The sequence below is a fragment of the Raphanus sativus genome, chromosome 4 (assembly GCF_000801105.2).
Source record: "Raphanus sativus cultivar WK10039 chromosome 4, ASM80110v3, whole genome shotgun sequence".
In the NCBI taxonomy this organism is placed as follows: Eukaryota; Viridiplantae; Streptophyta; class Magnoliopsida; order Brassicales; family Brassicaceae; genus Raphanus; species Raphanus sativus.
Window position 1 is genome coordinate 35,667,513 of NC_079514.1, and position 274,584 is coordinate 35,942,096.

The window sequence follows — 274,584 nt, forward strand, 5'->3', positions numbered from 1 at the left end:
AGCTGACATCAATAAAAACATGGAATAAGACAATGAATAATATGAACTGAGAGTGATCAGTTATGGTCGTCAGGTCTGGCGCTCCTACTCTGTCCTGGTGCTCGTCTGCTCCTATGAAGGCGTGAACTTCGCTCTGCATCTGCTGCTCCGTCGGATAGTTCATCTACCGCATCATCAACATCCCTGTGTCTAGTAATGTCAGGAATGTCTTCAGTCATATCAGCAGGCTCTGAAGTCTGCGGAGCGCAGCAGCAGGAAGGAGGAGGTGGACATCTAATCTTTGCAAGTGCACCCCACACCGTCTGCATCATCGTCGAAAGCTTAACCAATGTATCTGCAGTCCAGGCGAACTGCTGCTGCGGTGTACCATCCAATGGCGGTGCTCCAGAGTCATACTGACCAGTATATGCGGGCAACAAGTACTCAATCGAGGGATCTGGAGTATGATCCACTCGGATATCATGAATGGTATCATCCTCACGTTGCCCTTGAGCAGGACCCGAAGAAGAGGAACCACGGCGACGCTTTGTAGCAGGCTGAGGAGACGGGCAAAGAAATTCAGAAGAAGGCATAAAATGCATGTTCTCCGCAGAAGTCAAATGAATTCTATGAGTGAATGCATAATTCAGAAGATGGAAAGGTCTGTTGCCAAAAAGACCTTTCCATCTCCTTGGAATTCTATGAGTGAATGCATAATTCCCTACAAAATAATCAAATCTTTAACAAAGTGAACAAGGCAATGAAAACATTATTATTAAAAAAAATATATTAGCATACATTCTCTGGAAATAAAGTCTCAACACCAATGATATCTTCATAAGAACATTTTGCACATCCTTTCCAATTACCACACAAAGGACCTGTGTAATTGTCGCTGACTTTTGTACCACAAATCTCTCCTAAAGCAGGAATAGCTTCCATTATCCAAATCTGGAAACCAACCAAAAATCCTTCCATCAGGTACCCCTCCTTATTCTCCAATTTAGCCTTTGTTTTATCAATCTGCTTCAACAGAAAATTGAACGAATACAAACCCCATGGGTAGTTCCGAAACTTGTCCAAATCCATTGCCAACTTCATGTAAAGAAGTGGGAAATTCACCTTCTCATCTCTCCCCATTACCACACCCATAACAACGCAAAGATAGACCAGCCTCACCCTATCAACCCAAGTCCAGGTACTGCTTTCTTCCAAATACTGGGTTTTTATGATCTGCAAGTTGATTTTCCCTCTTGTCTTTATCTGGTTGCTCCAAAAACCATCATCATCTTTCCATTTAACCAACCTACTTTTCTTTTCTTCCATTACTTTGAGACCAGTTACAGCATGATACTCTTGCAATCCGAAACGCATAGGTCTCTTGGCAAAGGTGAACCACTTCTCATGTCTCTTGCTTGTTATCAACTCCTTACACAAGAAAGAGTGTACTAGCCTCGCCGAAAACTTCAGATTATTTTTCTCGATATTCATAATATGCGAGAAAAGGGGATCTTTCATCACTTCATCATATTCTGGTTCCATTTTTTTTCTCAGCAACTCGAGCAGTTTCAAACGGCAGCTGTTATTAATCTTTTTAACCTGAGGTTCCAAGCCTTCACCGTATTGACGACTCGGCAATTCCAACTCCATACCTGAAAATTAAACATAATTAAAATATAATAGCTATCATTAACTAATATGAATCACTAAAATAATAGATTGTGTGTGAAATCTTCGTTAATCATCATCCTAACAGACAATTTAACAAATTCAAAAATTGCCTCTTTTATAGATATATTTTCGAATTCTAATACTGGTGATAGAATTTCATACCTTTGTAAATCGACTGAAATAGTGATAAATTCAGAAAGAGATCACAAAATCTTCTCGGCTAGGTTCAAGAATCGTCGAAATCAGAGTGAAATTGAATGAGTTAGGGTTTATAAACTTGGGAATATGATATTCTACCCCTTGTTCTCCAAGGAGCAGAGAAAAATAGGTTTGATAGATTAGAAATCGAATTTTAATAGTGTAGATTCGTGCTTGTTCGGTTTAAATCAAGTGGGAATCCAACCGGACTTAACCGACTAAAACCAAAAAATCATTTTTCGACTAACATGGACACGGGATCGATCGGTCTCCAATATATGACCGATCGATCTACTGTCGATCGAGCTATAGCAGATCGGCTAACCTGGGCTTCGCTCGATCAGAATATGGTCCGCAATTTTTTTTTGTTCTGGACATTTATCGGGATCGACTGATTCAGATCGATCGGGTGATTACGGGATCGATCGGTCCCGATGCAAAAATGTCTTCGTCGTTTTTGTTTTTTTCTTGGATTTTAATATATTCTTTTAATCATTTTCGTTTGAAAATATAATTTAATACTTAATATTTTTTTTTCATTATTATTTCATATTTTTAATTGAAATTAGGGGCAGTATTGTCATTTAGAAAAAAATTAGTCTAATAGGACATAACCAATATAAGATTAGACTAATGGGACATAGTTACTGTTTTTTTGGCCCAAAAAAACAATTTTCCCTATTTTTTTTTCATTATTATTTCGTATTTTTAATTGAAATTAGGGGCAGTATTGCCATTTAGAAAAAAATTAGTCTAATAGGACATAACCAATATAAGATTAGACTAATGGGACATAGTTACTGTTTATTTGGCCCAAAAAAACAATTTTCCCTTATAATTATAAGTGTTTCTATGTCAACGCCCATGTACCTATAAGTTATAACCAAATATGCATTAATTAATAATTATACAATACACATAGACGTTCTTTTAAAGAATAATTACTTATTGACCAGTGAATCACTCTGAATGAAGGCGTTACACATTTTTTTCTAGGATTAGGTCAGGTTGAATTATTTGCTAACTTTGCTTTAGGTTGCACTTATTAGGTGATGTAGAACATTGTTTAATTTACCTTATCAATTTGTAGTTTGAGGGGATCTCGTGGCTCTTCAATAATCTCCACCACTACCATGCCAGCTAAAGAAAAATTGATATATATCTTGTTCTTTTTAGGATTCAAAACAGCCATGTCTTTTGATATTTTTTACTCCTCTTAATGTGAACCAAAATTGTAAACTACGGTGCTGTTCGTTTGTCTTTCTATCATCGTCCATTTAGAAAATCTATTTAGATGATTCAATCAAATGATTCATCTGAATGTTATCAGGACTATTCATTTCTTCATTCAAATAGTTAATTTAGATGATCTATCTTTGTTTTTATCTAGGTGATTTTAGTTAGAAAATAACTTATATCACATTGTTTTAATTTAATCATATTTTATATTTTCAACTATACTAATTTTTATTAGTTAATTAAAATATAATTATTTTACAATATGATTTTGGTGGGAAAGATAATTTTCTCTTAAATATGATTTTGCGGTTAAGAGAAAAATTTAATTTTGTGGTTTTGGTAGAAAAATGTGTTACTTGCGATTTTGGTAAGAAGATGTGATTTTGTGGTTTTGACGAGAAAATGTATTTTTGCGGTTTTGGCGGAAATATACATTTTTCGGTATAAGATGGAAAATGTGTTTTTCCGGTTTTGGTGAAAATTTTGGTTTTGTGATTTTAGTGAAAATGCCATTTTTACTACTTTAGCAAAAAAAATTGATTTGCATTTTTGGCGGAAAAGTGAGTTTTTAAAGGTTTGGCGGGAAATCTTTTTATTTGCTTTTTGTCAAGGAATGTGTTTTGTTGTATTGACGGAAAAATGCATTTCATGCAGTTTTGGCAAAAAATATATTTTGTGGTTTTGACAAAAAAATGTATCTTTATGTTTTTGGCCAAAAATGTATCTAAAATTGGATAAAAATATTTATTAGAACAAGAGTAAATTCATCATTTGTTATTTGGGCAGATTTCCATCCAGAAGCACCAATTAAACTTATCTCAATGAACCATTTGAATGAGTTTCGTTTTACGCTAAAATTTTAAAACTCATCATGGTAGATCGGATCATTCAGATGATCTGTAATTTTGAATATAAACGAACAACAATCTCATATCCATATAGCTCATCTAGTGGTAGACCTAAGATTATTTTTTAGGGGGGGGTCAAAAAAAATCTGGTTATATCCAATCTGAGCTATTGCGATTAAAAAAACAATAGTTATAAAAAACAAAATAAAAAGTGCACTTGGAGAGCTTTGAACCTTAGCTAACGGGGTTCATTGCATGGAGTTTGTAACCATATGATCTACCGACAAGTCAATGGTTTAAGGTAAAATGGTGTTATATATTTTTAACCTGTGTCTTATGACATTCTATTTATCAATATAGGTCCGCCTCTGAGCTCATCTAGATGGTGAAACGAAAATACCCTACATATCCTACTAATTTTAAAAAACCGGGTCCAAAAATTGTGATATAAGGACCTGACTTTCACTTGTTTTTTGCACTGTTCGAGATCTTACTAACAAATGGTAATCCGCGATTGGTTCGCCTTTTATTCTACACGGTTTCACAGGAATTTTTTTTTTTGATTTTTTTTATCAGACAAAAAAAATCAAAAAAATCAAAAAGACTTTCCTATGAAACCATGCAGACCTATCTCAGCGTTAATCATGCTCTAAAAACGCTGAAGTGAGTCTTTTTTTTTGTCAACTGGTCACTTTTGGACCTTTAATCCTCAAACTGAGGTAAGTAGGGGTCGAACCCCAGACGTCAGAGCCCGAAGGCAGAGCTCAGCAGCCACTTGGCTACGAACAACCCGACACGCTGAAGTGAGTCTTCTTGTTTTAAATGGAACGTCAACTTTATCTAAAAGGTGAGGAGGATAAAATGATATATTTGTTAGCTAATATTTAAATTTTCAGGGATTAGTACATCGATCAAATTAATATGCGGTTTCAGAGTTTTTGTTAGGATACTATCATGTAGAATGTAGTAAGTGGAACAAGCTAATAATCGCGTAAGACTGGTCAATCATATGGCGTCGTCCTCAAAGCTCAAGTGGTTTTGAAGTTTCCGTCACATCATGGCTAGCTTTATATGCACCTGCAGAATCAAATAGGCCATGGTCAGTGTAAGGAAATATAAACGCTTTATATCGAGAAATTCTTGGGTTCATCCCTAGAGTGAACCTTTAGGTTCACCCAACCAATAGGATTGCGGTATTTCATATGCAGTATCTTTTAAAAAGGGAAATAAAATATTGTCAAATTATATTATATTTTTAAACTAAAAAAATATTAATTGCAAATAAAAACACGTTAAAAATATATTTTTAATACCGTCAGCCAAACACTAAACCCTAAACCCTTTGGTAAACCCTAAACCCTTGGATAAACCATAAACCCTTGGTAAATCCAAAACATTTGGATAAATTATAAATCCTAGGTTTAGGATTTATCCAAAGATTTAGGGTTTATCCAAGGGTTTAGAATTTATCTAAAAGTTTAGGGTTTAGTATTTAGGGTTTAGGGTTTAGTATTTTGCTGACTGTGTTAAATATATATCTTTAAAAAAATCCAAAGATTTAGGATTTATCCAAGGGTTTACGTGGATTTACGGTTTATGATTTAGGGTTTAGGGTTTAGTGTTTTGCTGACGATATTTTAAATATAAATTTTTTTACGGGTACTACTATTTTTTTTTTAAAACATAATAAAACTTGACAATATTTTGTTTCCTTTTTTAAAAGATATTGAATATGAAATAACACAATCCTATTGGTTGGGTGAACCTAAAGGTTCACTCTAGGGGTGAACCCAAGAATTTTTCATTTATATCACACATCAATTATTTTATGGCAAGCAAGTAAGCAAGAGTAAAGTTCAAAAAAAGTAAGCAAAAGTCAAAAGGGAAATCTGAATAGAATAAAAGGTACCACATAACACTTATAAGCGCATTTACTATTCTTTCACATTAACAGCGCACTAGATTATCACCCGCCCTTAAAAGGGCGGGTTTATTTTTTGTTTTATATTTTTTTAGAAATTTAATTTTTATATTTATATTGTTTAATTATATTTGTGTTTTTTTGTATTATATTTTTTTAAAATAATTAATCAATGTTTTAATAATTGTATTGAAATAGTTGGACCATACCTATATCAATAGGTCATATTCTTGTTTTAGTAGTATTGATTATGGTGACAAAATAACTATGATTAATATAATTTGACTATTTTATTTGAAAATGTGGTATCTAGAACCGTAATATCAGGTAAAATAGATGTCACATATATTAATTTAACTGTAAGGTGTTAGAATATGTTATATATTGATTCAACATGCAACCCAAGGTCAAATTTGAATGGTTGTATATTTTGTAAGAAAATATAACGTATATTTTTTTTTGTTAAAAAATATGAAGGTATAAAGATATAAGATATAAAAATTATATAGACCATGATATTACCACTATATCTACATCTAAGATTGATTATAACGTGTATTTAAGATTATTCAAACAATATATACAAATGCTTCTTTTTTTGGTCCACATTCTACTAAACCGACATGCATATATATTTCAGTTGTAATGTGTTGTTTAACCCGTCGTTAGTAACGTTTGTTAGGATATCTCGGGCATGAATAGTAAGGGAAATAAAATTAATGATTATAAAATTAAGGGTAAGTTTAACTATATGATAGAAATGTGTATTTAATTTAAAATTTTACAAAAAAGTTAGGTCCATTAGAATGATTCTGTTTTAATAAGATAGATTTGATCTCAAAGTACGTACACATTATAGTTGTCGTATCTCTTGACACCTCTTGACATCCAAGAGAGATAAGGCTTGTGGCTTTAGATACATCAAAGGCACTGTACTTGGAATTTTCTGAGTTGCTCAAGGTCTTCAAGGTAACAGTGTCCAAAATACTGCTTCTTATAAATTGAGTTTTCAATTTCTTGAAATCTTGATGCTTCTAAATTTGAAATTATGCAAAAATTTAGAATTTGGGTGCATAATTATATGATATCAAGAATTGATAATGATCTAAATGTTCTATATATAAAGAGGCTTCCCTTGTTCTTTTTTTTTTCTTTTTGATATCAACTTAAAAACACATCTAGTTTTTATCCGAAGGAGCAAGGCAAATAAATAGATATCTTTTTTCTTTCAACTTACTAAGTGAATGGGCTTGCTGACAGATATGAGTAACGAAGAATAGTATATTATGTTGCATGGAGACAACTATATATGGAGACAAACTAGATGGGATCTTGCTCCAAATTTAGTTGTAATATGAAAGCATAAAGAAGGATTGTCTTTCAATCAAATAATTCCAAATTTAATCCTTAACCACAATTACAATATACAGCCTTTGAGTTGAAACGTTTACACTAACTTCGTACAAGTTTGATAATCTATACAAATATGGAACTACACTTGGAGAACCTCTGCAAAATATAGCTGAAGATGCTCGCTGGTGTGTCAGAAAGAGCAGTTGTTTAAAGAAGCAATCCACGATTTACCGAAAACAATTTTACAAAAAATGTTTGACCGATTGTATTTGAATATGACCATATTTTGTTCCAAATTTCTTTAGTTAGTTTCTCTAAAAAAGCTTTCAGAAAACAAGGATGGCTTAAGACAAATACCTTTTTTAATCTTCTATAGTGTATAGACGGACATACAAATACCTTAAAACGTGTTTTAATAAATAAATGATCAGTTAGCAACTGTTTATAAATTTACATTAAGGTGCAACGACACTGGAATAAAATTACACACACCTAAACCAATTATCAAATGATTGTGTATGTGTTAATAGTCTCACTGCACATATAGACGAAACAAAATCTGCACGCGGTGACATGTGACGATATGAACCGTTACGGGCTTACGGCTTTCCTGCAATGAATCTGGAATTTTGATTTTGTTTTTGGTTCCTAGATTTCCTCAGTCGGTAGAAAAATCTAAACAAATGATGTATAATATAGCTGTTCTAATATTTAGTTTTGTAAATATTTTGGTTAACCGTAATCAACAAGATTCATGAATTCAAAATTACAGACAGACTATATATATAAGATTTCCATCAAAACAATATTAATATAGAATGGCATACGATACAACATTGAATCATATATGTTACTTTAACCTTGTTTTTATTCCCGCTAAATATATTACAAGTGTGTCCTTGATTTTAACTATTGCCAAATTCTAGGGTTCAAAGTCTCTAAAGAAAGAAAAAAAAACTCTAAGGGCTTGGAGAAACAACACTGATAAAATATGTGCGAGAAATCAACTAATTAATTTCATCTTTTAAAAAATCAATAAAGTGAAAGAGAAGGCGCGCGTTACCAAAACCTGATATAGTAACGTACAAGCAACTAAGTGTCCAGCTAATTCCAGGCATCTCAAGACTAAAAAACAAAGACTTAAAGCTGCCATTAAGTGATCTGATTAATATAAGCTAAATATATAAATTACATGATCAGAAACGGTTTTAAAGTAAAATGTCACGACACATGTATGGCATTAGATATGAGATATTACACGAGTTTGAAAATGAACGAAGTAATTTAAGGTTCTCTTGACACGAACCACAACCTTTCTACCCGTAAGCAGAGAGAAAAGAGTCTTTCAATTAACCGTAAATTCTGTAGAAACAAGCTTGCATGACAATACCCACCGTTTCACAAAGATTTTTTCACGACCTCAAGTATTTAAACTCCAGGACGAGTCTCTATCTTTAGTTCACAATAAGTCACTTACAAGATGAGAGTCCCACTAATAAATATTTTGAGCTTCTATCTCATCATTCTTTTTCTTAACGGTTCTTCAGTTGCCACAGAAGAAACAGTGAATCAAAACTTTAATAGGTATGAGACTCACAATTATGGTTACACACCTCCGTCACCAACTTATGGAGCTCCACCCAGCCAACCAACACCACCAACTTATAGTCCTCCTATCAAACCACCACCGGTGCAAAAACCTCCAACACCAACATACAGCCCTCCAATTGTGCCACCACCGGTACAAATGCCTCCCACACCAACTTATAGTCCTCCCGTAATCTCACCTCCAATACAAAAACCACCAACACCGACTTATAGTCCACCAGTAAAACCACCACCAGTACAAAAACCTCCGACTCCAACTTACAGTCCACCAGTCAAGCCACCTCCTGTTCAGAAACCACCAACACCGAGTTATAGTCCACCTGTTAAACCACCACCAGTACAAAAACCTCCAACACCAACATACAGCCCTCCGATTGTGCCACCACCGATACAAATGCCTCCCACACCAACTTATAGTCCTCCCGTAATCCCACCTCCAATACAAAAGCCACCAACACCGACTTATAGTCCACCAGTAAAACCACCACCAATACAAAAGCCTCCAACTCCAACTTACAGTCCACCAGTCAAGCCACCTCCCGTTCAGAAACCACCAACACCGAGTTATAGTCCACCTGTTAAACCACCTCCTGTGCAAAAACCTCCAACACCAACTTACAGTCCACCAGTTAAACCGCCGCCGATGAAACCTCCAACACCTACTTATAGTCCTCCCATAAAACCACCACCAGTGCAGCAACCACCGACACCAACCTATAGTCCACCTGTTAAACCACCTCCAGTGAAACCTCCGACACCAACTTACAGTCCACCTGTTAAACCACCACCCGTGCAAAAACCTCCAACACCAACTTACAGTCCACCAGTTAAACCACCACCCGTGCAGAAGCCTCCGACACCCACTTACAGCCCTCCTATCAAACCGCCACCTGTGCAAAAGCCTCCAACACCAACTTATAGCCCTCCCATAAAGCCACCACCAGTACAAAAGCCTCCAACACCAACTTATAGTCCTCCTATTAAACCACCACCAGTTCAAAAACCTCCAACACCTACTTATAGTCCTCCCACAAAACCACCACCAGTGCAAAAGCCTCCAACACCGACCTATAGTCCTCCAGTTAAACCACCACCAGTGAAACCTCCAACCCCTACGTATAGTCCTCCTGTAAAACCACCACCAGTGCAAAAGCCTCCAACACCGACCTATAGTCCTCCAGTTAAACCACCACCAGTGAAACCTCCAACCCCTACGTATAGTCCTCCTGTAAAACCACCACCAGTGCAACAACCTCCGACACCATCATATAGTCCACCTATTAAACCACCTCCAGTAAAGCCTCCGACACCAATCTACAGTCCACCAGTTAAACCACCACCCGTGCAAAAACCTCCAACACCAACTTACAGTCCACCAGTTAAACCACCTCCAGTAAAACCTCCAACACCAACTTATAGTCCACCAGTTAAACCACCACCAGTACAAAAACCTCCAACACCCACTTATAGTCCTCCTATCAAACCACCACCAATTCAAAAGCCTCCAACGCCTACTTATAGTCCTCCAGTAAAACCACCACTAGGGCATAAGCCTCCAACACCGACCTACAGTCCACCAGTTAAACCACCACCGGTTCAAAAGCCTCCGACACCAACTTACAGTCCACCGGTAAAACCACCTCCGGTAAAACCTCCGACACCAACCTATAGTCCTCCTGTAAAACCACCACCGGTGCAAAAGCCTCCAACACCTACTTATAGCCCTCCTGTAAGGCCACCACCAGTGCAACAACCTCCGACACCAACCTATAGTCCTCCTGTAAAACCACCACCAGTGCAGAAGCCTCCAACACCCACTTATAGTCCACCTGTTAAACCACCACCAGTGCAAAAGCCTCCAACACCAACTTACAGTCCTCCTATAAAGCCACCACCTGTGCAAAAGCCTCCAACACCAACCTATAGTCCTCCTGTCAAACCACCACCGGTACAAAAGCCTCCAACTCCCACTTATAGTCCTCCAGTAAAGCCACCACCGGTGCAAAAGCCTCCAACACCAACCTACACTCCACCTATTAAACCTCCGCCAGTGAAGCCTCCAACGCCAATTTATAGCCCTCCTATAAAGCCACCACCAGTAGAACAACCTCCAACACCAATTTATGGCCCACCTGTTAAACCACCTCCAGTGAAGCCTCCGACACCAACTTATAGTCCACCGGTTATATCACCTCCGGTGAAACCTCCAACACCAACTTATAGCCCTCCTGTAATACCACCACCAATACAGAAGCCTCCAACTCCCATATACAGTCCACCTGTAATTCCACCACCTGTGCAGAAGCCTCCAACACCAATTTATAGTCCTCCACAAGTTGGATATGGTACTCCTCCTCCATATGCACTTTAGATAATGAGTTTAATATAAATACTCTCAAAGATCGCCAAGTAGGCTTTCTAGCACAAGAAATGTCTAATGTTGTATATGTAACTGCATATTATGTGGTTAAATAAATAAAGTTTAAAATGAATGGTAAAGTAAACTTTCGTTATTATTCTCATTGCAGTAGAGATCTATTTTTCTTTCAAATCTAAGGAAAAAACGTAAATATTGCGTTGTACATTGAGTAAACTATTTCTATATCTTTTTATTAAAATTAGGATTCGAATAGTACTTTGAAAATCACAAATTAAACTTAGTATCTCTGAAATAAAGTGAGTATAAATGGTAATGAAAAGAAAATTTATATGAATTGTATATAATAAGAAAAGTTTTTCTTTTGGAATAGTGAAAAAAGTAAGAAGAAATGTTTATTGCATGGATAATTTGAATTTTGAATGGTGTATCACACTTTTTGTTTTAAGCTTTGACGAATGCATGATAAATTCAACAAAGCAATATTATATATGGATGGAAACAAAATGAGTATAATAAAAATAGAAATACATATAAGGAAAACTGTAACATGTGTAAAGAACAATATTATATCTTGGAGTCAGTAAATAAATAATTTACTAAATTTTGAAAATAAGCATATACTTTTAAGAGCCAATATATAATAGAAAGTATAATATTAACAGGTCAATTTAGTAACATGAGAGCTGACTTAGAAACTCAGTGGTAACTTTTAATATTTTCATAATTTTTCAAATTAATAGGACATAATTTATTTCGGCTTCTGAGATTTCGAATGGTGATGGACCGCACGCACCGCCGTAAATAGTAACAAAAATCTTTACATATATCCAGTATTCTAAAATACGCTATACGCTAGTCGGACGATGAATTCATATACGGTAGATATATTTTCTATTAAAATGTATTTTTTTGAACACCCTTAAATAGTAGATATTTTTCTGTTAAAATGTATTTATAATACAATATTTACATATAAATATTGAATTTTAATTTTATAATTTATAAGTTAACATCTAATTCCTTTCTCGTGTAGAAATAACTAAAAACTAATTTAAATACATATTCCCAAAGTTTTCATCAGTTTATTTTAAACGATGTGGGACTCTATAACTGAATGTTTTCACGAAAAATAATAATATAAGCGTGTTAGAGACGTGGTTATGCAAATTCCACATTGCTAAAAAGAAAAAAGAATTCAAGTTTACAAGTGATCCTATAAACCAATATCTATTTTTTATGATTTGATTCACCTAGTTGTGTTTTAAATGATCCGGCCCATTGAGACTTATCAAATGCTTAAAATTTTGGTTTGGCCGTATAATATTTACCGTATTGAAGAATTCGATAGAGAGCTTACGCATAGTGTTTTGATGGTGTATATACGGCCGTGCAAGCAGTTTTTTAGAATAGTGCATATACATATATCTATATGTTTTTGTTACTATTAGAATCGCACCGCACTTGTCTTGTAGTTGTTCTTCATGTTACTATCCGGAGCCTGGCTCGAATTCAAATAATATTTTTCTTGTTTTTTTTCTTTTGGAATAGTGAACGAAGAAATGTTTATTGTATGGATAATTTGAATTTTGAAATGGTGTATCAATCACTTTCTTTTTAAGCAATGACGAATGCATGACAAATTCAGCAAAGCAATATCATATCTAGATGAAAATAAAATAAATAATAGAAAAATAGAAATATATGATATGGAAAACTGTAACATATGTAAAGAACAAAATTATATCTTGGAGTCAGTAAATAAATAATTTACTAAACTTCGAAAGTTAGCATATATTTTTAAGAGCCAATATAATAGAAAGTATAACCTAGTTCTACTAATATTAACAAGGCAATTTATTAACATGAGAGCTGACTTCGAAACTCAGTGGTTACTTTTAATATTTTAACGCTTTTTCAAATAGGACACAATTTTGTTTTGGCTTCTAAGGTTTCGAATGGAGACGGGCTGCACCGCCGTGAATAATAACAATTTTTTTACATATACCTATATCTATATGTTTTTGTTACTATCAGAATTGCACCACAATTGTCCTACATATTACTGTTTGGAGACTGAATTTATAAATTACCAAGGCGACTTGGCTCGAATTCAAACAATATTTTTCTTGATTGTGAATTCAAAGGATATGAAACAGAAAATCAAAATTTTCCTTCAGAAAAGCACAGAAGTACAAAACCAGGTTAAATAACCTAGTTGTGTTTGACTTATTCTTGGGTTCACTCCCTAGGGTGAACCTCTATATTCACCAACCAATAGAATTGTGTCATTTAAGATTCAGTATCTTTTAAAAAAGGAAACAAAATATTATCGAATTATATTATACTTTCAAAATAAAAATTAAATAAAAATTATACTAATTAGAAAAACAAAAATTTTTAACCAAAAAAAATATTTTCAAAAAATATTTTGAACGCTCCCAACAAACATTAAATCTTAGACTTTTAGATAAATCTTAAATTTTAAGATTTATCCAAGAATTTCGGATTTACCCACGGGTTTAGGGTTTACCCAAGGATTTAGGGTTTAGGATTAGGATTTAGGGTATAGTTTTTTGTTGATTGTGTTATAAATAATTTTTTTTAAATCAAAGTTTTATAATTTATCCAAAGGTTTACTAAAGGATTTAGGGTTTAACATTTAGAGATTAGTGTTTTTTGTGGTATTAATTTATTTTTTGAAAAAATACTTATTTTTGCATTTTTAGTATTATTTTATTTATTGTTATTTTATTTTATTTATTTTTACTTTATTTTTTATTTTTAAAACGTAATATAATTTGGCAATATTTTGTTTCTTTTTTCAAATGATATCAAATTTGAAATAACTAAATCCTATTGGTTGGTGAACCTAGAGGTTCACCATAGGGAGTGAACCCAAGAATAACTCGTTGTGTTTTAAATGATCTGTCCCATTAAGACTTACCAAATGTTTAAAATTTTGGTTTGGCCGTTTAATATTTACCGTATTGATCAGAATTCGATACAGAGAGCTTACGCATAGTGTTTTGACGGTGTATATACGGCCGTACAAGCCGTTTTTTAGAACAGTGTATATACCTATATCTATATATTTTTGTTACTATTAGAACCGCACCGCACTTGTCCTGGCTCGAATTCAAATAATATTTTCTTGTTTGTGAATTCGAAGAATATGAAATAGAAAATAAAAAAATTTCCCCAGAAAAGAAAGAAATACAAAACAAAAAGAAGTGTTTTTTTTTTAATAGTGAACGAAGAAAGAAGAAATGTTTATTGCATGGAATTTGAATTTTGAAATGGTGTATCAACCACTTTCTTTTTAAGCAATGACGAATACATGAAAAATTCAGCAAAGCAATATTATATCTAGATGAAAATAAAATGAATAATAATATAAAATAGAAATACATAATATGGAAAACTGTGACATATGTAAAGAACAATATTATATCTTGGAATCAGTAAATAAATAATTTACTAAATTTCGAAAGTTAGCATATATTTTTAAGAGCCAATATATAATAGAAAGTATAACCTAGTTCTACTAATATTAACAAGGCAATTTTCGTAACACTAGGTGGTTTCCTGCACCATGTGCAGTAATTTTTTTCTTTCAAAATTTAATTTATATTTAAAATAAGGTTTATTACATATTATAGATTTTATTATTTTTACCGATATTTAAATATAGATTTTATTTATTTAAGTATTAAATTAAGATAAAATGATTTTTTATTTAAAAATATATTGTAATTATCAAAAATTTGAACTAACAATATTTATAGAATCTATAGATATATAAGAATCTAATGATTTTAGATTAGAAATCATTTTTTTAAATTGTAGTAATACAAATTCTATAATTATAGAAAATAAAATAAAATATAATTTCGAAATTTTAATGTTATATATGAATGTATTTATTTTATAGATGATGTATGCGATATTACTATATTTAAAGAAGTTTACCAAAAATAAATATCAATATTAAATGTAAGGTATGAGTTATTACCATATTCTAAAAAGTTTACCAAAAATATAAATCAACATTAAATGAAAAAATTCATGTCATATTTTCCGGAAACCATGTCATCAATTTTAGTAGTCATGTCATATTTTTTTGTGTGAAACTGATTGTAGAGAGGACATGTGGCAAAATCACTTTTCAAATATAGTCTAGAGGATGAGAGCTGACTTCGAAACTCAGTGGTTACTTTTAATATTTGAACCCCTTTTCAAATTAATAGGACATAAATTTTTTTTGGCTTCTAAGGTTTCGAATGGAAACGGACTGCACCACCATAAATAATAACAAAAATATGTACATATATCTGTTTCTATATGTTTTTGTTATTATTAGAACTGCACCGCAATTGTCTCACATGTTACTGTTTGGAGTCTGAATTTATAAATTACCAAGACGACGTGGCTCGAAATCAAACAATAATTTTCTTGATTGTGAATTTGAAAGATATGAGATAGAAAATCAAAAATTTCCTTCGAAAAAAGACGGGAGTGCAAAACCAGGTTACGGGTTTGATTGGTTGCAGCTGTAGATTTATATTTTTGCCGTAGAAATAATGCTGTAGGATTTTGTGATGTAGCTGTAAGGTTTTAGCTCTGAGTTTTTTCTAAAAAGCATGATTGGTTAGAACTAACATTATGCATTTATGCTAAAATTAAATTCTATTATATTAAAAGTAAAACTATAATTAGATAATGTATTTTAAAATTAAAATTTATAAGTTAATTAGTTATTTTTAAAATTATAAAATGATTATGATATAAATTAGTACATGTAATTTTTATTTGTATATGTATGTGAAACATTTTTATTTATGTAATACATATATATATTTGCATAGTATTTGTAATATTTTGTGGATTATGTATGCAATAAATATATTATTATATTTATATTAGTGAAATATATTACTATATAGAAAAGGAAGTGTACGTAGATTGATACAAAGGGGAGAAAATATTTTCAAAAGCAGTTGAAAGAGTGCTCTAGGAATTTAGCTCTCTGCAGCCATAAAATAAAATAAAAGATATATATGGCTGTGAGATTAAAAAATTGACCAAAGGTTGATTGATTTCATTGAGTGCTGTGGGGAAAATTAAAGCCGTGTACAGAACTCACAGATTAAACCAATCACCCTATACATTTCCCCCCCCTCTCACTTCTAAGATGATTGATCCAAAAGTGGGATTGGTTTATTCTTGAATCGAAGATTTCACATTGATCTGTTTATTTTAACTAAAAAAATGACATATTTTCTCAGCCCTAATTATTTTCCAACCATGGTGATATATCATATCATATAATAAGAAGAGGTCTTCCAAGTAGTGATTCCCACGTTCGACCGTCCTCCTACCCTAACTATCTCGATCGCCACTCACTGTACGTGTACCCTAGTCTTTTATTTTATAAACCAAGCTCTTCACCAACCATGATAATCACATATCACCCCTTACGTATCACGCATTGACATTGCCGAGTAAAAAAAAAAAACCTAACCAGAGAAGAAGAAATGTTTATTGCATGGATAATTTGAATTTTGAATGGTGTATCAATCACTTTTTGTTTTAAGCATTGACGAATGCATGATAAATTCAACAAAGCAATATTATATATGGATGGAAACAAAATGAGTGTAATAAAAATAGAAATACATATAAGGAAAACTGTAACATATGTAAAGAACAATATTATATCTTGGAGTCAGTAAATAAATAATTTACTAAATTTTGAAAATAAGCATATACTTTTAAGAGCCAATATATAATAGAAAGTATAATATTAACAGGTCATTTTAGTAACATGAGAGCCGACTTCGAAACTCAGTGGTAACTTTTAATATTTTCACAAATTTTCAAATTAATAGGACATAATTTATTTTGGCTTCTGAGATTTCGAATGGTGATGGAACGCACGCACCGCCGGGAATAGTAACAAAAATCTTTACATATATCCAGTAATCTAAAATACGCTATACGCTAGCCGGACGATAAATTCATATACGGTAGATATATTTTCTGTTAAAATGTATTTATAATACAATATTTACATATAAATATTGAATTTTAATTTTATAATTTATGAGTTAACATCTGATTCCTTTCTGGTGTACAAATAACTAAAAACTAATTTAAATACATATTCCCAAAGTTTTCATCAGTTTATTTTAAACGATGTGGGACTCTATAGCTGAATGTTTTCACGAAAAATAATAATATAAGCGTGTTAGAGACGTGGTTATGCAAATTCCACATTGCTAAAAAGAAAAAAGAATTCAAGTTTACAAGTGATCCTATAAACCAATATCTATTTTTTATGATTTGATTCACCTAGTTGTGTTTTAAATGATCCGGTCCATTGAGACTTATCAAATGCTTAAAATTTTGGTTTGGCCGTACAATATTTACCGTATTGAAGAATTCGATAGAGATCTTACACATAGTGTTTTGATGGTGTATATACGGCCGTGCAAGCAGTTTTTTAGAATAGTGCATATACATATATCTATATATTTTTGTTAGAATCGCACCGCACTTGTCTTGTAGTTATTCTGCATGTTACTATCCGGAGCCAGAATTTATAAATTACCAAAGCAGCCTGGCTCGAATTCAAATAATATTTTTCTTGTTTTTTTTTCTTTTGGAATAGTGAACGAAGAAATGTTTATTGTATGGATAATTTGAATTTTGAAATGGTGTATCAATCACTTTCTTTTTAAGCAATGACAAATGCATAACAAATTCAGCAAAGCAATATCATATTTAGACGAAAATAAAATAAATAATAGAAAAAGTAGAAATATATGATATGGAAAACTGTAACATATGTAAAGAACAAAATTATATCTCGGAGTCAGTAAATAAATAATTTACTAAACTTCGAAAGTTAGCATAGATTTTTAAGAGCCAATATAATAAAAGTATAACCTAGTTCTACTAATATTAACAAGGCAATTTATTAACATGAGAGCTGACTTCGAAACTCAGTGGTTACTTTTAATATTTTAACGCTTTTTCAAATAGGACATAATTTTGTTTTGGCTTCTAAGGTTTCGAATGGAGACGGGCTGCACCGCCGTAAATAATAACAATTTTTTTTACATATATCTATATCTATATGTTTTTGTTACTATCAGAATTGCACCACAATTGTCCTGCATGTTACTGTTTGGAGGCTGAATTTATAAATTACCAAGGTGACTTGGCTCGAATTCAAACAATATTTTTTTTTATTGTGAATTTGAAGGATATGAAATAGAAAATCAAAATTTTCCTTCAGAAAAGGACAGGAGTACAAAACCAGGTTAAATAACCTAGTTGTGTTTTAAATGATCTGTCCCATTAAGACTTACCAAATGTTTAAAATTTTGGTTTGGCAGTTTAATATTTACCGTATTGATCAGAATTCGATACAGAGAGCTTACGCATAGTGTTTTGACGGTGTATATACGGCCGTACAAGCCGTTTTTTAGAACAGTGTATATACCTATATCTATATGTTTTTGTTACTATTAGAACCGCACCACACTTGTCCTGGCTCGAATTCAAATAATATTTTCTTGTTTGTGAATTCGAAGAATATGAAATAGAAAATAAAAAATTTCCCCAGAAAAGAAAGAAATACAAAACAAAAAGAAGTGTTTTTTTGAATAGTGAAGAAAGAAGAAATGTTTATTGCATGGAATTTGAATTTTGAAATGGTGTATCAACCACTTTCTTTTTAAGCAATGACGAATACATGAAAAATTCAGCAAAGCAATATTATATCTAGATGAAAATAAAATAAATAATAATATAAAATAGAAATACATAATATGGAAAACTGTAACATATGTAAATAACAATATTATATCTTGGAATCAGTAAATAAATAATTTACTAAATTTCGAAAGTTAGCATATATTTTTAAGAGCCAATATATAATAGAAAGTATAACCTAGTTCTACTAATATTAACAGGGAATTTTTTTAACATGAGAGCTGACTTCGAAACTTAGTGGTTACTTTTAATATTTGAACGCCTTTTCAAATTAATAGGACATAATTTTGTTTTGGCTTCCAAGGTTTCGAATGGAAACGAACTGCACCGCCACCCATAAATAATAACAAAAATATACATATATCTGTTTCTATAAGTTTTTGTTACTATTAGAACTGCACCGCAATTGTCCCGCATGTTACTGTTTGGAGCCTGAATTTATAAATTACCAAGACGATGTGGCTCGAAATCAAACAATAATTTCTTGATTGTGAATTCGAAAGATATGAGATAGAAAATCAAAAATAGACGGGAGTGCAAAACCAGGTTACATCTCCCCCCCCCCCCCCCCCTCTCTCTCACTTCTAAGATGAATGATCCAAACGTGGGATTGGTTTATTCTTAAATCGAAGATTTCACATTGATCTGTTTATTTTAACTAAAAAATGACATATTTTCTCAGCCCTATATTATTTTTTCCAACCATGGTGATATATCATATCATATAATAAGAAGAGGTCTTCCAAGTAGTGATTCCCACGTTCGACCGTCCTCCTACCCTAACTATCTCGATAGACAACCCTAGTATTTTATTTTATCCTAATTAAGCAAACCAAGCTCTTCACCAACCATGATAATCACGTATCACCCCTTACGTATCACGCATTGACATTGCCGAGTAAAAAAAAAAAACCTAACCAGAGAAGAAGAACAAGAAAAACCGTGTGTACAATTGTTTGATTAACGTGGCTGTCAAGGAGAGAGATAGCGCAAGTGAGAAGACGCGGCAAGCCCGAACTTTCGCGGTTCGGCAGCTCCGCGTCGATTAGTCGAGTCGTTTCGGAGCTATCTCGTTGCTTCTTGACCGAAAGCATGACATATCAGGGAAACAACCAGCAGCAAGCCATGGACATTGGTCCCCCGACCAATATATGCCACGTGGCTCACGTGACGTACGATCGCTTCGATGGCTTCCTCGGTCTTCCTTCTGAATTCGAGCCCGACGTTCCCAAAAAGGCCCCCAGTGCAAGGTCGTTCCCCTTCTTCTTACGAATCCATTGATAAAAATTCGTTTCACGTTATTTATAGATTGTGAAAAAATAGTATATTAGATGCATGATCATGATCCTTTGAGGCGGACCCAGCCCATTTGTTTAGGAGTGTCAGAAGTTTAAGCTTCAGCCCAGCATAAAACATTTTTTATAAAAATTAGTAAAAAGATGGTCTATAATGGATTTGAACTCGGGAATGGTGGGTCAAAAGAGGGAGCTTTTAGCCAACGAGGCAACATTTTCTTCATATCCAAAGACTAAACTTTGGAACTTTTGTATTTAACCTGTGTCAGCTGACACCCCTTTCTAACACATGGGTCTGCCTTGAGATGGTTCGGTAACATATCAGGAAGGTTCCACAAATGATAACAATGTGATTAAACATGTATGTTCCAAGTGTTCTTTGAACCAACAAGCTGTTGGTCTAATGGTAAAGGAGTACCCCGCCACTTAGGTTCGATTCTCGTTGGAGAGACTATTTATATTGTTCAGGTTCCCGGTAAAGAGTTGAAACCACCTTTTTCTTGATGATTAAATAACCTGCTTGCGGTTTACAGTGCAACAGTGTTTGGGGTATCTACAGAGTCAATGCAGCTATCGTACGACTCTAGAGGGGACTGTGTTCCGATCATACTGTCGCTATTACAAAGCCGACTATATGATCAAGGAGGTTTGAAAGTTGAAGGCATATTCAGAATCACAGGAGATAACAGCGAGGAAGAGTTTGTAAGAGAAGAGCTAAACAAAGGAGTTGTACCGAAGGGCATAGATGTCCACTGTCTTTCCGGACTTATCAAGGTATTTAACAAAACTCTACCATCCATCAGGCTGCTAGCTGATTGATGTACAATTGGAATGGTTTTATCAGGCTTGGTTCAGAGAGTTACCGAGAGGAATACTTGATTCTCTGCCGTCTGAACAAGTGATGCAGTGTGAGTCAGAGGAGGATTTTGTTAAAGTTGTGAGACTTTTACCGCAGGCGGAAGCTTCTCTTCTGAATTGGACTGTCAATCTAATGGCTGATATTGTAGAGTTTGAAGATGTTAACAAGATGACCACACGTAACCTTGCTTTGGTCTTTGCGCCAAACATGTCTAAGGTTAGTGTTCTTGTAATGCTGTCATTGCTCTTTAGCAACTCCTCTCTCATATGCAAAACTGGGTCTGTTTTTTGATTTTATTGTAGATGGCAGATCCTCTAACAGCGTTGATGTATGCGGTCCAAGTTATGCACTTGCTGAAGTACCTCACAGAGAAAACACTCAGAGAGAGGAAAATTGCATCTTCCCAAATCGGTCCTTGTGATGACAGTGAAGCTGAAGTTGGTCATGTGGAAGAATACAAAGGTGTTGATAATGTGAACAAGGAAGATGAGATCATCAAGGTGGAAGATGAAATCAAACCATCAAACGGTTTGCATTTTTACAAGGAAAGGAAACAGGAAATATGAAGTCAGATGCTGGAGTTGGAGTTCTGCTTTTGTTTTATTTTCTTGATAAACTAAGGTGCAAATAACTTAGGTTTCAATTTATTTGTTTTGTGTTTCACATGAAAATTCACTTTTAAAAAAGACAAACATATGTACATTTCAAGTTTTTTTTTTAAAACAAACGTCACTTCGTTATTCCCTTTTCATTTGACATTTACATAAGAGAAATAAGAACATTTATTCATTATGTAAATGCCAAGCACAAACGATTAATGAGGTTTTTTTTGTAAGCAAAACTGGCAGCGATGAAAGAGCCAGCAGCAAATGCAGAGCTCTATTTATTGAAGAAAATACAAAATGGAAATTATTGTAAGGTCTTCAAGCAAGCAATAGTTGTCATCTTACGGAACAAAGGTTTCAACAGCATAATAAGAATCAAAGGCTACCGTCCATTGTAAGAAGCACCTTGTACAAATCCGGACGGCGGTCACGAAACACTCCCCAGCTTTGCCTCTTCGACTTGATCTTGTCAAGATCAAACTGCGCCACGAGAACAGCTTCCGTTTTGTCATCGGCCTCGGCCACAATTTCACCCGTCGGTCCTATCATATCCACCGAAACAAAATATACATTGTGTTGGTCCAAATGCATTATTGATCTTATTTGAATCATCATTGATAAAATTGATACCGGTAATGAAGGAGTTTCCATAGAAAGTGATCTGACTCGGTCCATGCTCGGTTTCAATTACTTCCTTCCCTATGCGGTTCGAAGCAACTAGAGGCACCTGAAACCATACAAGCACATCTTGTAATCTATTGCTCATGTCACTGTAAAAATCGTTTACAGTCACTAATAGACTTTGAGAAATGGAAAATGATATAGACCTAATAGCTCACCACATTAGCTCCAGCATGCCCTTGCATGACTCTCCTCCAATGATCACGCGAATCCAACCCCTGGTCTTGAGGCTCAGAGCCGATGGCAGTTGGATAAAAGAGTATTTCAGCACCCTGTAGAACCATAGCTCGAGCTGCCTCAGGAAACCATTGATCCCAACATATAGCTGAATATGCACCAATACTTCAGTTACGATGTCATCAACTTAAACACACAAAAGAAGAGACAAAGAAAAAGCATCTGTATAGAGTAAACTTACCAACTCCAATTTTTGCAAACTTTGTCTGGAAAACCTGTTGACACACCAATTGAGAAAGTAACCAATCATATCAATCAAATAGCATATAATTGAAATAAGAAAAATGTGAGTGAAAAAACTACCTTAAAGCCAGTGTCTCCAGGATTGAAATAAAATTTCTCTTGATATCCTGAGGTTAATTTAAAAAAAAAAAGGTATCAGCCTCGAACGAAGTCAAGCTCTTTTCCAAGTCAAAAACTTGAACTCACCTGGTCCATCAGGAATATGGGACTTCCTATAAATCCCGAGATCAGTTCCATCAGCGTCAATAATGGCAATAGAGTTGTAATGCGCATTGTTTGCCTCCTCAAAGAAGCTAACGGGTATCACAACACCCAGCTCCTTTGCCAGCTTCTGCATCCTGTGTGTTAGTAGTAGTAAACCCATAACCAAACCATTAAAGCACATTATATAACAAATTGAATATCAAAGGGAGGGGGAATGAAGATGAAAGAAAAAAGGTTCAACCTTGCAATGGTAGGATGGTCCTTGTAAGGCTTGGCTCTCTGAAAGAAGTCTTCTCTTTGTGCTTGACAGAAGTAATATCCCTCAAAAAGTTCCTGAATTTGATTATTAATAAACACAATAAGTCAGAGATTCACTACAGAACAGAACATAACTCTCTACTTGTTTTGTTTTGTTTTTAATCTGAGGAAAATAAAAAAAACTAAAGAGGAATTAATAATGAGACCTGAATAAGAACGATGTTTGCTCCTTTTGAGTGTGCTTCTCTGACCAGCCTTTCGGCGGCGGCGACGTTGGAGGAGATATCGTCGGAGCAGGCGAATTGAAGAGACGAAACAACCACTTCTCTACTTCTTCCTTCCATTTCTGTTCCTCTCTGTATTCTCTCTCACGGGTGGGTGAAATTGATACGACTGTCACTTGAGAGGAAAAGGAGTAAGAGAATATATCCTCTTACCTTTTCCGTAATCGAATAAAGGGGGCTGGCTCTCTTCAAACGCTAACGCCAAGTTTCGATTCTTTTTTCTCTCTTCAAACGCTAACCGCTTGGACCTCCTATTTTTTTTTAAAAAAATATATATAAAATAATATTTATTGATAATTTTCTATAAAAAAAATTTACTAAATCGGCGAATTTGGATAAAATTTAAGAAGAAGAAAAAAAGATATATAATTGATGAAACTATGTATGAAAACTTATTTTCTCACACAACTATATTCAAATGTAATTTCAATTTCTCATGGCACTAACTAAAATAATTATTTTTGATGTTTGTAAAAAAAAAATTGCTTTCCTCTCTTAATTTGAGAATTTTACAAACGACGTGACGTCTCTTAATTTTCAAATCTAAATTCACTTATTATTCAAAACTTTTAAATAATTTTGATTAATTTATGTATTTCAAAAAATTTCAACTATACAAATTATTTTAATGAAATTAAGTTTTTTTATTTTATATCTAATTATAAAAACAATTTATAGAGTAGTGTTCGTTCAAATATACTTAGCAGGTTTTCTTAAAAAATTATAGTTTACAAAATTAAAATCATAGAAGTACTTTTTTGTCATAAGTAGATTGGTATAGTTTCATTATTAATTTATGTTATTTTTGTTTGGTTAAATGAAAAGTTCAGTTTAAAATTCAAAATCAAAATTTATGTTTTTTGGTAGACCCTATTTTAATTTTCATATAAGTTTCTGTAGAGAACGAAAATGGTGTAATTTCACATTTTGCACACAAAAAGATTGATAAGAAAGTAGAAGCAAAATAAAATTACACATTATTATTTGCATTAAACTTGGAAAAATTGTGGACAAAAACCAAGAAACAAATGGAATAAGTAAATCGGATGGTTTAATGGTGCGTTAGAAACAAACCAAAATCTCACCTGCCCCGCTTAATTTCAGAAAGAGCGGTTCAACTCCACCGCACCGCACCGCACCACACCACACCACACCTCACTCGTGCAAATAAGCTGACGTCACCACTCATAAGCTAACCTGCGCCGTAGACGAAACTGCGCACACACTCGCCGTGCTCCTCCACTTCCCCCCGATCCACCAAAAAACCTTCAACATAAAATAAAAACACAAAAGAAAGGATCTGAAGAAGAGAAGAGAAGATGGCCGTGCGAGCAACGGTGTCGCGTTTCCCGATCGATTCAGACGCTCTAGAGGCGTCAGGCGTCCCTTGGGGACTCACAGTAACGCCGTTCGCGTCCAAAGACGAGACCGGGATCGGACCGGCTTACGGATCCAACGGCCACCTTCTCCCTCGCTGCGAGAACTGCTACGCTTACTTCAACACCTACTGCGAGCTCGATCAGTGGGCCTGGACCTGCTCGCTTTGCGGCACTCTTAACGGACTCCCTTCCGATGCGATCGCTCGTTACTCTAACCCTAACTCTGTCCCCGAAATGAGTTCCTCCTTCGTTGATCTCGAGTTGCCTCGTTCGTTTCATCATCATCATCGCCTCTTGTATTCATTGTTTGATTTTGATTTTGGTTTGATCGAATGTTGTTTTTGTAGTGGATGATGGATCGGAGGAAGAGATGACGCAAGCGAGGCCTGTGTATGTTGCAGCTATTGATCTCTCCTGTAAGGCTTCTCTCTTAGATTGTTGTTGAATTGCGCGTTGGTGAACTTTGAATTGCGATTTTACGAAAGCAATGCATGTACAATGTTGCTCACAGTTTGGATTAAATGGTGAAATGGATCGTGATTCTAGCTTGAGTTTGTATGTTTTTTTGCTTGTTTAAGTTGTGATGTTGGTGATCATTTAGTTGGTCTTCATCAAGTTTCTGATTGATTGGTTCGGGTATAATGTGTTGTACATACTTCGTGAAACATCCAAGACTCTCATTTTTGTGAATATCGTTTCGGAACCCTCGCAAGAAGTAGATGTTACTTCTCCCTAAACATCCGTTTTTCTTCAGTTTTTACTATGTTACTGTCTGATGTATGTATTATTAGTGTCATCTTCTTGTTCAAATGCTGATCAACTTTACAATTTGTAGCTTCTGAAGAATTTTTGGAGCTCACGAAGAGTTCATTGCTAGCTGCTCTGGAAGGTCATTTGATACGAAACTTAAAGCAACGATTGAATTATTTTTTTTAATTCTGGGTGACTGTGTTCTAAAGGTGGATTTTTTTTTGTTCTCTCTTGTTTTCTATGTCGCAGCTCTTAGTCCAGGGTCTCTTTTCGGGCTTGCTACATTCAGCCACAAAATAGGACTGTATGATGTTCAAGGTCCTATACCAGTTGTAAAGAATGTATTTATTCCACCTGATGCAGAGAGCAAATTACCTCTAGAACTTGAGGACGCCATGCCCTTGTTACAGTTTTTGGCTCCGGTATGTTCACTTTTAACATCTGCCTTCCTGTTTCTTACTTCCTTAGTCATTCATGGTGGTTTTTGGACAAAACAATTGCTAGGAAACCCTGTAGGAAGACTAAGCTCCCGTTCTGTACTTACCTGCAGGTAGAAAGTTGCAAGGATCGCATTGCTGCCGCTCTTGAGACACTCAGACCAATAACTTCTTGGGAGAGGTCATCTGGAGCGGCTCATGGGATAGATGGTGTGTTGATGGGTGGTAGAGGATTTGGTACAGCAATGGAAGCTCTATTCAACTACCTAGGATCTGAATTTGGGAATACATTTGCATTAGGTATGTGAAAATATATATAGCATGTCCATACTCTACATTTCAACGTAGTCTAGTTATGGAGTGTGTAGTGTTTTACTGACTTCATATAAGTGCAGCTAGGGTGTTTGCTTTCATATCTGGCCCTCCTGATTATGGACGTGGGCAGCTGGATACAAGTAGGTATGGTGAACAATACGCAAGTAAGAGGGTTGATGCTGATCGTGCTCTGCTTCCTGAGCAAACACCGTTCTACAAAGACTTAGTAAGTCTTACCTCAGTATTTTTCTATCTCAAAGATAGATATACTTTTAGCTTTTAGAACTGACGTCTCTTTTATAGGCCACCATTGCTGTCCAATCAGGTGTATGCGTAGACGTGTTTGCAGTTACAAATGAGTACACAGATTTAGCATCGTTAAAGTTCCTTAGCATCGAAAGTGGCGGCTCGCTGTTTTTGTATTCAAGCACTGATGATTCGACCCTTCCCCAAGACATGTTAGTTCTGATGCTTTTCCAACATTAGTGTTTTAATTTCAATAGAATGAAGGCATGCTGTGTTTACTTCACGTGTTAACAGATTAATTGAAACAGAACTGCGTGATTTTCCTTTGAAGGTTTCGGATGCTCAACCGTCCGTATGCTTTCAATTGCGTCTTGAGATTGCGGACGTCAACTGAATTCAAACCTCTCCACTCTGTATGTGGATTTAGTGAGAAGCAAAATTTTGGATGATACTCTGTTTCTTTCTTTTTTTGCTTCAGCTAACTATTTATCCTTGCCTGCAGTATGGTCACTTCTTTCCCGATCCACAGTACGAGAATCTTCAACATATCATCTGCTGTGATTCATATGCAACATATGCTTATGACTTTGATTTTGCAAATAATACTGGCTTTTCCAGGTAAATTAACAATAATTGCTTTTTTCTATTTCATGAATGAGTGGAAGGGATGAAAGGATGCAGATTCTTTCCATGCATTATAGTTTTGTGAAGCTGCTGGTCATTGATATTACACTTCTATTCTATCGCTGTTTTATGCCTTAAGAACTTGTAATGACTCGCTACCTTTTCCAGACATGATAGAGAACCACCTGTGGTGCAAATTGCATTCCAGTACACAGTTGTTGTACCTCCCGAGGGACTGCAAAATTCTGAACTGCCTTCTTCAAGTAGGTATGACTAAATCTCTATAATAAAGTTATTGATTGATCATTGTAGTCGCTGTACGCCAGTTTCAAACTAGTTAATATGGGCCAAGCTTTTTATTTAATTTCGAACATTCGTAGAATTTTGTATCCTTGAAATGAATCTCATACCTCGTGTCCATGCTAGGCCCTCGAGTTGATAGTAAATCTCAAACTCCCCTATCGTGTTATGTACAGTTAATGGTCCGGAGGCAAGAATAGTTATTTATGCTAATAAGTACTTTGTATCTTATAGTGCTTCGTTTAAATCTTGATCTAATTCATGTTCCACAGAGGGAAACACGTACTTCAGAGACGACTAAGGATCAGAACCATGCAATTTGAAGCTGCCCAAAACATAAATGAGATTTACGCCAGTGTGGATCATGAAGTCGTTCTCTCATTGCTCGTTCACAAGGTAAAAAGTTTAATGTTGTCGATTGGTTATTAATCTGCTAATCATATATGTGTTTGCTATTTATCGTAATTTTATTTTTTGCTACAGGTAATTTTAGTGTCTCTAGAAGATGGAGTCCGAGAAGGTAGGGCGTTGATTCATGATTGGCTAGTAATCCTAACGGCGCAATACAACGATGCCTATAATCTCGTCCAGTACAAAAACGGGAACAAGTCGATGAGTTCTCAGATTGACGTCACGTTTTCACAATGTCCCCAACTTGAGCCACTGCCTCGCTTAATCTTTGCCTTACTCCGTAATCCTCTCCTCCGGTTTCATGAAGAAGGTGTTCATCCTGATTACAGAATCTACTTGCAATGCCTTTTCAGGTAATCACCAACTCCAATGAACCTAATGAGTCGTGTAATTTGCGTATACAGTTACCAAATGAAATGTACTTTATTGCAGTGTGTTGGAACCGAGTTCTCTTCATTGCGGGATATACCCATCGCTAGTGTCATATTCAACACCGGATAAAGAGGCGTATCCACGTCATTCATTGAGCCGTGCAGCATTGATAACAAGTGGCAGTCCGATATTTTTCTTAGATGCGTATACCACTTTGATAGTCTTCTACTCATCAACAGCTGACCCGTCACTTCCTTTCCCTCCACCTCAGGACTGTAAGTTTGCTCGCTAAAAGTGAAAATCCAACTAAATTACCTTTTAAGATATTATGCACATATGAAACTGTCTTATTACACAGGTTTATTGAGGAAGAACATTAATATGGTGAAGCAAGGAAGGAGCATCACACCAAAACTGATGTTTATTCGAGGAGGGCAGGACGATGCTACAGCATTTGAGAACTATCTTATTGAAGAACAAGACGTGGACGGTAGCGGTTTTGCTAGCGCCATGGGTTTCGTTTCTTTCCTGGAGGATATTTCGCAGAGTGTGGCTGAATACATGAAGTAAAAGTAACAAATGACGACTGAGTTACCTTTTTATACATCCGAAACACACACACAAAAAAATTCAAACGTATCTCAGCTTGAGTTTCTACTCTTTTTGTTGTAACATTTGCGTAGACTAACATCCCAACTTTTAAAAAACTTGTCGAGTCCATTGCTCAATGGTTCGGTTCAGTTTATTTGGTTATTTCGGATATAAAGTGGTTTCTCGGTTGAAAATAACCAAATTACATGCCGGTTCAGTTCGAAATACGGTAATATTTTGGTTATGATTTTATTCTCTTTTAGAATTGAACTGAATGAATATCACTGATTGATTCCGGTATTGATAGTTAATTTCAGTTTTGACCTGTTACAACACAACCAATTCATAATGGTTGAATTCGAGATCCATTCCCAATCATCAAAAACAAAACATTATCTATGTATGGATAACCACTACACTCTTGAGCCCTAGATCACAACAACAGAGTTGTATTGTCCTAACCTTTGTTGTTCAGGTTGTAGCCTAAAAGTTTCCAAGAAAATTATGCACACGTGAATACTCGAAAATTCCAGTGAGAAAAGAGAAGATGAACACAAACAAAACAATCGACTGAATGACATTTAACCACTTTATTAACCAGTTGTAACCCGGTGACGATTGATGAAAGCTAAAAAGGCATATCTGAGACGTGTTCATACAAAAAGCATTATCTTTTAAACACACACAATTTCGTAGAAAGGAAACTGATAATAATAATAACAATACCTCAAATAACAATTTTGCATCACACTACCACCAAACGAGAACGGGTCTTTTAGAAGAGTTCAGTTTCCTTGTGGGTATGGATCACACAGTCCGACTGCGGGTAAGCCACACAAGTCAAGACAAAACCTTTCTCAAAGTGATCATCCTCGAGAAACGAACCCTCGGACTGATCAACTTGGCCTTTCACGATCTGACCGGCGCAGGTGGAACACGCACCGGCTCTGCAAGAGTAAGGCAAGTCAACTCCCGCCTCTTCCGCTGCGTCCAATATGAACTGGTCGTCCTGAACCTCGAACTCGTTCTCTTCCCCTTCTGGTCCTATGAGCTTCACCTTGTATACCGCTGACATCATGGTTGCACCTCCTGAATTGGCTGAGCATTTCAAGCCAAAGGATGTCGTGACTTTCTTGACCGATCCGACGGAGACTTGCTGGCTCTTGTTAGCGATGAGCTTGTTCGTCGGCTGGCTTCTGAGAACGGCCTTGGTGGTGGTCATGCTAGTCGAAGAGATTCGAAAAGTCGCCATTTGTTTATGCACCTGTGTCTGCACAACTCTTATATGTTTAGGAAACTCAAATCATCTATATAAATATGCCTAATAATAAAAGCAATCACAGAGAGATAATGTGCATCACAAGTAGCAGCTGAAACAGAAGAGTGACATGTTTCAATTGCAAAACTTATGTTAAATCTTTTACTATATGGAGCGTAATGAGAAGATGCAAGCTTGAAAGCTGTATTTAGCTCTTCACTCGATGCTCCAAAGACTTAATCAGTAAATCACTAAACATGACAAAGTTAAACCAATCGCTTGAATTTTTTTATTTTCCACCGATTTTAGACTTTATAATAATATAAGTTCGATTCTTAGCATCATCCCCATCGCAACATGACATTAAATCAGTCAACATCGCAACAAAGACTTTTATTTTTATTGTTTGTCCCCACAACGAACACAACCAAACAACAAACAACAAACAACAAACTAGGTTTCATCTACAAACATCTATCTCATCAGATCAAACAACTATCTGAGAAACAACAAAAGAAAAATCGAATCAAATCTCAGGAACTTACCGAGAACAAAAAAGGAAGGGTGGGAGAAGGCGGAGACTACGAGAGGTGTTTGGTGGTTTAGTTGAGGGGAGAGAGAATGATTTATAAAAAAAGAGGGGGAGGAGTGTGGCTTTTGGAAGGGCGTGACGGCCCAACTTGCTTCCCACCTTCGTCGGCTAATTATTTTTTTTTACACCTACTAACTTTTTCTTTTTTCAATTATTTCGAATTGATCTGGGTTTTAGTTACAAAGGGAATATCTTGTCATGAAATATATTATATTTGGAATTTCAGGGGATAAGTTTCAGGTTAAATTCAAATGAAATGAATTTTTTGGACACAAATTGAAGTATTTAAATAACTGCTATATATTGAGAGAAAAAGTGGATCTAGGTTTCCGGCGAGCGGCCGCCGCGTTTTGCGCGCGTGCCGTCGCCGGAGACTCTCGCATGACCGTTGGTTTTTTTTTGTCCGTTTTCTTCTTTCGTCCTCTTCCGTTTTACCTTGTCTGAGCTCTGGTGGTATCCACATCCGGAAGCGTTTATTCTTTGAGTAAATCGGCAACAACGGTGGTTGGGCTACTGGTGTGAAGGCGCAGTCGTGTGGAGGCGGAAGCTATTTTTTGGGGAGGGAGGCTACCAAAGCTCCGTCGTCGCCGGTTCATGTCTCCGGGAGGTGGTTTTGCTTCTTCAGCGACGCTTCGTCGGTCTTGTCTCTGGGGGGTACATGCTTCCATAGCCTTGCGTCGTCGGATCTAGTGGAGTTAAGTGGTGGTCCCGCCAAGGTTCGGGTCGGGATTAGGTGATTTGTGTGTGTGGTTATTCGCGACTCTCTTCAGACGGATGAGATCTCGAAGAAGATCGATGATGCTCTCCGCGAAGAGGTAAGAAGGTATGAAGAAAAGGGGTTTTGGTGGTGGTTCCATGGTTCGAGCGCCGGCAAAACGATGGTGACGACGCTCAAGAAAAGAAGAGCGGTGGTTCTCGGCTCGCCTATCTAGGGTTTGATGCCATTCAAAGACGGAGGAGACCACGTTGGATAGTTGGTACTCCCCAGCGTGATGATGGAGCGGTGGAGAACGGGTAGGGTTTCGTCGGAGGCTTTCCAGTTTCCGAGCTCCGGCGAATCGAGGTGTGTCGGTGGAAAGCTCCGGCGGTTGTGCGAGTCGGTTGCGGTCAAGTCGAGACGGGCGACGCGTGTCACACTGATGTGCCATATCTCTACACGTGTCTCATTTCTCAGCTTCCTTGACGCGCATACCGGGCAAACCGTGCGGTTTCTTTTGGTTGGGCCGTAGGCCATCTTTCTTTCTGTTTGGGCTTTGGCCGTTTTATCTTGTAGCCCTTGTAGTTGTTGGGCTTTTTGTTTTATTTTGGTACCTGTGTACTGTGGGCTTAGGTCGACTAGGCTTGGACCTTTTGATTATTAATATAACAATTTAGGAAAAAAAAAGTTTCAGGTTAAATTTGATGATTTGGAAATTGGTTATTGTTTAAATGAATTATGTAACATTTTATTTCTTCAAATTATATAATTATATTTATAATTTTAGAATTTAACTGAATGAATATCACTAATTTATTTCGGTATTGATAATTAATTTCCATATACTAAAAATGGTATAATTTCTTGTTTATGTAATTAACAAATGAACAATAACAAAAGATTAAGATGGGTCTTGATAGAATATCTGGCTAATAATTTATTCACCATCGCTAGTGAGTAGAATTATGATGCATACGTACTGGTCTTTTGTTAGTGGATGAGTGAGATCAAAGGTCAAAGTGGGAAGGAAGTTGGCACTACAATGTTGCGAACTCGTGCCCCTTCGCTCATGCCATGCCATTGGGCGTATTCAACACTAGAGCTTAAGGGAGGGAACAGTTATGATCTTTTTAAAAATAAATTGTTTGCATCTTTAAACTATAGTGAATTTATGATTTATGTCGGCATAAATCGACAACACTCAGCACTACTTAGCACATCATCTCTCCTAATAATGTCTTCTAACATAACCGACATCTTGTTTTTTGCCAGCGACGACACATCATAATCAAACCAAGTTAGACCATCTCCAACCCATCTTTTATTTTAATCTCTATATTTTTCTCTAAAATAGAGAAATTCTATTATAGAGGTGGATTTGCTCTAATGTATATCTCTATAATAGAATTTCTCTATTTATAGAGAAAATATCTCTATTTTAATCTCTATATTTTTCTCTAAAATAGAGAAATTATATTATAGAGATAGATTTGCTCCAATGTATACCTCTATAATAGAGTTTCTCTATTTATAAAGGAAAATATAGAGATATACCATTTCCATCTCTAAATATAGAGGCAAAAAATAGAATTCTTCTATATTTTCCTTTAAAATAGAAAAACTCTATTATACAGGCATATATTGAAGCAAATCCATCTCTATAATAGAGATCGGATTTATAGAGGTGTAAATTGGAGTTACTCTTAGGCAGCACATCAGAAGTTTGCAAAATCTCAAAAGAAAACTTTCGGACTAGTAAGCATTTCACGGACTAGATAAGATAAAACTAAATTGGAGAGTCGAAATTTTAGAATCCAACATTGCATATTATAATGTCTTAACAAAAAGCAAACTAACACCTCAGTTGTGCTAATATCAAACAAAACCATAACTCAAGATCTTTGAAACAACCAAAAACACAAAGCAAAAGTTCCAAGATGACAGGAGTAAGATAACTCAAAAGATTCTCTGTGGTGGTCCCATGGTGCTCTTCAAGTACAAACACCTTACCTGCAAAGGATTACATTTCAAAATGAAATTAGAGAGCGCTATAGAGAAGGATTGATTAAAGACTTGTTTCAGTGAATCCTTACGTTTTGCCAATTCTTCTTCAAGAGCGAGACAAGGAAGTTGATGCTCATCTGAACATTCTGGAAGAGCTGCTTCTCTTCCATGGAAAGGTTACCAACCGCAACACCCATACACAGAACCTTCTTCAACTGGAACTTGACTGTCGCTTTGGTCTCGTTCACCTTCCCTTCCAACGACTCTTGGTGACTCACCAGTGTTGGGAACTTTCCTGTACACCACCATCATTGTTTTCAAATTCAAACACCTAACTACGTTTGACTCGAATTATCCAAAACAAAAAAACTAACCTGCTTTGTTAAGACCAGGACCAAGAAGACGGGGAATCTGCTTGATGACAGACTCAGAAGCCAAGAAAGCATGGTACTTCTTGGCAAGCTTCTTAACAAGCTTCTTGTTCTTGTTGAGCTTTTTCAAAGCCTCAACATCCATAGAGTCTAGTCCCATCTTCTCAGCCTATACATCATATTTACCAAACCCAAAACACTTTCCATATCAATACACAAAATAAAATAAAAAACACATTTCCACAAAAACCAAAGATATTAATTAATTAATTTTATTTAATCAACCTCCTCAACATGCTGAGCATCTCCAAGCATGCAGACCTTCATCTTAGGGCGAGGAATGTGCGGGAGCTTGACAGATCCACTGAAACGCTTGTCCTTTTGCGGGTCATAGTTCTTCAGACCAATCTGAAGCTCAACCGTCTCCGTAAAGTTACGCTTCTTCTCCTCAGATTTGCCCTTGATGGTAGTGATGGCTTCTCTAAGAGCCTCGCTCTGAAGCTTACTATACAACAAACACAATCCCCATTTAAAAACTCAAAATTAGAACAACAACTCAACTTTCTTGATCCATTTGAAACATTACCACACTACGTAATCAATCAATCATAGCGTTCAGACAAAGACATGAACAGTAGTAATAGAGATCTATCTATTATGAAAAAAAAAAAATGATAAATGTTTTTAAGGCTTTTACCTCATCTTGAGTTTCTCTCAGTTGACGAATCTCTGAACCTGTAAACAAGTAATTGAAAACGTTATATAGAAATGTTTACGAGATCACAGTGTGGACAATCAACGAAGAAAGACGAAACGAAAGTTAACGACGTGAGGAAGGAGAGACGAACCTGAAAGGTGAAGCAGAGGAAAGCCTTACTCTGCGTTTGAGGCGGCTTGAATGATTTATATGATAGGAAGAGCGTAAACCCTAGCTAGAGTGGTATCGTCACTTGGGCCTTTGTTATATTACTGGGCCTCCGGAATCAGTAACAAAATAAGCCCATTTTTAGTTTTTGTTGTTCTTTTTTCTAGCTTGGATCAATTATCAGAAAAAATCGCATAAAAAACCCTAAAAGTGTCACTTACTACCACTTTAAACCTTGAAGTTTTTTCACTAACACTTTTAATCTTCAAAATGACATTTGTATCATAAAAAACCTCCAAAGCAAAAAGTTGACCGGTTCAGCAGGTAATTTTTCAAAAATAATTATTTAATTAATAAAATAAACAAAATAAATAAATAAATAATCTAAAAAGTAAATAAAATCGAAACTTTTAATAAAATTTATAAAATTGAAAAAAAACAAAAATAAATAAATATTAAAAAAATTAAAAAAATATTTTAAAATTAAATAATTTTCTAAAATATTAATAAAATAAAAATAACTAATAAATAAATAAATTAAATTAAATTAAATAGAGAAGAACTAAACAAAAAGTTCACAATTTTTTAAAAAAATGGAAAATTCAAAATTCAAGTGAAAATGATGGTTTTTCACAACCATTAACAATGAAGATAATTGACATATCTCCAATGATAGTTTCCAACATCATCGTTGAAAATGACAAAAAAAAACTTTTTCAAACTTTTTTGAATTTACTATTTTTAAAAAAAAGTTGTAATTTTTATTTAGTTCTCCTCTATTTAAATTTATTATTATTAAAAAATTTAGTTATCTTTATTTTGTTAAAATTATTTAATTTTCTAAAATTTTAATTTGATTTTTTGATTTTTTTTCGTTTTTGTAAATTTTATTAAAAGTTTTGATTTTATTTATTTTTTGAATTTGTATTTATTTATTTTGTTTATTTTAATAATTAAATAACTATTTTTGAAAAATTATCTGTTGAACCGATCAACTTTTTGCTTTGGGGGTTTTTTATGATACAAATGTCACTTTAAAGGTTAAAAGTGTTAATGAAAAAACTTCAAGGTTTAAAGTGTTAGTAAGTGACACTTTGAAGGTTTTTTATGCGATTTTCCCATTACATTTGTGTAATTTACATATTTCCGGACTGTTACCACTATTTTTTCCTTCTGATTTGAATTAATAAAGCTGAAAAACATACAACGATGAAATTTAAATGCAGGTGAAAACAACTTAAAATCCCCAGAAACATATCCCACAAAAGAGAATCACAAACCCAAACGAGTCACATACAACATGCAACTACTAAGATCACTTGATTAATATTCATTCTTACATCCTAATACGTGAATAATCGTTGGTAATGAGAATAGATATGATACTTCTTGGCTTTGACCAACCGAAACTATTATGAGAACCAGATAAGAGAAAGAAAGCAATGCAATCTAAATCTGTGAACAATCGTTGGTAATGAGAAAGAGGCCGAACCTAAACATGCGTTCGAGAGACAGCTGTCCATACATTGATAAGAGGCCGAACCTAAACATGCGCTGGATTAGGCTGGATTGGCCGATAGAGCTTTATCAAAAAAAAAAATTCCTTTCTTACTCATCAAAGATTGTGCTCCAGTTTTCACAATATATATAAAAGAAAGTTTTAAACCATTCATTTATTTTTCTGTCTTCTTTAAACCATTTCTTTTTAAAGGAAAAAGAAAGAAAAGAAGAAAGAAAAGAAGAAAGAAAAAGAAGCATGTTTACATAATTATTTTAAAAAAATGCCGACTCCAAAAGTAAATCAATGGCAAAACTAAATTTACATAATTGTTTAAGTTAATATTGCAGGGAAAAGATAATTCAATTCACGGCAAGAGAGGAGTTATTGAGCTAAAGCTTACATTCTTGTCAAAATTCATATATAAACTCTGAGTAATCCAGCATCTTTTGACCTAGCCATCATGTTCTTACGGGAGGGAAGAAAAGGAAGAGAAATATGCAAGAGCCATGAACTTCCTTATGAACTCGTGATCGAGATCCTCACGAGACTTCCAGCTAAATCCCTTATGAGGTTCAAATCCGTATCAAAGCTCTGGTCATCCATAATTTGTTCCCAATATTTCACCGACGGTCGTCTAAAGGTTTCATCATCCCCACAGCGTATATACATGTGGTTGAGCTTCAACAAGAGCCCCTCCCAAAACGTATCAGTATTACTATCATCATCCTCACCTGCGGACGATACTACTATGTCGTCCTTTGTAGTTGACCAAAATCTGACTATCCCATCAATGGAAGGCTACTTCGTCTCTCAGGTTTTTTGTGGTTTGATGTGCTTTATAAATGGTCCAAGTGCTAAAATATATAACACTACCACTAGACAACTTGTGGTGTTACCCGACATAGAAGGATCCAACATAGTAGCTGAAGATCGCCGAAATAAGAAGTTCATGTACCATATTGGACATGATCCCCTTCATAATCAATATAAAGTGCTTTGCATAGTTTCAGCACCCATTGGAATATGCTCGAGGTACACGTCAGAGCAATGGGTCTTAGTACTAGGAGGAGATGGATCAAGTCGGTGGAGAAATATTTCAAACCCGTGTCCATCACATTGTCCTTTCACACAAAGATTGACTATCAAGGGACGTGTCTATTACCTAGCTTGGATTATTTGTTTTCATAGAGTACTTGTCTGTTTCGATATTTGTTCTGAAGAAATCAGTATGTTCCAAGTACCTGAAGGTAACGCACCCTGGCACTTTGCTCTTTATACTGAACTTATAGAATACGGTGGAAGAGTAGCTGTTTTATACAATGAGGATTTTGACGAGAGAGGTGTGATGGAACTATGGGTTAGGGATGATGCGGAGAAGAATCTGTGGTCGAAAAAGACTTTTGTGTTGGATCCTTCTCAGATGCATTTACTCAATGGCATCCGTTTCAGGGTACAAGGTACAACTAGAAACGGTGAGGTTATTTTGGTACCTCAAAATACATCTCGTAATCCCACCACCTGCGAGATGATCGTTGAAGATAAAACTACCACTCGTTTCCATCTTTTTCTTTACAATCTACAAAACAACCATTTGAGAAAAGTTGAAATCAAAGACACATCCAACCGCTATCTTACTAACATGTGGGACATTATTGGATTAGATGATGTTGAAAACTTGAGGTATCTTTAAACGATTATGCTTTCTTGTGTTTTCATCTCCCCTTTAATTGGTTTGAAGACATTTTATTTCATTTGGTTTTGATTTTTTGGCATTTTTACGATACCTGACTCATTCGGGAAGGAATCTATCATTTCTTTTTAGCCATCCTCGAATTCTATTTACTTGACTAGTCTTTTACATGTGCTCTATAATACTTATAATGCATACATATGAGAGTATTCTTGACACATAAAAACATTGATGAAGAAGATATGAGCTTGTGTGAGTGTTTCGATCAGAGAATATTAGAAGCTAAACTCAAATTTTATCAATGGGAATTGCTGTTACACAATCCAGAGGTTAATTCCAAGTAGGAAAAAAACAAGGCAAATTACAAACAGAAACCCACAGGAAAGGAAAACGCGATTAGCAAATTGCTGGAGAGATGTGTGAGAAAAACTCTAGAATTTTGGTGTGAACACTGTGCTACTCCCTGGTTTGATTTTTTTTTCCTTCTCTGGTTTAATTATAGTGATGAAAATGCAGCTATTTGGTGTTCCTAGATTTTTATAACTTGAGATTTGTATATTCTGCTTGTGCTAATGCCTAGACTAAAGTAGATTTCACTGCGTTGTTATTTTCTTAAAACTTTCAGTAAGTTATATATTATGAGATATTTCATTTATGATCTAATAAAAGACGTATTGCTCCACTTTTCTCTCAGAGTCTTCCTCTGGATTGTAGTCGTAGATGCCAAAATCAACGTTTATCAATCTCTTGATCATGGCTTACTCTATAGGAGGGGAAATAGGATTTAAATATATATGTGAGTTTCATATAGTTTTGTGATTGTATGTGTTCTTATATGACAAATGCTCGTTAACAATTTAAAATCGCAAGGGTCTCGAGACAGAAGAGAGTTCTAAGAGTTGTGTTCGGGTTGATACAACTTTTGATTTTCCCCGAGCAATAGCGCCCTTAGAACCGCGTCACACGTACCATCATAGTGTACGATCAAATGTCCTCCATGAGGTATCTCATGATATTTGATCCAAGGCAGCTTCTTTAAGATGCATCTATGAAGTTGAAACGGAACCACCCTGTCTTCCTTTCCATGCCATATATGAACAGGGCTCTCTCCACTCATTCTTACATCAAATGGATCAAAGTCCCATTGCCCGAACCCCGCCAAGAAATCGTCTTTTAGAGTATCAAATACACTTCTTTCCCGTAGTTTATCCTGCACGCAAATAAAACCACTAAAAATTGAACTGAACCAAACCAAGTCGAAATTTCTTACAATGAACCAAACCAAAATTTGGCCTTATACCAAATAACCATATAACAATAATCAGAGTAAGTCCAAGTAAACCGAACAAGCAAAAAGCTAATGTGTGGATATGTAAGGTTTGGATTTACCTTAGTAAGCATAGGAAAACCGGTAATTCTCTTGAGTACCTCAATGTCACTGCGGTTGAAATAGAGTTGATTGCTTTCAAGGACTGAAGTAGTTGATGGGAAGAGTTTCTGACTGATCCACCAATGTAACAGCCCAGGTGCATATTTCGATATCCGAAAACACCATTTTATAAGCCCTCTCCTGTAGTCTTTCTTTATAAGCTTCTTAGAAAGCGACGGCCACCCGTAGTTTACCACCGGAGCTACAAACGCCACTCCAGCTAACCTGCAATACCTATCCTTAGTTAGGTGTCGATTGTTTGCTTGCCTTTGCCTCTTTATAGATTGTTATTTTTTCCAAATACAACCACAATATTAATATTTTATTCGTAAACGCAAAAATCAATTCCAAACAATATTCCACTTATGCATATGCCATTGCCAATGGCCCATTGGATTTATATTATTGACCTTTGTAATTTTCTATCATGTGTAAAAGAATTCACATGCAAAATCAACCACGGATATTAACATACGAATTTTTTCCTTCTTTCGGAGTTGTATACTTGTATGATTTACAATTTTTACCTGTGAGGTATGTGTTTAAGACAACTCCACGTAGGATATGATCCCATGGAAACTCCAATTAAGTAAAACTTGGGTCCTATTTGCAACTTACGGGCAAGTTCTTCTATGTCAAGTGCTTCGCTTTGCAACGAACGTTCCGGGTTTGGATCAGAATCTCCGTATCCAGCTCGGTCGTAGAGTAGAAAATATACGCCTAGCTCTTCTATCAACTCCTACAAAATCCAGGTAAGATAAGATATAAGTCAACTTTACAAAAACCTGAAAACCCACAAAAGGCCCAAAATAATGTTACCTTTGAAGCAGAGAAGTTCATCTCTTTGGAGCTTCCAAACCCATGAATAAGAATGATCTTGTATTTGGCTTCATTCTTTGGAACACCTCTCTCTTTATAAGCTAGGAATCTTCCATCTCGGAGCTTAACTCTGTTCACTGAATCTGTAACTCGATTCCTCTGTTTTCACAACATATAAGTACACTGTGGAAACAAATAATGTAGACCTTAGAAGTTTTCTGAAGAAGTAAGAGAAACGTACAGGGCAAGAAATGGATGGCTTTGTTTCTCGCAAGAAGCTGAAACTGCTTGGAAGATCTGTGTTGGGTTTTGGATCTTGGGGTGAGAGAATGGTTTCTTGACATGATGATGCAAGATGAGGAAGAATAGTTGAAGAAGAAGCAGAAGAAGTAATTATCTTCCTTGTTCTTTGTTGATTCAAGTTGTGAACTCCAAGACGCCTCATTTTTGTATGAATTGTAAGAGTTTCAATCTCATATTCCAACAAGCTATATGTTGGATTGCCATTTTTCCCAGTTTTTTTTTTTTTTTTCATTTTGGATATCCGGATATTCCTTTATTCCAGCGAGTGATCATCCAACTCTTTGTTTCTATTTGTTTTCTATTTTCTTACATCTCTTTGCTTTAGTATTTAAAACGCTATTTGACAGAATATAATTCTAGAATTCATTATCGTTAAGTCACTAACTGTAAAGTTGTTCTGCGGATGGAAAACGTAACAACAACACGATTTTTTTTTTCCAAATTATAAATGTATAAAAAAAGAACCTACAATGTGGTTTTTTTTTTAATCTACACTATTGAACTAAATGGGTGACTGGTTAAGATGCTTTGATCTTAGCTCAATTTCAGTGTCATACAAGTCTTACAAAAAAAAACACTCAGCAGCATCCTCATGTTTGTTATCCATTCTATCAAAACAAAAACATTATATAAAATTAACTTTCGTCTAACATGTGATTTATAATCTAAGCTATTGAAAATGTTAATTATAGACATTTATTAATGGTAATATTATCAAATAAAATTATAATTAACTAGTTCAAAAATAACTAATTTATAATATATTTTCATATTTACGAGATAATCCGATTAAAATAAATTAACTAAATTTTATTTAAATTTTATGAAGTTCTCAGTACTAGAATTTCTGTCCTTCCAATTTAATACTCTAATTAGTTAATTAATTTATTCTAGGCAAATGGGCATTCGGGCTTTCAATCGGGTTTCGGTTTTATCCAATCGGGTTTCGGTTTTTCGGGTTTATCAAAATCAGTCCCATTCGAATTATTTGAAAGTTCGGTTCGGGATCGGTTCGGGTTCTATCGGATTCGGATCGGGGTTAGTAAATCTTCAAAGAACCGGTATAATCCAATGTATTTTCGGGTTTGGATCCCAATCAATTTTTAGGTTTAAAAATATATGATTTGTACCTAATTTATAATCAAAACATAAATAGAATCGGTTATCCGGGTTATTAATATAACTGGTTTATACCTTTTTGTTACCAAAATATAAGTAAAATTGATTTAAAAATAAAAAATAAAGATCAACCGTGATCAATCAAAATCAAACCAAATGGAAACATAATTATTGTTAAAAAGAAAACCAAATAATTAGAAATATAAAACGAAAATCAAGTTTTCATTAGAAACATTGTTTAATGAAAACAAAATCTAAATCTAAATATTCGTGACAACAAAAATCTAAATCCAAATATATCAAGATTCAACAGCCACCTTCAACCATTAACCTTCATGTAATAGAACCACCAACTTTCATGTAATAGAACCACCAACTTTCATGTAATAGATAAGTATTTGAGATGTTCAATATATCTTAATGTATTTTAAATACATATTAGAAATTGAGATCATGTTTGATACAAGATCTTTTTGATATTTTAAATGTTTCGGGCTCTATCGGATATCCATTTAGGTTTGGGTTCGATTCGGATAATACCCATAACCTGAAATACCATAAAACAAGATCCAGTCGGTACTTATGTCGGGTTCGGTTCGGTTCAAATTTGTTTTTATCGGATCGGATTCGGCTCGAGTTTTCGATTTCGATTTATTTGTCCAGCCCTAATTTATTCTCTTCAATACCGATTTAAAATTTCTGAATTAAAAAAGAAAATATAAGAGAATGATCACTAAAGATACATGAAAAATTTGAAAACAAAATATAATTAGATATTGACATGCACAACCACACGGGTGTTTGTCTTCATTTATATTTACATAGACATATTGTTTTTACTTCAAAATTGTATATATCATAATAATCACATTTTAAAATGTGTAAATCACTTTTTCAAACCCAATATTGTTATGGTTTAGTTGTTCTTGACCAAATTAAATGTTTCAAACTATCACTTCTATCTTATTAAAACAGAAACATTTTGTTGGACCTAACATTTATTTTGTAAGTTTTAAAATTAAATACACATTTATACTTTATAATTAAACCTACATTAAATCACTAATGTTTTTTTCTTTATACCACTATTCATGTTTCCAAACAATATACTTATACTATTATCAATGTTTCCAAACAATATGTTTTTATACTACTATTAGTGTTTCCAAACAATACAATAATTAATCTTATTTATTTTATATCTATCATTTTCTCTTTAAAATTTTGTAGAAATGTCATAATTTCATAAATTGCAAAATAATGAACTTTAAAATTTGGATTATAAGATTACAAATTATGAAACTATTACAATTTAAATCCAATTAGATTACATATCGGTCATCCATCAGTTCAATCGGTTATTTTCAGGTTTTACTGGTTTTTTTAATATGAATATTTTAAAAACCTAAATTGAATTGTCAGATCTCCGGACTAACCGGTATAATCACAATCGGGTTAAATTTAAAAACACTGATTTAAATGCAAAAATATTTTAAATACACACTCTTTAAAAATTACCAAAATATTTGTTAAGTTATTAGTGAAATTTTTTATCGTAAAATATTTCGCGCTTCCAAAGCGCGGATCAAAATCTAGTTTAACTTTTATATTCTTTACAATATATATATATATATATATATATATATATTATATTTAAGGCCAATATGTTATTTGTTTATTGTTACGTCTAAAGATATTGTAACATTTCACAATATTTAAATTAAAATAGATAAAAATTAAAAGTTATCGACCTATCAAATTATATTAATTTTAAAATTGTATTTATGATTGATATTTAATAGAAAATTATATAAGTGACTTCTCTTTTTAACACACTTTTAAAACAGTAAGATGACGAATATATTATCAAATGCATTAATTGTTAGACAAACAAAAAACAAAAATAATTAAAACCAGCAAAAAAGTACCTAGAGTTTTTAGTTAGTTGTCGACAGCTTGGCTAACATTTATTTCATGAAGATATGGAGTAATTACTGTTGAGAAGCGTACACAATCTATAAATCTGCAAATCTTTTTGCATGGTAATTGGACTCTCTCCAGTATTACTCGTCTTATAAAGAAAACGTTTGGTTTCAGACAATGAATAACATTTTTGTTTATCTTTTTGTTATTGATGCTTTGTATTTTGGGTTAAACGAAGCTCGTATCTGTCATAAAAACACCTTAAATTTTCAAAATCACCTTTTTTCCAGTCATAGTATTCTCAAAGTTCATTGTAAATCTCGAAACGACGATTTAGGCGATCACTTTGTAAAGTTCGAAGGTCCAGCATACAATTTTAGTTTTCATGATAGTATCATCGTCTTTTATAAAACCAAATTTGATTGTAACATGTGGAAGGGGGCAAATATGGAGTATCATCAATCTTTTCGAGCATATACAGCAAATTTTGTTATTAGATGCGGTGAGTTATATACATGGGATGCTAGAGATGATGCAATTTACTTGTCAAAAAATGATGAACCAGAGGAGCGCAAGCACACGTGGATTAAAGATTAATGTGTATAATGCTGAGTTTTCATATTAATTAATTCCACCTGTGAGCTAAGTTGCCTCCTTATATTTTCATTGTTAGAAGTTAAAATAATTATTTCCCGGTTTTTTATTTATTTATCATTTATGTTATATATATAATAAATTAACTGCGTCTTTATTCTTGTTATTACCTTCAAATATCAAGATTAATAAAGAACTGTTCCATATTCAAAATTTTATGATTCAATTATATTTTCTTAAACAATCGGCCTTATAGACAAAAGAAGTTAAAGGTTATGTGAAGTGAGGGGACCCGATTAAATAGACAATTGCCAATGCAAATTATGAAGTTCTCGTGCCACTATGAACCATGAACACCCATATGAAAATGGTGAATTTGGCAATTTGCTAATATGTCTATGTTGGAACACAAAATTCACTGAATATATATAATAGTTACTAGGTGTTTTTTTGCATCATGTGTAGCATTAAAATTTAAAAATTTATTTAATATTTAAAAGGAATATACTAGGACTGGGCAAAAAATCCGAATCCGAAAAACTAAACCGAACCCGATCCGAAAAAGTAGCACCGAACCCGAACCAAAATTGATTAAATATCCGAACGGATTCAAAATTTTGGTATTTAAAGAACCGAAATCGAACCCGATCCGAACCGAAATATTTTGGGTACCCGAATATATCCGAAATAAATTTATATACTTAAATATTTACATTATTTTTATATATAATGTATATTAAAAATATTAAAATATATAAGATACCTTTAAGTTTTCCAAAATACTCGGAAAATATATGCAAATAGTCAAAAGTAAATGCTTAAAATAGCTAAAGTATACTGAAAACACCAAAATAGTTAAATATATATTGATTCTTTATCCAAATATTCAAAGAAAACCAATTTATATGTTAAATTAAGGTATTTTGACATATATGTTATGAAAATTTATATGTAATATATTATCTTTCTTATAGATTTTGAAAATTTAAAGTATATAATGAATTTTGAAAATTTAAAAACATTTTAAATGGGTTATCCGAACCCGAACCGAACCCGCAAAGATCCGAACCGAACCCGAACCGAAATTTAGAAATATCCGAATGAGGCTGAAATCTTTGACCCCGAAAACCCGAAACCCGAATGGACTGAACCAAAACCCGAATGGGTACCCGAACGCCCAGCCCTAGAATATACTATTATTATTTTAGATTTTATTATTTTCTTTTTAATATTTAATATAAATTTTGATTTAGTTGAATATAAAAAACAAAGTAAAAAGTTTTGTTTATCTAAAATTATATTTAAGAATAGGTATGTATATTTAAAATTATAATCTTAATTTTTATCTATTTCTTTCAGTTAAAATATATTAAATCAACTTGTATAAGATTTTTTTAAAAAAAAATTGATATAAGAATTGTATAATTATCAAAAAATAAAACATAAAGCTTCATTAAACCCAAAACATAAAGCAAATAAGAAATGAAATATTAAACAAGAGATTCATTACTTTGAATAAACCAAAGTTTCTTAAAACTAATTATACTTGAGAGGACTGCTAAAGCGAATATTAATTAGATTTTAGTATGCATATATATATTTATATATATATATATGATTTATTGGTTTCTTGGATTCCATATAAACAAACTTGGCCAACTTTTCCATAATGGAATATACTTTAGTTAGTACTCCCTCTGTCCCAATTTAAGTGGAGTTTTAGGGAAATTTTTTTGTTCTATTTTAAGTGATGTTTTCAAGTTTTTAGGTAAAAATAAATGCATTTTAATATTTTTAATTATTTATATTCTGTAGAATAATTTTTTATTGGTTGAAATTACTTTAATCATTATTGTTTTTAGGTAAACGAAAAAAATAGAATAAAAGTTTGTAATTTCTTAATCAACGTGCAAAAACCTCAAAACTCACTTATTTTGGAACAGAGGGAGTAGTAAATATTATCTCGTTTTAGTTGAGCAAACAAATACATCTTGTTTTAGTTATTTTTCTTCTTTCTAACAGTTAATCCAGTTATTATTAATATATTAGCCAGTTAATAGTGAAAAGATCTCAGTTTTCAGATTTCCAATAAATTACTCAGATTTCTGTTTTTAATTTTATAACTAAAGATAGCGAAGCCAATTTTTTTGGTTTAAAGTGTCATTTTAGTCGGTTAATATATTAGTTTATTGTTATAGGAAAACTGGTGGATGGTAAAATGAAGATAGTTAAAGTTACATTATTATATATGATGATATGAGATGCAGGTGTAGTAGACATGTCAGTTTTTTTAAAAAAATTGGATGTATAACACTAGATTATGTGATATCTTGTTGATAATTGATACATAGATTGTCAATCAATTTTTAATTCTATAAGAATTTTTGGTATTCTAACAAAAATGAATTATAGGCTAACTTCATAATGATTACAAAGAAAAATGAGAATAATTTTCCATATAAAGATGAAAAAATCATCTATGAACTAAAGTACTGGTTTAAAATAATTATTTTATTGATTTAGTTGGAACTAGGACAATAAAAGAAATTAAGGGTCTGACTAGTGTAACTACAGCGATTGCGGGAGTTTAAGGATGCGGGTAGTTGCTGTTTTAAGCATTTTAGAAGATTATACGATACGATTGATACATCGATTAGAAAATTGTGCGTTTGCGGGACTGTTAACTACCAAATGCAACAACTATTAAATAATAAATTAATAATATTTGCATTTTATATAATTTAAAAGTATTAAAAATCAGAATATATAATAATATAAAATTATACTATTATACTATTATTTAAAAAAAATTACAGAAAGTATTTTTTAAAAAAGTTTTTAATATAAACTAAAATATAATATATATACATTTTACAATTTATACTATTTCAATTTAAAATGTTTATTGAATGTTTTAAGTTTTATTTTCCTGTTTTTAGAAAAAAATTTATCCTCTCTCAACCGCCTGCAACTAACCAAAAAGCTGAATTTTTGAGTAGTACCGGAGAAACTAGTCATACCCTAAAGTCGTTGGAGATTTGTTTGCCAACCGCAATGTTTGAACTGAGAAAGAATTGATATGTATGCGGCTAATGTGTCTAAGTCTCTTTATGCGTCAAAAGTAGCATAGCTATGAGATTTTTTTTTCTAACCATAGCTATGAGATTTCACTAAATGAAATAGAGTAATTTTAATGGAACTCCTGATGAAATACATTTTCTGGAAAATACTCAGGAATTCGAAGAAATATTAAGAAAAATGAAATTAATTGTTGTTTTGGATTTTATTGGTAATTACTGCTTTTTCTCCAATATTTATATTCCTGAGAATTCCTGAGATATACTGAAGAATGTATATCGAGAATTACCAACACATTTACGTGAAATTATTTTTTGAGATATATTTTCAACAAATTATTGAGGAAACAATATATCTGTCAACTAGCCGTTGTAATTGTTGAAGAATGTTCATTTTATCGGTAATTAGTAATTACTGATGATTTTTGCTTGAATTATATGACGGTTATATAGCAGACTGAAATCTATACTATTAAAACAGAATGTTTTTTTTAGGTGCCCTTCTGTTTTGAATATACTTACAGATTCATACCACTGCTTTATTTATAATATATGATTTCTATTTAAATCCTAACAAAATCTATTTAATTCTAACAAAATCTATTTAATTCAACAATATTTACTTTTAAATTTTTTTAAATAACCGAACAACAATAAAATCTCATATTTTAACTTGTCCTTAATTTTAGGATTGATTTGTTTGTTGCATAATTGTTTTGATTTATTTTGGAAACTTAAAAATATTTTTAGCATCTGAGATTAATTTATAACTAAAAAATAAGTGAAGAGAATTTTAAATATTTTTAAAAATATATATTTGTTTCAATTATCATTTAAATGACCGCAAAAAATATTAATTTTTAATTTTAAATAAAAAATTACAAAGAATACGTTTAATAAATCAATTTGTTAACTTCAAAAAACTATTTTAAAAAATGCTACAGCTACTCATAATATTGACACATATTATAAAATTGTAGAAATAATTATTTTCTAAATCAGTATGACTTAAATTTACTAAATATATGCGCTTAAAATATAATTTAACATAAATTTTTAAAATCAATATTTAAAAATTTAAAAGAAAGTTGACTTTCCAAAATAAATCTACAATTAATGAGTAGAAAAATTTAAAATTATTATTTACATATTTTTCCATCAAATATATAAAACATGTAACAAGTACAAACGGGTTATAATTTTATCAACAAAAAAAAATCTTGCGCTTTCAAAATATAGATAGAGATATTAATATATATATATAATATTAAGAAGTCCTTAAATAAATAAAAATCTGTTAAATGTATTAAAAGTATTTAATACAAAAAAACATCTACTTGATAATCGTAATTCATTCAAAAGCTACATTTACCATTTAAACAATAAGTTTGCAGAATTTAATTCATAACCATAAATAATATTGTTACCATAATTCTAGATCTCTATAATTTTTTAAATATTCTAATTTATTCTAAAAACAGTTTTTTATAATATAAATTCATCGATTACATATTTCCGATAATTATGGGAATACACTATGTGATGGAGTTGTATTCATTTTCTCTGTATATTAATGGAGTTGTGTTCATGTAGCAAGCTTTTTGATAGGATTATTTAATTTGAACACTACACTGATAAGAAAGTCAATGAGCCGGCGAAAACCATTTTGGGGTTTAGTTAACTTCTCACTCTAATGGTGATAAGCGCTGGTCAAAATCTAATCTATACTATTAAATCAGATGAGTGTTTATGAATCTGTCCCTAAAATTTCTAAATAATTACAAAAATTGCATGTACATTTTTTTCAGCATTATTTGCAACCAATCAAAGGTCATTATGTGATTTAGTTTTTAGTCTTTTTGAAAATTTTGTTTCCTAAATATTTTCACCATATTTTTCAAAAAAATCATTCACATTATTAATTATTTGAAAGCATTTATTAAATGAAATTTCAAAATAAAATAAAGTTGAAATAACAAATGATTAAATCAACAAAATCATAATACGGGTCTGAATTATCTCAACTCCTTAAAAATAGTTTCATTTAAAATAAAAACTAAATCACATAAACTAAATTTAATAAAATTATAGAAAATGTTTTGAAACGCACAAATGAATATTTCAATACAAGAGTGTTGAAGATATCAAATATTTTATTTAAATTTAAAAAATCAGTATAAAATAAGTTTAACTTCGGTTTAAATAAATAAAATCATATTACAGGTTAGAATTATTTAGAGTCTTTGAAAAGAAAAATAAGTCATATAAGTAAATTGAAGATAAATTTCATAAAAATTTAAAATATATAATTTATCAAAAATCATAATTTTTATTACATAAAATAGTTTTCCAACAAAAAATATACCCGCCCTTTTCAAAATCTAGTTTTTTAAAAAAACTTGTTATGGACTCCCGACAAAAGAACCCATCACAATTTTATTCAAAATTTAGGTCACTTACATTTATAAATAGGGAGAATTTGTGAGATATACATAAGAGGCACTAAACTAAAGAATATGTCCATTCTACAGTATAGACTCATTGATGTGACAGGTTTTTCAAAAAATGCCACTACTATCCTTTAGAGAGCGCGTGGACGTGGGAAAAGGAAAAACAAATAAAAAGCGTACTATACAATATTCATTATAGTTTAACAAAATAATGGATATCCACAAGCGAAATTCGACTATACTATATGCATAATAGTATGGACAAAGCTGCAACAAAATTAAACATTCACTTGCAAGAAGATATCATTTACCCAAACCATATATCCTAAATCCTAAACTCAAACCATATACCCAAAACTCTAAACCCAAACCTAAACCTAAACTCTGAACCCTAAACTCAAACTATATACCCTAAACCCTAGCCCTAAACCCAAACCATATACCCAAAACTCTAAACCCAAATCCTAAACCATAAACCCTAAACCCAAACTCTGAACCCTAAACTCAAACTATATACCCTAAACCCAAACTCTGAACCCTAAACTCAAACTATATACCCTAAACCCAAACCCTAATCCTAAACCCTAAATCCTAAACTCAAACCCTAAACCCGAACTATATACCCAAACCATATACCCTAAACCCAAACTCTAATCCTAAACCCTAAATCCTAAACCCAAACCCTTATCCATTACATGACTATGCTATACATATTATAGTATGACTCACTCACAAACTTTGTATATATGAAATTCTTTAAAATTTTCTTAGAAAGAAAGATGATGAGTGGCAACGGTATTGGAGAATAAACAGTGTAACTGATCAAGTATTGATTAAGAAGAATCAGGAAGCACAGAAGAAGATACAAATTTTAAAAGAAGAGAAAAAAATGTATCATACTATACTGTAATTTAAAATAGTATGGAACATATGACGCATGATATTGTTCATCTTCTTCCCCAATTCAATCCAACCCTAAACCCTAAACCCAAACCATATAACCTAAACCCAAACCCTAAACCCTAAACCCAAACCATATAACCTAATCCCAAACCCTAAACCCTAAACCCAAACCATATACCCTAAACCCAAACCGTAAACCATAAACCCTAAACCCAAACTCTGACCCCTAAACCCAAACCATATACCCTAAATCCAAACCATATACCCTAAACCCAAACCTTAATCCTAAACCCTAAACCCTAAACCCAAACACTTATCCATTACGTGACTATGCTATATATATATATTATGGTATGGAATACTCGACACACCCACAAACTTTGTATATATGAAATTCTTTAAAATTTTCTTAGAGAGAGATGATGAGTGGCGACGGTGTTGGAGAACAAAATAATGTAATTGATCAAGTAGTGAATAAGGAGAATCAGGAGGCAAAGAAGGAGATACAAATTGCAAAATAAGAGAAAAAGAAATGTATCATACTATACTGTAATTTAAAATAGTATGGAACATACCGCATTGATACTGTTCATCTTCTTCCCCAATTCAATCTGTCGTTCTTTTCACCTAGATTTTCTGTTTTGCATGGACGACGTTCGTAAGTGAAAAAAATTTCCAGTTTCCAAGTTAAAAAACAATATCCTACTTATGCCGCACAGCCGAACCATTTATACTTGATTTAACTTTTCCGTTCCCAAACTCAGATTTCCACACACCTTCTTACAATCTCTCTTTTTGCCGTACGTAAGATATTGTAAAGTAGAAACAAAATTTTCATTTTCAGAATAAAGAGATGAAACACTCGTTGATGTTTACACGCGCAGGAAATGATATTTTTGGCACTTTACACAACAATATATAACATATCATAGCCAAAGTAGTGCTATGGCTATAAGTTTTTTTTTCCTTTTCTTATGTATATGGGCTCCAATTTTCCTTATAAATATCATTTCTCCTTTATCACAACAAACACACAAAAAAGCATGGTTCCTCCTGAATATTTTTGTTCGTGGGTGGATAGATAAACCTGCTATAGATCCAGCGATATATTTTCTTACAAAAGAATATGCACACGATATTAGAGAATTCATGTTTGTGGCTTAATGACAACAATAATGGGAACAAACTCTCAGATCTAATCGTGACAGGAGCGTCACCAAACCGGAATTTCGGGTTGCTTCTTGCAACATCAAGATCACTCAGATCATATAGCGAGCTTTCTCTCAACAGGTGTTTGAAGATGTTAAGATGGTGTAACTTGATAGAAGCTTGGATGAGCATCGCCTAAGAAGGAGAATAATAACCAGTTACAGAAAGTTAGAAAACTCTAAATCGAAAACTAAAAATTAAAATAAGGTTCCAGATAACCTTCACATTAATAAGCAGGATGTTGATCACCATCAGCTCACCACCTTTTCCACATGCTTTATGAGCCTTCCAAAACTGAAGTATTCTCATCTGAACAGTCTCTCTGCAGTCGTCAGCTAGCCTTCAGCTCCGAGAAGTGAAATTGAGAAGTCGCCATGGTAGAGGGGTTTCAGTGATAATGGACACGGACTCTGATTTCGACAAACAAAAGATTTGTTTGTGTTGCTCAAACGATTCATTTTTATATGCAACAAACGATTCATTCAAAAGATTTATTTGTGTTAAAACTAAGACATGCGGAAACAGAAGGAGCATCCAATGCTGAGTACCTGAGGTGGTTTTCTAAGAAAAGAGAAAAAAGGCTCTTCTATTGGTCTAGATAGATAGATTTGGTTATATATTTTTAGTTTTTGTAAACATGAGGTACAATCTTTTTTGACCTTTGAAGTGAGATCATTTATGTGCAAAAATAGGTCTAGGATTTTGGATATTCGGGTTGGTTCTGGATAATTTGGTTATTTAGAAATTGTACCCAATAAATACTTTGAAGACTTATGGTTCGGTTTTGGATCGGTTCGGACATGTTACGGGACGGTTCGGGTTTCGATGAAAGTAACCATATTTAACCCGAAAAAATTGGATACTTAACGGTTCGGTTAAAAACTATCCGAAGTCATACCCGAAACAATTGGGTACTAAACGGTTTGGTTAAAAAATATCTGAAATCATTCTAGTAACCGAATTAAAAGTGATTCTGAAACCAAACTCATTAAGTGAAATGTCAAAGCAAAAATAAAACATAGTTTTCACCACCTAAAATGAAGCAAATCACAACAGAAACATAGAGTACTTGAAGTCTTAAACAAGACCACAAACTGAAATGTTGTCTTCTTAGGTCTTAACACCAAATGAGACAGTCACTCTCACTCGTCCACAGTCCAGTCCTTATTATACATTGCATCCAGCTTCAAACTCTAGAAAAAAACAGAATTCTATAAGTGTTCTATTCTAAACTTTAAGCATCAAAATCATATTGTAAAGAGTTCAAAAGAAGTGAATCATACTTCTCATAAGATCATCTTGTTGCTCCACATCTGATTTTTTGTTTTTTGCTTTTCATTAGAACTTAAACAACTTATGTCTGTTGATGACACTTAAGATTTAAGTTCTGTGTTTTGTGGTCGTCATTTTATTTTTGTGATTTGACCAATTTTTTTTTTATAATCCCGGCGGGTACGCTTGACCCGCTTGATTAATGCCGAACGGATACAGTCATCCTGTCTAACTGTTAACGGGTCAGGCGTATTGGATTTACATTTAAAATTTTGACTCATACCAGCCGGGGGGGGTTGGATCTGACCCGCTTCCCAGCACTGCATGTTGTGTTATAGATTGTTTTTTTTGTCATAGATTGTTGTTGGTTCATATGCTCAAATATACAAAAAGAACCAGTTAAAGATTATTTGAACTTTAAATATTATCATGATCACATGCAAACTACACTTGAAACGTGTAATCTGAGGACAGCTAGATGGCATCTGGGTTTCTATAAGAGGAAAGCCAGATCTTGTTTGTTAATTTCATTGTTTTTAGTGGAAAAGGAAATAAATTATATAGAGATAAAAAAAACAAAGAGTAACAGACGTAACGAATATTTCCTTTTTATCAAAAAAAAAAAAAATTCTTCTAAATTTGAAGTGACCTTTCACAGTTTGTCAGCCTTTCTATGTGTGAAACGCATTGTGGTTGTGGATAGCCAACATTAAAATTTCCAAATATGGTAAGTTTAAAATAATATTAGTCGTTTTAGGATTTATTCTTTGCAACACATCCACTCACCTACCAGAGAAACTTTTTTTTCTGAAACACTTTTTTTTGGAGACACTTTTTTTTTGAAACACCACCTACCAGAGAATATACTTCTTTTCCTCACACTTCAAAATTCAAATTTATTACCTTTTTAGAATTATTTTAAGTTTTCTATTACCCTTATTGCAAAAGGGACGTTTAGTTTTTTTATAAACAGAATAATGGCACTTGAAGTGTCTTTATTTTTTTAATATATATATACTTCATAATAAAACGACGAAAGCTGTGATTTACGGTGGATACTGACACTTAGAATTTTTTTTAAATGGTTCCCCTTTTGAAAAACATTTCTCTAATGGTTAGGGTAATTAATTAATTGAAGATATCGCATGGAAAAGGAAATTTAAAGACCAAATTGGTTAATCTGCCACTTCTCATCCCACTCATAACGCACAAATTCTCATTTTAGTGCTAAGTGGAGACTTTGGCAAACTCATATATAGAGCTGAAAACTAAGATTTTTAACTTGTTGACTACTTGAATAGCTAGATAACATCCGTAGGATGAAAAACTTGTTATGTTTTTTGTAACTGTGAAAAACTTGTTCTTAGTTCGCTAAATCTGATAACTGGTTCTTTGACAAACAAAAAAAACTATAACTGAGTGAACAAAAAGAAAAATATATATGTTTCGAGATTGTTAGAACACTCCAATGGTGGGTTCTCACCATTGGATTCTCAAATTTTACATATGTATATAAATATTAATATTTAATTATAGGTAATTTAAGATTATATAAAACCAAAGAAAAATATGTATGTATAGATACTTTTGGTTGAGTTTTCTATAAAAAATATTCTTGGATTCATCTTCCTAAGATGAACATGTAAATTCACCAACCAATAGTATTTTGTTAATTTATATTTTAGTATTTTTTAAAAAATAAAACAAGAAGTTAAATTATATTTTTAAATAAATAGGTAAAAATAAATAAAAATAGTAAACTACGTAATCATATTTGTCATCAACAACCATTAAAACAAATATATATATTTGTTATCAACATTAAAACAAAAAACAATTGTGAATATATGTTTATTGTAAACCACGTAATCATCTTAAAAGCACCTATGTATTCGTCAGTAAAATGATTTTCTTTTGACAAATAGTAACATGAAAGTTGTCTTGTCTCTTCTTTTGAAGGTTTACACGTACTGGAACAAGAGGCCATTTTCCCCAATCAGATATTCTAAAATAACACTTCAATCAATAAATCCAAAAATATAATTTATTTTCTTAACATAAAGTTTAAAATTCAGATTAAGAAAAGCAAAATAAAAAGTTAAATTCCCAATGCCACCACTTGGTAATTGGACTTCTGTTTGAATAATGGCTAGAGAATAACATGGTAGTTGTTTGCAAAAAAAAAAAAAGAATAACATGGACGTATCACATCTCTTTCTTTTTTTTTGAACACCACGCATCATATCTCTCTTCCTCTTCTTTTTAGTGAAATCTCTCTTCCTTCTTTTCCCGAGTCCAAATTTACGATATTAGTTTTATGGTAAAAATGAAGAAACCAAACTTAGGAATGTAATCATTTGGTTAGAAATTTTATTTTTCCAGTCGGTATTTCTTTTCCATTACATATATAATCACAAGTTTAATATGTTAGTGTATTAGTACAAAATATGTTAGATATGTATAATTATAAAGTTACCATCACGCAATATATACATAATGTAATTTGAGAAAGTATAATTTTCATGTGAATACTTGTCCCCTTTCAAAAGCTAGGTTTTGTAATTCTTCTTTGAATATTTTAGAAAGTATTATTTTGATGTAAACCTATACATATAATTTCTTCTGGCCACTATAAAAATAATTTAATAACCTGAAACGTCTGTAAATTCACTCATTTTTAGTGGATGGCATCTATGTAGATTAAAAAAAAAACTTTTTGTAAAAGGCCAACACATATTTATTAACCATATAAATGTTTCTAATGGTAGATAGATTTTGTGAAGTAAGCAAACCGGATTCAAAACAACAACGTAACGTCAAACATACGTGGTCACAAAAATATAAGATTAGAAACAACTACAGACCTGACCTCACGGATATGAGTTTTTGTTTACGACTTATTTGAATATTTAGGAGAAGGTCTATTTGTGGGTTTTACTTTCACCCGGAACTCTTATTTGAATATTTTTGAGAAAATGTTTGTAATCTGCACCTTTAAAAAAAAATAGTTTACTTTATTTCATAGATTAGAAATACCCCAAATTAATCAATATATATATATATAAATAGAAATTCCTTGAACCTAAACGTCAAATCAAATTTACAATGGCCACTTATTCTCTCAAATACTATAAATACATGTTGTTCTGACTTTGTGTCTTCTCTAAATCAACATTAACAAATTCGATCCCTCAAAGCAAGACTACGCTTGTCTATCCCCGCAATAACACACACATATCATCAAACATTATTTCCTTATCCTTCAAAGTTATTATTTGTTTCTTCTGAGCTCTTAAAGAAGCAATCTAGATGGCCCGTATATCGTCAGACCCGCTTATGGTTGGGAGAGTGATCGGAGACGTTGTGGACAATTGTTTGCAGGTGGTGAAAATGACAGTGACTTATAACTGCGACAAGCAAGTCTACAATGGCCATGAACTTTTCCCTTCTGCAGTTACAAACAAACCTAAAGTTGAAGTTCATGGGGGTGACATGAGGTCATTCTTCACTTTGGTACGCAAACTTTTAACATATATGTTTATACAAATATTGTTTGTAAGAAATAAGATGCACAAATTATTCTTAATTTGTTTGAGAAAAAAAACATTTCTAAAACAAAAATTGATTATTCATCGACCCTGTAAAAAAATGAAACCTGAAAAGTAAAAAGTTAATGACTTTTAATTATTTTTATAGATCTCTTAGCTTTATGTAGAATATAGTGGTAGAGTAGTTGTTATTTTTTTCACAGAGTTTACCGTGGTGATATATTTAAGAATGGTACATACAAAACCTGTTTCATGAAACTCCTACTTTTCATATTAGTTTGTATTTTTGGGAATCTTTATTTTATATTAGTGTTCAAGATAGCTGCGTATTATTTATTTTTTGTAAAGCAACTACGAATTCTTACTTATCAAAAAAAAACCCTACGAATTCTTTGATGCAAATACATGAGTTTATTTATGTAGATATTTATTTAAACCACGTGTTTATATAGTCATGATTCATGAATATCGAATATGTCAAACAGGTCATGACTGATCCTGATGTTCCTGGACCTAGTGATCCTTATCTGAGGGAGCACTTGCACTGGTAAAATTTATTCCTTCCTTTTTTGGTTAAGAGAGACATGTGATTGTATGCATATGTATAACATTTTTTTTTGCGATGATATGTCAGGATTGTTACCGATATCCCAGGGACAACCGACGTGACATTTGGTAATGATAGAACCGTATTTTATAAACTACGGATTACTGAATATTGTAAAAAAATAAAAAATGATAATACTATACCAAAGAGTAAGAAAAGGATAATACAACTGCAGAGGCGAGATATTATCTCTTTCCTTAACTCAAAATACGTCCCGTAGTGCGACGGTTCGATAACGTAATGAGTCCCAGGATACAACTGCAAACAATCTTCTGAATTTGCGTCACTCTATCAGAAGTCTGGCGAAACTAGTTTTGTGTTGTACTCTCAGACACAAAAGAAAAAATAAAACATGACTATTCAAGAGAATTTTGTTGTTGCTCATATCAATGTGTTCGTGTCTATAATTGCAATATGGAGAAGTGCTTTATATGCTTGTTCCAAAGAACACTAATGATAAAACGTACACAAGCATTGATTCAAAATAATAAATTTTGATCAACCATTAAGACAAAGTCAATGGAAACGTTTTTATCATCAATGGCAAAGATATTTTTTGAATCATAAATTAATTTGAATTTGACCCAAAACATTGTTAGGGAATTAGACTAGTTGTCTATTAATCAAATTAATTTTTAATTCCAAACCAGTTTAATCCAATTTAATTTGGTTAACTCGGTTTAATGTGCAAACACATTTTGATCGAATATATCTTTCCAGCAATATATTATAGTATATTCATACTTCTCCATATATAAATAAGAGGACTCTCACCTCATATTTTATGTGGGACATTTACTAGTTATTTAAACATAGTCAAATAGTCAAGCTTACAAGCTTTCCAAGTCAATGACTTTGGACCAACATTTCTTATTCAAACGAACATTGTTTTTGACATATTAATACACTACTTCATAGTGTTTGTCAACCATTCAGTTATCCGACGAACGTCTTCGCCCGGAAAACTTACCGAAAATGGTCTAAAACCATCTCGTCAAAAAACGAGTTCCAACAATCCCCCACATGAATAGAAATGACTCTAGACACTAGACGACTCGACGACTTGACTTCCTAGACAAGAGTCGACAAGACTCAACTAGACTCAACTAAGGACTTTTGAGAGTACAAGCGAGAAATTCACTGTATGATGAGTTGGTAGCAATTTTTCAGCCTTGAACCAGTCATTGTTAATAGCTATCGGATTTACTCGGCCAGGAGGTGGCCATGATGTCTTGAACCTCCCGGGCTTTGGTGTAAACCTAGACAATAGCCAAAACACAGTTTCATTCTCTCACAAAACCAATTTCTCTATTGTGTTCATTTTGGCCGTGAACATTCCTGGTAATCATGAGTGAACTTTAGAGAATATAGCCATTTTATTCTCCTAGAAACGGCCCCATTTCACACCCACAAGGTGATTTGACATTAGTTTTGTTTAGAGGAGTATCATGTACTACTCCATTCATATCTCAAAACAATTGGCACAAATCATTAAAAGCAAATGCTTATCCTCTATTCCTTACATGTAGCACTGTTTAATCATCCTAGGAACTGGGTATAGACCGAAGTCTTACAGTGCTTTGGGCAGACTTAGTTTGACTTAGTTGTCTCCTTGAACCTATTTCTTGGGATCTCCAATCTGATAAGTAGAGTTACCGCCAAACCTCATCTTAGTTCATAGGCTAAACCCATTCCTCTTGATGATATTACAATTTGATCTCATGACACACCTTTAATAACAGGATCCTAGGTTGTCATCATAGTGAACATAATCTCTTGAGATTAGTCGAGATCAATTGTCTAATGATTTTTGTCATCTATTCAAGATACAATTAACCATTTTACACAAAAACTTAGTGTACAACACTACCTTTTTTTTTTCTTTAAAAAAAACATATTTTGATAACTATCACTAAGTTAATTTGGCCTCTTGCCAATAACTTTATATGGTAAGCAAAGCTTTCCCCACATTTCTTGAGATAGCTCAAAATCATGCATATTTATTTACATTTAACATCTCTTAAGAGTTTAGAAAATTACTCTACACCTCTTTTAGATTTAAATGAATAAAAATAATTTTGAAAAATTATTACAATTTTCTTTAAAATGTATTTCATTCTCAGAAATTCACATTTTAGATACAACTATTTTCATAGTTCTTTCAAGTTGATTTATAAATCTAACTTGTATATGCTTTGAATTTTTCCAAAACATATTTTGCTTTTAGCAAATATACATATCATTATATGATATTGTTTGTGCCATCAAAACCACCATTTTCTATGGCTATTCTCAAATATATTGACTTTAGAAACTACAATACACATGTCAGTTTCGGTCATATTGGTTTGAGAATTCTCATTGGTTTTGCATGGTCAACCTTTTTAAAATGTGCATTTAAGCATTGATGAAATACAAATGTTTTGATCAAATATCAACAAACATTTTATTTCTTATGGCAAATGATTTATATGTGGCAGACCTCTTCCAAACTTAATTTGGGGCGTCGACTCACAAAATTCATTTCCATTCATATAACATGATCCCTTAAGAATCAAAATGTTATTTATGACTATGGTTTCACCATATTTTTGAAACTTGAATCAGTTTTCTTTTCTCATGATCAAGCACTTAATAATCAAATTAAGCTGTTCCAAAAAATCTGAAATCACAAAATCAAAACGTTAATCATATTCTTGATAATTAAAGCACAAATAAATTGTCTTTAACCAAGTAAGCATTAACACATTTTGACCAATTAAATTATTTGATCAAGAAAACACACGTAAGACCACATTAAGAAATGCTTTTGATAATTTCATGACAAAACAATGCTGAAACCAATAAAATATACAGAACCAACTTCCCTTTTCGGTTTTGATTAGAACAAGTGACAATCTCCTTTTCCTGAAAAATCAGAAAATATATTCTAGTAAAATCATAATCGAGAATAAGCTGATGGAGGAGAGTGATTTTCATCATAGGAATTATCTAATTCCCAGCAATAGAGCCAAATCGATCATGGCACATATTCCAAATATTGATTATCCTGTTCTTTAAAACCTGTTTTCATAACAAAAACACTTCAAAAAATAATCAGTCCGGTTAGTGCAAAGCAATAAACGGATATTTTGAGTTAAGACTGATAGAACCGTATTTTATAAACTACGGATTACTGAATATTGTAAAAAAATAAAAAATGATAATACTATACCAAAGAGTAAGAAAAGGATAATACAACTGCAGAGGCGAGATATTATCTCTTTCCTTAACTCAAAATACGTCCCGTAGTGCGACGGTTCGATAACGTAATGAGTCCCAGGATACAACTGCAAACAATCTTCTGAATTTGCGTCACTCTATCAGAAGTCTGGCGAAACTAGTTTTGTGTTGTACTCTCAGACACAAAAGAAAAAATAAAACATGACTATTCAAGAGAATTTTGTTGTTGCTCATATCAATGTGTTCGTGTCTATAATTGCAATATGGAGAAGTGCTTTATATGCTTGTTCCAAAGAACACTAATGATAAAACGTACACAAGCATTGATTCAAAATAATAAATTTTGATCAACCATTAAGACAAAGTCAATGGAAACGTTTTTATCATCAATGGCAAAGATATTTTTTGAATCATAAATTAATTTGAATTTGACCCAAAACATTGTTAGGGAATTAGACTAGTTGTCTATTAATCAAATTAATTTTTAATTCCAAACCAGTTTAATCCAATTTAATTTGGTTAACTCGGTTTAATGTGCAAACACATTTTGATCGAATATATCTTTCCAGCAATATATTATAGTATATTCATACTTCTCCATATATAAATAAGAGGACTCTCACCTCATATTTTATGTGGGACATTTACTAGTTATTTAAACATAGTCAAATAGTCAAGCTTACAAGCTTTCCAAGTCAATGACTTTGGACCAACATTTCTTATTCAAACGAACATTGTTTTTGACATATTAATACACTACTTCATAGTGTTTGTCAACCATTCAGTTATCCGACGAACGTCTTCGCCCGGAAAACTTACCGAAAATGGTCTAAAACCATCTCGTCAAAAAACGAGTTCCAACAGGTAAGTCATATATGCATTCTTTTTTTTTTTTTAACATTTTCTTATCATATATGCAAATATATGATCCAGATTCGTAACCTAAGAGTTTGTATTAATTATAATCTACGTTTAAACCAAAGTGTCGTGAACATGTAAACTAAAGTATAACTATGAACTCTTAATTAGTTTCATACGGTCTAGGTCTGTAATCTATTTGTTTGTATTAGTGTCACCGTTTTTCAAAACACAAAGGTATGTAACTTATAATCCGGTTTAAGTTTAGAAACTGTACGTGGTACCTCATGAAATTCCTCTGATCAATGTAGACGACAAAAATATTTAATGTCATATACATGTCAACTGGTTTTAATATTTAAAAAAAAATACAAAACAGGAAAGGAAATAGTAGGGTACGAGATGCCTCGGCCAAACATAGGGATCCACCGATTTGTGTATTTGCTTTTCAAGCAGAACCGTAGAGGAAGTGTGGTTTCTGTTCCGTCTTACAGAGACCAATTCAACACTCGGATGTTTGCATATGAGAACGATCTCGGCCTCCCCGTTGCAGCTGTTTTCTTCAACTGCCAGCGTGAGACCGCCGCTAGACGCCGTTAATATCGATCGGTTGTTCCATGCATTCTAATGGGATGCAGCTTTCTATTATGATATCTATATATATATGGGTGTATTGTCATGAACTATTATTGTCATTTGAATAAATTTGGTCTTTCTTGTTTTAATTTATTTTCATATGGATGGGTGTTTCTGGTATTTTGAATGTAGATATAACTGATATTTCTTACCATAAGCCCTATCAATATTATTAATATAGTATATAGTTGTACTTATCATCCGCAGTGGTTCCGCAAAACACAAACCCACACCTTTACCTCGACTCTGTGGTGCCTTCTTCTCATCCGCAGTGGTTTCTACAACTAATTGTATAAATTATTTTTCTTCATATAAATTATTTTCGTTTGTTCAAGTTTAAAAAAAAAAATTTAAAACTCTTTCAAGTCCTAACCATCATTTAGCTCAGTATCTTTTTGTTTTAAGTAACAAATTTCCTTAATACTATTTGTCGATTTGAATTTGAGATTGTATAGTTGTGTTGACGATTGTTCATCTTCGATTTTACTACCATCGGGTTTCTTTCTCTTGTGTCTCCTCACTGTTTCATTATCTATTTTGATTCACTGTGAGTTAGCTCTTAATTAAAGGTCTCTCTCGGTCCAGCCAGCCAGGAACGATCGTCTACTAGTAAAATGTTTAATTTAACTATTGAACTTATAACCAGTCGCAATGGTTCAAAACTTTAAAATCATCAAAAAAAAAAGCTGGATGGGCTTATATCCCACAAAAAGTTGGATAGTAAAAGACTACGTCACTCACACTTCTAAAAAGAAAGAAAAAATGTTTCTTTGATCACCAATGTCAGTCATGATCATGATTCAGGGGCATCAAATTTTGTATCTATTATTTATAACACGTGAATGTTTTTTGCTTTTGTCATTGGATTGAATGTATTTGCTTGAGTGTTATGGGAAGCTAGCTCGGGTGCCGGGTCTTATTAACACATTCTCTGACTGTCTAAATGTAGGCTCCAATTGGTGACATGTAATATTAAAGTTTAAATAAAAGTTTATAATTTTTAATTAAAATTGGTGACATGTAATATTAAAGTTGAGTTATAGTATGATTTATAATTCGCTGTAACTCGCAGTAAAAATTATATAGTAGAAACTGTAAGTTTATTTGGTAAGTCTGCACTAAAAATAAAAATTATCATTTTAAATTTTTTATGACTGATGACATTTTTGATGCATAAGTTGCAGTATGAGTTTTTAATTTAATTAACTGAATATATAAAAATATAAATAATGAAACATATTCTTAAAAACAAAGGAACTGTTAAACTATTTTCAAAACAAATACATTTTAAAATAAATTTTAAATTAGTATAAAATTTTTGAAAAATAATTTTCATATATTTTATTTCTAAATATTATAATCACTAATAATACTATTTATTCCCATATCAATAGTAGAATAAATTAATAAAGTAATAATAATATCATGAACTTTAAACTAAAAATCTAATAGTATAAAAAGAAATTATAAATCTTCATTCTAAATCATTTTGAAATCTCAAACAAAAAATAAACTTAGATATTATTATAATTTTAGAATTGGAACCATAAATAATAATATTTATAATTTAACAAAGCAAAAATAAATTATATACAAACGTACATTAGTTACTAACGTGATCCGTTTTGTAAACTTATTATTTTTCTTTTTATTTTCAGACAGAAAAATCAATTAGTGTTGTAACTCAACTTCTAAAACATGGAATTTTGGTTGATGTTGGTTTAAGTTTTGAATTGGCAATTTTACAAAGGAGCTAAGTCAAATTTGTAACTCAACTACAATACATGATAAATCAAATTTAAAATCAAAAGGTCAATTTTTATGCATGATTGGTAACAATTTTGAGTTGCCAATGATTTTTACTCATAACTCAATAAAAATCAACCACACCTCGTGTCACCAATCAAAGTCCTAATGTATAGAAAACTATATATGTGCTCTTTGTAAAATTTAACTTAGTGTTTTAAATCGTGGAATAAGCACAACCTTAAAAGTCAATCAAAAGCTTCAACACCGAGCAGGCGACGACACTAATTTTCCCTTCTTGGCATAAAACTCAAACTAGTATATAAAAATCAGAAGTAAAGTCCATAGAGGATCTCATTAAAATGGCAACGAACAGTCAGGTTTCATAGCTTTTGACCAAAAAATAGCATAGCCGATTCTTTAGTTATGAATGATTGGGAGGGACTCGGATAAAGACTCCGCTACAAAGGTTTGGTAGGTACCCAAAAAACTAAACGCTGACGGCAACAATGTAAGCATTCCAAGCATCGCACTGTTGAAAGTTCTTGACTTCTTCGTACTTGATATCACGTCCTGCACCAAACCCATCTGTTCTACGCATTTCAGAAGCGTCTGGCATTTCCCTGAGCCAGAAATGGACTGATCTAAACCCGGCTTCTTCCATACAGTCCTTTATCTCCGGTAATGACCACCTACACACACACACATGAACAACAAAAGATCCACGTGCTACTTAATCTTTAGACATAAAGAAAAAAAAGTGAATGTGAATGTGGAGGCCACTTACAGTCTCCAGCTATAAGAAAAAGCATGGCGAATCTTTCTGTTCTGCTTCTGAAGGTGATAGTGAAGACTGATCCTTGTCTTGCGACTAACAATATCAAACTCGGCCTGCTCCCATGTATACTGCCATAATAACATAATAGACAATATTTAGAACAATTATTCCAAGCAAGTTTCATCTTTAACTCTCTTTTTTCTTTTTACCGTGAAAGTTGGGAACTTCCGTTGAAGCTTCAACTGTCCCTCAGCAGAAGCACCTCCATACAAGTCCATAACAAAGATACCACCTTTCTTGGACAAGGCCTCACGCGCGTTCTTGAAGTAAGTAACCAACTCCGAGCGTTTGTGTAGGCAACAGCAACTGAAATTGAAAGCACACACGATATCCCTCTTCGGCAACGAATCTGATTCGACTCCAGGATCATCAGCCAAATCTTCTTTATCATCATCACCCTCATCATCCAAGCTGATGTTTTGTATCAGCTCATGGGATTTGGAAGTCACATGCTTAGCGTCAAGAGGGGTCAGAACATTCCCGTGGAGAAGAGACATCCTCGAGTACACGTCAGCACCGAGCTTGCTGATGTTGTTGTCCATGCACCATTCCAGCGCCTCGAGGTCGAAATCTAGCCCTACAGCTGTCCGCCTCGTGTCAGCCTTCAGCCACTCCGCACTAAATCGAAAGCAACAACAACAACACAAGATTTTTATTTTCACAGTATTGCTAAGATGAGTGGTTTTAAGCCAAGAGGAAGGGAAAGAAACAAAGAAAGAAACCTTAAGAGAGCAGTGCCGCAGAAATCTTCTTGGAAATGGAGAGGCTGCCTTCCACCCACATACATCAAAAAGAACTTCTGCAAGTAGCTTATGTCTCCTTTTGGTGACTGCACACCACAAACACACATAATCAGTGTTCTAAAAATCAGTGTAGGAGGCGCGGCAAAAAAAAAACAGAAGTAAATAAAACAATTTTGCTAGAACAATATTTTCAAAAATTGGTCTAGGCATCTCACTAATCAACAATAGCATATAAAGCGCCTAGTGACTTCTTGAACATTGCACATAATACAAAATGTCTTAAATTTAGTTCTTCTTTCTGTAAGAGAAAGAAATTACCGACAAATAACAGAAAGACATTAGCTTTCTCATCTATATAAGACATTAACAGTTTGTCCAAAAACGACACGAACACATAAATTGCACCAGAACACACATAAAAAGCTTTATGTAAGAGAACCAAAGAACAGACCATGAAATTGCGGACATATTAACAGAAAGAAAGTCATTAGCTTTCTCATCTAATGTGTTATTACCTGCACTGATTGTTGGTATAAAAGGAACTTTGAGGGCAAATCGGATGAAGACTGAAGCTCGTCGCTTCCTTCTTCTTCTTCTTCTTCCTCAGAGTTTTCTTCGTCTTCGTCGACGACGGAGGGAGCAGCCGGAGGGTGTTGATCGTAGAAATCTTCGCCATCATTCGAGAATTCTCCTTTGTGGCGACGTCGATTTGGCTTTTTGTCTCGTTTTCCCATCTCTTTTCGCGTCGACAGAGTAGGAGAAGTAGAGCAGTCAGAGGCGGAACTGGAAGAGAGAAGCGTTTGTGATGTGTGGTCAACTGGTTTTGACCTTTTCTTTGTGAAAGTGCCACATAGGCCCTAGGCTTTTGTCTTTTCCAATTTACCGGTTTACAGACCGTATTTGCAGTTTTAACGGTATTTCAATTGCTTAAAGTAGAGATGGCAATTGGGCTCTCCCGTCCCGTCCCGTCCCGAACCGCTGCGGGTTCGACTTCTGGCGGTACACGGTGGGCCTGTCCCGCGCGGGATGCGGTCTTCAAACTAGCTGTCCAATCCCGTACCGCGAAATATGCAGGCATTCGCGGGCCGTCCCGCGGGACATCAATATTACATTGCTTATTTCTACATGCACAAACAAACATAGACATGAATTGATTTTCATCTTGCACATGATCGAATATACTCTTATAAGATCAATACATTAAGCTTATACAAAACAAATGTATTTATTATCATTTATGATGACTTGAAGAAGCTCTACAGTGCAGATTAGAGGTGCTTAGGAGACCGGAAGCATCATCGACACTGAAACCACCATCAATGGAATTCCATAGTGTCTAATCTCTCTCTCTCTCTCTCTCTCTCTCTCTCTCTCTCTCTCTCTCTCTCTCTCTCTCTCTCTCTCTCTCTCTCTCTCTCTCTCTCTCATGTGAAAGCATAAATGGAGACTTAGGATTGCTGCAAAATCCCGCGGTTTAACCCATCCCGCTTTCGACCCGTCCCGCTTTGAACCCGTCCCGCTTTGAACCCGTCCCGCTTTGAGCCCGTCCCGCGAGGCCCGCAATTTTGCGGGCTTATCAAATGGAGGCCCAATCCCGCCCCGCAGCAAGTCTTTACGGACGAGGCCCGCGGTCCAGGTCCTTAATTGCCATCCCTAGCTTAAAGTAGGGGTGTTAAATTCAGATTTTGATTTTGATTTTTTTTTTCTGTTTTAGGTTACTTCGGTTCAGTTTAAACAAACTATAACTAATTTTTTTTAATATTTTGTGAATTTTAATTTATATAATTAAGACTATATATTTATTAACATATAAAGATGTTTTCAATATTTTAACTTTCTTAAATATATTTTTTCTATTTTATTTAAAATGATTAGTAAAATAAATTAAAAATGTAACTATTCCATAAAATAAATAAAATTGTTTCTTTATTATTGTCACCAAAAGTCCCCACATGAGCAAACACCATCGCTACTAAAGTGATGAAACCGATTTGTATCTCTAACTACAATCTCTCTTTCTTCAATCTTCGCTATCATTTTGATAACCGCATGACAATCCCCACACACCCTAAGGTTCTTAATGATCAAAAGACGACTTCCCTTTGGCGTAGCGATCAACCCAAAAGCAATAGCTAACCTCTCACTATGCTGAGCAAGAACAGCTTCTTTATGCTCATCATCAACATCTTGAAGCACATAGCTCGTATCCGGCTCATACCCTAAATCCTTCACCCGTCTACTTAAGCCCTCTAGCTTCTTATATATCTCATCTCTGAGAGGATGAGACCGATCACCCGCCAAGAACGCATGAGTCTTGTTCTTCACCTCAATCCAACTATAACCAGCTTCTTTCTTCACCTTCCTCTCCTCCATCAGCTTCCTTACTTTCGCTCTCTCCTGCCAATCTCCTGATTCTGCGTACATATTAGACAGCAACACATACGCAGCTGAGTCCTCGGGTTTCATATCAATGATCTTCTTTGCAGCTAACCTCCCAAGCTCTGTTTTCTTGTGCACACGGCAGGCAGCTAGAATCGTCCTCCAAATGGTCGAACCAGCTGGGTACGTCATGTTCTCTATCACCTCCACAGCCTTCTCGAGTAGCCCCGCTCGGCTGTATAGATCGACCATACAACTATTATGCTCCTTCGTAGGTGCAATCTTGCATTCCTTCACCATTATATCGAAATACTTCTCCCCTTCTTCTACTAGCCCTGCGTGTGTACAAGCAGCGAACACTCCTATGAACGTTACGCCATCCATTCTCACCTTCCGCCTCTTCATCTCCTGGAAAACATCGAGAGCCTTTGTAGCTTCCCCGTGCTGTGCATACCCGGAGATCATCGAGTTCCACGACACTAGATCTCTCTCCGACTCTCCCTGCCTTTTAAAGACCGCTTCCGCGCTCTCGATGTCGCCTTTCTTTGCATACATGGTTACAAGAGCGCTGCTAACACACACAGAGTGATCCACTCTTGATTTTATAGCAAACCCGTGGAACTGCTTTCCCTGTCCGGAAGAAGCTGAAGCGGCAGCACACACGTTGAGGACGCTGGATAACGTGAACTCGTTCGGTTTCATCCCTCCCTTTGTGAGCTCGCTAAACATCTTTACAGCTGCTTCCGCCTCTCCGGTCTGAGCATATCCCGCAAGCATCGCCGACCAAGCGACGATATCTTTATCATCAATACCGCTGAAAACTTTCGCAGCCTCCTCTGCTTTGCCTAACTTCACATAAGCGTCTAGAAGAGCGGTCCCAACCGTGGAGGATCTCTCGTAGTTGGTCTTTAAAACTTGTGGATGAACCTCTTCCGGAGATATCACAGGAAGAGCAGTGAGGATTACGGAATAAGTGAACTCGTTCGGTCTAACACCTTTCCTCCTCATCTCATTAAACAACCCCACAGCTTCCTCTCTCCCATCGTTCTGCAAGAAACCACTGATCATAGCCGTCCACGTGACAACGTTCCCGTGGAAGCCCGTCTCTTCGAACAGCCTAAGAGCATCACACATCACTCTGCATTTACTATAAACCACCATCAGAGCCGTCCTTATGTTCTGATCAAGCGAAAACCCGTATTTGACAACGCTGCAATGGAGCTGCTCCGCGAACCTCAGCTCTTTGAGGTTAGCGCAGAGCTTGATAACGGAAGCAAAGCTAGATTCAGATAATCTGACGTGGCTAAGCCTCATAGAGTGAAACATTCTCAACGCTTCTAAATCAAGACCGTTCCCTGCATACCCCGAGATCATACTGTTCCACGTAACCACACTCTTTGCTTCAGTCTTATCAAACAAGATTCTAGCTTTCCTAATGTCACCGCATTTGAGATACAGATTAATCAGAGAGTTGGAAACCGGAACGGTCTTGTCTAAACCGTTCTTGACCACGACCGTGTGCACTTGACACCCCCTCCTCCCACTCGCTCCTTCTCCAGCCAAAACTCCGAGAGCAGCTGCAAAGGTAAACGAGTTAGGCTCAGTCCCTTCTTGATACATTCTCATAAACAGCTTCAGGACTTCCTCGTTGGACCCGTTCCTCGCGTACCCGCTTATCAAAGTAGTCCAAGTAACAACGTTCCTCTCTTTCATCTCGTTGAAAACGTTTCTTCCGTCTTTAACGTTACCGCCTTTCATGTACGTGTCGACTAGGGACGTGCCGACGCTCACATCGTCTAAAAACCCGAACTTTACGCATTGGGTGTGAAGCTGTTTGCCGAGAAGCTCGTCGCATAGAGTAGCGGAAACCTTTAGCACGGAGGAGAAGATCGAGCAGTCCATCTCCGTTCCGGAACGGTGGATGGTTAAGAAGAGTCTCGTCGCTTCTTGAGTGCGTCCGTCGCGAGAGTAACCGAAGAGCAAGCTTGTGTGGTTTTCTTGAACTCGGTCAGGACTTTTGTCGAACATGTTGTGTGCACAGTGGAAACGAGACGGTGTAGTGACAACACCGAGGCTGTAGATTCTGAAGTTGGGTTTGAGGTTCTTCAGAGATTGATGTCTCCATATTGTCGGTCTGAATTGCATTTGGTTTTACAAATAAAGAACTAAAAGTTTTGCTGGTATTTTCGCTTCAAATTTGTGTGTATATATATATATAGACATTATATGATTTTTTTATTCGCAACTCTCTGGTTCAAAATCAAATTATTCAACTTTTTTATCCCCAATTTTCTTTATCCTCGCTTCTCAAGTCAACAGTGACTGACATTGCAATATTTCATAAATCAACGGCTACTAGAAGAGAAATTACGGCGGTAAAATTTGACACGAGTGAAGTTAACCACAATTTCTGGCTTTCTGGCTGAATATTCAACTGCATCATGATCCCTACCCTAATACTGAAAAATAATTTTTATCAGTCTAATGTGATCCCAAACCTACCTTATAATTTTAGGTAGAAGACAACAAAAAAAAGAACTTATCGGAATTAAAGACATTACAGAATTGTTTGTCAATACATCAATAACATCATCAAGATCCCACAATCTACTTCGTTCATAGTTGATCCGAGCTGTTCCTCGTACAATTTGTCTTCCCATGTCTCGCAATAAGTCATGCATCATTACTCTGTTATCATGGACTGTAATAATTAAGACACCTTTCCATCAGCACGCTGAGTACTATGTCGAAGTACAAGTTGCATCCGTCCAATATGCAGACTATATCGTTTTTATCCATCCCAATGAAAAAACAAGCAATATCCAAGAAACCCGGGCTGCACAATACTCAACCAACTTTCCAGAGAGCTTTTGAAATGCTTCAGGAGGTTCACTTGTTCTAAAGGCATGCCAACTTAGGAGTTCAAAAGATTCACCACAATCAAGTTTTTCGGTGAATATATATTTTCTACTCCAAGCTGCTTTAACAAATGCGTGTTTCTGCATGTAATGATTATCCTGCTTCCTGCCCCCAAAGCAGCTAAAATCTATTCCGACCGAATTAAGTTGCTCCATGTCTTCAACAATCAACATCATCAACTACAACCAATACCCTGTTCTTGCGGATGCTTTCTCTCACTGTGTGTCATTGAGCTCTATGTCTTTCCATTAAACTACAACATCATCCACTACAACAAACTTTAAACTTGATATTTATGTTATGCAACAGATAACAAAAGGAGGAAAAAAGTACCATTTAGTTGTTTATGTTTATCATGTACATAATGTAGGTCGTACATTTATGTGATTTCATGCAAAAACAGCTATGATTACATAAAAAAAGTAGAGTTCAATACAAATGTGTTGTGACAATCAAATAAACAGACTGACGAAATAATTTTTTTTTAAAAGGAGAAAAGAGAAATCAGAAGAACTGGAGCTGACAGTTTGGCGAAACTCTTGGAAGATTGATAAGAGCATTGATGATTCCCATGTATCTATTATGAATATGGTTCTCTTGTTGGTTATCAACTTCAACACCAACTTTGACAGTCTCAAGACATTTCAAAGTCGCCAAGAAATGACTTAACTGTTTCCGCTCTCTACAAGTTCCTAAATACCCTGAAATGTTTAACATCTTGACTCGACATGTGGATAAACAGCATGGTACTCCATCTTCCTTCTTCTTCTTCTTAGGGATGCAGATGCAGGCGTCCCCGCATCTATCTGTAACTTTGTGCACAAGGCCCTGAATGAGACAAAAAAAAAGAAAACATATTCATTCATGTACAAAAATATTATTGCAAAAGATGGAAAGTGTGATCAAATGAAACATCTATAAATTCATAACGTTTTATTAATTTAGCTAAATATCATTAATTAAACAAGAGATTAGGTGGATCAGTAACTTTGAAAATTCAATTAAAATAGCCAATGAGTATTACTAATTTAATATTGTGTTTACCTTGATGACTAGAGTTTGTAGGTTTGGAGAGCTGTTGAGAAGAAGAGGCACCACTTGCCATCCTTTGTCTTTGTCACTCTCAAATGATAAAGTAAGGAGGTTGTGAAAGACTGGCATTGATTCACAGTAAAAGTGAAAGACCTGAATCACCGAAACAAAAACAAATTAATATTGAAACAAATTAATCAACAGAAGAAACAAGTATTAAAAAAAAAAAAAAACTGACCTCAAGAGAAGCCGAAGACAAGTGAAGGGTCTTGATATTGCTTATACTTGTAAGCAGGCCGGTAACATCCCAAGAATTAAAAGAATCTGCATAATCCTCAAAATCACTATCATCATCGTCTGTTGTATCATCCTCACAATCACTACTACTACTACGATCATCATCATCATCATCCTTGTCTGTAAGTGGCTCCCAAGGACGAAGATCAAGCCTTGCTTCAACAAGGGAATCAAAATCAACATCATACTTATCCGCAACATAACCAGAGTAGTCAAGGTACAAAAGACTGGGCGTGTAGAGCAGAAGAGAGTCATAAACTTCACGGTAATCGGGATACTCGTGATAGATGGTCAGTCGCTTGATGGAAGGGCTAGAGACGATCCCTGCCCAAGCCGGGGGATTGTTATCATCAGGATAGTGTAGGAACAGTTCCTCGAGCACAGGGCACCCAAGGACGAGATCCTCGTACATGTCGCAATCTGCAAACGCCACGGAGAAGAGAGAGAGTCTTTTGAGGGCTGGGAAAAAGACTTCACCAGCGGGGAGGCGACCGGCGGGGTAGAATCCATCGCATATCGTGAGGTCAACCAGTGTGTTGCTCGTGAAGAACTCAGTCTCTATAAGATACATACCTACGGTCTCCAAGCGAAGCTCCTCCAAGACGCCGAGCTCCAGGGCAGTGCGGATCCAACCGTCCACACGAGACTCTTCGTGCTTGTGCTCGCAGTTAAGATGGAACGTCTTGATGAGTGGAGAGTTTTTAAAGAGAGCAAGTGTTTTTTCCACGAACTCAGGGAAGCCTAGAGGACCACCACTTGCGTCACACAGATCAAGCTTGTCTACAAGCGCGAGAAGATTCCTCCATCTTTTGGACAGAACCGATGTGGAAGCGGCGATATGTGTCGGAAGGAAGGACAGGATCTTCCCGAGAACCTCGTCTGGCAGACTGCTGATCAGATCTCTACAACCCATCCCTCCCTCCCTGCTCTGTTTCTTTTTGTTCAACTCAACTAATCGATCCGACAGAAATAAAAATAGATAAACGAATTGGATAAAGCAAACTTAGGATTGGATGAAAGGAAAGAAGGTTGCGAAAAGTACAAACGAGGGATGTCGAGACAGAACCAAGAACGCACCTGTTTCTTCTTTCCCTTTTATATTGACTTTTTTTTTACCGATAGAGCAATTAACCTTTTCCTTTCTACTAAGGGAAATTACCTTTCTCCTTACAAAATTATCCATCGCCAAATAACAATTTCTAAAGATTGATTGTTATGAAAATAATGTAGAAAAATAATAAATTAAAAATGGTAGTTATTTATAATTTTATTATAGTTTATGATATTTTTCTGAAAAATGATGCCTCTCAGAGCACCTCCATCGCTGAACTCCAATTGGAGTTCTTAATTTTTTTTTTTTTTTCAGATTTAAAAAAAAAAAACAACAAAAACAATCAATCGCGGATTGTCACGTATGCATGAGACCCGCGCAACAGTGCAAACAGGGCCGATTTATTAAGTTAGTGGACCTTGTGCTCAAGTTTTTCATCTCCAAAATCATTGTTAACATTATTAAAATCCAAAACCAGGATCCTAAATCTGTATACATTTGACAAAATAGGATCTTGATTCCTTAAAGAAAATTATTGAAAAATAAAAGGACCCTGTGCTAAAGCTCTTTCAGCACATGTGTAGAGCCGGCACTGAGTGCAAGGCAACTCTTAAATTGAAGGTTTTAGAGGTGAGAGAGTGGAGGATTTAAAAAAAACGGATCTCACCGGGCCCTCCATCTCTTATAAACCCCTTAAAAACCTTGGGATGGAGGTGCTCTTATGATCTTGTAATGACATGTGTGAAACTTTATTTTTTTTTTTTGGTCTCTTGTGTTGGCTTTATCAGATTGATTGATCATACCACCATGGAAAAATATCTCTGACTTTCAAAATGGATCCCCAAGCTTTTATCCGTTTTTCAGTAGGCTTACTTGCTTTGAGAAGTCCCAAGTATGTCCAAAACTTTGCTTCAATATCTGACGAGAAGAAGAACTCTTGTTCCCAATGCTCTTGCGAGATAAAACTCAGAGGCTTCCTCTTCAGACCACATATATCCCTCTGATACTTTTCTTAGATCCAGCTCCTGGCCATCACAACGTCTCCACAAGCTTTTATCTTGAAGAGTCTGATTTGAGAACTCTCCTGACACCTAGATGCTTTTATAATCCTAACGCTCACTTGAAAAGTTATGTTTTCACCGGTAAAAAGATTTTTTTTTTCTCACTGCGGAGTTAGTGCTAAAAGACAGCATATTGGGTTGTTTAAGTTGGAGGTAGGTCCTAAATGAGGAGAAGGAAAGCCATTAACTATGTTTAATGGTTAGATAGGAATTGGAAAGAACAAGCGAGAAGGTGGTGCACAACTTCATCTTAGGGTGAAGCTAGATCCTGATCCTCGTTATGTTTTCCAGTTCGTGGATGTTACTACTTTGAGTCCTCGGATTCAGCTTCGTGGCTCGGTCAAGCAACCTATCTTCAGCTGCAAGTTTAGCCGAGACAGGTGACATATTATAATCACCATTCTTTGATTGTAAGTTTAGTTTTTTTTTCGTTTATTAACACGAGAACTATTCCCGGGCTACGCCCGGGTTGTTTTGCAATTTTAATGTAGGGTCTAACTGGTGACCATCTCGAGAATAGTAGGAACAAAAAGGAAAATAATTGATGGGAATAAAATTATGGGAATAATGAGGAACGGTTATTCCATATCAAATTTAGTGAGGAATAAATTTGTTCTTTAATTCTCTACAATAAAAGGAATGAGAAGGAATGAAAAGGAATGACTATTCCTAATGAATGGTAAAATTTGTTAAGAACATTAAGGAATGCATTATTCCTCTTCATTCCTTGGTCACCAGTTAGACCCGTAGTAAATTCTTTTAGCATTTATAATTGAATGTATCTGTATTAATGGTATCGATTATAGAAACAAAAATCCTCAGATAATAAAAAAAAAAGTTATTTCTGTCCAACAAATTTAAGATAATCAGAACTCAAAATTTCTTATTATGAGCTAATCATTCTTTTATTTTTAGGTTGTTATGAAAACTATTTTGATTTAGGTTGTTATGAAAACTACTTTTAAATTGGCTACTAATTTAAACTTTTGAAATCTCCATTTGTCAACAAAAGATAACTTTTTATTTAAGCTATTGAAAATTATATCTATTTTGCATTTGTCCTTGGATTTTCATTATATAACTCGAGTGTCTATATCGATTCGTTTTTATTAGCTTTAAGAAAGTGGTGGAATTAAGAATAGTTGAAATCACAGTGTGAAGTGTGAGTCGTAGAATTATTTCATTATTTTCTTTGCCATGCAAGAATGAAAATCAGAAAAAAATACCCAGCATCATTGTAATATTTTGCAACATATATTTTGTATGTTTCTTCTCCAATGGATCCATTTCACTGATTTTTATATTGAAAGCATGTAGTATATGTAGAGAAAATTCTTTAAAAAAAAACTGGATTTAAAAAACTTCATCAAGTAGGTTATTAATGTGTCAGATAAAATAAACTTTTCTTAGTTCAGGTTGTAGAAAACAACAGCCGTAAAAGGAAACATACGTAGTCCTAGATCGTCAGTTTTCGCTTATGGTAGCGACCAAGACAAATTAGGCTGATGAGTGAGACGGTGGACCTGAATAGCATTTAGTAAAATAGTTTCATATCCACCACTGTTTTATAGAAATAATTGTTTAGAAACAACTACTTAAACAAACATTTTTAGTATCATCGTTATGTTTCATAAGAATGAAAACGTTGAAAGACCAACACAATCATACTTTTTGCTAAAAATACAATTATGGAAGACTAAACTAAGATCTGAGATGATGAAAAAGTAAATCTAACGTAGATTAGTTGAGAGCTATGACAAATCTGGGCACAGACAAATACGCAGAGGGGAGTTTGGCGAACTGGCCAGTGTAGATACCATCAGGATCAAGATGTCCAACGTTAAGCTAAATGGAGAAGTGATCCTTTAAGGTGATCAATTTGTTTGTGGCTTAGCTGCTAATTACAACCTGACAACAAAATAATCAGCTTAGAAAATAAGATAGCAAGCTAAAGATTAAGCAAAACATTATGGGAAGATAAATGGAGAAGTGATCCTTTAAGTTGATCAATTTGTCTGTTATGACTCATTTTTTGCATGATTCTAGCTTTGAAAACTAATATGATCCTTAGGTGCTAAAATATTCCGACTCTCATTCTCAATTTCTCTGCTGGTATTGGCGCAACTGATTAATAGTGAGTTGCAAAATAAGTTAGTTTTTTTGTACAAAGTTTAACACTTCTAAATCATGCCATGTGACAACAGCTGACTGTGAAACTACGATGACCATGACAAAGAACATTACCTAGATATTCTGAGATTGAAGATCTCAGTGGCGTTTTCCACCTTACTTAAACTCCATGTGAAAAGCATAACCTATAAAAGCATAACTCCACGATGAATCTCATAAGTATTTTTAAGGGTAATGAAAGAACCTTCCGTTTTGCTTTGACGCATTCCCGGGGAAAGTGACATTCCCAAGCTGAGATCAAGCTTGTCATGGCCACCTTAATTAAAGAAATAAAACAACAAACAAAATCAGAAGCTGTTTTATAGATTGACTATGAAAGTATACATTCTAGATTATGTTACGTTACCTTGGTTACTGGTCTCAGAGTTAATCTCATTCTGGTATGAACTCAGCTCGAAGTTGGTTACTGTTTCCCTACCATTAGAGCTTATCGCAGCCTTATCATAAGCCATGTTTTCAAGAACAAAGTGTTCAGAAAGAGAGATAGAAACTCTAGTGAAGTTCTTCTTAAAGAGGTACAAAACTTCAAGAAAGAAAGGTTTTATTTTCTGGTTAAAATAAGTACGATACTGCAATTCAAGTATCGTTGAAAACGGCTTGATGATATGAACCCTGGCATCACTTAAAGACACAAACCTGTTCGTCGGTGATGAGAATCTCCAGTCCAATAGAGCTCCCTCCTTTGCTGCATTTTTCGCCTCCAAGAAATGTATGAGTCGGAATCGTAACTCGGATCGAGATAGACTTCGTGAGATGTGAAATACAAAGCGACAGGAGATTTTCCGGTTGAGCTTAGTGAGATGAGATTTTCTGGTTTTGATTTGTAAGCAAGCTAAGAAGAAAGAGTTTATAAAAAAATAAGAGAGAAAGGGAGGTGAAAGGAAATAATTAAGAGGGAATTAAAGCAAATGATTGATTGCAGAGGAGGATGGGTAACAGAGATTGAAAGAAGATGAAACGGAGATTGATCGTAGATCGATTATTTTAGGTAATTAGGATTTGTCAAGTATTTTTCATATGGGTCGTACATGAGACTCATAGAGTTGATTTCAGGAAAATTAAGAGCCCAAGTGTAGGAGGCCCGAGTTTTTTTAGAATCGCCCAAGCAGAGATGAGGTGGCAAAATGAAATGTTCTGATAGGTGGATTTAATTAAACGACGTGGACAGTTCCATAGAGCTTCGTATTGCACTTTTAGTAGTGTAAAATAATAATAGATGTTAGTTTCTCAAGCTTCTGAAAAAACTGAAATGTCATTATTTTCAAGAGAATCACTTGTGTTATTATTGTGTTGATTCCTTACTAGATAGTATAAAATAGAACGCCTCAATAAAAGCATTTAAGATTTGTAAATTAAACAAATGATCAAATATTGAAATGTAATAAACCACATCTTATCATAGTTTGGCATATGAAAGAAAAAAGTAACCCATAAAATGTATGTTGGGCTTGAAAGGGAACTGGGCCGAATGAAAGTATACCGGGAGGAGAGCAGACAAGAAAACCCTAAAGTGTATTGTATATAAATAAAAAATACTTTCCAAATTTCCTCACTTCTTTCATTGCCGTCTACAGAAACCCTTTTAGCTTTCCGCTGCCTCGTGCGAGATCCTCCCATCAACTTCCGCAGTAAGCTTCTCCAATCCATTTCGTTTTTTCGATTTCTGATCTGTTACTTACTTACATAGTCTTTTACTTACATAGTCTTTGTATTATTTACCAGAAAATGAAGGTTGTCGCCGCGTTCTTGCTAGCCGTTCTGAGCGGAAAAGCTTGCCCAACCAGTGCTGATATCAAGGGTATCCTCAATTCAGGTTTGTACTTACCTTAGTGAACAACACGTTGATTTGACTAGACTGAATAGAGAACTCCATGTAGAAGATTGGTGTTTATTGCGTACATTAACGTATTGTAATAAGTAAAGAAAATGTGATATGCTTGTTAGTGATAGCCCAAATGTGAAGATAAAGAAAATGTTTGTTGTGACATTATCTCGTCTTTGGTTATTGCAGTTGGTGCTGAGACAGAGGATTCTCAGATTGAGCTCTTGTTAAAGGAAGTCAATGGGAAAGACGTGGCTGAGCTGATTGCTGTCGGAAGGGAGAAGTTGGCTTCAGTACCCAGCGGTGGTGGTGGCGTTGCCATGGCTTCTGCTCCATCTGCTGGTGGTGGTGGAGGTGCTGCCCCTGCTGCTGAGTCCAAGAAAGAAGAGAAGAAAGAGGAGAAGGAAGAATCCGATGATGTAAGCTTTACTTCATTGCTAGCAAAGTAACCTTTGATCTTGAATATTAGATTATGATGGCTCACTTTGTGTTCATTTTTGCAGGACATGGGTTTCAGCCTGTTCGAGTAAGGCGGTATGCTTGGCCACTGGTTTTTGCTGTCATTTTGTAACCTCTTGGAACCTATATGTTGTTGTTTTCTAGTTTGTTCTCGGTCAGTATCTTTTGACATTCCTGAAATTCTCAAGAGATTTTACACAAACATGATCTTTTATTTGCATTTCTATTTCTTTTTTTGAAAATCTGCCTTAATGTTAAATATGATTTCCAACAAAAATAGTTACCAAAAGATATGATCCAAAGAGTTCGAATTCAATTAATATTCTATCCACCGGAAACACAATTACTATTTTGTTTTCTTTGAACCACAATCTGCATCACATTCAGTATCTTCCTTCTTACACTTTAAGTATTCACGAGAGAACTTTAGCTAAGATTTCTTCAATTGAACTCGGCATCTCTGTATATTTTTGTGCTCTTTACTCTTTAGTAATGTTTCTGATCAGAGGAGAGCCGAATCGACTGTGTTAAAGACTCCGAACATAAATGTCAACAAACCTAAGAAAGAAGTAAAATCTATTCTCGAACTTTGTAAATCGAAACCAAAAGAAAGAGTAGTAGTCAATTCAAAAGTTTCTCATACAAAGAGTAAGCCACTCTCTATTTATTATAGGAAGCCATTCCAAAGTCCAGCAATCTACTACCCTTTCTTCACTCTTGAGCCTCAGGCTGCTGCTTCTTTCCGCCTGATTTCATGTACCAACCAATGGCACCAACGACAGCCACCACACCCGCCACAACCGCATAGTTTCTGTCCTTGTCTTCTGACACCTTTGGTCCCGCGGATTCAGCTGATGAAGTTCCACCACCACTAGCCTTGGCTGAACCTGCTGCTTGTTCTCCCGGACCCTAGTAAGTACATCATCACAAGTTTACTGTAAGTTCTCTCTTTATCCAAATGAGCTATTTACAGGAATGAGTACCTGTCGAGCTATCTTCTCAAGCTTCTCCTGCTCCATTTTCTGGAATAACAATGTAGCTAAGTTAACAGACTGATTCCCATCAAAACTATGTAGAAACCCCATACGGTGATTAGAACCAAGCTAAAGAGGAACATTAAATGACTCTTGAACAGAAAGTATCTCCAACGTAAGCTAGATGCTAAATAATAAAAAATATTTAACTCGTACAATTAAACACACGAATATTTTCCAACAGTTGACAAATCATTAACGGATTGATCAAAAGTTTTAGTAATCACCCCATAAAAGGAAAGTAGATATACGTTTTTTATTATTATTTTGAGGCTTGCAAGTGTAATAGACTAATAGTTAACAACAAGAGACGAATAGAATCAAGACTCAAGAAGGGACCGAAACGAAGTTTTCATCATCATAAAAGGAAAGGAGATAAGAGATAGAATAACCAAAGATATGGACAAAAAGATTTCTACAAAAGAAACGGAAAATTAAGCTTCGGAGATTCTAATTCTACTAGTTCAACAAGATAAGGATCAGTAAAACGTTTTCATCATCGTCATCAACAGAGAAGTAGATAGAAATATAGCTTTAGAGGAATCTAATTAACTAGGGAGTGTATAAGAGACAAGATGGATGATGATACCTTGATGAAAACATTCTCAGCAGCCTTTTCCTCTTCGCTAAGAACTTTGCCACTGGAGAACCTGCGAGTCACAAATCTGATAGCGCTTCTTGTTGCTGCCATTATATATGATCAAGTTATCCTGTGAATCAAAAAAGATTATAAAGGTCAACATCTCATCTGCTCTGCCACACTCACAATTATTGTTCGTCATCATCAAATCAATTCATAACTATTTGTTTACAATCACACTCAAGATACTGAATCAACTACATCATAAAGAGATACACATTCTGGAGAAGAAAACAGAGACAAGGCTCTGAATCTGAATCTCTTAAGACTTAGATCCAAGCATAAAACTTAATGGATAATCCACAGAAGGCGAATATATCAAATGGAAGCAGATAAGCAAAAACCTAATCGTGATCGTGAAACAGATAAACGAAACCGAAATCTCTGGAAAAAAACGTTGGTCATCATCGATGACAATGACTAAATCGACAGAGATGATATCAGATTGTAAACTAATCGAAAAAAAAAACGAGAACAGAGGAAGCGTAAACGTAGAAGATGATGATGATCGGAAGGGAAGAGAACCTCGTTGCGTTGAAGAGCGTCCGGCTGCAGATGAAAACAAATGACACTGAAGAAGAAATGAAGAAGAGGTGGAGAGGTAGGGAGGGACGTAGGAGTTAAATGGGCTGTAACGCTCATTTATTGGGCCCAAAAGCACTTGTTACTAATGGGCTTTATAATTCGAAACACAAAGGACCTGTTATTGGCTTTTTTTTTTTTTTTTTTAACATATGCCTGTTATTGTTATTGACCAAGTAACCAAAATAAACATATTTATGCATTTTATGGCTCTAATTGGTGACCATATTTTAGGAAAAATAATTGATGAATTCTTTGTTCTTTTAATTTTATACCAATCATGTTGAACTTTTTGTCAATTTTATTACATGTGGGTCCTACTGAATTCTTCTCTTTTCCGCATGTTTAGATGAATTAGTGAAGAAATTTATTCTTTTTAAATTTTGACGAGGAACAAATAGAATTTTTTTTAAAAGATTATTCATTTTCGTTCCACTTTTTATATTTATTCATTTTCTCAAATGAAAATCTGTTCAATTATTTTTCTATTCCTTTGATTCATCAAGGTGTCACCAATTGGAGCCTATATTAGATTTATTAGGTGGGATGATCATATGTTATTGAATAAAACAAAATTCGGAAAAATTTTATGTTCAAGCAACATTTAAATAAAAGGAAAATTTGGATTTATAACATATTTTAGAACAAAATGTTCAACCATCAGTATTAAGATCATTTGATGAATTTATTCTATATGTCACTTGAGGAACGAGCCTCTCGTTTGTCAATTGTTTTAGTTAGAAGGAAATTATATTTTTGAATCTCTTGGAATTCAGTTGAGATTTGTGACTCTTAATTAGTTTATTACCCCCATATGCTCTTGCTTTTTAAACCAAACAAAAATATGCACTTGCTTGAAAGATTATTTTATGACGACATCGACTGAGTAAATTTCTTTAAATCGTCTATTTGTGTTGATGAACAAAGAGAACGAGAAAAGTATAATTACATAATATGAGAAGATCTAGTTATGTCTTCTCCTCGAGACAAAAGAATTCATTTAGATAATTGAAGAAGAAATAAATTTTAATTAAATAAGCCAAACAGATTTACACACATGACTTGAACATACCGTTACATGAATGAAGCTAGTTATAGAAACAATGCCCGAACTACAATCTTTAAAACAACAACTTTATGAGTCCATACAAATCTAGGGTTTGGGACCTCTAGGTGGGCGACTTCTTTGACCTCCACGCGGTGACTTGCTGGGGTTCACACTACCCTTGATCTCGTTTATAACCTTTTGATCCCATACCCCATTTCCTATTTCTTTTCCAAACAAAAAAAAATCAAACTTCGAATATTAATTTCTATGGACAAAAAACAGAAATTACGAAAGAAAAAGTTTATCATGATTGCAAACTTACTTGTATTGAGAGACTTGTAATCGAATGGTATTCGAGCCGAGACCGTGTTTGATGATGCAAAGAACAACAGAATCATCAAAGTTAATAAACGAGCCACGTACATTTTTAAACTTGTGTATTCTGCTGGTCTATATCCTTAAGTTTTACAAATCGTGTATGCGGTAAAGTCGTATATTTATATGTAGAGAACATGCACTAAGGTTACGCAGGTTACTTCGTTAGTTTTGAATTCAGACTAAGACTAAGGATACAATATTGATTTTGACTTGGTAAATTCATTATATCAGTTGATTTATATACTTGTTTGTAGAATATGTTATTTTGACTCTTGAATTACTTGTATGAATCTGATGAATTGGTCTATCTCCGTATTTTTTTATCCTCTATAATATAGGCATGTGGTGAACAAGTGGAAGTACAAAAAGACCATGACCTCGCAAAAACAATTTTAAGAGAGTATAATAAAACATGTTTAACCAGGGTTTGTGATCCAGTGGTGATTAACTTGAGCATTCCACTACAAGAACTCTTCTCTCCATTGCACGAAACATCTATATATTTTTTGCCCCCTTTTTTGATACAAGAAGCCTTCCACTACAAGCACTCTTCTCTCCATTGCAAGAAACATCTATATTTTGCCCTTTTTTATTTTGTAATGAAATATATTATGTTACTTTTAGTTTTGAGTCAATTGGTTCATAACACAAAAACAACATGAATATTTAGCAAAATATGGTATTTATGGTATCATCTTTTGATATTTATGGTATTTATCTAATTAGGGAGAAAATATGGTGTATAAAGTGCAATTTCTCTTTAGTTTAATCGTCATGAAAAATCAAATGCAAATTATAATTTACTTTTCTCCTTTACTTCAGCTATACACCTAACATTTTTTGTAACCCAAATACAGCCCATACATACATGTTCCTACTTTATTGATACATATCATTTGTCTTATTTATGGATTGAGAACAAAAAAGTACGAATTACATTTTAGCTACATATTTCAAATATACCAAACTCAAGAAAATCGTTAATTACCAATTGAAAAGGAACATCTGAACCCCACTGGAGCTTTAGCCCCACTTGGTATTCCATTTTCCCTCGATACAATTCCCTTTCTATTAACCAAGTTAGTCGAATTGTCTAGTACTTTGTGATCTAGTGATAAAAAGACGGATGTGAGACACCAATATGTTTCGATTGATCTAATATGCACAATATATATTATTTTGGGGCACCTACACGGATACAAACTCTTTCTTTCAGTCAATTTTCATATCCAGGAAAACAGTATCCATGAGCTATACTTTTCTTAGTGATTAGTCTAAATCATTCCATAAATTAGAATTTACTCAAATTCATCAAAAATATTTTTAGTGTAATACATATAAAAATTAGTTTAACCACAACACGGAGTACAATACATGTTTGATCAATAATGGTTTGTTGACCATGAGGGCCTTCTAGTCATCTGAAAGTTGGAATACAAGTACCATATTAATGAGTACTCATAACGCAAAGTCTTGGGTTATATAACAAGCCATCTTCTTTACAAAGGGAGAAATAAAAGATTTTGGAGGAACAATGGCAACGACAAAACAGATCTTGGAACAGCCAAATTTTCCATTTAATCAACGCACCAAGAGCTGGCGGACCATTATAAGCATCAATGGAAGCCCTATGAATGATGACAAGGAAGAGGAGTTTTCACGTTCTTCTTTGGCCTTGTTTAAGGCAAAAGAAGATGAGATTGAGAGGTGGCAGATGGAGGTTAGGGATAGGGTCCAGATAAAGCTTGGACTCGCTGAGGAAGCCACTAAGAGATTAGCCGAAAGGCAGATATCGCGGAAGGAAGTATCCGCGATAAGGAAAAGAGTTGATGCTATTAACCGGGAACTCAAGCCACTAAGAGATGAGGTGAAACATTCTGTCTCAGTTTGTCTTTTCTGTTTCAATGATCGTTGGTTTCTGATAAACTTTTTTGGTATATGAAATGCGTTTCAGCTTGTTACTGAAAGCGAGGAACTGCGAATGGCAAAGCTCGAGGAACTCAGCAAAAGCATTTACATTTCGTTACACTAACACCAAGATGATCAAAAGTTGCAAAATCAACCAGCTTTGCTTCTTTCCTGCACTTTTCTAATTGTTTGCTTGTCTTTTGTGATCAAGTCTTATTTTCCTGATTTAGCAGAGAAGTATATTCAAACATTGTAAGTCTATAACATCAGTAATAGATGAAACTAATGATATCTTCATAAGAGCTTCTCTCTCTCTATCATCATGGGATTCATATTTGAGTCTGATTTAAGATCAAGATTCATATTTAATGTAGCCAAAAACATCACAATCAGAAGACTTACTTTTCAATAAAAAGGAAAAATTTAATTACAAAGAACACAAAGTTAAGATATTATCCATCCAAAAATTAGATATCCAAACAAAATAAATCCTAATGTTCTCATTAAGAGTTGCAAGAAGAACCCTAACCTAAATCTTAGGGCGCACGCAAGGAGAGTGTGACATTGCAAAAAAAAGCACGCTTTGGGCCGAATTAAAATAAACGGGCCTCTAAACCAAATTAAAATCTGCTTAAAGTTATAAACCGGAACCTATTCATCATTTCGCTCTTAATCCGGTTTACAACTCAAGAGAGGAGAGGACGAGAGGTAAGCTCCGATGTCGTTAAACCCTAGCAATGGCGGAAACGATGAAGAGAAGAAGAAGGTGGTCGTGATAATGGGCCCCACAGGATCAGGGAAATCGAAGCTAGCCGTTGACTTGGCGACTCACTTCCCGGTGGAGATCATAAACGCCGACGCGATGCAGATCTACAGTGGCCTCGACGTTCTCACCAACAAGGTCACCGTCAACGAGCAGAAAGGTTTTTTTAACTTTTCGATTCTTAATGCTCTCCCAATTGTAACTTGTGATTATGAAAAAAATTAAGCTTGTGGGGGTGTGGGTTTTACTTTAGGAGTGACTCATCATTTGCTTGGGAGGGTGAGCACAGATATGGAGTTCACTGCTAAGGACTTTCGAGACTCCACCATTCCTGTGAGTGCCTCTTATTGAATCCAAAGGTTTCCTTTTTTTTATGTGTGTTGTATCTGATAATCACCTTGTTTTGGTTGTGGTATGATTAATATAGTTGTGACTGATTTGTGTGTTCACAGCTTATTGAGGAGATCATTTCTCGCAATCACGTTCCTGTTCTTGTTGGAGGAACTAATTATTATATACAGGTGATCTTCTTCTTGTTCATGTCTGTTTTTTTTTTTTTGGCAAATCATCGTATGATTAAACTTTGCTTATATCTTATTATTAATCTTGTTCATTTAGGCTCTTGTGAGTAAATTTCTTCTAGAGGATTCAACAGAAGATGTGGATGAGTTCTGTTCAAATGTTGCTCCAGGTAATCTATAGTCTCTGTCACCATGTAATCCTCTTTTTTTCTGAAACGTTTATGATCGGATAATGAGAATTTTTCTGCCGTTTCCAGAAGGCTTGGATGTGGAGTCTATCTCTGGGAGAGAGGATTTGAGCCATGGATATGACCTTCTTAAAGAGCTTGATCCTGTGGCAGCAAACAGAGTTCACCCTAATAATCACAGAAAAGTGAGCTTTACTTCTGTGTAGATAGATAGACAGCCAAAGGATTCTGATCTGTTTACCCATCTCTGTTCCGATGTTGCTGTTGTTGTTGTTGTAGATTAATCAATACCTGAGCTTGCATGCTACCAGAGGAGTCCTTCCAAGCAAGCTATATCAAGAAAACGCTTCAGAGGTTAGGTTTCTTCTTCTTCTCCCCCCTTATCTGCTGTGAGTAAGTTAATTAAGTAACGTAAGCGGCAGGGCAGAACTGGGGATGCATCGATGCGGCCTCCTCTCGATTCGATTACTGTTTGATATGTATGGATGCTGAAACCACGGTGCTGGACAAATACGTTGGACAAAGAGTAGATTCCATGGTGGATGCCGGACTACTTGACGAAGTCTATGACATTTACAAACCAGGAGCTGACTATACCAGAGGCATAAGGCAGTCCATAGGCGTCAGAGAGTTCGAAGACTTCCTGAAAACCTATCTCCCAGACACAAATAGCTCCGCTAATGATGATGATAAGGCCTCGAAGGAGAATCTGAGGAAGATTCTTGATTCTCCAAAAGATGATGAGTTGAGGGTTTTGCTGGAGGAAGCAATTGATAGTGTCAAGTTGAATACCAGAAGGCTCCTACGTCGCCAAGTAAGCAGAAAAAAAAACGTTTTGGTGAATTGATCGATAAGCGTTTCATTCTTTTTGTATGTTGTGTTTCAGAAAAGGAGAATCAATCGGTTGGAAACTGTCTTTGGCTGGAATATCCATCACGTTGATGCAACAGAGTGCTTATTAAGTAAGTATACACTCTCAATATTTGGACTAAAGCTTACATTAACTTTAACAGTCTCTCTTGTTGGTGTGTGTAAAAGGCAAATCTGAAGAGTCATGGGATGCGCAAGTGGTTAAACCGGCGATAGAGATCATCCAGTCTTTCCTGAAAGCAGAAACTGAATCGGGTCAGGATTCAACCTTAAGAAAGTCAATGGAAAGAGATCTATGGAGTCAATATGTTTGTGAGGTACAATAAAGTTTCTTTTACACTCAAAAGTGGTATATCTCTATAAAAACTGAAAACATGTTTGTGGAAGCAGGCGTGTGGAAACAAGGTGCTAAGAGGAAGACACGAGTGGGAGCATCACACACAAGGCCGTGTACATCGTAAGAGAACCGCACGATATAAAAAAGCTCAAAGTATCAAATGCAGGGAGAAGCAACAAGAAGAAGAAGTGGGGATTGCAGAGAGACGTCATGAAAACTGAAAAAGGTATTCATAATGTTAATATTAGACCCATTGAAAAGAAAAAGCCCATAAATGCATTATTACAATGTCTATGGCTTCATTACAATTTATTTTAGCCGTTGTAATATTGAATGTCTACTTAAGATTGTATAATCAGAGCACTTTTTGTTGTTTAAAATTGTTATAATCGAACTGATAGTTTTATACTCCCTCTGTTCCATAATATAAGATTTTTGGCATGAATGCACAAGAATTAAGAAATTTACTTTTAAAAAAACAATATTATTAAATAATCTAAATTAAATATAAAGTAACCAATCACAAGTAAAGTTGCATACTACTATTGGTTAACCAAATTTCAATAAAGTTAAAGTACCTTAAAATATCAAAACATCTTATATTTTGAAATATCAAAACTTCTCCAAAACATATTATATTATGGAACGGAAGGAATATATATTTATGAACAATTTATCACGATAACCACGAGCAAAACTTGATTTAGTAACTGGTAGTTGACGAAAAGAAACATGACAGATTTTATACGACTGCGTCATGCTATTTTGCCTGCTTTGTGTTTGTGAATGGAATATGCTAATATGAAATCTGTTTGATCAAAAAAAAAAAAGTTAATATGAAATCTGTTGAAAGCTTATTTTTAAAAAATTTGTTAAATAAATTGAGAATGTGTGTCATTTTATTGATTTAGAAACTATTTTCACCCATTCCAAATTATTTATTGCGAAAGTTACATTTGATTTTGTAAAACCCATATTTAATTCAAGCCAAAAAGTCGACAAGTTCATGACTTCCATTATTCTGCTCTGAATCAACTGAAAACTATAGTTTTACTTGTAAAAGAAAGGAAAAAGAAAACAGTTGTCCTGAAAAATGTGGCTGTAAAGGGAAAGCGATCACGAGATAGGAGGAATAAGCGGGAGGGAACTCCAACAAAAATGGTTCTTTTGCCGCCGGTTCTTGTCTCCAGGAGGAATACTACTATTGAATTTATTTGAAAATTTTCAGATGGTACGTTCCAAAAAAAAAAACAAATTTTAATAATATTCATTGTAATGCAGATGAGAGACTATACTAACTAGTACAGTACTTGCAAATGTATTATTGGAACTTATATTCCAATTATTGACTCTAATTTTTCTGTAGAAACTAAAATATATAGATTTATGATATAATATATGTTAACAAATTTGATTATCTTGTCTACTTGGTCTTATGGCAAAAGAAGCATTCAGTGTTCAGAAAGCAAGGATAATATTCTTGCACCCGATGAAAAGAATATCTGTGTCAAACTGAAATTGGATTAGCAAACTTAGAAGTCTAGATCATTCACAGATAGAAAACTGTTAATAACCCACATCAAAAAATAATTAAAGTTTTTTTTTTTTTTGTAAACTGGCCTTCATATTAATAAATGCAAAAGAAAAATAAAAACATTCAAGCCTGATGGCTTTAGTGAGTTTGGGCTTGACCCATAATTAGAAGTTAAAAACACATATCAATGGAACTAATCCAGCCCAGTAAGAACAGAGAGCAAGCCCTAATGAAACATAAAGTTGATCGGTCTTGAGCAAAGTGAAGCGACTTAGTTTCCTCCGCCACAAGTTAAGCGTGGAGTAACCAGAGTTGCATCATTGCAGAGGAGGCTCTAGGATTTCTCTGTCGGATAGACTGAAGTCGATTGCGAAGCTGCTTATCAATAGAAGAGATCAGTGTTTGCGGGGGCTTGAAGAGTTGTCTGTGGAGACGGCTATTTCGTTCGTTCCAAATCCAGTAGATGGAAGCTTGAGTTGCAAGAAGGAGGAGTCGCTGAGAGTCTCTGCCGCGGCGTGACTGCTGGAGTTGAGTGATGATATCGTTCCAAGAGTAAGCTATTTGAAAATCACATCTTCCTGCAATGAATCGAAGGATCTCAGCACTAAAAGGGCATTCAAAGTACAGATGATTTCGGCTTTCAGGATTAGCATTGCACAACAAACAACCAGCATCTACAATCAACCCCCAACTGAGCAAGCGATCCTTTGTAGGACATCGATCAAGGAGAACCAGCCAGGTTAGGAAGCTGTGTCTAGGGATGCCGTAAGAGAACCAGACGATCTTAGCCCATGGAACGACAGGTTTGGGACCTCTTAGGTAAGTGTAGACCTCACCCGTGGAGTATTTAGTTTTCTCAACTCCCTGAACAACCCACTCATAAAAATCCTCCTGATCCGTCAGCGTTAGTGTGGTCAGGTAGATTTGCAGAGCCAACTGGTTATCCGTTCTGGCCGAAGGAAGGAGCCAGCGGCCATTCCTGTAAAGTGAAGCTACTGAAGCTGTCTTCGGGATACCAAGTCTAGAGCTAGCCGCATTCAAGAACGTGTAGAGTTGTCCAAAGGGTGCCCAGTTATCATACCAAAAGTGGGTGTCCTCGCCATTGCCAATTTTCTTTTTGAGCAGCGGGTAAATCAAATCTCTTGCCTTTATCATTTTGTTAACTAGCCAAGAGTAGTTGGTGCTAGTTTTAACTGACCAGTAGTTGCTTAGATCACCTTTTAATATTACCTCTTTGAACCAGCAGACCCAAACCGAGTTTGGCCGGAAGAACAACAGCCAGACTAGCTTCAAAATGCAAGACAGGTTCCACGAGTGGAGGTCCTTTATTCCTAAGCCACCCTGATCTTTGGTAAGAGTTACTGTATCCCATCCTACTTTTGCTGATTGATGACCTTCGCTCTTGCCATTCCATAGAAAGAGACCACATAGGGAGTTTATCCTGGTGATACATGACTTAGGGAGAATGAAGCTTGAACACCAGAAGGTAGAACCCCAGAGATAACCGTTTTGATAAGCAGTAGCCTCCCCGCAAATGATAGAGCTTTTGCAGACCAAGATGAGAATATTTGCTTGATTTGTTGAATTAACGGTTCATAGTTTTGCAGGTTGAGCTTCTTCGTTGTAAAAGGGACACCCAGATAGCGCATTGGGAGAGTACCACAAGGCATTCCTGTTGAAGCTTGAATGGTAGAGATCTCCTGCTCTGAGAGGCCCGAAGCAAAAAAGCTAGATTTCTGCAGACTGACCGCAAGATCCGAACGTTTCTCAAAGTCGCTTAGAATCTGGAGAACTCGTTGCACAGATTCAATTAAAGTTTTTTTGAAGAAAAAAAGTTATAATATCTGGGGGAAGAAAACTTGTCCTTTTGAGTCTACAAACCACACCACATCAAACAACATTTAGAACCAACGATAAAACAAAACTACACTAACCAAATAAGCCTCAAAAAGAAAAAGAAAACAATTAGCCTCAAAGCGCTCATTCATTTTAGCAAGATTATTTCTTGATATCGCTTAAAATTGTCTGCAACTATACAACTACAACACACAAGCTTTATTATACATGGGCCCCCTTAATACATCCCACAAAAATAAAGAGATGAAGAGCGCCCACATTGATCTCGAAGCAACTCCAAACAAGTCTAAAATATCTGTTATTGTAGAATTTGTTTACTCTGTTTATAAAAATGACTCACCATAAATAAATTTTGACACAACCTACCCATGCGTAATATAACTATACGCTAACTCACTAATATACTCTAGGAATTGACTAGTTCAATTCAAAATGCCTCAACCAGAAATGATTATCGTGTAAAATTGAAAACTCACATCATGATTCTAAAAATAGTCGCAGTGTTGAAAACGATTAACTATGATCAATATATCTGTCGACTCTTGTTTTTGGTGTACACCGGACCAAGACTCAACCGACTAATCTTTTTAAAATTTGTTCACTGGCGCCAGACATATCTGGTTGCTCGCAATAGAAATTAGATATTTATGTCGCCTAACCACACAAACGGATAAATCTGAGTTTGGTAGATTTCGAATCTAGAATGCTTAGCACAGTTCCAAATTCGAAGTACCACTCGACCATACTTGTGTGGTTATCCGTGTACTTTAATTCTAAAAAAAAAAACCGTAGAGTTATATATATATCCAGAGAGTTTTATAATATACAACAAACTTTTGAAGTGACTTATGATCATATAACCACTTTACTGTTTTAAAATACTCTTTTCCCTAATTCGATAAATTAATGTTAGATTACGGTTTGGAAACCCGTCATTGTTACAAAGAAAGAAACAACAACCATTATATCATATAATATCGTGAAGTCGGTTTAGTGTTTATATATTCAGTTGTTTTTCTTTTAGTTTTGAGTTAACCACTGAATTTTTTAGTTTGAGAAATCAAAATAAAAACGTGTGTTTTAGACCTACTACCCGTATTATTTTCTAAACTTTTGGTTATGTGACTCCACATTGTCTTACTTTATTGTTTCTCGAAGTTATGGGTTGGCCTTCTGACTGAAAAATAAATGATGTCAAAGATTTTCGAGAGAGAACTAACTGTGTGTGAGATGTAGAGTAAAGTCCACTTCTGCACAAATCAAATGCATAGTCACATTAATGTAACCTCTTTCTTTATGAAAACATTAATTTACTTTGTCATTGTACCAACTAATATATACATAATTGTATTTTTTTTGTTTGACATCATAAAAATAATTGTATTCGACGATACTTCTCTTTTAATTATAACTAGATTTTGACCCGCACGCCCGTGCGGGTGTATGTTCAATTTGTAATATTAAAAAAGTGTTATTAGGTTAAGCATTTGAAATTAGTTTTTTTCTAGTTAGAAGAGTAGTCGTCGGTTTTCTCTCTCTTACTCCGGTGGTTGGTGGTTTTCACCGCCACCGGGAGCGGCTAAGACTCTGGAGAAAGAGGTTTTCAAAGTTCTTTACCGCCGGCTTTCTGTCTCCGGAAGAGGATGACTCCTCTAGCATATCTATCGCCGGCTTTTTGTCATTGGGAAGGATGGTTTTTTTTAGCGTCTCGATCACCGGAACTTATATTCTTGTGTGGTGAATTGGTATTAGCTTGAAGTCGTGGGAATACTGCTTTTGTTTGGTTCTTGCGTTTTCAGTCACTTCGCCGCATCCTAAGTTGGCTTTTTGGGTTCGTTTTTTGTGATTTATGTTCGCTGTGGAGGTATCTACTAAACCTTATCTTGGTCCTTTGTGGTTTTGAGAGATGGTTTCTAGACGAAGCAGTTAACTTGACTTAAGTTCTTCTCTTGCGAGAAGGTGTGAAGTCTTTGTTCTGTAGGTCACTTGGCTGTCTTGCTAATGTTCGCGTGTAAGAGCTGGTGGTCTTCTTTGATGTTTTCCCAAGTAGTGTTTCAAGGTCTTTTGTCCTTGTATCTTAGTTATAGTGGTGGTTTCTGATCATGCAAGTTTCACATGGATATCAACTGCTGGAATTGGTGTAGATTTGACCTCTTGATTGTTTCTAATGTTGTTGGTTCTAGTATGGTTTGGTGACGTTCCTTTCAGGGTTGGGACCGATCAAGACATTTATTCCTTAGGTCAGTTCCATTGATATCAATTTTTTTTGGAAATATGAAAAGAATAGACTTGTGAACATAGATGAGTTTTAGGCTCTGTTTATGTCTTTGTTTTATTTTGTTTGGTTTATGTTCTTTGATTTTGGTTTTTATCGATATCTCAACTTTCTTCGAGTTAAAAAAAAAGTTAAGCATTTGAAAGGATTTTTTTTAAATCAATACCATTAAAAGGGGACCGTTCCCATTTTATGCCCTTAATGAAATGTTAAAATTTTCCAAAAATGTCTTTAATGATATGACTAACTAAAAAATTCATTAATGACATTATTGTCTTTTGTTTTTTGGGCCTATATTACATTTAAGTGAGTTCTATTTATATCTAATCTATTTCATAGCTCATAAACGTTTTTGATAATAACAATAAATTATAATCTGTAATAATTTAAAAAGGTAATATTACATATTGATTTTGTTACTAAATGATTTTACGACTTTATCGCATAACTAAAAAAAATTGTGCCACTTTATATGTTTTGAAATATTTTATAGAAAATATAATTTTTAAATTTAAAATCTTACTCAAGTACAAATTTCAAATGCAACCATTGTTTAATCTTACTCATGCTTTCTTGTTTATAAAAAAAAAACATGATTTCTTTCTTGAAGCTAAGAAACCAAAACAAACACACACACACACAAAACTGAGTCCCAAAAAAGTTGTCTTGAAACAAACACCATTTAGTAAAGGCATCCCTTTAGTAAATATAAAGTTAAACCAGCTACAAAGACAAAACGATTGAGATTTGATGAAATGAAAAATGAAGACATACTAATTAATATGGACCATCGAATTTTAAATATAATATGGTTTAGTCAAATTTTAAATTAAACCGAGTTTTGTATGTTATTAAACCAAGCTATATTCGCAAAGTCAAACAATGATAAGTGGTAATTAACTCCACCACAATCCAACGTAATGGGCTTTTTATATTAGCAGTCAAATTAGAGTAGACCTTTTAGTTAGACAAATTAGCTAGGTCCAATAATCTCAGCTTAGAAAATAACCAAAACACTGAGTTTTAATGCCAGTGGCATATGTTAGTAAATATTGTGGAAAACTTAGGGTTAAGTTCTTTTTGTACTTCACTTTTAATAGATTAGATGTTTTTTTAAATGAAGGATAAATATAATACACATGGCTGTGTGACTATATATATGGGGTACATTAACATTTACGAAGGACACATGCAGGGCCATGTGAAGAGCCCAAAGAAAATTGAATGCGACTGCTCCTGTGAGGATATCGCTAGTTAATTATTTCTTTTTACTCTTTTCGTTTTATTTTAATTGCTATTTATATTTAAAATAAAAACATCAATACTTATATACATAACCATATTTCAATGAATAAAAATATAAAACAAAATATATTTTTAATAAATTTTGTATTAAAACTCTAAAATAACATTTATTTTGAATCAAAAGTTTTATTCTACAATAACAATAAATTGAACAGGAGGAAACTTTTTTTTAATTTCCGTCTATTCTTCCATTATTAGTCGTCATTCGACTCATATCAACTATGTTAATCACAATTTAATTAGGTAGAAGTTTACAAAAAATAATTAATTAGGTAGGTGGCAGTGAAAAAGACTAAAGTTAGCTAAACGTGGATTATTGTTGTTAAATAGTGTTTAAGAAGGTTTTTATTCGACTTTACTCTTAGCTGATCGACGTGTTAGAACTTGAAGATGATATCACACGTTTGTATGACAAAAATATGTAAACTGGGTCGAAAAAGAGAGGTAATTGTGTATTTAGGTCAATTGGTTTATGACTTACCATGTTTGGACTGGGGAAATGGATGCGTGATTGTGAAGGACCAAAAAAAAAAGTGATTGTGAAGGACCAGAATGGGTTTAAACCGATTACTCGGTTTGGACATTTTGCTTGGTATGCGGTCGCACCTTTCAATTCTACATACTGTATTCTACGGTTTTTATGCGGTTCAAGGATTTATTCAACCGAGGAAGTTACGCTGTGTTCACCAGCCGTCTAGCGATTATCTATATTATTAAAACAGAAGTACCAATATAAAATATTTTTAAATTTTTCAACTAATTTACAATGATATGTCACTGAAATAATTAAATGAACATATCTTTAAAGAATCATTGTCTTTTCCTATTTATTAAAATATTTCTTAAATCAAATTTAACTTAATTTTCGTATTTAGTATAGTTCCTTAAACAAATTAGCTATTTTTAGAGATATTCAAATTTAAAATCGATTTTAACTATATTAAACTTGGATAATATTATCATTAATTATTTTGAACAAAAATTAAGTTTAAATTCGATATTAAACAATATTATGAATATTCCTAAAATATATGTGTAACTTACCATTAATTATTTTGAACAATAAAATTTATATATGCTAAGATTTAAATATCTTTAAACAACTTATAGAACAATATGAAATATTTATAAGTGAATATTATTTTTAATATAATAATCTCACCTAAGATTATATATATTTCAAAAATTTCTAACATATAATTTTAATCATTTCAGTTACTATTAATTATTTTCAACAAGAAAATTTAAATATCTTTGTAAACAATGTTTAATGTTTATAACCAAATATTCTTTTTGCTAACGTATCTAAATCTCACCGTAGTATCCATATCTGATCAAAATATTTAAATTCTTATTACATTTGAAAAATAATTTCATGTTAAAAGAAATATTATTCTGACATATCAGTAGATCAATATTTTGTCAAAAGTTTAGTAGAGGGCACGGATCACTATTTTGTGCAGCACGTAAACTATTTGATTGTTGTACTTATATAATATTTAAAATATACAATTATTTAAAATATAAACCAATAAACATTTAAATAATAAATATTTAAATAATATTCATTTATATAAAAATGAAAATAACAACCCGTACAGACGCACGGATCAAGCTCTAGTTTATCTGATTAATTGGTTAGGCGAACGAAATTTAGATCATGGATTTTACCCATATTCTTGAGCAATACGGAAACAAGGATATCACTTCAACCATATTTTTTCGGTTTCAAAAAGATGCATTTCTTATAGTTTCCATGTTTATTAAAACAACAACTTAAATTATGATTATAAATTCACCTTTATGATTAACTATTTTTCACAACGTTTAACCAATTAAATTTATTAAACACAATCAATTTCTTTCATAGTTTACAATTTTACCACTTTTTACTTAGTAAAAATACATTGAAAATATATATTTTAAATATACTCCCTTCGACGAGGATTGTGTTTTTGAAAAAGATAGTAACTTTTTTTTTTGTTTTCAATGAAACTTTATACATTCTTTACCCTATTTTGTCCATATTAATTAAAAATTACTACATTTAATAATTTTTTATTTATAAATTTTGTAATAAAGTAGAATTACTTTTGAATTTTGATATTGTAACTTTATCATTAAAATGTATAAAAACTCTAGAAGTAGAACGGATGGAGTTTTTTAAAAAAAAACATATATCATTCAGAAATGGAGTATGTATTATGTTTACAAGCATTACTTTTTACAAACAATATATTATATATTTTACACAAATCCCTCAGTGGCACAGAAGATTCAATTCTAAGAAAACAAGCATTTACGATGTAGCCACCTAAAACTCTCCATATCAACCAATCTAGGAAAAACGTTGCTTGGATGGGATGTCACCACCTAAATCTCTCATAATCTAAACAGAATCGAATAGAATTGTCCCCTCAAAGTAGAAGAACTTGTTCTTTGACTGGGACGTTAATCACCTAACCAGCTAAACTTTTCCTAACTGAAATCACCAAAAGGAATAATAACCATGAGTAAACTCTAGGCTTTTAACTTTTGCACTTTAAAGAGGCTCCATGAATATCTTTATAAGCGTGCACATATGCCCCAATTTATTCTCATCTTATTTCACACTCTACCAGTCTTCTTCCTCAGCTAAAACCATCAATTGGTCCAACACTAATGAACGTAAAACTGTAGAAGACTTTGCAAAATCATGTAGATTATAAATTTACAATGTTGCAATAGCAGATAGCTAGAGTCATGTAGATCATATTTTCCCCAACAATTTGCTTTCAATTCAAGATTAGGCAATGATCTTGAGTTTAAAAGAAAAACAAAACAAGAAGAAAATAATTTGATATTTAGAATGATACCATATCAATGTTACTATAAGAAGAGATTCCCATTGTGGAATCTCTCAAATATGAAATCACAACTCCAAGAAAAGAATAATGTAAGAAAAATCTATACTCCTTTCAAGAATAAAATGTAAATGAAAAAAAAAACCATAAAATCTCTCAAATATTGAAAGAAAAACAGAACCAATAAAACCTTTTCTTGCAAATCTCAAAAAAAAAGAAAAAAGAATTTAGTAATTATTTTTTTTAAGTCTTACAGGCGTAAATGAGGAGAGAGAAATCAAGCTTGTCTTGTGCATCTTTCTGGACCATCTTCTCTTCTAACCAAAGCCTGCTACTGTCTAAACCATTCCTTGTCCTAAACATGAACACAGCTTTTCCACAACCTTCCGGACTACTAAAGAACCAATCATGAACATCCCACATGAGATCCACAAGCAACCCATCAACGAAAATCGTCTGGTTCCCTCTGAAGTTCCACTGGAGCCTCTTCACTTTCGTAACCGTCTTCTTATCGATACAAACAGAGAGAACAGGGGACTGATGATGACTATGATGAGTACTGCTCTGTTTTAAACCCTCTGTTCTCTCCGCGCTACATCTGATGACGATCTCGTGGGAGTCTCCCGATTCAACGAACTTAGCTTTGGTCGAGTAAAAAGTGTTCCCGGAGAAGTATTCTTGTCGAGAGATCAGAGACTTACCCGAGTCTAAGTCATCGTAAGCCAAACCCTTTTTCCTGAGAGTTTCTTCGGAAGAGTCACCGAGAAGGAGACCTAGCTGAGCATCGACGAGGACGATGACGTAGAAGCCTTGAACCGGTTCAGGGCCAGTCATGTTTTTAGCTGAAGAGAGATCCCATAAGACCTCGATTTTACCGAGATCAGAGTCGACGGATTTGTTTCCTTTCTTCTTACGGAAGAAGCGAGAAGAGGTGTTGAGTCTGAGAGACGTGGAAGGGTTTTGATCCGCGGAGGAAACTGAGATGCTGAGACCGTGCGAGGGGTTGATCTTGTTGCACCATGTGACTTTGATGATGAGATGTTTGTTGGATGGTAAACTGATTCTGTAGATGCTTGTGATGGAGGTTTGGATGGATGGTATGAGAGATGGGGAGATACAAGCGTTACTGGTCTTGTAGTTTGAACATGATGATGATGATGATGATGATAATGGATGTGTCACGTTTATTGAGTTTTCGCTGAAACATGACACCAAATCTCTCATCTTCAATGTGAATAGGTGAAGAAGAAAAAAAAAAAAAAACAAGTTTCTGGTGAAAGAAAATGAAAATCTCCCAAGTTGTTTTTTTTGTGACAAAAAGTGTTTTCCTGTTTGTGTGAACAATTACCAGAAGATAAAATGTTGAGAAGAGGAAGAAGAAGAACCAATCTTGCTTTTCTTTTTATCTCTCTTTTCTTATTCTTATTTCTTTTGTTTTCTTAGAGAGAGAAGAAAAATTAGAAAAGTGAAGAGAGAGATGAAATAAGGTGTTTCTGTGTGTGCAGTTGTACCAAGAAGACTGCAGAAGGATTGAGCTACAAGCCGAATTTAAGTAGTTTTGAGCTTTTGTCCAGGGGACACAACTTTTTTCTTTTTTTTTTTAAATTATTTTATACTGGAATTGTGTATGCTAACTATTTTAAAAAGATTTAGTACAACTTATGTCTTTTTTTTTTTGGTCAACAGTACAACTTATGTCTACTTTTTTTATTTTATATGGGAATTGAATAGTTAGTCAGATATGACTTTATTTTCTATACAAGTATCCGTACTTTGAATTTAGTTTGTGATTAACCAGACAGAATGATAAAAATATCACATGTTCTTATTTCTGCTAAACGATCTATATAGATCCAAAAAAGAGTACAACTATAATTCTGCTAATATATAATATACAGAAATAATATCATCGTTATATTGATAAGTCGGTACTGAACCAAATTCCCATTAAAGAAACCGTTTCCGTAAAATTAAAGGTAGGTTAGTAATATAGTAATGACAAATTACGTTTTTATTCCATCTCGTAGTCAAGTGGAGAGTTACAACTTACAACCAGTAAGAAAACAAAAGAGTTTAATGCGTAGAGTTTTAATAGATTTACTAGATTCTTTCCTTTTAAATAGCAGGTATATTTTTGTGATTTTTTAAAAAATTTTAACTTTTATATTTGAGATTTTTTGTAATAATATTTGTGTTTAATATTAATTTGATTTGATATAATAATCTCTTAAATAAATAAATACATAATTAGACATAATATATGTCAATAGATCATGTTCATTTAAATAGAATAAATTATGGATGGTTGAAACATTAGATACATTTAAGAGTTTTAGAACTTGATAATAAAGCTTGCATCAACAAAGACTGTTATAAAAACAAAAACAAAAACAAAATAAAAAGCTTGCATCAACACCATTAGTTGTACTTAGTTTACTGAACCAAATGTGTTCTACTAAGGGTGTTGTATTACTTGCCGGAAATCAGTGGTGGATCTAAAAATTATTTCCGTTCGGTTAAAAATGAAAATTATTAGCATAAATATAAAATATGAACAGAGGCATCACTAAATTTTTATAAGAAGTAGACTAAATTTTAAAAGCCAACAGATTATTGGATCTAGTTAAGAGGAGCATGTTTTTTGGCTATATATCGAACTAGGAAATCATAAGAACGTACTTAGTGACTTAGTGTATACTTATACAAAATATAATCAACTAGTGGGAAAAAGGAAATTTTATTCCTCAACTATTCTAAATTAACACTTTTAATATCCAACTACAATTTGTGCAGATCTATTTCCGAATTATTACTAACTTTGCAAAACTAGACTTTAATAAATCTGACTATTAACTCATCGTTAGAGGAGTTAATTATAATTAGAAAAAGAGAAAGGGTACGGCTTTTGCTTTCCAAACTCAAAAACCCTAAATTTTATTTTATCAGAGCAATTTGAGAGAACTAAATTGAGAGAAAGAAGGGTCAATGCCATTATACCACTCGGTTCATTAAACTTCAGAAGAATTGAAAAAATTATGTCGCTGCATGTGGGAAGAAGGTACGTCGAAATCAATACCAGCCCATGAGTCGATTTTCTATTCTCTCTTTCTTTCTTTTTGGTAGCCTCAGAGTGGTTCAAGACTTTCTGTTATTAATAACTTAAATATTAAATGAATTTTCTCTACTGAATTTACACATCTATAAGGACCTATTTTTAACCTTTTAAATAAAGAAGATAATATTGGCCTAATTAAGAATTCGGGAAATTGAAAAGGAGAAAGAAGCTTTGGTGTAAAAGGGGATGATGAACAAAGCTCGTCTTGTAATGATAACTATTATCTTTTGACAATGTCAAATGTCAGCATCAATTACTAAAAGCCAGTAAGATGATATGGGGTTCATGATAAAAACACTTTCACAAGTTGAAAACATATGTTTAGATATTAATGGATAGGAACATTAAGGCAGCTAATATGACTCCAATGGATAGGGACATTTAGACGATTGTGATTTTTTTTTTTTTGAGCAACTCTTGGAGACGATTGTGATTCTGATATGAATCAGGAAGATAGACAGCAAACCCTACAAATATACAAGGCTTCTTATTGAAAGGTCCCCTATTCCACTTGTGAGGGTTTAGGGTCTGTATAGTGCCCCACAGGCCACAACGGATCATCATATTAAATTAATTACGCCCATGTATGTAAGTAGCTTCTCATTCTATCACATGCAACATCTATATTATTAAAGGTGAAGTACAAATTCGGTGCGTTTGGATACTTGGATAAGATTAATAAAAAAATTTGGTGTGTTTGGTTATAGCTATAAAAAATGGAGTGTTTGGAAACTTGAATAGTAGTATCTATTAATTGTGTTTCCATATTTCACTTAGTTTAACAATTTAATTAATTATATTACCTTAATAATAAATTACATCATTAATTATATTACCATAATAATAATAGTGCATATTTTTATTTATTAGTTAATCAATATTAACTTTGTGCCAATTATAAAATCAAAAATACTAAATAATTAGGTTTTACATATGATTAAACATTTGGTTTATTTTATTTTACTAAAATATTTTTATTTTAGTTACAATCGGTGGAAAATTACGTACCCAAAAACATAGTTCAAAAATATGTTTTGTGAATAAAATAATAACTTAAATCAAAATACTTAAAATGTCCTACATTTATTGTCACTTAATTTTCCACTCCATATAATTATTTTACTTGATAAAAAAACTCTTTCTATTTCACTTAATTTAGCAAAACACATAAAACAGTTTTTTATTAATTTATATAATCATTTAGACATGAACATTATATGTCTATTTAGGTACATGTTGTTCTTTTCGGGTATCCTTTTTTTTTTGGTAACCAAATCCCGCTTGAATATTATAAACTTATGTGTGGATTTTGAGTTGGATCATTCTAGATCTAGATGAATTCGGTTCTGATGTATAGGAACCTAAAAATATCTAAATAACCAATGTATCTAAAACGGGTTCGGATATTTGTAAAAAAAATAACCATATAACCTGATTCGGTCCAGATCTTTTGAGTATCGTTAGTTACCAGATCTTTTGAATATCGATGTATAAAAATATATTTCACGGGCCAATTTAACAAAATATTAATTGGTTCAGTTGAAATAAATATATTTTAAAAAATTATATGAACTGAAAAAATCACTATAAGAGTACTTACATTTGGATTCAAATCATTTTTTAATAACAAACTACACAAATATGTTGATTTGTATACAAATTTAAATTACAATGTAAATATTTAATTGAACACAATTAATACAGAAATATGTCACATTGTTTAAACAAAATATCAAAGTAAACAGTTGCGTTCTAAAATCATTTATTTTAACAACAAGCCAAATAAATATGTTGATTGGAGAAGGAATAAAATAAAACCAGATAAATACATAGTTTACCAGAGACACTCTATATGTCAAATTTATTATAAAGAAATTTTTACTAAGATAAATACATTCAATAATTACAAACAAATAATATATTTCATAAAAGTAAAAAATAATATCCGCGCTTCGATATGTTGATTGGAGAGGGAATAAAACAAAGTCAGAGAAACACATAGTTTACCAGAGACACTATGTGTGTCAAATTTATTATAAAGAAAATTTTACTAAAATAAATATGTTCAATAATTACAAACAAATAATATATTTCATAAAAGTAAAAAATAATACCCGCGCTTTCGAAGCGCGGGTCAAAATCTAGTATAGGTTATTAATAACACTATTGTAATAAAACAATAGTCATTTCATTGCATAATTGATATGCATTAGCTATTCGATCCATAATTAATTGGCGTAAACAGGCATAAAACTGAGATTTTTTTTAAAGATCATATTAATTTTTTTAATATACAATAACAGCTGAAAAGATAAAAGGAAAAAAAAAAAAAACAAGAAATGTTTACATACGCCTCTCTATATATGTATATTTTTGTATGTTTCTCTCTATACAAGTAAATGGTTTCAAAAAGGATAAGTGTTGGGTTTGATGTATCTGTATGTTATATTCCCTCGTATCATTATAATCATTATATAAGTGATGTTTGAAAATTTTAATTTTGTTTCAAAATAAATGATGTTCTCGTAGTTTTAGATAGAGTTTAATATCGTTTAAAATTTGTGACCAATTACAAAATACTGTTTTTTATTGGTTGAATTAAATTTATTTAATATTACTTTATGTAATCAAGATAAATTATATAAAATTTTGTATTTTCTTATTATTTGTGCAAAAACTTTAAACACCTCTTAAAATAATATAGATATAGTAGTTTTTTATCCCAGGTTTCATGTACGTTAAAAATGTTTACAAATGCCTCTTAATATTTAAAGTTTTTATAAGTATCAAAAATATTTACTTTTTTCCTTCAAATATTTACATATTATTTGAATAAAAAGACACAAAATAGAGCATAATAAACTATTAAACAGTTTTAAAGCATCAAAAATGTGTAACTTTCCTTGACAGACTTTCCATTCATGGTATAATCTAGAATCAAGAACTGTAATACAAAACAAAAATATAGCAGAAAGTGTAATAAATTAATTAAAGAAACTGAGCAGTTTTAATTAATTTGTAAGATGATGAAAAATATTAATAAAATAACTTAAATAGTTGAAAATAAGAAAATAATAATAACTCAAAGATTAGACTTGTGAGTCGTTATGTGTGATATGATTACAAACTGCCGCAATTCGAAAACACTTAATTTCCTGACAGGCAGTTTTTGTGTTCTCTCTCTCGAAAGATCCCAAATCCATCTAGAGCTGGACGCAAGACCACAAACTTAAATACTTACACCAATGAATAACATTTAAGATTCAGAATCTTGATTCTCATTCAAGAACTTGAGTCAGGAGAGCACGACATCATTAATAAGAAATTAAGTTTGGGCCTGATTATATATTACTTCCTGTTCAAAAATATAATTTACCGAAGAGAGAGATCAAGTACATCAAGGACCAGGGAACCGTGGCCTTAATCAATGGCGTCGTTTAGGGAGAATATCAAAAGCAAATTTGGTTTAAAGTGCTGAATTTGGGGTACAAAATGTGAGAACTTGATTTGTTATGTTTTGCTTTGTTGTCATAAGTAGAATGTGCACAACTAACTTATCAAAAAAAAAAGAATGTGCACAACTAAGTACAGAGGTTAGGAGAAGTTAATTATAATTAGTCCAATTGACTTTTAAATCAATATAAAGTTTAAAGTAAACATTAAATTGGTGAGTTATCATTTGCCAGTCATGTGTGCATATGAGAAAGTAGGTAGGTTTCTTGAAAGTTTGTTAGCTAATCACTTTCTCATGAGACAAAGTTGACATTTGCGCAGTTAAAATAAGAAGTTATTTTGACAAAATCTTTATATATACGAAGTTTGGTGGATAACCCTCCACATGAATTTATAATATCTATTGGTATGTTTCCACAAGATTTTACTAAGTCATATCCATAATTTGTTTAATCGAATGCTTATATTTCAGTCTCTATTTTTCATTCCAATTTCTAAACTTGTACAACCCAAAACATCAACTTTAATGATGTCTTAAAGAGTTTTGTGTCTATTAACACATCATCAAAAGAAAAACAATCTTTCATCAATATCAATCATTTTTAGATGTTTTATTTTGTCAAAATCAGTATTTGAAAACACTATCCAACATGTTTTAGATAAATACGTAGAAAGAAGATTAACACTGAATACAATGGAACAATGTTTTTTTATATTTGTTTACATTTGGAATTAGTGTCTGAAATAATCAATAACTAGACATAAACCGCTTTCAACTAAGAAGTACAAGATAATCAGATTTGGTTTCGACGACCTTGATCTCTTGAGCGAAGTTGAAAATAGAAAACAGAAGTATAGCTTGGCTTGGTATGTGGAAACGAACTTGAGTGCTTTATTGAAACCACATGGAGGGCACAAAGCCAAACAACAATGACCATACGATAATCATCATATTGACTGTTCTTCTTGTTTTCGCATAAAACGGGTCCCGAAAGGACACTTCCATATTAATTTTGTGGAGGACTCGCACCTAAACTAGAGCCTGCAAAACTCATCATTGTATATAGTTTGTAACTTTCTAAAACAACCCATTCGAACGTACCCACTTTCGTGTCTTAAAAACGTTTTGTGTGGTAATGGCAGGTTTCAAGTCTCTGTCAACTAAGCATCTGCAAAGATCTCTCTACCTGGCATTGATTTCTACGCATGCCTACTTGAAAAGAGATGAAGCCAAGGATATATGGAGAGCCCTCACCAAATAAACGATACACCCGCTAGATTGGAGAACCAAAATCTCAAGAGACATTCCAGAAAAAAAAACAAAGAACAAGTGTATTGTGTTTAAATAATTTTCCTTCAAGCAGTGTGACCAACTCACTCTATATTCTGATTATGTTCATGCGTCGGAAACTATAAGAGAAAATAAGTACCAACCAGAGTGGAGCTATTTTCACAATAGGACATATGAAGACGAGACCAAAAATCTCATGATTACATGAAATCTACTAGGACTACGCAGATACTTCATAACAAGCAAGGGGCATAACTGCACTGAAGGCTTGATACATCTTTTGTTTGAAGTCTCAAAAACCAAGGCTAAGGAACATAATTTAATTGGTAGAAATGTGTAAAGGGTCTCTCTCAACCCATGCAAACGATCATATTTTGTAACTAAAATAGAGTTTTGTATCGAGGAGAAATGATCTTACATTATGACAATAACCATTTGACTAATAAAGATAAGAACCCAAAGAAAAGGAAGTGAATAACATCTACCAAAACATGTATCAGGGTTCCATCTAAACTGAAAGATTGCAAAAGCCGTTGGCAAATTTTAACTTAAAAAGAAAAAAAAACAATCATAGCGCAAAAAGACATCCATCCAGATACTTGAAGGTGGTGCTGCCTCTTAGATGGGACTGACATAGTTAGCAAACCTACCTGTCATGGCAAAGATGCAATGCAAAAGTTGTTAGAATCTCAAACATGGGAAGTATCTTTCTCTGAAACATATAAATCACATACTACTAAAGAAGCTCTCTAACTCAGTCAAATGTTGCATCTTTCTCAAGTGAAAAAAGAAATTGAATTGAAGATCAGAGACATAACAGAGCCGAATGTTGTGTAATTAAGACTAATTAATCCAAACACAAATTAAAAACCGAACAAAAAGCAGGTTTGGTAGTGTACCTTCATAAGAGGTGAGATCAGAAGGGAGCTTGGAAACGAGGCAAGCTGCAGCAACGACGCTGTGAAATGGCTGATGCGTGCTTAGTTCTCTCCGCACCATAAACCTTTCAGATTCAAAATATAAACTTATTAAAAAAATTACGCATATTTGAGATCAAACAATGCTATCGAACTTTCACCTGGGAACGGAAGAAGATTCGATTCGAGTCTGGCGAAGAGGGGACGACGAGGAATTAGGGTTTGGGGAGGAGATTCTAGGTCTAGGTGGTGAGATCAAGCTTCTTCTGGTAGCGGATCTTAAGATGGAGGTTGACCTAGAAGCGATGCTCCTTGCACTCATCTCTCTCTCTTTTTCTTTCTGCAAAATCTTCCGTAAACCCTTCGCCTCACTCACTAGAGATTGGATTGGATACGCCGGTTCGATAACCGGAAGCAATTCGGTTTGCAGACAAACTAGTAAACTGGTTTCAATTTCGGTTTAGTAATCAAATTGGTACCAAATGAGAGGACATGGTTTTATTTAACGAATAATTGAAATTGAATAGGAAAAAAAGGAAGTTTTATTCAAGAAAATTTCAATATTCACAGAATATCATGTTACCACTTTTTTTTGAATCTACAATGTTACAAGCCAATGAAAAAATGTTTTAGTTTATTATCTAAAATGTAATTACAAACACTTTAGGTTCTTTTTCACCTTGTGGAGTTTTTCTCTGACAGTTTTAACCGTTTGATTCATTGATGACCAAAAGTACTCCTACACCAATCCAAGTTTTTTTTTAAAACCTTTTATTGTTACGTAGAAACACAAGTTTAATAATACAAATAAGCAGAATTCAAAGACCAGGTCAGATGAAACTCGAGTAATATGACTATATGAGCGTTTCTTCTATGGATTTGGTTCTCCATCTCTCTTTCCAAACTCCTAAAAGACAAAAAAGGATAGAGGAAGATGCAATCTCTAATGCCGGTTTTGTGACTTGGAAAGCGTTCTTGGCTGTTTACAAGATAAAACATTTATAGATTTGTGAAGTTTATTCTGTAAGGATAAAAGTTTGATATAAGTAAAGAACTTAACCTTTGTTCATCGTAGTCTACAGAGGAGACACAATCTTTATTCTTGTTGCAAAGGAGTTAGAAATGAGATCTGGAGCCGATTCCCCAAGAAAACGGACTCATCCAACTTCCTCTTTGCAAATCAATCAAACATAATAAACATATATATCTTAAACCAAATATTGCAAATACTTCCTCTTGGACAATTCCGACAGCTTTAGCCTAAATATATCAATCAGCGCACCACTTAGCGTTAATACAGAACAGCTAAATCAAAAGACCTGGGCATTAGAGACGAGACGAAACTTAAGCCAGAAGACATCAGTAAACTCCTCACCATAGGTTTACTACATCCAACCAAAATCAACTAATATCAGAAACCAAAAGGAAGAAGAAACAAAGAGATTGGATCAGTGTATACTACTCACTCAGTCACTCTCACGAGATTGTCACACAACCCAAAGCTGGGACATTTTGTACTACCATTGTATCTGAAACACCCCCAAATTCTCAATCAATTTTAAACAGATAGAAACAAATCGATTAGTAGAATAACTAACTCCTTTTAGACCTCGATTCATCGCAAACTATATACACCCTAACCTCCTTCTGCAATTCTGAGGAACAGTAATAAAAATTTTGATTCTAAGGCGTGACAAAGTGGAATTAGAGTTTTTTCAAGGAGACTCTAGCTTCTAGTGAGATTAAACTTCGAGCGATTTGCACCCGTTTTTTTTGTAAATCCCATGAGATTCTCAAGAAACGGTAATAAATACATACAAATCCGGTTCAGTCGAATGTAATAACCGGTGTTTTGATTCAAATATTAGTAAGCTGGATTCTTGACATTTTCAGCGTTAAGCCATGCTCTGGCCCATTTAGCATCGGGTCATTGGCCTTTTTAATGATTTATGCAGAAAATAGTACTCCCTCCGTTTCAAATTATATGTCGTTCTAGAAGAAATTTTTAGTTTCAAAATAAGTGTCGTTTTCGGTTTTCAATGCAAAATTTATTGACATTATTCTTTTTTCTATTTTTCTATTGGTTGGTACATGGTTATGTGTATTGATAATAGTGTTTTTATTTTGAAAATATGTAAAATTAAATATTTTCTTAATCTGTGTTCTTAAATGTAATATGAAACGGAGGTAGTACCTATTGTATCAGATTTTGTTGTCATCAACGGTGGATTTTTATTAGATCATATTAATAAACAAAAACAAAATTCAGATGAAACTTACTTACTCGGTATTTTTACTTTTATGACAACAGAAAATTTTTGTTGGGTGGTAGTACTTTTGATAAAATTGTAAGAAAAGTGATCAGCAATGGATTTTATGACATCACGCAGTAAAAAAGGAAAAAAGAAGATGAAGAAATGTTGTGTTCCAAAAGAAAAAAAGAAGTTGAAATGTTAATATCAAAATCTTAAATGTTAGATTTACTGAAAATCATCCAACACCACCTTTCTCTGTATCTCTCTCTCTCTTTCTAAAATATCACATTCACTGTTACTTACTTGTTAGAACTTCTCACTCTCTCTCTCTCAGACACAACTGTATGTACTTCATCTCTCTTCTCTTCTCTTTCTTCCTGTTTTTTTTTAAGAAACCCTAGTTCCCATTCTTTCTTCTCCGGCAACAGAGATTTTCTTTTGTAGATCTAGAAACTAAAACTCTCCACTAATGCACTCCTGAAAAAAGAAAAAAAAAATCATGTCAAGCTCCGACCCGAAACCCGGACCTAAACCCGGTCCATTGCTTCCAGCTCCAGAATCCTCTCCAGTGCCACCCTCTACCTGGGCCAAACGAACCGGCTTCCGTCCCAAATTCTCCGGCGAGACTACCGCCTCCCATTCCGGCCAGCTCTCGTTGCCTGCTTCCGCCAGAGCCACTCAGCCGGAAACCCACCCGGATCTCGAAGCCGGCCAGCCTCCCCTCCGTCCTCCTCCTCCTGTCTCCGCCGGTGAGCCAGATAAGAAGGATAAGAATGACAAGCCGCCACCACCACAACCGCAACCTCCGAGCGCTGCTGCAGCTCCGGTTAAGAGACGGAGAGATTCTGATGGGGGAAGAACAAACGGACCCGTTGGTGGAGGAGGAGGAGGAGCAAACGGGTCAGGCGACCCGGTTAGGAGACAGAACCGTGTTGAAGAGAGAGTGGAGGTTCTGCCACAGAGCATGGATGATGATGATTTAGCCGCTAGAAATCTCCATATGAATTATGGACTCAGAGATACTCCTGGACTTGGTCAGTGTCACAAATGATCCATTTTTGTTTAATTATATAATTATTATATATTAGATTCCTTTGACATCTTGAAAGTTTCTTACAAAAATTGTTTTTGTTTAAGATAATGTTTATTTTATCATCTCTACTTGTGTTTGTGTGTTTTCAGTTCCAATTGGGTTCTACGGTTTGCAGCATTACCTCTCCATGTTAGGCTCACTGATTCTTGTTCCACTTGTTATTGTTCCTGCAATGGGAGGCTCCCACGTAAGTGCTTCTTTTAGTCTCCCTTCCACTTTGATCGACTGTGGATTGCGTTTAGTTTAATCTTTGTTTTTTTTTTGGGATTATAGGAGGATATTGCAAACGTTGTCTCGACTGTACTTTTTGTCTGTGGAATCACGACATTGTTGCATACTTCATTTGGGTCGAGGCTTCCTTTGATTCAAGGCCCTTCTTTTGTTTTTCTCGCTCCGGCTCTGGCCATCATTAACTCTCCGGAGTTTCAAGGTTTGAATGGAAATAATGTAAGTAACAACACAAAACCTCTTTTTTAAATCTAATGTCAATATAATGATTTATGAATCAGTTTGTTGGCATTAAGTATTGTGTTTGGGTTAATATTTGTAGAACTTCAAGCATATCATGAGAGAGTTGCAAGGTGCAATCATAATTGGTTCAGCTTTCCAAGCAGTGCTTGGGTACAGTGGCCTAATGTCCCTGATTTTGAGGTATTCACATCTCCTGCCTCTGTCCATATATAATATAAATCAAGCATTAGATATCGTTTCCTATTTGGTATGTTTGACTACAAATGGTTCTGTAATATCTTTTTGACCCTTGTAAATAGGTTGATCAATCCAGTAGTTGTTGCTCCGACGATAGCTGCAGTTGGACTCTCGTTTTACAGCTACGGCTTCCCTCTTGTTGGTAAATGTCTTGAGATCGGTGTAGTGCAGATACTACTCGTGGTCATCTTTGCTCTTGTAAGTTTATTGAAAGTTACTCTTAACCGCTTTTGAAAAAAGTAATAAATAATTTGATACTTTACAAAAACTTTTGCTGCAGTATCTCCGGAAAATCTCAATTTTAAGCCATCGGATTTTCCTTATATATGCGGTAAGTATTCATCTGATTTTTTATTTTATTTTATTTAGTATTTATCTGATATGTCCCAACTCTACATCTTGATTTCTACTGACTTTCTCAACTAACAGGTTCCATTGAGTCTTGCAATCACCTGGGCTGCTGCGTTCCTTTTAACGGAAGCAGGAGCTTACACCTACAAAGGCTGTGACCCTAACGTACCCATCTCAAACGTCGTATCGAGCCACTGCAGAAAATACATGACCAGAATGAAGTACTGTCGCGTCGACACTTCTCACGCCCTTAGATCCGCTCCTTGGTTTAGGTTTCCTTACCCCTTGCAATGGGGTGTGCCGATTTTCACCTGGAAAATGTCTCTTGTCATGTGTGTGGTCTCCATAATCGCTTCGGTAGATTCGGTTAGTGTTTTCTGTTTGACCATTCAGTCAATTTATAGCACTTTTTTTACTAATCAGTTTATTTTTTCAGGTTGGTTCGTACCATGCATCTTCTCTGTTAGTTGCATCGAGTCCTCCTACGCCTGGTGTTGTGAGCCGGGCGATAGGTCTTGAAGGTTTCACAAGTCTCCTAGCCGGTTTATGGGGTACAGGTACTGGTTCAACCACCTTAACCGAAAACGTTCACACGATCGCTGTGACCAAGATGGGAAGCCGCAGAGTCGTTGAGCTTGGCGCTTGTGTTCTAGTTATACTATCACTTGTTGGTAAGTAAGTGGTTCACCGATTATTTAATAAATGCATGTAACGATACTAGGCCTGCAGGTTCTGGTAGTTTGGGTGATTTGGTTCGGGTAGTTCGTTTTTTTTTCGGTTAGTTAGGTTCGACATAAATCTTACCGAATTATCCCGAATAATGTTTGGTTCTGTATTTGGTTAGTTCGGGTTTTAAAAATCTTACCGAAGTTTTTGATTTCGGTTATATTTTGGTTGGATTTTGTTAATTTTAGTTAATTTCGGTTCGGATATTTGGTGTGGTTTGGCCTGGATATTTGGTGTGGTTTGGCCTATATATATTTTTAAGAAAGTGAAGTAACCGATTGCCGAACCAAACCGAAAACCAAACTTTTTTAAAAAGACTTACCGAATTGAAAGAAACTCCTAACCGAACTAACCAAATTTTTTAGTTCTGGTTCGGTTCAAAATCTCAGTCCTATGCGATTCATCATTATAGTGATCTGATGGAAGCTTTTTGATAACTTTCCTCAGGTAAAGTTGGAGGGTTTATAGCATCGATACCTCAAGTGATGGTTGCTTCTCTTCTTTGCTTCATGTGGGCAATGTTTACGGCTTTAGGACTTTCGAACTTGCGTTACAGTGAAGCTGGAAGCTCGAGGAACATCATAATCGTGGGGTTATCGCTCTTCTTTTCTCTATCTGTCCCAGCTTACTTCCAGCAGTATGGCGTTTCTCCGAACTCGAACCTCTCTGTTCCAAGTTATTACCAGCCTTACATTGTTGCTTCTCATGGTCCCTTCAAAAGCCAATATAAAGGGGTATGTATGTTTACGCTTTGCCTTTCGAAATTTTCAATTTTCAGGAGAATATTAGTAAAGTTGTGGGGAGTTTTTGTGCAGGTGAACTATGTGATGAACACGCTGTTGTCGATGAACATGGTGATTGCGTTCATCATGGCCGTGGTTTTGGACAATACTGTACCTGGGAGTAGGCAAGAACGTGGGGTTTATGTTTGGTCAGATGGTGAGACTGTGACGAGAGAACCAGCACTTGCTAAAGACTATGAGTTGCCGTTTAGGGTGGGGAGGTTTTTCAGATGGGTCAAATGGGTTGGCATTTGAATGGAAAAAAAAAAACTTAATGGTGAAGTGGTAAATAATTAGATTTTCTTTTGTTTTTTTTTATCTTTTCTTCTGTTATTTTTAGTCTCAATCTAAGTTTTATTTAAGACGTTGGAGTTTTCTTGGTTCGCAAGTTTGTTTGTTGAACAGAGCACTTGGAATTGGATGTTGTTGTTGTTGTAAGTTATATAGACTATTATGATCAAATCCTTTTATAACTAAATTTAATTATTTCTTTCTCAATTCCAGCTTTGTAATTGATGCCAAAGCTGGAAGTGGCAGCTTTGGGGCATATCCTCAATCAAATAAGAGAAACTAGCTCTATAATCTCTTACTTTGAAATACTTCAAAGAAGGGGTATCTATCACATAATACTTCAAAGAAGGGGTATCTATCACATACCCATCAGAAGAACATCCACCGTTTATCTACAACGATGATCTCTTCAAGGATGGGGAAACAACAACAAACGCTTCCACCTTGTCAAGTACATCAAAAAAAAACTTCCATTGTTTGGACAGAATGCTAGTGGAGACAGTAACGTTTGTTGGAAGAAACGATAGTATCCTTTCTGTCTAGTGTGTTTTAGGTTTTTAAAACCTTGGATTAAGCTAGCTAATACACCCGATTTAGGCCTTAGCGCTGCGCATTAGCCTAATCATTCTCCTTCGTCACCCTTTGGACTTCTCTTTCTTTAAGTTGACTTATCGATGAACATAGTCCATGCCAGCATCACTTTACCAAAGCCTAATCTTATTTCTTCTTCTGTTACATTGCCTTGAGCTTAAGAGTGCCGTAGCCCAATCTTTAGTCCAAAAGCTCATCTTCGGTTAGCACCATCAAAATTGGACTCGAGTCACAAGCTCAATCTTGAACCAATTTCTCACAAATAGTGATATTTATGGTAATGTTTAACGTTTCAATTTCATTCATGGGAAGCTTGAGAGGACTTTGGTGGGTGAGTATTGGTATGAACTTTGAATAGTTAGTTACAAATGTTATTAAAAATATCCAATTATTTGGAAAGGTTTGGTGCTTACTAATTATAATAAATAAAAATTATTTATAAATTTACATAGAGTTTTGTTAGATACATTATCAAATGTTTTATAATTTTCTAAATTTTATAACATGTCAACAAAGTCTTCTAAAATATAAATGAAAATGTTATATTTAAAGGTTATACACACATATATATATATATATAAAATAAAAATTTATATAAACTAAATAATAGGAAATCTAATGTTTATAAAAAAATCATAAATGATAATCTTTGAAAAAGATATTTTATTAATTTTCCAAAAAAAAAAAAATCAGGATAATGAAAAATTTGCAACAAGTTTTGGAGTTTTATGGGTTTGGGCCCACCACCAAGTTTTTGTGTAACCAAACTAAACAAACAACACAACAAGAAAAAAACAAATGTGTTGTATATGGTGGTAGGTGAAGGATCTTGAGAGGCAGGAGAGCACTCCACGCTCTTCTTCTCTTCTCCTATAACACTCCTCGTTCTCTTCCTCACTCCCCCTTTCTTAACAAACCTTCCCCATCATTCTCATCTCACAACACTCTCAATTGAATTCAACATGAGAACTCTTCTACCTTCCTCTCCTCACAATCCAATGCTCCGATATTCCCAAACTCCCGCCTCGCGGAGACGCTTCATACACTGCGGCAAGAGATCCGACTCTCCCGCCATTGGTTCAAGCAGATCAGATTGGCAAAGCTCCTGCGCCATTCTCTCCAGCAAAGTCGTCTCTCAGGAACAATCCGAAAAATCTCTCCTCTCCTCCGTTAACGGCCACACCAACGGCTCCGCGTCTCTGAATCTCGTACCGTTCGATGACGACACCTCGTTGGCTCCTCCGAATCACAAGAACAAGACGGCGACGCCTCTCAGCATCACGGATCTATCTCCCGCTCCGATGCACGGATCCAACCTCCGAGTCGCGTACCAAGGCGTCCCCGGCGCTTACTCCGAAGCCGCCGCGGGTAAAGCCTACCCTAACTGCCAAGCCATCCCCTGCGATCAGTTCGAAGTCGCGTTTCAGGCCGTCGAGCTCTGGATCGCGGATCGCGCGGTTTTGCCCGTGGAGAACTCTCTCGGAGGATCGATTCATCGGAACTACGATCTCCTCCTCCGTCACCGTCTCCATATAGTCGGCGAGGTTCAGCTCCCCGTTCACCACTGCCTATTGGCTCTCCCCGGCGTGAGAAAAGAGTTCCTCACGCGCGTCATCTCCCACCCTCAGGGACTCGCTCAGTGCGAGCACACGCTCACGAAGCTCGGCCTCAACGTCGCGCGTGAGGCGGTTGATGACACCGCCGGAGCCGCGGAGTTCATCGCCGCGAACGGCGTGCGAGACACCGCGGCGATAGCGAGCGCGCGCGCGGCGGAGATCTACGGGCTGGAGATACTCGCGGACGGGATCCAGGACGACGCGAGTAACGTCACGCGGTTCGTTATGCTGGCGCGTGAGCCGATCATACCGAGGACGGACCGGCCGTTCAAGACGAGTATAGTGTTCGCGCACGAGAAAGGCACGTGCGTTCTGTTCAAGGTGCTGTCGGCTTTCGCGTTTAGGAACATCAGCTTGACGAAGATCGAGTCGAGGCCTAACCATAATGTTCCCATCAGGCTTGTCGACGAGGCTAATGTCGGGACGGCTAAGCATTTCGAGTATATGTTTTACGTTGACTTCGAGGCTTCGATGGCGGAGGCGCGTGCGCAGAACGCCCTCTCTGAGGTGCAGGAGTTCACGTCTTTCTTGCGTGTGTTGGGGAGTTATCCGATGGATATGACTTCTTGGTCACCATCGCCGCCGCCGCCTTCTTCGTCGTCATCTACATTTTCATTGTAACACTATATAATGGTACCACGTAAAATCATTGGGAGTAAAGTTTATATAAAACTTATTTCGAAGAGACGAAAATATCAATAAGTTTTTGGGTGCATTGTTTTTGATAAGTATTTTTTATTTAGCTCATTGTAATTGTAGTAACTTGTCATTTTTCACTTTATTGGTTGATTGATGATGGATCTCTGTTTTGAGAAGTGCACACGTGAATAAAGTAATACTCCGTTAGTGAATATCAATGTTCGGTTAGGTAAGTTTTGCGTGACTTTAAGAGTCATTTACATCCTGTTGCCAAAAAAAAAAAAAAAAAAACGAGTCATTTACATCCTAGGACAATTTTGAGTTTTGTAAGGGTTTTATTGATTCAAAACCAAAACTACTTTTGATGGGAAGAAAAACTTTCAACCAAAATTTTATGTTTTTAAACATTCAACTAAGCTTTTGTTAGTATGTTAACCCTTCCGATAACAGCTCCATCTAAAGTGGATGTAAAACGTTAACTTGAAACATTTTCAAACATTTTCACTAAAAGGGAAAATGACAAATAGTTACTCAAAAACAATTTGCAGTTTGTAAACAACGTTGTTTAATAGATAAAAAGTGTTCACATTGGCTTAAACCCAGGTTACTTTCATTCACATTAACACATTCGTCCCTTTGGCTAATTAGGAATCGTTGTTGTCATTCACATTTTTATTTGTTTCATCTTCTTTGATGTGATGGTAGGGTTCGTTATTCTTCATTGATGGCTGGATGGATGGTCGAGGGTAGCAGATGAAGAAACCATCTATTTATGCAAAACTTCGAAAAATCCAACATGAACAAGTCTCCTAATTCCTGAAATCGTTTTTACTAGGATTCCAGAGAATCTGAGAAGAATATCAACGAGAGTTCGAATTCGAGATAGATATGGTTCGTGAGCCTCATATAAAATCCATCAAACAAGGCTGATCCTAAATAGGCTCATTATAAATAAAAGCCCATTAAATAGCTAACCCCCAAAAAATGTATTCAAAACCCTACCAGCATCCTTATAAATGAAGCGGCTTCGTCCTAAACCTTTAATTTCAAACCAGTTTTTAAACCCTAATCTCATTCTTCATCTTCAAGCAGCCACCTCGCTCGCTAGCTATGGAGTTTTGGGGTAAGTCCCTTTCTGAAACTATCTCTTTATAACTTACTTTGGAACTCCTTTTCAGCTCCACTGTTTCCGACATGAGTATCGTTTTGATGAACCTTTCTGTTTGTCCCTATTGCTTATGTCAGTACATTGTTTTTAGTATCATTGTGTGTTCTGGTTTCAAAACATATTATTTCAGTGAGCTTTTGTCTGAACATATGTGGTTATGTTTGTAGGTATTGAGATTAAGCCTGGAAAGCCCACCAAGGTCGAACAGGAAGATGGGTATCTGATCCACGTCTCTCAGGTCTGTTATCAAATTATTATCTAAATCATTTCCTTGAAAAGATTCTTCTTTTAGTTGTTTTTGATTGTTTTTGTGGCTTTGGTTCTGTCTCAGATTGCCATTGGTGAGTTCAACAAGGTTGGAGATAAGACTGTTCAGGTCTTTGTCAAGGTCGGTGGTGATGATGATAAGCAAAAGATTCTCATTGGAAACCTCTCTCAGAAGATTCCTCAAGTTACTCTCGATCTCATCTTCGAGCAAGATTTTGAGATTTCTCATGAGTGCAAAGCCACCGGTGTCTATCTTCTTGGTTACAAGACCGTTGATTCTATGGATGATGAGCTCAACTCTGGTGAGTTCCATTCCAATGTTTCGATGCTATGATTATTTTTATGAATGTATTTGAAAGGTAATCTTTTTTTTTAATTTTTTTTTTTTTTTTTTTTTGCAGATTTTGATTCAGAGGATGAGGGTATTCCCATGGATATGTTTAAAAATCGTAAGTCTAGTTTACTGTCTTGAAGTTTTACTTTTGTGGCTTTGTTATTATGAATCCTAACTTTGACATTGTTTATTTAGAATTGGAGAAATCAAACGCCAACATTGAAGGTGAGTCTGATGAGGATGAGGATGACTCTGAAGAAGATGACGAAACACCTGTAAAGGTATTTTCGTAGAGAATTGACTCTTTGAAAGCTTTTATGAGTTTTGGGATGAATAATCTGATTGAATCAAAAATAGGTTGAGCCTCCGAGCAAGAAGAGACCAAATGGTGGAGCAATTAACAATAACAACAACGCAGTTGCGTCAAAGAAAGCCAAAGTTGCAAATCAGCAAAAGCCATCAGGTAATACTAAAACTTAAGATAGAGAAATTAAAGTCTCATTACTTTGAATATGAAATTTTTATTAATGGTTGGTTTAAACTGATTTGGTGCAGGAGGGCATAAGGGGCACAAGTGCGGCGGTGTTCATCCTCCAAAAAGAAACTAGAGAAAGAGACAAGACTCAGTGTTTTTCATATGAATTTTTGATAGTATTTTTTCCCTATTGTGGTGAATTGTTGAGTTTTACTTTGTGAGGATTTTGGATTGTTAAATCATTGAAATATGCTTTTTTGTTATTTACTAATTTCAAATGAATGGTAACAATATGCTTTTTGCCTTTGGCAAAATGAGTACAAAATGGGAAACCAGTCAAACTTTTTGGTTGTCTTCTTGAAATCACCTGTGAGAGACTTGGAAGTCAATAACTCAATACACATTTTGGTGGGTGGAAATTTGTGACAGTACAAAATCCCTCAGCTTATAACAAATCTTATTAACTTCAGGAGGGATAGAACTTGGTTCTGGGAATAAATCAGATCATTGAAGGATATTTTTAATGCTAGTAGTATTTCTTGGATTGTATTGGGTATTTCAGCGAAGTACTGGTCTTAGTTAGATGAACACTCTCGTGGAAAGACTTGGGGTAATCAGTCATGGATGTAATAGTCTAAAACCTTAACCTTTAACTGTGAGCTTACTGACCTGGTTTATATATGTGCGCCTTAGGTTCACCTAGTAGAATCATCAGGGGTCCAACTGAGAAGAAACTTGATTGTGAAATGATAATATTCGTAAAGAAATTATAAAATAACTCTTTTATAGTGTTCATTTTCTTTTGAAACGTATCACAAAATAAAATTTCTCAAAAAGGTATCTTTTTAGATGATTTTTTTTTCTTTTCAGAATATAAATTAGATACTTTTTTTTCTTTTTGGTCGAAATTAGATACTTTTTTTTCTTTTATTTTTAAGTGTTAACAAACATGTCAATGTTGTCCAAAAAAACATGTCAATTATGCGACCAAGCAGAGAGACAAACAAAATTCTACAACAAAACCAAAAACAGAAAATTATAATTGCGTCTGCCGGGAGTCGAACCCGGGTCTATTGCTTGGAAGGCAATTATCCTAACCGTTGGACTACAGACGCTTGACGATTATTTTGTTCGTAATTGGTCACGTGTATAAAACTACACACCTAATCTTATTGATTGTCAGGGCCGAAGAGAAAAACCTTAGTTAAGAGTGCGATACAAGTGAACAACAGATGTGTCATGTGTATATATACGTCTATGAAACGAACCATCTTACAATACTACTAAGTACTAACGAAACATTTCTCGCTAAATTCATTCCGCTACAAAAGATTAACATTTTGCTTACCGATAGACGCAACATGAATGGCCAAAGACACCAGCTTGAAGGAGAACAAAAAATAGACGGTATATTTGAGAACAACGGACCAGCGTAACAAGGTTGTTTTCTTAAGAAGAAAGGTAAAAAAAGAGTCTACGGGATGTGAATAGAAAAGAATCGAATAGAGTTTTTAAAAATGCCAAAATCAGGGCGTCTTTAATGAGTGTGTTGATGACTGTTGGACTTGTAACATCTTAGGAAGCTACTGGTTTGGATGTTGCCTTCTTCACAGCTTCTGCGTAAGTCCTGTGCTGATAGGTTAAGGTCGATTCCAGCAAGTCCCACAGAGATGTCTTCGGGTTCCATCCCAGTTGGCGGTTTATGATGGTCATGTCTGGGATTCTCTTGTCACTGTCGTCATAACCTTCCCCGTAAAACTCTTTTGAGCTTACATCAACCGTCGGGCTTTCTATAGCTCCCTCTCCACTCACTTTTGCGTAAACCTGAAACATTGTTTCATTTTGAGAACCAGAAGACAAAAAGAAAAGAAAGTAAATTTCTTTTTGCTGTTTTCAAACCAATCTTCCTCACCTCGGTCATCATTTCAGCAAGCTGTCGTACTGTGACTTCGTTGTTCGGGTTGCCTACATTGAATATATGCCCATTGGCCCTCTCCGGGTTTTCCTGAACCACAAACACACAATGTCATTGCAGGTTAACAGTTTGTAAACGAAAAGCACAAAGGGTGGTCTTAGCCAATAGAGCACTCACGATCATCAAAAGAACAGCTTCGATAGCATCCTTGATGTAGATAAAAGTTCTCTGCGATTCTCCACCATCAACAAGCTTCAAAGGCTCACGGCGAAGAAGATTCTGGAAGATGGCAATACATCAGCTCAAAAGCTTGCATTAAAACTAACATTTGATATAGACACAGATTTGTACTTACATTACTAAAGCAGGCGAGAACACGAGGGACACCTTCGCTAGGACCATCAATGCCGGGGATGAAATCCATCCTAGGTCCAATCCAGTTAAAAGGTCTAACAATGGTGAACTCAAGTCCATTCTCAGCACCCTCAGCTGTCACAGGAAAACAAGTGAAGTAAAAACCGTTTGGTTCTTACCACATTATATATACATGCTTTCTTTTTTGAAAATGCTTACCGTAAACGAGTCTCTCAATCAACTGCTTTGCACAAGCGTATGACCACCTTTGCTTCTCAATTGAACCAAATATGCAAGGGGAAACATCTTCTTTAAGAACATAAAAAGAAGGATCCTGTAGAAAGCACCACAAATCAAACATTTGTAAACAATGAAGGTCGAGGAACCATGTTTTCTATATACTTTAAGATCGCAGACATTCCCTTAATTGAATAACACTCGTAATAAAATAAAAAACAGGCTTCCCTATGTGGCTGATAAACTAGTTCGCTAAACTCTTAACTGAATACAAAAAGTTTTCTTTGTTAACAAGTATCTACTGAGTCATTCATAGTCTAAATCATGTAACAACAGCCATATGAATAAGAGAAACATGGTAGCTGAAACAAGTTCATTCACAGGTAAAAAGACAATTAAGGCCTGACCTCGCGGAGAGGATGATCCTTGGGAAGAAAGCTTCCAATGGTTTTGCCATATACTTCACAGGTAGAAAAGTGAATGAGACGCTTGTTGTTCTCAGAGCAGTACTTAACCTAACATACATCATCAACACATTAACCAAATCAACTAAACACTATTCTCCAAAATTCTATGAAACTGCTTCAAACAATAAACACATACAACTGGAAGCGCGTCGATGAAGTTGCTGTAGATTGTATCAAGAGGACGCGTATTGTAATCAGCTGGAGTACAGATCGCTGCAAGATTTATAGTCTGCAAAGCAAAAAGCAAAATCAAAAACTAATCAATCATCAGTATGATAACAATCAAAGACTTAAACGGATTCCAGATCTGACTCTCTTTTCAATTTCATTTTCAATCCCTCTCTCTCAAACAGTTTTCTTATTCGTACCAGATCCGCCATCTTGACGAGTCCTTCGAGCCTGGAATCGTGCTTGATGTTGATGCGGTGGAACTGGATCCGATCCTTCCACTCGACAGTATCCGGCTCCAGCAAGTGCTTGATCTTATCGTTGTACACGTCGAGCGCGAGCACCTTGTGTGGAGTCTCGTTCAGGAGCTTCTCGCAGAGGTGAGAGCCGATGAAACCTCCGGCGCCGATCATGCATATCGTCATCGGCTTTATCGGCCTGCCGTCCAGATCCACTCTTCCGGCTCCGTTCGCCATTTTTGAGAATTTTTGAGATCAGAAACTACGAGAGAGGGATCGTTTCGAGGATCCCGCGCTTTCTCTCTCTATGAGATAACAACTGGCTGTAAAGTGTAGAGAGAGAGAGAGAGAGAGAGTGGTGACGGTGGAGATATTTATGAGTGGGAGAGGATGTGAAAGGAAGCAAATCTCGTTAGAAGTATCTTGCTCTCTGCACCGGCGCGTCATTTGTATGTACTTGATATTCTATCCATTTCTGAAAGATTTTTTTTTTGTAAAGTATTCATGCATCAGCATATTCATAATATAATGAATATTTATAATTAGAATAATTATTTAATTTATAATATACTTCTCAATGATTATTAACCAAATATATTTAATCAATTTAAATATTTTAATTAGTTATTTTAGAAGTAATTAATATTCTTTCCATTTCGGAAAGAAATTTGTAAAGTATTCATAAATATTAATAATATAATGAATATTTATAACTAGAATAATTGTTTAATTTATTATATACTACTCAATGATTATTAACCAATTGTATTTAGTCAATTTAAGTATTTAGTTAATTATTTTAAAAATAATTAATACTCTATCCATTTGGGAAAGATCTTTTTTTTTTGTAAACTATTCATGCATATTAATAATATAACTAGAATATTTTTAACAAAAAATTATCAAGAAAATAATAATTTTTTATTTAGTATATATATAATTATATTATTTTATATTTCTATTAATAGGAACTAATATAATATATTACATAGTTTCATTTTCAATCATTTTGATCTTTCTCGTTAGAATTTTAATTAAATATTTGTAATTTTATTTAATTAAGTGTGTGATATATATATATATATATATTTTTGATAAACTTATTTGATTTCAGTTTATTGCAGGGGTGTTTTCTGGTAAAACTGAACTAATTAAAACCGAACCAAACCGAAATAGAGAGTGGTTTAGATTTGGTAATACTGAATATACTGAATGTATATCAATTTTTTTTTAAATATGGTATATGGATATAATTTGGTATATAAAACGATTAGACCAAATAAACTGAATAAATCGATCAATTAAAATATAATAGTATAAGTATATGTAAATTATACATGATAATTAATAATATATGCATAATTTATTTATTGATATGATCTTTATATTTAAAATGTTGATTTTACTACTTAATATTTTATTTTAAGTTAAAATTTATGTCTCATTTTATCAAATTAAATCAAACATAAATTTTACTTTTTTGTTAAAAAAATATGTATGCTAATATTTAGTTATTTATAATATTATGGATTACTAATTTTTATTATTTTCATTCTACAAAAACTTTTATAGTTATTAATTTAATATTTTTACTAATTATTTTAAATAGAAAATATATTATTTATAAACTGAAATATCTTTAAAGTAACATTCATAAAATATTTTAATAGATAAATAAATTTATGCCTTTTTGAAATAAAATCGAATAAATAAAAAACATACGGTATATAATCCGAATAAAACCAAAGTAAACATAGTTTTAATATGGTAGTTATTTTTTATAAACCAAAATATAGTATATAATCTGAACAAGACCAAAGTAAATATAATTTTAATATGCTAGTTATTTTTTATAAACCAAAATATCGAAATAGCGAAAAATCAAAAAAAAAACAATATCCGAATTGAACATCCCTAGTTTATCAACTCTAATAATCTATTTATATATAATATTTAAATTAATTTAAAACTTATTTAAGTTTGAGTGAGTGTAATCTTGTATTTATGAACTATAAAAAATCTTTAATCTAAATGATTTCATATATATTAAATGAAATTATTTTGTAGTATTTAAACCTGCAGAAAATTATACTTACCTTCGTTGCACTAACCATCAAAATTTGCAAGTTCACCTCTTTCTAATGTTTATCATTTATGTTATCTGATAAACTCAACAATGTAGAACTATTTCTTTCTCAAAAAAAAAAAAAACAATGTAGAACTATTTGCACTTGATGACTTTGTTGAGCTATCATGTTTGTTATCCATTTCTACAATTAGTTAACCGCATAAATCAATCATTGATAATTTAGTTTCTTAATTAGTATATGGTGAATAATTTTTAAAATACTGTCACATGTTTTCTCAGTTCAATTCTAATTTTTTTTTTGTCAACAGTTCAATTCTAATTTGGTTTGAGTATGAGTAGAGATGGATTGGAGCAGCAATACATCAAATTTGGAAGAAAGACGGTTAAAGAAAAAGTGACCATTCCTGTTGGGCAAAAAAAAAACAAAAGGCACTGGAAACAACACAAAATCTTCATCTTCAACAAGCTCCTCCTCCTCAGAACCTCTCTAGATCCTCTCCATCTTCCGCTAGAGACTCCTCGATCCGTCACACAGACATTTCTATCTGATTATTTGTTTCAAGAATCATCTATACAACGTCTTCCCATTTGGATTTGGATCTACTGATAATGAATGATCTGGAAATGATATGCAGCCTAATCTGTTCCCATTCCTCTTCAATGGCGGCGCCGATCTAAACGGCTTCGAGCGCTCAAGGCTTTTCTCTTATTATCATCCCAAGGCCACGGAGGAGGCACCATGGATTTCTCCAAAGTCGGCGAAAAATTCCTCAGCTCTGTCAAGTCCGCTAAATCACTCGGACTCCTACCTTCTTCTTCCTTCTCTGATCGCCCTGAGGTAGTTGTAGCTCTACTTGTTTCATTCACTCTCAGCTTCCAATTTTGAAAAAAAACTAAATAGCTTCTTTTCTTTTTGTTGGTGTTGTTGTGTAGATTCCGGCACGTGCTACGGCTGCAGCTGCTGTTGCTCGTGCTTTGGCTGGGCTTCCTCCTGATCAGAGATTGAGTATTTCTTCTACTGCCACTGAGCTTAGCTCTATTTATGGTAACAACATGCCTCCTCCTCAACTAGTCGAAGAGCTTGAAGAAGGCTTCTATCAAGAGGTCTGTGGCATTCCATCATTTTATATATATTTATTTTGGTTATTGAGAGAGATATATCATTTCGTCACTATCATTTCATTGTTGGATTCTCGTGTAGGACTTTGATCCAGTAAGGCATATTCTGGAGAATATTCCGGATGATCAAAGTGAACTTGCTTATTTTGAGAAGCAGGTACTAGAAGATCCTTTTCAAGTAACTGGTGTTAAGTGTTAACAGATGTTTCTTTTTGCTCATTTTACTAATATTGTCTGGTGGAATATTATGCGTGTATCTTGAAATAATAACAACTCCCCTTGAATGTTAAGTGTAACATGTTTCTTTCTACTGTATAGGCCACCCTGAGGTTGGTGCAGCTAGATAGCGTGGCAGAAGATCTGTCTCATCATGTTATGGAGCATCATGAAGTAATGGGTGAGTACCTAAATTTGTAATGACTCCTCTTTTTTTTTCTTCAGACTTAAGAGGAACTCATGTCAACTGGGAGGAAGACCATATGTGTTCCGTTTTTGTGAATACTAATATTCACTTTTGGTTAGTGAAGGGGATGAATCTGGTTAGAGAATTGGAAAAAGATTTAAAGGTTGCAAATGTCATCTGCAAGGTAAGGAATTATTCTAAATTTGCCAAAGCCAGGCAATGGTTTCATTTGGTGTCGCCTTGGTTTTTGAACGTGTTTTTGTGCGTTATTGCCAGAACGGAAGACGGAATTTGACTTCTTCCATGAATGAGGCTTCAAGAGATCTTATTGTACACACTCATTCCAAAAAGAAGCAAGCTCTTCTGGTACGCTCCCCTATTTATTTCAGACCATCTAGCCTCCACTATCGGTTCTGCAACCTGTTTTCTTGAAATTTTGTCCATACTTTATAGTTTCCTGCTGATACTCCGCTTGCATGCTCAGAAGTTTATGTACAAATTTATTCTTTAATGACCAAGAATACTGTTAGGACAAGGATCCAAACATTGAAAGACATTTTTTTTCTTTCTGTTGTGTTTTTTTTGCTTGTCTAGAAACTTTGCAGTTAGAACTGCATAAATGTTTAATTCTACTTGCAGGACATGCTTCCTATATTAACCGATCTTCGCTATGCAAGAGTAATGCAGTCAAGTCTTGAAGACCTTGTTGATGAAGGAAACTATTGCAAGGTATATTTACTTGTTTTTTCGTATAAGAATTGTGGCGATCTTATGCTAGGAACTAACAAAATACCAGGAAATTTATTCCGTTTATGTAGGCATTTCAAGTTTTATCTGAGTACTTACAGCTTCTTGACAGTCTATCCGAGTTTTCAGCAATCCAAGAGATGACCCGTGGTGTTGAGGTAGTTAAGACTTATTCATGACCAACTGTTGCCCTCATAATTTTATTTGTCAGTCGTTTAAGCTTCTCATACTCTTTTCAAGGTTTGGTTAGGAAGAACTCTTCATAAGCTGGATTCACTTTTGTTGGGCGTTTGCCAAGAGTTCAAAGAAGATAGTTATGTAATGGTTAGTAATCCAAGTCACTCTCTTGTTAGGCTCTCTCCTTCAAGATTTAATGTAATAAAGATTGGACTATTGGCCTTAAATTTAGTCGGAGAACTAGAAATTAGTTTCGGTGGCAATATTTAACTTTTTATGTGCTCATACTTTTAGGTCCTTGACGCTTATGCACTGATCGGTGATGTTTCTGGTCTCGCCGAGAAGATACAGAGCTTCTTTATGCAAGAAGTTATCTCAGAAACGCACTCAGTGCTAAAGACCGTTGTTGGGGAGGTATGTGACCTAGATATTCAATTGTGGCTCCTATAGACTTGATGTTTAGGTAGTGGATGTAGCCGTGCATTCTTGGATGGTTAGATCATGTATTGAGCTAGCTTGTGTTGCAATTATTTTCTACTTTTTTTTCTAGTGTAAGGCGCAAGCGTTTTCCTTTGTTGCTTAGATGCAACTTTTGATCCTAGCAGAGCATGAAAGCGGACGATTGAAAGTAGTAATATATGTTAAGTATATAGATTATTGAATGCTTAGAAAGTGTTGTTTTCCGAAAAGATGAAATCACTCATACTTTGAAGATGTCAAGATGGTTACAGTTTCTTTTACATGTTATGATCTATTTTCAGTTCTTCTGCATGTAATGTTTGCCATTTGCGGATATGTGTTTTTACTTCATCCTACTGAGCACTGAAATGACTCTTAAAAGGTCAAAATGTCAAGATAAATCAGATTGTTGATCTTGTGAATGATTTTTTTTTGTAGGATAGCAGTGCTGCCACCCAAGTTAGTAGGTACATTCTATGTTCCTGAGTTATCTGGTACCTATTACACTATTACAGTACCTAACAATCACTTCTAATATTCTTGGTGATTTATTTACATTGATTTCAGACTTACATACAGCGATCTATGTCTTCAGACACCAGAATCCAAGTTTAGGCAATGTCTTTTGAGAACACTAGCTGTGCTATTTCAGTTAATATATTCGTACCATGAGATAATGAGTTTCGCTCCCGAAAAGAAGGTGGGTTCCATTCCCTACTCTATTTAGTATTTTACATTTTCTAGTTATTGATAGGTTTCTTGAAACAGTCCCTGTTCTTATTTCAGTACTACAGCGTTTGCTGTCAGATTTCATAGTTTTGAACTCCTTTGTGGCTCTGTCTAGACCTTTTCACCTATTCTGTGAGCAAATATACCTAAACTCACTGTTATTAGGGAGAATCTTAGCATACCCCTAAAGCTTCTTTGTGTATTTGTGTAGTTTGGTGTTCTATAGAACTCACCTGCTTTAATTGATATGTGTTTGATCTCGGAAATTATATTAAAATGTATTCAGGTCTTAGCTATCAATTGATTTCTTAGTCAACATACAACTATGTGGGTTACTTTTACCTCTATTTAAGCACTCCTTCTCAAGGAAGTGGTTGTTCAGGATTTTTGATTTTTTTTTTGTGCACGCTTCAGGAATTTTGATAAGTTCTTCGATTCTAGTAAGATATACTGTTACTCCCTTTTGGCTCGAAAGGTAACGGGTCACAGTTTCCTCTCTTTGATGGCTTTTGTGCTCGGTATCTTAATCATTGCCAACTTCCTTTAGGTTCTTTTCTGTATTTTGTCAGCGTCAGTCTCATTTATTTATCTCTAATGGTTTCAAAGGGCAAAGCTTCTGAACTGGAACAAGTAGAAAGCTATATCTCAACAAGTTCTGCATCAACTCAAAAGATTGGTTCAGTGTCAGACACTTCTTGCGTCCCACAGGATGGTGGTCTCTCTTCAGCCATGAGTTCAGAAAGCGTACCTACCATTTCTGCTGAAGAGTCTAGTGGAAGAGAAACCTCCAGTCCAATAAAGCAAGCGTCTAATAGTACAAAAGGCGACTCTAGGGATTTTGGAGATACAGCATCTAATGGAGAGTCACCATGGTACTATCTACGAAAAGAGAGTGCTGCTCTTGTTTCAGAAACTCTGCAAAGAGGACGCAGAAATCTCTGGCAACTGACAACAAGCCGTGTGTCAGTTTTGCTCTCATCCCCAGCTGCTTCTTCAACAAGTATGCATCAGTTCCTAAAAAATTATGAAGACCTGAGCGTCTTTATCCTTGCTGGGGAAGCATTCTGTGGATTTGAAGTTGTTGATTTTAGGGAGAAGCTAAAGGGTGTATGCGAAAATTATTTCACTGCATTCCATAGGCAAAGCATGCATGTAAGTGCAGCTTCATAATGTCAATTGGACTGAAACCTAGTTACTTTCATGCATCACCTCTCCTACACGTGCAGGTAAAAAATTTGTTTGGTTGTTCTCCCTAACAGGCGCTCAAAATGGTCCTGGAGAAGGAGACGTGGACGAAACTGCCACCTGGTACTGTGCAAGCTATTAATTTTGCCGGTCTTGTAGGGGATGGGGCTCCCCTAATTATGTCTTCCCGAAGTGCCTCTGGTTTTTCCAGATTCCCTCACTCCAATAAGTCAAATGACTCGATTGATCTTAGTGGAAACAGGAGTGGATTCTCATATTGGTTGAAAAGTGGAAACCCTTTCTCAGTAAAGTTAACTTACTACAGAGAAGATCAAGACTACTCCTCTGTCAATGGAGCTGCCTCTAGAGATTTTGATGGGGATGATCGTACTCAAGAGGACGTTGTAAATCCCAAGATAAGAGATGCAAAACGCATAAACGGAGGTAGTCCTGTTTCGGGAGATGAAAACGAAGACCTTCATGCTGACTATATCGACGAGGATAGTCAGCTTCCAAGACGAAGTTTTACACGTAGTGTATCAAGGAGTTCTTCTTCACATATCAGTACTAATGATGATTTTACAGCGCAAACAGGATCCTCGCTTTGTCTTCTAAGGTAATATGCTGTTTAGCAAATGCTTGAAATTAGAATGATCACATATTTTCCCCAGGTCATTTTTGTGATACTGTGTTTGTCATAGGTCAATGGATAAGTACGCGAGGCTTATGCAGAAACTTGAAATTGTTAATGTCGAATTCTTTAAGGTACCAATCTAATTGTATGAACTCTGTAGGTTTCTTTACTATTCTTCTTGGATTTCTCTTCTAAAAGTATCTTTTGCACATGTTTGGAATTCTGTAGGGAATATGCCAATTGTTTGGGGTCTTTTTCTATTTCGTGTATCAAGTTTTTGGTCAAGAGAATACGACGTCAGGTGGAAAAGGAGTTGCCGACTCTTCCAATCGTGAGTAACTGATTGTTTGATGGTCCTCTTTGTTTATATTGTTGCTTCAATATATCTTTGAAAGTCTACAATATCTGAGGAAAATCACTTAGCTATATATTCAAATTTTTGAAATGCAGATCGTTTGAAAAGCTGCTTATCCCGGATATCACAAGAGTGTGAGCAATGGATAAACCCTCAGTTTTCATCATCACCATCTTCCTTCCCCAACACAGTTCATAGTCTTGCGGACGTGACTCCAGCTAGTCCCATAAAAGCATCTGTATCAGGCACATCTTTTAGTCTCAAGGTATAATTACTTGGGGCTAAATTTTTGTCAATCTGATAACTACAATTGATATTGTTTTGTTTAGTAAACCGAAAGATAACTATTCCTACTCATTTACTTTCACGTAATTCATATATGAAAGTATGAGATGAGCAGAGCAGTTATAATAAAAGGTTTCTGTATCACATGATAATCACTTATAGGAAAGATGTGCTGCAGCGGACACTGTTTCTCTTGTGGCCCGAACACTGCATAAATCAAAAGCTCATCTCCAGTCTATGCTTATGTCAAGAAATGGCTCTTTGGTTGAAGACTTCTTTGGTCAACTGGTATGTGCCTCTCTCAGTTCTGATTTCTTCTGGCTTAGCGGGAAATATATTGCCGTATTGGTTGTGCTGTTGACAACATTACATAGAGTCTGATTATACATAAACCTATGTAGCATCCAATAACTTTCGCCTCTTAAAAAAGTAAAGGCTTATGCAGGATGATCATGATTCATAAGTAGTTTCCTTGTCTTCCTTTTATATATATATTAGTCAAAACTAGTTTGTGGTAGCAAATATATCTGAAGGAGTTGCATTGAGTGGAATGATTTTTCAGGTTGGTTCCGTACCTGAACTGACAGAGCATTTACATAGGACAACTGCAAGGATACTGCTGCACGTTAATGGGTAAATTGCTGATATGGATTGCATCTTTCTCCTCGCTTGTGCCTTTTATTCTTATTCTTACTGACCTCTTATTTTTTAGAACTCTTACATAAATTTATATACTGTGAATGCAATCAGTATAGTAAAGTAGAACCATGGATTTTATATTATTGGTTCTCATTAGGAGTATGTATGTCCATTCATGTTTTACTGATTTTGTAGATATGTTGACCGGATTGCTAATTCTAAATGGGAAGTCAAGGAGCTTGGAGTGGAGCATAATGGGTATGTTACTTCATTTGCTGTTCGATTGTACCTGCAACTTTAATTAAATAATGAAATATTCAACTATTTAGATATTCATAGTTTTATCAGAAGTAATTTTTTAGAGTGCTCGTGTTGTACAAAGTTATCATTTGCAAGCTGCCTACTTATTTGCTGAGTTAAGATTTAGATATTCAGTACACGGTTGATGCTCTTAAAACTAGTTTCGGACCAGTTTACTTGGCCTGTCGGACTAAAACTTTTTGAACTAAACAGGTATGTTGATTTGATGCTGGGGGAATTCAAACACTACAAAACAAGGCTTGCTCATGGAGGAATCCAACAGGAGGTAAATGACTCTCTGACCTCATCAGTAGTTGCACCTGTTTAGTTTTTTTCTTTCTGCCTTTTGTTTATCACACTCAAACCCTAACACATTCTGCTTCATAAATTATCAACAGACAGCACGAACTCAGTTTGATTAAGATATTAGATTAATGAGTATATTTCTTCTCAAATTATTGGGAAAGCTGTATTCATCTTGAACTCTTTTTTCTCATAAATAGGTCCAGAATCTCCTACTGCAATATGGAGTTGAAATATTTGCGGAGATGCTGGTCGAAGGGTTCTCTCGAATAAAAAGATGTACTGATGAAGGACGTGCTCTCATGTCATTAGATATTCAGGTACCTCTCCCCTCTGTTCTCTTCTGCAGTAGATCAGGAATTCAATTGTGTACATAAATAATATAAGTTTCAATATTGATATAAAAACTTTATATAAACAACAAAGCTGCAAAGATTTTTAGGATAGGACAAACCTTGTACTCTGTATTGATACGACAGTGTGAATAAGAAATTGATATATTGAGTCAGATGCGTCGTTTGAACATGCCTCTGCGGTATAGTTAATATGCATGGGAATGATTCTGGTCTGGCGGACGTTATCTATCTTTTCTTGTAGGTCCTAATAAACGGGCTACAGCACTTTGTGCCAACAAAGGTTAAGCCAAAGTTACAGATAGTCGAAACATTTATCAAGGTAAGCAAACCAGAAACACATATCAAATGTGCTGATGATTGATACACACTAAAAACTGGAATCATCACTCATTTTTTGCAGGCATACTATCTGCCAGAGACGGAATATGTCCACTGGGCAAGGGCTCATCCGGTAAACCAACAAATCTTCTCAATCTTTATGATGTTTTGCGTAAATTAAATCGCTGGGGTAAAAGACATGTGATGAAAATGTGTAAACAACATACAGGAATATACGAAAGCACAGGTCATTGGACTGGTGAATTTAGTAGCCACCATGAAAAGCTGGAAGAGGAAAACGCGACTAGAAGTTGTGGAGAAGATTGAATCAGCTGCTGCGTAGATCAAATCTAAAAGCAACAACAAAGTAATATCTACTTCTTTTCTCTGGTCTTGTTTTGTCTTTTGCTTTTGTCTCTTTCTTTTGCATTTAGAATCGAGTGGTGTAAATTTGAGGATAAGCCCTTCTTAGTTGCTGTCGTGCTTAATGGGGTTGTGTAAAAGATTCTCCTCAAGTTGTACAGTCCTGAAGAGATTGTACACACATTTTCCTGCATTTAAATACTTCATTAATGTCTCAGTGTTTGTTTTATCAGTTCCTTGAACCTGATTTTATACTGCACAAAACTTTTTAGTCATCATGTTGTGCCATTTTATGCTTTTGGATACTAACACTCATCAGCTTTGATTATTTTTTGAGAACATTAAAGTTATTTCGCTAACATATTAAGTATTCAAATTGGTTTTTGTATCATGAAAAGCTTTCGATTTGGCTTAGTTATTTATTAAGTTGAAAATGTGACATGTTGATTTCTAAATAAAGTGGTCAGCTTCTTTAAGAAAAAAATATTTTACTTAATTATATAAGCAATTAGTAAGAAAAAATAGGAAAAAGCTAAAAAAATAGAAAAACTACAGAAAATTTTAAAAATCAATTTTAAAAGAACACAATTCTTAAAATATTTCTTAATTTTTTTTAAAAAAATCTTTTTTTAAATAAATCATTTTTAAAATGAAATTTTCTCAAAAATAAGTGTTAAATTTTATAAAAATCATATAAAAGATCTAAATATTTTTTCAGAAAATGATAATTTAGAACATATGACCACTAAGAGTACCACTTTTGTCATGTCACCATTAAGAATAACATATCATCATTTTTAACAAATCAAAATTAAACGATTTAAATTAAAAAAAAATTTCAAGGATATAAAAATTAGAAAAAGGTTACTCTTAGTCGTGATATGACGGAAAGTGTTATTGTTAATGTTAATATATTCAAAAAATGTTTTTTGAAAAATAGAGTTATTAATTTAAAAAAAATCGATTTAAAAATGAAAAACTTTTAAATTTCAAGATTTTTAAAAAAATCCGATTTCTAAAATTTTCTATAGTTTTCTATTTTTTATGTTTTCAAGTTTATTTCTTATTAATTGCTTATATTAATAAAATAAAAGTATTATTAAAAAGAAGAAATTGACATGTCATTTTATTTACTGGTCAACATGTCACATTTTCAACTTAATTAACAAGCAAGCTAGATTGAAGATTTTGTATGATTCAAAAGCCAATTTAAATGTTAATATGCTAGTGAAATAAATTTAAAGTGATAGCGGATACCACTTTGAATGTTTTTTATTTGATTTTTCAATATTTTTATGTGTCATTATGATAGATGAAGAATTCCTTTTCTTGTCCTGTTGACCATAATATAAAACATCAATGATGATATAGTAAAAAAAAAAAACATCAATGATGATAAATATATCAAATATTTTTCTTTCAAATATTCTAATCATTATTCGAGATATAACAAATCATTTGTAAGTTTCACTGTTAACTACAGATGAAACTTCTTTTGTTTTTAAAGTTTTAGTGACATTGAAATCAATCAGAATGAAAGGTGTCTCATCTCTTGTGTACTGTCATGTTTGCGATGAGAGGTTGGAAGAAAGACTGGTCAAAAGACTTCAAAGCTGTGGTGACTTCGTTGTATCTCCAACCATTTTTAATGCAACGCATGGCTCATCCACTGGTACCTGTTGCACAATAAAACATTCAAAAACATGTTATTTTACAAATCTTCACTAAAAACCTTCAATTTAATATGTTGCGTGTCAATGTAAAACGAGTTCTATTTTCAAACTGTTGATGTGAAAGAAAGAAAATAACAGAGAAGTAAATTTTATGAAGGAGCTTTACTAAGAAAAAAAAAGTAATATTGTTTTATTTTTATATAAAAGTATATTATTATTATCATTATTATTTCTTAATGTAATGTCATATTCATTATTAAAGATAATATGGTTAGATGACCTTCTAAAAAATATGCATTAGTTTAGCAATATGTTTTCTTTGAACAGTAGCAATATGATTTTGAGAAAATTGTAATAGGAACTGGTAGCATTTTAAAATTGTTTTAGTAACTATCTCTTTTATAAAAAGAAAAAATCACACAGATCCACTATTGTGTGAAGTATTTAAGAGATGTCTTCAAAAAAGTATTAAAGAAGACAGTCGAGAGTTTGCTATCTGTTGTAATAATAAAGAAACTGCAGAAAGAAAGAAAGAGACTTGTGCTTTCGTTTAATAGATCATCACGTATATGTATCTCTCACGTTATTCAACAATGCTCAATAAATATGTACGAAATAAATAAAGTCCCTATTCTTAGAAAATACCTCATGCATAAGTAAATATGTACTGACCAGCTTAGTTTCGCAAGAAATAGTTATGACATATAAAACCTACTATAGTACATATTCGACAGAAAGAATATAAATATGTTGAATGGTCATAAATACTTAGTAATGAAAAATAGAGAAGAGTGCTTACAAAATGACCAGCTCCAAGAATCCAGTAGAAATGGAGATTTTTGAATGATTTGGTGAATCCTCTTGTTGTTGTTCTATCATTTTCACAATATAGTGGCTCTCTTTCCATCTTCGTAAACTCTTGTAGCCCCTCCCACCTTACACATCATCATCATGATCATGTAATAATAAATACCAAACAACCTTTCTTTTTTTTTTTTTTGAAACACTTAAAATTTTTTTTTTTGAAACACAACAACCTTTCTTTTCTATAAATAATTAATACCAACAACCTTAGCTGACTTATTCAATATTATTCCTTACGTATCATCGTTTTCCATCGCTATTACTATATATTAATATTTGTGGAACATAGAAAATCTAATAATTCATCGAGGTCTTTCCATTTACATACAATTTGGATTTTATTTTCGTTATATAATGTATAAGATTCAAAATGGATTAAAAAAAGAAGAAAGATGTAAAATGGATAGGTCTTACTTGAGCTTGCGAACCCATGCTTCAGTACCACTTGTTGAGCAGATAACATCAAGCTGCGTATAAATATAAACCACATGTCATTTTATCTCATTCTTCTGATAAGAGTTTTTCAATAGACGAAATTTTTGCAATGCAAATGAGTTTTTGTATATTTCATATAATTGAAGAGAATATAAAATTGGTCGTTGATGCATGGTTTTACTTGTCCATTGTAGATGGTCACATCTATTCCCTTGGCAAGAAGTTCATCGACCTGCCAATATAAACATTTAATTATTATTAAAACATCAGATATAACGTTTCAACTACATTAGATCAATTATTTTAAGAGCATTAGAGACAGAGGAAAGAATTATTACGCCTTCGATTGTGGATCTCATAAAATCAGATTGCATCGCTGTAAACACATTACCCGAATTGTTCCCCCATCTGTTAATTTTAACAAATATTAACAAGCTAAAGCTATACACTAAACAGCTAAAATTTAACTGTATTGATTAAGTTTTATAACCGATTAAGAAAGTTGCTTACACGAGGTCTTTAGGAATAATCTTGAGCTTCTTTTTGATAACACCATTCATCAATGTATCGAGGTCTCCTTCATCAACACTATTCACACTTCTCAAATCATTTAAATATCTCGAATACTTCTTTAATATTCTATTTTCTTTTCTTGTTTCTTCGCTCGTTGTAAGCGAGAGAGGGTCCATGCCAGAATCCAGCATAAAATTGTAAAAATCCTACATCAAAACCACCACTTTATCATTATAAAGTCTCACATAAATAGTTATACATACTGTATGTAAATAAATGTTATAACTATAAATGAGAAAGAAAAGAAAAAGGAAAAAGAAGAGAGAATTACGACGGAGTTGGAGTGGAGGCTAATAATGGATTCGAGTTCCATCCACGTTTCCGTGGCTGCAACGTATTCACCATTCTTGAGTTGTTTTCTAATCTTCTCAGCTAAGCTGCTCCAACAATAGTTATATACGGATTAGAGAGATAATTAATTAATTATGTATTAATTAGGTAAATGGATTTTATATTTATAAGAAAGACCTATTAGACAGCTCCATCCCGTTATAATCAAGTCTTGACACATAGTTGAGAAGAGGTCCCCATGAAAACTGTAACCATCAATTAGTCAACATCATAACCATATCACTTCTATAAGTTTTTGTTTTAGAGCACCTCCTACAAGAGGTCCTAACTTCAGAGCTCCCAAAATACATATATGCGTAATTATATATTAATATTAGTATATAATTATAGAACTTTTAAGATATTTTAGATTGGGTTTTTTACCAAAGTTAAGAATCCTATAATTAAATACTTACATATATATTGAGAAACCCTGAAACTAGAACCTCTCACTAAAAGTGCTCTATAATGAAATTATTTTATATATTTAATACAAATACAATTTTATGACTTGGCTATCAAATCAATATATACATTAAATAACAAATATCCGAAATTTATTAAGTTTCGGAAATTAGTCAACATGGAATAATTATTATATATATATATATATATATATTGTTTTAGTTTTTATTGTAATGCAATTTAAAATTTATCATATAGAAATGAAACTATAAATTTATTTAATTTTATTATATATATTTTTTAATGTGTATGAAAAATCTAAATGATACAATGAAAAAAAATGTAGTAGATGGAAAAAAAATGAAAATAATGTAGTACATTGATGAAACTTACCACAAAGTCTTCAGGGGATATCCAACTATCTCCCAAAACCACCCCTATTTACACACAAGATAATGAATCATCTACATTATTGGTTTCACTTTCTCAAAATAAAATAGAAGAAAAGGCATCTCCTACCTCCAAGATGAAGCTTCAGTTTGCCAGATTGAACCGCATTGATAACGGATAAACCGAGCTTAACCGCTATTTTACCTCCATAAGATTCAGCAACAATGTATAGGGGGCTTTGGTTCAGAATCTGATTTTTGTTGAAGAGTTGTTGCAAGAGTGTGGTCAAGTCCTTTGCTGCTTCTTCATCACTTTTCACATACAATTCCTTCTCTTCTACGAAACTGTACCCTGCCCCAACTGGACTATCCTTTTCCCCATTTTTCGTATTCATCAATACAAACAATAATATTAAAACTCAACGTATCCGAGTCTTAAAGAGTTATCAAACTAGATACTACGCAACCTTCATAAATTATATATATATATAACTTTATATGAAAAGTAATATTTTTGGTAAATAAAAAATAAGTAGAAAATAATACCACAAACAAGAGATCAGCTTTCTTCAACCAAGTAGAATTTCTGGGCTTGAGAAATGTATCTAATGGACCAACCTCCTGAAAATTCCCTATTCCGACTCCTGAAGCTCCCTGTTTCACAAATCAAATAATTGCAACAATGATCAAAATATTCCAAAGACAACAAATGTATAAGAGACGAATGAGATAAGAAAAACATTGTTAAATAAAAGTAGATACAACCACACATACACACACATATACATAGAAGCCTTACAGGTCCACCTTGGAGCCAGAGGATAATAGGCCATGGCTTAGAAGGATCTTCAACTCTATACGGACTTTTGTAATGCCACCAAAACATGTGTGCTTCTATATTTTTCGATTTTCATTTGGGAAACAAAACCATTTAGTTACATATAACCAACAATACACGTTATTAACTGCTTGAAATTGGAATAAGAGTTAAAGGACGTACTTGGTCTAACTTCGACGTATCCCCAAGCTTCTGATCCATCGGAGTTGCTTCTAACAGCCTTGGTTTCTCCATTGGTACATGATACCATCAGACACAAAATCACCAGTTGTGCAACTGATCTCTTCATTTTCGATGACTGTTTGTGGATCAATTTTTCTATCTTGTCTTGATTGTAAAGGGCGAGAGAGAGAGAGAGAGAAAGATTGTTGAAATACAGAGGGAGATGGGGACATATATTTCAGAATGTCATGGCACACTAAGTCAATGATATTGGTTCACTTTATATGGTATATATATACACATATACAAAACAATAGATTTACCAAGATTTTTTTCTTTATAATCATTAACTAAAATATCTATCTTATTGAAAGAGAAGTACAAAAATGAATTTACCCGGAAATTATTATTCGCTATGTTTCATGATAAATATCATTTTAGACTTGTGCATACAGATTAAGAAGTCATTTAATTTTACATATTTCTATATAAAAAATATCATTACCAATACACTTACTCATATTTCAACCAATAGAAAAATAAAATGAAAAATAAAATTAATAAATTCTTCATTGAAATACTAAAACAATACTTATTTTGCAACAAATTTTTTTTCTTTACGACATTTAATATAAAATAGATGGAGTATTTATTACAAATCAATGCTACTCAAATATTCTTTCTGTTTCATACTAAGTCACTTTAGACTTGTGCACAAAAAATAATAAATTATTTAATTATTCATATTTTCTATATAAAACATAATTACCAATACAAATATACTTACTTATATTTCAACCAATAGAAAAATAAACAAGTAATAAAGTTAGTTAAATTATGTATTGAAATGCTAAAACGACACATATTTTGCAACAAATTTTTTTTCTACAATGACACTTAATATGAAACGGAGTGAGTAATTAATAAGTCTAATTTTAAGTAGTGTCTGTCTTTTATCTAATTTAATAAAATATTTCCTAACTCAAATGCACAACAAATTCATAATAAAATTTTAAACTTAACTAATATATCACAACTAAAAATCCATATATTTAGGATCTTCTAAATATGTGTAATTGGTAAATCTAAAAATATTAAATAATAAATTTTTGCAGATGGAATAATAATATAAACTAACTTTTTCATTTATTATTAGTAAAGAATAAAGATTATATCTATATCTTATTACTAAAATAGAAATACAAAATAAATATACCCTTAAAACTACCATTTATTTACAAAAATCATTGCCACTGAAATAATTAATAAACATAATTTTAAATATTTTTTCCTTTTTTCTAGTTTAATAAAATATTTCCCAACTCAAATGCACAACAAATTCATAATAAATATTAAAATTAATTTATATATGACGAATAAAAATCCATATATTTAGAATCTTCTAAATATGTGTAATTGGTAAGTCCCAAATTATTAAAAAATCTTAAATAATAAAATTTAGCAGATGGAATAATAATATACACTATTTTTTTATTTTTTTATTTAAGAATAAAAATTAAATCCTATTAAAGAACAAAACTTTAAAAAATCATGAGGTTTACCATTTATTTTTTGTCTAAGTTTACAATATATTTAGGTAAAAGAACTATAAAAATAGAGAAATGTTTTTTAATATGGATTAAACCTAAACTAATTGAAAATATATATTATATATATATTGAAAAATAATTTTTGCATTGAAAAAATGACTAATATATCTAATTCCAAAATAATCTTCAATTATTTTATATAAATTATTTCTTATCTGTTTCAAAATTATTTGAATTTAAAAAGTTTCCATAATACTGGTTAATAGTTTCTTTAAGATCCATTTTTTCTTCATTAGGAAAAATTATTAAAACAAACCATGGATAAATTTTTTAACATAACTTATATACACATTTTAAACATTTGTAGCTATGTATAAAACTAAAATTTTCATTACAACAAACTTTCTATATCAAAAATTATATCTTTGAACATATCCTAAGCCGCAAGTATCTACTCTAAATCATTAATTTACTTTAAATTAATCGACTCAATCGTCAAACTTGCCCCGATAAATGATTTAGAATTGGTCATTTGGATACCCGTTCGAGTTCGGTACGAGTCTATCTGAGTTTCGGTTTTCTCGAGATTAGAAATTTCAACCCCATTCGATTTCACTAGGCAATACTTTAAATATTTTTAGATATTACATCTAAAAATAAATAATATCTTTAAATAAATAATTGTAAATGTTTACAGATGTTAAAGGGTTTAATTTTGGTTCTTTAAATAATAAAGTTTTGGATCCATTGAGATGTTTTATCGGTTTCATTTCAGATTTATTCAGGTCAAATTCGGCTCGGGTTTTTGATCCTGATATTTTGTAGACCCCTAAAATGACCAGAACCAGATTCAAACATATGGTTAAATTCTTATATTTGGACGTTCGGATTCTTCGACACGAACCACATTTCAATATCTAGCTAGTAACCTTCAAAACTTTCACATGGTAAATGTTTATAGATGTTAAATTGTTAACTAACTATTATATCGATTTTGTAGATCAATGTAATCGAATCGTGCCAAGCCAAACTTCTTTCTGCAAATCCTCATTGGTTTGCTTCTTAGATAACGCTGGTGCATTTGTGGAATCTACTGCAACGATTTTGATGTATCAACTATCACGTCAACAAAATGGTTTCAACATTGATTATGAGTAATGTCATGCGCAACCTATTATGCTTTTAATAAATAGCGTAAATGAATTTAATCGGCCTCCCATGTAAATTATTTGATAAAAATAAATAAGTTATTTGATAAACCGATGTATTTTAGCCATTCGAGGAATTGACGTAAGCTCGATGCAACCACTGCACATGTTTGGCTACATTATTGCGTCACTTTCTCAAGCTAAAAACAGAAGACAATTTTTTTTTTTTCAAAAAGAACATCTAAATATTCAGGCATTTTATTAGTATCTAAACTCAGACGTACATGGCAGAGCCGGGCTTCAGCGAAGGATTTCGAAACATTTGAATGGGGTCCCCACTTTGTGGACCCCAATATACAAGTTTTTTCTGTTTATATATATATATATATATATTTATATAGTTATTCGTAATGCAAATTTAAAATAAAATAAAAACAAAGCTTTTATAAATAATTTTTTTTTAAAAAGTTTGTGTTACTATGGTTTAAAAATTAATAAATTTAAATAAAGAAATTATATTAATAACTTTTTAAAATGGGATATATAATTGAAACTAAGATTTTGCTTAAAAATATTTAATGAATGTATTATCAAATTAAAAAAAATAACATTTTCTATTTTTGTATAGGGTTCCCGAAATCTTTTGAAATCTCAGGATCTGCTGTGATACATTGCCAACTTAACTTTTTATTTTTTTTGCTTAACCTTTGGTGAAAATTTAATTGTGGCAAGAGCTTATATTTGAAGGCCCAGGACGGGACCATTTATCAAAATTGTAATATGATCAACTTAACTTTCATGCCAGAAGATATGCACACAAAACATAAACGTTCTTTAATTTCTGTCGTACGATAAATATCATACAAATATCATCATTTTCCATCATATTTGATGGATTATCATCTAAAAATCCATAGAAGAAACATATAAGAAAACAGGTCAAAACCCTGTTTGAAAAGGAGATCAAATTTACATTGAAACTTTATATATTCAATGCCTTCGCTTTTTTATAAAAATAAATAATTATACCGAAATCCAATTTTCTACATTGCCTTCTTTCTTTCTTTTTTGTTCTTCTCAAACTAATTACTTTTTTTCAGAGAAATAATTTTGTTGATTTCAAATAAAAGTTAGAAAGTTAATATACAATATAAAATTGATTTTCACAAACAAAATCAAAATTAAATTAATTTTCACAAACAAAATCAAAATAAAATTTCAATAAACAAAATATATACACTATATATTACGAGATATAATACTGAAATTGACGATGTATTCTATAAACAAGTTTTATTCGCTAACTTATCACTAAATCTATAAGTTTTATTTTTCTTGCTCACCTTGCTTTTTTATTTGGTTTAGATTATTGGAGGTTTGGTTCACGTGTCACGGTGTCCATTAAATTATGTAAAATTATTCAAAATCTAAATATATCTTAAAACCTTAAAATCCAAAATAAAAAATAATGTACAACATATAAACATGAATGATGTATGACTAAATACCTAAAAGTAATATAAAAATTAGTTTCAATTGGATATTTGAATGGAGAACGTATATGGTTCTTTTAAATATTTTCAGTGTTTTGAATATTTTTGGTTATTTTAAGATAGTTACTTGTGGCGATTTAAGATAATTTTTATTACTTTTAGGTATTTTATATATTTTGTAGATAATAAATCTAAAATAATTTTAATATATGTAAGAATATAATGGTGAATTGGCTATTTTGGATACACAAAATATTTTGGTTTAGATTAGATTTAGTTCTAGTTCTTCAGATATTAAAAGTTCAAATCCGTTTGAATATTCTACCAATTTCACTTTGGAATTTTTAACGCTGATTTATTATGATATTACAATTATTAGGAAGATTACATAGACGATTCGACAACCGACAATACTACATGTATTATGAAGATCTACGCCTAAATGCATCATCTGAGCCGTCCTATGAAAATCTACGCCTGACCAGATTTACTTGCACCATGTTGAAGATCCCTTGTAATTCTTTCTTTTATAATCTGCATAGTTGCATGTAATCCTTCGTTTCATAATCTGAATAGTTGCCTAATAAATCGCACTCTCTCCAGGATTTGAAACCTAGATTTGAGATAATCTGCAATAAATTGAATAGTTTGGGAGTCGAACCCCAGACGTGGATGTAGAAACCTTTAGACCTTAACCATTAGGATACGGTGATTCCACGTTTCACTTTAGATTTGATAATACGTTTTTAAATCATGTTCAGTTAAATTTTTTTGAATCCGAAATACTTTGCCCAACCCTAGTTCCAAGTATGTCATCAAACTCATTTCACAATGTCTCAAACCAATAATTTGAAATCAACCTTAACCTAACATATCGTTGTCTACAGCCTTTATCTCCTCTTCCTAAAATTATTCTTTTCACATATAAATATGCATAATAGAAAAGATAAAGAATATCTACCACGCCTGAATAAGAATAAATAAAACAAATCTTCATTTACCAACAATAAAGCAAAAAAGATATATATTTTTCTCTATTAGCCTTAACTCTGATTTAGCGTCTCTTTCTTTCTCACTCTTCTCCCGTCTTCTGATCATCTTCACAAAGGTAACTCAAATGGCAAGAGTAACCAATGCTCTTCCTTAGTTATTACATGCTCATAAAATGTTGTCTCAATCTTCCCATTTTTCATATGTTACATTGCTTTAAAAAAATGATAAACAGGAGAGATAAATGGAGGAGCCGAAATGGTTGGAAGGTCTCTTAAGAACAAAGTTCTTCAACATTTGCCCTCGTCACCGCGAGACACCGCGAAATGAATGCAACATGTTCTGTCTCTCTTGTCAAAACGCTCCGTTCTGTATCTATTGCCGCTCCTCTCTCCACATTGATCATCCCATCCTTCAGGTTCACCACATTACATACATATATCACACTATTCGCTCTTCACCATTCGCTAACTTCAATTCTTCTAACATTGACTTTACGATGAATTATACAGATAAGAAGATCGTCGTATCATGATGTGGTTAGACTATCGGAGATAGAGAAGGTAATGGACATAAGAGAAGTGCAGACTTATGTCATCAATAACGCGAGGGTTCTCTTCATAAACGAGAGACCTCAGCCTAAGAATTCATCTCATGGCGCCACTTCCTCCACCACCAAAACCATCTCCTACTTCTGTGAGACTTGTTGCAGAACCCTTCTTGATCCCTTTCGCTTCTGTTCCTTGGGTTGCAAGGTATGTTCACCTACACTTTTATTCTACATGAGCATTTATATTTTTATCACCGGCCTGGTAAATCATGGATAAGAAAAACTAGCAACTGTCACATCTATTGTCTATAGAAAACCCGGATGAATAATTATCAATACAGATTCAACACATGTAACGGATACTCTTCAGCTAAACCACCATGACTGGATAATGTTTTGAAATATATATTTTTATGAGCTATGATGTAAGTTTAGTAAATTGTATGGTAAAATAATAGGCTATGTTAGAATTTCAAGCATATACAGACAATGTGTCTTTAGAAAAATGTATTACGTAGTTATATATATATGTGTGTGTGTGTACATGTTACTTTATTATTATTTTTTTTTGTATATGTACATGTTACATTTTGAATAAGGGAAATGTAAAATGTGTTCATAAGAAATGTCAGGTTGAAGGAATGAGGAAGAATAAGGAAGATGAAGAAGAAAGATTGCGTAAAGAAAGACAACAAGAAACGCACAAAGGCACGCATCCTCCAACTCATGCTTCTAATTCTAGGCGACGAAAAGGCATTCCTCATAGAGCTCCTTTTGCCTCCTAATTTAATCAATCTTTTTCAATAAACATAAAATAAATAAACTTTCCTTTAATTTATTTAATTGTCCACCCAAATTAGCATAATATATGCGTATTGGGTGGATGTTTGTATATTCCCTATTTGTACAATGTCCAGCTCACTTCTCACAATCATCTCACATGGAAACAACAATTTGTACAGAACAAATTAATCGTAAATGCACCTTTCTCTTCGTGTGAACATTTTTCTTTTAATACCTTTTTTAACACTCCATATTTCATTTTTAGAATATCCACAGTCTCTACTTAAAAATCATTTTATACAAACTTTGGTAAAAGAAGGAAAACCCATGAAAATTAGGTTAGACGACTTAGCTATAGAGTATAGACTATATGTCGGTGGAGACATTTGTACATTTTATATTCTTGTATGATATCAATTTACAAATCAATGTGGTGGTTTGAAGATACCTGTCACTAGACGGCTAGCTACTGAATATTTTACTCTTGCCTGAAATTTTGTTGAGTTACTATGTATATGTTTAATATAAGAGTTAGTATTTGTGGGGTTTAGGGCTCAATAATTGTGTATTTAAATACTTGTTGGAGGGACATGAGTGTGTACATGTTTTGTATAGGCACATGAAATGTTTCTCTGCTTGTTTCGAACTTTAATGTTTAAGCTGCTATATGATTAAAATAGTTTGTTGTAGGCGTTAGGTATTTGAAAGGTACAGTTACTTGAAAAAGAAAGGAGACCTTCACTTATTAAGATGATATTTTTTGTCTTCTCCACTGTTACATTACATATGTATTAGCAGAAATTAGGGATGTGAGTTCAGGCCCTTCGGTTCAGAGTTCCACTCTTGTAATCAAATTTATTATCTCCTAATAAAAATCTTTCAAATAACTCGTTATGAGTTTGTGCCTAATACACTAGGAATTCAGATTAAACAGAGGAGATGGCTGCTTCTATATTGGGGCTTATGGACTAGTCTATCATATGTGTGGGATTGATTGTGCATGGCAGAGAGCTCTTAATGCATGGAATTATAAAGAGCACTTGGAACGGAAGATGATCCACTCATGTCTGGTTTAACAACAGGCTCCCGGAGGCTTATCTCCTCAGACCACTGCAGCACATGACTGATGAGGTTAACTTAAACAACGATCATGGCCTCTGATTTGATCACCCCGCAACTGGTAGTTTGGGATGCAAACCGGATTCAGTATCCCTTTTTTGTAGAGGAAGATGGAGATTTGATATTGAGAACCAAACCCAAAGTTAGCAGAGAAGATAAGTTTGTTTTGGTGTTTCTCCAAGGATGGAAACTAATCCATCTCATACCGGATATAAACTGTTGTAAAAGATATAGGATTCCAACTCATCTGTTCCTTCGAAGCTGTGGACAGATTTGTGGAAAATAAAGACATTAGACATTTTTTTTTTATGGAGGGACTCTTTTAGGTGCTTTGGGGTGTCCTCTTGAAGAGCATGATGTGTAAAAGGTGTGTCAATCGAATACAGAAACGATTTAAAAATAGAAAAAAGGTTAAAAGATGCAAAACATAATAAAGCGGACGCAAACAAATTCTCCACTGAAGAGAATTCAAGAACACAGATAATAATAATAATAATAAAAAAAAAAGAGCCAGCCAGCCAACAAGGGGGAGTGTAACGGAGAGTGTTTGTTTGTTTGTTTGTTTACGAGAGAGACATAAACCAAATCGTAGTTTTAGAGAGGGAATATTTGGAGTCCACTAGTGCTTGGGAATGGGAATAGTTGTAGGAGGTTGGTAGTTGAGAGTCCGCTTGAAGAGCATGATGTGTGGCTCAGGGCGATGAATAGCGTAATGGACCCATCCACGGCTTTGCTGCACTCCTATACCCCGCCATTCACTCTGCCCCAAAATATTAGTAGATCAGAATCACAGTTCGCGAGGAACAAAGAAGGAAGGAGGAAGCCGCAACTTACTTCGGAGAGGATACGATTCTTAGGTAGAAGCTTAGCTACCTCCGGAGGAAGTACCACGTGCCTGCCCAGATTAAACGCCATTACAAAACTGAAGAATCAAAAGAATCAAAAGTGATGATGATGATGATGATGATATATACCTGTACTCGTAAGTATCATCGAAGTATTTGTCAGAGTACTCGATCTGTCCCATCCTGAGCAATTCTGAAGCCCTAATTGACGAAGAGAAGTGCGAATCGGGAGACGAGGAGAAAAAGAGATGAACTTGAAGAGAAGTGGGTGGGAGGCGAAATGGAATTTAAAGGATTGAGGGTAGAGATGTAATTAATGAAGATTTGAGCAACGGTTGCTTTGCTTCTTTTTTGAGTTTGAAATTCTTTAGAGCCGCTCCTGTACAAGTGGATGCCCTAAAATGTGATTACGGTTTAAATTGCTAACCAAACCGGTTCATTCTCCTGATTCCGTGATTCCCTTTCCCGTTTCTACTACGGTTGTGACTGTGACTAGTCAATCCACCGCAACTTTTTCCTCCACAAGTTGTATTGAACTCCAAACATGGCTAGAATCGCTACTTCCAAGGTTTGATTACATAGTTTTGGTTCTTAGAATTTAAACCACGGTTAAAGAACTTCTAGTTCGGCTTTACTTTGTCTGGTTCTGGTTCTGTTTGCTTGTTTTAGTTGATGTTTCTATCCTTCCTAGCAACACCATGGGGTTGAGATTTTATTTTGGAAGATTTAAGAGACCGACTTCAAGTGTGACTAAGAACATTTGTTTTCAACATATTATTATTATTCCTGGCATTATATACAAAAAAAATTAGATTCATAAGAAATCCCAAAAGAATACCCAAAGACTCGGTTATATAAATAGCTTAGACTCGTTTTCTCCTCTACTCTTTCTACCAAAAACCAAATCCTCTATAAAAAAAAACCTTCTGTGTTATCTCTTTCAATTGTTGAGAAAGATAACACATCAGGAGGAAAACCTGTACACGAATGAGGCCTCCTACTAACCAAACTGCTGTGCATTATATCAAATTACTAGAATATATAGAAAAAAGAAGCATTTTGTAATCGATCCAACGGCTTTCGAAACCCAAAAAGAAAAAAGAGAAAACAGAGACACCCTTGAGAGATTGATTCACTGCTCCATACTGTCATTCTCAGGTTTACTCAAGGCAGGTACCGTCTTTCTCAGCATAGATGTTCCATGAAAGACCATCACCGAGAAGTCTTTTCTGTATTCTTTCATCTAAACCAAACACACAGCTATCAGAGATGTGATTCAGTTAATTTAGAGTTATATACAGCTTTATTTATCAGAGATGTATACCTCCTCTTCGGTCATTTTGGTGAACCCGAATTTGTCAGTCCATATCGATTTGGCTTCATCTGCTGCTGGTAGCACGAGATATTTCACGTTCAGGGACCCAAGTAGCCTCTCAATGCAATCAAACAGACATTGGAAGTAACCCTACAGATAACCAAAACAAGTACATAAAACTTTTGCATCGCAAGAAGTTCCATCACTTCATAATGTGCCGGATGTATGGTAACTATGGTACAATAATATTCCTTCTGTAACTATTGTGCTACACATTCTTACGCCAAACACAGGCATCAACAATATGTGCGATGGAATGGATGCATCACATTATAACTTAGCAGTGTACGGAATTGACAATAAGAACAGATCGGTTCTTGGCCATTCTATGCGGAAGATGCACATCCCACCAAGTGAAGGTTCAACAACAAAGCTAATTACCTGGCCTTGACAATCTCGGCTGGTAGCAACCAGAGGGAGTTCAGCAAGCTCAGACCCAAAAACCCTAAAGATTCCCACGGAAACAATCACCCCACTGCACCAGGGATAGACAAATACAACACACAAATTAACAAATATGAAACAGGCTTCACAAACATATAGACTGGCCAAGGAATCAGATTCTTACTCCACAGTCAACATGGTGCAGTACATGCCGCTAAAATCTTGGCCTTTTGCTTTCCTTCTGTTTCACACGCAAAGTGGTTCATCAGCTAATTGGTATAATGAGCATGAAGAATAATCTACTACAGTGGTTGCCCTTACTACATTTGCACACTTACCCATACAACATGGCTGGAATGAGATCTCCCCTGCTCCCAGATTCACTGATGGGATCAAACCGCTCCTATAGCATTCCATGGTTACAAAGGACAAGAAAAGAGTTAAACCTTTTCATAGAGAATAGATGGGACAAACAGAACAAAGTATGGACGAGTTTGAAATGTGGCCGAGTTACATGGAGAATAGAGAGTGCCTTCCCAAGCAACGCTTTCGTATTTGTATCATCCGAAGAGGTCAACTTTCCACTAAGGACCCTCCATCTTATGTCTGGAGTTGTATTGTCATCTGGACAGCTTTCTTCATTAGGATTTTGCTTCTTCTTTAGCGAGCCGTAACTAAGCTTCTCCTCTCCTCGAACTATCAAACTGCCTAATGAAGTGTTGATATTTTCGCACCCATGGGAACAGAACCATTTATCTTCAGGTAGCTCCTGTTAAGGCATAAACAAGAAGAAAGAGAAGGATGATGAGCTATCACCAGAGATGAAATAGCGAGAGAAACAAAGAGCCAAAGAGGTAGAGCACCTTGAGATCAGCAATGTTATGTTCTTTCAAACAGCCAACATGGAACTCCTTTTCACACTGAGAAGAAACATAGAAACTGAAAATGGTGAAAGACAAATGCAGATTTAAGAGACATATGCCGCAACACAGCAATGATTTAACAAGATACCTGATCACAGATTATCACAGTGCGAGCATTAAAGCCCAACCTGCAAAAACTATGGCCTCTGCCAAAGCAAAAAAAAAAGAGGAAGTAACTGTCAAGCTCAGAAGGAAATGGTTTCAGTTAGAGGAGAAAATCATCTTCTGAACCAAACAAATTCAAGTTCCTTAATAATAATAAAAAACTATAAGCCATATGAATTAGAAATATGAAATGATAAATTAGCCAACTAAGACATCGCTAAAACACCGTATTCCAATTTGAAGAAGGTTGTTACAAGAAATTAGGTAATTTATTAAGGTTACACAATAAAGGCAACCCCCATACACTAGATATTAATAGAAAAAGCTCAATATTCACCTGCATAACACGCATACGCTTGGGAGCTCACTCACAAGGGAGCTGACAATTCGAATGCATCTTGTTGTGATCTGAGCTATTGCATCAACTCCACGAACTCTACCAGCTGCAACGGCGTTGGGATTGTTCTCCACGAACTTCTCTCTCTCAATCATATTCACACAATATTTGCAGGACCACCTCTCACTCGGAAGGCTTGGTAAATAAGCACATTCTAGATAAATACCAAAACAGAAAAGTAGTCTACATCAAGTTGACTCTCCAAAAACTCTTTACTATAGCAACAGAAGAAAACCAACAAATAAAAATGGAAAAGTGCAAACCCCGAACCTATATGATATGATCTTGGACAGGTATCACAACACAAGAGTTCACCCCCATCCTTACAGATACTGCAAAGATCATCATTTTCACGTACAGAAAACTTCTGGTCCATTGTTAGTGCTACTGAGAGTTCATGAAGAGATACGCCATTGGTTGTATAAATTTGATGAAACCTGAACATCAACAGAAGACCAACTAGTTAGTTCAAAACCTTGTCCCTGAATCATACAATCAGCGATCGTAAGGATCCACCGTTTTTAGCTACTAATTAGTCTACACTTACTATTTCAAAATACCCCACGTTTAATGTATTTATAATTTTATAATTATTGGGTAAAAGTGTTACTGCTTTTTGTCTATACAGTACACGGAAAGATAAGGAAAAATAGATTTTTTTTTAATACGTTTCCAAGGAGACTGGTCGTAGCTTCGCAATAACAATCCTCAGTCTCACTGCTACTAGAGCGTTAATATGGAAATAGATGCAAAAAAACTTACGGCTTCCGACGACTTCCACAGCCAGCATGCGCCTCAAAAGTTGAAGGACTGACCTGATCCCATTAAAAATATAAAGGTTTATTCGGAGCCGAATACTTAAATGCAAGGAAAGACAATTTGACGACATTAGCGAGAGCGTACCACTTTGTCACAACAAGAACAGAGTATCCCAAATCCCTTCTTATAGCCGACAAGCATTTTCTGCGTGATTAACAAAATAGTTGGAGTAGATAAAGCTACACAAAGAGGATGTAGAAAAGCGATTAGCCATGCAGAACTAACCTTTCCAGCGAGAAAATATCCCACTTCGGTCCCATCTGGCAGTATATCATCCTCAAAAACAAGTTTATGCAGCCGTACATCCCTTTCAAGATGACAAAAGATGGACTGAGAACTAAAACAAAGTATGACAGAGAGAAAGGAAAGACAACACTCTAGCAGTCTAGCACTAGACAATAGATACATCGTTAATTAATGCTGTCACAGTCACAGTCATAACAACACAACTCACTTTCTGGTTATTTTCCCATGGCTGTTGCTTTTGATTGCGCTGGATTTTGACTCACTCGATTTAGTTCCTGAAACCACACCTAGCTCAGGTGACCTGAAGAGCACCAAGATAAAATTAGTATAGCTAATAAAGCAAGGTCTACAAATATGTTGATGTAATAGATTTTTGTAAACCCAGAAGAAAGGTATGGATCTTAGTCCTGGCAGAATTCTCTCTGCTCAGGCCACCACTTAAATGAAAAGTATATGGCAAATTTCTAATATTATATCTAATATAACCATTTTCCAGAACGATAAATGACAGATTGCGAGCTAATTATAATATAACAGGCAGCTTACAAAATGCAAACCCAGAAGAAAGTTATGTATATAAATAGTTAATACTACAAGAAAGAAAAACCATCACATAGTTGGCGCCATACACAAAACACTCACTTTTTGGTTGGTTGTTCACGCCTGGTACTTTGGCGAGGAGTAGACATTGGCCTACTGGGGATAGATTTCTTAACCACACATGGGCTAGAAAATCTGAAGGAAATTGAGGGAAATTAGAATCAATCAAATAGATAAGGGTATGCACTGTTAATGGTGTATTAGATATACCGAAAAGTAAAATTGCGCATATTAGCACTTGCGGAATTCTACATAAGCAACCATATAATAGAGGAATATACAGCTCCTAAGCCACTTTACATTATTTGAATATCCTTTTCCGAAATAAATATGCTACATTTTCATTTCACCGTCCACCCAGTCTGAATAGACTAACTTAACAAGATAAGTGTATGTTCACCTTACTTTCATATGATTTAGAGGCAAGGAAAAGGCTGTTACGAGCAAATAAAGAAATATAAGTCATACCCATTAAGAGCATTTTCTTTAGACGGACTGGAATGGGGTTCTGGCTCCTTTCTCTCCAAACACGATTTGCACAAAAATAATGACTCTGTTTCACAAGGCTCAACCATTGGACCTGCAAGCAATTACATGTAACCAGACTAAGTTCTTTAATTTAAGTCTTTATAATGTTACACAAACCAATGAACTAATCAGCAAACCTTGGCAGATAAAACACAAGCTAGATTTCTTGAAATCTGGTCCAACTAACACACGAAGTCTTTCTTCTAGAGCTTCAAAGGGAGTTTCCTTGAACGCATTCATGACGTCACGAAGTGTGCATCCAGACTCCAGTAAGATATACTCTGGTGGGCGCTTGTTAGCGCTAGAAGCATGCTGCTCGAACACGGCGGCACTTACGACCTGCGGAAATGAAAATTTAAAAAGTTATATCAAACCTGCTAGGCAGTATTCAGGTCCAATCACAAGACATTTAAGAACAGTATATGTCACTAACCTGAACTCCTTTGCAGTCACCACAGAAGCACATAATGCCAGATCCTGTTATTACTCCTTTAAGCCCCCTAGCCCCTGCTTCTCTCATCTACCATGGTGAAATACACATCAGCTATATAAAATCCCTTTTACACACGAGTGGAAACAAAAAGAAAGCCATCATATATACCTTTGCGCCTCGAACATAGTACACAGTTAGTCCCTCAAGTATTCCAGAATCGAGAAGATCTTTCAGCTTTTTCGGGAAATCCCGGATAAACTTCTTGGGCCGTCCACGCTTGTTGGGAGTTGTAACTGGAGAGCTTTGAAAAACATCCATTCTGACATCACTGGCATGCACAGCTACTTTCCCCAAGTCTGATGGTTCGATATTCTCCAAATCAGGATCGTCTAAATCACTTGTTTCTTTGACTAATGACCTGGTTAGCCTCCTCAAAGACTTATCTACCACATCACTCATTGCCTTCTTATCGACATGGCATGGATCCACCACACTAGTTTTCTCATGAAGCTCCTCCTCTTTCCCACATACCACTAAAGTAGAAGCATCAACACAACTATCTTTAGCTTCCCTTTCTTGATTTATATGATCTTTGTCACCATTAGGTTCAGATTTGCCACCATCAGTATCTTTAGCCTCCCTTTCTTGATTTACATGATCTTCATCACCATTGGCCTCAGATTTGCTACCTTCAATATCTTTAGCTTCCCTTTCTTGAATTACATGATCTTCACCACCACTAGCCGCAGATTTGCTACCTCCAGCAGCACAGCTATCTTTAGCTTCTTCATTTATATGATCTTCACCACCATCAGCAACACAACCAGCTTCCTTCTCCGAATTCATATCACTAGCCTCAGACTTCAACATAGAGCGTGTCAACCTCCTGCCAGGTCTTTTATAACCCAAACCACTTTCCAACTTATTAGCATGGCAAGATCTCGAAGTCAGCTTCGCAAACTCGCTAAAACCAGCAGGACACGCCATAACAATCTCTCTCCTCACCACCACAACACTCGAACACTCCTTCTCAGCCACTTCAACTTCCGTTGTTACGCCCTTTGAGCGGTCTTCTTCATTCATCATCACCACATCATCATTACTCTCAATCTTCTCCGACTCAGTCTCCTCACTAAACACCCCCACCTTCCCTCCTCCTTCATCAACATCATCAACAACGTCGCTCTTCTCCTCCTCCTCATCATCTCCTTCCTCCTCTACAGAATCAGACATTGCAACCTCGAGGCGCATCTTCTTCAACGCGGAACGGAGACAACGGCCGTGTGGTCTCTTTGAATCGGCGCTGCTGCTTTTGCTTTGGCTTCCGCGGGTGCGGCCTAGAGACTCGCCTCCACAGATCTCGGACTGTGATTTCAACATGAATTGCAATTCTCTCTTGCAGCCTGTGCGAACCATAGTCTCTCCCGTGGCTGTGGATGTACCTTTCGCCATCGATTTTTGAATAAGCGAAGCTCTTTTTTTGTGGTTTTCAATCGCTGTTTCGGCGAGATTCAATGTGGAAAATCTCGGGGAAACCTACAAGGGGATTGGATCTAGTGATGGGTTCATAAGGGAAAAGCTTCAATTTTGGAGATCGATTTAGGGTTTCCTCCGAATTAAAGAATGAAATTAGGGTTTCGTAAGTTTCTCACCAGAGAGAGAGAAAGAAGGTGGAAAGCTGTGTGTAAGTGGTTTTCTTTCTGGCAAAGGAGAAAAGACTTAAACTTTGTTTCTATTTTTATGTGTTTTTTTTTCTTTTGTCAAAATCTAATTAAATTTTTTTATTGAAGTAGGGGATGGGATAATATCATCGTCTCCAGTCCAGTTATTTTCGAGATCCACTCAACTGTCTTTGATTCAATCCCATTGAGAGTATATTCTGTAACTTGCTTCCAACCTTTTCTGCGATTTTTAACTGTTCAATAATGTTTTTTTTTGGTACTATTCAACTACGGTTTGCTTTGGACCCCAAAAATGTTTAAACTGAAACCTTTTTTTTTTTCTTTTCTTCTTTTAGTTAGTTTCCAACAACACCGCTTTTGAGAAGCTTGGAATTGTCCGTCCGCACGGATGACACTTGAGGAACTTCCCATTTTGGCCTATTCAAGTGACGTTCTAGGCAAAAAAAAAAGAGACGATCTGATCGTTTTGTACAGATCTTTGTAACCAAGAGTGCTAATTATTGGATCTATAGTTAGAAAGAGGGGAGTTGTAGAGGGGGATTTAATGGCGATTTTGAGAGTTTTAGTTGGTTATGATCTATAATCACAAATATCCTACTTATATCATCTGCTGTAAGTATGCCTTGGTTCAGTTTTTGCTATTTTGCCTCCCTGATTTCTTTTCCTTCTTTTTTAAGACATCTCAACTGGGAGCCAGATCCAAACAGAACCTTTCATATGTGTTGTTGGTCTCTTTATGTCTTTGGACAGATTATTTTTTTTAAGTTATTCCGGGAATAACCTTGTGGAAAGTCAAACTTGGAGGTTTTCTGTGAGGTGTGGTCACCCTAATGAAGTGAACGATACTCAAAGTCATAATAGTTTACTTTATTCAATTGACACTGATATGTAATGATTGATATCATTTTGTCTATTCCACAGTTTCTCTAGAAGTCTCCACATAAAAAGATAATCAACCACAATTTTCGCATTAAAAAGGATCAATTACTAGAAAAGTTTGTAACATACTAAAAAGTCGTTTGCAAATAAAAACTTCTACAATTCGTTTGTTTACTTAAGCTCTCTCCAGCATATGTGTAAGAATTTGTTTTTTTGTAATTTCTGTAAAGATTGTATAATTCAATTGGTAAACACTAAACACTAAATGGATAAAGATTAGCCGGCAAAAAGTGTATCGCATTTTTCATTGCTTATGTTAGGTTTGGGTGTTCGGATATCCGTTGGTGCTCGGGTTGGATTTTTCGGATTTTCGGATTTTCGGATTTATGCCTCTAGGTCTCATATTAAAATTTTATTAGGACGGGTCGGATTCGGATAACTGCTGACAAGACTTTCTTAAAATGCTCATTCATCAGTTTCTTCAGCATTCTGATATTTGCAAATTTACCACTTCCAATGTGATTCTCTTCTTTTTTGGTGGAACATTTTTAACCATTTACAAATGTATGTAATATAATTTAAAACAAAACCTTGTAAAAGAAAGAATAAAACATAATTGAGCTACGGCAGAGATGAAACCGAAGGTCGATGATCTTGCCTATCACCTTCTACATGTCTTGGAGCTGGACCAAACATGCTCAAGAACACCTTCATATTCCAATCAAAACCAATAATCTCTCATGTCACAACAACAACAACAAGTCTAACATTGAAGGAAATGTTAAAAAACGATCATCACTTACCGGTAAGAAGACAAGGCCATGCAAGAAACCAAGGAGGACTAGTGCCAAATACATCTTGAAGTAGTATACCTGGTGAAACGATAATAAAAAATTCAGAGACCAAATATAAAATGTTATGTTTTCAAGAGATGACAAGCACATACCACAAATACTTCCGATCTTGAGAAACCGAGCACAATCACCCCAACTAGCTTCGTCAATGTAATTCCACTGCAAACAGTAAAAATGATATTCCAAAACATGTGTTACTTAAGACTTTGGTTCGTTATATCTTATTGGCATATACTTTCAAGTTCATGAGTCAAGCTGAAGAGTGACCAATTTTAATACCTGACAACTGAAGCTCCCATTCCACCGAGCGCCTCTTTCATCCGTTGGTTTCTGTCCCCAGAGCTTATCTGAGCATTTTAAGAAAGTCTTGTCAGCACTAAAAAAAAAGAACAGCATGTTATGAATACTGCTATGAAGACAGAGGAGGGAAGCTGACCGAGAAAGCGTGTGTTATGTGTACACAAAACTCAACCGATATCCCCACGGACATGATTAAATTTACAACCGAGAGTGCGTTTAGCTGGATATGAAAGACTGCCATTACTCCCTAGCATGTTTCAAATCAAGAGAGTATATAACGTCAGTAACCTGAGTGTATGAAAATTTACTTATCGGTTTTTCATAAGTAACAACAGAGTGTGAAATTACCAGGAGGTCAATAATGATCATTGCAATCACCAGCAAAATAATTGCAGAACTCCAAAAGCTGAGTTAGAAAGTAGAGAGAGAGGAAAAATAGTTGGAGAATTAAGTTTTAACGATATCTAGTAAATTTTCATTGGGAATGAGCCTAATAGTGATACCTGCATGTGATAATTAAACACACGGCAACGACGGCAGCTGTAAAATGAATGAAACATTCCAAGTCAATTCATATGTTTAGTTCAAAAAAAAAGTAAAATCGAGACTAAGATGTGGGATTGGAAGATCTAACAAACCGATGGCTATTGAGAGGTTGATTAATGCAGTTTTCCATATGTCAAGATATTGCTCAAAGAACATATAAAACACAGAATATGGATATATCTCCATCTGAAAGAAGAATAAACCACAAGTTAGTCATTAGAGTCACTAAGAAGAAACATATTAGGTAAAATGAAGGAAGATGATATGTTAAAAGGGATACTTTTTGAGCTTCTATTGATCAAGAAAATAACAAAAATATAGTTTTCTTTTTACCTTTAAAGAACGAGAAACTTTTGAACTAAACTCTTGAGCTGCTCTCATTGAATTAACAAAGTCAGCCTGAAAAAAACAAACTTACACGATAACAGAGATTCTAGTAACAAACGTAGCAAAGTTGGTCTACATAATGATGAGATATAATATAAGTACCTGCTTGTTAAGAGGTGTGTGATAAGTGCGGAATGAAGAAGCTTGGATAATACCATTTTCATAGCCTGGACACACCAATACAATGACAGAATCGATGACTGGGAAAAATGGACTAAGAACGAAAGAGCAAAGAGTGTAAAAACCAACCTTGCAAATCAACACTAGTAGAATAAGCACCATGGCCACCTTTAGCACAATCAGCTGAAGGAAGTGCGTTGAGGAACCAAGGAAGTTTCTCTCTGAATTGGATTGTTGATGGGCGGTCACTACTTAAATCTGCATGACGAAAGCACTGCAAACAAAAAAACATAAAACTTATAATTACAGAAATTGCGGAGGGTAATTAACAAACACATTCTATTAGAGATCATCATGAGTAACATTACCGTGGTGCAATCTTTGCATACTTCACTTAGACCACAGCTTCCTTGATCAGAAGGGCAACAAGGAGGCTAGATATGCAACGCAAGTACAAGAGAGTTAGTCATCAGTGAGTCATTAACTGCTTCTACACATAAATCTAAAGTAGATGAAACTCTAGAGCATATATACCTGGTCATCGGGGGGACAAAAGGTACCATTAGTAAACTTTCGGCAACAGCCAAATGCCTCGGGAGATAACCACACAAGAAAGTCATCGAGCCATGAAGCAGCTGGCTTAGCTATGTAGCTTAGTTCTGGAGTCAAAGAAGCCTTTGCAATCTATTGGACAAAAATTAAATTTAAATCTTCAAAAAGAAGAACAACCAAAGCTAACAATGTGTGCCTTTAGGATTTAACTGAAACACAATTAATAAAATATAATACTTTTTTGTTCCCAAATTGACTTGAAAAGCATGTATAGAGTGATATCAGTGTTTAACCTCATTCAAAAGAGAATTAGAATCACACTTGTTAATGGAACAAATTTGATTTGTATGTCTTGATTCTGAGCTGAGACATGAAGCAAAAAAAACAGAGTTTTAATAACAAGTTCAACCAAACATATCACATCTAAAAACATCAGAACGTGATATACCTGTAGTTATAATTCTTCAGAACAAAATATAGAGGTGGACCAATTCGAAGATATGTCGAAATATTGTTGAAGTAACCCTGAAGATACGAGTCCTGAGGAAGAACAACCTGTTGCTCCAAACCAGGCTCGATCCTAGTGGACAATGCCTACATGGTCCACCACAACACACAATAAGTTAAAGAGATTATATAATTTAAAAGGCTAATGAAATCTTTAAAACTTTTCTCTTATAGGTCAGAAAAATGTATCAAACTCACAATTCCAGCCATTGCTAAGCCAAAGAAGAAAGCAAGAACCAATATTTTGACTGCCCAATAGCTGAGAATGGGTGCATGGACCTCCTGAAAAGTGTGGAAATGAAGCATAAAAAAACTCAACATACCTAAATAATTAACTTTCATAGATTGAAAAACTTCCTAGACTATGTTATAAGATATCACTGATGATGTATAAATGATTAATGAAATACCTTCATATATCTAGCCAAAAGACCAGCTTTCTTTTGACCAAGACCTGAAGTGATACAAGACAACTCCAATGAAAATTTGATTTCACATTTAGTCTGCACTGATATATCAAACCCCCACAAAAAATGATATTACCTTTCTCAGAACTATCTGATGGTTGAGGTCTCTTAATACATGGAAAGCAATCAACCCTCTTATCCTCTGTCCGTTGGAAGTCAAATACAATCAAGGCAACAAAAGCAGTAACCTGGAGAATGAAGTCCAAAAGGACGGCCAATGCTGCAAGCAAGACCAGTCAGACAGAACTCAGAAGGCAGATAATGAAAGCCTTCAAAACGGAATATGCTTGAAAAGTTTTTAACTGACCAGCAAACATGGAGAACACTCGAACAGCTGGCATTTTAATATAAGCACCAACAGCAAAAGCTAAAATCTCTGCTAGGCTTGCAAGAGTGATAGATGGTCCAACTTCCATAAGGGCATTGCTTATTCTTCTTTCCAGAAGTAGATCCTTTTCTTGCCTCTTGACAGCGTGAACCAGTATGCACATATTATCAACACCGACCTAATATTTTCATGCACATATTAAGAACGCTTTGCCACGACATATTGTTGTAGTCGCAAACCAGAGACAACTTACAGCCAAAACAAGAAAAGGTATAACTTCCATTATGATTAGAGTCGATTTCATCCCAACGGCACTGAAAAATCCTACGGAGCCGAGGACAGAAAGCATGACGAGAATAACACCAGATAGACCAAGCAGAACCTGAAATGAAGAAGGGTTACTTTTCAGAATAAGTTATAACCAAGTAAGTCATTTGAAGTTTCTAACCATGAGTCATTATTCATACCTTGGATGTAATGTAAAAGGAATTCAAACGAGGTGCATCCCCAAGTGCGAGTGATATATATGCAAACATGACAAGATAACTTATCTGAAGCAAAGAAAACAGAACAAGTACAATGTCATGAAAGACATGACATATTAGGAACCAAGCACAAATTAAAAGATGGCTATAAACAAAAAAGGATGAAATAAAATAAGGAAACTCACGGCTATAGTTATAACATCTGCTGTGCTTTCTCTTTTCAGCTCTTCTTCAATAGAGCTTTCCGAAGAGAAAGAAAGAGTTAAACCCTTTGATTTAACCATTGGCAACAATTCATCCTGCCATTATAAAAAGTGCTGACGCTAGTTAATGGAGGCAACAAGAACAATAACATTGAACAAGTACGTCACAAAAACTATAAAAAATCAAAAATATCGAAAACTCCCAAACCTTGGAAAGTTGGATAAAGGCTTTCTCCCAAGCCACAGCCTTCTCAGTTTTGTTACCTTCGTTGTCAACAGCATTGTCCACAGGATAAGTCACAATAAAAGCAGAAGCCTGTCTTAAGCCAAGTCATTTAAAGGGGCATTAATTAATTAGATACTTATATAAATTGATACATAGTCTATGTGGTGGTTGCTCTTAGCTTAACAAACTGACCTCACTATAATTGTTCCCTGAGAAACCTCCCAGTGCTGTTGTTGGATCAAGGGGACCTTTAAATGCACTCAAACATGATTCTGCGGAGGTGAAATGCTGGAGAGAAGTGGTGTGCATATAAGACAAGAGTTATTTAATTAAATGATACAAAACATATTCACGAGGTACCTCAAAGCAATATTTAACATGATCGACGCCTCCAAAGTCATCATAATTTCCTGGTTTCATCTTGAAATACTGCCTCCAGAAAGAAGAGAATCAAACAGATACGTTAAGGACTAGTAAAGCTAAACTCAAGTACAATTAAAAAAAAATTGGGGTAGGAGTGAAACCTGCAGAAGACTCTGTGTGGCACAATCCTCTCCAAGTGGTTTCATGCAAATGTCTGTCAGAGAAACCATTGAACCTGAGTGATTTGCCCGTAGTCCATCAACCTACCATATCAAAAGGAACTTATTACATTATAACATTATGTGGGTGTTCAGATAGGTTCAGAAAGAAGTGAAAGTGAGAGAAAGAAGATACCTTCTTTTGTACGTCAAATAGTAACTTAATATTGTCATCTGTCAAAATTTCTGGCGCCTTATCGTGAGGAGATTTAGGAACTGTTGCTATAATTAGCTGCACAAATTTCCATAACCAAGTGAAAAAAGGACAAACAGAAAAGTTAACATGTTTTAAATGTGAAAAAAAAATTGATAGAAATGTGAAACCTGTTCAATTCTGTAGAACGGAGCAAGATGGGTGTCAAAGAATTGTTTCTCTTCAGCAGCTCTGCTCCCTTTACCTACCCATAGCTGAAACATATAGTAAGATAACACATTTTAAGAACATTTGATGGAAAGGTTTAAAAGCAATAAGAGAAAAGATTGAAATCAGGTCTACCTTATCAGGCCTTGTCTCAACTTTGAACTGGACCAGACCCACACAAAGTAGAAGAACTGAAGAGACTGACAAACACAAAACGAGAGTTGGGTGTCTTGCTACCCAGATCCCATACTTCCTGGAGAAACATATAACTCTACAAATGTCAACAACACTATTCTAAAAGCTAAGCAGAAAAAGGTAAGAATGTGACAAAACCTGTAAAAGTTGGCCAAGTATCCTTGTACTGCTGACAGCTGAGCCCAGTTTCTCTGTGGAGTGTTTTGTAGCATCTAAGAGAACATAATAAAAGCAACGAGCATCCATATTACTAATCAGCAGCTCAAACTTCATATGATGTATAGTACTGCAAAGACTAAAACACAAAGTTACCTGCGCATGAATAGTGTCTGCTTTTTGCGGATTAACAGAACTTCTATCTCTGCTAGCTTCTGACAATGGTGAGCTATTTTTCTTACCCTTTATTCTGTGAAGTAATCCTCCTCCAAGAAACAATGAAACCAAGACAATATACAGAACGGCTAGCACAAAATCAACACACTTAGCCTGCATTATAAAACCAACCCAACCAGGAAACATGTGTTAAGCAACACTTTGTTGTTATTACAAAGCATTAGCAAAAAAAAAAGACAAAAAACCATATTCACCTCAAGTGATCCAATCTTGATTGAGCAAGCATGCCTTTTCTGAGTAGGAGGTGCTGCTGCTGTACTGGAGCAAGCACCTGCAGAAGGACAATCACCACAAGAACATCCAAGAGTATCATCACTGCATAAATAAGTAGACACATTCATAGGCTTCATTCCGGATGACACTGGTGGTAACGGTGAAAACTTGATCCCATAAGGTGAGCCTGGCAAATTGACACCAGCTTTCTGGCCGATAAATGCAAACCACTCTGCATGGCAGAACAGAGCAATCTAAGTTATGTCCTAAGATAAGAGTGTTCAAGAAATAGCTAGGGGTTTATTTTTTACATTTATATAGCTAGGGATTTTGTGACGAAAAAAAGTATATATAGCTAGGGGTTTATTTTTTACATTTATATAAGATATTTAAGTTTTTGAATTTAATTATAAAATTATTTTGATGAATTATTAAAATTAGATACGGAATACAAAATAAATTAGATAAATTTGTAGATTTATATTAATATTAGTGTTTAATTAACAGTTTTAGAATCTTTAGATCGATTTAAACTGATTATAACCGATACAAGTTATTTTAAACCGATTTGAATTGCATAAACAAACTTATCATAAGACAAGTAACAAGCTGACACAATAAAATCCTACCTTTAAAATTCTTTGCACCAGCTCCGAGAAAATCTAAAGCTCGGCTGTTGGAGCTACCGAACTTCACATTCTTGCAAGATTCATACATCCCTGCTCCAAAATCATCGGTTATGTAGTACTCAATCCCATCAACGGTCGAATTATTCTTGCTCTGCACTTGGACATAAGCTAGCTACTTAAGTTATGTTGTTGGAAGCAAATTAGAGACGGTGTAAGAATATGATTTTATATACCTTTGTAGTGGAAGTAACTTTGATAAATAGACTTTGATCAGGAGAGCAAGTAAGTTCACAGAAAAGATTCAGAAAGTTCCTCAAGCATGCTGGACAGCCTACTATAAAGGGAATAGCCTGACAAGAAAAATAAACTCTTTTTTCACATAATCACATTGCTAATAATGTTTTAATCACTGGCACTGTCAATATAGTCACAATCAAACGCTTGAAACGATTTTGTAGGTCACTAAAAGACTGTGGTAGTTTAACTTAAACATTACCATCCAAAAAAAAACAAAATGGTTAGTTGTACTCACTATCACCAATATCAAAAAAAAAGGTTTAAGGTTCCATTTTTTAACCATAGCTATCACTATCAATATAGTCAAAACCAAGCTATTGAAACATTTGTGGGTCACTGACAGTTAAACATTACCATCCCAAAAAAACAAAATGGTTAGTAGTTGCAAAGAGGAGGTTTAGCCATCACTATCAGAATAGTCAAATACCCAGCTATTGAAACGTGTTAAGTGGGTCACTGATTAAAAGCTTCTGGTGATAGTGAAACATTACTACAATTCATAAAAAGACAAAAAGGGTTAGTTACTTGTGTTGTGTATTACCTGTTGAACTTGGGAACGTAACGTGTCGAATTGAGTCTCAGTGCAACAAACGTTGCCAGTGATGGTTGGGCACAAGCTTTGTATCTTTGAAGATAATAAATCATCCGGCTACAAAACATACACTACAATAAATCATTACCATTTTTTCCAAAGAAAATAACAATAATAAAATCGACTCGGCTCAAGTCACCTTGACGGCAGGGATGTTAAAGGGGCAATTCAGTACTTTTCCGTCGCTCCGTGCTCCACAGATATCATACATTGCACAGTATCCTGCTGATTGTCTTGCTTCCACTCTACAAAGAACAAACAGAAACTGCATAGAAAAATTCAACCAAAAAAAACGAAACTCAGAGAACCTAAAAAGAAAGAAAAATAATTTTGTATTTTCCGAAAACATAGAAAAATAAAGAGAGTGATAGAGAGAGGACTTTCCAGGAGAACAAGAAGAAGAGATGAAAGAATCTTCATGTTTTCTTGGCCGGTATTGATTTCTTTTTTTTCACAGAGAAGGCAAAGAGAAGTTGTTATGATAATTATCAGGAACTCATGAGAGCGAGCATGGAAGAATAATGATGTGTAAATGATCTGTTTCCAGATTAAAATGGAGAGAGAGAGAGGGAGAGGAGAACCATGAAGAGGTTTTTATAGTTGTTTAGAACTGTTAACTGTGTGAGCGTGTCAAATGTGTGTGTTTTGAATCTGTCATTTTCTTCTTCCTTTTGAAACTACGGTGTCCTATTTATTTCTATGGAAATTAGATTTTATAAAGGCCTCTTTGTCGAAAAAATGAAACCAACATTCATGCATAAAAAATATATTTTTACCGAAATAAGGTTAAACATGTGTCTATTAAAAATACAGATCTAATTTCTGGATAGAAATACAACTTATGAATAGACTCTTTCCTGAACATTCAAATGAGTAGAAATCAATAGTTCATATTCGTGTAGCTAGTGGAGTTCAAAGTAGAGTTCGCTGTATTGGATTTATTTCAGTACGAAAGAAGAAGAAGAATTAATCAATGTGTAAAAAGATTGTTTTCTGTGTATAATCTTTGGACGTATCCAATTGTATTCCCAACCTTTTTTTTCCAAACCTATATTGTTACTAAAGAATTTGTACCACTTTTTTCTTTACATTATACTACTTTTGTTTTGTCTATTTATAATTGTAGTAAGGTATTCTCAGGTTTATCTATTATCTTCTTTAGTAGACATGTGTATTCACATACTTTTGTTTGTACTTAAATATCTAAATTCCATGATCAAAACACTCTAGCTCTAGTACAAATCTAATTTCTCTCATATTTTTGTATTTTTTTTCTACAACTAAAATAATATACTATTTTATTTAGAAACACAATGTATGCATTGAATGGAGGTGCATGCTAAATGCAGAAAATGTAATTTATATGTAGTGCAGAAAAGATTACATTTATTTGTTATTTAACATTTTTATTATGGGAGAATTTTCTTTACTAACACCATCAGCTCTTGCGCTCGAAAAATTTTAAACTTAAAAAAATTCAAACCATTTAAAATATATTTTAAATTTTTTTTAATTCACAATATTCCAAGAAAAATTAATCAACATGAATAAAAAGAGTCACAATTCTATATAAAAAAATTTCTAGACCCACCCATTTTCCATTATACACTTAAAATGTAAGCAATATATATTTATAGGTGGGCACAAATAGAATATCAAGATTTTTAGAGGTATGCATAATTTGATATGTTTGGTCCAAATAATCAATTATTAAATCCGGTTTAATAAGTAGCAATTCAGATATTCGGTGTCTATGATATCCAGAAAATCTGGTTTAATAAGTAGTTATTCGGATATTCGGTGTCTATGATATCCAGAAAATTTAAGATTTTAACCGAATGTATTATTTAATCCGTGAAATAATATAATTAAAATTAAATAAAAAGTTTAAATAAAATAAAATAATAATATTTATCACAAAATTAGAAAATATATTGAATTTTAAATTATAGTAACTAATATAATAAATCTAATAAATATGAATATTGTAAAACTTATATAAAATATAGTATTTATAAAAATTAGATGTAAAATTTCAATATATCTATATATACATATAATAGATTGAATTGGATATCCGTTTTTAAAAATATTATTATTTATAATTTACTTCATTTTTATAGATATCATATTAATTTGCTTTGTCTTATAAAGTTATAAATATCTAAATTTTTTGTTCTAATGGAAACGAATAACGAATTTGATCAAAATCTACTTATATTTTTGTCTTTCTATTTCACTCAGAGATTATAACTTGTTTTTCTTATGCAGTGGGAGTAATGATGAGAGAGTGTGGTCACATGGAAACCGAAAAGGATTGCATTTAAATAACAAAATTCCGTCTGTCGGGGTCAAGTCCTATTTGCTTTTCGAACTCGTTTCAGTTTACACACTTATCAAACTAAAGAAAGCATTTCAGTTTTTTCTTTAAAAGGTTAAAACATTTCCATCATTAAAGGTCTGAATAATGACAGCTTATTTAATTGATAAACGGAATTAAAATCAGTACTTCAACAGTGATACATACATAATACGAGATTTTTGCGTTTTTTATAGAATAAATGTTATTTGTTAATGTTTTTTTTGCCAAAATTTATTTGTTAATGTTTGATTGACAAACAAAACATTTTGCAGTAAAAAAATATTCCCTCCGTTCGGATTTACGTTTTACAATATGGCACATAAATTAAGAAAGTTAATGTAATATATATTTTAACTTTTCATTAGTGACTAATTTTCAATTGACTTCATGTCATTATATTAGAGATCATTAACTATAAGGATTGAAAAAGTCATATGTTAACTATTTAATCTATAACTTCGTGAACGTCAAATATTTTCACACAAAAAAATCGTTAGAACGTCAGATAATTCCGAACGGAAAGAGTATTTAACTACTAAAACATGTATTTATGAAATCTAAAAGAGTTTTGCTTTAACTTACAGCGTACTAAGCAGATGTTCGAAAACAAAAACTATTTTTTGCCTCAAGGATAATACAATTTTAAAGTCTAGATCTTAAAAACTAAAATTGTGTAATATATTCTAAGCATATCATTTTTATATTTAATATAATTGCTTCCTTTCAAAGAAACTAAAATCCATTTCCCTTTTGTTTCTTTTCGGACGAAATCTATATTCAAGAAATCATTTTTATGTCAAGTTACTTAATATAATTACTAGAGTTTATCCGTATTTTATTTTTAATTTTCCTTTTTATAAATTGTTTAATGATATTTTTAAATATATATGCTATTTGGATATTTTTGTATTCCTGCATACTTATTCGGACGATTCGACCTCCGTCCATAAATTTATAATATCCAAATTGAGTTTAATTTTAAAACAAGAGAAATCAATATAAAAAACGATTTGTATTCGAATGTATACTTAGATGCCTATATATAACTGATGATGTAAACAAATAAAATTTATTTTAACTAATTTAAATTTTTGTTACAAATGAAGAAATTTCATTCAAATTTATAAAATTATTATTGTTAATACGTAAAACAAATAATGTGAATTATTATAGTAAATACAATTAGTGAAGTAATTAGAAAGAGTGAAAAAGAGAAGATATAATGAAATACTTTAAGATATGTAAGTTCTATTTTAGTAAATGTTATCAAACTAATTAATAATACAATAAATAAAGTAGTTTAAATTAGTTAAAAAGGAATGGAAATCTAAAAGAACTCACTTAAAAATAGCGAAGATATATTTTATATTTTTTGTAGTTTTACTTTACTTGCTTCAAAATTTAGTTAACATTTTGAATATGACATTTTTTACCATAATATATTTTAAAGATAACCAAAACACTAAGAGCATGATTAGTGGTGAGTTCTTGACAAAGGACTTTAAAAAAAAAACTAATAAAATAAAAAAAAGGATGAAAGAGGATGTCAAAAGAGTTACAATTGCTTCTTTATGAAGAAGTGTTGACAAAAGAGTTACAATTTTTTAATTGGCTTATGTGGACAATTGCATTTTTGATATTTAAATTTAATCATTTAGGTAAAAAAAATATAAATATTAATATAAAACATTAAGAGACTTGAGTTTGAGAGATTTACCACTATTGCTGCTCTAAATAAAAGTTATAGAAAACTGATTTTCAAAACTAATAATTTTTCTTTTCTATTTCTTAGCTCTAGATTTATTAAAAGCTAAAACATGATTGTTTGATGGAATACAAGGATCAATTATATGTAAAACTAATTACCAAAAAATTATATGTAAACTACCCTACTATTGCCAGATTGCATTTTCTTTATTTGATTTTCAAAATAAAAATTTAATATTTAATAATTTTATATAAAATTGGATTATGTTATATCTTTTACTTTTATTTTTTCACAGTCTTGCATTAACTATATAGCTAATATAAAATTGAATAATTGTGATTTAAGAAACATTCTTATAAAATCAAATTTTCATTAAATATTCTAAAAATATGCTTTATAAATATTTTTAATTTATTTGTGTCTATATTTTTCAGAAACTTGCATTTATTAAACATATTATTTGATTTTAAAAGTTGGTTACTGTTTGAAATATAATGGATACTAGATCATGACCCGTTCGACCGAGCGGGAGTCATTTTTTTTTAATTTCTGTTTTTACTAAATGTTATATATGATCGCCAATGTGGATTAATATAAAATTTTGATAAATAACAATATGTACTAATGTGTTTATATAAGCAATGTGTTTAATTACTAAATTTTATTTTTAATTTTTTATGATAACGTAAAGTAGATTTTTTCTGTATTATTTAAAATACATAGTGCTATATATTTTGTATTTTCAACATTTATCATACAAAACTTACATTGGGGTATTATTTATATGAAAATATGTGTAACATAATATATTTATATATTATATAAACATATGCACATCCGCACGGGTTTTATTTTTAAAACGTATTCTATATTGTTTAGTTTTATGTAGTATCGAGTTTGTATAATTCAATTTTGTGTTTAAAGAACAATATCAAAACTGTCTTTCGTATGTAAAAACAACATTTTGCAAGCGCGAGTTGTGTCTTTTTATTGTAACACAAAATTTTATATAAAACTTATGTTTTTTTGTACATTACAAAATTTAATTTTTTAAAATAATTATTACGTAATTTCAAAGTGAATTTTATCTCTGAGGTCTAATATATTTTGTGTGTAATGGTTCAAAGCATTTTCGATATATATTATATTTCAGTTTGGTTTGTTTTTAGTATTATTGTATAAGTATGATACTATACAATATTACTATATTCTATACAATATATGAAGCTATGTGTTATTTGTTTTAGAAAGTAGATTAGGCCCAACGTAGTTATAAGAATAGTCATATCTTTATGTATGTGTCTATGACTTATCTACCTAATGTTATTTGTACTAATAAAATTAATATGGCCAATGAAAGTATACTGATCAATTTAAAATGAATTGTATAGAATAATTATAGAACGATTAATATTTTTAGTATTGTTAGTATATATCTTATTTAAATCGACATGTAATAAATGTAAAAATCATATATGGAATATGGACAAAAAGAAGAACTGTATTTAAGGAAATACATCAATGCAAAGTTAGACTATGGTACGTGTTATATACAAAGAATGAGACATTTAATTTAAATATATGAGGTCCACCTTTAAAAATCCACCTAGAAGAAGTTGTAATGTTCCTGTTTTAATAAGATAGAAGTATTCCTAGACATCTTCATTATTTGATTATTATTTAATTCTATATGAAAATTGGATTTATTAAGTATGTTGAATACCCATCATGGTTATTTAATACTTTTTAGTAGGTTTGGTTTATGAAACATCATATGGAATAAAATATACGATCCTTCTTTTTATAAACATTAAATGATGTTGCATTTTAAAATTCTACTTTTATGGAAACTTTGGTATTATGTGTAAATAAAAAAATAACTAAGCACCGTAAATAGGCAAAAAGAAATTCGGTTCACGTCAATATCAATGAACACAGTCTTTTTCTATGTTCTATGAATTTGCAATACTTTTTAGTCCCATCGAGCAATTGAATTTTTTTTTTCTTTTGAACCATAAGTACTTCTGATTTTGAATTTTTTTGTCAGCTCTGATTTTGATCTATAGTGCTGGTTTTTAGATTGTATCGGTTTAGACCAACATTAAACCGTTATTATGTAAATCACATGCACCATTTATGTCGATTTTTCATATTATTAATTTATCATTAAATAAAGTTTTAGGTCTTGTTTTGAGTCTAGTGGTATTTTTGGTAAATAATACGGTAGGTAAATATCAAATTTGTATTATGACTCTAAATAATAAGATTAAATGTAAATTCAAACTTTAAACCCAAGAATTTGATGTATCGAGTAGTCCAGAAACCGGAATAATTTAAGCAGACAAAATCCATTTAGCATCTCTATGTATATTGATATTTACTGAGTTTCGGCTTCGGATAGAGAGAAGAAGAATTATAAAACTGGCTGAAGTAGAAAAAAGTAGTAACATTGACAGAGAGTGTGTATAATATTTAGCTTTCATAAATCGAAACCCGCCTCAAACACCAACCAATCGACCGTGGGAAATAGCATATGTGTCATCCATCGTCGCTAGCTATACATCATCCTTGATATTAATTATCTTATAAAATCCTCTTAATTTGATTCAGCCACCAAAAGACAATAGTAGCCGATCTAATATTACAATATACGTGAAACTTTATTTCCAACTACATAAATATATGAAATCTCCGGATATCACGGGGTATTTCATCTAAATTATTTTATCAAAATTTAAAGAATATTACCCACTAGGTGACATCTTTAAAGACAAAACTACAAAAGAAAAAAATATTCATGGAACCAAACATGTTAAAAGTAAAACAAGCAAAACAAACTTAAATTAATCTAGAGAGAAGCCATGTGTAGCATCTGAACGACGGTACAGTGGAGAAGGCCCGAAGTAATGGCAAGCCCCTGATGGTAATATGCCACCACGAAAATTGCTCATAATCCTATGGCACATCAAGGAGCACTACTACCTGAAAATAAAATCTAAAGAAAAGATCCAAGAACTGTTACCATATCTGTAGATCTAGAAGTATATCTGATCTTGAAGAACATTCAATAAAGAGAGGAATCTCACGAAAAAGAAGGAAAAGGCAAACAAAAACAAAGATCAGAGCTCAGCTCTGTTATACCCAAAAAAAAATTGAAACAATTAATAAAAGAATGTTGACTTAATATTAAACAGAACACAATAAATCAGCATTCAAAAAGACATTAACATTATTTTCTAATCTAATTATCCAGACACCTTTAGTGGTATGGTTGCCACTGTGGTTATACTTTCAAAGTTCAAACTATTTGCGGAGGAGACTCTCGAGAAATTGAATACCGTACTATATCAACGAAGCGATAATATCCGACTCTAGATCCAATTTCTGTTATCTTTTCTTTGGTTACGTTCTTTCTACTCATAATATCGTAGTTTTGGAAACACATACGAATCATTATGTAATCCTAATTTCTTAATTCTTCACTGATTAAATTATTGGACTAATTGTTTAGCTTTGAGTGCCAATAAAGAATGTCGTGTGTTAGTTTTTTATACTCTTAGCCCCGAAACAGATATTCAAACCAATTTTTTTTTGTCAACTCCAAACCAATTTGTTAATTTAAACATTTGTCAACTTGTTTTGGTAATAATAATCCGTGAAAATAAGATACATAATGTATTTTTTGTCAGCTTTTTTCAGCAGATATATAATGTATAAATTAAACCTTACTTGATTTCTTGAAAAATCATGCAGAAGTGAAAAGCCTATACAGTACGGCGGCTTGAATTGATTGGCTGTATCAAGTAGCCAACCATAAACGGAATACTCATGCTAGGTTCCTCGAATTAGAATGAAAAATGTGGCGAGTCTGATGACCACAAGGCTTCCAATAGTAACAATATACACTTACTGATCTAGGTTATACACTTTGGGTATATGTTACGTATGAAACATCTATAGAGAGATGGTTTGGTGGAGCCTGGAGAGGTGTTTAAGGAGTTGTTGGAAGTGGGAATAATGATGAGAGTCTGATCACATGCGACCGAAAAGGGATGCATTTATAACAAAGTTCCATTTTCATCATTTAACATATGCCGCCGGGTACATCATCATCAAATAAGCATGGCGTATGTTTCTAGGGATTCGCTTCTCTTTAACCTGTAGATTTCAGGTCCAATATTTTTGCCCTTTTTATCTAAAGTATGACTGCTAAAATTAAAACATAAAGATAAAATATCATATGACATTTTCAAGCACACAGAAACTCATAAAGGAACACGCAAACTCTCAAACAAGAAAAACATACAATAATGAAACATTAACAGTTTAAGTAACATTAGGAACTATTCAAATAAAATTGGTAAAAAGTTAATCCTAAACGCTCAAAATCATCAAATAAGCATGGCATGTGCTTCTAGGGAATTGCCTCTCTTTTACATGTTGACTTTAGGTTCAAATTTTATGTCTTTTTTAACTGAAGTATTACTGATCAAAATAAAATACAAAGATAATATTTAACTCGGTAGTAAACATAACATTTTCAAAAACAGAAATTCAGAAAGGAACATGCAAACTTAATCAAGAGAAAAATACAATAATAAATTTTTATTTGCTGAAGTAACACTAAGATGTATCCAAGTTAAATTGGTAAAAATTTAATCTCAAACGCTCAAAATCATCAAATAAGTATGCCATATGTTTTTTTTTGGAAACTTAAGTATGCCATATGTTTCTAGGAATTCACTTTTCTTTTACTTGTAGACTTTAGATTCAAAATTTTATGCCTTTCTATCTAAAATTTGACTGATCAAATTAAAATATTTAAACGTGTAGAAGAAAAGAGAAATTCAGAAAAGGAACACACAAACCCAATCAAGAAAATCATATAATCGCAAATTTTCACAGCTAATAAACATTAAGAACTATCCAAAGTAAATTGGTAAACTAATAATTTCAAACGCTCATAAATTCAAATTTAACAGTTAAAGTCCGATGTCAACATCTCTCCTCGTTTCCTCTCGGAAAATGGAGATCGACAGAGGCCACATACTCTCGTATCGAGGACGCGAAGAACTCTACGTTCGCTGCAATCGAAGAAGGAATAGTTCCTGGTGCATGGCGGCTCCACGTTGGTGCATCTCTCTACTGTGATATTCCTGCTATTAAGGAGAAGCTGGAGAATGCTGATGAACGTTTGGGAGCTGACATAGTACAGAAGGTAAAAGATTCATCAGTTTTATCTTGTGATCGTTTGAGATTTGATCTTATGAGGTTTTGTGTTTTTGAAACCAGGCTTTGGTGGCACCAGCTACGCTGATTGCTCAGAACGCTGGAATAGAAGGAGAAGTTGTTGTGGAAAAGATTATGTCCAGCGAGTGGGAGATTGGTTATAACGCCATGACTGATACGTATGAGAATCTGTTGGAAGCTGGAGTGTTTGATCCAGCTAAAGTGACGAGATGTGCACTTCAGAACGCTGCTTCGGTTGCGGGAATGGTGCTGACCACTCAGGCCATTGTTGTCGACAAACCGAAACCTAAGGCTCCTGCTGCTGCTCCTCCTTAGGGTCTCATGGTGTAATGAAAATTACACATTTTTTTTATCATATGGCTACTATATATTTGTTGTCCCCAATTATTTGCAATGTTTTTCTCTTGGGGAAATGAGTAGTTTGTTTAACGGTAATGAGAAATAATAATCTTTTTGATTTATGATTGCAAAACAAACTTGAGAAGTTTGTATTCAATATGTACTAAGCACCACCATTCCCTCAAACATCATTTGTCTAAGTTGTATTATTCAACTTTAGTGTTGAACATACATACGTTAGGACGTCAGGTCACACCTTCGGACAGCTAATGCTATCATTTCATAGCTATACATCTCTCACATCTAGATCCTAACTAATATATAAAATATGTATACTAATCAATTTATCACCAAATGATTTTAGATATATGTTTGTTTGCAATGAGTTTATGTCGTCATAACTTCAGGTTTGGTATTCACATATTGTTCCAAAATCTTTAGTGTGTGTTCAGAGGGGCCGAACTCAACACCATTTGTTTTCGGGAGTTGATAAATTTTGAAGGACAAAACTTTAATTTCATTCCACTTGGATCGGGGAGAAGGATTTGTCCTGGAAGCAGATTGGCACTGGCCATGGCTGAGGTAACAGTGGCCAACCTTGTGAACAGGTTCGATTGGAGAGTCGAGGCTAATCCACTAGGAGATGATAAGCTCGATCTACTTGAAGCACCTGGCCTAGATGTTTGCCGCAAGTTCCCACTTATTGTGTTTCCATCTTTAAACGCAACATGACCGGATTTAAGGACTGTAATAGTTTGAGGCTTATCACACATTTTGCCCACTTGATGTTTATGGCATTGTGGGTAATTGTATGCATGCTTTTGCAATGCTTGTCCTTGTCTGTTTCTGGAGCTTAATTAATAATACATAAAATACACAAGGTATCAATGAAAATTAAGAATTTTGTCTATGGAGTGAACTACAATTTTCTTTGAGTGCCATGTAATTTCTCTTAATAATATAAGAGCACTTCCATCTATGAATTTTTAAAAGGAGAGAATGAGAAGTAGTATCTCTGCAACCGTGTCCAAATTTTTTTTTTTTGATCAATCTGTGTACAAATATATTTATAAATTAAATTCATGGCAGATGTCCAGGTCATTTAAACAATTCAAATGTAGAGGTTTGTGTGAGTGTGTCAATAAATGCAAAGACAAACGTTCGACTTTGATTGCGATTTCAGAAACTCACGGACTTCCCTACTTCTTCTGAATTTTTCCCCACCTCATCACACTTTTTCTCTTCCCAACTAAAAAAACATCTCCGCAGTGCCAGCCATTTTGCCTCTGTCATCTCCTACTTACTCTCTTCTCTTTCGTTTCCAGCCATACATCACGAGTCCATTTATGAACCCTAAACCCTAAATACATGCATATCTCCCGCCACTTATATATTTCTCACATGTCATTATACCAAACTCTCTAACGAAGCAAAAATTGAATCCAATGTTCAATACAAAATTCCATGTTGTCATTATCACACTATACCTTGTACTCCTATATGCCGGAGGACGTTTAATACCACCGGGTAGCGTTCCAAGCACATCAATGAAGTCTTTATCAGTCGATGATACAATCAAACTGAATCCAAAGAATCAGATTTTCCGTGGGACAGAAGTAAAGAGTTGTAAGCCTAAGGGGTTCCGACCGAGATCTGCTCCGAGCCGGTTTGTAAATTATCAGCCTCTTGTTTCTGTTAAGTGTTCCTCATCCAAAGTTACTTCCCGGTCCAAAATTTCGCCGTAGTTAGTTTTTTTTTCTCCACCAAAATATATTTAATTGTGAAAATAATAATGTGATGTTTTGACTCTTTTATTGTCGAGATTGTATGGAGGAGTATATGTAATGCAAGTGTATGTGTTATTTTTATCTCTTATATACAATCATATACAACTTCTCGAGGACAAAATGCAATTTTGTATTCTCTAGAACTGCAACTCTAAGATCTTTACATATTAAACTTTATTTTATTGATTTTTTATTCTGGTTGTAAATGTCACTTCTAATTTTGAATAATAAAATATCCGTTTGTTGTTAAAAGAGATTTTTGCATGAAAAATTTATCTCTCTCTACTTTCTACAATATGTGGTGGTGAAGTGGTGCCGAACGGTTCGTACGAGGAAAAGAGTTCCTAGAAGATATGATGATGATGGAGTACCGCAATCTTATGCAGTAGACGGTGTTCCTGACATTTTCTGCCAAATTGGACGGTTTGGTGGTAAACTGAGAGAAGTATGGTGGTCCAGTGATGAGGATAAGCATAGTGTCCACACTTATATTCTGCTCAACTGCGAGGATGCTGTGATGCATTCTTTTGAAAGGTAAATAATATTCGTGTGTATTATATGATATGATGTTAATTAATTATATGATATGATGCATTTGTTTAATTTGCAGCTTGTTTGGAGTTTATGGTTTCAGTTAGAAAAAGAGGTTGAATGTGTAGAAGATATGATAGTATAGATATGTAAGTTTGGGGTTTAGGGATTTTGATTTTCGGGGTTTCACATATTTCGTTGTAATTTCGTTGTAAAAAAAAACGCGGGCCTAGTAATTTCCTCGTAAAGTTTAGGTTCGTCGTAACTTCGTTGTAAACCATGAATCGGGGTTTAGGGATTTGATTTGTGGTTTCAAAGATTCGTTGTAAACACGTCGTAAACAAAAAAAGCGGGCCTGGTACATTCGTCGTAATTCCTGAAAGCACGTGTCCTCGTAAATTCGTCGTAAACTGAAACACGGGACTGGTATATTCCTCGTAAACCCAAAAATGCGGGCCTGGTACTTTCGTCGTAAACCCAAAAACCCAGAAAGCACGTGTCCTCGTAAATTCGTCGTAAACTGAAACACGGGCCTGGTATATTCCTCGTAAACCCAAAAACGCGGGCCTGGTACTTTCGTCGTAAACCCAAAAACGCGGGCCTGGTATATTCCTCGTAAATTTACGACAAATTTACGAGGAACATGTTTTCTTTATATATGCAACGCCTCTGAACGAGGCTTCCTCGTTCATTCCTCACAAATCTCTCTCTCTCTAAGGTAACTCCTCTCTCTCTCTCTCTAGTTAGTTTTTTTTTATAATTAGTTTAGGTGGTTAGTATAGGGAATTAGTTTAGAGAATTAGTTTAGGGAATTAGTTTAGGTGGTTAGTATAGAGAATTTTTTTTAAAAATAATTAATTAATAGTGTTGTGATTTTTAATTATTTTTTTTTAAATAATGTAGATCATGGCTCCTAGGAAAAAACCACCACCGACTTATGATGAGATGTTTGGCGACGGTGCCGGGACGTCTTTTTCTTCCGGCGGCCGAGCATCTTCTGATGCCGTTCCGGACTCTCAGACATCTCAGAGAGTTTGGAGTCCTCCTCCCGCACCTCACATGGCTCCACCTCCGCCACCAGCAGCTCAGATGGCTCCACCTCCTCCACCACCAGCTCCGCAGGAGCCCATTCCAGGGGTAGATGTTCATCCAGACTTGCGGGTGCCTCCTCATGCACCATACGCAAGATATACAGTGGAGGATTTGCTTTCCGCGCCTGGACGGGAGGGTATGGACGTTTTGGACCCCGATAGACCGCCGGTTACTTATTGGTAAGTAAATTTATAATTTAAAAATTTCAAATCATTTTTATATATTTTATTAACAAGTTGGTTCAATTTGCAGGTTTGGGGCCAACAACCGTGTTTCCCGGAGCGTTTCAAAGACGATGAAGGGATACCTCGACGGAGCTTATCCAAACTGGAGCTTGACTCCAGATCACGTCAAGACCACTTGGTTTAAACAGTTTGCGGTAATTTTTCAATTTTTTTTTATATTTAATTTTATTATTTTTATTAATTATTAATAATTAATTATTAATGGTTTCATATTTTTGTTTGTTTCAGCAAAGGTGGAATTGGTCCTTAGGAATCACCGAAATGGTGAAGAAGAAATTCGAGGCAAAGACGAAGACTCGCCTTACCAACACGGTCTCGGATTGGAAGGATAAGTGGGAGATCTACGGCTATGACGGGAAGCCCACTGGGGTCACCAAGGATGTATGGGATGGCCTCATCGCCTTTTGGAAGCTACCCAGCTCAATCAAGAAGGCCAACTCCTGCTCCGCTTCCCGTATGACCAAGGATAAAGACGGGAATTTGCCTATGCTTCATACCACCGGGCAAAAACCTCATGCCGGGATCCGTCTCGACGCTGTAAGTTTTAGTTGAAATATTTATTTTATTAATAAATTTGAATTTCAATATTTAATATTTTATTATTGGTTTTGTAGTTTGAGAAGACCGGAGTCATGCCATCTTTGTCCGACCTCTTCAAGATGACTCACGCCAAACCGGACGGGACTTTTGTTGATCCTGCATCCGAGAAGCTCTTCAACACTGTGGCTGCTCGGGTTGATGAGCGGGAGACGCAACTTACCCAGCAGTCTCCGGATGGATTACCCGTCAAATTGACGACGGAAGAGGTCGACAGGATCTTCGAGGAGGTAAAATTTAAAAGCTTTTGTTTAAATTAATTTTACTATTTCAACAATATTAACTATTTAATATTATTTTTTGTAGGTCGCTCCAAGAAAGAAGGGTCGGACGGTGGGAATCGGTTCTGTAAACGAAGTCGCAAGGGCGACTTCGTCTTACTCTTCTAGACGGGCCCAAGAGACTTCTCAGATGCAGGCTCGATTGGATACCCAGCAGGAGCGTTTAGACTCTCTCGAGAACCTGTTGGATATTATGGCGATGGGGAACCCCAACATGCAGAGAGCGTTGGCGGCCAGACGAGAAGCTCTCGGGATGCAACAACGGGATCCCGAATCTACCGATCCAGTGGGAGCGGGAACGAGCGGAGAGGGACCGAACGGGACCGGCTACTTTGATGATGTATCGCTCCCGTAGATTTTTATTTTTATAATTTTGTTTTGTAAAATATTAAAACTTAAATTTTATTTATGGAATATTTATTTTCTAAACAATTGTTTTTTATTATTTGAAATTTTAATTTTTATAATTTCCAAATTTATTATAAATAAAAATAAAATAATAAATGAAATTAATATAATTAATATAATAAATAAAATAACGATGTAAATTCGTCGTAAAGTTTACAACGAATTTACATCGAAGTACTCGTAAATACGATGTAAATAATTACATCGAGTTTACAACGAAGGAGATGTAAAGTCGTCATAAATTTTACAACGAATTTACATCGAATATTTACATCGAATTTACATCGAATTCTTTACAACTTCTTTACGACGAATCTTTACGAGTTAGTTACAACGAGGCTTTACGTGGACATTACGACGAATTCATTAACTCGTAACCGTTACGTGGCGTTTACGACGAATCTTCTTTTACGACGGACGAATAACAACGAATCGCTTTTCGAGGTAAATTCGTCGTAATCCCCTTTTTACAACGAATTTACAACGAATATCGCCCTGGTAAATAATATGTTTTTTTGTAGTGTTTGTTGTTAAAAGGGATTTTTGCATGAAAAATTTATCTCTCTCTACTTTCTACAATATGTGGTGGTGAAGTGGTGCCGAACAATCCATAATTAACTTAGTCCATAATCTCTTCCAATCTGAATCTGAGATATGCTAACTTACTTTTCTGAATTAATGTTAAATTACAATTTGATCCGCACGAACATACATGTAGCTTTTTATTTTATAAATATATAACTGTGTTGTTATTGCGAATGTTTTAAACCATATATTATAATAATATTTAATAGATTAATGTAAATAATTAAAAATATGTAATTGATAAAATGAATCTAGTATGACTTTTTGTGGTAGATACAAATTGTATTTTTTAATATTTAATAGAGAAGATTGATCCAAAAATAAACTGTTTTTACAACTTTTTCGAAAGAGAGTTTCCCTCATATTCCTTATAACCTTTGACTCCAATTAAGTCCTAGTAGCAAACCAGATTTAGAGCTCCTCATTCAGGCCATAATCTCCCTTTGTGTTAAGTGCAGTGGCGGACCTAGGATCTAATTTTACCTGGGTCAAACTTAAAATTTAAGAGGAAAAAATGAACAAAAGGTGTCATGACCAGGATTTGAACCGTGGGTTAGGGGTGTCAGGAGGAAGAATTTACCATTAGAACTACCGATTTTCCATAGTATTATCAAACAAATTAATATTTATTGAGATTAAAAGTGTGTCAGGTGACACCCCATTTCCCTGTGTAGGTCCGCCTCTGGTTAAGTGATATTATGCGATTACGAATCGTTTTGTTATCAGGCCGTGTAGTGTTGTTGCTGAGCGTAGTGCTTCTCCTTGCCGACATGCATTCTTTTCTCTCTCCACAGATTATGGATTGCAGTTTGAAATCCATATTAAACTGAAATGTGTGAACTTTGGCATTCATATGTTTACCACTAACTTCTTTTAACTTATCCTGTCAATCACAAATTGATCACCAAGAGAAACCTCCATTAACCCGAAGTTCTGATACCAGTATGTTGTTACGGATGTGAGAAAATACAGATTAACATATGAATAAACGATAAAAAAGCACATATATTTAATGTGGTTCATTCCTAGAGTTAAGTCTACAGGCAAATGAAATACTTTATTGATGGAGACGAATATTCAGAGTACAGCTCATACTACATAATAAGATAAATGCTCTGCTGCAGGACAATTCAGAATCCGTAACGCTTTGCCAAAACCCGTATGGCTTACCCATTGGCTTACATCTCGTTCCACACTTACTCCATTCAGGTTAGACACATTCTCAACACCTTCAAAGAAAACAATCGTTGCTTTCTTTTGAAAAAAACTCTGAAAACGTTACTGGATGTTGCAGGGTCTTTTCGAAAACGAGTACCTTGGGGAAGTGTTTGCTGTTGGAGAAGTGAGGAGTATATCAGATTACGAGGCAATAGGAGGAGATTACCGAATATCTCCAGAGCAAACTCCAAGTGGTTTAGTCAAAAAAAAAAAAAAACTCCAAGTGGAGGAACATGCTTGTGTTGTTGGCTATGGCTTTTGGCTACCATCTTATTGTTTATGTTTTGCTACGTTTTTACCCAAACAAGAATGTGTCTGGTCGTTTTCTGTTTTGTCATAGGACGAATAACAGTTGGCTGTAACTAGTAAAAAAATATGGAATTTGATGGAATTAAAATAAATGGAATGATATGAATGGAATACAGCAAAAAATGGAATGGAATGAATTTCATTCATTCATAATCAAATTTGTTGTGGAATCATTCCTCTTTATATTTTACCTATTTTCTTGTGGAATTGATAGAATGAGTATTTCATTCCATTCATGTCAAATGGTGAATTTTTTTTTTTGGAATTAATGGAATAAGCCATTCCACATCATTTCATTCCAAAAATCAACAATCCAGTTACTAGGTATCAGATGGTTGATGATTTTAGATTAAAATTTTTGCTAGTTGAAAATGAAAACTGTTAGAAGTTTTGGTTTGAATTGTTTTACGTTGATGGTAAAGTAGAAAAAATAATGTATCATATTAAACTTGGAAAATGAAACCAGAAGAGTGATTGAATTCTTTTATTTGATTTGATTAGTTTGATTCCAAATTGCATAATATTATTTTTTGGTTATAAGGAATACATACTTACAACTTCCAAGTATTATAATTTTTTTTTAATCAAAATTGCAAGTATGAATATCACCGGTTTATAACTAAAAAGGTAAAATAAAACTTATTATTCCCGATAATCAAAATTTTGACAAAACGATACAGTCATCTTCTATAACACAATAACACATATTTTTAACCATTAAGCTTTTCCATTCGATAACCCAACCTTAGCCCCAAGTCCATCAATAAACAAACCCAAATTCTCCTCAGACGATCCACCCCCTCTCAACGCACCTTCCAAACTCATTTTCACCCGTCCGATCTCCCCCTTAACCCCCTCCCTCGATTCCCCACGCATCAAACGGTCAATACTCATCCTCACCTCCTCTCTCCCAACCAAACTCCGATCCTCGCACAGATTCATCCCGATCCTCCAATCATCAACCACGAGCTTCCGGTTCGTGACCTGATCAGTCAGCAAGGGAAAGCAAAGCAAGGGAACCTCGCACCATATGCTCTCCAAGATCGAGTTCCACCCGCAGTGCGTCAGGAACCCCCCGATGCTCGGATGCGAGAGAACCGTCATCTGGCAGCACCACGGGATCACGATCCCTCGATCTCCGGCCTCCGATTCGAACCCCTCCGGCAAGGGGTCGGTATCGTCGGAGCTGACGATATCGGGACGAACCACCCAGACGAAGTTGACTTTACTTAATAATATCCCGTGCGCGATCTCCACGAGGTCTTTCTTGGTCACGTGCGCGTAACTGCCGAAAGATACGTATAGAACCGAACCGGCCGGTTTAGCGTTGAGCCAATGCGTGCAATCGGATTCTGACCAGAGGCTGGTGGTGACGACGGAGGAACCGGTTTTGAGGTTGAATGGGATGATCGGTCCGATGGCGTAGAAGGGGGTTTTGGAGTTTAGGGCTTGGATGGTTTTGGATTCGAATTGGTGGATGGTGTTGCAGAGGACGAAGTCGACTTTCTTCACGTCTTCGAAGGCTTTGAAGATGATTTGGTGAACCACCGAGGAGATGTCGGTTTCTTGGAGATACGACGCCGTGTCTTTCGGGTTTATTGCTTCGACTCCCGGGATGTAATCGATTAGGTCTCTTCGGGTTTCTGTGATTGCATGGAAAAGATTGGGTCAGATTTAGATAAATCCGAAAAATATAAGGATGCGTTTGGTAATATTTCCATAATGTAAGGTTTTGTAAAATGTTTTTTTTTTTAACAGACCCTACAAGAAAATGAATTTATGGACCCCAAGTTACCCAGCTACACCTGACATTATTCACATGCGCCATAATTAGTGACAAAAGATATTATTTTCCCAATTTTATATCTTTACGCTTTACTTTTTCTTCTTCCTTTTTGGTCGGCAAATCGTAACGCTTGCTTTAAAAAAAAACCTAATTAAATGTTTTAGTAAGAAACATAAACCATACATAAAAATCTCTATCCCTTAGGTAGGTATCATTTTTCAGGCTTATTTAAAATATGGCACAATGGAGGAGAAATCATAACTACAGTGAAACCTCTATAAATTAATAATATTGGGACTACACCAAAACTATAATTTTTATTAATTTATAGAGATTATTAATTTATCGAGATATTAATTGAACGAAAAACTCAATTTAGAACTATGAAATTATATTAATTTATAGAAATATTAATTTATAGATTATTAATTTAAAGAGGTTATACTGTATATGATATTTTCTTAGTACGATTTAATCTACTAACGTGCTACTATCAAATTATCATCAGCATGTATTAAAACCCGATTTATAAACCAGCTGGGAAGTTTGTCGCCATCTTTTTTCTAAATATAAAAGCAAATTTTGACCATGTAATAATGCATATTTCCCAAAAATACTCACCAGTATTAATATTTTCTCACACAACTAGCATAACATATAAGTGTATAAATATATAATAGGAATAACAGAATATTCGAATCTTGGATCGGTAAACATGGTTGTTCAAAAAAAAAGATCGGTAAACATGATCTCTCAATCTTACTCACATTTCGAAATTAATATAGACGTTGACCAAGACAAAAATGCGGAAGATCTAGCGGTATTATTAATTGTAAATATAAAATCAGAGAATTGAATTAGAATAGCTAAACTAACTAAAGAAGAAGATAATTTACCTTGAGCACCAAAATGACCATGAATCCGAAGCAGATCCATATGGTAATAGAGAGAAAAAACCAAAGCAGCTTCGGTCCAAAACGAGACACAAACCAAACCGAACTTCCTCGCAACCACCGACGGCCAGACAAAAAACGTGTCTGCGATCATCACATTCACACCTTCTCCGACAAGACTCTCCGCAAGCAGCTCCTCCACGTGAGCCGAGAACACGTGCAGGAGCGACGACTGGTACTGGTCATGGTTCAAAGACCGGTCAAACCCGAGAGGAAGTCCGTCGGAGACCGTAGCGTACCTTATGTCGAGACCAGACTCCGATCTAACTCCGGCGAAAATATCCCCGGAGTTGATCTGGTGGTGGTTGTAATGAGTGTTGACGAAAGTGACGGTGATCCCCTGCGACGCGAGCTTGATGGCTAAGTGTACGAACGGGTTTACATGTCCTTGGAATGGGTACGGGATTAAGAGAGCATGAAGATGGTGTTTACGATGATTGTTAGGGTTTTTAACGTCGGCCATTGAAATTGGGATCTTCTTTCTTTGGGAGCTTTAGATAATGAGGAGAAACCACGAATGAGAGAAATTTAAAGGTTATATTTTTTGTTAGTTAAAATAAAATAAAATAAAAGAAGAATCTGTGATTAAGAAAAAGAAAATAAATGGGGCAAGTTGGGAGTAAATGAATGACTTTGCATTGATTCGCGGAAATGCCATAGAAGTGGATGGTTAGTGGCATTTCTATGCATTTTCTCCTCTTTGATTTTTAATAGATACGTAAATATAATTTTCGGATTAATGACTTATTTTCTTATAAGATATTCTTGAGCAAATCAAGTAAGATACCATGGCTAAAATCTAGTTCTTAGAAAAGGTAATGACCATAAGATTAGGATTCAAAAGTTTTTAAAGTTGCCGATTCAAAGTGGTAGATTTTTTGTCAAAAATACTCTCCTTTTAGTAAACGAGGCAAAAAAGGCTTGAGGTATCATTTATATATAAGAAGAAAAAGGAAAGCTGAAATTTTCTTTTTGCTTGGCCCGTTATATACCTCTAAAGTTTATGCAAATTCCCTTGTATTATTTGCCAGCATCTATAATATTCGAAGAAGATCAAGACGAATGAAATTCTGTGAGAAAGCTTTTCTTAAGTGGTGGTGGAGGGGATATGCATTCTAGAACCGATACTCGTGGTCATTGTAAATTTAGGGGTATTGTGTTCTGATGAATCTTTGAGCGAAAATGGGAAGCAATTTGATAATCTTACATGTGGTTTATTGTTTATGTGATTAAGTGAATTCGTGTGGTGCTAAAGTATTCTATTTAGAGTAGAGTTAATCAAATTTCATCTTGTTGCGTCTGCTTTGTGTGATACTCCGGGTAATCAAATGTGAGTATATGTTTTATCTTTAGTATGTTCGTATACCGGGTAATCATTTTCTTGGATGGATAAAGTGACCACTTATGAGTGTTATGCTAGGAGCATTAAAAATGTAGAACGAAAAGCTAATGAAACTGATGAAGAACATAGTAATGTTTATGGAAAATGTGAAGTATTAGAGAGAAACATTCAAGTCTAGGAGCTAAAATATGAAGTTTGAGACAAGGAAAAAATTTAGAGAAAGAAAAAAGAAGATAGAAGTTTTTATAAAAATTCTAAATCTGTTATAAGAATTGTTTATATGTAAGCTTAAAAAATTAATGAACAATTAAAAAGAGAGATACAAGTGGTGACAGAATTATAACAACTACATTAGAAAGTCGATAAATTAATAAAATTATAAGTTAATACATTTTTTAGTTTTGAATTTGACTGATTCAAAATATAATATAAATCGATAAAATAATAAGATAATAATTTTTAAAAAATTTTATATAAATATATAGCTCCATTAAGATCATAACTTAATAATCTATATCTATATATATTTTTCTATAAGTCTAAACTAAACATTATTGGTTTTATATTCACAATGAAAATATCTTCATTTTTTAACAATTCAATATATTTTGATAATAATTAGTAAAATTATATCTAAAACCAAATTTAAATTATACGAAACATAAAATATATACCAAATAATGTAAAAATATGAATTTTAAAATTTTAAATTATTTTAAGTTAAATCAACTGTTTCTTATTTTATTAGTAAAATATTCAAAAATCTAAAAAATATTTTTTTATAAATTAATAACTCTATAAATTAATAAAATATCATAGTTCTTACATTACTAATTTATAGATATTTTACTGTCTACAATTCAAATTTTCATTTGCAACTAAAAATTTAAAATATATTTTGTTTTGATAATTTTTTTATATATTTTAGAAAAAAATAAAGAAAAATAAAAAATTAAAAAATATTTGCATTTACGAGATGGCGGTCATCCACCTATCTTAATTTATTAAAGGCTTGAAACTTGACGTGCTACCATTGCATCTACAAACTCGAATGCATATAAATATATGCGCTTAAAGAAACAGTCACCATTGCATCGTTATTTTGTTTTTTATTTTTTTTTTGTAATGTTAAGATTTGTGCCAATTTTTGCTTCTAATAAATATAATAATGTGTGACTGATAAAATATTGTAAGATCATGGTAGCTTGTAACCAATAATCATTGCAACCTAAAATCCTTACTCTGTCCAGAATTACACAATTATTAATAATCAAATCATTAGTGAAATAAGGGTTCAGATTAATAAAGTAATAAATAATAATCTTCTAATTGTACCTTGCCAACATAGCGTCGCGAAGTACTCTGGTCGGATAAAATACTCATATAAACCTGCAATCCATACTGTTTATACAGATCATATAAACCATTTTGTAAACTCAAGACCCTAAAACTAAAACATTGCAAACACATTTACAACCACTGAGAATCACCGTCAAGATCATCGTAGACCCCATCATCGAGCCAATACTTAATCGTGTTTGGAACATAATATCGATCCTCAAGTCTTGCACCAAATAGGCTTGAGTTGTAAGTTTAATGATACGTGTACATTAGTGTGCACATCAACAATAACATATCTTTACTAGTTAGAACCGGTATCACAAAAAATTGAATACATATTACAAGGAGAAACAAACATGACTGACCACATAAGCAACTTTTGGTCTTTCTCAGCAAATACCAATGGCTCATTTTCACATGCTCCTCAACTCGTATGGCATCTTTATTAGCCCCTTTTCGCTAAGTTCCAGTCTCTATCACTCCTTAGTGCAATGCGCATCTGTGCCATGCATCACACACTTGCTATATCCAACGCTTCTCAGGAAATCTCGTATCTCTTTGGAGCTACTATTGCTCGCCTTGAGCAGTCTTTCATCTTCCTCGTAGATCAGATAAGGAGCCTCCGCCGGTTTCCTGGAGAGCAGCTTCTTCGCGCCGTTTAAAACATGCTTCTCCCAGCCCTGAACGTCGATCTTGACAAGAAGGATCGGTTGAGAAGGCGGGATGATTTCATCAAGAGGTATGGATTTCACCTGGACCGCTATTTCCTTGTTGGACTTGAACGCAAGCCTTGCCCCCACCTCCGAAACCGCGCTGTTGTCAAGCCTCCCTACCAACTGGTATCAAACAACACACATATAGCCAGACCCAATAAAACAAGATGAGTGGTTTTATACACTGGCAGTTACCACTACTAATGATATTGTAACACCCGTCTCATCCTCTATCGATCTAGGCGGCGCCTAGGCAAGCTAAATAAAAATCGGCCTAGGCGCCCACCTAAACAATAATCTTCTATAAGCCGCCCTAACTAGTGCCTAGCGATTTTTAGAACATTGATTTAAACATAAATAATAATAATGCTTATTTTATGAATAATTTAATCTGAGATAGTGGAAATGTGATATATACCTTATGGAAGGTAATATCACCATTTCTATCAGAAGCAGCAGCTTCAAACACAGTAACCAAAGAGGCAACTCTATTGAACCAAATCCCATCACAGATCCTCTGCAGATTCTCGAAGACAGGCTCAAAGGCGAGCACCCTAAACCCCATAGCCGCGGCGGCGAAGCTAGCCATACCGACGTTAGCCCCGACATCGACGACGAACCCGTCTTTCCCATCGGCCCTCATCCTCTCCAGGACCTCCTGGATCGTGGCGGAGATGTCCGGTTTCCGAAAGGGCTTCCCTTTGAGCAGCCTCACGATGTTCTTGTGGGGCTTCTCCGGGAGGGTACCGAGATCGGCGAGGGAGTAGAGGAAAGGGTGTTTGAGATTCTCGACGACGTTGGCGATTATGGGTTTGGATTGGGGGCATTTGAAGCAGTCGAATGGTGGGATCGGGAACTTGGTGGAGATGGTTGGATTGGTGTTTTGGAGAAATGAGGAAGAGGAGGAGGAGGAGAAGAAGAAGAGAGAGGAGAGGAAGATGATGGAGAGGAGGATAAGGAGAGTGATTAAGGTCTTTGGTGATAATAGCTTCTGATTCTTGTCTCTTTTCCAGGCGTTTGCCATTGATTTTTTTTTTGTTATTTCCGACAAGAACGAAGTTAGTGAGAAGCTTAAGCTCTTACTGTGATTTTAGATCTGACAAGACAATAACTAGCGAGAGATCTGATCAGTCTATGAGTGGGAGTGGGCCTTGTTTTTATTCTTATTGGGCTAAGTCGTTAAGGCCTTGTGTCTCCTCTATTTAATATGTTAAGGTTGTACGAGAGTGATTAACAAATCAATTATCAAACAATAACGAGAGAGCTGGGCTCATTCGATAAACAAGGGTTGTGAAGTGATTCAGGGAAGTCAATGGCGGACATTATTCACGGGAGATTGTTATCGACCTTTGAGTCAATTTGGGCAATTGGTTAGACTGTAGAATATGTCTTTAGATTTAGTTTCTATCTATAAGCATAAAAATTATCAGTCTACTTTATTTAGTTTTTAATGCTAAATAAAAAAATAGAAAATAGTTATGGGAGTTACTGTTTCTAAAAAAACTGTTGTATGAACCTTTTGTATTTTTATTTTATTTATTTAATTTTTAATTAGACATAAATAAATAATATCGACTGAATTTTATATTAGGTTCTTGTACAGCTACAGAGTATGTAAACATTCTATCCACGTTGTTTACTTTTTCTTGGCTCTAGAGATTGATTTACGTCTTGCAGTTTATCACTGGGCCCATAAATCCAATTAAAGTCAGCATGTTCGAAACAGAACCTGCTCTTTTACTGTTTCAACTCATGAAGTCAAAACATAGGAGAAAGTAAATTTAGTAATGGGAATAGAATTAAATATTTTTGTCAAAATCCATAGTAACAACATTTCATGAAATCAAACGATTAAAAAAAGATCCACAAACCATTTAATTATTATTAGACAAAAATAATATTTCTTATATCAATTGTATATGGGTTTATAATGGGAATAGAATTAAATCTTTTTGTCAAAATCCATAGTAACAACATTTCATAAATCAAACGATTAAACAAAGATCCACAAACCATTTAATTATTATTAGACAAAAATAATATTTCTTATAACAACTGCATATGGGTTTAATAACAACTAAATTTTAAGCATTATAATTTTTTTACTAAAATAGGTCATCAGTCATTTAAAATGTAAATGTAAGTAAGTCTCATATTAATAACAAAACATAGTAATAATTATTGCTTTTGTATTAAGTTCTCATCTCTCTCTAATTAATTAATTAAACTAATCACAGCCAAGCAAGATAAAGAATAAAAACTGCGTATAAAACGAAAGAGACAAGACAACAACAATTGAAGAAGACAAAGAAGAGATCGAATGTCTCTACTCACTCTCCTCCTCTTCTTCCTCTCCTCACTCCTCTCTCCATCCAAATCGAGTCCACTAAAACCACACCCTCTCCCTCTCCCACCCCTCCCTTCCTCCCAACAGCTCCAATGGCAGCTCGGATCCATGTCCATGTTCCTCCACTTCGGCCCCAACACCTTCACCGACTCCGAGTGGGGCACCGGCAAAGCCGACCCGTCCGTCTTCAACCCGACCCGCCTCGACGCCTCCCAGTGGGTCCGAACCGCCAAATCCTCCGGCTTCTCCCGCGTCATCCTCACCGCGAAGCACCACGACGGCTTTTGCCTCTGGCCCACCGCCTACACCGACTACTCCGTCAGATCCTCCCCGTGGCGTAACGGAACCGGCGACGTCGTGGCCGAGCTAGCTTCCGCCGCCGCCGCCGAGGGCATCGGGCTCGGTCTCTACCTCTCCCCGTGGGATCGCCACGACGGAAGCTACGGGAAGACGGTTGAGTACAACGAGTTTTACCTAAGTCAGATGACCGAGTTGCTCACAAAGTAATAAACCTCCTTTTTTGATTTTTGATTTGATTCCCTTTCGAAAGATTCGAATCTTTTTTTTTGTTTGTTATTGTTTTAGGTATGGAGATATCAAGGAAGTGTGGTTAGATGGAGCCAAAGGGGAAGGAGAGAAAGACATGGAGTATTACTTCAACACTTGGTTTAGTTTGATCCACCAGCTTCAGCCCGGCGCCGTTATATTTTCCGACGCCGGTCCTGATGTCCGGTGGATCGGTGACGAAGCTGGAGTCGCTGGCTCTACTTGCTGGTCGCTTTTTAACAGAACCGATGCGAAAATAGGGGACACTGATCCTCTCTACTCTCAGGAAGGCGATGGGTTTGGTCAGGATTGGGTGCCGGCTGAGTGCGATGTGTCGATCAGACCGGGTTGGTTTTGGCACGCGTTGGAGAGTCCTAAACCGGTGGCTAAGCTTCTTGAGATTTACTATGACTCCGTGGGGAGGAACTGTCTTTTCTTGCTCAACGTTCCTCCTAACTCGTCAGGGTTGATATCGGAACAGGACGTTAAGGTTCTTAAGGAGTTTCATGAGTTGAAAAAATCGATTTTCGACAATAACCTCGCCCGGAAAGGTTTTGTTAACTCGAGCAGCGTCCGTGGCTCGGAGTTTGGTGCGGAGAATGTATTGGAAGAAGGGTTGGATAAGTACTGGGCGCCAGAGGAGAAGAAGCAGAAGAGAGGGTGGGAGCTGTACTTGGAGTTTCGAGATCCGGTTAGTTTCAACGTGTTGGAAGTGGGAGAACCGATCCAGATGGGACAGAGGGTGGCCTCTTTTCGTCTGGAGATGCGGAACGTTAAGAGCGGTGAGTGGGAGAGAGTTGTGAGCGGCACGACCGTTGGTTTCAAAAGGCTTTTGAGGTTTCCGAGGTGTCAGTCTCGGTCTTTGAAGCTTGTTGTGGAGAAAGCTAGGGCCGACCCGCTTATATCGTACGTTGGAGTCTACATGGATAAGTTTTCCGATAAGGGGAGGGACTCATCTTCGAAGATAACAGTCACAAGGACGCTTCAGGAGGAGATTGTAATGAATGATTCCAAGAAATAACTTCTCTGAAGAAGTGTTAGGTGCTTCGTCAAATGATATAATCATGTTATGTATATTATCATTTGTGACTTCTATCTAAATTAAATAAAATGATCGATGTTGTGTGTATGAAGGCTCCAATTTTCTCTCTTTTGTAGGTCATAGTTTCACCTCTTAAGTGTATTTAATTTTGTCCAATGTAGTGTCACGAAATATTCTTTTGGTGAATGTGTCGAATCTCCTCTGAGCTGTGTAATTGAGAAACTGAAAATTTCAGTTTTATGTGTCCTGAATTTGTGTTGTTTGTTAATCTAGCAGATTACTGTGTTGACAACAGACACATCAGTTAATAATGTGATAGAGCTGCGAGCCTGCGACAGTTCTCTTCGGTTGCTCAGATAATGCGTTTTTTTTAAGCCCAATCCTAAAGCCGGCAAATAAATGTTACTTTGCTTTACACTGAAGCTGGTCAAACCTCTGGTATAGGTTCTTGAGATGGTTCTTGTAATGCTGTTGTTTCCATCTGCAGCATCTTTAACCAAGTTACGTCTGTGATGGAGAAATGGTTCGGATGCAATTTCTCGGCCTTGAAACCTTAAGCTCAACACATGAGAGTGACTTAACTTGTTCAACTAAGATCACTTGTTCCACTAAGATCAGTGATACAGCTCTGTTGCACAAAGAGTGCTTCTTTGGAGGATTGTTCCACAAGAAATCACAATTTCTTATGTTATGTTGGAGTCAAACATATGGATGTTACCAAATACACCCTAAACATTTCTCCTTATCTACAACAATGTCACTTTCATCATTCTTTTCAACCACCATAATTAACCATTTTGAACTCTTAAAACTCATAATTCAATTTCTGTTTACTTTTCCTCGTTCTACACCAACAAATCTCCATTTCCTCATTCTACTTATAAGTTTCAGGTTTGGTTCTTCAAGCATATGAAAGAAAAGACAAAATTGAGGGTGTTCTGTGAACAACTTCACATCGGCTTTAAGCTTCTTGATCACCTTTACAGTCTTCCTCGCATAACACTTGGTTTGTATCTTGCTAGTCTTTGTGAACTGAGTGTTATTGAGGTACATGTCAAGAGTTTGTCTTTCCTGCAATCATAATACATTTATATTACTCATCAAACATTATCCTAGTAGTTGTTCAAGTTACCTACATTTCTTCTTACTCACAGTGTCCAATTTGAATACAAAACGCATACATCAGATGCAGACATTCCATCACTTTCTGACTCTTCTGAGAGCAATTATACAATCAATTCTATCACTGGGATTTCATCTACGAGCGTTTCTCATCTTACTCTTGCCTTTGCCTTTAAGTTGTAAAATGCAACGTTTAAGATAATATGTGTAAGAAACACATCTCTTTTTAATAGTGTTACATATTAGCAAGCAAAACAAAATCAGTACGTATAACATAAAGAAGAAAAAATATTGTTTGGAGCTCTCTTTCTATGCATGTGGGTATTTTCAAACTGTATTTGCATTTTAATTTATTTGTAATTTTCTTCTCAAAATCCCAACAACTTTCTTTTTGTTGTTGTTGTTGTTGGAGTGACTACTAAGAGGCTGGCTGGTGTAACCACAGCGGTTGCAGGTGCGGTTGCAGACATTTGCGGTTGTGGACATTTACGGATGCGAGTATTTGCAGTTTTAGGCGTATCAGAGATTTGTATGACTGGTACAATGATTATAATTTGGTGTCTTTGGAGAATACTTATGACTGGTTAGCTATTAAATGCAATAGTGATTAAATAAGAAATTAACAATATTTATATTTTATGTAATTATAAAAAATTAAAAATCATATTATTATAATAAATATAAGTATTATATTTTAATTATTATATCAATTTTTTTTAAAAAAATAAAAATTTTGTTTTAAGTTTTATAATATAAATATAAAATATTTATTTTAATATTTATACTATTTCAGTTTAAATTATTAATTGAATATTCATTTTATATTTACATAGTTTTTTTATAAATAAAATTTTTTTACCATCTGACAATCGTAAACAATAGCTTGAACCAACTTTTGAATTTAGACAGATGGAAATGATTTATAGCGTTTTGTTGTTACAAAACATCAATAATCGGTACCAACCGTGAAAGCTGCGTTTGCCGATGGTAGCAGAGAATTCAGTCATGTCCTAACTTTAAATATAAGTATATGATTATTTAACTTGAGCTTTTATTTTTATGAACCTTTATATATTTTTAGATTACACATTGTTACCAATATGACTTTGGCGGAGTGAATAAGTTAACTACACATTTGGCACCTTTGCGATTCTCACTCTTGAGTGAGGACTTGTAAAAGAAAAAAAAATTATTTGACATGATGAGTGTCAAATTTGGATCATTTCATATTTACATGGATCCAAAATCTGAACTTGTGAATCGGATGTTTGAACTTGATAACACTGGTCAAGGAAAATATTTTAATGGATTCGTATTAAGACCAAAGGCAAAAGATAACTAGATAAGGCGACCACATAAATGAAATGACAAAACACATGGCACATACGGTAAAAAAATTTGAACAGCTTATTCACTTTTTATTCACAAATAAAATGTACACATCATAGGCCAAGGTTTTCTTTTGCATCATTGCATGTCTAAGGAGTTCTGCAGTAATACATATTGTAAATAACCTCGTCTTGCAAGTATACATATACATACCATTAGCAATTCAGTTGCATGATTCATTTGCAGTATATATATTTTGACTTCTCACAAATTATAAACGTCGAGCTGCGAAGCCTCTATTTCACAAGTTAATAAGTTTCTTGCTCACAACATGATATCATCTTTCCATATTTGATGCACTGTCATAAGAAAATGAATGAGTTCATTAACTATTAGCTGGAGTGCTGGACCATCACAACAAGCTTTCATTTCACAAGAAGACAACTTAGACGAGATTGAGAAACCCAAGCGTATGTTGCTTATTGGCGTGGGAGTAATTTGTTAGCTAGAATTGGGCAGAAACAATTTCCAACATGATAAACGTGCTCGCTCTCCTTTTCACTCCTCTAGAAAACTCCCAACAGGAAAAACATTATTAGATTTTATGCTAGTAATTCTAGTTAGGGTATCTGAAAGATCATGATTCCAGATCAACCACACAATAAGCTGGTACAAATATTTCTAGTAATCATGTCCAATGTGATCATTATAAAATTAATCATTATTGTTACGTACGTGCTTTTGTCAAATAAAATCAAATCATGCCTCGTATGTTATCAGAGTGGATGACTTCTATCTTAATCAAATAAAATAAATAAATATAGTATTCCAATGTAATGTCATGAAATAAGCTTTTGGTGAATGTGTTAAATCTATTTCTGAATCTGTGTTGTTTTCAATAGAGGCTATTGTAACAGATACGTCATTAAAACTGTGTTTTGCTTCGATACCGCTGCGACAGTTCTCTTTGGTTGCTCAGCCGATGCGTTCTTCCTCTTCACCAAGCTCAATCTTTTTTTTTTGTTCAACCACTAAGCTCAATCCTAAAGCAAAGAATCATATACTCACTTTGCTATTTTTTTATACACTGAAGCTGTTTATATCACTTATTTAAATTCTTGAGATGGTTCTTTAAATGTGTTGTTTCCATCTCTATGGGTAATCACGTCTTTGATGGAGAAATGATTCGGATGCAATTATCTCGGCCTTGAAACCTTAAGCTCAACACATGAGAGTAACTTAACGTGTTCCACTAAGATCAGTGTTTCAGCCAGCTATAGTAACACGGATACAGCTCTGTTGCACAAAGAGTGCTTCTTTGGGGATTGTTCCACAAGAAATCACAATTTCTAATGTTGCAGTCAAACATATGGATGTTACCAACAGTCATAAGTCGTTTGATTTCTTGTTTACACTTTTTTCACAGTTTTTATGTTGGAGTTGAGCATATGTATGCAACAACACCCACAAGTCGTTTGATATCTTGTTTACGCTAGATTTGAAGCCTCTGTGCATTGTTTTAGAGAGGGAGTTGTAAGAGCGTAAGAGAACTATTATCACGTTTGCTGTATCTTCTTGAAGCTCTCAGTTGTGTGAGAAGCTCAAGACTCTCTACTCTATATAGTAAATAGTGTACATATATGGTTACTTAACATCAGTTTTTATTTTTTTTGAATGAATACTTAACATCGGTTTTTATTTTTATGAACCTTTATATATTTTTAAATTAATGTTTGTTACCAATATGTTTGTTTGGTATCTAATACACATTGGTGGAGTGAATAAGTTAACCACACATTTCGCACCTATGTGATTCTCTCTCTTGAGTGTGGATTTGTAAAAAATAAAAACCTTGTATGAGATGATGATCAGTTTCGAATTTGGATCATTTCATATTTACATGGACCCAAAATCTGAACTTGTGAATCGGATGTTTGAACTTGATAACACTGAGTCAAGGAAAATATTTTAATGGATTCGTATTCAACCAAAGGCAAAAGATAAGGCGACCACATAAACGAAATGACAAAACACATGGCACATACGGTAAAAACTTTGAACAGCTTATTCATTTTTTATTCATAAATAAAATGTACTCATCATAGGCCAAGGTTTTCTTTTGCATCATTGCATGTCTAAGGAGTTCTGCAGTAATACATATTGCAAATAACCTCGTCTTGCAAGTATACATATACATACCATTAGCAATTCAGTTGCATGATTCATTTGCAGTATATTTTGACTTCTCACAAATTATAAACGTCGAGCTGCCAAGCCTCTATTTCACAAGTTAATAAGTTTCTTGCTCACAGCATGCTATCTAGGGATGTTAATATGGGCTTTTAGGAAAAGGGTTAGCCCGCCCCGCACTAAAATTTTTAGCCCTAAACCCGCACTTTTCTATCCGGGCCAAAATAGAGCCGCTTAACTTTGGTACTTGGGTTTTATCAGGGTTAACTTTTTTTTTGCAGCAAACAAAGAAAACATCGTTTCTTCTCATCTTTCTCGTAATCAATACGAAATCGAAGGGTTTGAAGCTCTTTTGGGTTTGTTCTGAAACGAAATTGATCTCTGTTCTAAGTTTGTGGTTTTTTAGATTTCTGATGTTTCTGTTATGAAGTTGTGTGTATTGGAGATCTATAGTAGCTTGCTTTAGTTATTTCTGTGAAACTGTGACCATAGTTTTGTTGTCTTTGTTGATTAGAGCTGGCTTAGATGTCTTAGTGAACTTCTCTGTTTGATTGCTTAGATGTCTAAATGAATTTGTGTTGGTATGGTACTAAGCCACTAGCAAGCTGTTTTGATACTTTTGTAGACTAGTATACAACGTGAATGTATAGGTATGTTCTTTGACTTCCTTGAGTGATTAAATTCTCTAATTACTTGAATGTATAGGTGCAACTGTTGGAGTGGAGACAACGACTTGGAATCATGGAAGAGAGCAATTTTTAGTTTTTAATTTTATGATAAACATACCATTATGAATAAAAATATGTAAACTTTTAAATTTTAATTTCATGATAAACATTTACATTTAAATTTCAGCTAAGTTTGATATGCAAAAAAAATTATTAACTTGTAGAAAAAATAAATGGGCTAACCCTGGTCCAGCCCTAACCCTCAACAAAAAATAGGGCTAAAATAGGGTTGGGTTAAAACAGGGCTGGGTTTATATTACACAAGTGAGGGTTAGGCCCTAACCCGCAAATTAACATCATAGGCCAAGGTTTTCTTTTGCATCATTGCATGTCTAACGAGTTCTGCAGTAATACATATTGTAAATAACTTCGTCTTGCAAGTATACATATACATGAATATGTACCCGGGCCCTGTACACACCGCCCGTCACACCCTGGGAATTGGTTTCGCCCGAAGCATCGGAACAATGATCACCCAGCACTTCTGTGTAACACTAGTCACACAAAGACTTTTGGTGGTCTTATTGACGCATACCACGGTGGGGTCTTCGACTGGGGTGAAGTCGTAACAAGGTAGCCGTAGGGGAACCTGTGGCTGGATTGAATCCTTCCCGATGGAAATGCACTCGACTCAAAGGCGCATAGCGGGCGCGGGTCACAACAAAATACAATCGTTCCATTTGACTTCTTGTTCAGCAATCGGAAATCAAGACAAACCGGGCACTACGGTGAGACGTGAAAACACCCGATCCCATTCCGACCACGATATGTGGAATCGTCTTGCGCCATATGTACTGAGATTGTTCGGGAGACATGGTCTAAGCCCGGTGAAGAAATGAAATGCAAATTGAATCTTTCATAAGAAGAGGTACGGAGTGACTGAAAGAAGAGGAGTCACTTTATTAAAATGAAAAAGAACATTGTAACAACTCAGTTGTTCAAACCCGATAACACTTTTCTTTTTTTTCCGGTATACACGGCTCTTTTAATAGAGCGACATATAAATACAAGATCTCGAAGACCTTTGGCAGATTTCTTGCTCATATATCTTGTCTTATTTCTATTTTCTCGAAAAGAATCTTTGTTTTGTCTTTCTCAGTTATTGGATCTTTTTGCCATCCGTCCGATTGTCCATTTCGATTGTCTTTTGTTTTTTCTTGACACAACTCCTTGCCTATGATTCGAATCTCATAGCTTTTGCCGCTTCTAACAACGCTTCTTCTAGCTGGACTGGAGCTCTAAATTCCCATTCAACGTCAAGCTTAAGCTGGACCAATGTTTTTTAACCAGCCAACTTGATTTACATCCCTGGACAATATAGGGGTTCCTTCAGCTTCGCTGAAGAAGCTAGGTTCCTCCTTGGAGGATAACCGTTTCACAGCTATAGGAACTTTGTATACTGCTATCCCTTCCCCAACCTTCCGAGGAACGCCTACCTTCAATCATTCCTATCTGCCTTTTTGAATAGATCTTTCTGCTACTTCTGTTTGTTGTTCTAGTACTTATCTCTGTCCTTCGTCACTACTTAATACTTCTCTGCTTTCATACAATCTTTGCTTGACTCCGACATAATCTGGCTAATTAGGAGAACCCTTGTTATCTGTTTAGTGTAGAGAATTCCCCTGTTGCTAATGCTAATGTTAGGGAAAGACTGTAGCTGAGGTCAGCCCGGAACGATGTTGTGAATTCCCATGTTAACAATCTCCTCAATGTTGCTAATGCTGGGAGTTGGGGGAGAGTGAGTACTTTCAACTAACGCATAACGTATCACTGAATGTTGCCTGTTGTGAATGTTGGAATTGTTTGACAGGGGTCAGACTTTGTGATGAAACAATCTTCAATCGAGGAAAGGGGAAGGAAAGTCAGAATGGGAGGTTAGTCTTTCCCATGTAAGCCAAGGAATGGGATAACCAGGAGAAAGGCGCATAGGATCAGATCACTTGCTCATACACCACAGCGGGCACATTGACTCATGCACTCATGAACTCATATGTACTCCTAAACTCCTGAAATTAGGAAGTGGTTTGAAAGCTTCATTCATGAGCTATCTTACTAAAGGAATTCCAGTTTCCTAAACTGCCGTCGGAAACAGAGGCTATCCTATAGATATGCCTTTGAATCAAACTAATGGCATCCCTTTTATTGCTTACTTCGCTAGCAAGGTATTCCCGATTGTCATCAGACAGAAGAGGGGTTGGACTTCTGTAGTAGCTTTCTGTTGATTGGATAAGGAGTCAGTTGAAAGTGGTGAATAAGACCTACAAATCCCCCTCTAAATGGTTGCCTTTTTTCATTTTCAATCTGTAAAAAAGTGATTTAGTGAAGTCTCTTTGATGCGCTACGAAGGTCAAGCAGGAAAAAGGGAAGCCCTTTCGACCTAAGCCAGGCTAATAGGTTGAGTGACCAGGCGTTCCTCGAGAAAGGTTATGTAATAGAGGCAATAGTGAGCCCCGAAGAGTGCTTTTCTATTCTTCCCCTTATTCGCTACGTATTCCTTTCACTGGGAAAGCTTCATCGCTCCTAATACTACGACAAGGCTCGCTTATGGCTCGCTCCCGCGGCTCTAGTTGATCTGCTTTGATCAAGGAAAAAGCCCAGCCAGCCACCAACTCGGTGCAGGTCACGTGACCTACAGCTCGGCCTTCGCTTTTTGAGACTTCCTCTACCCGCATCTCTAAGTGCTCGCAGCACTTCCATATGGAGAAAGATAGGCTTACCATGTTCCATCAATAGCGCCTAATCTATGCCGGTTTTGGCGGACCGTGCTCCACCCCGGTGAACTCGCGCGGTTCCGACGTGCCCAGAGGCCAGAGGCGAAATCCGTTCACGGTCTGTAGGACCAACACCATTCAAAGGTGGGTGGCTCCCCCCGCCTAGAACAGTCATCTTTGACTGGGCTTACACACATTCGCTCACTTACGCTGTCCCCCCTCAGCTCACCCTAGCCCCGGGCCTTTTGCTCTTCTAACGTAAGCTCCAAGGCTTCACACCAAGTCTTCGCTTACATAATATGCATGCTTAAGTAGAGTCAGGCGGAACCATTGTTGCCTGATGGGAACTTCCCCCATATTGCTATCAATGTCTTCATGTCGCACGACCTCTTAACATTACACCACTGAATCCCCAATCCTTTGCTTGCTGTGCAGTGACAGTACCAATATCCTTAGCAATTCAGTTGCATGATTCATTTGCAGTATATTTTGACTTCTCACAAATTATAAACGTCGAGCTGCCAAGCCTCTATTTCACAAGTTAATAAGTTTCTTGCTCACAGCATGATATCATCTTTCCATATTCGATGCACTGTCATAAGAAAATGAATGAGTGCATTAACTATTAGCTGGAGTGCTGGACCCTATAGGTGTCAAATGGGCGGGTCGTCCATTGGTCGTCCACGTCCATATTTAAATGGACTTAATATGGACATACCTATTTTTTCCATGGGTTATTAATGGACAAAATATGGATGACCATTTAAAAAATGGTCTTTATGGGTTTTGGGTTTCATGGACATGGGTTGTCCAATGGACAAAAAAATATCTAGGGTTTCAAAAAAAATTGAGTTTTTCTACCAAAACCGAGAAATCGGGTTTTCTCGCCAAAACCGGGAAATTGAATTTTTGTCAGTCAAAATCGTAAAATCGCAAAAACTGTAAAATCGGGGGTTTCCACGAAAATTGAGAAATTGGGTTTTCCCGCCAAAACCGAGAAATCGAGTTTTCCCGCCAAAATCGGAAAATCGAGTTTTCCGCTAAAACTGTGAAATCGCCAAAACCGTAAAATCGGGTTATCCCGCCAAAACCATAAAATAGGGGTTTCCCGCCAAAACCGAAAAATCGGGGTTTCCCACCAAAACCGAAAAATTGGGTTTTCCCGCCAAAACCGTAAAATCGGGTTTTCCCGTCAAAACCGTAAAATCGGGTTTCCGGCCAAAACCATAAAATCGGGTTTTCCGGCCAAAACCGCAAAATCAATTTTTCCCGTCAAAACTGCAAAATCGCGTTTTCCTGCCAAAAATTGCAAAATCGGGATTTCCCGCAATGACCGGAAATCAGGTTTTTCCGCCAAAATCGTAAAATCGATTTTTTCCGTTAAAACCGCAAAATCAAGTTTTCTTGCCAAAACCAAAATTGTTGTATTTGTAAACTAATGTATTGTTGTATTTATGGATTAATTTTAATTTTATGAACTTGTATATATAATTATAGGCTTATAAATTATAGGCTTATAAATTAAAATCTAAAGTTTTTTTATATGGTCTATTATGGACTCTATGGCAGCCCATAAAAATATGGGTTTTAGTGGATATGGTTCTTAATGGACATGGTTCTAATGGACATAGTCACTCTTTGTCCACAAACAATAAATGGACAAATGGATATGGGCTAATGGACGTGGACTCGCCCAGTTTACAGCTATACTGGACCCTTACAACAAGCTTTCATTTCACAAGAAGACGACTTAGACGAGATTGAGAAACCCAAGCGTATGTTGCTTATTGGCGTGGGAGTAATTTGTTGGTTAGAATTGGCAGCAACAATTTCCAACATGATGAACGTGCTCGCTCTCCTTTTCACTCCTCTAGAAAACTCACAACAGGAAAAACATGAACGGCGCCAATTTGAAAACAGGATTTTTCTAAGATCCTATTCAAATGCTGAAGTATAAAGGATGTCAATCCAATTCTAAGAGAATATGAACCACTAGGAATGCAAGACCATGCTTAAGCTAAATGCTTTCAAGATATGATAAGAGATTATACTAGAATAAGACTAGAAATGCAATAAAGCAAGAGACTTTCTTAAGATTATGAGATGAGAGGACCCAAGGTCTAAGGTATAGCCGTGTTCTTTTCGTGAACGCCACCGCCAGCGGCTGCGACTGAAAATTAAAGGTATCACCACGGAAAACACAGCCAAGCACATCAATCATGAAACCACGCCAGCCTGTCTTTCTTGACGCCGCGGCTGATTGCGAGGAGTAAAATGGACGCTGAATATTTGAGCGACAACTGCTTCTCAGATTTTGTACTTCCGGCGGTTAACTAAAGACCATTTTATTTTTCCGCGGCGTTCAATTTGCTTCCATTACACTGTATTTTCTTTGTCGCAACCGCTAGTCGTGCGTCAATGAAAAGAACAGGGCTATAATTAGATTTTATGCTAATAATGCTAGTTAGGGTATCTGAAAAATGATTATAATTCCAGATCAACCACACAATAAGCTGGTACAAAGATTTCTAATATTGCACCAAAAAAAAATATTTCTAATAGTCATGTCCAATGTGATCATTATAAAATTAATCATTATTGTTACGTACGTGCTTTTGTCAAATAAAATCAAACCATGCCTCGTATGTTATCAGTGTGCATGACTTCTATCTTAATCAAATTAAATAAATAAATAAAGTATTCCAATGTAATGTCATGAAATAAGCTTTTGGTGAATGTGTTAAATCTATTTCTGAATCTGTGTTGTTTTCAATAGAGGCTATTGTAACAGATACGTCAATTAAAACTGTGTTTTGCTTCGATACCGCTGCGACAGTTCTCTTTGGTTGCTCAGCCGATGATTTCTTCCACTTCACTAAGCTCAATCCCCTTTTTTTTCTTCAAACCACTAAGCTCAATCCTAAAGCTGGTAAAAAGAATCATATACTCACTTTGCTATTGTTTTTTATACACTGAATCTGTTTAAATCACTTACTCACTTTGCTATTTTTTTTATACACTGAAGCTGTTTAAATCACTTATTAAAATTCTTGAGATGGTTCTTTAAATGTGTTGTTTCCATCTCTCTGGGTAATCACGTCTTTGATGGAGAAATGCTTCGGATGCAATTATCTCGGCCTTGAAACCTTAAGCTCAACACATGAGAGTGACTTAACGTGTTCCACTAAGATCAGTGTTTAAGCCAGCTATAGTAACACTGATACAGCTCTGTTGCACAAAGAGTGCTTCTTTGGGGGGGTTCCACAAGAAATCACAATTTCTAATGTTGCAGTCAAACATATGGATGTTACCAACAGTCATAAGTCGTTTGATATTTGTTTACACTTTAGAAATCATAGTTTTTATGTTGATGTTGAGCATATGTATGCAACAACACCCACAAGTCGTTTGATATTTTGTTTACAGTAGATTTGAAGCCTCTGTGCAGTGTTTTAGAGAGGTAGTTGTAAGAGCGTAAGAGAACTATTATCACGTTTGCTGTATCTTCTTGAAGCTCTCAGTTGTGTGAGAAGCTCAAGACTCTCTACTCTAAATAGTAGAGCTATTGCTTTCGGCTCATTTGAATGCACAGGGTCTATCCGTGGGCTGTACCTCCACCCGGGGGTTAGGCTTGTGTCATCATTAACCCGGGTTTAACCCTTTTGGTTTACAAAAAAAAAATAGTAAATAGTGTATATGGTTATTTAACATCAGTTTTTATTTTTATGAACCTTTATATATTTTTAAATTAATGTTTGTTACCAATATGACTTTGTTTGGTAGCTAATACACATTGGTGGAGTGAATACGTTAACCACACATTTCGCACCTTTGTCTCTCTTGAGTGTAGATTTGTAAAAAAAAAAAACCTTATATGAGATGATGAGTTTCGAATTTGGATCATTTCATATTTACATGGATCCAAAATCTTAACTTGTGAATCGGATGTTTGAACTTGATAACACTGAGTCAAGGAAAATATTTTAATGGATTCGTATTCAAAGACCAAAGGCAAAAGATAAGGCGACCACATAAATGAAATGACAAAACACATGGCACATACGGTAAAAACTTTGAACAGCTTATTCGTTTTTTTATTCATAAATAAAATGTACTCATCATAGGCCAAGGTTTTCTTTTGCATCATTGCATGTCTAAGGAGTTCTGCAGTAATACATATTGCAAATAACCACGTCTTGCAATTAGTATACATATACATACCATTAGCAATTCAGTTGCATGATTCATTTGCAGTATATTTTGACATCTCACAAATTATAAACGTCGAGCTGCCAAGCCTCTATTTCACAAGTTAATAAGTTTTTTGCTCACAACATGATATCATCTTTCAATATTCGATGCACTGTCATAAGAAAATGAATGAGTGCATTAACTATTAGCTGGAGTGCTGGACCATCACAACAAGCTTTCATTTCACAAGAAGACGACTTAGACGAGATTGAGAAATCCAAGCGTATGTTGCTTATTGGCGTGGGAGTAATTTGTTAGTTTGAATTGCAGCAACAATTTCCAACATGATAAACGTGCTCGCTCTACACTCCTCTAGAAAACTCCCAAGAGGAAAAATATTATTAGATTTTGTGCTAGTAATGCTAGTTAGGGTATCTGGAGAATGATCATGATACCATACCAGATCAACCACACAATAAGCTGGTACAAATATTTCTAATAGTCATGTCCAATGTGATCATTATAAAATTAATCATTATTTTTAATAAATTTTTAGAAATATAAAATAATAAGATAAGTCTGTATATGTATAAAAAATAATTTTTATCAACTAATTACAAGAGTGTATAAGTAGTTATTATAAAATACACAAATAAAAACATATATTATATAAATAAACAAATAAATAAATATATGTATAATATTAAACGCGGGTTTTTCATTATGAAGTTTCCACCGAGATGTGGCTTGATGTATCTAATAAATCTATGAAGTTCTATTCAATATGGTATAATGGTGAACAAATCAGTAGGTTATTAGAATATGACCATGATACGTCTACATGAAAGTTTATACTCGCAAACTGTTGTATAAAGTTTAATTTTGTTATATACATTTAGAACTAACATGTATAAAACGATTTGAGTTAAGCGAGTTTTTTTTCCAGCTATTTAAATAGATTTATTAAGACTATACAAATCAAACTGGTAAATCTACATCTTTCTAGTGTGCAATACCATCTTTGTTCTGAAAATGCTTCTTTAAATATTTTTATGATTCATCCGTAAAACACCATCTACCTGAAAAATACGGGACTATTGATTTTATGGGTAACCAAATTTGATTGATTCTCTGAGTAAGTGAATTATATGTCTCATCCCAAAATAATAAGATAAATACTTGGATTCACCCTTAGAGTGAACCTTTAGGTTCACCCAACCAATAAAATTTCATTATTTCATATTCAGTATCTTTTAAAAAAGGAAACAAAATATTGTCAATTTTTATTATGTTTTCAAAATAAAAAATAATAGTAGTCGCAAAAAAAGATTTTATATTTAAAATACGTCGGCAAAACACTAAACCCTAAACTCTAAACCGTAAATCATAAACCTTAAATTCATGGTAAACCCTTGGATTAATCTTAAATCATTGAATTTTTTTTTAAAAAGTATTTTTAACACAATCAGCAAAACACTAAACCCTAAATCATAAATACTAAACCCTAAACCCTTGGGTAAATCATAAACCCTTGGATAATATATGTTTTTATTTGTCAAGCATTTTGGATTTACCAAGGGTTTATCCAAGCATTTTGGATTTACCAAGGGTTTAGGATTTACCCAGGGTTTTAGGGTTTAGGATTTAAGGTTTAGGGTTTAGTGTTTGGCTGACGGTATTAAAAATATATTTTTCTAAAACGTATTTTTGTTTGCAATTAATATTAATTTTTATTTTTTAGTTTAAATATATTAATATAATTTGACAATATTTTGTTTCTTTTTTAAAAAAATACTGAATATAAAATGACTTATTCTTGGGTTCACCCCCTAGGGTGAACCTTTAGATTTACCAACCAATAAGATTCAAGTATTTTATATTTAATATCTTTTAGAAAAGTTAATAAAATATTGTTAAATTATATTATGTTTTCAAATAAATAGCTAAAAATAAATAAAAATAGTTGTAGTTGCAAATTTTTTTTTAATAAAAACTTTAAACCCTAAACCCTTGGAAAACCCTAAACCCTGGAGTAAACACTAAACCGTTAGATGAATCATAGTTTTAAAAATTAAAAAAAAATCTTTTTTTTCAATTATTACTGTTTTTGTTTATTTTTAGCTATTTATTTTAAAAACATAATATAATTTAACAAAATTTTGTTTCTTTTTTTAAAAGATATTAAATAAGAAATACTTGAATCCTATTGGTTGGTTGGTGAACCTAAAGATATAAATAAAATGTACTCGTCAAAGGCCAAGGTTTTCTTTTGCATCATTGCATGTCTAAGGAGTTCTGCAGTAATACATATTGCAAATAACCACGTCTTGCAAGTATACTGTATACATATACATACCATTAGCAATTCAGTTGCATGATTCATTTGCAGTATATTTTGACTTCTCACAAATTATAAACGTCGAGCTGCCAAGCCTCTATTTCACAAGTTAATAAGTTTCTTGCTCACCAACATGATATCATCTTTTCAATATTCGATGCACTGTCATAAGAAAATAAATGAGTGCATTAACTATTAGCTGGAGTGCTGGACCATCACAACAAGCTTTCATTTCACAAGAAGACGACTTAGACGAGATTGAGAAACCCAAGCGTATGTTGCTTATTGGCGTGGGAGTAATTTGTTAGTTTGAATTGGGTAGCAACAATTTCCAACATGATAAACGTGCTCGCTCTACACTCCTCTAGAAAACTCCCAACAGGAAAAATATTAGTAGATTTTATGCTAGTAATGCTAGTTAGTGTATCTGGAGAATGATCATGATACCAGATCAACCACACAATAAGCTGGTACAAATATTTCTAATAGTCATGTCCAATGTTATCATTATAAAATTAATAATTATTTTTAATAAAATTTTAGAAATATAAAATAATAAGATAAGTCTGTATAGGTATAAAAATAAATTTTTATCAACTAATTACAAGATAAAAATGTGTATACGTAGTTATTATAAAATACACAAATAATAACATATATTATATAAATAAACAAACAAATAAATAAATAAATATATGTATAATATAAAACGCGGGTTTTTCATTATGAAGTTTCCACCGAGATGTGGCTTGATGTATATAATAAATCTATGAAGTTCTATTCAATATGGTATAATGGTGAACAAATCAGTAGGTTACTAGAATATGACCATGATACGTCTACATGAAAGTTTATACTCGCAAACTGTTGTATAAAGTTTAATTTTGTTATATACATTTAGAACTAACATGTATAAAACGATTTGAGTTAAGCGAGTTTTTTTTGTCAGCTAGTTAAATAGATTTATCAAGACTATACAAATCAAACTGGTAGATCTACATCTTTCTAGTGTGTAATACCATCTTTGTTCTGAAAATACTTCCTTAAAATTTTCTATGATTCATCCGTAAAATACCATCTACCTGAAAAATACGGGACTATTGATTTTATGGGTAACCAAATTTGATCGATTCTCTGAATAAGTGAATTATATGTCTCATCCCAAAATAATGACTCTGTTTCTACCAGTTTCAGAGTATCTCTATGATCAATATCCAAGTTGCTAAATATTTTGTTGTTTCTTCCTTTTCATATATACCATAGGATCCATACAAATTAGTGATTTTCTAATTTTGGAGAACACTCTCAAATAAACGATCCATGTTTGTAAAGACTAAAGAGTGATTGAGTGGAAAAAATGTATGAATTCGATGGAATTTGTGAGAGTGCCTAAAACTGAACTGCCAGTAGACATTAAAAAAAACACATGATTTATGAATCTCTCAGGTGTTTCTCATGGTGCACAAATTGTATCCCCTTGTATTTTTCTTTCTCTTAATTTTTTTAACCGCTATACATCATGATACCAATTGTTATAAGAAATGTTTTATCTTAGGTGAAAAGCGTACTTACTAGTAGAAAGCCTTCAATGGAGAGACGACCGTACTCTGGTAGCGTTCTTTCTCTGTCCGGATACACTCGTTCTACTTGATATCCAAATTTAATCGTGTATAAAGTGCCATCCGTCACTATCTACCGGTTGAATTCGACATAATGGAATGCTTTCAACTATTTTTACATCTTGAGAATCCACTAGAGTCTGAATTACATGTAAATTCCATGTTCTTGATATTACATTGAGAAGAGAATCCACTGAAAGGTCTGGGTGAAAATTGTATTGATTTTTATTTGGTGGTCTCGAGCGAGTTGATGAGAGCCGAAAATCATTCTATACTGAGATAAATGATTCTGAGTCCATCCTTTTGATTAGTCCTTTGTTAACTGGAGATATAACCGAGAGAATACTACGCCAGCCGTAGGACAACAAGTACCATCTAATTGGTTCCATGGATCATACATTCCTGAAATACCGCTCTTTGAACACACGAAAGAATAATATGTTTGGTTTTTCTGTTAATCTCCAAAGTTGCTTCCCATACATAGATGTATTAAAATCTACGAGGTCTTTAAACCTTAAGCATCCTTCGTCTTTAGAACTACATAATTTATCCCATGATTTTCAGTGCATACCCATAATATTGCCCTCCGGACTCCACCAAAATTGTGTTATTACACTCTTTAGCTTCTTCATTACACTCTAAACATTTTTTCTTATCTACAATAATGTTACTTTCATCATTTTTCTCCAACCATCATGAATAACAATTTTTGAGCTCTTAAAGCTCAGAATTCAATTTATGTATACATTTTCCTAATTCTACACCAACAAATCTTTCTTTCCTTTCATTTCTTCTCCATTTTCATCTTAAAACTATCATAACTTTCATTTTCATAAAAAAAAAATTCATATTTTCGTGATTCTAAAGTAAAAAATCGTCAAACCACACATTCTTCAGTATGGTCAAGAGTAACACATCCTCATAAGTTTCAGGTTTGGTTCTTCAAACATGTGAAAGAAAAGACGAAACTGAAGGTGCTCTGTTAACCACTTCACATCGGTTTTAAGCTTCTTGGTCACCTTTACAGTCTTGCTCACATAACACTTGATTTGTATCTTGCTAGTCTTTGTGAACTGAGTGCTATTGAAGTACATCATCTCAAGAGGTTGCCTTTTCTGCAATCATAATACATTTATATTACTCATCAAACATTATCCTAGTAGTTGTTCTAGTTACCCACGTTTTTATTTCAACCATTTTAAATTAAAACAAAATAAAATAAAGAAATTATATTTTATTGTTTGGGATAAAGATGAGATTTTGAAAGGGAGGGAGGGGCATACGTCCATAAAAATTTTGAGTATAAAAGGAAGAGGCAACAAGACTCCATTTACCACTGAAGAAAACGAGAAAGATCAAATCTGCTAAAACAAAAAATGTCTCTACTCACTCTCCTCTTCTTCTTCTTCTTCTTCTCACTTGTCTCTCTATCCAACTCGACTCCACTGAAACCAAACCCTCTTCCGATTATACCCATCCCGTCATCACACCAGCTCCAGTGGCAGCTCGGATCTACGGCCATGCTCCTCCACTTCGGACCCAACACTTTCACCGGATCTGAAGATGGCTCCGGACAAACCCGCCCGTCAGTTTTCAACCCGACCAGTCTCAACGCCACCCAGTGGGTCCAAGTTGCCAAAGACTTCGGTTTCTCTCGCGTGATCCTCACGGCAAAGCACCACGACGGGTTCTGCCTCTGGCCCAGCGAGTACACCGACTACTCCGTCAAATCCAGCCCGTGGAGAAACGGAAAGGGAGACGTCGTGGCGGAGCTAGCTTCCGCTGCGGCAGCGGAAGGTATCGGACTTGGTCTTTACGTTTCTCCATTGGACCGGCACCACAGAAGTAGTTACGAGGGGAACACGTTGGAGTATAACGAGTTTTATCTGAGTCAAATGACCGAGTTGTTGACAAAGTAAGTAAAGCTCATTTGATAATGATTTTTTGTTTTATAGTTTCGAAATATTGATTGAATCTTTTTCTTTTTCTTTTTTTTTTTTTTTTTTTTTAGTTATGGAGAGATTAAGGAAGTTTGGTTATCTTCTCCGCTTCCGCAAGACATGGAGTTTCTCTTCAACACTTGGTTTAGTTTGATCCGTCAGCTTCAGCCTCGCGCCGTCATCTTCTCCGACGCCGGTGATGTCCGCTGGATCGGTAACCAAGCTGGAGTTGCTGGTTCTACTTCCTGGTCGCTTTTTAACCGAACCCGAATGGAGAATATCGGGAACACTGATCATCTGTATAATCAGATAGGGGATGAGTTTGGACAAGATTGGGTACCGGCAGAATGTGATGTATCGATCAGACCGGGTTGGTTTTGGAAAGCGGTGCAATCTCCTAAACCGGTGGCTCAGCTTCTGGAGATATACTATACCTCGGTGGGGAGAAACTGTCTTTTCTCGCTCAACGTCCCTCCCAATAGGTCAGGGCTAATATCTGAGCAAGACATCAAGGTTCTTGCCGAGTTTCGTGAGGTGATAAATTCAATTTTCTCCAACAACCTCGCCCGCAAAGCCGCTGTTGACTCTAGCAGCATCCGTGGCCGCCAGTTTGGGGCTAAGAACGTTTTGGAGGAAGGGTTGGACAAGTACTGGGCGCCAGAGGAGAATCAGAATGAATGGGAGTTGTACTTGAACTTTCCAAATCCGGTTAGTTTCAACGTGTTGGAAGTACGAGAACCGATCCAAATGGGTCAAAGGGTAGCCTCTTTCCGTCTCGAGATGCGGAACATTAGGAGCGGCGAGTGGGAGAGAGTTGTGAGCGGCACGACCGTTGGTTTCAAAAGGCTTTTAAGGTTTCCGAGATCCGAGTCGCGGTCTCTGAAGCTTGTGGTGGAGAAAGCGAGGGCCGACCCGCTTATATCGTACGTTGGAATCTACATGGATAATTTCTCGGAGTCGGGGAGGGACTTATCATCAAAGATAAACATTCACAAGGACACTTCAGGAGGAGCTAGCATTATATGATTCCAAGAAAGAACCTCTATGAAAATAATGTGTTACGTACGTGCTTTTTTCAAATAAAACCATGCCTCGTATGTTATCAGTGTGCATGACTGCTCTATCTTAATCGAATAAAATAAAATAAATTAAAGTATTCCCATGTAATTTCATGAAATAAGCTTTTGGTGAATGTGTTAAATCTCCTTTGTGTTTCTGAATCTGTGTTCTTTTCAATAGAGGCTATTGTAATAGATACATCAGTTTTCAATAGAGGCTATTGCTTCCGATGCAATTGACTCGGCCTTGAAACCTTAAGCTCAACCCATGAGAGTGACTTAACTTGTTCCACTAAGATCAGTGTTTCAGCCAGCTATAGTAACACTGATACAGCTCTGTTGCACAAAGAGTGCTTCTTTTGGGGGATTGTTCCACAAGGAATCACAATTTCTAATGTTAGAGTCGAACATATTGATGTTACCAAGAGTCATAAGCCGTTTGATATCTTGTTAACACTTTAGAAATCACAGTTTCTTATGTTGAAGTTGAGCATATGTATGCTACAACACCCACAAGTCGTTTCATATCTTGTTTACACTTGATTTGAATCCTCTGTGCAGTGTTTTAGAAAGGGAGTTGTAAGAGCGTAAGAGAACTATTATCACGTTTGCTGTATCAAACGTGTATCTTCTTGAAGCTCTCTCAGTTGTGCGAGAAGCTCAAGACTCTCTACTCTAAATAGTAAATAGTGAACTGATGGGCACAAGCTCCAGGTTCGAATCCGGTGCCTGCACTGTGCTTCTTTATTTAATTCTGTAAGTAGTATTATACACGTGTCCAAAACAATACCGGTTTACATAGAAACGGCTGACCTTCTTCTAACAGACCTATTCAACTTCTTCGACAAAGCTTCCAGTACTTGCCACGTGGCATCTCTGTAACATCCCTGTCCCGAGGATCATTTATAAACCGGTCTCTTTTCCGAATCATTCAAAAACTCTTTATTAAAATCAAGATAGTCTTACACAAAACTGAAACTTAACCCGAGGATAGGTTATCCAAAGACAAAAAAAAACTCAAATGGAAATAGTTCGAAAAGTAAAAGAACTTGAAAAACAACTGGCACCATACGGACTCCTACTCCTGCTCCCTCCCAGCCGTACCTGAAATGAAAGAGGGGGTGAGTACAGAATACTCAGTGAGGGCAGGCTCTAGGAACCCACGAACCCACTCAAGCCCAATAGCAGTCAACACAGTTACAAGTTAAGAAGTACTAAACCACACAGCAACCTACACAATCAATCAACCTAGACATAAGGACCTATAGCCGTTTACGGACGTCCCCCCACGTGCCGGCCTATCCTGGAAGGGGTGCCCTCTCTCGGGAAAACCGTCCCCCTCTCCAGCTTCCTAAATGGCTATCCGAGTTGCAGCACGTTGGCCCATCGGCGCTGTCCGCCCCTCGGTCATAATAGCCATAATTATGCCACGACTCGGCATTGACTCGACTCGATCCTAGGCGCCACTTACATCATTTTATATCCCGCATCTCGCGGTAGGCACTTCTTATATCCCGCATCTCGCGGTAGGCACTTCTTATATCCCGCATCTCGCGGTAGGCTCAACTCTTTACTCCCCGTGGGTACCTCGTGTTAGGCTACTGTCCACGGTTCACAACACATCACATCCTAGACTCTAGACGCCCACCCGTTCTCGGTGGTCCAAACAGGACTACAAGCAACTCATTGACATTCATCTTTCGCATTCTCAACTCATTCTCGTTATTAACCACTTTCACTTTACTCAACCTCATTCACTTTAACATTCACTTTCACTTCCACTTCCACATACTTTAACACTTCTCATTTCTCATTTACAGCATCCTAATAGTTCTAGGTGCTTCAACTCATCAACACATAACACACGACACAAGTCATCTAGGCTACCACAACCGCAGCAACACACACACATGATTCAGATCCGATTAACACGTGACTATGACAGAACCATCTATTCAACATGAGACGAGTTCACAACCAAGTCCTCACCTTAGTCTCTTGAAGGGGTAGATCTGGTTCTAGGAAGTGGAAACGAGTTGGTCACCTCTCCGGATCTGATCCAAAGGATTCATAAGAAAGGAGATGGGATTTAGGTTCAGATCTTGTCATACCCAATGACTTAGAAGGTTAGGGATCCAGATTACCTTGAGGTTCAGATCTGAGAAGGTTACAAGAGAAGGAATCAAGGAGGCGACGACTGGGGGCTCGGGATCGACGGCTCGGGCTGCGAGCGGGACGATCGGTGGCTGGCGAGCGGGCGGCGGTGACCGGCGGCGGCGGCTGGTCGTCGACGATGGGAGGCGGCGGCGAGGTTCTAGTCGGGCAGGGCTTCGCTTGTTGTCTCTCTTGTGGTGAAACCCTAGGAGTGATGTCCCTTTTATAAGAGATGGGAGGGCTTTGGAGTAGGGTTTCACTCTCTTGGGCCTGCAGTTCTCGGGTTCCATTTTGGGCCGGGCCCGGGATGTTACAACTCTCCCCCACTTGGGATGAATTCGTCCCCGAATTCTGGGTTTCCTCCCAATTCCTTTCTCGGTCCTCAAACATTCCGGGGTGACCATTCCGTAGTTGCGATTCGGGTTCCCACACATCCTCATAGATTCCGTCCCTTTCCCAACGGACTAGCACCATTCTCGTCTTTCTCCCCCGATGGTTTACTTCTTTCTCTTCCACAATTTTTACGGGCTTGCTGATCAGGGTGAGATTCTTTTGCGCATCCTCAGGTGGTTGCGGTAGGATCAGTTCAGGTTCTCGTACTACTCTTCGCAGTACCGACACGTGAAACACGTCGTGGAAATCTGAGAGTTCCAGGGGTAAATCCAACCGGTATGCAACCGCACCAATCTTTTCCGTAATCACGTATGGGCCCATATACCTAGGCCTCAACTTTTTCAACTTCCGGTTTGGGTCGCTCCCTCGGAAAATCCTCATCTTTAGGTACACCTCATCTCCCACTGCAAATTCTAAATCCTTCCTCCGCTTGTCCGCGTAACTCCTCTGTCGGTCATGCGCTTCCTTCAACTTCTCCTTGAGTAGTTCCACTTGTTCCACCGTTTCCCTGACCAGTTCAGGTGTCATAGCTCGTTCCCCCTCCACTTCGGTCCAACACAAGGGGGTACGACATGGTCGACCATATAATGCCTCGTAGGGGGACATTTCAATACTTGCGTGGTAGCTGTTATTGTAGGAAAATTCAACCAGGGGTAGATGTTCGCCCCACCTTCCTCCCCAATCCAGGACACTTGACCGGAGTAGGTCCTCTAGTGTCCTGATGGTTCGCTCGGACTGTCCGTCTGTTTGGGGGTGATATGCGGTACTCAGGTGGACTTTGGTCCCCAATGCCTTTTGGAAGGCCTGCCAGAAGTTGGAGGTGAACTTGGGGTCTCTGTCGGACACTATACTCACCGGTACCCCGTGCAGCCTCACGATTGTGTTCAAGTACTCCCGCGCCAGATCCTCTGTCTTATCTGTGGTTTTGATTGGTAGGAAATGCGCTGATTTGGTCAGGCGGTCGACTATAACCCACACTGCGTCTTTGTTTCCGGAGGTCCTCGGTAATCCCGTAACAAAGTCCATTGTCACCATATCCCATTTCCACTGTGGTAGGGGTAATCCCTGTAGTAGTCCCCCGGGGACTCCCCGTTCCGCCTTGACCCGCTGGCAGGTCTGACACCGGGATATCCAATCGCCCACGTCTTTCTTTATCCCTTCCCAATGATAATACTGTTTCAGGTCCTGATACATCTTCGTCTTTCCAGGATGAATCGAGAATCGCGACTGGTGAGCCTGTCTCAACACTTCGGTCCTCAGGTCTCCCCCACTTGGTACGCACACCCGTCCTCTAAACATAACGGTTCCATTACCGGTTACTCGGTATCCTACCACTTCTTTGTCCACCATTCCCCGCAGGGTGTTGTCTGATTCCTGAGCCTCCTTAATGCGACTGAGCAAGTCGGCTTGCTCCACAGCCTCCAATCCTGCCCCGTCTTCGTCCACTGTCGTCGCACAGAGGCGTAAGTTCGCTAGGGCCGCAACTAGCTCTTGAGCTTCCTTTGCCCCTGACACATCTGCTTTCCTTCGGCTTAAGGCATCCGCCACTAGGTTAGCTTTCCCGGGATGGTAATCGATGCTCAGGTCATAATCCGCTAGTAACTCCATCCACCTGCGCTGCCGCAAGTTCAGGTCTCCCTGGGTGAACACATATTTCAGGCTCTTATGGTCCGTGTACACTTGTACTTTCTCTCCATACAGGTAGGATCGCCAGATCTTAAGGGCAAACACTACTGCTGCCAATTCGAGGTCATGAGTCGGGTAATTAATCTCGTGTTTCCGGAGCTGTCTGGATGCATAGGCAATCACCCGTCCTTCTTGCATGAGTACACAGCCCAACCCCATACCCGACGCATCGGTGTACACGGTGTAGGGTACTCCTGGTCTCGGTAGTACCAATACCGGGGCTTGGGTCAGAGCCTCCTTCAGTCGTTTGAACCCCTCTTCGCATGCTTCCGACCACATGAACTTAGCCTCCTTACCCGTAAGGCGGGTGAGTGGTTTAGCTGTTGCCGCGAACCCTTCAACGAACTTTCGATAGTATCCTGCTAACCCGAGAAAACTCCGGATGTCGGTGGCAGTACCGGGCGTGGGCCATTTCACGATTGCTTCTATTTTCTCGGGGTCCACCTCTACGCCGGCCTCCGAAATCACATGCCCCAAGAATCCGATCTTCCGTTGCCAAAAACGGCACTTACTGAGTTTGGCATACAACTGGTGTTCTCTCAGCTTGTCCAACACCAGTCTCAGATGTTGCTCGTGTTCCTCTCGGCTTTTAGAGTATATCAAAATGTCGTCGATGAAGACGATTACGCAGTGGTCCAGACACTCTCTGAAGATGTTGTTCATTAATCCCATGAAGGCTGCTGGAGCATTGGTTAGGCCGAAAGGCATTACCACGAATTCATAATGCCCGTACCGGGTACGGAAAGCCGTCTTCCTAACATCCTCCTCATGGATGGGAATTTGGTGGTACCCCGATGCGAGGTCAATCTTTGAGAACCAGGTGGCTCCTCCTAACTGGTCCAAAAGTTCATCTATGCGGGGAAGGGGATACTTGTTCTTGACGGTCACCTTGTTCAATCCTCGGTAATCTATACATAGTCGAAGGCTCCCATCCTTTTTCTTCACGAACAGCACTGGCGCGCCCCACGGTGAGCTGCTCGGGCGTATGAATCCCTTCTCTACTAACTCTTCCAATTGCTTCTTGAGCTCCGCCATTTCTGCGGGTGCCAGACGGTAGGGTGCCTTGGATACCGGAGCGGTTCCGGGTTCTAGTTCGATCGTGAAAGCATTACTCCGGTGGGGTGGGGGTCCCCGCAATGGTTCGAACACGTCTGCATACTCCGCCGCCACTGCAATATTTTCTAGGTCTGGCGCTTCCGTCTCTTCCACCATCTCTATGGTGGCCAGAAAGGCCTCACTACCCTTCCGGATTGCTTCCTCGGCTTGAACCATCGAGATAACTGACACCCCAGTCCTAGTCTTCATCCCTCGGTACACGATCTGCCTCCCGTCTAGCGGAATCCGCACACATGTCTTGGCACAATCAACGATGGCCCCATGCTGGGCTAGCCAGTCCATCCCCAAAATCACTTCGTATCGTCCGAGCTCCAATTCCAGCAGGTCCGCGGGTAGGTTTATGCCTGCGAGGACCACCGGCACCTCTTCATACTTCCCGCTAGTCGTTATCCTCTCTTTCCCCGCAGTTTCGACCCCTGTGACCTTGGTGTTATAGCTCCCCGTAAAAGTCCATTCGCGAGTAAGGTTAGGGCTCACAAAACTATGGGTGGCCCCGGTATCGAAAAGAGTGAACGCCGCCACTCCTCCGACCGCGACAGATCCTACACGATACTAATGCTAAGCATTCCGACCAACAGACTATTTGCAAGCAAGGGCAAGATATCTTTAGAGTGTAGGACTTACCCGCGATCGGTTCAGGCCCTTCACGGCCTTCAGCCGCGTAAGCTCGGGGTCTCCCAGCCTGCTCTCTCTGCTGTTGTGGCTGCACCCCTCCCGCATTTCCTCCCGGCGGTGCTCGGCAGTCTCTGATGACATGTCCTTCCTGCCCGCAACGGTGACATCGCACTCTAGGACCCGCTCCCTGGCGCCCCTGTCTTTCATTCGGACAATCTCTCGAGATGTGTCCTGGTTGGGCGCAGTTGTAACACACTCCCACCGGCATTCCCCGGGGTGTATTCGCCCGCACCTCCTGCATGGGGTTCTTGTCGGGGCGACTTCATTGGCTGGTGCCGCATCTCGGGTTCGTTTAGTGCCCCGATTCTGGGCGGCTTGGTGTTGTCTCCGTTCTTCTTCCAACCCTGCCTCCTGTTCCGCAGCCTTTTCGATCAGTTCGTGGACGTTGCGGTAATCCCGCACATTACAGCTGTTCCTGAGCTCGATCCGCATACCCTTCAGGAACCGACGGACCAGCTCCCGGTCGTTCAGATAGTGCCCAGCAAATCTTCGGAGCTTGTGGAACTCATCCCCATACTCTCTCACATTCCTCGATCCTTGACGAATGTCCTGAAACTTGCTTTCCATCTGATCCATGGCTTCCAAAGGGAAGTACTTCCCGTTGAACTCCTCCAAGAAATCATCATATGTCATGCGTATCCCGTGAGAGCTTTCGACCACTCCTTCCCACCAAACCAGGGCGTCATCCTTGAGGTGGTGGACTGCGAGGTCTCTGCGGAATTCTGGCGGGCACCGAGCCGATGCAAAGTTTCTCTCCAGTTGTCGTCGCCAGTTGTCAGCAAGAATGGCATCCGCCTTCCCACTGAAGAACTCCATCTGCATGTTTCGCATATGTCTCATCATGTCCCAATACGTAGGTCCTTGAGCAGGTACCACCACAGGGGCCACTGGTGGGGGAGGTGGCGGTGGTAACGGGTTCTGGTCCACCGCAGGTGGTATCGGGACGGCTCCGGCCCCTGCTGCAGCTTCGCCGTTGGGGAGTTGTCCCCCGTAGGCTTCCCGGTACCTTCGCAGCTCCTCCAGGATCGCTGCGTTCACCACGTTTGGTCCGCCTGCGGGGTTCCCATTTGCGGGTGCGCCTCCATTCTGGCTTTCCGCCTCGCTGGAGGCCTGGGACGCGGACCGAGTAGCCCGTCGTGCGTTTCGCTGGGCAGTTCCAACTACTGGTGCGGCTCTCTTAGGAGGCATCCTGCAACAATGAAGCGGGCATTAGATCAAGCTTTGATTGATTCGGTTTGCTTACCGGGCAAGCTAGGAGTTTCGGTCCGAGTGGTGCCTTTACTTTTCTACAACAAGGTTTCCCCTTTTTTTTTTTTTTTTTTTTTTTTTTTAAATCCTTTCACAACGTTTGAAAACATTTGCAACCCAAACTTTCCTAAAGATGCTTTCCATACCCACCCGGGACAGCACCGGCGGGTTTAACCCCCGCTCTGATACCAATTGTAACATCCCTGTCCCGAGGATCATTTATAAACCGGTCTCTTTTCCGAATCATTCAAAAACTCTTTATTAAAATCAAGATAGTCTTACACAAAACCGAAACTTAACCCGAGGATAGGTTATCCAAAGACAAAAAAAACTCAAATGGAAATAGTTCGAAAAGTAAAAGAACTTGAAAAACAACTGGCACCATACGGACTCCTACTCCTGCTCCCTCCCAGCCGTACCTGAAATGAAAGAGGGGGTGAGTACAGAATACTCAGTGAGGGCAGGCTCTAGGAACCCACGAACCCACTCAAGCCCAATAGCAGTCAACACAGTTACAAGTTAAGAAGTACTAAACCACACAGCAACCTACACAATCAATCAACCTAGACATAAGGACCTATAGCCGTTTACGGACGTCCCCCCACGTGCCGGCCTATCCTGGAAGGGGTGCCCTCTCTCGGGAAAACCGTCCCCCTCTCCAGCTTCCTAAATGGCTATCCGAGTTGCAGCACGTTGGCCCATCGGCGCTGTCCGCCCCTCGGTCATAATAGCCATAATTATGCCACGACTCGGCATTGACTCGACTCGATCCTAGGCGCCACTTACATCATTTTATATCCCGCATCTCGCGGTAGGCACTTCTTATATCCCGCATCTCGCGGTAGGCACTTCTTATATCCCGCATCTCGCGGTAGGCTCAACTCTTTACTCCCCGTGGGTACCTCGTGTTAGGCTACTGTCCACGGTTCACAACACATCACATCCTAGACTCTAGACGCCCACCCGTTCTCGGTGGTCCAAACAGGACTACAAGCAACTCATTGACATTCATCTTTCGCATTCTCAACTCATTCTCGTTATTAACCACTTTCACTTTACTCAACCTCATTCACTTTAACATTCACTTTCACTTCCACTTCCACATACTTTAACACTTCTCATTTCTCATTTACAGCATCCTAATAGTTCTAGGTGCTTCAACTCATCAACACATAACACACGACACAAGTCATCTAGGCTACCACAACCGCAGCAACACACACACATGATTCAGATCCGATTAACACGTGACTATGACAGAACCATCTATTCAACATGAGACGAGTTCACAACCAAGTCCTCACCTTAGTCTCTTGAAGGGGTAGATCTGGTTCTAGGAAGTGGAAACGAGTTGGTCACCTCTCCGGATCTGATCCAAAGGATTCATAAGAAAGGAGATGGGATTTAGGTTCAGATCTTGTCATACCCAATGACTTAGAAGGTTAGGGATCCAGATTACCTTGAGGTTCAGATCTGAGAAGGTTACAAGAGAAGGAATCAAGGAGGCGACGACTGGGGGCTCGGGATCGACGGCTCGGGCTGCGAGCGGGACGATCGGTGGCTGGCGAGCGGGCGGCGGTGACCGGCGGCGGCGGCTGGTCGTCGACGATGGGAGGCGGCGGCGAGGTTCTAGTCGGGCAGGGCTTCGCTTGTTGTCTCTCTTGTGGTGAAACCCTAGGAGTGATGTCCCTTTTATAAGAGATGGGAGGGCTTTGGAGTAGGGTTTCACTCTCTTGGGCCTGCAGTTCTCGGGTTCCATTTTGGGCCGGGCCCGGGATGTTACAATCTCCCTCTCGCGGAGGAACGTTAAACAGAAGGGCCCGCCTAACAGACGTATCCTCAAGGTTCTTCTGTATGTCGGACAAATTAGTAGCCGCCACGTGCTCTAAAATACCCCCGAGTTTCCCGACGTCTCTCTCGGCCACCGTCAGCGAGATATCTGGCCAACGCACCGCGGATGGGAACGGCAAACGAATCCCGTCGGCTATAATAACCGGCACGCACCCGAGTGCAACCGACTCAACAAGTCTCGGGCTCCATGGGGCCCACCCTAGAGGACACAAACAGAAAACAGAACGAGCTATTTCTGACTGGTAACCGGTAAATCTTTGTCGTTGGAGATAAAACCGCCGGTCACCACCGTAACGCCTCCATATCTCCGTCCTTATTCGCCTAATAGAGAAAAAAGGTTAACTCAGCAGAACAAAAATAATTAACTTTTTTAACACAAACAAATATAATTAACTATAGTTGAGTATTTATAATGGCTGTTCTGTAATTTGACAAGAAAAATTATAAAAAAATCTTTTTAACAAAAAAAAAGGTTATTATATCAAGATTTGGTTTGTTTATTTTTTCTTTTTTGAAAAAGGGCTTTCAAAGAGATTTGGTTTGTTACTTGCTGTAGAAGCGTCCACTGACGTTTTTGGGATGAATCTCCATCTTGCCGCGGAAGAAAACTCTAATGTCTCGTTCTTGAGCTGCCGGAATATTCTTTAGAGTCTTACGCAAACTTTCCGGTGAGATGTACGGTGGTATCACGACGTTCTCTACCTCTTGGCATGGATGCTTATAAGTTACACCAAAAGTTTGCAACACTATAGAGTTTCTCAACATCCTTGGTACCCCATCAGCGACTGCTCTATCCTCCTTCAAATAAAAATAAAAATAAATATATTAAAATCGTCATAAGAATTTTAAACTAGGTTTCTTTTGAAACTAACAATGGTGTGGAAGCAAGAGCCAAAGTCGTGTGTAGCGGTGAAGACGTGGTCAGAGCCACTAGTACGATTCCAAAACGGGTATTGAGCAGAGATGAGGTCTATGGCCTCCTTGATGAGTGGTCGGGCGTGACCAATCGCTGGAAAGCCATTGACGGTGCTGAAATTGCAAGAAACGTAGACAGGGACGAAGAAGAAGTCGGCTTCGTAGGGATCTTGTGTCCGTACGTCTCCGTCGAGGCTGAGCAACGCTTTGTGAAGAGCCACCTCCGCAGCGAAGAGGTGGTTGCTGCATCTGTCGTTGGCTAACCAATCTGTGTTGAACTTGGAAGGCAAGTCATAGACGTAGATCTTCAAATTGTTGAAAACATCTGAAAGACGATTAAAATAATAACAACAAGATGGTGTTATTTTACATGAAACTCTATCTGATAAATTTGAAACAGAACATGAAGTAAGATCATGTCTGTATAGTTACCAGTTCTGATGTTGGGCCGTTGAAGACGAAAGCTAAGTCTTTTGTCATGGATTTTTGATTCAAACATGGCATGAGAAGCGAGAAGCTTGGGTTTAGGGTTAGTTATGAGAGGGTTTGATGGCGACAAAGAAGAAGAAGAGGATGAAGGATGGTCATCTTGGTCATGATCGACAAAAAAGGAAGCAACAAAATATAGAGTAAGTGAAAAACAGAGGATCCATTTGTAGTAGTGCTTAAAACAGAGACCTTTCTCTGTTCTTCTCTGTTTCTGTGTAATCATGGTTCTTGATTTTCTTGGATAGTTTTTGAGGCCTTTGCTTGCTTGGTAGGAATCATCTGATTGTTGGAATTGGTTAATAGGGGTTTAAGTTGGTGAAGAGGGGTTTTCGGAATTGGGTTTGGGAGATAAAGTAGAGATTAAGAATGGTGAAAGGTGGAACAATAGAAGTTTGATGAAGACAATCCAATTAGTCTTTTATGTCTTTGTTGACTCTTCAGAAATAAAAACATTCATATTCCTATTGAATTCTTGATTTCTCTTTTTTTTTTTATGTTTGTTGGCTATTTTAGTTTTTTTTTTTGTATGGATATCTTTCGCAAAAAAGGTTATATTTTGCACCGATGCTATTAAGACATAGTACGTATTATTTATTTATTTTGCTTTTTATTGATAAAATTAACAAAAACTTTCCCAATTTCTTTATTTTTGTATGTGTAGAATGAGTAAACCCTTAGAAAACGAGCTAACCGCTCACGTATAGTAAGTAATAAACAAGATTGGGCAACGATGAGGTAAACATCAACAGAATTGTCACTGGCTGCCCTGCGGCACAGATTTTTATAGCCAGCCCAAAATATTCGGTTGGATTCAATTTCAAAAGTTTATCAATTTAATCTATTTGTTTTTGTTTTATTTTCATTTTGTGGATGAACAGTTAGATAATAAGAATTTATTCTACTTGAAATTTTATGATATTATCAAAGATTATATCCCACCACCATTAAACTAATCAGATCAATCTTAATTCAGTATTCTCTCCAATTTTGAATAAATGATATTTTAGAATTGTACATATAGTTAAGAAAATATTTTGTTTTACATTTCTAAGAAAATTATTATTAATTGTTTACCAATAACATTTCAACTAGTATAAATAGAAAGCATCATTTGTCATATAACATGCTTGTTTTTATACGACATACTACGGATCAAGTTTAGTGAAAAAATATTAAAACAAATTTGATTTTTGGATCAATATATAACTATTGATACTGATCGAGTTTGATGGAGAATAATTCTTACCAATTAGAGGATAATTTTCAAAAAAGTACTATACTTTTTTTATAAAAAATACTAGTGTCTTACTTTTTCATTTGCATATTCTTATTGTATCAGTCCTGAAACAATTTCCTCTACTTAAGGTCAGGGCCGACTCTCCTTTTTTTTTCGTAAGCTGACTTTGATTGTGCATAGAGCTGGAAATTTGAGTATTTATCCGCGGGTCCCGCCCCGTTTGACCCGTTGCGGGGGGTGCGGGTCGGCCAATTCGAAAAATTTAACATGCGGGTGCGGGTGCGGGTTGAGTCAATTTTAAGCGGGGCGGATGCGGGTCGGTTGAATTTGAATTGCGGGTATCCACCAACCCGCAAAAACAAATTCATAAAAAAAAAAAAAAAAAAAAAAAGTTATTTTCGTAAAAAATGTAAAAATATTATAAAATTATAAAATTTTAATTATAAATATATAATTTTAATTATAAAATATACAATTTTGATTATTTTATTACAAAAAATAATTAATATATAATTAAAATATAATTAAATTTATTATTTTATTAAAATTTATTTTACCCGCAGGTTCCACGGGTTATCCGCAAAACTGGGCGAGGCGGGTGCGGGTTTTTGAATCCTTCTTTGCGGATCATGCGGATCAAAATTTTGAGTTAGAAAAAACTAGTCGACCCGCGGGTTGGCAGGACGGGTCGACCCGCAAACCCAGCTCTAATTGTGCATATTCTTAAACCCATAAAAGACGCCTTTGGAGCTACAAATCGTCCACGAGGTAAAGGAACAAGTTTTGAACTTCTGCAAAAGTTTACCAACCACGCCTTTTCTACACCTTTTGTTTATAGTATAAATTAAGAAAGGATAAATAATGTTCGGTTATCAACTTACCACAAATAAACGATCAATTTTTGCAAACCTCCCGCATATAAATAATGTTTGTGTAGATGGGTTTTTTTTTGAACATTATGTAGATAGTACTCTAGTTTTATGTCAGCATCAGTGTCCAATCGTATGTTAGATATTATATAACAAACCAAATATTAGGTATGAAGTCACTTTCAGTAGGTTGCTTCGTTAAGCGGGAATGATATAATACATAATCCAGAAACAAAATACCAACATAAAAGGTTGTAGTCTCATAGAAGATGATGAGCGATTAGTCTGTTCTGAAACTGTTCTACCCATTGTTTGTATACATAAATATAAACGTCAACACGAACATAGAACGGAACATCAATTGAGCAAGTGTCAACTAAGCAACAAAAACAAGATAATAATCGACCATTATCGTTTAGCCATTTTTTTCCTAACATTATCGTTTAGCCATGTTCCTTCATTGGTCCTACTACAAGTTGTGAATTGTAATGTATATATGTGTTTTATATAGTACATCAGAAGCTAACAAATAATCTGAAACCTGTCTGTAGACTAGATTCTAGAGTGTGAATGACATTCATCAAAAATTACATTCACATTTCATCATTCTATGGTGACATTTTTTCTTTCTAATTTTCTTGTTGTTTGGATTATTTTGTATCAGAGCCCCAAATGGTACGATTATCTCCAATTTTTTTTTCTTTCTATTTCTCTCTAAAATAGATAAACTCTAATATAAATGAAATTTATTCCAATGTATTTCTTTAAGATAGTATTTTCAAAATATAAAATATAAATGGAGATTTAAATTATTGATAATGTTGGGCTTTTCCAAGCCCATGTCCAACTCTCTATTGTCCGATTAGTACGATATTGTCCACTTTGGGCCCGAAGGCAAAGCCCGCATGGATTTGTTTCTGGGACTCCTTCCCAAAAGGCCTCGTACTAATCAGAGTTGGACATCCCTTTATATACTAGTCATTATTTGTCTAAACTTCCAATGTGGGACTTTGTTTGCATTCACAACAAACATCCTCTCAAACCAAGTACCACATGAACCCTTGGTTTTCCAACCTCCAGCGAAACCTGGCACACCTCTTGTACCGCCGTAATCACCAACGGGCCTCTTCACCTAACCCTTGTTACACCATTAGGATTTATCCACCTAACCCTTACTGCACCATTAGGACATTCACCACCTAATCTTTGCAGCACCGTTAGGAATACCCACCTAATCTTGTATCGTCGTTAGGGAGAGACTTTCGATACAAGTCTCCGACACCACTTATTCGCGAAGTCATCTTGAGGATTCTCCTCCCACAACCGAAGCTCCCAGGATCTTTGACTGGTCTTTCCTACGCACCCCACCCTTCCCATCGAAGTGGAGGCTCTTCGAACTTGAAGGGTATTTTGGTCTTTTTGCAGATGTTCGTCATCCCGGCTCTGATACCAATTGTTGGGCTTTTCCAAGCCCATGTCCAACTCTCTATTGTCCGATTAGTACGATATTGTCCACTTTGGGCCCGAAGGCAAAGCCCGCATGGATTTGTTTCTGGGACTCCTTCCCAAAAGGCCTCGTACTAATCAGAGTTGGACAACTCTTTATATATTAGACATTATTTGTCTAAACTTCCAATGTGAGACTTTGTTTGCATTCACAACAGATAATATGATGAGAGTAGAAAATGGGAAGAATATTATCGTGGTTTCAGTCAAGTGACTAAAGGGTATATAATACGAAGAATTTACATGTGGAACAGTGGAAGAGCCAACCGGACTCATGATTAAGATAGTTATTATAGGCCTGAAAGCCTGAAACTAGCAGACGTAAAGTAGCCCACTATAATATATAACCAAAATTTTGAGCCGGGCTTTACAAACTGAATACAATTTTGGCACAATAATACTATTATTTTAAATTTTGCCTTCTCAGATTTCTAGTATTTTTCTAGAATCCAAGTTTGGTTTTGCAACCTGTAATAGTGTAATGTACAAAAAAAACTGTCAGACAAAAAATGTATAAAAAACTAATCTTCTTAAGCTTCGGTGATCTATTTGGAGAAAGGAATGAGTCGGTCATATTTGATTATTTTCTTTTAATTCCTTAAACTTCACCAACTCAGATATTTTTATTCATTCCTCCAAAATGTATTGCGTCCAATAAATTACAAAACTAAAAAAAATTTCTTATCAAAATTATTTGTTAAAAGAAGAGAAACGTTTTTGAAGAAGAAAAATGTATCCTTTTTAAAATTATCTAAAATTGTCAATATTGTTAACACTCGCTTCTCCATGAACAATCGCCCACGGTGGACTTAAAACTACGGCTGTTGAAGCTAAATTAAATTTACCCTAACAATGGCAATAAGTTAAGGTCAAGAGCCGTGTATTTTTCCAACTGTGCTAGTTAGACTTGTTAAAATTTCTTTAGTGTTTCAGATGCGATTTGGACATACTAGAATTTTTATATGAAAATATATATTAAAACATAAAAAAGGAAAAAGTTCTACCAAGAATGAAAATAACTATGTAGAACATCATTATTGGATAGTTTGTTAAAAGTAAGTTCTTAGCAAATATATATTAATTTTATAATATAATTTGTACTTTTAATTAAAATTGATTTTCTTATAAATGCTTAGCTCAATAAAAAACACTTCTCCTATTGATTAATGCAAGATAGTTTTTCTCTTCATCTTTCTCTAATTTTCTGAAATTGTTTTCTTAATTAATGAGATATTTTGTGAGAACTCATCGATGGATCTATGAAAGTACAGAGTGTTTGTTGCAACAACTATACAATCGTATAGAAAACGAAAATAGACAAATGTATTGGAGTTAACAAAAAGAAAAGACAATTGTATTGGATATAAGAAAGTTTTTGTTTGTTTATGGGATTTCAATTATTGTTTTAAGACAAGACTCTAGCAACTTTTTAACACTGTTTATTTACTAAGACCATGTACAAGGGGGTGTTGAAACTTATACAATAAGGATGTTGATAAATTGTGTTAATCTAAGTGGTTTCAACATCTGTTATAAAGTTTCAACATATTGATAAAATTTTATGTGGGCCAATTTTGCCACATGTTGCAAATTGATTGGATAGAAATGTTGTGCATATTTATTTTGTTTTATTTTCACCTAATAACGAAAATTTATTTATTATATAATATTTTTACTTTTAAATAATAAAAAATATATTAAAATTCATAACTTTTTACAATTTATAAATAGAGACTACTCTTATTTCATTTGGATACAGAAAAAAACGTCATTTTTAGTATTCTTTAATATTTTTTTTAAATAGATCCTAATAATAACTTTTTAAAAATTCAAAATTCTTCTTATTAAAAATTATATTATTTTAAGTTAATTAGAATTAAAAATATTATTAATATATTGGTATTATATTATATAGATAAAAGTGTGAATTAAAAATGATGGGGTAAGGTGTTGAATTTTTTTAAACAAACTATTGTAGATAGTTAAAATGAAGTGGGTGTTGAATAAATATTTGGATAGAGAATCAAATATTATTTTAAAGTATTTTTGGAGTTTTGATTATACTTTAACTATTTTAGATATTTACTTTTGAATATTTGTATATATTTTAAAGTACTGAAACCAACTTAAAAGTACCATATATATTCTGGATGTTTTTATATACATTAAATATATTTAATATTTATTAGGGTATCCAAAATACTTCGATTTAGATCAGATTCGATTATCTAAATACCACAATTTTGAATAATTTGGATATTCAATCAGTTTCTCTTCGGGTTTGTCATTACCTTTATGGATTGGAGTCGGTTCGGTTTTTAGATTCAAATTTTTTGCCAAACTTTAATATTGATATGAAAAATAAACAACAATATATTTTAGAAAAATACATCCGCGCGGGCGCGTGGATCAAAATCTAGTAGTGATTAAGCATTGATCCCTTTTTTCTTTCTAATTACTATCCAAAAAGTTAGGGAGATTTACATTTGTTGATCTTCTTATCCTTATCCTTTGGAGCCGAATGGTCTGACCGAGAAAATTAGGAAAGACAGGTAATATGGTCAATCTTTTCTATTCTTTCTTGGCATCAATAAAATGGTAATAATCTTCTTCAAATCTTTAGGCAATCCGCTATTTCTTTGATACACACATGTACCTACAATACAAATATCCCCTATTATCCTGTTCTACTTTATAGCTCCTATACTCTCTTTCAGTACTTTAATCATTTCATCTCTCTTTCTTGCTCAGCCTTTCTCAACCAAGTTAGTCTTCACAAGATTCAAATCCACAAGAGATCTCGATCCAGTAGACTCTCACTTGTTTACAAGATGATTCAATCTGGCGAGACCGTACGATTCTTGATTCACCTCTTCAACGGAAGATGGTTCATGGTGTTTGCTTCTTTCCTCATCATGGCATGCGCTGGAGCCACTTATCTCTTCGGGACATACTCCAAAGACATCAAATCCACGCTCGGTTACGACCAGACGACGTTGAACCTGTTAGGTTTCTTCAAAGATCTCGGAGCAAACGTGGGAGTCATGTCCGGACTCATAGCCGAAGTCACACCGACTTGGTTCGTCCTAACCATCGGCTCCGCCATGAACTTCGTCGGCTACTTCATGATCTGGCTTACCGTCACAGGGAAAGTAGCCAAACCGAAGGTTTGGCAGATGTGTCTCTACATTTGCGTCGGAGCCAACTCTCAGAACTTTGCAAACACGGGAGCTTTGGTTACTTGCGTCAAGAACTTCCCTGAAAGCAGAGGAGTCATGCTTGGTTTGCTTAAGGGCTACGTAGGGTTGAGTGGAGCGATCATGACGCAGCTTTACTTTGCTATTTACGGTAACGACTCAAAGTCTTTGATTCTGTTGATCGCTTGGCTACCCGCTGTGGTCTCCCTCGTGTTTGTGTATTCCATAAGAGAGAAGAAGGTCGTGAGGCAGAGGAACGAGCTCAACGTGTTCTACAATTTTCTATATCTCTCCATCTTCTTGGCTTTGTTCCTCATGGCTATGAACATCGCTGAGAAGCAAGTTCACTTCACCAAAGCCGCTTACACGGCTAGCGCTACGATCTGTTGTGTCTTGCTCTTTGTGCCTCTTACGGTTGCGGTTAAGCAAGAGATCGAAGTATGGAACATGAAGAAGTTGCCAAGCGCGGTCGAGGTTGAGAGCTACCACCCCAAGAAAGAACTTGAACTTGTTCAAGAAGACAAGGAGATGAAGTCTTGTTTCTTGACGGTTTTTGACCCACCGCCAAGAGGGGAAGATTACACAATCCTACAAGCATTGCTAAGTCTCGACATGATCATCTTATTTGTCGCCACTTTCTGCGGTTTAGGGTCGAGCTTGACGGCTGTGGACAACCTAGGACAGATAGGGGAATCCCTAGGTTACCCTAACCATACGGTTAGCTCATTTGTTTCTCTAGTTAGCATATGGAACTACTTCGGTCGAGTCTTCTCCGGTTTTGTCTCGGAATACTTGCTCGCCAAGTATAAACTACCCCGACCGCTCATGATGACGTTAGTCCTTTTATTGAGCTGCGCGGGACACCTTCTCATCGCGTTCCCTGTCCCTGGCTCGGTGTACATAGCGTCCGTTCTAATGGGATTCTCTTTCGGTGCGCAGCTTCCTTTGCTCTTTGCCATCATCTCGGAGCTTTTCGGGCTCAAGTACTTCTCTACGTTGTTCAACTGCGGACAGCTCGCTAGCCCGCTCGGGTCTTACATCTTGAACGTTCGTGTCACGGGGATGCTTTACGATAGAGAGGCCTTGAAGCAGCTAAAAGCTAGAGGGCTAACGAGAAAAGATGTCAAGGACTTGACTTGCTTAGGAAGTCAATGTTATAAACTGCCGTTTGTGATTTTGGCTTCAGTGACCTTCTTTGGAGCGCTTGTGTCTTTGGGTCTAGCGATAAGGACGAGAAAGTTTTACAAAGGTGATATTTACAAGAAGTTTAGGGAGACTCCTGAATCTGAATCTGGATCTGTATTGGTCTCTGATTCAAGAAAGTCTTGATGAGGAACACAACAAAAGCTGTTTAATTTGCTTGTAATCATTTTCTGTTGAATTATAGATGAATATATTTTTATTAGTAGAGAGCTGTGTCGTTATTCTATGCTTCAACGTGGTTTAGTTTTAAATAGTGGAAGCGTTTTTGTCATATTAGGGTTGCTTTTTAACGGTCCATTTAATATGCTACAAAAGGTTATAGTAATACATGTGGTAGTGCAAAAACCGGAATCATTCCGAAAAGGCGAAAAGAACGTTCACGTGTTGTTGCAAATGTTACATCAAAAGAGCTGTCATATTCGCACTTCGCGTCTGTCTCACTCTCACCAACTATGGGTTACGCATGCGGGGGGTTAGTTAGAAGACCTTTTCACATCATTTTAGCCGATTCAAATTGAGGTATTTGTGTTAATTTGGACACTCGAGCCATAAGAGTCAAAAGCCAATACTTTTCGCCACTCTTTTGAGACGATTAATTGTACAGTTGTGAGTTAGGTTTCTGGAAAGAGACGGAGCCTAGCACATAGCGGTTCGTGTGCGTGTCCCTGTCAGCAGAGCCTGGTTTAATTCCATGCTCTTGAAACATTTTAATGGAGTTCCATTTTTTTTTCTGTAAAAGGCAATGGAGTTCCATTTTTGCGGGGCCTTTTATATATATATATATATATATATATATATATATGTTAAATATAAAATTGAAAGAAAATGTCAAGAGAGTTTTTCAAAATTATGCTATATATAATTTTATAATGAGACAATTTGTCAAGTACTCATATTAGAGATTCAAATTGGCGTTGTACGCACGGATTGACGTTTGTGGTCCAACTTGCACAATCCGTCTTTGTTTATGACGAAAGTAACCTCAAGCTGAAATATTATCCGGCGTCTGCAATAAAGTGGAAGTGAAAAGGATTAGCTGACAATTCTCTTTGCTCTTTTTCATTGGTCATAGATCCTAAATCCTACAATTCATCCCAACCACATGATTCCACAGTTTCTTGTGTCAACACTCGCGAACTCAATGTCCAAAGATTCTGACAATTCTCTTAACTCTTTCTTCACACTTCATTTCTTTATTTTTACAATATCTTTCTTCTTAAATTTTCTTTTCGTCTAGAATTTTATGTGTAGATCATTTTCTCAACATAAACTATGGTATATACTTATTGAAAATAAAAAATCTGATAAATATTTTTTCTGGATTTATGATGAACTACATTATAACTGATCAATAATTTGACCACTAAACATGTTACAAAATATATTAGAGAGTTAGCAAATTTTGTAACAAGATACAAAATATGTTAACATGTTACAAAATATGTTAGCGAGTTAACACATTTTCTAACATGATACAAAATTTGTTAACTGTAAAATAGCATCAACTATAGTCTCGCTAACATGGTACACAATTTGTTAACATTAAAATAACATCAACTTTTACTAGGTTTATGGTAGAACTACATTATTAACTCATTAATAATTTGACCACCAACATTTTACAAAATATGTTAGCGAGTTAATAAAAAATTTGTTAACATGTTAATGAAATATGTTAGTGAGTTAACAAATTTTGTAACATGATACAAGATTTGTTAAAATAAAATTAACTATAAAATGCATAAAACTATTTCAAATTTAGACAATCATAGTGAAAATTTTACCGGAAGATCACTTATGAACTTCTGTAACTTATACATTCAATTCCTAAAGTGTTAGGGTTAAATGGACAAAAGAGGCAAAATTTGAGGACCAACCATCATTGGTCATCAAGCTTTTGCAACCACCTCTTCGGTGAAGCTGATTTGGACGACGACGAAGGCTAAGCTCGAGCCATCGGCGCATATATGTGCTGTCCGCAGGTGAAAAAGAAGTCCAAACGTAGTGGCTAGTCTTGATTTCAAATACAAAAAAAATTCACCAAAAGAAATCAACACTGTAAATGTTTTAATCAACAGGTCTCTAAAGAAATTGAATCCTTATATGAAATAGATGGTAAAATCAAAAGTGAAATGAGTGTGAAATTTTGAGAATTGTTTCGTATGTGAGTAGAAAAAGAAAAAAATGAAAAATGAAATAAGACATGAAAGAGAACGAAATAGAGAAAGCTCATAAAAATAGGAAGGTGATCATCTGTCTGCAACAAACAGTAGATGCAAGTGGGATTGGAGGTTTTATGCCAAATCTAGTGTCATGTAGGTAATGTAGGAATATGGACAATTTTGGAATGGAAATTAGTTTCACAAATGAAGGTTACAATTATTTGGTAAAGAAAAAAAAAAGTCTCTTATGAATTTAAAAAAAAAAAGTGAATTAAAATTAGAAGAGAGAGGTCTATCATGCGAGAGACACTTCATAAAATTTGAGAGAATCACCTACACTTTGTCATGTTCTCATTGGTTGGAAGAAATCTACAAAAATAAATAACTAAATAATAATTAAATAATACTTTATTTACTTTTTTTTAACTTATGTTGGCATCTACCACTTCAGATACTCTTAGAGTATTATTTGTTTCTGGTCAACTGGAACTGCAGTAGCGGATCTAGAACTGAATTTAATTGGGGGCACGTAACAATTTCTCACTGTATTTTCTTTATAGATGGAGGCACTTTCTTTAATTTACCATAATTGTTTAAAGAAAATAAAAAATTAGATGGGGGCACATGCCTCCGTACCCTCTTTACTACGTCCGCCTCTGACTGGAAGATATTTATTAGCATCAAAGAGTGAGAACTACAACGATTGCTGTGAGCCTCATACACGACAATAACCAGCACAATAAACAGACGGATACCAAAAGCCTCATAGAGTAACCCAAACCAAAAAATGACAGGTGAATTCCCCAGAGGAAAATCTATCTGTAAATACCCAACCAACTTAGAATCTAACGGTAATTTTTAACCAAGAAGAATGAAAACTCTATGGTATAGATAATTTGTCTCTTTCTGTAGTAGACACTAACCACTGGCACCACCTCCTTTAATACGGTGATTTTTTAATATAAAAATCTGTACGATTAATTTATTTCTGTTTCGTATAATAATTATTTATGGTAAACTAATACAATAAGTTATTAGGTAACTGAAAGGGAATGGTAGACGCTCCATCTTCTCTCTACTTCATGAGAGAGAAAAGGAGAGTCGCGGTGGTTCCCCGACGGTGGTGAGCAGGTTCAGCTTCCGGGACTTGGAGGTTTACACAGCTCCTTTGTCGCCGGCCTTGACTCCGGGGTGAAGGCTTATCGAGCTTCAACTTGCCGGCTTTTGGTTTCCAATGGTTACGGGTGATGGGTTTTCAGATCGGGAAAGGTGGTCTTCGAACTCCAGAGAATCGGTGAGATCTCGGCTGCCGATTGATGCTCACCGAGGATGGAGTTTCGTTCAAGACGATGAAAGGTTTGTGTGATGGCTGGTGTCTCCGCGGATGAGATCTCGAACAGATCGATGTGTCTCTCCGATGCAAGGAGAATCAGCGGATGAAAAGGGTGTGGTGTAGCTTCGGTTCAGGTGAGGCTGTGAGTCGGCGGCAAGGTTTCCGGTAGTCTTTCCGGTGGTCGGCCGATCCATTTCATTGGCGGTGGAAAACTGAAGCGGTGGGATGACGCGTGTTCTCTTTGGTGTAGAAGAAGAGTCAACACGTGGTGTGATGTGTCCGTGGGTTTAGTTCAAGGAGTTTGGGCTTGGCCCATTAGTTCTCCTTTTCTCAGTTCGGGCTTTAATGCCCTGTCTGTATGTTTGTTTCGGGCTTAGTCCCTTCCAATAAATTCAAATAGATGGAAAAAAAAGTTATTAGGTAACTGACAATGAATGGATAAACTTCCTTTCTGATTCCTTTCACATACATAGACATGTGTAAATACTCCTATTAAACACTACTACTTGCTACGTATAATATTTGTTTTCATATGATTGGATTCCTGAATACCAACCAAACCGCCTATATATGTTTTAAATACTTCTTCCGTTGTTAATTGGATTGTGATCGAATTAAAAGCACAATTATATAGTTATTTTCTCTTATGTATTTTTCCACCATTATAAATTATAACTAGATTTTGACCCGCCCTTAAAAAGGACGGGTATATTTTTTGTTGGAAAATTATTTTACGTAATAAAAATTATTATTTTTGATAAATTATATATTTTAATTTTTATGAAATTTATCTTAAATTTACTTATATGACTTATTTTTTTTATTTTCAATATGACTAAATTTTAGAAGACTCTAAATAATTCCAACCCGTAATATGATTTTATTTATTTAAACCGAATTTAAACTTATTTTACACTGATTTTTTTAATTTATGTGATTTAGTTTTTATTTTAAATGAAAATATTTTTTAAGGAGTTGAGATAATTCAGACCCGTATTATGATTTTATTGATTTAATCATTTATTATTTTAACTTGATTTTATTTGGAGGCTTCATTTAATAAATGCTTTCAAATAATTAATAATATGAAAGATTTTTTGAAAAGATATGGTGCAAACATTTAGTAAACAAAATTTTCAAAAAGGCTAATAACTGAATTATATTAAATACTTTTTAATATAATTTTTGGATTGTAATATCATTATTGTTATATTTTTGTTGCTATTTTAGATAACTAATTAAAGAGATTTGGAAGATTTAAAAGAGATTTGGAGAGATGTTGTGTGCAGAATTCCATGGACGTGGGAAGCAAGTAATTCTTTAAAATTCTAATTGTACATATTTAAATGGGCCACGAAATTAGGAATAAGTGGGTAGTATCTCATGATTTACGACAATATAATTAAAGGAATGTAACTAAACCTGGTTCCAAACACATTTCATTAAAAATACTATCTTTGTTTCCAAACATCTCCATTTTGTACTTCAACTTTAATAATATAGATATTAAAATTAAGGAAGACAACAACCAATCTAAATGCAAATAAGAAAATTAATCAAAGTTTTAACATATTTAGAATAAAAAATATTATAGTTGAATTTAGAAAAATAAATGCAATCCAATATACCTAGATGATAACTAAATCGACTGTACAAAAAATTAACTAAATATAATATATCTAAAATTATATGTCTAATTAAAGTAATGTAATATTATTAATATAATGCATAAATTACAAATTAATTTAAAATTAAAGTATATAGCAATCAATTATTATAGTATATTTCTTTTATAATTATTTAGATCCGTGCATGAGTACGGGAAAATCACCTAGTATAGTTATAATTATTGAAATTTTGATATTACCTGAAAAAAATATGTTAGAGTTAAAATTGTTAAGAACAAACCAAATCAAATCTAAATTTTGAGTTTTTACAATTATTTTAGTATTTTATATAGAATGTAAAGTATGGAACATTTATAGTAGATTAGATATTTGAAATAACATTTAATTTCTTATGAAGTTATTTGGTTTTGATGGCTAGCAAAGATTTGGTTAAAACTAATGTTGGTCTTGTTAAACTTAGTAGGATTGGCAATATATTATAACTGTCCATTTAACTTATGAAAATATAAATGATACTGTATGCTTGTGCAATATATAAAATATATAAATATAATATCATTTATAGTGTATAATTTAGATGATAGTGTTAGGCATCATGATTTTGACTTATGGTAATATATAAAATAAAAGTGATAGTGTACGTTTGTGAAATCATAGTATTTTTTTAAAAAAAAAATCGTATTATCAACCGTTTGGGATAATTATTGGTTTTACTCTGTGTTGGAAAGTAAATATTTGTACTGGTGACCGTAAATTTCTCTAACATTACCAACTGATTTATTTGAAATATTTCAGCAACATTAAATGGTTCAAATAATGTATTCAAGTTTCCAATGAATAGGTCCAAACAACTTGCATAAATAGATTTTTCAAGAATGCTTCTCTTTTAATAGTATAGATTTATAAGTCGGGGACCAAAGTCAATGAATCTGTTTATCAACTTAAACTTGTTATCGACTATCTCAAACATTTGAAACTATTTTTCATACAGCCTAGCTTACAGGCAATACTATTAGACACTCCCATAAAGAAAAACAGAAGAGAATTTCAGTTAATTATTTTCGTTTTAGAACTTTTTTTTGTCAACCGTTTTTGAACTACTTAGATCTAATTTCCCTTCGAAAAAACCCTTACCCGTCAAGAGAGAAAAAGAAAGATTTTTTATAGTGATCAAGCCGATGATCGGAGGCTTCTCCAGCTTCGACATCGGCTTGTTTACTTCGTTTTGCATCTATTTTTTGAAATCTGTTTTGTTTGCAGTCGATGTTTTATTATCAATCTAATCTATTAATTTAGGGATTATCTACTATTTGAAGTTCTCATTTAAATTTTGGACTCTTTCATAGTTGTTGCTAGAATATATCATGCCTCCTATACAATGCAACCTACCAATTTTGAATTAAACCAAATCTTAACCAACATAGATTAGTTAAACCTAACCAGTAACACTTTTATAATATTTTTGGTTAATCTCTTAATATAATTAGATCATATAAAACTAAACCACTCTTAAATCAACGAGTTCCATATTATTCCAGACATAAGAGAAAAAATATTCGACTCATTTACAACGTAAGCATACAAAGACCGTGTATGCTTATGCTCATTGATCTTCCAAAAACCAAATAATTGTGGCATAAACCAACATAGGCTCATGTTCGTATCATTAACTTTACTTCCATATATTTACTCTTCACCTACATCATATCACAACATACACAGTTATGCAAGAACATGATTTTTTTTTTGTTCAAACAACCAAATAATGGTGGCATATGGTCAGTAGATTTTTTAAATATGTTTTTTTTATATATTACATTTTACGAGACTATATGTATAAGTTTTTTTTTTTGAAAAATGGCATAACTATATGTATAAGTTAAAAGGTAAAAGGTGTGATAAGACAAATTATTATACTAAAAATGAAAGAAGATTAAATACAAACTAATAACAAGTACAACACAAATTATAACACTATTAAATTCTATATATATTTAATAAAATATTATATATATGTCTAATATGTATATATATATAAATGTTACACAAAATATATATAATATTATATACACATATTATATATACCATATATTATTAATTGAAATTTGAAAAATCAATTTCCGCCTTTTAGGGCGGGTCCTAATCTAGTTTATTTTAAATCTGGCAAGATCTTTTGTTGTTCTTTTGTATGTTTCTTCCAATTGATTTGGAAAGATAAAACTTTCAGTTCAGTTGAACTATTTAAAAAAGGTAATTGACAGATGGTGGCGACAGGTCTTACCGGCTTCAATCGTTGATGGTTCTTCATTCGATGGTGATGGAATTCTTACTGCAAACTATGGTTACTTCGAAAGGCAGCAAGAAGGTCTATGGAATGGTAATCTCTTTGACTCTACTAATAGAGCAAAATAGAGAGTTGTCTTATCTCGGTGGCTCCTAATGGAGTAATAAAAAGAGAATGACAATCGTTTTCAACTCACTATGAAGCGTGGTGCTTTTGGATTAATATGAAAATTATCTCATTTGAGATTCATCTATTCCAGACGCAAATATGAAGCTTTTGTATGAAAAAATTTTAGTCATCTATATCCAAAATAGATGTGTTAATTTATTTTGAATCCCTACTAATGTATTTTTTATGTTGTTTTATTGGTTCTTATTGTTTAGAACTATTTGCTTTGAAAGTTTAATAATACAATTCAGCTAAAAAAAAAGATTGAACCTTTTTTTCCTTCTTGTTTTGTTTTGTTTAAAATTTGAACTTCCATTTCATAGTCAGAAATATAACTGTCATGCAACACGACAAACCAGTCATTTGAAACAATTTAGCAAGATTATATATAATTTTTGATCGTCATGCATGACATTATCAAGACGTTAACTAAACAAATTTAAAATAAAACTAACAAGTTTGTTTAAAGAAAACTATCAAGTACCAATCTAGCTAAATTATATTTCTTTATTAATCCAGGTAACTTTCGTACGGTGAAAAAGCACAAGGAAACAAAAAAAGTCGCTGTAGTCTGTACTAGTGTATATATAAACTCACTTTGTCTCTCTTTCGTTGTCAGAAACTTCGAAGTCTTCCTTTCCGGTTTGACAAGAAAGCTAAGAAACAGACAAAAAAAGAAGACGATGGAAAGAAGAGTCAACGCTCTTTCAAACCTAAACGACCTAGAAGTATACAACTTCTTGGTCGATCCAAACTTCGATCAGTTAATTAATTTCATCAGAGGAGATGATCAAGCCATCGAAAACCCACCTCTCGATTTCGATCTTGGTGGTCATTTACAAAACAACTCATGTTTCATCGACCAGAACCAGTTTGTCCCAACACCTGTCGTTGACCTGTTCAACGAACTGCCTGACTTAGGTTCCAATGTCACTGAATCCTTCCATAGCTTCGAGGGCGAGAGTGTCAAACCTGACGGTGACGACAACGATTACAACGATGGAGACGATTCTTCGGCTACCACAACGAATAATGATGGAAGCCGTAAAACGAAGACGGATAGGTCGAGGACTTTGATCTCCGAGAGGAGGAGGAGAAGTCGAATGAAGGACAAGCTCTACGCATTGAGATCTCTTGTTCCGAACATTACGAAGGTAAACATGTTATATACTGAATCAGTTTTCACTATAGAAATATGATTCTTATGAAACTGATGGATTGTTTTTATTTTTCTTTAAATATTTTGGCATTAGATGGATAAAGCATCCATTGTGGGAGACGCGGTGTTGTATGTTCAAGAATTGCAATCACAAGCCAAGAAACTCAAAGCCGATATCGGGGGCCTTGAAGCTTCTTTAAACTCTACTGGAGGGTACCAAGAACCTGCACCAGACGCTCACAAGATTCAAACTTTTCAGAGTATTAAGCCTCCTTCCAAGAATATCATTGAGGTATATAATTTTCACCTTCTAAAAATATCAAAACTTTATTTTCAAAGTGGCATAGCAATAATTTCAAGAACAAAAGTAGGAAATTTATTTCCCAAGAGACTTTTTGAATTTTCGCCAGTTTTATGTTACAATTGTTAAATTTATATTTTGTGTGCTAGATGGATGTTATTCAAGTGGAAGAGAAAGGATTTTATGTGAGATTGGTGTGTAATAAAGGAGTAGGTGTTGCTCCATCACTCTACAAGTCTTTGGAATCTCTTACAAGTTTCCAAGTGCAAAACTCCAACCTAAGTTCTCCTTCTCCTGACCGATACCTTTTAACATATGCTTTAGATGTAAACCATCCTGTCTCTTTCTACCTTTTTTTTTTTTGGTTTCTGCAAGTTCTAGACAAAAGTTTACTAATTACCGAGTTTGCTTGTTTCCTGGTTACAGGGGACATGTTTCAAACAGAGCTTGAACTTGCCTAACCTGAAGCTGTGGATCACTGGATCACTTCTAAACCAAGGTTTTGAATTCGCCAAAACATTCACTTAATTTTGTAAGAATGTAATGCGATGTTCCAACCTAATTAAACCTTGGTCAAGCATCCCTTGGTTGTCTTCCTTTCTGTGTGTTTTATAACCACCGGGGATCTAAAGTTAATTCTATGACGATTGTAATCGAGATTTTTATTCTTATGGGACGACGTCTTGTTATAGAATCATTCAGCGAAGAAATATATAGTTAAGTGAAGTAATTTTTACATTTTTATCGCTCAAGTTTCTGTTCACTGCATTACTGTCTAGTGATTGCTTGAACATCGGCTATTCGTAACCCTGACGTCACATCTTGATTGAAAATAGTGTTCTCTGTTTGGTTAATAGAGAATAAAGGTTTCTTAACACAGATAAAGCAGTACGACGACTATATGATCCTAACTTATGTTGGAATACTCTGAGTCTGTTAGACCATCTTTATCGCTCATACCTACTTGGATTTCTTCCTTTTTTTTGTTTTTTTGTTCGATTTAAAAAAAAAATACACCAATCGCGGGCTGTCATCTGTGTGGGACCCACGAACAGTGGAAAAACTCAACAGCAAACGTTTGTTCCTTCGCAACTTTTACATCATGTTTCTTCCTTTTTTGGAACTCACAGCCTACTTTTTCACTAAAAACCCTCCAAAAGACTACAAAAAAGATGTCTTTAGAGATATATTGAGCATGTATCTTATGTATTAAGACTATGAATCCTTTAAAACCATGAGAACTTTCAAAACTAAAAAAGAGATTTCAAAAACAAGTTAATCTCGAAATACTTTTATCACATTTACATCAAGTGTTTAAGTAAGTTAGTATCATCTAGTGGTAATATACTAATATTATGTTAATGTCACCTATGTAAATTTAGTATATAAATAAGGGAATCGTTTCAAAATTCGGTTTTGATGAATAATATAAAGGAATTTTATGCATGTGTCAACGATCGCTCCTGTCTCACTGAATTAAAAAAATGCGAAATATCATAATGCACATGTAACAATGCATAAACCAAATGATATGTGCTCGTATATGATTTTTGGTATTTTCAAACTTTATTGTAAATGTTACGTACAAAAGACAGATATGGAACAAATTAGTGCGATTTTTCTAATTATTGGCTAACCGTTCGTTGTTGTTGAAATACTAACACGGATGTTTTGCTCGGGAAATCTGGTGAGGCCAGGAAATCACCAATGACTCCAAGCTCCTCAAACTCACACCAATTCTCTATCCCTCTGGTTGCCTCGTGGTTCTCACCGCATGTTCTTCCAACAATAAAAAGGTCGTAATCAAAAGCCATGGAACGTAGAAGCATTGACATATCTGCTCCATCTGCTATCTCTTGTTCCAAGTAAATTGTTGAAACTTCTTCTTTTAGCGTTCCTGGTTCATTGCTTCGCATCACCTCTCTTAGGTCCACGGTGTCAAGCATTTGGTCCCATCCTGTCGTTTCTCTGTTCTTTCCTGCTGCTAGGAGGCGTAGAACGGTAAGTATCACGTTCTCTTGACGAGCCATTCTCTTCGCGAAGGCCAATGCTTCCCTATCGTCTTTTCCTCCCACAAATATAGCACAAACCTGCCATACAAAAGGCAGAATGGATGAGATTCCACCACTAGAACGACAAGGTCAGATCCGGACACAGCCCAATGAAATATTGGTATCTGCCCCCAACATTTTTGGAGGTTTTTTTTTTACGTAGATATATATAGACTTATTAAATTATGAAAATATTTTTTACTAAAATATTTTAAACCTCCAAAATCCCATCCGGCTCTGCGAGCTCTTAACCTTTCATTAATATATTTTTTCTGTATTTAGTTTCAATACAAAATTTGATAAAATGTAAATCTTGAGTATACCTTGAGGTTTTCTTGAAGATCTTGTTTTTTCATAAGATGTCGTTCGATAAGGATGCCGACAGAACAAGGAGCTTGTTTCATGACGTTAAAGTTGAGAAATCTGATCATTTCACTGTCGGAGACGATGGATGTTCGGTCGAGAGACCAAGTCCGGTGGAAAGGAAGAATGATAAGCGTGGCGGTTTTATCGAGAGCTAGCGAACAAATATCATCTTGCATGTGGCTGGGGTTTGCGATGCATGTGAACGTGTCGATGGAAATGGAACTGCACACGTAACGGTGGAAATGTTCGAAAGAGAGGATGACGTTTTCCGAGTATGTTTTCCCCGTCCCGACTCCAAGTTTCTGGACTTTGTGTGAGATCAAAGTGGGGACATCTTGACCTTGTAACTCGACGAGGTGAAGTACGTAGCAAGTAAGAGGGCTCTCCTCGGATTGATAAGAAGCTTCTAGAAGGTTGATCATGGAAGATATGTGGTCCGGTCTATGGATGCATACAAGAGTCTTTAGCTCTCCAGTGTTTTTCATAATTGCTAAGTTTCTAGTTTGGTAGCACAAGAATTGCTTCGTTGGGTCGTAGAGAAATCCGATCGTCATTGGTATGATGAAGGAGTTGAGGACGATGGACAAGGCTAGGATCGAGAAGGTATCTCTGGTCAAAAGCTGTATAAAAAAACCAATTATCAGAAAATGAAATATTTTATTTTGAATAATACAAAAAGAGTGGTCAAGAAATGGAAAAGATGAGAGAGAGAGAGAGAGAGAGAGACCAACCTGGCCGCTGTACAAGAATAGGTAGAAACTTAGTTCGATGATACCCTTATTGCACATGATAAGGGAAAGAACGACAGAGTCTCTCAGTGGCATTTTATAGAGGTAAGGTACGATCACTGTGACGGAGAGCTTCAACAAGAAGACGAGTACGATGAGAGACGCAACCGCGAATTTCCGGTCCTCGCTAAAACAATCTTTCCAAGCGCTGATATCAGTCCTGAGCATACTGGATGTAACGAAGAGAGGCAATATAAGACCAAAGTTGAAGCTCTCTAGACGCTCAACCAGTTCAGAACCAATAGGAGGTCCATTGGGAATGGCGAGACCAAATATGAAGGCTCCAAGTGCAGGAAACTGGTCGATATCGTGCCAATACATACACGCTAAACAAACCATGATGATGATCCCGTAGATGTACTTGTCGTCGATGGGTCTCCCTTCACGTTTTCTTTTGATTATCTTTAACATGATGGGCCTCGCAACACCAAAACAGAGGAAGAGATAGAAAAAAACCTCTATAAGTAAAAAAATGCCAATAGCACTTGGCGTAAGATAAGGAATCAATGCCAGCATGAAGGAGAGTCCCACCATATCAGAGACTAAGGCTGCGGATAAAGCCACCCGACCAAGAGATGAGTGGTTCATGTCGAGGTCTCTCAAGAGCCTTGCGATTCCCGAAAAAGACGTGAGGCTCTCCATTAGCAACAAATGGTGATACGGTTTGGCTAGGAGCGTTCGTTCCGAAACTGTTTTTGACATGTAAATCGCGGCACCAACTAGTATAGGGAAAATAACCGCAGCAACTCCAGTTACTCTTGCCTTTGCTTCAGCCTTGAGGATTCTCTTCACGTCCATTTTCACACCCTTGAGGAACCAAAATATCATGAAGGCAAATGATCCAAGGCATCCCGGAATATCGACTCTATTTTTAGGGAACAATAACTCTTGAATAACCGACGTGTTTCCCGAAATAATAAGTAGAACGTTCAATAGTAACCCCGCCTTAAACACCAACCCCAAAAAAAACAAAAATAAAAATTTGTATTGTCAGGATTAAATGTTCAAGAGCAGATCAATTATTAAATTTTTTACAAATAATGAGGAGAAGGAGAACTCACAAGCATCATAGAGGTGAACTTGGGAATCTTAAGACCCATTTTCCTGAACAAGATGTTAAAGAATTGCCAGAGGATGAACACAATCAATATGACCAACTCTAGATTAGGAAGACGATAATGCCAAAAGCGAATACCATGTCCTTCGTAAATCAGTTTCTCCCAAACACCATCGGAAGACAACTTGGCAGGATGTTCCTCGCATACATATCCATCAGCTCTTACAGCTTCACCATACCAAGCCATTTCATATACCCAACTTACATCACCCTCCAAACCGACATTGTCGAGTCCGCTTCCTGAACTGCCCACTCCCTTAAAATCCGGCTCCGGCAACCCATTTATTGGATCCGACGTATTTCCCAGTGTTTCCATGAATTCAAAATCTTATGAGAGATATGTTACAAGGAAACAAATGGGAAATGCGATGAAGATATGTTGGATTCCTTTGAAACTGAAAAGACAAACCATATGTAAACAAGGACACACAGATGTATATTCTGTTAACAGGTCTATACAGCTTATACGTACCGTTTTGGAAACACATTTTGGGCAATTTATAGATATATGTAGTTTTTCGAAGTTTTCTCTGAGCTATTTCTCTACTCTATAAATAGTATATTAAGTTGAGCTTGTCTGTCATTTAGTTGTACTTTTCTTCCAGCGATTCATGTGTCTGGCTGTTGAGTTACAACGTATTATATTTCTAATGGTTATATATCCTCGGTGCATCAACTATGTACTGTTGTTTTGACGTGTTTTTGGGTACTCGTTTGGTACTCGACAAAACGAGACAAACAATAGTACACATAGTTCAGTTTTTATGTCTCAAATTCTTTCATACGAAGCATTCAGATGTAAACCAAAGGCTTTGATTTGAATACAATTCAATTTAACAAGACACGCCGACTTGAAAGAAAAGGAAAGGATGTCGCTGTATAAAAAGAATACCAAGAAAAACGAAAGACCACAAACATACACAAGTCGGCATAAGAAATAATGTTCACACAATTTATTGTTCTTGTCAAGTTCATCACTACTTTACAAGATCGTAGTCTTTTCTCCTTTGTAATCGCGCCTTTAATCATTCAATAAACTGTCTTTCAAATAACTCTCTGTCAAATGCAAGAATTATATTAAATAATTGACACAATCTGTGGAGAACTGAAAGCAAAGCCAAGAAAGATCGAAAATGAGTAGAGACAGTCTCACCCCCCCCAGCTACCAATTTCGCTACCATGATGACCATCATGAAAAACTTTATGGAGCATCTTAACCAAGAAGATTCTCCAAACAAAGTAACGACCGCCTAGATGATGACAAACATGACCAACGAAAGTCAGGAATCGAAAAATCGTGGATGACAAAATCGACAGAGAGAATCACAGAGGAAAAGAGAAAAATACAGTGAAGATATTTGTCTTAACGAGAGAAAATGATTCAAAAGGGAGGAAACTAAAAGGGAGTTGTTGATATATTCTTACGAACAATACTTAGGTTCTTTCCCGGGGTGAACTTAAGAATTTATCTCTTTCTTTATTCTAATTAAGTTACTATATATATACATTAACGATACAAAACTAAATAAATAATAAATTTTTAAAATATTAAAATAGCTAAATATAAATAATAACGAAAATTTTAACCTTAAAACTTTAAATCATAAATTCTAAATCCTAAATCTTAATCATAAACCCTAAACTCAAACCTATACCCTAGATCTAAATTATATACACTAAATCCTAAATTCAAAACCAAAATCTATACCCTAGACTTAAATCTAGACTCTAAACCATAAATATGGAAATTCCGTACTTATTAATAGAAAAACATTTTGAGAGAGTAATTTTTATTCTGTACTTTATTCACAGGAATACGGTCCTTGTTCAAAAACGCGTCCGATTACTCGCCGAGACAACATAACACGGTCTCTCATCGTGGCGATTCAGCCTAAGAGCATCTCCAATAATACTCTATAATTTCCACTATAAAATAGTGTAACTCTATTATAGAGTTGGATTTGCTCCAATGGTTTACTCTATAATAGATTTACTCTATAATAGATTTACTCTATAATAGAGTGGATTATAGAGTAATGTTATTTTTAACTCGATAAATCCAACTCTATAATAGAGTTACTCTATTTTAAAGTGAAATATAGAGATTTTTCTTGTGTACCATTGGAGATGCTCTAATTCGGTTGGTCAATCGGTCAACGATAAAAAGTTCATCATTTTGTCGATTTCAAGTTCAAAATCACGATTTATAATACAAATATGATATACTTAGTTCAAAATGAACAAGATTTAGAAGAAGAAAATGATGAAATCGTGAAAAAAACGAAGGAAGACGGCTATGGAGTTGCAGGTCTAATGTTGATGACAAGGGCATTCTGGTAATTGTGTTTTATTAACCCTAAAAATAAAAAACGCCAATACGCAGTTGCTAGGACTTTTCAAGGGTCCCTAACCAAATATTGTATTATAAAAGATTGTCGAACCAATCCTAAGTGATTCTAATCAAGTATGGAACAAATTCTTTCTACGTGTGGATAGAGTGATGCAAGGGTTGGTCATAGACAAAGAGAAGAACGACAGCTCGGTTTCTCAGAGAAAGGTCCAGAGTGGTTCTTAATGATGTTCTATTGTTCTTGTAAGTTCAAACAAAAGACTTGCTGGTTTGACTGTTATTTCATGGGTACCAAAGTGATCCCCGCCACTCTGTTTTGCAGAAGAGCGCAAGCAGCGTCTCTCGCCGTTACCGCAAGTAGCACTAAGGTTTACAGGAGGCTCGACTCTTGTCTCGTGATTCCTCCTGCAACCTCAAAGAACAAGCTTGTGGTTGTGTTGTTGTGTATAACCTACCAATGGTGTAAATTATATTTATTAATCTTATTGCAATATATATTATAAAGATAATGTTTAAAATTAAATTTTAATTTCTATTTATATAAATTTAGGGATAATAATTTTAACAAAGTGACTAGCTAGATTTATTTTTAACCCCTAAACCATAAATATAATCATAATATATAAATTTAAAACTTTTAACATTACATGAAAATACAGTTTGAGATAAATATATTAATGCAACCTGAATCCATATAATACCCCAAATCTAATACCCTAAAGGTAATACCCTAAACCTTAAATGATATTTTAAATACTAGATTAAATCTCTAAATATAATCATTTTTTAGATTTTAAATCCAAAATTTAAAATTAAAATTAAACTAAAATTTAATCTTTTTGTTTAAATTTTTAAATTCCAGAACTTAAATCTAAATCTTCAATACCCTAAACTCCAACTTCAAACATAAACCATACATCAACTCTAAACTCTAAATTCTAAATATTTTTCAATTATACTTTTAACTTAAATTTTTATTTATAAATAAAATATTTTCAGATTTTAAAATTTAAACTTAAACTCTAAAAGTAATATGATAAAGAAAACAAAAAGAATATTTTTTACATCAAGTTCTAAACCCTAAACATGCCCTAAACCCTAACTACATATCTCAAACCACATATGTTAAATTCCATTTTATTCATAAATCTTCTACTTTAAACATTTTAATCTAAACACTCAAATTATATATCATACAGAAAATTAAACTTTAGATATTATAATACAAACCCTATTTTTACTCCAAACCCTACTTATAACTCTAAACCCTATATCATATTTCAAATTATATACAACATGTATGAATCCATTACATTTAATCAATCACACAAAATGTCAAAATTTTGATACAAATTTTAGATTTTAAATTTAAAATTATAATATCAAATTATTAAAAGTTTAAAATAGTTTTTATAATAACTACAAATAAATAAAAGGATAATTTGTATTGTTTATTTTGAGCCATTGATGAGTTTAGATCAAAGGCTCAAAATAACTATTCTATCAATCCTCGCCTTTTGTTTCTATTGGTTAGGCATGGATCACCTTTTGAACCGTTAGATGGCATCAAATCAACGCTTGAGATTAATTGTTATTTTTAATTGTTTTTTAATTACTGTGAGAACAGATCTCGTCTCAAACACGAGACATAGACAGAGACGAGAGAGAGAGACGAGAGAGAGAGAGAGGAGATGGAGTTCGATGGGTAAGAAAGGGAGGAGACGCGACGGTCGGTCACCACTACCGCTCGTCATAACCACCTCCGATTGAACCTTGTCACCTCCTCCTCTATCAAACCCCTCTGAATCTCCAACCTTGTCACCACCACCATCTCTACTCAGATCCATCTTGACCGGAGTCGCTACAACCACCGTTCGTCATAACCACCACTGGTCACATCTCCGTCTCTCACATCGATTTGGAGTATGCTTCTCAGACGCAAGGTCGCTGCTCTGTATCATTTTATTGGTTGCTAGCAGCAGAGATATATTTGCTTATATGGTTTGATTTGAATCTAAAGTTAATTTCTTTAGTTATGTGTGTTGCAGAACTCCAAGAGGGATGAGATGGAAGTGGTGGTGGTGAGATGGAAGTGGTGGTGGTCTCGGCATCAACAGTGGTAGTCTCGGCGTCGACAATGGTGGCTGAGTGCAGTGGAGGAGATTGAAGAAGCTTGCTGTGGTGGTCGTGGCTGGTGGTATGGGCGTCAACAAGGAGTGCGGCGGAGATGAAGAAGAACGTGGTTTAGTTAGGGTTAGTTAGGTTTAGTTAGGGTTGGTTAATAAACCGGGTTTGTATGTAAACCAGTTTTTGTAATAAACCGATATCATTTTGTAAACCAAAATTTTAATAATAAATAATTTTATTCTCAAACCAAATTTATTAGAATTTAATTTTAATTTTAAATTTGGATTAAAATATATTAAATTTTAATTTTAATTAACAATTAATAATGTAAATATATAAATGATAATGAATAATATAGCATTATATCTATGTCATTATAATATAATTTACAGCACTACAAAAACGTCATGAAAAAATACATTATGGCACTAAACAAATGTTATAAAAAGAATAATTAGTAGTAGATAATTAATGCTATAATATGTCTATCTAACGTAGCACACGAGAAACGCTACAATAGAAAGGGGGTCTACTATAGCTGCGGCTGTCATAGCGTAAGTGTTTTCGCTACTAAAACGATACAATAGCGTTTCTACGACGCTACTAATGTTGATATTTCTTGTAGTGGAGATGCAAGTTGTAAGAACTTGTTGTTGAGGTCAGAGTAGTTCCCATCAATCTTTGTGTGGATGTTCTTGAACTCATAAACCATTGTCTTCTCATTTCTGGCTTGAAATTCCAAGAGTTTCTTGAACATAGAATCCACACTTGAATCTGAAGCTGGAGCTTGAGAAGAACTGCCTTGAGCTTGAGTAGATTGATTACTTTGGTTGCTGAAACCAGGAGGGTAGCTTTGCGTGGCCTGGTATCCTCCTTGCTGATTGTTGTAGTGAGGTCTTTTCTGGTAGTTGTTTTGCTGAAAGTTGGGCTCCTTTCTGTACCATGTACCATTGTTGTTAATGAAGCAAAGCTCTTCTTGCCCTTCCAAACCATCAACTTCATTCACCTTAGGAGGAACCTCTTGACTAGGATCACCAACAAAGCTAACATGCTCCTTCTTGGATTGGTTTGAAAGAACCAAGTCCAACTTGTCTTGCAAAGACTTGATATCTTTTCTTGTCTGCTGGTCATCCCCTCTGTTGGCTCTATCATACTCCTCGTTGTAGACTGAGTCACTCTTTGCCATGTTTTCCACTAGCTCCTCTGCATCCTGCACAGTTCTGCCCAAGAAGAAACCATTACTAGCAGTGTCAAGCTTGTTTCTGCAAGATGGGAGAACTCCTCTGTAGAAAGTGCTAAGCAAACTCTCCTTGCTGAAACCATGATGAGGACATTGAGCTTGGTAGTCCTTGAATCTCTCCCATGCCTCATTGAAGCTCTCTAGATTCTTCTGCTGGAAACCAGAGATCTCATTCCTTATCTTAGCTGTCCTTGAGGTAGAGAAGAATTTCTCCAAGAAGGCTTCCTTACATCCCTCCCAAGTGGTGATAGTGTCACTTGGGACAGACCTCTCCCACTGATGTGCCTTGTCTCCCAAAGAGCAGGGAAACAGCTTCAGCTTGAATGCATCTTCAGAGACACCATTTGTCTTGGACAAACTACAATACTGATCAAACTTGTACAAGTGATCAATAGGATCTTCAGCTGCCAGGCCATGAAACTTGTTGTGCTCAATGGTGTTGAGTAGCCCTGACTTGATCTCGAAGTTGTTGTTCTCCACAGGTGGTGCTCTGATTCCCAACCTATGACCATGAATGTGAGGGCGATCATAGGTTCCAATGGCGCGAGCTTGGCGCTGTGGATGTTGTGGTCGAAGGTTGGCAGCTCCTTGACCATTTCCCTCTTGGACAGCTCCCAAAGGGATCTCTCCATCTTGATTCTGGTTCTGATGGTGAGCCATATCAAAACCCAATCTGTTGAAATGAGCCTGTTGCTCCTCTTCTCTCCTTCTTCTTGTATTCTCTCTTTCCAAAGCCCGGATGTCTGGTACTAGAGGAGTGAGGTTTGTAGTCCCTTTACTTCTCAAGTTCATACACCTGAAATGAAAAAGAAAGAGGAAAAAGCAGAGCCAATATCACAATAACAATAAAAATGACTTAGTCTCAAGCAAATGACTAAATCCCAATGTCAAAATCACAATAGAACTTGGCAACGGCGCCAATTTTATGCTAGGACTTTTCAAGGGTCCCTAACCAAATATTGTAGTATAAAAGATTGTCGAACCAATCCTAAGTGATTCTAATGCAAAGGGAATGCAAGTCTATGCTTAATCTAAGTGCAACCAATTGAGTGAAGTGAAGTGAACTAAAACTAGACTAGAAATGCAATAAAAGAGTGAACTTTCTTTCTCAATATGAAGCAAGTGGATTCATGGGGCTAGGCATTTGATCTTGGGTGATGTAGATCCAATCTAAAGGTGACAAGCTATCAATCAAGCACTTTCCTTATGCCTAGACACAATACTAAACAAGCTCTATCCCTAGATGAATGTTCATTTGCTAAAGCAACTCAAGCATCAAATCCCTTTGGTTGAATGTTACTAAAGCAATCATTATGGATAAGTCTACTAGCAATCTTAACACCTTTAACAATAAATCTCTTTGGCAAAGTGCATTAAAAGCATTGAAGAGTTGGTTCAGGCATTTCATCATACACCTTCCGGGCATGAAATGCCTAAGGATCTATTTTAGTATGATCAAGACTAAAATAGCATTGAGAACCCTCAATAAGCAAGGAAAGAAATAGATTTAACACTAAGCACCATAGATCTTCACTAATCACCCTTAATCACCATATCCCATGAATCCTAGATAGATCTACTCACTAATAGACATGATTAACCCAAAAACCAAAGATGATTCAAGGTTAGACATGCTTAGTGAATAAGATAATCCAACAAACACAAAGAAAATAAGATGAAAAAGGATCAAAGATCCAAGCTTTCTTCAAGGTTTACAAATGTGTTTTTGAGAGAAAAAGAGTTAAATCCAACATTAGGATAACAAGAGTATTTATACTTAGGTTTAGAAAGCCTAAAACATCAAGATAAAATGACTAAAATGGCCTTGGGACACTTAATTCTCGACCAAAGACTTAAGAAAAATGGCCTGGGTAGACCGAACCGGTCCAACCCGCGCATACTGACCCACGTAAGTCCTCCTCGTCCAAGCTCGTCCGGCCGCGCGGGTAGGCTTACCCGGTGCTTCGTCCCCGCGCAGATTCTCCTCGACCAGCCTTCGCCCATTCCCGAGCGGGCAGCTCTCCCCGCGCGTCTCTACCCGCGCATAATCGTCCAGCTTGATATGCCTCCAGTAAATTGATTGTAACTCCTCCAATACAGCTTCAAATGACTTGAAACCACTTTCGTTGGAAAGTTAACTCAATTTCCTATGTCTTCCATGAATCTTAGCAGTAGAATACATCTGTAAGGCCTCCATACATGTTCATATTTCACCCCCTTTTGGATCACAATGCTCCCAAACTTCTCAAAACACTCCACATCATACTCCAGCACCTAATAAGGACAAATGAATGCAATATGGACCTAAAGATGCCTCATTCCTAATATATATGATCAAAATGCACAAGATATGAAGGTTAAAAACATGTAAATATGCAAGATATCAGCAGTCAGTTGCATTCAAACCGCGCACCTTGGTTAACTTTACAAATACACTTGCCACTAGGCAACCTCAAATTAGTGATTGTCTTATACAAATCAATTATTATCACTATATCTATAAAAAATTAAAAAGTCCCCTATATATTATTGAGTATTTGCACTCCCAACACAAACATTATAGCATATTTAACTATATACACATTTTGATCTTTCCCCACATATATTATAATTTACAAAGACCCTACTACCCTATTATCTACATTATGTCCAAACACTCTATTATTTACTCTTTTTTATTTTGATTTTTTTTAATCAACACTTTTTTGTCTCCCAAGTTTGTTTTTATTTTTATAATCTTCATTTTTCTGCAAATCTGAAGTCTCTACTATTTTCACCATCGGTTCATCATCATCTACATTCCTCTGTCCCACCTACTATCTCCATTTTCCTTCCCAACTGATTCAATTAATTTTTTATTCTTACAAGATTTTCTTTGGTGGCACCGGAGGACATACCTCATTTCCCATATGAATTATGCTTTCAATTTATTTTCATTTTTTCATAACTTATGTCTTAATTCACAGATTCTTCATAGATGGTAAATAAATTTCGGCGCAGATGTAACTTCACCTCTCCCCGTTTATGTTCGCTTGTCCAATGAACATAAATGTTCAGCTTTGAATTTTCTTATTTCGAATACTCAAACTCTTTGTTCGAGCGCTTACGTAATGAAAACTAATCGTTGAACAGAGCCATTAAAACGTAGTTGCATAATTCAATGAAGTTCATATATTATATTAATGATTACAAGAGAGTTTGACGAGCCAAAATAATTCGACACCTCGCTAAACTCACTTGTAATCGTTTTATAAAAACATATTACATCTTTGAAATTGTTTATATATGGTTACAAGAAAGTTTAGCCACAAAACCTCCCCAAAATAAGCTAAACATTTTATGTAACCAGCAAATTTGAAAAGTGATTACATAATTCATTGAAGGCTGTATACTGCATTAACAGTTACAAGAAAGTTTGACAAACCAAAATATTCGACACCTTGTTAAACTTTTCTATAATCATTTTCAGAAAACATCATACATCTTTGAAGGTGTTCATATACGGTTACAAGAAAGTTTAGCCACAAACATCCCTACACAAGTTAACCGTTTCTGTAGCCGTCCCGTGTCTTCACCAAGGACAAAATGGTAATCATGTTTGTCCAACATAAATATATATACCCATGCAGTGGCGGTCCCAGGAAAAAAAATGACTGGGTTCAAAGTGCAATTGGGAGAGTTCGAACCTAAGATCTGTGGGTTCACTGAGGGAAATTTAACCAAATTTGCCACAGATTTTTAATGTTCCAGCTTAAAAACTTTTATTTATTCTATTTTTTGTGGTGTCAATTGAAACCACTTACCTCTGAGTGGGTCCGCCCCTGTACCTATGCTTTTACTGTTTTGGGTATTCTCCTAATTTTCATATTGTTCTTGATTTTTCACCTAATTCACTCTATATTATTTGAAAAGTGATTTTACCATATGTCTTCTCTACAATCAGTTTCACAAAAAAAATGATGACATGGTTTCCAGAAAAATATGACATGAATTATTCTATTTATTGTTGATTATATTTTTGGTAAACTTTTTATGATATGATAATAACTCATACATTACATTTAATATTAATATTTATTTTTGTTGGTGAACATGTTATATTATAACTAATCCATATTTTGCATGAGCACGTATGGTTGTCTACACGTTAATTAATATTAACAAATAAGTTTGAAAAAAAAACAAATAAGTTTGAGATATTGTTGCATGGTTAACAATTTTAAATGAGGTCTAATTTAATCTTCGGACGGTAGAAATATCATTGGACATGTTGGTAAACATGTTAAAGGATACATAAAAATAGCTAATATTCTATGAATACTAATAGTGAGAATCCATTGATAATAGTGATCTTAGGATCAAAGTAGTTAAAACTCTTTTTAAGAAACATAAAATGAATTTACAGTAATAAATGTCACACCACGTATATCAATGATTATTGGCTATGGTTCGTTGTTGTTGAACTACTAAGACTGATGTTTTGCTCGGGAAATCGGGTGAAGCCAAGAAATCACCAATGACTCCAAGCTCCTCAAATTCACACCAACTCTCTATCCCTCTAGTCGCAGCGTGGTTCTCACCGCAGGTTCTGCCTACTATGAAAAGGTCGTAATCAGATGCCATAGAGCGTAGTAGCATTGATGTAGCTACTCCATCTAAAATCTTCTCTTCCAAGTAAATTGCGGAATCTTCTTTTGTGTTTCCTGGATCGAGTATCAACTCTCTCAGTTCCCCTGTGTCGAGCATCTGATCCCATCCTTTGCTCTTTCCGGCTGCAACAAGGCATAAAACTGTTAACGTTACGTTCTCTTGACGTGCCATTCGCTTTGCAAAGGCCAATGCTTCCATGTCGTCTTTTCCTCCCACAAATATCACACACACCTTAAGGTTTTGTTGAGATTCTTGCTTCTTGTTAACAAGTTGACGTTCAATAAGGATACCGACAGAGCAAGGGGCTTGTTTCAAGACTTTGTAATTGATAAACCGGATCGTTTCACTGTCGGACACGACGGATGTTCGGTCGAGACACCATGTCCGGTGGAAAGGAAGAATGATAAGCGTGACAGCTTTATCGAGAGCTAGCCAACAGATATCATCTTGCATGTGGTTCGATTCTGCCTTGCATGTGAATGTTTCTATGGAAATGGAACTGCACACGTAACGGTTGAAATGTTCGAAAGAGAGGATGACATTCTCCGAAGATTCTGATAACGTCCCGACTCCGAGTTTCTGGACTTCGTGTGAGATCAAAGTGGGAACGTCTTGACCTTGTAGCTCGACGAGGTGAAGTACGTAGCAAGTAAGAGGGGTCTCCTCCTGTGATTGATAAGAAGCTTCTAGAAGGTTGATCATGGAAGATATGTGGTCTGGTCTATGGATACACACAAGAGCCTTTAGGGCTCCATTTATCTTCATAGTTTCTAAACTTCTCTTTTGGTAGCACATGAATTGCTTTGTTGGGTCATAGAGGAATCTGATCCCCACCGGTAGGAACAACGAGTTTAGGAGAATGGATAAAACAAGGATCGAGAAGGTATCTCTGTCCATATACTGTATATCAAAACCAACAAAAAGTTAAAAAAAAGTTATTTTTTCTTGCAAAAAAAAAAAAGTAAAAAATAAAAATAATAATCAAGAAGAGACTTACGTCGAGGCCAAAAGTGAAAGCATAGAAACTTATTTCTACTATCCCTTTATGGGACATGATAAGGGAAAGAACGATGGACTCTTTCAACGGCATTTTAAAGAGGCAAGGTACGACCATTGAGACCAAAAGCTTCAACAAGAAGATGAGCAAGACGAGAGACACAACAGCGAGTTTCTTGTCAGTGCTGATATTGAATGTTAACATGTCTTTCCAAACTATGATATCAACCCTGAGAACACAAGCTGTCATGAAGAGAGGCAATATAAGACCAAAGTTGAAGCTCTCTAATCGTTCGACCAACGCAGAACCAATAGGAGGTCCACTAGGAATGGCGACACCGAGAAAGAAAGCACCAAGTGCAGGAAACTGACCAATATCGTTCCAATACATACACGAGAAACAAACCAAGACTAGGATCCAATAGATGTATTTGTCATCGATAGGCATCCCTTCTCGTTTCCGTTTGATTACTCTAAATAGTATTGGCCTCACAACAGCAAAGACGATGACGATAAAGAAGAGCATCTGTACAAGTAGTAACACGCCTGTAACCAATGACGGCATACTAAGAGGAACCATTAGCAAGAAGAGCAATAGTCCAACCATATTAGAGACTACAGCTGCAGATAAAGCGACCTGGCCAACAGAGGAGTTTTTCATTCCCAGGTCAATCAAGAGTCTTGCGATTTCCGAGAAGGACGTGAGGCTCTCCATTAGCAATATTGTATTAAACTCGTCGGTATTGAGCGGTTTACTCTTAACTGATTTAAATTTGTAAATAAACAAGCCAGCCGTTATAGGCAGAGTAGCCGCTGCAAGGCCAGTGAATCTTGCGTGTGTTTCAGCCTTGAAGATTCTCTTGACATCCATTTTCACACCATTCAGGAACCAGAAAATCATGAAACCAAATGATCCAAGGCATCCTGGAATGTCAATTCTGTGTTTGTGGAAGAAGAGATCGTGAACGGTAGATTTGTCTCCCGAAACAGTAAGTAGAACGTTCAAGAGTAGCCCTGCCTTCAGCGCAAAACAAAAGATTACGTGAGGATTTTATTTTATTTTATTTTTATCTATTATGTCAGGATTTGTCTTTTTTTTCTTCTTTTTTTTTTATGTCAGGAATTTTCTGTAGTGAAAGATATAAAAGAAAAAAAAATATGAAGAAGAACTAAAGAAAACTCACAAGCATCATAGAGGCGAACTTTGGAATCGCAAGACCTAATTTCTTGAACAAAATAGCAAAGACTTGCCAAAGGACGAAAACTAGCAAGATGACAATCTCGAGATTGGGAAGACGATAGTGCCAAACCTGAAGACCTTCAACGTTCAAGATCAATCTCTCCCAAATGCCACTTGAATACAACTTAGCTGGATGTATCTCGCATACTTTACCATCATATCTTTTTGCTTCACCATACCAAGTCAGATCGTTTAAAAACATCGATTCACGCACCAACTCTGGAGGCATCTCCGGTCCTGTAATCGTTATATCAGTCCCCATTTCCAAGGCTTTAAATTTTGTGAGAAAACTTGTTAAAAGTTGCGTTCCTTTTGAGAGTAAAAAAAATCCACATATGTAAACACCTGGACAGTTATATGAATTAAGTAGGTTATGCCGTTCTAAAAACGTGTTTTGGAACCATATAGTTTTAGAGGGTTTTAAGTTGTTACTCCATTCTATTAATAGTATATTAAGTTGTAACGTACAAGACGTCAACTACAGCTACCAGAAGAATTTTTAATTTCTGTACTAATTGTCTGTCTGTCTGCCAGCGATTCATAATTAGATTAAGTACAAAATGAAAACAGCAATTTAAACATAGAAGATAATGAAGCGTCCGTAAGCTTTTTAAAACCACATCTTCTCGGAGAAAAACAATCATCAAATCTGGATGTTCAACCCTAGATACTTCGTGATGTTATCATGGCTGAGGATGAAGTTGCCGGTTGATACTGATACGAAGCAGTGAGCACTGTCTTTAAGAACAAAAGAGTAGAATCAGTGGTGGACCTAGAATCTAATTTAAACGGGTCAACAAATTAGTTTTAACAAAAAAGAGGTCTAAACAGGCGCCTAACTCTGGTGGGACTTGGGAGAGGGTTATGGAGGTATGTGACCAACAGTGCCGGCTCAGTTAGGGGGGGGGGGGGGGGGATCAGTGCAACCGCCCATGAGCCCATGATATTAGAAGTTCAATTTTTTTTTTTAAATTATAAGAAAAATTAAATTCTTTAAAAATAAAATAAAAATTCATCTATTTTAAAAAAAATTATTTAAAATAGTTTCATATTTAAAGTTTATAACATTATATGCATGATGGTGGAAGTTTTCAAGGCTCCCAAATCAAATGATAGTATAGAAAGGTTGTCGAACCACAGAGAACTAGAGACTTATGCACCAAGAATACACAAGCTTTCCTAATCTAAGCAAACAAGAAGATGGAGGATGATTTGTGACAAGCTAAGATCCTAGAAATAAAAACAAGGTGATCTCAAATTCAATCAAGAAACAAATACAAGAACTCAATCAAAAGCTAAGGATGGATCCATGGGTAAGGATAATTGATATAAGATGATCAGGTTTCGAATTAAGGAATGCAAATGATCAATCAAACTATCAACCTTAAGCCTAAACACAATTATAAGCAAGCTCTATGTCTAGATGAATGCTCATTTGCTAACACATCTCAAACATCAAATGTCTTTGGTTGAATAATATGAAAGCAATCATTACTAACAAGTCTATTAGCTATCTTAGCACCTTTAACAACAAATGTCTTTGGCAAAGTGTACTAAAAGCCTAGGAGAGTTGTCTCAGGCATTTCATCAAACACTTTTTGGATGGGAAATGCCTAAAGATCAACTTTTGAGTGGCCAACTCAGAAGATGCATTATGAATACTCTACTAGCAAGGATTAAGAAGGATCTACACTAAAATATCCTAGAACTAATCTAATCACCATAATCTACCTTAACCCATGAATCCAAAAAATGTCTACTCCATAATCTCCATAAAAAACCTTAAATCTATGTGATATTCAAGGCAAATTATGTTAATGAGCAAGAGAAACACAAATATATGATGAAGTACTTCTTAGATTGATAAAAAGATTCAAGCTTTTACAATGGAGTCAAAGTCTAGAAAGAAAAATGAGATTTTCTTCAAGGTTTTTAGGTCTAAAACTATTTATAGAAATGCACAAATCGAGCTGGTTTAATAAAAGTGAACCGGAGTCAAACCGGAGTTAACCGGGTCAAACTCAAAATAGCCTTTTTTGTCTTCTCCACAGCGACATGTTCGAGTCGCTCCATCAAGTCGCTGGTGAGTTCACTTAAACACGAGCGATCGCATCACGTCGCTCCCAACACCCGCTCTAGGCTACGCTCAGCTCCCAGCGATGTCTCTCCTCCGCTGCGTCAAGTCGCGATGCTCGAGCTCGACTTCTTCTTTGTCGCACGTAACTGAACCAAGCTTCTCCGTCGCGTACAGACCAATCCGAGAGCTCCTGTCGTTTCATCTCCTCGTCACCGGAATCAAGCCTCGCCGTCGTAACTGCCGGAACCGTCGGGATCGAGGTGAAGAAGAAGATCAATGGTGGATTCTCTCGTTTTTTGCATCTCTAGTCCTCATACTTTTGGCTTTTCACAAAGTGACCTCAAAACTCCAGAAATTGCAATAATAACCTTCCAGTGTCGCCCAAAACTTCCAATTGTGCACTTTAAACCCTGTGATATGCAATTATGCATGCAAATGCAATATATACATCTAAATGCAACCTAAAATGATCATAATAGTCTAAAATATGAATCTAAAAACCTTTAAAAACATGAGATATCAACTCCCCCACACTAGACCTTTACTTGTCCACAAGTAAACATTGAAAACCAATCAAAGAGAGGAGTTTGATATTAAGAGCTTATAACCAAAAGAGACACTTTCTAGCACTCAACTTGACATCCTAAAGAAATATAGCAAATATCATAAGCAAACACTTTTATTACACTCTAGCTTCTCAAGGCTTATACATACTCCTATACCTCTACACAAATTGTAATGCTCATCCATCAACAAGCTCTTTAGACCAACTCTCACATTCATTTATACAAACACATAAGGTGAATACTTGCAAATGGGCACAAGATCTCAATCATTTGGCTTGGTGAGTGGAAATGGTCTAATGTGAAGCAAGAAGGGTTTCAAATGCATCTTTCATGGTGATTTACTCTCAAGAAAAGGAGAAAGAACATTATGCAAAATTTATCTAAGAAAAAGAGCAATTCATGTATACAATGACTTGTTCTTATCATTCTACCATTTTCCTAAATGATTTCAAGTTCTACCCTTCTTCTTTTCATCATCCCAAAACCCAAAGATACCAGTTTCATCACTCACCCAATGAACACTCTTCTTTTTCTTATCTTAACCAACTAGGGATTTTTTTTTCTTTTTCTTATTAAGCTCTTCTTTTCTTTTCTTTTGACTCTTAAAGAGATTATATTTATGCACTCTAGAACTTTTCTCTTTCTTTTTTTTTTAGATCCCTAGTGGTTTTCTTTTCTTTTCTCACTTTTTGGTTCATTTTTTTTTCACCTCTCTCTCACATCCCAATCCCAAGATCAAAACAAGATTACATACCCAACAACCATCCTAAGTGCTAGCTCAAATGAGGTCCTAGTGCTAGCCAAAGATAAGAACAAACCATTGTCGCTCCTAATACTCTCAAGATTTTGCACATGACAAGCTTTCACAAAAAGGTCTCACTCAAGCAAATCAATGATGACTTCAATGAATGGTAAGGGTTAAAGGGTATGAGAGTGCCATTTGGGTTAACAAGAGGATAATGAATGAAATAAAATAACCCAAATGTGTATGAGATCCATGACTAAGTATGCAAGTGCCCATAAACAAGAGAGATTAAGTTCATTACATTAAAATTCAGTTTGGAGTTGGTTTTCAAGAACAATGTCAATATCAAGCAAGCAACATGTTTTAAGAAGAGTTCTCAAGGCTCGAAGCGTGCAAGGCTTTCAAGAGATGCTTAAGCTACTTGATATGTTTAGCTAGGGTGTCAAGTTGAGTTCTAGACATGTGTTCTTTACAAGGTTTCTTCCAATGCATGAATGCAATCTAAATGCTTCTAGACTCAATCCTAAAGATGCAAATGATGCAACTAAATGCTTTTTTGTGATTTTCAAAATTTTCAAATTTTTTTTCTAATGCAAATATGTATGGAATGCAATGCATGAGACTCATAACAAGTAAACAAAACAGAAAACAATATGAGATAGTAGACTCTCCCCCAAACTTACTTCACACAGTCCCTTGTGTGAGAGTAAGCTCAAAGAAGAGATCTAAATGAAAGAAATAAACATGATAATTAAATATTTACAAGGGTGGAATGGCACTTACTTGGAGTTATTGGCTGAATTGGGTGGTAAAGGACCCTTGGCCTCGGATTTGTGCCACTGGGAGAGATTGACTGAAGTGGAGAAGTGAGAGCAGCTGTCTAGAGTCACAATGCTTGGCCGCCTTTCTTTTCTTGTCTAGCCTTAGACCCAACCTGAAAAACCTCAACTATCCTTATTAAAAAAAAACTTCAAAAGAAAGAAAAATAATATATACAATGGATAAACATGGGACATCCTCCCAAGTGAGCTTGTTTTAAATCTCTAGCTTGACTTTGTGTGCTGTCTAATCATAAGTATCAAAAGGCTGAGCCAATGCACCTTTGATCCTTCTCCTGCAAACACAAGAAACAAAATGTGCAAAGGAGCACACTACTGCCCATAGATAATAGACAGATTTTTTCTCAGAGAGCTTCACTAAAGATGTATCATGAATCATGAGATGGTCTTTGAGGTTCAAATGGTCATGATGAGAATCAAATGCATTTGGTGGAAACACAAAGTCAACTATAGGTTCAAACGAAGTTTTAACAAAATAGTCAACTCTATCTCCATCAATCAAATAATACACAATTTTCACATTTTCATAATTGTTTTTGATATGGGGTTTTCTATCTCAAGCAAGAACTTATCCACATCAAGTTCATCCCCTAAATCAACAAGTTCAAAAAGAGGTCTAGATTCATTAAGCATCAAAAACTCAGATTCAAGATCAGGTGAAGCACAAAGATAGTTCTTATCAAAACAAACTTCAATATGATCTCTAGTAAGCTTTTCTACTTTAAGCTCATCTAGTTTCCTAGTTTCACATATCAGATCAAGACATTCATTTATGAGCACAAGAGGATCAAGATCAGGGGCATTATTCTCATCACAAGGCAAGCATATTTTCTCAAGTTGAAGTTTTAAAGTGGAAATTTTTATACGTTCCCGCTAGAGTGGTGGAGCCCAACACATTACCTCTTTAAGGTCATAAGCAATATTAAACTCATAATGTGTAACTTCCCTTCCTTCAAGCTCTGCTCGATCTCTAATAAGCTCCAGCAGGATCCTTCGTGCTAGGGATGTCTTTGCTGACCCCGGGTACTTCTTCTGAAGCTCATTTAACGTCACAAGTTGTGCTGGTGTGAGTATACTTGCATCAAAGGGTGGCTCCACATACACATATGGCTCATATTCGATGTGATCTTCAAATGTGTCTTCTTCTTCTTGTGGCTTTTCAAAGTAGCTTGAAGCCATCACTGCAAGAACAAAAGCACTAGAATAAAGAGTTAGTAACTATACAAAAACCAAACAAAGCAAGAAAATAAAGCTTAGTCTCAAGAAAGATTGAAGTCTTAATGACAATCAACTAGTTCCCCGGCAACGGCGCCAATTTGATGTTAGGAGTTTCAAGGCTCCCAAGTCAAATGATAGTATAGAAAGGTTGTCGAACCACAGAGAACTAGAGACTTATGTACCAAGAATACACAAGCTTTCCTAATCTAAGCAAACAAGAAGATGGAGGATGATTTGTGACAAGCTAAGATCCTAGAAATAAAAACAAGGTGATCTCAAATTCAATCAAGAAACAAATACAAGAACTCAATCAAAAGCTAAGGATGGATCCATGGGTAAGGATAATTGATATAAGATGATCAGGTTTCGAACTAAGGAATGCAAATGATCAATCAAACTATCAACCTTAAGCCTAAACACAATTATAGGGAAAAGGGTATTTTTCGACCCAAACATTTTGCATCGTGTGCTTTTATACCCAAACAAATCATAACTGCAAAACCATACCTGAATTAAGAATTTATTTAAATTTTCGACCCAAACTTCTATCCGTAGCGTGAATACCTATTTTGACTAACAAACCATTAGTCAACCGTTACAACAACTAAAACGGCGTCGTTTTGAAAAAACAAAATTTTTTAAAAATCTACACTAGATGGGGATCAAACCATGGTCCCACAGACATAAAGCATTCTCACTTACCACTGTGCTATAATACTTCTATTGTATTCTATTAGATTCAAACTATCTATATTGTTATTTGTATATTCTAAGGGAAAAACTATTTTTATTTACAATTTTATCTAGTACAAATTATAATTGCATCAATAAATTATATATTCATGTTTTTACACTCTTACAGTACTAAATAAAACTAAAATGATATTTCATAAATTATTAATCTGATTAAAAATGACATTTATAATATACTTATCTAATTTTAAATATTAAAACCTTTTAGTTTATAAATTTAAATATTTTTAAATATTTAAAATTAGATAAGTATTTAAGAAATGTAATTTTAAATTAAATTGAATAATTTATGAAATATCATTTTAGTTTAAAAATTAAATATTTAAAATTAGATAAGTATTTGAGAAATGTTATTTTTAAACTAGATTGAATAATTGATAAACATATTTCAAGTTATTTTTAAACTAAAAATGATATTTTATCAATTATCCAATCTCGTTTAAAATAACATTTCTCAAATACTTATCTAATTTTAAATATTTTAAATTTTAAACTAAAATGATATTTTTAAATTATCCAAACTAATTTAAAATGATATTTCTTAAATACTTATCTAATTTTAAATATTTAAATTTATAAACTAAAAGGTTTAAATATTTAAAATTGAAATATTTATAAATTAAATATTTTAAATTAGATAAGTATCTGATAAATGTAATTTTTAATTAGATTAATAATTTATGAAATATCATTTTACTTTTACTGTTATTTAGTACTGTAAGGGTGTAAAAACTTGAATATATAGTTTATTGATGCAATTATAATTTGTACTAAATAAAATTGTAAATAAAAATAGTTTTTTTCCCTTAGAATATACAAATAAAAATAAAGATAGTTTGAATCTAATTGGAGACAATAGAAGCGTTATAACACAGTGGTAAGTGAGAATGCTTTATGTCTGCGGGACCATGGTACGATCTCCATCTAGTGTAGCTTTTTAAAAATTTAGACTATTTCAAAACGACGCCGTTTTAGTTGTTGTAACCGTTGACTAACGGTTTGTTAGTCAAAGTAGGTATTCACGCTACGGATAGAAGTTTGGGTCAAAATTTTAAATAAATTCTTAATTCAGGTATGGTTTTGCATTTATGATTTGTTTGGGTATAAAACACACGACGCAAAATGTTTGGGTCGAAAAATACCCTTTTCCCCACAAATATAAGCAAGCTCTATGTCTAGATGAATGCTCATTTGCTAACACATCTCAAACATCAAATGTCTTTGGTTGAATAATATGAAAGCAATCATTACTAACAAGTCTATTAGTTATCTTAGCACCTTTAACAACAAATGTCTTTGGCAAAGTGTACTAAAAGCCTAGGAGAGTTGTCTCAAGCATTTCATCAAACACTTTTTGGGTGGGAAATGCCTAAAGATCAACTTTTGAGTGGCCAACTCAGAAGATGCATTATGAATACTCTACTAGCAAGGATTAAGAAGGATCTACACTAAAACATCCTAGAACTAATCTAATCACCATAATCTACCTTAACCCATGAATCCAAAAACTGTCTACTCCATAATCTCCATGAAAAACCTTAAATCTATGTGAGATTCAAGGCAAATCATGTTAATGAGCAAGAGAAACACAAATATATGATGAAGTACTTCTTAGATTGATAAAAAGATTCAAGCTTTTACAATGGATCAAAGTCTAGAGAGAAAAATGAGATTTTCTTCAAGGTTTTTAGGTCTAAAACTATTTATAGAGATGCACAAATCGAGCTGGTTTAATAAAAGTGAACCGGAGTCAAACCGGAGTTAACCGGGTCAAACTCAAAATAGCCTTTTTTGTCTTCTCCACAGCGACATGTTCGAGTCGCTCCATCAAGTCGCTGGTGAGTTCACTTAAACATGAGCGATCGCATCACGTCGCTCCCAACACCCGCTCTAGGCTACGCTCAGCTCCCATCGATGTCTCTCCTCCGCTGCGTCAAGTCGCTATGCTCGAGCTCGACTTCTTCTTTGTCGCACGTAACTGAACCAAGCTTCTCCGTCGCGTACAGACCAATCCGAGAGCTCCTGTCGTTTCATCTCTTCGTCACCGGAATCAAGCCTCGCCGTCGTAACTGCCGGAACCGTCGGGATCGAGGTGAAGAAGAAGATCAATGGTGGATTCTCTCGTTTTTTGCATCTCTAGTCCTCATACTTTTGGCTTTTCACAAAGTGACCCCAAAACTCCAGAAATTGCAATAATAACCTTCCAGTGTTGCCCAAAACTTCCAATTGTGCACTTTAAACCCTGTGATATGCAATTATGCATGCAAATGCAATATATACATCTAAATGCAACCTAAAATGATCATAATAGTCTAAAATATGAATCTAAAAACCTTTAAAACATGAGATATCAATGCATTATAATTTTTTTAAAAAATCATGCTAAAATAAAATTATTAATAATTGAAGGATCTAAAAAGAAAATTTTGCCCAAAGGCCTCTATAAACCATGAGCCGGTCCTGGTGACCAACTGCTCTTTTGAAATTCTTCAATATTCTAGCACAAAATATATTTTAGTAAGATTTAATCATTTTTAGTGGTTCCGCATTGAGTAGAATTTCGTTCACAATCAGATCATACCTTTTGGTATAGAGGAACATGTTGTTTTTTTTTTAACTAACCTCGAAGTCTTCCAAACCTATAAAAGGTTTCAGATTAATCTCTAAGACGAGATGTAGCGCATAGATGGAATACTCTTCCAAATATTCAAATGAGTTCTAAGTTATATATCCAGGCCCGACTTACATAAATTATGGATCCTAGGTTTAGATATTCTCTCTAAAATTATAACTATTTCTATAAATTCACAAATTAGGACCCTAGTCTTTATATTATTTAACAAATTTGGACCTCAATTTCTTAAAAAAAAATTTGTCAAGAAAAGAGGACCTGTGTTTGTGCACCTTGAACCGGCACTGGATATATCCATATATGATCAGGGGCGGATCTACAGTACCACTAACGGGGGCACGTGCCCCCGACTACTTTTAAATTTTTTCTTAGTTAGCCAGGTTACTAATGATTTTCGTGCAACAGTTGATAAAGATGCTCTCAGTTAGGTTGACTTCTTACTTGGTTCAAAACCATTTCGTTGCCTTTTTTTCCTGGTTTTACTTTACCTCGTGGTGTACAATTAATGTCTTTTGACACGTCTACTACTACAGTAGCTTTCTTTAATGAGATTTTTCTACCTTTGTTTTATTGTTAACATTATTATTTTTATGTTAACATCTTTATCTTTCTTTATTTGTGATTAATACTGTAGTTCTTTCTATTATAATATATATTTAATTTTTATGTTTCAAACTCTTTAGCACACTTTTAAGTCCAATATTTTAATACTCCTTCTGTTTCTTAAACTTATATATTCTATATTTTTCACACATTTTAAAAAACACATTAAATTTGCATAATTTTCCGTACTTATATTTTTTCCATAATTTTAAACTAATAAAAATTCAATAAGTGCAATTAAGTTTTTTTAAGTTTGTAAGTATATAATAAAACATGCATTGAAAATGTAAAAAATAGATCTTTTTGAAACAATTTTTTTTCTAAAATATGTAAGTTTAAAAAACGGAGAGAGTAATAGACATTAGCAATTGTTAATAGAAAAAATGAAAGAGTTTAATTCTTTATGATATGATATAATTAATTGATTATAAATAAGTTCGGTAAGATACATATGCTGTTATATATGTGTAAATTTGAAGACTAGTTTTTATATATATTCAAATTAATTTTAACTGCAACAGTATGCTATTGTGATTAGTTTCATTTCTAAAAATATTATAAAATTATTTTATAAAATCTATTTTGAGTTGAACAATATTAAATCTTATTATTTGCTTGCAGTTTTTAATTAACTATTAATGATTAGTTGTTTACAATAATATTAAATTATAATTTAATTCAATATCATTTAGTATATATATTAATTATGTGCCCCCATCAAATAATTGGTCTAGATCCGCCACCGTATATGATAGAGTATACATAATGCCTTCGAACCCAAGTTTTAAAGCAACCTGAAGCCTGCCTGTCACTAGACACCATCACTAGGTTATATAGATGAACATGTTCATTCAACCAAGAGCTACTTCATACATGCTAAGCTTTTTATTGCTTTTTAATTTTTATTCATGTAGTCAAAGAAGTTTGACTTTTACCCTCTATATGTTGTATTCTACAAGTTAAGAAATGACACAAAAATGAAAAAAGTAGACAAACAAAACAATACATAGTACTGGCATACTGCAGTCTCAAACTATTTCTATGCCCAGTTTAAAAAATATTACTAATATATATTCATTAATGATACAGTTTAAGAAGTTAATAACACTACTTGTATATGTTTAACTTTTTTTGAAAATTATATCATAAATTTAGAAGTAGAACTACAAATTCTAAATTTATAATCGAAATCTTGTTCTCAGCTGTACTTGCATATATTAAAATACGGTCATAATATAATAACTATAGTATAAGTTCTATAAAATAATATTTTTAATAGTTTCAATTTGGACTAGTGTAAAAATAAAACAAAATTTCATAAAATAAGAAATAAAAAATAACACCATTAAAATTATAAAATAATTATTATATATAAATTATATGAAACTTCTATAAAGATAAAAAAATTGTATTGTTTATGTTTTCTTTAAAATATAATTTATCTCAATTTTTTCTTAATATTTTGGAATAGTTTTATTGAATTATATCTTTTGAAACATATTTGTATTTTACAATACCTATCTAATACTATAAAGAAGACCATTCTCTCATTCTCCTTCGTCCACGTCAGATAATAGTGTTACCAGACATCAACACGTGTCCTCTTTCTTTAAAACTTTGCGTTTCATTTAATCAGAGTTATTCGAGGTTTACTTTGTTGGGCTTCGTCTACACTTATTTAAGCCCATATAAACCGTGGTTGTAATTAAACGACGCATTTTATATTAGAGCTTGCGCGTCTCCATCCGTCCTATCTCTGCGCGTCTCCGTCTGCTCATAGCGCAACTGATCTTCCATTTTCTTCCTTCCGATACGAGATGATACCAGTAACCGCTTTCCCTCATAAAGCCCTCCATTAATCGACCACCCATGATCTATATTCAATGCAATTCTTAAGACTGGAAAGCCATGGACGTTCTACTATATATATGTATGAGTTCTTGCTGTTAGAATCATCATTCGTTCTAAATCTAAACAGTATCAAAAGGTTTGAGTTATGGCTAACGCTTTGGTCTTCCTCTCCGATTTACAGACTGGCCGCTCATCCTCCACCGTTGAAGTTTGCCTGCTCCGTTTCTGAGAGGCCAATAGGGATCAGAATTAATTGATTCATTCTGGGATGGAATGGTCAAAGACACACAGTAGCGTGTTCCATCCACGACAGTCTGAAACATGGAGTCATTCCATTATTCAACTTCAAAGTCTCTTACATCACAGCTTCCTCTCTCGGTGTTCCGCAACAGGTTTTGGTCGTTCCTTTACTTTCTCCGTGGAAGTTGGTGTCTTAATAGCGTTCGCACGGTCATCTCGCTGTCAATCGAAAGATGTTCAATGTCTCTTGGATTTTGGACGGTGATGGGTATTGTTCTATTTCGGTGTAACTTCTAACCCGAGGCTGAGAATTTCTAAAGGAGGTCGCTTTTGTTGATCAAAAACTCATTACCGTAGAATCTCAAGATTGTGACTTTAAATGGGTTTAGGTGTTTTTTAGTTAATGGCTCCTTTAGGATATATAAAGTTTGCTACTTTGATTTGATGATAGCCGTCAATGGGCAGTTTCCAGAACCTCTGTTTATGCTACGGCCAACTACAATGTTGTTGTTAGAGTCTACATTGGATGAGCCTCTTCTTTTGACTTGGTGAGTCGAAGAGCTTTCTTCCTATACCAACTGATCAATTATCACTAAAATGTATGGTTCTCATTTGCTATGTGACTACTAATATGCTTCCTGAGTTCTTTTAATTTGTCTTTTAGAATAGGCATGGGCCACCTGGCATCCAAATGTGGTGTAACTTGTGGCAAGACGGTTCTCTTGGCACAGACTTTCCTATTCCTCTTAGATGGAACTTTACTTACCAGGTTTAGGTGGAAGATCAAATTGGAAGTTTCTTCTACTCTCCCTGACTCAACTTTCAGAGAGCATATGGTAATTTTGGTCATGTTGTGATTAGTAACCGGAACATTAATCTTATGATATCCCCACAGCCTGACGGCGAAATGGTACACTCAGGACCAGAAAGTATGTAATCGTCATTTTGGTCTTTTGTCTGATTTCATTATCGTTGCCCTTTTTAATATATACCTTTACTTTTCTGGTTTTAAGAGAATACATGACTATGGAAAAGAACTTGGGATGCCGGTTGGAGTCTCATCATTGGAAAGGGTCTTTACAAGTACAACAGTAGTGTATCTGTTTGACTAGGAGTTTTTATATCACTTTGTCTCATGAGATGGTAGACTCTCTAATATGACTTTCCCTTTGGAGAAACCCTTCAAATGTTGAAGCTCGCGTTGTTTACTTTCTCTACAGTTCTAGATTTTAATACAATTTAATTGTAACAATAATTTTGTTTCGACTAGATTCATATACATTACTTTCTGCCAATTTTCTTTTCTCTATATTTTGACACCATAGAAGTAAATAGTAAATTTGTGCACTTGCAAGAACAATCATAGTTGTTACTCTAATTAGTCACATAACTTACTAAAAATATTCCTGGTTGTGAATTTTATTACATACAATACATGTGTTTGTAGATGGCCTGAACTTGACGTATCAGCGAGTGTTAGTAATACATGTGTTTGTAGATAGCCTGAACTTGAGGTATCGGCGAGTGTTAGTGTGTTACTATAAACTGCAGACTTTTGTAGATTGAGTCTCTAAGCTTCTCCAGGGTTAGTCTGATTGCTAAAGTTATGAATTTTCATTCTTCAAGTACAAACTTGCATGAGTACTTGCAATGTTAATGGTGAGAATGAGATTACAACAAAGTTTGTCGTAAATAAATTGGTCTTAGTCAACGAATTTCTGAGTATGAGTTTGTCAAATTCCTAAAAAGTATAAAAATGCATTCCACTTATTATCAAAGTCAAAGTAGAACTTTTTTTTGTCAACAAGTCAAAGTAGAACTAACAATGACAATTCAGTGAAAATTACATTTTTCACACATTTTTAATGGTTAAACAAGTATATGATTTCAAAATTAATAAAAATAGATAACAAACAATGAAAAAATAATTTATTTTAAACTGTTTTTTTTTTCGTCAAAATTTCTAATTGAAAATAAAATTTAATATTTATAATGTATTTATTTTGATGATTTGATTACCCGCCCATAAGAAACAATATCAATTTAAAATAATCCATGTAAATTTTGATACTGGTAAACTATAAGATGGAGAAAGAATCGATAGAGATGCCTTGCGTTCAAGCTTTCCACCAACACAGCTTTTGCGAGACAAATATAGAACACATGTTTTTGATGCTATAAGACATATATAGGGGCCAGTCTCGACGAGCATTCTTGAAGCTTTGTTGTCACCTCTGGAAATTCTTAAACAGAGACTAGACATGTTGCTTATGCATGTCTGAATCTGGCAACTCGGCTAGAGCCAACGCATCAGGTACACGAGCGATCAATGTCATCTTCACCATCCTGGCATATTCCTTCTTCATTAACAAACTCACTGAAATTATCATAAAGTGATCAAATGCATAAACATTGGGTTGCTTTCAGTCCAACTGCTTCAGACAGAGTAGATATGTCCACTTTCCAAAGAATTATATGAATCGAAATGTGAGGGAGGCAACTGAGCTACAGATTCGTACTCCGTTGTTTGAGAACATATGGAGTGTTTGTTGTACTTCTGTTTTGTCCACAAATAGTTTGTTCTATTGTAATTAAAGTTTAATTATTTAATACATTTTTTAAATAGGCTTACTATTGAATACAAAATAATACAAGCAAATGGCACAATCATAGAATTCAAAAATGAGAAGGTAACCAAAGTGGTAGACAAATGAACAAGGAGTTTAAAAACATAACATAAGAGAAGAGAAAAAAAAAACGATGGAAGTAATAATATTTTATTTAACTTGCTCACCATATTTTATATTTTCTGATGCTAAAAACAAAAAAAAATATTTAACTTGCTCACCATCTTTTATATTTTCTGATGTTAAAATTTATACAAAATTTTAACTTAATGATTATAAATATACTATGACAACAAATAATACAAAAAAAATCATGTTTCTCTAAGTAGTTATTTTTTGTCAAACTAAATTTTTTTACTCAAATATAATTGTTAGATAATTTAAATTAAACTAGAGTATATGGAAAACTTCAGGTTTAGGCGTTTAGCCCCCAAAAACCCATAGGAAAATTATTTAAACACCACCAACACATCAGCTTGCATTCTTTGGGTCTTAATATGTGGGTTGGCTAATTTATTGGGTAAACACAAATAGGTTTGTTACCTGACCGTTTAGCCAACTTAGTGAAATCATATATAAATCCATTTGGTTCGAGGCTTACTTTTAAACTCTTTAGCTCACTCTCTCTATCTATCTATGTAGTTCGTCGTTTCTATCCCGTTTTGGACTCAACGTTACAGAGCATAAACTCGCCTTCAACATCACTTAAAAAAAAGAAGATTACATACATGTTATTTTAGATGATTTCTTCAAACTAACAAGGAATTGTGATCTATGATGTTTCTGTGTTTCATTTGGATCCCACCACTTTGGGATGCTGACAATTCAAGAAACTCCAATATGCCTTGCTAATCCATCTGCCAAAAAAAAACAAAAACGGATTAGAACCTTTAAATTATATGAAGATTAACAGTAATTAACAAAAGTAAATCATACCGATATAATCTTTTAAACCCAAGTTTCTTCACGACGACTGTGAATTTGGGGATACCAGCCAAATAATTCATGATTCCTATGCAACAATAGGTCTACGTAAGAACTCATCTTAACTAAACTAATATATCTCAATTGTTCATTATATATTTTCAATTGCTATTGAGACCATGCACTTAATATGGATTGCAGATCCAGTCTTTTAATTTGGAAATGATCTATAGTTATTGCATTTTCATAGCTTCGTAATGCACATAGTCACTTTGATTAGATGAGTTGGGATAACTTTCCAGTTGAGACTATATTTATCTGGTTTGAAATGGATCCATCTTTTAACAAAAATGAACTGATATGTATATACGACTAATACTCACTAGATTTAGACTGGTGTAGAGAAGACCAGGTGATTACAAATAATCCAAATACAAACCAAACCAACAAACAAAAAATGTTTTTAAAAATGTATATCATAAAAAACAACAACATCCCTACAAGTTTAGTTGTTTAGTGGATTTAGAAATTTTTCTTAGATTTTGAAAACATTGATAAAATCATTAATTCAAAAAAACAAAAAGTGAATTTCAGAATCAGTACAAGTGGATTTCAGAATCTGAACATCAAAATCAAAATAAATGAATTGTTGTTATAAACAAATATAACTTTAAAACCCAAAAACCAAAATAACAACAAAATTTTATAATAACATCAATTAATAACACTCAATAAAATAATTATTATAACTTACTACACTATAAATACTTACAAATCAGAACTAAAAATCCAGTAATAGTGAGAAAATTTAAACAAAATGACATCTTTTACAAAACCGATCAATCAAATCCCGCCCGTAGGGCGGGCCTACCCTAGTCTCTCATAACATAGTCTTGATATTTTAATTTAATTAAACAAATCTGATATACTAATTGTATTTAAATCTGTAGAATCTAATTAATATTATGAAATTATTTTTTTCTGTTTTAAATAAAAATTGAAAATATAATTAAAAAATCAGTAAATTTACAAATCAGTAAAGTATTGTAACTATATTATCATGAATATATATAGAGTTTTTTGTTGTAGTAGGAATTGCAAACAAATTTACCACGCCAACATAACAGTTTTTTTCTATCACCGTTAAAAAAAAAATGTTACAATTTTTTGTAAATAAATAAAAGAAAGCCTCATCCCTAATTTGCCCAATCACTTCTTCCAAACGACATCCCATGGCTGCTCCTCACACCTTCCTCTCCTTCTCATCCCCTCCGCGCCTCCTCCTCGTCTCTCCTTCATCCACTCTCCGCTCCTCTTTCGGCGGCGTCTCTCTCATCAACCTCCGCCGTCCCCAATCTGTTTCCTTCTCCGCCTCGAAGAAGAAATCGCTGACTGTCGTCTCCGCCGCGAAGAAAGCTGTTGCTGTGCTCAAGGGTAACTCCGATGTCGAAGGAGTTGTTACTTTGACTCAAGACGACTCAGGTCCCTTCCTCTTCCTCTTATTCTGATTCTCATCTCTATTTAGGTTCACTCCTTAATGAATGATTTGTTGTTAATAATGTGATTGGATACCAAGCAGGTCCGACAAAAGTGAATGTTCGTATCACCGGTCTCACTCCAGGGCCTCATGGCTTTCACCTCGTGAGTCTTCTTCCTTTCTTCTTTGTTTGGTCTTTTATGTTATTGTCTGTTGTGTGATTCTGTTTTTTGCATTTTATTTTAAAACAGCATGAGTTTGGTGATACAACAAATGGTTGCATCTCAACAGGTTTCCCCCATACCAATTCCAATGATTTTTTGCAATATTATTACCCAATTTCATTATTTTTGTTGTCTTTTTATCATCATAGGGCCACATTTCAACCCTAACAACATGACACACGGAGCTCCTCAAGACGAGATCCGTCACGCGGGTGACCTGGGAAACATTATTGCCAACGCCGATGGTACTCCATTGGTTCAACTTAACCATATAGTTTCTACCATACTCTCTAAGTATATATTCTTTTTTCATTGTAATAACAGGCGTGGCAGAAACAACACTTGTGGACAATCAGGTTTTGTTATGTTTATTTGTTTTTTTTTTCCGCGTATTGTTCTCTTTTAAGAAGCTTTGATGATTAATGTGTGAATCATTTGAGCAGATTCCTCTGAGTGGTCCTAATTCTGTTGTTGGGAGAGCCTTTGTGGTTCACGAGCTTAAGGATGACCTCGGAAAGGGTATTAAACTATTGCACTTTTCCAAAAGCTTAATAGTAAGCAAAGATGTGATCTGATTACTTCTTCTTTTTTTTGGTTTTTGGCAAAATGTAGGCGGGCATGAGCTTAGCCTGACCACTGGAAATGCAGGCGGGAGATTGGCATGCGGTATGGTTTTAGGCTGTCATTGTTTCATGCGTTTTTTTACATCGGAAAAAAGAAAGTTCGGTTTTATATAATTTGTTAAAAGATGCAAGTTTTGATTCTATGTTTTTGGTTAACCTCACGAGCTACGTTGGTTTTTCTAACGCAGGTGTGGTTGGTTTGACGCCGCTCTAAGTCTGGGGCTAAGTAACGTACTTTGGTGTCTACTGTGTTGTTCTTGTTCTTGTCTGTTGAATCAGATGTCAAATAATGTTGGCTGAGAATAATCTTTTGATGTTTCTCTTGCTGGAGTTGTGCCTTTGTAAACGTGTTTGTTACTTTTGGTTTAAATCTGCATTCGATCGTTTTAGATCATTGTTTTGCTTTTGCTATTACTTTCCGTTTAGATTTTGGTTTTAGGTAAAAAGGTAAACGGAAATTAAGATATTTTTTAATGGGTAATATGTTTTTAGTGCCTCTGAACCAAAAATGAATTTCGAACACCTCTACCCCAAGTTGCTATCACAATGAACACGTCTATTTGAAAAAAAAAAACAATTTAGGAAAAACTTTGAATACCGAACCGAGGAAAACTAAACCAAAAACCATCCTATTCTATAAATTTGAAAACCTGAAATCAAACCAAACCGATAATTGTGCTAGTACCAAAATTTGGTTAAATACTTATTTTAATTTTAATAAATTTTATTTTACTATAAAAACTAATTATTTGAGTTTATGAAAATGATATATTAAGCTTTTACTTCAAGAGACAAACTTAAAGGTATATTATTTATAAGAAACTTAAATCAAAGAAAATGTCTACTATATGGTTATTTATTTAAATACTCTCTTCGTTTTTAAATAAGTGTCACTTTAACATTTTTCACACAGATTAAGAAAGTGACGGAAATATATAAATTGTTATTAATTACATTTTTCACTAATAGTATTTGAAATAAATAAATTTATTTATAAAATCAGTGCGGTTTGCAATTAATTAATTTTCAGCTGAAAGTAAATATAATTTGCATTGGAATTGTAAAATCATATTTTGTGTAAAAGTAGAAAATAATAGAATAACGCTTATTATAAAACATATAGAATATATAATATTTTTATGTTGCTTTCTGTTAATACGCTAAATAAGACTAGAGAAAACAAAATTGTGTGTTGTCCAACACGGAAGTCGACCACTACCACTGGATATATAACTTTTTTTTTATAATTTAGAGATGTCAAGCGGATCGATGTCCAACCGATTAAGTTTTTGGAGTCTGTCTATCGACGTCACAAAAATCCGGTTGCTCATAATCGTTATTAGATATTCATTTCGCCTGGCCATACAAACATATATATCTGAGTTTGGTAGGTTTCAAAACCGGAATGTTTAGCATCTTTACTTATACAAATTATAATAAATACATCGTTATAGAACATTTAAATCCGCAAAATCATGGCCATCTACCTAGTTTTTTAATAGGGAAGCCACTTTAATAGATTTTTGCTTATGTGACCAGAATTGGGACCAGTTTGAGGAATCTGCACAAATGATTGTTGGTATTTAAATTTTATTTTTAACTAAACTTTTAATAGAAAACTAATCCTTGAATTACTTAATCTAATTTATGTTACCAACAAAATAATTAAGCATCTTAAATATAGATAAATTAACATAATTTATTAATAGACAAATTAAATATCATATGTTACATTATAGAAATTAATAATATACATATAAATACATATGAAATTATAAAAATGACTATATAAAATATTTTATTAATAATAGTGGATACAATAAATCATAGATTGTAGAAAACTAATAAACATAAACCTAATAATATTTTTTAAACTTAGTCACTATATATATAAAGAGTCAAATGAATGTAAGACAGTCAAATATACAATTTAAAAAACTAGTCATTTTCAGTGACAAATTTTGTTATTATAGTTAAATTATCGCTTTCAGAAATAATTAAATTATTTATATATTTAAAAACAGAAAATTATATGGTAAAGCTTTTATAATAATATTAATCAATCAAAAAGTTTATTTTAATATAAAATAAAAATCAGAACATTATATTTATATGATCCTAAATTTAATTATCTACTAATACAATTCATATATATTTTATTATAATAAAATTATATATGGTAGGTCATTTTAAATAATATTAATAAATAAAAAAATTCTTATAATATAAAATTAAAAAAGTTGAAACATTATATTAGTATGAGACTAGAATTAATATTATATTAATATACTTAATATTATATTAATATAATTAATATTATTTTGTATAATTAATGTTATATAATATAATTGATATATTTTTGATTATAAATTTGACATGCTTATTTTAACAGAAAAAGAAATGAAACATAAATAAAAAACGAGTCTAGAATAGTAAAACTTGTTTGTTTTATTCTTGGTTATTTTATAATTTTATGTACGTCATTTTTAATCTGTTCACGGATATACATGTATTGTACGTATTACTATAACGGTGAACTAATTAGTTTTATGTGTTTTTTCAACACGAAAAAATTAAGTAAGGAAGATGTACATAAATGATCAATTCTAAAGAATTTAAGGTCGACGATAAAAATATAATGTAAATTGAAAGTAAAATAAAATTATTTAAATGATATGTATTTTTGCGGTATAATAAACTCTTACAATGTATCATAACAAATTACTAACAAATTTTATACAAATAGAAACCTGTTGTTATTTTGATGTAATAAAATTATTGAATCTCACATTAGTATAAATATATATTTCTAGAATAACAACAATATTACTTTTATTTAAAGATTTAGATACTATTACTTGTGATATATAGTTACTTAGTCTTCTTTACGTTTAAGATTGCTTTGTCTTGTCTGTTTTAAACCTTGTAATCTCATAGGATTTCTCCTGATCTCATAGGATTTCTCCTGATCCTCTTTGTAACATTTTGATTATGACAATGAGTGTTTCAAAAAAAAATGTTAGTTAATCAGAATTCATTCAAAACAGGTATGTATTAAAGTCACTTAAAATAAATGAAAATATTACTTTAAAAGATATCTAAATTTTAATTATTTTTAATGAAAATTCTGTAACTGATTTAATGATTGATAAGATAGTATGATTGGAGAGAATTTACAGATGGTTTTTTTTTGGTTAACCAATTGTGATTTTTATGTTAAATACTAAATAAAAATGTGTGAGAAAGAGTGATCTGTGATTTGAAAAAGTTATGAAAATTTGTAACTATTTTGCATCTAAGAAAAATAACATAGCTAGTAGACAAAATAATGAGAAGATTAGAAAGTGTTATAAAATAACGTTTTTTTCATTAATTTTTCGTTTTATATAAATAAAAAATTATGTCATAAAAATATTTTTGGATTAGATTAAAATTATAGAATTATTACTATATTTCAAAACTCTTCTAAGATTTTATAATACCAAAAACTTTCATTTTTCTAAACTAATTAAAGTTAAGGTTGTTTTTAATACTTATGATTACTATTTAAATTATAAAAATATTAAATAATACATAATTTTATACAATATTTTTATCTGCGGAATTGATGGAAACCATCTAGTGATACTTGTAAAGAGAAGTACATTTCATTAGTTATCCTGTTTGAAAAACACACATATAAATTATTTTACATCCTTAATTAAGAAAGTTAAGTGTGAATGGTAACATGACACGGTTAATAATTGAATTATGCAAATTTTTGTGCCACCATGTACTACCTTAGTTTTGATTATTATACTACTAAATAAATAGTATTGAGTTGTATATGAAAGCCATGTGTGTGTTTGTGTATTAAACTGTTCTGCAAAGGATGCGAGGGCCACTTCAAGTACAAGACAATAAGGTTTGAAATAGCCCAACGTTATTAAGAGTAACCTCTTCCAATCATTTTATCGTGTTATTGAATTATTGTGCCTAATCGAATTAATAAAGAAAAGGACTAGGTCTTTTTTATATACATAGCTTGATGGTAGCATTTATTTTATACTTACTAATACATTTCCTAGCAAGAGTTACCATTTAATATTGTGAAGAGTAAATAAAATATATTAAAATATATTTATATATAATGCGGACCGTGGTCATTTGATTGGCATATTCCAGTGACAAGTTGGTAACACTGACACATACATCGATATAGATATGCCATATACAGTTGCATAAATATTAGTAGTATATAGAAACAGCAATCCCTATGTAAAGTCAAAAGTGTTGCATGAAATTAGCAAAATATTCCGGTGAAAAAAGGAAGCGATGTGTTTTGTCACAAAACTTTTGTGTATGTAAAGGACTTGCATCCCACACATTACCTCTCCTTAGCCCCAAAATTGCATTGTATATGTCCACTTGAGATTTCTTATCCAGTTAGAAGTTCTTAGAACTACTCCCCCCCCCCCCCCCCTCCCAAATATGTCCCCCAATTTGAATGGAGAAAATACCAAGAATTACTCTATCTGTTTCATAACAAGAGTTATTCTAACATTTTTTTTTTGTTACACAAAAATATCATTTTATAATTCCAATATAAATTATATCTAATTTCAGTTGAAATTAATTGCAAACTGCTTTGATTTTATAAATAATTTTATTTATATCAAATACTATTGGTTAAAGATGTATAATTAATAACTTACATATATTTTCGTCACTTTCTTAATTTGTGTGAAAAATGTTAAGATGACACTTATTCAAAAATAGAGAGAATAGTATTTAACAAATATATTTTTTATACAGTCCACGCATACTTTTTAATAATGAATCAGCGATACTTATACAAATCACCAATTACAAGTTTCAGTAGATTATATATTTTAAATATTAAAATCATCTTTTGGTTTAAAAAATGATTTTACTACTTAGAGATCTTCTGAACCATTAGAGATATTATGAAAAGCTACATAAAGTTCCAAATTTTCTTTTTGGACAAACAAATTAACCGTAAGCAGAAGTCTATATCTGTGTAGGTTTCTAAAAATAATATGATTTAATTTTATGTAATAAGTTAATCGAACCCAAAACATGTTGGCATTCCAAATATGTCTCAATACCACTTGATCACAAGGTCCTTAACAGAAAGAAACCTAGTCATTCCTTTATTAATTTGATTAGGCACAGTAATTCAATATATATGAGTTCTGAAACCATGTATATATATGTTTTACATAAAGTTGGATATTTATGCCAATTTAAACGTCTACAATGACTAGCACAGTATTTAAACTCTTTTCTAGAACAAATAAAAAATATTTCACAATTATAGTTCAACCACCAATACTAAATTATATTAGATTTTTTTTTTGTTTCAAATTATCAAGAA

At 34.9% G+C, this 274,584-nt stretch overlaps 38 protein-coding genes, 7 long non-coding RNA genes, 2 other non-coding genes and 2 pseudogenes across 59 annotated transcripts; 24 read left to right on the forward strand and 25 right to left on the reverse strand.

Moving 5' to 3' along the window:
* The first annotated feature begins 8,689 nt into the window (after nucleotides 1–8,689).
* LOC108850827 (proline-rich extensin-like protein EPR1) lies at nucleotides 8,690–11,321 on the forward strand. The gene has a single exon (XM_057008876.1). It carries the CDS (start codon nucleotides 8,690–8,692, stop codon nucleotides 11,186–11,188), a length of 2,499 nt encoding a protein of 832 aa, XP_056864856.1. The 3' UTR covers nucleotides 11,189–11,321.
* Nucleotides 11,322–19,673: 8,352 nt separating this feature from the next.
* Nucleotides 19,674–21,833, forward strand: LOC108850841 (rho GTPase-activating protein 5-like). The gene is made up of 4 exons (XM_018624310.2): nucleotides 19,674–20,226; nucleotides 20,805–21,045; nucleotides 21,116–21,346; nucleotides 21,433–21,833. The coding sequence occupies exons 1-4, from the start codon at nucleotides 20,069–20,071 to the stop codon at nucleotides 21,694–21,696; spliced, it is 894 nt and encodes a 297-aa protein (XP_018479812.2). The 5' UTR covers nucleotides 19,674–20,068; the 3' UTR covers nucleotides 21,697–21,833.
* Nucleotides 21,834–21,972: 139 nt separating this feature from the next.
* On the reverse strand, nucleotides 21,973–23,799 carry LOC108853685 (N-carbamoylputrescine amidase). Its single transcript, XM_018627101.2, has 8 exons — nucleotides 23,565–23,799; nucleotides 23,342–23,433; nucleotides 23,083–23,234; nucleotides 22,957–23,003; nucleotides 22,835–22,868; nucleotides 22,575–22,741; nucleotides 22,366–22,462; nucleotides 21,973–22,277 (listed from the first exon to the last, which is right to left on the reverse strand). The coding sequence occupies exons 1-8, from the start codon at nucleotides 23,700–23,702 to the stop codon at nucleotides 22,111–22,113; spliced, it is 894 nt and encodes a 297-aa protein (XP_018482603.2). The 5' UTR covers nucleotides 23,703–23,799; the 3' UTR covers nucleotides 21,973–22,110.
* A 1,029-nt stretch (nucleotides 23,800–24,828) lies between these two features.
* LOC108849766 (protein transport protein SEC23 D) lies at nucleotides 24,829–29,272 on the forward strand. Its single transcript, XM_057008479.1, has 14 exons — nucleotides 24,829–25,289; nucleotides 25,369–25,437; nucleotides 25,857–25,910; nucleotides 26,021–26,193; nucleotides 26,322–26,508; nucleotides 26,604–26,749; nucleotides 26,827–26,981; nucleotides 27,101–27,182; nucleotides 27,272–27,378; nucleotides 27,553–27,660; nucleotides 27,966–28,089; nucleotides 28,177–28,457; nucleotides 28,537–28,751; nucleotides 28,835–29,272. The coding sequence occupies exons 1-14, from the start codon at nucleotides 24,962–24,964 to the stop codon at nucleotides 29,044–29,046; spliced, it is 2,241 nt and encodes a 746-aa protein (XP_056864459.1). The 5' UTR covers nucleotides 24,829–24,961; the 3' UTR covers nucleotides 29,047–29,272.
* A 366-nt stretch (nucleotides 29,273–29,638) lies between these two features.
* On the reverse strand, nucleotides 29,639–31,081 carry LOC108849192 (ferredoxin, root R-B2). 2 transcript variants are annotated; one of them, XM_018622713.2, is made up of 2 exons: nucleotides 30,871–31,081; nucleotides 29,639–30,337 (listed from the first exon to the last, which is right to left on the reverse strand). In XM_018622713.2, exon 2 carries the CDS (start codon nucleotides 30,317–30,319, stop codon nucleotides 29,843–29,845), a length of 477 nt encoding a protein of 158 aa, XP_018478215.1. In that variant the 5' UTR covers nucleotides 30,320–30,337; nucleotides 30,871–31,081; the 3' UTR covers nucleotides 29,639–29,842. The 2 variants fall into 2 exon arrangements, with proteins under 2 accessions (XP_018478215.1, XP_018478216.1); XM_018622714.2 differs by lacking the exon at nucleotides 30,871–31,081 and adding an exon at nucleotides 30,492–30,516.
* A 2,338-nt stretch (nucleotides 31,082–33,419) lies between these two features.
* Nucleotides 33,420–34,953, reverse strand: LOC108848975 (60S ribosomal protein L10a-2). Its single transcript, XM_018622449.2, has 6 exons — nucleotides 34,838–34,953; nucleotides 34,687–34,724; nucleotides 34,275–34,494; nucleotides 33,993–34,158; nucleotides 33,708–33,913; nucleotides 33,420–33,624 (listed from the first exon to the last, which is right to left on the reverse strand). The coding sequence occupies exons 2-6, from the start codon at nucleotides 34,689–34,691 to the stop codon at nucleotides 33,571–33,573; spliced, it is 651 nt and encodes a 216-aa protein (XP_018477951.1). The 5' UTR covers nucleotides 34,692–34,724; nucleotides 34,838–34,953; the 3' UTR covers nucleotides 33,420–33,570.
* Nucleotides 34,954–36,734: 1,781 nt separating this feature from the next.
* On the forward strand, nucleotides 36,735–38,045 carry LOC108850831 (F-box/kelch-repeat protein At4g19930-like). The gene has a single exon (XM_018624302.2). It carries the CDS (start codon nucleotides 36,816–36,818, stop codon nucleotides 38,043–38,045), a length of 1,230 nt encoding a protein of 409 aa, XP_018479804.2. The 5' UTR covers nucleotides 36,735–36,815.
* A 772-nt stretch (nucleotides 38,046–38,817) lies between these two features.
* Nucleotides 38,818–40,870, reverse strand: LOC108852518 (uncharacterized). Its single transcript, XM_018626023.2, has 5 exons — nucleotides 40,535–40,870; nucleotides 40,294–40,452; nucleotides 40,002–40,213; nucleotides 39,435–39,699; nucleotides 38,818–39,255 (listed from the first exon to the last, which is right to left on the reverse strand). The coding sequence occupies exons 1-5, from the start codon at nucleotides 40,826–40,828 to the stop codon at nucleotides 38,938–38,940; spliced, it is 1,248 nt and encodes a 415-aa protein (XP_018481525.2). The 5' UTR covers nucleotides 40,829–40,870; the 3' UTR covers nucleotides 38,818–38,937.
* Nucleotides 40,871–56,323: 15,453 nt separating this feature from the next.
* On the forward strand, nucleotides 56,324–62,188 carry LOC108850842 (protein CENTRORADIALIS-like). Its single transcript, XM_057008693.1, has 4 exons — nucleotides 56,324–56,656; nucleotides 57,177–57,238; nucleotides 57,326–57,366; nucleotides 61,758–62,188. The coding sequence occupies exons 1-4, from the start codon at nucleotides 56,453–56,455 to the stop codon at nucleotides 61,976–61,978; spliced, it is 528 nt and encodes a 175-aa protein (XP_056864673.1). The 5' UTR covers nucleotides 56,324–56,452; the 3' UTR covers nucleotides 61,979–62,188.
* Nucleotides 62,189–64,089: 1,901 nt separating this feature from the next.
* On the reverse strand, nucleotides 64,090–66,191 carry LOC108838992 (uncharacterized). Its single transcript, XM_018626944.2, has 5 exons — nucleotides 65,857–66,191; nucleotides 65,321–65,427; nucleotides 64,748–65,216; nucleotides 64,548–64,666; nucleotides 64,090–64,452 (listed from the first exon to the last, which is right to left on the reverse strand). The coding sequence occupies exons 1-5, from the start codon at nucleotides 66,073–66,075 to the stop codon at nucleotides 64,251–64,253; spliced, it is 1,116 nt and encodes a 371-aa protein (XP_018482446.2). The 5' UTR covers nucleotides 66,076–66,191; the 3' UTR covers nucleotides 64,090–64,250.
* A 1,059-nt stretch (nucleotides 66,192–67,250) lies between these two features.
* Nucleotides 67,251–69,955, reverse strand: LOC108851399 (pentatricopeptide repeat-containing protein At2g27610). The gene has a single exon (XM_018624825.2). The coding sequence runs from the start codon at nucleotides 69,863–69,865 to the stop codon at nucleotides 67,277–67,279; it is 2,589 nt and encodes an 862-aa protein (XP_018480327.2). The 5' UTR covers nucleotides 69,866–69,955; the 3' UTR covers nucleotides 67,251–67,276.
* A 1,054-nt stretch (nucleotides 69,956–71,009) lies between these two features.
* LOC108853195 (putative F-box protein At1g21990) lies at nucleotides 71,010–73,035 on the reverse strand. The gene is made up of 3 exons (XM_018626640.2): nucleotides 71,910–73,035; nucleotides 71,684–71,824; nucleotides 71,010–71,467 (listed from the first exon to the last, which is right to left on the reverse strand). Exons 1-3 carry the CDS (start codon nucleotides 72,879–72,881, stop codon nucleotides 71,144–71,146), a joined length of 1,437 nt encoding a protein of 478 aa, XP_018482142.2. The 5' UTR covers nucleotides 72,882–73,035; the 3' UTR covers nucleotides 71,010–71,143.
* A 2,637-nt stretch (nucleotides 73,036–75,672) lies between these two features.
* On the reverse strand, nucleotides 75,673–77,287 carry LOC108852045 (uncharacterized). Its single transcript, XR_001949426.2, has 4 exons — nucleotides 76,907–77,287; nucleotides 76,617–76,707; nucleotides 76,325–76,526; nucleotides 75,673–75,988 (listed from the first exon to the last, which is right to left on the reverse strand). It is a non-coding gene; the product is annotated as an uncharacterized LOC108852045 (long non-coding RNA).
* A 467-nt stretch (nucleotides 77,288–77,754) lies between these two features.
* LOC108849840 (60S acidic ribosomal protein P2-1) lies at nucleotides 77,755–78,758 on the forward strand. Its single transcript, XM_018623447.2, has 4 exons — nucleotides 77,755–77,898; nucleotides 77,993–78,083; nucleotides 78,282–78,511; nucleotides 78,596–78,758. Exons 2-4 carry the CDS (start codon nucleotides 77,996–77,998, stop codon nucleotides 78,620–78,622), a joined length of 345 nt encoding a protein of 114 aa, XP_018478949.1. The 5' UTR covers nucleotides 77,755–77,898; nucleotides 77,993–77,995; the 3' UTR covers nucleotides 78,623–78,758.
* Nucleotides 78,759–79,059: 301 nt separating this feature from the next.
* Nucleotides 79,060–80,851, reverse strand: LOC108849780 (uncharacterized protein At2g27730, mitochondrial). Its single transcript, XM_018623384.2, has 4 exons — nucleotides 80,751–80,851; nucleotides 80,175–80,295; nucleotides 79,535–79,573; nucleotides 79,060–79,460 (listed from the first exon to the last, which is right to left on the reverse strand). The coding sequence occupies exons 2-4, from the start codon at nucleotides 80,274–80,276 to the stop codon at nucleotides 79,263–79,265; spliced, it is 339 nt and encodes a 112-aa protein (XP_018478886.2). The 5' UTR covers nucleotides 80,277–80,295; nucleotides 80,751–80,851; the 3' UTR covers nucleotides 79,060–79,262.
* Nucleotides 80,852–83,713: 2,862 nt separating this feature from the next.
* On the forward strand, nucleotides 83,714–84,454 carry LOC108853456 (uncharacterized). Its single transcript, XM_018626870.2, has 2 exons — nucleotides 83,714–84,100; nucleotides 84,188–84,454. Exons 1-2 carry the CDS (start codon nucleotides 83,768–83,770, stop codon nucleotides 84,263–84,265), a joined length of 411 nt encoding a protein of 136 aa, XP_018482372.1. The 5' UTR covers nucleotides 83,714–83,767; the 3' UTR covers nucleotides 84,266–84,454.
* A 348-nt stretch (nucleotides 84,455–84,802) lies between these two features.
* LOC108849617 (tRNA dimethylallyltransferase 2) lies at nucleotides 84,803–87,228 on the forward strand. Of its 2 annotated transcripts, none has more exons than XM_018623195.2 (10): nucleotides 84,803–85,064; nucleotides 85,158–85,237; nucleotides 85,357–85,425; nucleotides 85,523–85,595; nucleotides 85,683–85,798; nucleotides 85,893–85,967; nucleotides 86,041–86,427; nucleotides 86,500–86,575; nucleotides 86,652–86,800; nucleotides 86,874–87,228. In XM_018623195.2, the coding sequence occupies exons 1-10, from the start codon at nucleotides 84,860–84,862 to the stop codon at nucleotides 87,039–87,041; spliced, it is 1,398 nt and encodes a 465-aa protein (XP_018478697.1). In that variant the 5' UTR covers nucleotides 84,803–84,859; the 3' UTR covers nucleotides 87,042–87,228. The 2 variants fall into 2 exon arrangements, with proteins under 2 accessions (XP_018478697.1, XP_018478698.1); XM_018623196.2 differs by having other exon boundaries at nucleotides 85,686–85,798.
* Nucleotides 87,229–88,470: 1,242 nt separating this feature from the next.
* Nucleotides 88,471–90,220, forward strand: LOC130511494 (uncharacterized). 4 transcript variants are annotated; one of them, XR_008944974.1, is made up of 5 exons: nucleotides 88,471–89,173; nucleotides 89,273–89,482; nucleotides 89,601–89,705; nucleotides 89,771–89,840; nucleotides 89,962–90,220. It is a non-coding gene; the product is annotated as an uncharacterized LOC130511494 (long non-coding RNA). The 4 variants fall into 4 exon arrangements; XR_008944975.1 differs by lacking the exon at nucleotides 89,771–89,840 and having other exon boundaries at nucleotides 88,475–89,173; nucleotides 89,264–89,482; XR_008944973.1 differs by lacking the exon at nucleotides 89,771–89,840 and having other exon boundaries at nucleotides 88,478–89,173; nucleotides 89,258–89,482.
* A 5,806-nt stretch (nucleotides 90,221–96,026) lies between these two features.
* Nucleotides 96,027–98,226, reverse strand: LOC108854031 (uncharacterized). Of its 2 annotated transcripts, XM_057007568.1 has the most exons (2): nucleotides 96,889–98,226; nucleotides 96,027–96,273 (listed from the first exon to the last, which is right to left on the reverse strand). In XM_057007568.1, exons 1-2 carry the CDS (start codon nucleotides 97,856–97,858, stop codon nucleotides 96,251–96,253), a joined length of 993 nt encoding a protein of 330 aa, XP_056863548.1. In that variant the 5' UTR covers nucleotides 97,859–98,226; the 3' UTR covers nucleotides 96,027–96,250. The 2 variants fall into 2 exon arrangements, with proteins under 2 accessions (XP_056863548.1, XP_018483020.2); XM_018627518.2 differs by lacking the exon at nucleotides 96,027–96,273 and having other exon boundaries at nucleotides 96,615–98,225.
* A 6,641-nt stretch (nucleotides 98,227–104,867) lies between these two features.
* On the reverse strand, nucleotides 104,868–105,794 carry LOC108852156 (uncharacterized). Its single transcript, XM_057010004.1, has 3 exons — nucleotides 105,572–105,794; nucleotides 105,393–105,496; nucleotides 104,868–105,143 (listed from the first exon to the last, which is right to left on the reverse strand). Exons 1-3 carry the CDS (start codon nucleotides 105,730–105,732, stop codon nucleotides 105,112–105,114), a joined length of 297 nt encoding a protein of 98 aa, XP_056865984.1. The 5' UTR covers nucleotides 105,733–105,794; the 3' UTR covers nucleotides 104,868–105,111.
* Nucleotides 105,795–106,272: 478 nt separating this feature from the next.
* On the reverse strand, nucleotides 106,273–107,167 carry LOC108850843 (uncharacterized). 2 transcript variants are annotated; one of them, XR_008944801.1, is made up of 4 exons: nucleotides 107,020–107,167; nucleotides 106,877–106,939; nucleotides 106,471–106,795; nucleotides 106,273–106,389 (listed from the first exon to the last, which is right to left on the reverse strand). It is a non-coding gene; the product is annotated as an uncharacterized LOC108850843 (long non-coding RNA). The 2 variants fall into 2 exon arrangements; XR_008944800.1 differs by having other exon boundaries at nucleotides 106,877–107,167.
* A 738-nt stretch (nucleotides 107,168–107,905) lies between these two features.
* On the forward strand, nucleotides 107,906–111,823 carry LOC108855812 (nucleobase-ascorbate transporter 12). Of its 2 annotated transcripts, XM_018629722.2 has the most exons (10): nucleotides 107,909–108,699; nucleotides 108,848–108,945; nucleotides 109,032–109,205; nucleotides 109,309–109,409; nucleotides 109,529–109,664; nucleotides 109,747–109,797; nucleotides 109,896–110,183; nucleotides 110,254–110,488; nucleotides 110,991–111,277; nucleotides 111,359–111,823. In XM_018629722.2, the coding sequence occupies exons 1-10, from the start codon at nucleotides 108,165–108,167 to the stop codon at nucleotides 111,578–111,580; spliced, it is 2,127 nt and encodes a 708-aa protein (XP_018485224.1). In that variant the 5' UTR covers nucleotides 107,909–108,164; the 3' UTR covers nucleotides 111,581–111,823. The 2 variants fall into 2 exon arrangements, with proteins under 2 accessions (XP_018485223.1, XP_018485224.1); XM_018629721.2 differs by having other exon boundaries at nucleotides 107,906–108,699; nucleotides 110,991–111,823.
* Nucleotides 111,824–113,004: 1,181 nt separating this feature from the next.
* LOC108855202 (arogenate dehydratase 3, chloroplastic) lies at nucleotides 113,005–114,638 on the forward strand. The gene has a single exon (XM_018628961.2). It carries the CDS (start codon nucleotides 113,170–113,172, stop codon nucleotides 114,442–114,444), a length of 1,275 nt encoding a protein of 424 aa, XP_018484463.1. The 5' UTR covers nucleotides 113,005–113,169; the 3' UTR covers nucleotides 114,445–114,638.
* An 815-nt stretch (nucleotides 114,639–115,453) lies between these two features.
* LOC108855203 (histone deacetylase HDT4) lies at nucleotides 115,454–117,012 on the forward strand. The gene is made up of 7 exons (XM_018628962.2): nucleotides 115,454–115,585; nucleotides 115,798–115,868; nucleotides 115,962–116,199; nucleotides 116,299–116,346; nucleotides 116,427–116,512; nucleotides 116,589–116,694; nucleotides 116,787–117,012. The coding sequence occupies exons 1-7, from the start codon at nucleotides 115,573–115,575 to the stop codon at nucleotides 116,837–116,839; spliced, it is 615 nt and encodes a 204-aa protein (XP_018484464.2). The 5' UTR covers nucleotides 115,454–115,572; the 3' UTR covers nucleotides 116,840–117,012.
* A 737-nt stretch (nucleotides 117,013–117,749) lies between these two features.
* On the reverse strand, nucleotides 117,750–117,821 carry TRNAG-UCC (transfer RNA glycine (anticodon UCC)). Its single transcript has one exon. It is a non-coding gene; the product is annotated as a tRNA-Gly (tRNA).
* Nucleotides 117,822–118,095: 274 nt separating this feature from the next.
* On the reverse strand, nucleotides 118,096–120,506 carry LOC108854354 (UDP-D-apiose/UDP-D-xylose synthase 1). Its single transcript, XM_018627894.2, has 8 exons — nucleotides 120,048–120,506; nucleotides 119,816–119,908; nucleotides 119,620–119,727; nucleotides 119,195–119,309; nucleotides 118,977–119,110; nucleotides 118,799–118,900; nucleotides 118,619–118,711; nucleotides 118,096–118,530 (listed from the first exon to the last, which is right to left on the reverse strand). The coding sequence occupies exons 1-8, from the start codon at nucleotides 120,321–120,323 to the stop codon at nucleotides 118,282–118,284; spliced, it is 1,170 nt and encodes a 389-aa protein (XP_018483396.1). The 5' UTR covers nucleotides 120,324–120,506; the 3' UTR covers nucleotides 118,096–118,281.
* Nucleotides 120,507–122,506: 2,000 nt separating this feature from the next.
* Nucleotides 122,507–130,779, forward strand: LOC108854353 (uncharacterized). Its single transcript, XM_018627892.2, is given in 26 exon segments — nucleotides 122,507–122,877; nucleotides 122,880–123,013; nucleotides 123,109–123,279; nucleotides 123,377–123,451; nucleotides 123,613–123,691; nucleotides 123,817–123,881; nucleotides 123,974–124,063; nucleotides 124,337–124,426; nucleotides 124,516–124,602; nucleotides 124,685–124,768; nucleotides 124,916–125,035; nucleotides 125,519–125,547; nucleotides 125,648–125,780; nucleotides 126,416–126,961; nucleotides 127,069–127,610; nucleotides 127,696–127,759; nucleotides 127,857–127,959; nucleotides 128,079–128,248; nucleotides 128,431–128,556; nucleotides 128,831–128,901; nucleotides 129,103–129,165; nucleotides 129,421–129,493; nucleotides 129,711–129,830; nucleotides 130,108–130,185; nucleotides 130,267–130,317; nucleotides 130,414–130,779. Coding segments are annotated over 26 exon segments (3,351 nt in total). The 5' UTR covers nucleotides 122,507–122,804; the 3' UTR covers nucleotides 130,528–130,779.
* Nucleotides 129,562–130,420, reverse strand: LOC130511030 (uncharacterized). Its single transcript, XR_008944807.1, has 2 exons — nucleotides 129,965–130,420; nucleotides 129,562–129,853 (listed from the first exon to the last, which is right to left on the reverse strand). It is a non-coding gene; the product is annotated as an uncharacterized LOC130511030 (long non-coding RNA).
* A 1,131-nt stretch (nucleotides 130,780–131,910) lies between the features above and the next one.
* Nucleotides 131,911–136,471, reverse strand: LOC108848595 (serine carboxypeptidase-like 51). Its single transcript, XM_018621991.2, has 13 exons — nucleotides 136,217–136,471; nucleotides 136,016–136,110; nucleotides 135,763–135,870; nucleotides 135,347–135,587; nucleotides 135,221–135,264; nucleotides 134,561–134,628; nucleotides 134,364–134,469; nucleotides 134,030–134,238; nucleotides 133,858–133,927; nucleotides 133,701–133,751; nucleotides 133,499–133,551; nucleotides 133,020–133,155; nucleotides 131,911–132,223 (listed from the first exon to the last, which is right to left on the reverse strand). The coding sequence occupies exons 1-13, from the start codon at nucleotides 136,341–136,343 to the stop codon at nucleotides 132,155–132,157; spliced, it is 1,377 nt and encodes a 458-aa protein (XP_018477493.2). The 5' UTR covers nucleotides 136,344–136,471; the 3' UTR covers nucleotides 131,911–132,154.
* A 4,878-nt stretch (nucleotides 136,472–141,349) lies between these two features.
* LOC108854565 (protein RGF1 INDUCIBLE TRANSCRIPTION FACTOR 1) lies at nucleotides 141,350–142,936 on the forward strand. Of its 2 annotated transcripts, none has more exons than XM_018628163.2 (4): nucleotides 141,350–141,515; nucleotides 141,633–141,815; nucleotides 141,910–142,152; nucleotides 142,571–142,936. In XM_018628163.2, the coding sequence occupies exons 2-4, from the start codon at nucleotides 141,642–141,644 to the stop codon at nucleotides 142,730–142,732; spliced, it is 579 nt and encodes a 192-aa protein (XP_018483665.2). In that variant the 5' UTR covers nucleotides 141,350–141,515; nucleotides 141,633–141,641; the 3' UTR covers nucleotides 142,733–142,936. The 2 variants fall into 2 exon arrangements, with proteins under 2 accessions (XP_018483665.2, XP_018483666.2); XM_018628164.2 differs by having other exon boundaries at nucleotides 142,580–142,936.
* A 1,270-nt stretch (nucleotides 142,937–144,206) lies between these two features.
* LOC108854567 (cyclin-dependent kinases regulatory subunit 2-like) lies at nucleotides 144,207–144,983 on the reverse strand. The gene is made up of 3 exons (XM_018628165.2): nucleotides 144,824–144,983; nucleotides 144,684–144,744; nucleotides 144,207–144,609 (listed from the first exon to the last, which is right to left on the reverse strand). Exons 1-3 carry the CDS (start codon nucleotides 144,874–144,876, stop codon nucleotides 144,469–144,471), a joined length of 255 nt encoding a protein of 84 aa, XP_018483667.2. The 5' UTR covers nucleotides 144,877–144,983; the 3' UTR covers nucleotides 144,207–144,468.
* A 456-nt stretch (nucleotides 144,984–145,439) lies between these two features.
* Nucleotides 145,440–152,294, reverse strand: LOC108854564 (uncharacterized). The gene is made up of 19 exons (XM_018628162.2): nucleotides 150,673–152,294; nucleotides 150,505–150,591; nucleotides 150,209–150,410; nucleotides 150,012–150,123; nucleotides 149,586–149,678; nucleotides 149,152–149,244; nucleotides 148,923–149,004; nucleotides 148,782–148,841; nucleotides 148,641–148,693; nucleotides 148,149–148,315; nucleotides 147,819–148,032; nucleotides 147,465–147,522; nucleotides 147,317–147,373; nucleotides 146,968–147,222; nucleotides 146,792–146,856; nucleotides 146,638–146,694; nucleotides 146,451–146,544; nucleotides 146,019–146,159; nucleotides 145,440–145,937 (listed from the first exon to the last, which is right to left on the reverse strand). The coding sequence occupies exons 1-19, from the start codon at nucleotides 151,954–151,956 to the stop codon at nucleotides 145,827–145,829; spliced, it is 3,285 nt and encodes a 1,094-aa protein (XP_018483664.1). The 5' UTR covers nucleotides 151,957–152,294; the 3' UTR covers nucleotides 145,440–145,826.
* Nucleotides 152,295–153,533: 1,239 nt separating this feature from the next.
* LOC108848510 (uncharacterized) lies at nucleotides 153,534–161,908 on the reverse strand. Its single transcript, XM_018621899.2, has 36 exons — nucleotides 161,441–161,908; nucleotides 161,251–161,358; nucleotides 160,646–160,762; nucleotides 160,413–160,563; nucleotides 159,765–160,015; nucleotides 159,490–159,663; nucleotides 159,316–159,389; nucleotides 159,118–159,235; nucleotides 158,946–159,029; nucleotides 158,758–158,853; nucleotides 158,565–158,666; nucleotides 158,401–158,469; nucleotides 158,233–158,328; nucleotides 158,023–158,130; nucleotides 157,797–157,910; nucleotides 157,594–157,677; nucleotides 157,380–157,508; nucleotides 157,106–157,304; nucleotides 156,875–157,018; nucleotides 156,742–156,785; nucleotides 156,530–156,613; nucleotides 156,273–156,418; nucleotides 156,118–156,187; nucleotides 155,807–155,956; nucleotides 155,641–155,706; nucleotides 155,402–155,546; nucleotides 155,255–155,319; nucleotides 155,099–155,164; nucleotides 154,858–154,951; nucleotides 154,723–154,759; nucleotides 154,568–154,625; nucleotides 154,356–154,466; nucleotides 154,199–154,266; nucleotides 154,012–154,078; nucleotides 153,869–153,937; nucleotides 153,534–153,773 (listed from the first exon to the last, which is right to left on the reverse strand). The coding sequence occupies exons 1-36, from the start codon at nucleotides 161,648–161,650 to the stop codon at nucleotides 153,687–153,689; spliced, it is 3,855 nt and encodes a 1,284-aa protein (XP_018477401.1). The 5' UTR covers nucleotides 161,651–161,908; the 3' UTR covers nucleotides 153,534–153,686.
* An 8,091-nt stretch (nucleotides 161,909–169,999) lies between these two features.
* Nucleotides 170,000–170,951, forward strand: LOC108850844 (ruBisCO large subunit-binding protein subunit alpha, chloroplastic-like; annotated as a pseudogene).
* A 7,682-nt stretch (nucleotides 170,952–178,633) lies between these two features.
* LOC108855569 (UDP-glycosyltransferase 86A2) lies at nucleotides 178,634–181,325 on the reverse strand. The gene is made up of 2 exons (XM_018629418.2): nucleotides 180,696–181,325; nucleotides 178,634–179,656 (listed from the first exon to the last, which is right to left on the reverse strand). Exons 1-2 carry the CDS (start codon nucleotides 181,213–181,215, stop codon nucleotides 178,731–178,733), a joined length of 1,446 nt encoding a protein of 481 aa, XP_018484920.1. The 5' UTR covers nucleotides 181,216–181,325; the 3' UTR covers nucleotides 178,634–178,730.
* A 2,385-nt stretch (nucleotides 181,326–183,710) lies between these two features.
* LOC108848236 (uncharacterized) lies at nucleotides 183,711–185,249 on the reverse strand. Its single transcript, XM_018621546.2, has 2 exons — nucleotides 184,567–185,249; nucleotides 183,711–184,271 (listed from the first exon to the last, which is right to left on the reverse strand). The coding sequence occupies exons 1-2, from the start codon at nucleotides 185,170–185,172 to the stop codon at nucleotides 183,912–183,914; spliced, it is 966 nt and encodes a 321-aa protein (XP_018477048.1). The 5' UTR covers nucleotides 185,173–185,249; the 3' UTR covers nucleotides 183,711–183,911.
* Nucleotides 185,250–186,432: 1,183 nt separating this feature from the next.
* LOC108855739 (alpha-L-fucosidase 1) lies at nucleotides 186,433–188,170 on the forward strand. The gene is made up of 2 exons (XM_018629626.2): nucleotides 186,433–186,998; nucleotides 187,081–188,170. The coding sequence occupies exons 1-2, from the start codon at nucleotides 186,469–186,471 to the stop codon at nucleotides 188,060–188,062; spliced, it is 1,512 nt and encodes a 503-aa protein (XP_018485128.1). The 5' UTR covers nucleotides 186,433–186,468; the 3' UTR covers nucleotides 188,063–188,170.
* Nucleotides 188,171–192,862: 4,692 nt separating this feature from the next.
* LOC130511484 (uncharacterized) lies at nucleotides 192,863–193,583 on the forward strand. The gene is made up of 2 exons (XR_008944964.1): nucleotides 192,863–193,080; nucleotides 193,430–193,583. It is a non-coding gene; the product is annotated as an uncharacterized LOC130511484 (long non-coding RNA).
* A 12,043-nt stretch (nucleotides 193,584–205,626) lies between these two features.
* Nucleotides 205,627–207,465, forward strand: LOC108848703 (alpha-L-fucosidase 1-like; annotated as a pseudogene).
* A 531-nt stretch (nucleotides 207,466–207,996) lies between these two features.
* On the reverse strand, nucleotides 207,997–209,756 carry LOC130511537 (uncharacterized). Of its 2 annotated transcripts, XR_008945031.1 has the most exons (3): nucleotides 209,454–209,756; nucleotides 209,299–209,363; nucleotides 207,997–208,413 (listed from the first exon to the last, which is right to left on the reverse strand). XR_008945031.1 is itself a non-coding variant. In XM_057008640.1 (2 exons), the coding sequence occupies exons 1-2, from the start codon at nucleotides 209,751–209,753 to the stop codon at nucleotides 208,327–208,329; spliced, it is 387 nt and encodes a 128-aa protein (XP_056864620.1). In that variant the 5' UTR covers nucleotides 209,754–209,756; the 3' UTR covers nucleotides 207,997–208,326. The 2 variants fall into 2 exon arrangements, 1 of the variants encoding a protein (XP_056864620.1); XM_057008640.1 differs by lacking the exon at nucleotides 209,299–209,363.
* A 5,068-nt stretch (nucleotides 209,757–214,824) lies between these two features.
* LOC108848704 (probable glucuronoxylan glucuronosyltransferase IRX7) lies at nucleotides 214,825–218,298 on the reverse strand. 2 transcript variants are annotated; one of them, XR_008945030.1, is made up of 6 exons: nucleotides 217,780–218,297; nucleotides 217,305–217,672; nucleotides 216,980–217,230; nucleotides 216,041–216,753; nucleotides 215,886–215,950; nucleotides 214,825–215,000 (listed from the first exon to the last, which is right to left on the reverse strand). XR_008945030.1 is itself a non-coding variant. In XM_057008639.1 (5 exons), exons 1-5 carry the CDS (start codon nucleotides 218,057–218,059, stop codon nucleotides 214,975–214,977), a joined length of 1,638 nt encoding a protein of 545 aa, XP_056864619.1. In that variant the 5' UTR covers nucleotides 218,060–218,298; the 3' UTR covers nucleotides 214,825–214,974. The 2 variants fall into 2 exon arrangements, 1 of the variants encoding a protein (XP_056864619.1); XM_057008639.1 differs by lacking the exon at nucleotides 215,886–215,950 and having other exon boundaries at nucleotides 217,780–218,298.
* A 5,593-nt stretch (nucleotides 218,299–223,891) lies between these two features.
* On the forward strand, nucleotides 223,892–226,053 carry LOC108848242 (protein NUCLEAR FUSION DEFECTIVE 4). Its single transcript, XM_018621556.2, has 2 exons — nucleotides 223,892–224,000; nucleotides 224,200–226,053. Exon 2 carries the CDS (start codon nucleotides 224,280–224,282, stop codon nucleotides 225,972–225,974), a length of 1,695 nt encoding a protein of 564 aa, XP_018477058.2. The 5' UTR covers nucleotides 223,892–224,000; nucleotides 224,200–224,279; the 3' UTR covers nucleotides 225,975–226,053.
* An 8,007-nt stretch (nucleotides 226,054–234,060) lies between these two features.
* Nucleotides 234,061–235,583, forward strand: LOC108853208 (transcription factor FER-LIKE IRON DEFICIENCY-INDUCED TRANSCRIPTION FACTOR-like). Its single transcript, XM_018626653.2, has 4 exons — nucleotides 234,061–234,577; nucleotides 234,677–234,874; nucleotides 235,033–235,209; nucleotides 235,310–235,583. The coding sequence occupies exons 1-4, from the start codon at nucleotides 234,107–234,109 to the stop codon at nucleotides 235,409–235,411; spliced, it is 948 nt and encodes a 315-aa protein (XP_018482155.2). The 5' UTR covers nucleotides 234,061–234,106; the 3' UTR covers nucleotides 235,412–235,583.
* Nucleotides 235,584–236,508: 925 nt separating this feature from the next.
* LOC108850848 (cation/H(+) antiporter 8-like) lies at nucleotides 236,509–239,521 on the reverse strand. Its single transcript, XM_018624313.2, has 4 exons — nucleotides 239,150–239,521; nucleotides 238,032–239,033; nucleotides 237,258–237,920; nucleotides 236,509–236,973 (listed from the first exon to the last, which is right to left on the reverse strand). The coding sequence occupies exons 1-4, from the start codon at nucleotides 239,519–239,521 to the stop codon at nucleotides 236,509–236,511; spliced, it is 2,502 nt and encodes an 833-aa protein (XP_018479815.2).
* A 3,679-nt stretch (nucleotides 239,522–243,200) lies between these two features.
* Nucleotides 243,201–243,933, forward strand: LOC130510580 (uncharacterized). The gene is made up of 2 exons (XR_008944266.1): nucleotides 243,201–243,498; nucleotides 243,604–243,933. It is a non-coding gene; the product is annotated as an uncharacterized LOC130510580 (long non-coding RNA).
* A 1,065-nt stretch (nucleotides 243,934–244,998) lies between these two features.
* LOC130512076 (small nucleolar RNA R71) lies at nucleotides 244,999–245,105 on the forward strand. The gene has a single exon (XR_008945637.1). It is a non-coding gene; the product is annotated as a small nucleolar RNA R71 (small nucleolar RNA).
* A 4,245-nt stretch (nucleotides 245,106–249,350) lies between these two features.
* On the reverse strand, nucleotides 249,351–252,144 carry LOC108850849 (cation/H(+) antiporter 8-like). The gene is made up of 3 exons (XM_018624314.2): nucleotides 251,753–252,144; nucleotides 250,570–251,586; nucleotides 249,351–250,472 (listed from the first exon to the last, which is right to left on the reverse strand). The coding sequence occupies exons 1-3, from the start codon at nucleotides 252,068–252,070 to the stop codon at nucleotides 249,351–249,353; spliced, it is 2,457 nt and encodes an 818-aa protein (XP_018479816.1). The 5' UTR covers nucleotides 252,071–252,144.
* Nucleotides 252,145–262,780: 10,636 nt separating this feature from the next.
* LOC130510883 (uncharacterized) lies at nucleotides 262,781–265,018 on the forward strand. 2 transcript variants are annotated; one of them, XR_008944684.1, is made up of 4 exons: nucleotides 262,781–263,171; nucleotides 263,274–263,880; nucleotides 263,997–264,261; nucleotides 264,346–265,018. It is a non-coding gene; the product is annotated as an uncharacterized LOC130510883 (long non-coding RNA). The 2 variants fall into 2 exon arrangements; XR_008944683.1 differs by having other exon boundaries at nucleotides 263,274–264,261.
* A 3,056-nt stretch (nucleotides 265,019–268,074) lies between these two features.
* On the forward strand, nucleotides 268,075–269,601 carry LOC130510559 (superoxide dismutase [Cu-Zn], chloroplastic-like). Its single transcript, XM_057006993.1, has 8 exons — nucleotides 268,075–268,365; nucleotides 268,463–268,524; nucleotides 268,612–268,651; nucleotides 268,734–268,829; nucleotides 268,909–268,940; nucleotides 269,028–269,103; nucleotides 269,197–269,250; nucleotides 269,396–269,601. Exons 1-8 carry the CDS (start codon nucleotides 268,116–268,118, stop codon nucleotides 269,419–269,421), a joined length of 636 nt encoding a protein of 211 aa, XP_056862973.1. The 5' UTR covers nucleotides 268,075–268,115; the 3' UTR covers nucleotides 269,422–269,601.
* The last annotated feature ends 4,983 nt before the right edge of the window (nucleotides 269,602–274,584 follow it).

Coding starts and splice junctions, on each gene's coding strand:
- LOC108850827 (XM_057008876.1), top strand. CDS start 8,690: ATGAGAGTCCCACTAATAAATATTTTGAGCTTCTATCTCATCATTCTT.
- LOC108850841 (XM_018624310.2), top strand. CDS start 20,069: ATGACATATCAGGGAAACAACCAGCAGCAAGCCATGGACATTGGTCCC. Junction 20,227..20,804: donor AAAAAGGCCCCCAGTGCAAG/GTCGTTCCCCTT, acceptor TGCGGTTTACAG/TGCAACAGTGTTTGGGGTAT. Junction 21,347..21,432: donor TTGCGCCAAACATGTCTAAG/GTTAGTGTTCTT, acceptor ATTTTATTGTAG/ATGGCAGATCCTCTAACAGC.
- LOC108853685 (XM_018627101.2), bottom strand. CDS start 23,702: ATGGAAGGAAGAAGTAGAGAAGTGGTTGTTTCGTCTCTTCAATTCGCC. Junction 23,434..23,564: donor CAAACATCGTTCTTATTCAG/GTCTCATTATTA, acceptor AATCAAATTCAG/GAACTTTTTGAGGGATATTA. Junction 22,742..22,834: donor GTTTGCAAAAATTGGAGTTG/GTAAGTTTACTC, acceptor GTGCATATTCAG/CTATATGTTGGGATCAATGG.
- LOC108849766 (XM_057008479.1), top strand. CDS start 24,962: ATGGCCGTGCGAGCAACGGTGTCGCGTTTCCCGATCGATTCAGACGCT. Junction 25,911..26,020: donor ATTGCTAGCTGCTCTGGAAG/GTCATTTGATAC, acceptor TCTATGTCGCAG/CTCTTAGTCCAGGGTCTCTT. Junction 26,982..27,100: donor TCGACCCTTCCCCAAGACAT/GTTAGTTCTGAT, acceptor TTTCCTTTGAAG/GTTTCGGATGCTCAACCGTC.
- LOC108849192 (XM_018622713.2), bottom strand. CDS start 30,319: ATGGCGACTTTTCGAATCTCTTCGACTAGCATGACCACCACCAAGGCC.
- LOC108848975 (XM_018622449.2), bottom strand. Junction 34,159..34,274: donor ATGCTCAGCATGTTGAGGAG/GTTGATTAAATA, acceptor TATGATGTATAG/GCTGAGAAGATGGGACTAGA. Junction 33,625..33,707: donor TGAAGAAGAATTGGCAAAAC/GTAAGGATTCAC, acceptor AATCCTTTGCAG/GTAAGGTGTTTGTACTTGAA.
- LOC108850831 (XM_018624302.2), top strand. CDS start 36,816: ATGTTCTTACGGGAGGGAAGAAAAGGAAGAGAAATATGCAAGAGCCAT.
- LOC108852518 (XM_018626023.2), bottom strand. CDS start 40,828: ATGAAAAAAAAAAAAAAAACTGGGAAAAATGGCAATCCAACATATAGC. Junction 40,453..40,534: donor AGCCATCCATTTCTTGCCCT/GTACGTTTCTCT, acceptor TTGTGAAAACAG/AGGAATCGAGTTACAGATTC. Junction 39,700..40,001: donor CTTAAACACATACCTCACAG/GTAAAAATTGTA, acceptor TAGGTATTGCAG/GTTAGCTGGAGTGGCGTTTG.
- LOC108850842 (XM_057008693.1), top strand. CDS start 56,453: ATGGCCCGTATATCGTCAGACCCGCTTATGGTTGGGAGAGTGATCGGA. Junction 57,239..57,325: donor CTGAGGGAGCACTTGCACTG/GTAAAATTTATT, acceptor ATGATATGTCAG/GATTGTTACCGATATCCCAG. Junction 57,367..61,757: donor GACAACCGACGTGACATTTG/GTAATGATAGAA, acceptor AATACAAAACAG/GAAAGGAAATAGTAGGGTAC.
- LOC108838992 (XM_018626944.2), bottom strand. CDS start 66,075: ATGGGAAAACGAGACAAAAAGCCAAATCGACGTCGCCACAAAGGAGAA. Junction 65,428..65,856: donor TATACCAACAATCAGTGCAG/GTAATAACACAT, acceptor TGTGGTGTGCAG/TCACCAAAAGGAGACATAAG. Junction 64,667..64,747: donor GGAAGTTCCCAACTTTCACG/GTAAAAAGAAAA, acceptor TTATTATGGCAG/TATACATGGGAGCAGGCCGA.
- LOC108851399 (XM_018624825.2), bottom strand. CDS start 69,865: ATGCAATTCAGACCGACAATATGGAGACATCAATCTCTGAAGAACCTC.
- LOC108853195 (XM_018626640.2), bottom strand. CDS start 72,881: ATGGGTTGTAGAGATCTGATCAGCAGTCTGCCAGACGAGGTTCTCGGG. Junction 71,825..71,909: donor TGTCTTCGGCTTCTCTTGAG/GTCAGTTTTTTT, acceptor TCGGTGATTCAG/GTCTTTCACTTTTACTGTGA. Junction 71,468..71,683: donor TACAAACTCTAGTCATCAAG/GTAAACACAATA, acceptor TGTCTCATTCAG/GGCCTTGTGCACAAAGTTAC.
- LOC108849840 (XM_018623447.2), top strand. CDS start 77,996: ATGAAGGTTGTCGCCGCGTTCTTGCTAGCCGTTCTGAGCGGAAAAGCT. Junction 78,084..78,281: donor CAAGGGTATCCTCAATTCAG/GTTTGTACTTAC, acceptor TGGTTATTGCAG/TTGGTGCTGAGACAGAGGAT. Junction 78,512..78,595: donor AGAAGGAAGAATCCGATGAT/GTAAGCTTTACT, acceptor TCATTTTTGCAG/GACATGGGTTTCAGCCTGTT.
- LOC108849780 (XM_018623384.2), bottom strand. CDS start 80,276: ATGGCAGCAACAAGAAGCGCTATCAGATTTGTGACTCGCAGGTTCTCC. Junction 79,574..80,174: donor CTGAGAATGTTTTCATCAAG/GTATCATCATCC, acceptor TTGTTATTCCAG/AAAATGGAGCAGGAGAAGCT. Junction 79,461..79,534: donor TTGAGAAGATAGCTCGACAG/GTACTCATTCCT, acceptor TGTACTTACTAG/GGTCCGGGAGAACAAGCAGC.
- LOC108853456 (XM_018626870.2), top strand. CDS start 83,768: ATGGCAACGACAAAACAGATCTTGGAACAGCCAAATTTTCCATTTAAT. Junction 84,101..84,187: donor TCAAGCCACTAAGAGATGAG/GTGAAACATTCT, acceptor AATGCGTTTCAG/CTTGTTACTGAAAGCGAGGA.
- LOC108849617 (XM_018623195.2), top strand. CDS start 84,860: ATGTCGTTAAACCCTAGCAATGGCGGAAACGATGAAGAGAAGAAGAAG. Junction 85,596..85,682: donor CTGTTCAAATGTTGCTCCAG/GTAATCTATAGT, acceptor TGCCGTTTCCAG/AAGGCTTGGATGTGGAGTCT. Junction 85,968..86,040: donor ATCAAGAAAACGCTTCAGAG/GTTAGGTTTCTT, acceptor GCGGCAGGGCAG/AACTGGGGATGCATCGATGC.
- LOC108854031 (XM_057007568.1), bottom strand. CDS start 97,858: ATGAGAGATTTGGTGTCATGTTTCAGCGAAAACTCAATAAACGTGACA. Junction 96,274..96,888: donor CTCTCTCCTCATTTACGCCT/GTAAGACTTAAA, acceptor TGGTGATTTCAG/TTAGGAAAAGTTTAGCTGGT.
- LOC108852156 (XM_057010004.1), bottom strand. CDS start 105,732: ATGAGTGCAAGGAGCATCGCTTCTAGGTCAACCTCCATCTTAAGATCC. Junction 105,497..105,571: donor GAATCTTCTTCCGTTCCCAG/GTGAAAGTTCGA, acceptor TGAATCTGAAAG/GTTTATGGTGCGGAGAGAAC. Junction 105,144..105,392: donor TGATCTCACCTCTTATGAAG/GTACACTACCAA, acceptor TTGCCATGACAG/GTAGGTTTGCTAACTATGTC.
- LOC108855812 (XM_018629721.2), top strand. CDS start 108,165: ATGTCAAGCTCCGACCCGAAACCCGGACCTAAACCCGGTCCATTGCTT. Junction 108,946..109,031: donor CTGCAATGGGAGGCTCCCAC/GTAAGTGCTTCT, acceptor TTGGGATTATAG/GAGGATATTGCAAACGTTGT. Junction 110,489..110,990: donor AGTTATACTATCACTTGTTG/GTAAGTAAGTGG, acceptor AACTTTCCTCAG/GTAAAGTTGGAGGGTTTATA.
- LOC108855202 (XM_018628961.2), top strand. CDS start 113,170: ATGAGAACTCTTCTACCTTCCTCTCCTCACAATCCAATGCTCCGATAT.
- LOC108855203 (XM_018628962.2), top strand. Junction 116,347..116,426: donor CATGGATATGTTTAAAAATC/GTAAGTCTAGTT, acceptor TTGTTTATTTAG/AATTGGAGAAATCAAACGCC. Junction 116,695..116,786: donor AAATCAGCAAAAGCCATCAG/GTAATACTAAAA, acceptor GATTTGGTGCAG/GAGGGCATAAGGGGCACAAG.
- LOC108854354 (XM_018627894.2), bottom strand. CDS start 120,323: ATGGCGAACGGAGCCGGAAGAGTGGATCTGGACGGCAGGCCGATAAAG. Junction 119,909..120,047: donor TCGTCAAGATGGCGGATCTG/GTACGAATAAGA, acceptor TTTGCTTTGCAG/ACTATAAATCTTGCAGCGAT. Junction 118,531..118,618: donor TTGCTGAAATGATGACCGAG/GTGAGGAAGATT, acceptor ACAATGTTTCAG/GTTTACGCAAAAGTGAGTGG.
- LOC108848595 (XM_018621991.2), bottom strand. CDS start 136,343: ATGAAGAGATCAGTTGCACAACTGGTGATTTTGTGTCTGATGGTATCA. Junction 133,752..133,857: donor TGAGATCCACAATCGAAGGC/GTAATAATTCTT, acceptor TTATATTGGCAG/GTCGATGAACTTCTTGCCAA. Junction 133,552..133,700: donor TGACCATCTACAATGGACAA/GTAAAACCATGC, acceptor ATTTATACGCAG/CTTGATGTTATCTGCTCAAC.
- LOC108854565 (XM_018628163.2), top strand. CDS start 141,642: ATGGAGGAGCCGAAATGGTTGGAAGGTCTCTTAAGAACAAAGTTCTTC. Junction 141,816..141,909: donor TTGATCATCCCATCCTTCAG/GTTCACCACATT, acceptor TGAATTATACAG/ATAAGAAGATCGTCGTATCA. Junction 142,153..142,570: donor TCTGTTCCTTGGGTTGCAAG/GTATGTTCACCT, acceptor TGTGTTCATAAG/AAATGTCAGGTTGAAGGAAT.
- LOC108854567 (XM_018628165.2), bottom strand. CDS start 144,876: ATGGGACAGATCGAGTACTCTGACAAATACTTCGATGATACTTACGAG. Junction 144,745..144,823: donor GATGATACTTACGAGTACAG/GTATATATCATC, acceptor TAATCTGGGCAG/GCACGTGGTACTTCCTCCGG. Junction 144,610..144,683: donor AGAATCGTATCCTCTCCGAA/GTAAGTTGCGGC, acceptor ATTTTGGGGCAG/AGTGAATGGCGGGGTATAGG.
- LOC108854564 (XM_018628162.2), bottom strand. CDS start 151,956: ATGGCGAAAGGTACATCCACAGCCACGGGAGAGACTATGGTTCGCACA. Junction 149,245..149,585: donor CGTGAACAACCAACCAAAAA/GTGAGTGTTTTG, acceptor GGTGCTCTTCAG/GTCACCTGAGCTAGGTGTGG. Junction 147,223..147,316: donor ATAACATTGCTGATCTCAAG/GTGCTCTACCTC, acceptor ATGCCTTAACAG/GAGCTACCTGAAGATAAATG.
- LOC108848510 (XM_018621899.2), bottom strand. CDS start 161,650: ATGTTTTCGGAAAATACAAAATTATTTTTCTTTCTTTTTAGGTTCTCT. Junction 154,626..154,722: donor TGTTTAATTATCACATGCAG/GTATCACTATTA, acceptor TTTCTAACTCAG/CTTTTGGAGTTCTGCAATTA. Junction 153,938..154,011: donor CAAGATCGGAAGTATTTGTG/GTATGTGCTTGT, acceptor TCGTTTCACCAG/GTATACTACTTCAAGATGTA.
- LOC108855569 (XM_018629418.2), bottom strand. CDS start 181,215: ATGGCCGACGTTAAAAACCCTAACAATCATCGTAAACACCATCTTCAT. Junction 179,657..180,695: donor TGGTCATTTTGGTGCTCAAG/GTAAATTATCTT, acceptor ATGCAATCACAG/AAACCCGAAGAGACCTAATC.
- LOC108848236 (XM_018621546.2), bottom strand. CDS start 185,172: ATGGCAAACGCCTGGAAAAGAGACAAGAATCAGAAGCTATTATCACCA. Junction 184,272..184,566: donor GTGATATTACCTTCCATAAG/GTATATATCACA, acceptor GTTTGATACCAG/TTGGTAGGGAGGCTTGACAA.
- LOC108855739 (XM_018629626.2), top strand. CDS start 186,469: ATGTCTCTACTCACTCTCCTCCTCTTCTTCCTCTCCTCACTCCTCTCT. Junction 186,999..187,080: donor ATGACCGAGTTGCTCACAAA/GTAATAAACCTC, acceptor TTATTGTTTTAG/GTATGGAGATATCAAGGAAG.
- LOC130511537 (XM_057008640.1), bottom strand. CDS start 209,753: ATGGAACCCGAGAACTGCAGGCCCAAGAGAGTGAAACCCTACTCCAAA. Junction 208,414..209,453: donor TCTCAGATCTGAACCTCAAG/GTAATCTGGATC, acceptor CTTTCATTTCAG/GTACGGCTGGGAGGGAGCAG.
- LOC108848704 (XM_057008639.1), bottom strand. CDS start 218,059: ATGATTACACAGAAACAGAGAAGAACAGAGAAAGGTCTCTGTTTTAAG. Junction 217,673..217,779: donor ACGGCCCAACATCAGAACTG/GTAACTATACAG, acceptor ATCGTCTTTCAG/ATGTTTTCAACAATTTGAAG. Junction 217,231..217,304: donor GCTCTTGCTTCCACACCATT/GTTAGTTTCAAA, acceptor TTTTATTTGAAG/GAGGATAGAGCAGTCGCTGA.
- LOC108848242 (XM_018621556.2), top strand. CDS start 224,280: ATGATTCAATCTGGCGAGACCGTACGATTCTTGATTCACCTCTTCAAC.
- LOC108853208 (XM_018626653.2), top strand. CDS start 234,107: ATGGAAAGAAGAGTCAACGCTCTTTCAAACCTAAACGACCTAGAAGTA. Junction 234,578..234,676: donor TTGTTCCGAACATTACGAAG/GTAAACATGTTA, acceptor TTTTGGCATTAG/ATGGATAAAGCATCCATTGT. Junction 234,875..235,032: donor CTTCCAAGAATATCATTGAG/GTATATAATTTT, acceptor TTTGTGTGCTAG/ATGGATGTTATTCAAGTGGA.
- LOC108850848 (XM_018624313.2), bottom strand. CDS start 239,521: ATGGAAACACTGGGAAATACGTCGGATCCAATAAATGGGTTGCCGGAG. Junction 239,034..239,149: donor AGTTCACCTCTATGATGCTT/GTGAGTTCTCCT, acceptor TTGGTGTTTAAG/GCGGGGTTACTATTGAACGT. Junction 236,974..237,257: donor ATCTTCAAGAAAACCTCAAG/GTATACTCAAGA, acceptor TTTGTATGGCAG/GTTTGTGCTATATTTGTGGG.
- LOC108850849 (XM_018624314.2), bottom strand. CDS start 252,070: ATGGGGACTGATATAACGATTACAGGACCGGAGATGCCTCCAGAGTTG. Junction 251,587..251,752: donor AGTTCGCCTCTATGATGCTT/GTGAGTTTTCTT, acceptor TTTGCGCTGAAG/GCAGGGCTACTCTTGAACGT. Junction 250,473..250,569: donor CTTTCACTTTTGGCCTCGAC/GTAAGTCTCTTC, acceptor TTTGATATACAG/TATATGGACAGAGATACCTT.
- LOC130510559 (XM_057006993.1), top strand. CDS start 268,116: ATGGCTGCTCCTCACACCTTCCTCTCCTTCTCATCCCCTCCGCGCCTC. Junction 268,830..268,908: donor CATTATTGCCAACGCCGATG/GTACTCCATTGG, acceptor TTGTAATAACAG/GCGTGGCAGAAACAACACTT. Junction 269,104..269,196: donor TAAGGATGACCTCGGAAAGG/GTATTAAACTAT, acceptor GGCAAAATGTAG/GCGGGCATGAGCTTAGCCTG.